Source organism: Sus scrofa, chromosome 1 (assembly GCF_000003025.6).
Source record: "Sus scrofa isolate TJ Tabasco breed Duroc chromosome 1, Sscrofa11.1, whole genome shotgun sequence".
NCBI lineage: Eukaryota > Metazoa > Chordata > Mammalia > Artiodactyla > Suidae > Sus > Sus scrofa.
In genome coordinates, this window is record NC_010443.5 from 255695343 (window position 1) to 255983700 (window position 288358).

Genomic DNA, 288358 nt, shown 5'->3' on the forward strand with positions numbered 1-288358 from the left:
TAGCAGTGTGGGCTAGAACCCCAGGCTCCCGACTCCTTTGTGCCCTCCCCTGCCCTGTGCTCTCCACACGGAATCAGTTTTCCAGCCTCTTCATGGAAGGGGGTGGGGGTTGCACCCCAGCTAGACGCTTGAGCAACCATAACACATCAGGGCCTGGAGAAAGTCTGGCCTGGCTGCGTGAAGGATGGCTTGGGGGTCTGGCGAGTGCTTATAAGGAGAGGAACTTTGAGGGAGCCTAGAAGACAGCAGTGCCAAGCTGATGAACAAGCAGTTTCCAAGGCAAATGGGACTAGAGAAGCAGCCACCTCTACACTGTCAAGGGCATCTCAGCTCAGAGTTCAGATATGCAGCTTCCCAAAGGAGAATGGACATACAAATGTGCAGGTGAGCATGCGCGCACGCGCACACACACACACCCACACACACCCACAATCTAATACCCATGTGTATCAGTTGCACCCCAGACAGTGCTCCGGACCCCAGGAGATGCTCAGGTGTGGTGTTCAAGTGATCACCCAGTTTGTTCACCTCCTTGGCCAGCTCCGCAGCCCCTACTTCCCAGCTTGGCTGTATGACATTTTTCACTTCCCATTGAAAAACATTCTGAGTCATCGTATATCTTGGATTTGTCCAGGACTGAAGAGAGAAACATGTTTTAATTGCAGGAATGCTTGGAGTCTTGTGACTCTCTACCACACGGAGTAGAATTTTTATGAAAGTTGGGTGACAAAACATTCAAACCGGATAGAAAGCAAATGTTTTAAAGCCTTTTGATGAAGTAGTTTGGAGGCTAATTCTAGATCTAAAAATATTCCTGCTTTTTCATTTGTGCTCCTTGTCTTATTTAAACACTGGCCAAGTAGTTGATTGTATTTTCCTAAGACATCTTGCAGGTCCAGGAACACAAGGTTGCAGTGTGGAATGTTCTGATCTTCTCATTCTACCAGAGGAGAGACAGAGGCACAGCAGGGAGCAGGGCACGGCCCAGGGGACCTTAGTGAGTGAGCCAGAAGCAGATAGGGGACTAGTTGATCATATAAATGAAGTCACATTTCTATAAAGAAAGCTCATTTTGATATTTTTCTCTTCTTTTATGAGTTTTAAACTGCTTAATTACTTCGCCCCGCCCCTCCACCTTGTTCAAGTTTGGAAACCATTTACATTCCAGGGAGGCGGAGATCTGGTGATAAAGGACTTGCTTCAGGCTTGAGACTTGAATGCCTTTTACAACTTGCTTATAAAACTCTGCAGGTTGGCCTGATGATAGAAAGGCTGATGCTGTCAAATGCTAACTGGTGCAGTTAGAGGGACATTCAGATCTCCCTGAGCCTGTCCTTTCCTCCGGGCACCTAAAGACACAGGTCTTTCCTGGCAGCAAATCCATCTTCTCATGACTTTCTGGGGTCAGCACATGGGGCCTGCTCTGCCAAGTGTCAGACCCAGTGAGCCAGCAGAGCTAAGTGGCGGGGCCAGGAGGGTCGCAGGCACCCAGAGCAGAGGCAGGATTCCTGCACTAGCATCCAGGGGTGGTCGGGGAGCCCCCAGCACCACAGAGGTGCTACAGTGTGGAATTCAAACGAACACACACATCCCAGAGCCCAGAGTAGTGGCGAAGGCCCAGGGGCATCTTTCCCAGGCTGTTCCTGCCTTTTTGTTTGATCTGATGCTTAAACAGTTGATGATTTAGAGGGAGGGTATGTGAGTGGAGCTGTCCCTTGTAATTCTTTTTTCTTTTGCTACTCTGCAATGGAAAAGCTAGTTCGTAATATTTTAACATGTTAACATTTTGCCTGACGCAAACTTATTTCAACACAGATCAGAGTAAAGGCTTAAGTCATTAAATTCAGGCCAAATCCTAATGAATTATCTTCTTCAATGACTGCATTATGCAGTCTCTATCAGGAAAGATGGCTTTTTTCAGAGCAAAGTCAAAAATAGCAAAAATTCTGAGTACCATTTTTAATACAGTATTTTAAATGTCAAATATGAATATCTGAACTAATTAGGTAAATGTAACCAGAGAAATTTATGAAGAGGTAGTAATAATAACAAAAATAATATCTTTATAACAACTGGCATTTGTTAAGCCTGTGCTATGCTCTGTTCCAGCCACACTGCTCAGAAATTTACTTTTCCTTCATGCTAGCTCCGTGCTTCCCTCAGCTTTAAATGATGTTGTTTAAACATTTGGGCTATTTTATGAGGGAGTTGTTATCATCTTCAGAAACATTTATTGTCAACAGATATTTATGGAGTGTTTATTATGTTCCAGGTGTGGTTCTAAGCCCTGGGATCCCCGAAAGTTAGATAAGACACATGCCCCTGCCCCCATGCTGGTGCTTACAGTTGCGTGGGAGAAAACATTAACCACACAAGGGATGAGAGAGAGAGTAATGCGGGAATGGAAGTCTTCAGATGGGATATGGAGGGAAAGCATCTTTCTTTTCTTTTCTTTTTTTGTCTTTTTAGGGCAGCACCTGAGGTATATGGAGATCCCCAGACTAAGGGTCTAATCGGAGCTACAGCTGCTGGCCTGCACCACAGCCACAGCAATGCAGGATCTGAGCCACATCCTCAACCTAAACCACAGCTCACGGTAACACTGGATCCTTAACCCACTGGGGGAGGCCAGGGATCGAACCTGTGACCTCATGATTCCTAGTTGGATTCATTTCCCCTGAGCCATGACAGGAGCTCTCTGAAGGCATCTTTCTGTGTGGGGAGTTTGCCAGGTGAAGGACCAAGCTCTGAAGTGGGCAAGTTGCTGGCATGTTCTGGAAGCTGAAAAAGGGTCCATGGAATTGGTGAGGGTGGAGAGAGTGTTAAGAAGTGAGGTTGATGAGGTCAGGAGGGGCCAGATTGACCAGGGACCTTCCGATCTCCTTGAGTCCTTCCTCTCCTCCTGGTTCCCAGTGTGGAATCCTGTGGATTCTGGAGGAAACAAGAGGAGGAAACTGAGTCATGGGGGCCTAAGTCTCTTTTTCATGCCCGCAAAGCTTAAAAGAACTAAAGCACAGAAAAGCCAAGTGAAGATTGTTTTTCTTTCTCGCATCAATATATAAATATACAAATCTCTCCCTCTGTCTGTCTCTCTCTCTTTCTCTGTCTCCATCAGCAACTATGTCCCAGGAATTCTAGGCTCAAGATATGTGGCAATAAACACAGTTGTCAAAGTTCATATTCTCATGGCCTTTTTTTTTTTTTTTTTCAGAAAGTACAATGATGTCAGCTAAAGCAGGGGAAAGGATAGAGGCTAAAGGTGGGCTCTTTAGATAAGGCCTCTTACACAGAAGTTACCTCTTTGAGCAGAGGCATGAGTTCCAAAGAAAGCAGTCTTTGTCTGTACAGCTAAGAGAGCTTTGTAATTAGCATTTTCCAAGTCGAGGAAAACGTGGTTGTTCTCATGGAGTAGTTTGAAACACTATGATGTGTGTGTGTGTGTGTGTGTGTGTGTGTGTGCGCACGCGTGTGTGCGTGTCTGACAAATTTTCCCAGACCAGAGCCAGCAAGGAAAGGTCAGCCTGGGTTGTATAAACAAGGAGGATTTGGAGGCTTCAGGTTAATAAAATTCGCTAGGTTTGGAGAATCATGGAAGCAGTGTTCACGGAAAGAAGGGACCTGGCCAGATGGAAGTTCACGTGTGTTTGAGACATGAAGAAATGCAGCCTTTGTCGTCTACACACTAGGAATCAGTTACACCTGGAGAGACAATCATGGCATTTTCACTAGAACATTCTTTTGGCTCATTCAAGAGCAGACTTCCATAAAAGACTGAGGGAGATTAGTGAGCCCAGCAACAGCCAATAAGAATTCATGGGAAGACCAAATGTTGGCGTTTAATTACTGTTGGGTCTGACAAGTGTAGTATATCCCCATAAAAGATTGAAGCTTAAGCCATACTCCGTTTTCTCCATTTCTTCTCTCTCTTTTTCCGAATAGAATTACTGTTGCTTGGAAAAATTAACACAGAGCAGAATTCTGAACATGATTAGGATTAGCTGTTATAATACGAGGTGAGTGGCAAAGAACCACTTGCTATGTTGATTTTTTGGAATGTCTAGACATGAATGAAAAAATTAAAAGGTGTAATAATTCTATTTTATGGTTGGCAAGGGGGCATAATCTATTTGGGATTAAATCTGACAATTCACAGGTCAATTCCAACCATTTGGTGTTTCTTTATGACTATGGCAAGATATTTCAGAGGGTGCCAAGTGATTTATTGGGTTTTATACAATTAGTATTTAGAAAATGATCCTGTGCCTTTGACCTGTTGTTCTGGAAATTGCCCCTGCACCTATCTGTGCTTCTGTCCAACAGAAGATATTTCATGGAATATCATGAATGACAAAGAGATGAGTAAGTTATCACCTCTGTCTCCCCAAAAGCTCACAGTCTAGTGACCAAGAAGCAAATACGGATATTACCCCCCACAAGTGGAGAAATACAAGATGGTAGCAGGGATTGGATGCGTGGGCACTGGGAGAAGAGATCTTAACTGGGATGAGGGTGCTTGGGGATGATTTCTCATAAACATCGACGATGATGCTCATCCTTGAAGAAGAATGTGGGGATCGTGCAAGCACAGGAGGTAAGAAGTTCTCCAAGAGAAGGGAAGTCTATGAGCCTGTGCATAGGCACAGAGCAAGACTTACTCAGGGAACCGCAGGAGGTTGGCACAGCTAGAGTCCAGTCTGCATATTCGGCTGAGGATAGGGATAGCTGGGCAAAGAGTGGTCAGCTGTGAGGCTTGGTATCATTCATGGGCAAGGTAATGAAGGGTTCTGGGGACCACTAGAGTGAACTTGGATTTGATGCTGGTAGCTGTGAAGAACTTTGACCATATTTTATTTTGTTTTGTCTTTTTTTTTTTTTTTTTTTTAAGAGTTGCACCTGAGGCATATGAAAGTTCCCAGGCTAGGGGTCAAATTTGAGCAGCCTACACCATAGCTCACAGTAATGCCAGATCCTTACCCCACTGAGAGAAACCAGGGATCGAACCCATGTTATTAGTATCCTCATGGATATTAGTTGGGTTTGTTACCGCTGATCCACCATAGGAACTCCCAAACTTTAACCATATATCTGACCAACATTTTAGAAGCTGCATTAGCCTCTATGGAATAATTGTTTTCGCAAGGATTCTTTCAGTGGAGCGAGGCCTGGAGTAAATGGTTGCAGGTTATGTAGTGTGAGGAGGCCACTGAAGTCTTATGTGTCAATCCTAATGGTATGCGTAGCCCTGTCACAGACCTTGTCTACACCAAGCAAATAATCCCAACATAAAATCTTGCAGATAACTTTAAAAGGAAAGGAAAGAAAAAAAAAAAAAACCCTTCAGAAACAAAAGTTACCTATTATACTTCTATGCTCCATGCTATTCTGGAGGCGTGGCTGTAGTCAGACACGATTTCTGCTTGTAACTCTCCTGTTTGAAATCCTCAGCAGTGCCTGGCACAGCGCCTGGGGCAGAGAAGATGCTCAGTAAAGGTGCCAAAAGTCAGTTTGCTCATGACCCGAACCAAGCTGTGGGAGACCTTTTTTTTTTGGGGGGGGGGCACACCCACGGCATATGGAGATTCCCAGGCTAAGGGTTGAATAGGAGCTGTAGCCACCGGCCTATGCCAGAGCCACAGCAACACCATATCCGAGCTGTGTCTGTGACCTACACCACAGCTCATGGCAACACCTGATTCCCAACCCACTAAACAAGGCCAGGGATCAAACCTGCCTCCTCCTGGATGCCAGTCAGACTCGTTTCTGCTGAGCCACGATGGGAACTCCTGTGGAAGAGCCAGTCGAACATTTAGTGGATCCCGAGTATATGAAATATGAGGAGCACCAGTGATACCAGCAAAAGCAGGTCACTAATAGCAATAGAGCAACAGCTTAGTAGTTATTACTTACTGGGGACTTAGCCTCAGCTATGGAGCAGTGTCAGGCTGTCCATGCATCGTCTGACTTAATCTTTCCCGTCACCTCTCTGCTCAGTATTACTGTCCCACTTCACAAATGAGAACACTGAGCTTGACCGAGTTCACTCTCAAGGTCACACAGACTGGGGAAGAGAAAGGCAGGAAGTGAAGCCAGGTCTACTTGACAGCAAAGTCTATGCCTTTTCTCTCCTAGTGCTATTTCCAAATATTTCCAGGTATGTGTTGTGAGAGAGGAAGCACATGTGTTCCCCTGGCTCCAGAGGAGAGAAAGCAGGTGGTGGGGTGGGGGTGGGGGGTCCCACTCTGCTGGGAAGGTGAAGGGTTGGGCAGGGTTCTGACCACCACAGAACTCACTTTTCTGCAGGGGCGGGGGGGCACCAGTCCCTGGAGATGAGACAGTGACATGAAAAGTGGACACATCTCCCAGGGGATCTGTGAGGTAATTTCTACTCTACCTGGTAAAAGAAAATATATTTCTCTTCACAATCTTGAGAGAGTCTTTGGAGAGTAACGACAGTTCCTGACATCTGGAGCCTGTTTCACGTTAGACAAAACTCTTACATGGCACATCGTATTTAATCCCAAGTGGCCGCCTTGTGGGGATGAGGTAGCTGCTGCTCAGAGAAGCAGCATGACCTGTCCAAGGATTTGCCGAGTGAATGGAAGACACAGGAGACAGACCTGGGCCAGAAAATCCCCAGGTCTGGGCTCCTTCCTCTCTGCGTGCTGTCTGCGGCAGTGGTGTGAAGACCCAGGTCTGTGGGGAAGCCCCATGTAGGTCTGGTAGTTCCTTCCCAAGAGGAGCACAGGCCAGGCTGAGGCTATTCCTGTGACAATCATCCCTTTCTAGGGGGGTCGGTTTCCCCAAGCTTGCACTGCCCTCTGGGAACAAAGCGGCCTTCGGGGTCTCCCTTAATTATCCTCATCAGCGTAATAGGCTGCTTCCTATCCAACTAACCCACGTCCAGAGATGCCAGAGTGCTGATTCTCATCCTAATTGTTTCATCTCTAGGTTATCCTTCCTGACATGGGAATCCAGGACATAAGTTTAACTCCCCCACTTATGCAGCCCAGAGGGTCAAGCCCTTCGGTCAGGAGCACGCTGACTCCTGACTTTGGAAAGTCTGCCTGTGTCTGAGTGTGAGCAGATGGCCCCAGCTGCCGGATCGTGAGGCCATATGAAACCAATCTCCCACTCTGCACAAACATGCAGCCTCAGGCCAGAGTCTGAAGGTGCCACCAACTCGTCCTGCTTTCCATAAAACAGTGGATGAGTAGCGGGTATAGGGTGTGGGAAGACTGGTCAGAGCGGTCCATCTAAGGGCAAAGTTTGTGTGGTTTGATGGCATGAGAATGGTGAGATTGGGCCACAGGAAATGCTGCTCAGAGACACTCAGACTGGTCATCCGAGCACTTTCAACACTGCAGTCATGGGATAATGAAGGTGTGGGGGTGTAGGTGATTTGCCCATGATCTTATAGCAATCTAGTGGCTCAGAAGGGCTCTATAAAGATCAAAATGTTCAAGCCAACAGTTCCTGTTGTGGCTCAGAGGGTTAAGAACCTGACTAATATGCATGAGGATGTGCGTTCAATCCCCAGCCCTGCTCAATGGGTTAAGAATCTGGCGTTGCCGTGAACTGCTGCATAAGTCTTAGATGTGGCTGGGATCTGACTTTGCTGTGGCTATGACATAGGCTGGCAGCTATAGTTCCTATTCTACCCCTAGCCTGGGAATCTCCATATGCTTCAGGTACGGCCCTAAAAAGATTTAAAAAAAGAAATGTCCAGCCTGGTACTCATTCCATGACTTATGGCTGCATGTGCCATTGGCTTCCTGCTGGGTGACTCCACATGTGGTCCCTTTTGTTTTGTATCCTGTTGGCTTTGGGGGTGACTTTCCTTAACTGAGTAAACTTTTCTAAAGAATAGTGATAATACCATTAAATAAGGTTAGCCTAAATCTTCTGTGTACTCTATTATACATTGAAATGCTCAAATATGGGAGTTCCCATTGTGGCGCAGCAGAAACGAATCCGACTAGTATCCATGAGGATGTGGGTTTGATCCCTGGCCTTTCTCCATGAGTTAAGGATCCAGCACAGTTGCTGTGAGCTGTGGTGTAGGTTGCAGACGTGGTTTAGATCCCACGTTGCTGTGGTTGTGGTGTAGGCTGACAGCTATAGCTCTGATTTGACCCCTAGCCTGGAAACTTCCATATGCCATGGGTGTGGCCCTAAAAAAGCAAATAAAATAAAATACTCAACTATGAGAAACCATAGTGGAAAAGAATATGAAAAAGAATATATACATATATATATATGTATAACTGAGTCACTTTGCTGTACAGTAGAAATTAACACAACACCGTAAATCAACTATACTTCAATAAGGTTAAACAAACAAACAAAAAGCTCAGTTACCATGAAGTAGGCTTTTCCCTCTCCTATTTTACAGGAGAGGAAACTGATACTCAGAAACAGAAAGAAAGTTGCCCAAAGTCACAGAGCTTGTAAGTAGCAGAGCCTAGATTCATATCAAGATGTACTCCAAAGGTTTCTTTTACAGGAGTCAGTAAAGTCATATTGAGACATTCAGTTGATTAGCACTGGAAGATACATTTATGTAGTTGAAAGGAATTTTTTTGAGCATCTCTTTGTGCCTGGCAGCATAAGTGGCTTCAAAGATGGCTATGACACCATTCCCCATCTGGGAAAACAGTCTAGTGGTAGAGGCAGAAATGCAAAAGCACTCTTCGTTTGTGTTGAAGTGATGGTTAATGAGGTGACTGATGAGGTACACCAGGAATAGGGTAGAAGGGGCACAAGGGTTTGCCCACGGGGTAAGAGATGGCTTGCCCGAGAAAGCAGCACTTTTCTGTCAAACAAGTGACGATGACATTTAAAGCAGAAGTTGATACTATGTGTAGAGATGTTCAGAGGACAAATTGTGAATACTTAGAGAACTGCAGATTGTTAGGTATCGCTGGCTTATTAAAACCTAAATGAAAAGCTTATAATATGTAGTTTTACATGTAGTTTAAAAAATATGATGGTTATCAGGACCCTGAATATTTTGCAAAGGAGGTTGGAATTTTCTCTGAGGTCAGTTGGGAAACGTGGATAGGTTTCAAGCAAAGAATGATATGGTTGACCTGTTATTTAAGATTACGTTTGATTGCTAGTAAGGGAGAATTCCAAATTAATACTGATTTTAAGACAGTAGAAATTTTTTTTCCATGTAAAATTCTGGAGTTAAGTAGTCCAGGACTGCTCTTGTGCCTCTTCCCAGAAAATCCAAGTCTTTCTAATATCCCTCTATGTGAGCTTTGCATTCGTACTCCAAGTGCAGGTGGCAAGGTGCGAACAAGGATAATTGGGAAGAGAACAATGGGAAGTGTCTTAGTTCATCCTGGCTGCTATAACAAAATGTCGGAGTTTGGGTGGCTTGTAAACAATAGAAATTTATTTTTCGTGTTTCTGGAGACCAGCAGTCCAAAATCAGGTTGCCAGCCTAGTGGGCTTCTGGGGAAGGTCCTTTTCTAGGTTGCAGACCTCTGACCTCTTGCTGTGTCCTCTCGTGGTGGAAGGGGTGGCGAGCTCTGTGAAGTCTCTTTTATAAGAAGACTAATCTCATTCATGAGAGCTCTGCTCTCATTACCTAATGACTTCCTGATACCATCACACTGGACATGAAGATTTCAGCCCATGAATTTGGGATGGATGCAGACATTCAGACCATAGTAGGGAGGCATCAACACTCTCTTAAAGAAGAAGATTCTCAGAAACTTGAACGAGGCACTTGGAGTTATTGCATCCATCAGAAATTAGGCACAGGTTCATAGCCAGATCGAAGATTAGAGATTGAAAAAGGTAATCTTGATGAGAACAACCATGCCCCCCATAAAAATCAGGTGAGTTTTTCTCTACTAGAACTGGTGAATGGATATTTAGAAAAATCACCAGGCTATGCCACAGCAGATCTGAAATTTCGAGATCACTTCATTATTCTTATAGCGGATGGACAAGAACAGAGCGGCATGACTGAAGATTTGAGACTAAGGCAGCCGGCAGCTTTGGCATTGGGAGATGCCTTATCCTCCATGCTCCTAGCTACTTAGGCTTTGCCTGTTTCAGGAAATCACTTGTACCTTTATTTTCCCACTATCGAGTCAGAGGTTATAGACATATCTCTAGCAAATGAATCATACTTGAGGTTGGGCAAACCTGTTTGGATGTGCAGAATGGACCGTAATGTGAACTTGGTTTGAACCACATCATCCATTGACTTAAAGCTCTACTTACTGTACTTCTGACCTCAAGCGGATATATCAGATTTCTTATTCCGAACAGTTATAGATTCAGAATAGGGAAGAGGAAATTTCTATACATACTATTCAGGTTAGCAGAGTTGGTACATTTAACCTATGGATATTCACTGAGTTAATTAGTCAAGAGCATGTGCTTACTAAAACTCTGCTGTGGTTAATATCTCAAGCTACCTCCCTCTTCTCCTTCTCCTTCTCCTCCTTCTCCTCCTCCTTCTCCTTCTCCTTCTTCTCCTTCTCCTTCTTTTTTTTTTTTTTTTTTGCCACCCCAAAGCATATGAGGTTCCTGGGCCAGGGTTCATTTCTGAGGCACAGTTGCAACCTATGCCACAGCTGCGGCAATGCTGGATCCTTTAACCCTCTGTGCAGGGCCAGAGATCGAACCTGCATCCTGGCGCTGCAGAGACACTACTGATTCCCTTGCACCACAGTAGGAACTCCTGGATTCAGTCTTCTTAATCACCATATCACATTGCCTCCTCTCTGTCACTTTATTTACTTTTGCCCTTCCCCAAAGTGCCTTCAAGGTAAGGTGATGGAAACAGTCACCGCAGCCTTGATGAGTGTCCCTAGAAGGTGGTGGCAGGAGCATGGACTTAAATGTATAAGAATTTAGCCTTGGTCCCTGACTGCACTCTTCTGGCTGTCTACTTACATGCAGCCCCTTTAAAAATCAACTTCTGTCCCAGTAAGGATATCTAGGGCCCCATAATAGAAGAATGCCAGCATATGCCCAGTGTTGGATTGCCCAGTCCTCATCAGCCCCAAGCCATCTACACTCACTTTGTATCTCACTTTTTATGCTAATGTCCTTATGCTCCCTCCCTTCCAGGGTTCTGGCCTCTGTAGTTTACTCATCATGCCTGAGAATAGGCACCCAACTATATGCATTTGTCTCCTTGATCTTGAGGTGATTTTTCCTTAGATATTTGAAAGCATTCCAAGCCTTTTTGTAAGGGCTGCCAGTCAATTCTCATAAACTCACTAGAAAATGTATTGTCCTTGTGGTTTAGGTGGCAAAGAAATTTACTGAAGCACTATTAATTGTCTCGTGATTCCCCTTTCCCTCTGGGACTTAGGGGAAAGTGACTTGAGGGCTTTGGGAAGCCACTCATCCCTGTTGATGGGGCTGGGAGAGCCTCAGGGCTGAACACGCTGGGCTGCTTCTTCAAGGATTTAGAGCAGGAGTCTGAGATGAGAAAGCCTACTGTCATGTGCCCTATATTGTGATCATTCCTCTGTCCCTGGTTCTTCAGCTTTTTGCTTACAAAGTACTGGTTTCACAACCCATTGGAGAACATCACCCAAGGTCTGCCAGACAGGATCAAATGAGTTTTTAAAAACACCCCAAGATCCCTTTCTACTGCACCCCCTATGCTGAATAACAGAATTGGACTCAAAGCAGCATTTGCTGAAGATAGCACTCTGTGCATGAACTTTCCATTGATACATCTGGTTTTCCTTTTGAAAAAGGCCCTCAAACCTCATAAAACTGAAGTCTTTTGACTCAAACCACAAATTCCTTCTAGCTAACCTCAGCGAAACTCCCTCCCCACTCTGTGTGCTTAGTCTCTCTAGCCCCCACCTCTCTTCTCTCTTCCATCTTCATTAACTTAGCAAGAGCCAAGCTCACAAGGATAAATCATGGTTTTTTTTTTTAATTCACTTCATATTAATAAAAATTACAGGTCATTTTTTCTGTCTTAGACCTTTGATTTAGAAGAGCCACCATTTCCTGAGCTCTAACAACGTGCCAAGTGCTTTACGCAGCATCCCATTTAATCCTACAACAGTCTTGCAAGGTAGGTGGTATTTTTCCAGTCTTTCCGATGAGGAAAAAGAAACAAAGAGAAGTCAAATAACATGTCCTGCTCCTGCTAAATGGTGGATCTTGTAACTCAAATCCACAGTCAGGGAACTCCGAGGCCCTCACTTCCCATGTTTGTCTCTCTCCATGATAGATTCCTAAGACTTAATTTTCAGATGTGATTTGATATTTAAAATAGCTCCTTGTTTTCCTCAGGCAATCATTATCCTGTTTATTGACTTCCTGGTGATCATGCTTCTTGCTATTAATAAAAATATTGGCCACTGTTCTCTGAATACCATGCTAATCACTTAACCATACCTTGAATTCTTACAACAACCCTCTGAGGCAAATATTATTATCTCCGTTTGTAAACTGAGATGCCAAAAGGTTTGTTAACTTGCCCAAGGTCACACAACAATCAATTAATTGGAACTGTGGATATTCACAACAATCAAGCCTTTTCATATGCCAGCACCTTTGAAACATTTTACCCAGTTAACTCATTCGGTTCCGTGATGGTCTTATAAGTTGCACAAGTGAGGAAACCGAGGCAAAGAGAAATGAACTTCTCAAAGCCACACAGCGAGTCGGTGGCCTAGTGGGGGCAGTGGTGTGTGGCTAGAATGTGAATCAGTTCAGCCCTGCTTCCTGGCTCAGAGTTTGTAACCAGAGCTGCTGCCGCTTGCCTGTCTGATTTCAGAACCTCTCTGCTCTGGACAGGTGTCTGTGTGAGTGGATTGAAAGCGATATTAATCGTCCAATTCTTTCAGTCTCTGGTGACCTCATTGTGTCAGAAGGACAGGACATGATGCATGCCATGTCAGTGGCAATCCTAGTTATTGAGATGGATCTGCATTGATGTCTAGGAGTTTGGATGGAAACTTAATGACATACAGAGGTGACCTGCAAGAAATGAGCAGCTCTGTCAGAAAGCTGAGCTCTGTTAGGCAGGAAAAGCCATCACAGAATGTGGCCGATTCCACTCCCACCCGGGTCTTTTCTGAGCAGTGTTTATGTAGTCAAAGCTTATCTAAAGGCTGCACAAATCACTCTGGAATCTTCTGGAATGTGGGAAAAGGGGATAAAGTAAGTACTGGGTGTGAGTGGGAATGTGGGGGCGGTTCAGCTGGAAGATGGAACATGAACTAGAACAAAGGGGAAATTAATGTCAGCCAGTTTTCTTTTCAGGAATGAAGGACCAGGAACTTAAGAAAAAACAGAGGGAATTTTCTGTAATTGCAGGCCTAGAAATAGAGAAATCCACATCTGGAATTGGCCTAAGCTGGACTCTGGGTAGGTCTTACCCTCCGTCTGATTCTGAAACGTTTTCCTGCAAAATCTCTTCAACTGTAGGGACATAGATGGCCTAAAGGGGACTCCTGCCCATTGGAAATTTCTTTGAAGCTACGTGTTTTATTAACTCAGTACCTGCCAGATATGAATTCACATGCATTTTTATATTAAATACTTAAGTTACTTTTCAGTTAAATTTCTTAACTTACTCTAATTTTCAGTGAAAACAATGCCTAGTGTTTACTCTTGGATTCGCATATTCCCAAGAATGACGTTTCTGGAAACATATTCCTATCTCAGATTTATGGAAAGGTACTTCCAGCACTGCAGAGGCTCAGAAAAGAAAGGTTTGAAGAAGGCTAATATTTGTGACCTCTGTTATGTCTGGCATTGTATTTAGTTTGGTGCATGTACCGTCTCAGTGTATACAGAGCTGTTAATATTAATCCCCATCTTACAAGAAAGCCAGCTCAGAAGAATGAGTTAAATTATACTGGGTCATGTGACTAGAAACTGTAGAAGCCAGAATTTGAGACTCTGTCTGTCTAACATTGATTCTCGGGGTAAAACAGAATTGGTATTATTACTTAAATCCATGCAGACAATTAGCTCAGGAGATTCCCCTTCTCCCACGGGAGAAACCAAAACCAAATCAAACCCATGAACTTCAGTATTCTCTTTTGGAACATGTTCTGGCCTTTACTGCCTGTAGAACACGGGCCATCTTATGTTCATGTTTGCGGTTGGGGGACCTCAGTCTCCTCTGGGTTAGAAAGTAAGCTGTTTATGAAGGGACATTGATTTTGGTGAGAAAATAGGTCCCATATCATAATTTGATATGCTGTGCATTTCATTCACGACAGATATTTTGTAGTCAATTGAAAAAATGGCCCCGATTCTCCATCTTGCCCACATTCATTGCCACGTGGTATTGCGGCCCTTTCATGGAGAGGTGGTCTATGTCCCCATGCATTTAGTCTGGCCACCCTCGTATCTTGATTCATCCAGTAAAATGGGTCAGAGGTTATAATGGGCCAGTGCTGAGTCTAGGCTGTAAGAAACTTGGCTTCGGCATCCTTCTCTTTCTGTTGCTTACTCTTGCGTCCTTGCCATGCCCTGGGTACAGAATCAGGCCAGTGTGCAGGAGGGGGAGAGACCCGTTTGGGCAGCTGCACTCAGAAACAACTGCCTAGCTGAACACAGCTGACCGCATTCTCCTGAGGGAGCCGGGCAGACACCAGAAGCGCCACCCAGCTCTACCTGCCTCGACTGCTGACCCGCAGAATTGTGCGCTAAATAAATGGTCGTTGCCCGAAGCCCCACCTTTTGGAGCAGTTTGTTTGGCATCAGGAGATAACTGACATCCGATGGAGTGCCAACCCTGTGGCCTGAGCTGGGGACATGGAGATGACTGAATCACGGTCCCCATTCTCCAGGGGCAGCCAGCGCTCCAGATGGAAAGGCAGACATGTGAAAAAATCATTACCACCTGGCAAGTTACATGAATCAAAGTCACCTGTGAAATACTTTTAGCAGGAATGGTTCTACTTCCTCTGTAAAGAAGCCATTATTCTAAGCAGCACAGTACTAGTTGGTTCCAGAACTTCCTGTGATGGAGTCATCCAAACCTCAGACAGCATAGTGGTCACTCATCTAGGAGCCTTGGGGATTACCCCTGCTATTTATATCCCTTACAGGAGCCCCATTGAATAACCTCAGATGGGAGCCAGGATGCAGAGCTTTTTGGAATGACTATTTTAAAGGGATATTATCCTCTTTTTACATATGGAACTGCTAGATGTTGGGTGTACCAAGCAGAAATTTCAGTCTCTTGGACTTCTAATGATTACGAATTTTAACAGAGCTTTAGGCACCAGAAATCATGGACTTTTGGACGACCTCTGCCTTTTCAGAGAGAAAAGGAAGGCAGTAGCAGGTGAATTAGCATAGCAAAGCTAAATCTGGGTCTGAATCCCACCTGAGGCATGCACTAGCTCTTTGATCTTTAGCCGGTTCTGAACTCTTCATAAACTGCACTTTGCCTTTATATAGGTGTAAAGATATCTACCTTATATCGTTATGATGAGTGCTAAATGTGCCTGGTACCTAGTTAATGTTAATTAATTTTCCCATTTCCTTCCTTCTTAACTCTGCTTTCTGTTGTCATTCCCTACTTTTTTTTTTTTTTTGTCTTTTGTCTTTGTTGTTGTTGTTGTTATTGTTGCTATTTCTTGGGCCGCTCCCACGGCATATGGAGGTTCCCAGGCTAGGGGTTTAATCGGAGCCATGGCCACTGGCCTACGCCAGAGCCACAGCAACACGGGATCCGAGCCGCGTCTGCAACCTACACCACAGCTCACGGCAACGCCGGATCGTTAACCCACTGAGCAAGGGCAGGGACCGAACCCGCAACCTCATGGTTCCTAGTCGGATTCGTTAACCACTGCGCCACGACGGGAACTCCCATTCCCTACTTTTTAAAATAGACCCAAACAGAGTGTTGATGCACTAAGCTTCATGAAACTGGGTGCTACTTATTAGTAGAATGGATGAATTTGAAGGCTTCCTCAGTGTCTATCTGTAAAAGCACGCTGTGAAAGTGGCTTTCAGTGATGTCGTGAGTAATAATATCCATTCATGATTATGAAAGATGGGACAAGTTTGGTGCAAACTCTTTGCACTGAACACAGTGCCCATAGCATCAGCTAGCCTGTCCCTCTTTGGTCCACAGAAAGAATGGTAGTTTCCTGTCATCCTTGGCACCACGATGCAATGATGCTCAGCTGGCTGGTGCATTACACATGACCAAAGATGTAGTGAGATAGACTGTCTAGATTTTTGTCTTCAAACATAACAACACATTGTATATTTGTTCTGCAAACCAGAGAGGAAGTGGGGGAAATCTTTCCTCTTGCTTTTCTTTATTATTAACCTTGATCACCTAACTCTTACTTTAATTTTCCTTCTATAGAAAGAATGTCTAACAGAAAGCACATGTGAGAATTAAATAAAAGCAGAACTAGAGTTCCCCTTGAGGTGCAGAGGAAATGAATCCAACTGGTATCCATGAGGATGCATGTTCGATCCCTGGCCTCGCTTCAGTGGGTTAAGGATCCAGCATTGCCATGAGCTGTGGTGGAGGTCGCAGACGTGGCTCAGGTCCCGCATTGCTGTGGCTGTGGCATAGTCCAGAGCTGTAACTCCGTTTCAACCACTAGCCTGGGAACTTCCACATGCTGCGGGTATGGCCCTATAAGAAAAAAAAAGCAGAACTGAGTGAAGGCTGAATCTGCGGTGTGTTAATACATATATGTGTGTACCAGGCACATTTAGTACTCATGATGATCACATACGGTAGATATCTATACCTGTATATGAGTGTGTATATATATATGTGTGTGCGTGTGTGTGTACACATATGTATATATATGGACTTGTTTACAGAGAAGGCCTGTGGCAGCATCTTGGATACACAGTTTTATCACCTGGATGATGGGAAGAATCTCTCCCAAGGTTAGCATGGGGTTATGAGGTTATGGGGTTGCTCCAAGATAATGGTTATGAAAAATGGTACCCTCTTTACTAGAAGTTTCTAGTCTCAGAACCTTCGCCCTTTCTGTTCTCTCTGGAAATCCCCTCCTTTCCTCCAGTGATGTGTGTGCCACATCCTGCAATTCATTCTGGCCTCTTGCTCAAGTGTCATCTTCTTAGAGGGACTTACCTTGATTATCTTATCCAGAGTAGCCATACTATACTCTCTAGCTTCTCATCCTGGTTTGTTTTTACTTGGGAGCTCTTATCTGACAGTGTATTATATACCAGCACATTGATTTGCTAATGGTCCATCTCTTGCAGTAAAATGCCAGCCACATGAAGGTAGGGATTATATCCGTTTTATTGACCCCTGCATCCCCAGGACCTCTAATAGCACCTGGCATAGTAAACACTCAAGGTAAACATTTGTTAAGTAAATGCACAAGTGAGCCAATGAGCAAGACTGTCTTTACACCGAGAATCACAGGCACACAGTAGGCATTCTGTAGCCATTGGCAGAGGCAGTGACCGTGTGTGCTCCTGTCTGAGAGGGACTAGGGACTCTCAGCAAGCAGTGTCTCCCTGGCTTCACACCCCTGCAGATTGCGTAAGGGATATCCAGACGCTTTCTCTTTCCAGCATGATGTAATGCGGAATAAGAAGACCTGCCGAGCGTGCTGCTTGCAGACGAGACGGATGATCTCATCCCCTTCCTGGGCATTCCCAGGCTTTGCTGTTAAAAAATAAATAAATAAAAGCTGCGATGTTCCGTTCACAGGTGGTTGTTTCAGCCGAAGTCCTTTGTTGGCAAAATCCTGGAACTCGTCTCTTGGCTCTCTGGTGGTTTTGGGGAATAGCGGGGAGTCATGTCGGATATTGTCTGGCCTCTTCCTTCAGCCAAATGGAATGGATTTAGCCTGAGAAACTAGGACATACAGGGGGAGAGATACATTTTAGTATCAGCCACAGGGGACAAGCTGTGAGTAACTAACTGGGGGTGATGTGAAAACACAAAGTAAGCAAAGTGTTTCATTGACACCAGAAGACTGAGGTTATTCTTGGGATTGTTTCAAAGGTTTAGGGTCTGGAGAAAGAATGTGCCCAATTTTTCTTACATGGCTCACTTTCATATAAAAATTCCTTTGGTTTGGATGGCTGTGTACGTATTAAAATGATCATAATTCTGATTTATAGATATTTATTGCTCTGCAGTTGACAATACCTTTCTTTGATCAAAAAGCTTTGTATAATTCTTTGTTTTATAGAAATATTGTAGGTACAACCCAAGTCAAGATTTTTTAAAATTGAGATAATATTGGTTTATAACATTACGTAAGTTTCATGTGTACAACACTGTATTTCAACTTCTAGATATTCTAAAGCGTGCTCCCCACCCCCAGTTTAGTTTCCATCCATCACCAGGCAGTGATCCCCTCCACTCATTTCGTCCTTCCCTCCCCCCACTTCTCCCCCTCTGGTATCCATGCTCTGTTCTCTGTATCTACCTGCTTGGTTTGGTTTGTTCATTTGGCTTGTTTGTTGTCTTTTATATTCCACACCTGAGTCAGATTGTACCATTTGTGATACCTTTTAACATGTAGATCTTCACAAAGGCCATTAAAGTGAGGGGTGTAGAATGATCCCCATTTAGAGCTGAGGAAGGTAAGATTCAGAGAGGGATGGTGAATTAACCAGGATCACACAGCCACAATGCAGCAGAGCTGGTAAGAGAACCCAGATCTGGCTCCCTGGTTATCTGAAATGCAAATTTCTCCAGGGAAAACATCAAGACTTCAAGATGATCCCTGTTTATCAATCCCAGTACCTGTAGTCCCTACATTTTTCTACAGTTTTTTCCTTCCCTGATCAGCCTAGATACCCTATTTCAGACCCAGGTCTGGGGCAGGTCTGTGCAGACAAGTCTGTGCTGCACAAACCAAACTGAAGTCCACCTAGCTGCCCCCTGAACAATGAACATATCCCACTGGACCCGTTGACGCTGCCCTCCCAGCTTGCCCTCTCTTCATTTTGCTGCCCTTTTCCCACCCATCTGTCTCTTTATCCAGAAATGGGTATCCCCAGTAAGAAAGTCCTAAGTAAACAAGTCATCCTCAGTTGCTGCCTCTCCATAACCACACTGTCCATTCAATCCATCACAAAATCTTCCAGTTTTCATTCTCAGAGGACTTCCTGGCTCTGTCCACTCCTCTCCATCTTCATTGCCAGCATCTTAGTCTAACCCCTCCCATTCTTGCTCCCTAGGTTTTTACAACAGCCTCATAGCTACTGGTCCCTGTTACCTTGTTTGCCGCTCACATTCATTTTCTCCAGTAGAAATGAAAGTGACTGTCTTAGAATGTGTCTATTTCTGATGTTTAAATCCCCCAGGGCTTCTGGACGCATTTATAAGAGAAAACCCAAAGTCCTTACCATGACCACCAGGCTCAGCTTGATCTAGCCCTCAGCTTTCTGTCCAAGCTTATATGTACCCCTTTTTTACTTGCTTAGTCCATTCTAGGAGCAGCTGTGTGGGGGAAACACTTCTTGAGAATAAAATTCATAAAAAAAAAAAGAAAGTGGAGCTTGGGTGCTAGGGGAGGTGAAATTCTAGAGATGTCGCTTGAGCTGCTGAGTCCAGCTGTGCTCTAGCACTGCACTGAGTTAGAGAGCCATTATGTCCCCTCTCCTGTTATTAAAAAATTGAGGTCGTATTGTTCAAGATATGACCATCATTTACAACAAGATATTCCTGGATTTTAAGAAACTCATAGGTGGGGGAAAGTTGACATGTGAATATGCAAACACTCTACAAAGAGAGTGTTGGTAGGTGCAGGCAAACGCCAGGGACTTTGCATCAGCCTGGAAGAGGAAAAAGCTTCATGAAAGGGCTCCCTGCAGGAATCCTGGTCTGAATCTCAAAGCGTTGGCAAGATGTGTCTACTGACTAGAGGATGATGCAGAGGCACCCCAGGGCTGGGGAGAAGCATGAGTCAAAGCATGGTGTGAAACCATGTGATAGGTTCAGGGAACCACAAGTAATTCGGCATAACTTTTAATGCATCACAGGGGATGGACTCAAGGACAGAGAAGCTGGAGGAGGAGGCAGAGGCCAGACCAGAAGTGGATAATAAATGGGTTATCCCAACAAGATGACTATTACTCTGGCAGTTCTGAGAGGATATTGAAAAATTGATCTCCTCCACTTTTAATATGGGAATTCTTTTTTTTTGGTCTTTTTGTCTTTTCTAGGGCTGCACCTGAGGCATATGGAGGTTCCCAGGCTAGGGGTCTAATCGGAGCTGTAGACGTCAGCCTGCACCACAGCCATAGCAGCGTGGGATCCAAGCCGAGTCTGCAACCTACATTCCAGCTCATGGCAGTGCCAGATCCTTAACCCAGTGAGCAAGGCCAGGGACTGAACCCACAACCTCATGGTTCCTAGTCAGATTCGTTAACCACTGAGCCATGACAGAAACTCCAATATGGGGATTCTAATCTGCCTAGCTTACCATAAAAGATTAGGTGCTATGCAGGTGCCATGAAAGTACTTTGAACTAGATATGAATTAGCTAATGATGCAAAGGGAAAAAGAAAACCGGAATCTGTTAGGCATCTCCCTTTGTCAGGCTCTGGACCAGGATAGAGACTCAGGCAGGTATGAGAGGCTGAGGAGCTGTGTAGGTGGGTTTGATGAGGCCCCTGAGCTTTGGGTTCCTGGCAGCAAAGACAGTGGTGGAGTCCCTTTGGGAGCTAGGACTTATCTTTGAAAGGAGAGCAGAAAATACTGCTTATGAACTTAGCCTAGTTCACAAGGGCCCTGAGCTGGATTTTCTCCCTGTCCCTCTGTGGCTCCTGCTTGCATCCCAGCAGCATGATTCCAGAATGACTTTTCTGATACTCAAGTCCAAACAGCTTCAGCAGTGGGCAGCTTTGTTCTCAGAAACCATCCCCTGACATTCCCTTCCTGTTAACTCTCTCCCACCCAGCCCTGTATCATGACATGCAAAGCCAAGAAAATGGCACAGCTGCAGCCTTTTACAGCTCCAGGGTTGGGAGATGACTGGATTCTTGGAGGCTTTTTGGGCTGGAAAGCAGAGTTGTGATTGACAGTGAACCAGAACAAGGGTTTATCCTTCTGGGGAGACCCATCCATGAGACTGGGAACTCTCATGCCAGATTCTTGGCATCAGCCTTTCGGGGCTTTTTTTTTTTTTTTTTTTTATGGCTACTAAGTGTTTGGACTGGGTCTGGACTAATTGCTTCTGCTGTTTTCTGAGCTGGGATGGTGCCCTTGGGCTCTGAGTTGTTGCAGTATGAATATGCCCAAATCAAACTACATAGGACTGTCACAAGAAATGAAATAGTGTATCTCTTCCATTTAGGGGATGACTTGATAATAGTGAGAATTTTAAAGCATACCCCCTCCATTTCTTAAGGATGGAGGGTACATTGAAGGAATATGTGATGCTCTGACTATTTCATTCATTCATTTATTAACTCCATAGTTGTTGAGAACCTGTTCTATGTCAGGTATTGTGATAGGGCCTGTGTAAGATAAAGAAAAAACTTCCCTGCCCTCCCCTCCAAAAGCTTGTAGTCCATCAATGGCGTGACCCATCCAGAAGGCAAAGGCTTAAAGTCTCTTCCTAGCTCTACCACAGGGCTGTGTAGGCCGTTATAGAAGGACTTGGCCTTTTGTCCACAAAAATTCTATCTTGGCACACAAGGACCATCTTATCATCAAATTCTGACAAGTCTTGTGGATTTTTAAAACAGTCTCTTAATTGCTTTATTTTTAATAGCAACAGTGCTATTCAAGGAAAAGACGTTCACTCATTAAAACCAGTGCCAAGTTTGGACATCTATTGAGATTACTTGACCAAATGGTAAAGCAGGAGGCAAAGATATTTATTGCATTTTGCAATTATTCCTGATGGGTTGCCTTGTGGAATTCAAGACTATACATGTTGACAGAATGAATTCAAAAAGAAATAAACAGTGCTTTCTTGCTGAACAAATTCTTGCTTGTGGCTCATGGATTAAAAAAGAACTGGACCTCTAATGAATTGGGTAATTGCAAAGACGATGGGCTCTGGAAAGCTGTTAGATGACTTACGATGGATGCATCCTGGTGTCAGGAGTTTGTGTAAAAGAGGTTCATGAAAATTAAGAGTTGGAAGAAAAATAAATGATTAAGTATGTTAATAATTTTATGTCTTTAGATATATATGGTGCCTTCATTGATAAATTAAAGATTTAGTAGTGGGCATTATTTTCTCCATATCCCTTCATAGGGAGTCACAACACTCGTCAAGGCAAAATGCTGTGGGAAACCATATGTTTACACAATGGCTTTATTTTGAATTTTTCTTCATTTTATTCCCAGCTAATTGAGTTGGAAAGCCTCATTAAACAAATACACCCCTAGACCTTAACAATGCCCTCTTCCCTAAGATTCTAAATGGGAAAAGCAGAGAATATGTCCTCTCTCCTATCTGTTCTATGAGTTTAAGATTTATAAGATATTTCAGGAGAAAGGAAATGATTGTTAACTTTCTGACAATTTAGCTGTAACTTGTCCTCGTCCAGATGGATCAGACCAGTGAGTGTCGTATGAGAAACATGTTGACATTGAGGGAGAGGGTGTGAAAAGCCACTGTAGTTTCAAAGCAAATAGTTTTTGCAAACTTGCTTTTCTCTGACTCCATTTCATCTGACACTTCAGCTGTCCCCATGGGATAGATCATTCTACGTAGTCCATAAAGTCTCCAGAGATATTTCCTATAAAATGGCCTATATCACATCTATATTTATTTATTTTATCCAAGGAGCCTAGAAATATAGTTTGGCTATATAGGTGGGCTCTGGTTAGCTAGTAAGTCATCATGTAACTTGATTGGCTACATCTGCAGAGAGGAGGGGCGAGGCATGTTTTTATTTACTCTGACTAATGTAAAATCTTTAGAATAGAACTTTGGGCATTCAGGACTTACGTATGACCCATAGCTGCTGCTTCTCTGCGGAGAAAGAAAATCATGTTTAATAGCTTTGTTAGAAGTTGTTGCTTGTCCCGACCTTGTTGCTGTGGAGTCTATCCCAATCTGTGTGTGTTTAAGAAAGAAGGGGAAACGGGCTGGGGACAAAATTGTGTTCTGGTCTCTTCCTCAAACATCTTTTGTTTTTTTTTTTGCAAACTCTGAAAGCCTTTTGAAAGCTGCCTTGATCAGCTTCCACACCCGCGCCCCCCTGCCCTCCGCCCCCAGCACAGAGGGAGATGCTAGTTTGTGGCTCCAGATGAGAGAAAGAGGGGAGCCTCAACTCTCATGGGACAGCTCGGCTACTCAGTCATCCAAACCCAAGAGACTTTGCATAAATCGGAGGTGCCCTGGAAGGGGACCAGCAGCTTTTTGAGCTCTTTACCCATCGCTAATTCTGGCTCCAGCTGGACTCTGGCTCCAGTGATGAAAGGGGCTGAATGCAGCGGGCTTTGGTGAGCGTTTTGGATAGGATCTATTCAGTCTGCGTTTACTCCCCCTGCATGATGGGGTTTCCATGGCAACAGGTGCATGTTTCAGTGTGTTGCATGTGGAGGGGCTGTACCTTATAGTCTCACCTTGTCAGGAAAGTCTGGTCATGTGCCACTTCCTTTCTGCTTGTCAGAACGGGCTCCACCGTGAGTTGGTCTCCTCTCTTTACATGTGCTATGCAGAGACAAATGCCTGAGGCCAGTGTCCAAGATCCTAAACCACAGATCCCACTGGAGACATAGGAGAATGGAGTCGGCTCCAAAGACATTTGGCAAGATTGTGGCAGATCAGAAATTGAGGCCCAGGCCCCTTTCCTGCTCTCACTTGGCTCTCAGCCTTGGCTGGATTTTGAGAGCTGTCAGATGAAAAGACCATCTAGATATTGTCCATCGCGATTCTGCTTCAAGAGGTGCAGTTCGTGAGGCAGTGGTACGAAAGAGGACTCCCTGCATTACCCTGGAATAATTGTCCTCCATGATGTCTCTTAGTTGTTTGAAAAACCTGAGCAGAGTTCCTGTTGTGGCTCAGCTTGTTATGAACTCGACTAGTATCCATGAGGATGTGGGTTCAATCCCTGGCCTCGATTAGTGGGTTAAGGATCCGACGTTGCCATGAAGTGTGGCATTGGTGACAGACACAGCTGGGGGATCTGGCATTGCTATGGCTGTGGTATAGGCTGGCAGTTGCAGTTTCATTTCAACCCCTAGCCCAGGAACTTCCATATGCCACAGGTGCAGCCCTGAAAAAAAAAACAAAAACAAAAACAAATAACTGAGAGTTGGTTGTTTGCAAGTAGTTCCTGGGATCCTAGAATCATAATCAAAGGGAATCTAATTTAATATCGCTATTATAGGAGAAACATCTTTCTTTCTTCTCCTGTTTCCACTCATCACAGATCACAAAATAGGACTCTCTGTCATCTGAAAATTTTCAAGGGGAGTTCGTGTGGTTGCTCAGTGGTTAACAAACCCGACTAGCATCCATGAAGATGCAGGTTCATTCCCTGCCCTCACTTAGTGGGTTAAGGATCTGGTGTTGCTGTGGCTATGGCATAGGCTGGCAGCTATAGCTCCAATTCAGCTCTTATCCTGGGAACCTCCATATGAGGGTCCCTTAAAAAAAAAAAAAAAAAAAAAAAAAAGGACGTTTCAAGGAGAAAGAATCAGTGCTTCTTTCCAGCCCCTTTACTTACTCAACCCCACAGGAGAAGGTACCTTTTCTGGTAGTGACAAGGGTCTGACTTCCCTTCCATCTTTCTCCGTAGGGTGGGTCTATACATCAAAGACCGTGTAACAGGTCTTAGTTTCTCATGCGTCTTGGTGCCTGCCCTCTATACTAGACTCCAATTTCGATTTCTTTATTGTCCAGTTCAGGAATTTCATTTGTCAGTAGTTAAAATTCAGAGTCGGAAAATCTGTAGCCCTTATAACAGTTCTGATCCTTTGATGCATTATTGCTTCACTTGTAGAATAATCAGAGTTTGATTTAGTTATTGAACCTTGAGAATTGAGAAAGTGTACCATCAAATTCCAAATTTCCAGTTTCTCTTGGAAAACTGGCAACATGGGCGTCTACATGGCAATAATCAATAGGAGTTAGCCAACTGTGTCCCTCTAGCGGGGGCTGTTCTTTCCAGTTTGCCAGAGTACCCTCCATGCCCACCTCACATATTTACAGTATCTGTCACCACAGTGGGTGTTTGAGTGTATGACTCCTACTGACATGGAGTGTGTGCCTGATTCTCTGTAGCGTTCCTATGTTAAAGTTCATGTGACATGTGACCTGTCCTTTGGTGTGTCTCGGTGGGGAGGACAGAATGCCAGGACGTCTCTCCTGACTGGCTGGCTTAGGGCTTTGCAGAACCAGCATCTCTATGTCGTGGTGCAGAGGTCTAATTTTAATTCCAGATGTCTGGGCGCTGCAGAGATGGCAGGAAAGAGGAGGCGAGCTGCTTCACGTGGGAAGAGCAGAGAAAATAGTACTTGAGTTGGGTTCTGGAGAATGAATAGGATTTTACGAGGCAAAGAAGGAGAGAGGCTCTTTGAGCTGAAGGGTCATCATGCGGAGGGGAAAAAAGGCAATTATGAAGCACATAAAACTTTTAAAGACTATAAATATTTTGGTATGCCAAAAATGCAAGAAGTGGGAGAGGGAGCTGGGAGATAGAGGGGGGGACCAGGTAACAAAGCGTCTCTGTGGTCAATGGAAACCTACTGAAAGATGACTTTTAGTGGAAACCTACTGAAAGATAACCATCAATTAAAAATAAAGTAATTGTTCAGTTACTTCTTATTTGAAAGGCCTGAAACATTAAGATGAACTTCTTTGCCTTCTGTCTAATCCTTATGCCCTTGTTATCTACCTAGGGCTACTTAATCTTGTTACTCTTGATATTTTGAGCTGGGTAATTTCTTGGCAGGGGGTGGCTGTTCTGTGCACCCCGGTCTCCACCTGCCTCATGCCAGTAGTACCATCCCTCCTCCCAACAGTTTTGATAACCACCAGTGTTCTTTAGACATTGCCAGTGTAGTCTGGGAGCAAAGTTGCTCCCGGTTGAGCACCAGTGACCTAGCAGAAACAAGCATCATCCATTTGTTTAAGAAGTTCATGACCTATTTCTATACATTTATGTGTATTTACCATGTTCCGTTCATTTTTCTGTTTCTGTTGTTTACCTTTTCACATATGCACTATTTTGTCAGGACATACCCTGTTTTTATTTTTCACAAATACTTCTATATGCATCAATTTTTAACTTGCTTATTTTACATACCTTTGTGTTTTGGGATACTTATGTACATGCTGCTATGTAGGAAGCTGTCCATTTTTTGTGTGACATACTATTTTGCAGTAGGGATATATATAGCACAGTTTATTTATCTGTGTTGATGTTATTAGACTTTTAGTTTGTTTTTCTTTCTTTTTTCTTTTTTGTATTTCAAACAATCTGTTGATGCATGTCCTAACATATTACCTCATGTATACAGAAATCTGTATCAGGAAGACAAGGCAGCCTTGCTGTTATTCATCTCCAAAATGACTAAACCATTAACTAGATTCTTTGTGCTTCTTAGAGAAATGCTTCTTTTCTGTTGGAAACAACCCTAAAGGGAAAGGAAAAGGGGGGGGGCAAGAAAGAGAAGGGAGGAGGAGAGAGTAAGAGCGAAGAAAACAAAGAGGGGTTTCCTGACCACTCCAGTGATTGGAGCTGAGCATTAGTTCAGAAAGAAAGTGGGGTTTTTTTGTTTTGTTTTGTTTTGTTTGTTTTTGGTGAGAAGATGAATAGCACGACAGGGTATTTCAGATGTCAAAGGAGACATCCTGGCACAGAATTAGGGAGAGAGAAAGATGAAGCTTCCAGATTTGTTTCCCAAAGCTTCTCAGGACATTGCCCCTCACCCTCTGATTTTACCCACAGCCAAAACCAAACTACCTCTCATATTCCTTATCCCAAAGAAACATATCGCTTTAATTCCTGCTGAATTATCTGGGGTGTGTTTTATATTTTGAAGAAAATTTTCCTGTGCTTTTAATAGACCCCTTCCTTCATGGGCTGATAGGCAGACATGGGGCTGGACTCCTCCGTGGGAAATTAGTTCATAACCTTGTCCTTGTTCATCTCACTGCATTAGCGGGTGTTCAGTTATCTGATGGCCTCCTCTGTAATTTATCCAAAGGGAGGAGGGCCAGAGCCCTTGGGATTACTCAGTTCTGTCCTGGGAGAAGCTGAAGCTGAAGGTTCCCATTCTGCATGTGCCCCCAACATGCCTGATCAGCAACCTCCCTCCGTCCTTCAAGACCTGGCTTCCCCTGGGGAAGATTTTAACCTCTTTGCTCTCGTGAATCACTCACTTCCTTGATGCCTTTCCAACCTCAGCATCTCCTTCTCTCTCCCCTCCATAATACCTACTGTATACCTACTGTTACCTTAAGATTTCTAAAACTTCCTCTCCTACATACTTGACCATTTCTTGGGTCAAGACCATAATACTTCAAGGGCAAGGCTATATCTAGGGCAGCCCCAGGTTTCCAACTCTTTGTACAGTGTTGCCTTCCATTCATCAGTGAGCCACAAAGCCTGCCCAAACTCATGACCTGGAAAAAAGGACATCACCTTGCAATGGGAGGAGCCACAAATTTCATGGTGCAAAGGAGCCTGGATACAGGGAGGGAATTATTGCAGCTATTTTTATAAACAATCTATGCAAGGCAGTTTTATTAAAATTAAAAATGCATATATTCTGTGACCCAACAATTTCAGTTTTATCTATCTGAGAGAAAATTTACACACATGCATAAGGAAATATATGTTAGAACATTTATTGCAAATTTGTTTGAAAATAAAAACTCTACTATGTTCACTAACATAAACATAGAGGTACTGTGATGTGTACATACGACAGCATACTATATCATATTTTTTTAAAAAACTGACACCTTCCTCTGTACCATCATGCTTAGATAGCCCAAGTACTAAGACATGTGAAATTAAGCAAGTTAAAAATCAATGAATAAACATAAAAGAACATATGTGGAAAAGATAAAAAGAATATGTATTGTTGGTAAATACATGTACAGGTAAATATATAGAAATAAGTCCATGGACTTCTATAGCAAATAGATAACACTGGATTCTGCTAGGTTTGTGGTTCTCAACTGGGAGTGATTTTACCCTCAGGGGATGCTTGGCAATGTCTGCAGACATTTTTCGGTTGTTGTGATTGAGGAGACAAATTATACTACTAGTCTGGAGCAGGTGGAGGTCAAGAATGCTGCTAAGCATCCCCCAGTGCCTGGGACAGCCACCTCCAGCAAAGAATGACCCAGACCCAAATGTCCATAGTACCAAGGTGGAGAAGCCCTGCTATTCTAGGTAGACAAAGACATGATGTTTTTGATCTTCCCAAAGAAAACATAATTGTGAATTACTTTGGTGATTACAAATTGACTCAAAATTAACCTTCCATAGGTTTCCATTGACCATGGAGGACTGTTTGTGACCTGAACTCTGCCTTGGTTTTCATACCACATCCTACATTTTTGGCATACAAAAATATTTATAATCCTTCCAAGTCTCATGTATTTCATAATGTTCTTTATTTCACATGATGTTCTGAGCTCCATATATCTGGAGTGTCTGTTTTACATTACTACTTGGGTGCCTAATAAGTAGGCCAAAGTTAAGCTTAACAGCATAGCCCTCCTGATTTCTATAAGCCCCAAACTTGCTTGCCAAGCAGTCTTTTCCTTTATCAGGACTTCATATCTCTCTCCTCGTGGTTGCTCATTTTCCTTACTTCCCACATCCACTCCATCAGCAGAACCTGGCAGCTCTACCAGCAGATTATATCCTGCACTGAACATATCTGACAACCTCCTGTCACTTTTCTGTCTCCCTAAGTAAGCCATCTTTGTAGCTTTCCTAAGCCATAGAAAGGGACCAGGGAGGGTGAAGGGGACTGGTGCCACATGGCCAGGAAAGCAGATGATGGGAAGTGAGAACAGAACTGAGGGAAGTATATTCTCTAAGAGAGTGTCAGAGAGGACCAGAATATGGAAATATGCCCTTTTTTTGGTAATAGAAGAAAATGTTAAATTAGAAGGAAGAAAAGAAGGCAGCCAGCTGAGTTTTGAGGGAACTTTTCCAAGCTGAGTTTGCATGTGGTAATCAGACCTTGTGAGCAGGGTTTAGTCAGAGGGCACAACAGCCCTTTGTTAGTGGGGCCATATGGGGTTTGCCATGGCAACAGAGGGGGCTGTTCAATGTTCTTGAGGAGGAAGAGAGCAGGAATGGTTCCACTCAGTGAATAGACTGGGAAGCCAGTCCTGGTTGGAACTTGGGCTACAGTCTCATCCAATAATGGGTTTAAGTGGAAGGATGGTTAAGTTTGATGAGTCCTGAAGTTTGAGACAGAGAGACTAGTATACATTCCAGTCTCAACCTACACTAAATGTTTGAACTTACTAAATATCTGAAAGTCACATTTTCTTTATCTAGAAAATAGATTGAATAATTTCTGGCTAATTTCTGTTCAACATTGTACCAAAAATCCTAGCTAGAGCAATTAGAAAATAAAAGACATAAAAGGCATCCAAATCAGAAAGAAAGAGGTAGAAGTGCCCCCATTTGGAGACCATGTAATCATTTATGTAGAAAACCCTAAACACTCAACAGAAAAACTATTGGAACTAATGAATAAATCCATTCAAGATGCAGGATGCAAAATCAAATCATTGGTATCTCTGTATACAAACAATAAAGTATAGAAAAGGAAATGATGAAAATACCCCCAATTACAATAGAAATGATGAGAATAAAATATTTAGAAAGAAACTTACCAAAGAGGTAAGAGATTTGTACACTGAAATTCTAATACATTAATGAAAGGAATTAAAGAAGATACAGATAAGTGAAAACCTATCCCATGTTCATGCATTAGAAGAATTAATATTGTTAAAATGTCTATACTACAGATTTAATAAAACCTCTATCAAAATCTCAGTGACCTTTTCTACAGAAATAGAAGAGGAGTTCCCGTCGTGGCGCAGTGGTTAATGCATCCGACTAGGAACCATGAGGTTGCGGGTTCGGTCCCTGCCCTTGCTCAGTGGGTTAACGATCCGGCGTTGCCGTGAGCTGTGGTGTAGGTTGCAGACGTGGCTCGGACCCCACGTTGCTGTGGCTCTGGTATAGGCCAGTGGCTGCAGCTCCGATTGGACCCCTAGCCTGGGAACCTCCATATGCCATGGGAGCGGCCCAAGAAACAGCAAAAAGACAAAAAATAAAAATAAAATAAAATAAAATATTTGCTTTAAAAAAAAAAGGAAATAGAAGAAAATAGTCCTAAAATTCATAAGGAACTACAAAATACCCAGAATAGTAAAAACAATGTTGGACAAGAAGAACAAAACCAGAGATATCACTCTGCCTGATTTCAAAATATACTACAAAGCTACAGTAATCAAAACAGTATGATACAGGAATAACAGTAGACATACTGATCAATAGAACAGCATAGAGAGCCCAGAAATAAACCCACACATCTATGGTCAACTGATCTTTGACAAGGGTGCCAAGGACACGTAATGAGGAAATGATGATCTCTTTAATAGAGAGTGTTGATGAAACCAAGTATCCATTTTGCTTAAGAGTGAAATTGGTTCCTTACCTCACAACATATACAAGAATAAACTCAAAATGGGTTAAAACCTTAAATGTAAGACCTAAAACTATATATACTGCTGGAAAAAAAACAGGGAAAAAGGTTTTGACATTGGTCTGGGGAATGACTTTTTTGGTTATGATCCCCAAAGCATTGGTGATAAAAGCAAAAATAGACAAGTAAGATTGACTAAAACTGAAAAAACCTCCTGCTCAGTGAGGAAAACAATGAAGAAAATGAAGAGACAACTTACATAATGGGAGAAAATATTTACAAACCAAATAACTTATATGGGCTCAATATCTAAAACATGTAAGGGAGTCCACTCAATAACACTTTTTTTTTTGGTCTTTTTGCCTTTTCTAGGGCTGCTTCCTGCGGCATATGGAGGTTCCTAGGCTAGGAGTCTAATCGGAGATGTAGCCACTGGCCTGTGCCAGAGCCACACCAACACGGCATCCGAGCTGCATCTGCAACCTACACCACAGCTCACAACAACACCGGATTGTTAACCCACTGAGCAAGGGCAGGGACCGAACCCGCAACCTCATGGTTCCTAGTCGGATTCGTTAACCACTGTGCCATGAAGAGAACTCCAATAACACACTTATTTTTAAAAGTATATTTGTGTGATTCATTGAGATACAATTGACATACCAAAAAATTCTTCCTTTTAAGTACACCATTCAGTGATTTTTAATATATTTATAAAGTTGTGAAACCGTCATTACTATCTATTTCTGGAAGATTTACACTGGCACAAAGGGAATTCTGCACACATTAGCAGTCAATTCCACATCCTCTTCTCCCAGCCCTTGACAATCCAGTAATTTGTTTTCTCTCTCTATAGATTTGCCTATTGTGGATGTTTTATACAAATGGAACCATGTGGTATGTGTCCTTTTGCGTCTGGCTTCTTTAACTTACCCTGATATTTTCAAGGTTTATCCACATCATAGAATATAGTGGTACTTCAATGCTTGTTCACAACTCAATAATGTTCCATCCTATGAAAACATGTTCATAAAACTTGTAGGCAGATGTTTATAGCACAAGTCATAACAACCAAAAGATGAAACAACCCGGTGTTGTGCAATTAATGAATGGATTTTTAAATTTATGGAGCTGGGAGCTCCCTAATAGCAGGAACTGGATCTTATTCAGTGTTTTATACATAACAGGTGTTAGGTGAATGTTTGGTCAGTTAAGAGATAAATGAATGACTACTAATACTAGGATAATGTGAAATAATTAACCATTATCTTAATTATGATGGTGATAATACTGAGAATGATGGAAATTACTGCTTGATTGAGCTTGGTTAGGTTTCTGACTCTCTTTGAATTTTAGTTCCTTTGTTAATAATAGAGGGCTAAGGGCAAAAGTTAAAATGAGATCAGGGATGTGATCATTTTTCCTGGATGTAAACCTAATTCCTACCCTTTTTTGCCAGGCCTGCCATATATGTTTAAACAACAGACAATCACCATGAACTTAAGGAAGGTACCAATAGCCAAGATTAAAGGACTCACTGCTCAAAAATTTCTTTGTATCAAGTAAAATTCCATTTCTTTTGGAGCTGAAACTGCACTTGTTCTTCTGAATAGTATAAAATTAGCTATAACATGTTTATGAATATCTGAGGAAAGGTTAAGGTTGAGGCTCAGGTATTTTAGGATTTTAATGTTTGTTTCATGTTTTCTCAGCTTCAGTAAAAATCACTCCTTCTCAGGCTCCCTAAGGCAGGGCTGTATTTTTATTATCATGTCTTCAGTGACAAGCTGAGGGATTGGCATTTAGAAGGTGCTTCATTAATGTTTTGCATATGGCACTGTAGATGGTATTTGATATAAAAAGGTGTCAGAACTGATTTCCAGACTCTGTGTCAACACACAGGAACCTAGTGCTCCATAGATTTCACCCCAAATACCAGCAACAGTGAATTGGAATAGATCCATCGAAGGAAATTGTGCCTTGCAGACACGGCCTGTTTCCAAGTCTAAGCTTTTTGGAAAAGGGTATGACCTTGTGCAGGCAGGCTGTCCCCTACTGCACAATGCTAAGGCCTTTCAGAGACTCCATGGTCCAGGCTCCGAGTTTGCTGCAGAAGAAAGTCATGTCATGGGAAATCAAATACAGAACCCGTAGCCTTTCACAGAGGGACACAAGCAGATTATTTGTGGTGGAGACAGAGACAGTCATTTGAGCCCAGTATCTCCAGACTTAAAAAATAAAATCTAGCCAGTCTTTGTGGCTGAGCCCCAGAGAAACTATCCTCAGAGCCAGCTGGCTGATGGGAATGAGAAGACTAATTTCATCTGTAAAATGATAGGCCTGGAAGAGATAATGACCACTCTCCCCTCTCCCAGCTCTGCCCATGGTTTCTGTGAGAAACCCCTCTGCAGGGGCTGTGGGATCCCAGTGTACCCAGGGCCTGGGAGTCTGGAGAGGTCCACCCGGGTGCATGGGGATCCTGCTGGGGGGTTTCTGACTTTTCCCTGCAGCGTGTGCATCCAACTCCTGGCTCTTTCTACATTCCAGTCCTCTGCTGTGCTCACTCATGCTTTCCCACAGCCCATGTGTGGTACCTACACAACTGAGATGCTGAGCCTTAGGAAGGAAGGCTCTTATCCACACTCTGGGTTCTGGAGGCATCACTGCCACTGATGTGTTTCTAAAACAGAAATCTGACATCCTCTGTGAATTCGTCCATAGCACCAATTGCTTTGGATTAAAGTCCAAATCCTTGTTGCCTCACCTAGGACCCTGGAACGTAGATCCCAGGCAACCCTACTTCCTCCCTCAGCTGGACTGGATGATCTTGTTGCCTTTCTTTTGATGTTCTTTCATATCAACCATGTCCCCTTGCATCTGAAATCTTTGCATATACAATTGACCTTTGAACATGGAGTTGAACCGTGCAGGTCCACTTGTAGGCAGAATTTTTTGCATAAATACAGTAGCTGTACTTTCATTTATAGATCTTTAAATTAACTAAGTGTGGTTTGATTAGAGCTCACAGTATTTGAATCAAAAGAACCTTGGGTTTGAGTCCTGATTCTATCCAAACTGAGTTTTCTGCCCTTGAGTGGGTCATTTATCGATTTTGTTGTTTTTGAGGCAGAGATAGTAGATTTTTGACTGCTTGTGGTTGTAGGGTCGACCCAACCCCCTTATTGTTCATGGGTCACCTGTATTGCTTTTTATGCTCTCATAAGAACTAGAGTGATCTTTAAATATGTAAATCAGATCACAGTTCTCCCCTGCTAAAATGTCCAGTGGCTGTCACACTTAGAGTATAATTCAGACATCTGACTGTCTCCTGCATGGTTTTACAAGAGCTGGTGCTGCCCTCCTTCTTATTTCCTGTCTTCTTCTTGCTCCCTATGACAGCCATGGTCACCTTCTTTATGTGCCCAGAACATGCCAGGCTCACTCTGAATTCAAGGCCTTGGTGCTAGTGCTTCTCTATACTCACATGTTGGTCATCCATGGGGTTGCCTGGCTGGACTCTGCTCCAAACTTCAGCTGGAATGGAACTTCCTCGGGGTGGTCTTCTACCACCATCACATCTGAAATTGCTCCTTTCCATCATGGATCACTTCCTGATGTTTTGTTAATTATTTATTGCTGGAAGATTGTAAGATCCAAGACCTTGTCTGTCATGCTCAATACCGCACCCTCAGTTTTTAGCATTTTAGAGAACATTTTAGGCTCTCAGGATTTGTTTGTTGAGTGAAGGAATGGACCTCTCTCATCATCCTTTCCCTTCTTTCACGTGTCTAACTTCTCTGTATCCCTCAGCTCCACACTTAGATGTCACTTCCTCCAAGAAGCATTGGATGATGCTGAAGTTGGGCTGGGTGGCCCTCTTCTGTGTTCCCTTAGCAGTTGTTACTTCTGGAAACAGAATACTTAAGATACTGAAGTCTCATTGCCTCTCAACTTGTCATTCTTCTCTTGACCTGTCCATTGCCATGTGCCCATACTTAGCTTACCTGTGAGCAGTTCAGTGGCTTTAAAAACTCAGAATAAACTTTAATAAACTGTTTATTCTTTTGGTAAAACTATGTCGTGCTTTCTGGGTAGTCATTCTGCTATCCTCTGGATTAATTCACTCAAGGATGAGAATGGGGAACTACTTGGGGTTGCTGGACCCGATTCCATTGTGTGTGTATTGCAGGGCTTCCCACAGAACTGGAAACAATTCTTGGACACCAACAGAGTGTCCAAGAATTCAGCTCAATTCTGATCCTGTCTGCCTAGAGATGGCATCTGATTTCACAGGGAAAGTTCAGTCCTAGGAGGCTGCTCTCCTCTCCATTTCAGAAACCAAGTTGTTACCTGTATTTCTGACCAACTAGCTACAGACAGTGGGCTCTCATGATCCCTTCCTTTGACATCAGATACTAGTCTCAAGTCCAAGTTGCCAGCTGTGCTTCTGACCAACTGGATATAGATCTGAGGTTCCCACAACTCCCTCCTCAGGTTTAATTTGCCAGAACAGATCACAGAACTCAGAGGAACATTTTACCTACTAGATTATCAGTTTCTTATAAAAAGATATAGCTCAGGAGCAGCCAGATGGAAGAGGTGTATCAGGCAAAGCATGGTGAAAAGGTATGAAACTTCCATGTCCTTTTTTTTTTTTTTCTGTCTTTTTAGGGTCACACCTGTGGCATAGGGAGGTTCCCAGGCTAGGGGTCGAATTGGAGCTGTAGCTGCCAGCCAAAACCACAGCCACAGCAATGCCAGATCCAAGCCACATCTGTGACCTATACCACAGTTCACGGCAATGCCAGATCCTTAACCTGCTGAGCGAGGCCAGGGATCGAACTTGCATCCTCATAGATACTAGTCAGATTTGTTTCCGCTGAGCCACGATGGGAACTCCCTTCCATGCCTTTTGTAGCACACCATTCTCCTCAAATCCCCACGTGCTTCCCAACCTGGAAGCTTGCTGAATGCCATCCTTCTTGGGTTTTTAATGGAGGCTTCAGTATGTAGACATGATTGACTCATTGAACTCTAGCTCCTCTCCCTTCTCAGGAGGTCATGGAAGTGAAACTGCTTTCCAACACTCTAATCATGTGGTCGGTCCTCCTGGCAACCATCCCTCCACCTTAGATGCTTTCCAGAAATCACCTGACTCACACAACAAAAGACACCTTTATGCTCTCATCACTTAGGAAATTCCAAGGGCTTAGGAGCTCTGTGCCAGGAATGAAGACGAAGATCAAATACATATTTCTTATTATAAACTACAATATCATAGGGAGCCTTAACAGAGTACCTGCTAAGTGCTGGTGTTTTACTTACATTTTCTCCAGTTTTCTCCCAAAACCGTCAATGGGAGTAAATGCTGACTCCATTCTATGGGTGTGGGAATTGAGAGAACAGAGACTTGGTCATGTGACAAGACGGAAGTAACCTTCTGTCCTCACTCTCCATTTCCTCTTCCTTTCAACATCCATACTTGACACAGTGTGGAACGTGCCGCTAGCATCCCCGGAGAGGATTTTATTGTCTGTCTTCAAATGAACAGCTTCCCTTTCCCTTTCCCTTCCTCCTTTCTGGGAGGTCACGGTCTGACGTCTAACCTCGCAAGTGGAAGAGACCCCAAGGCTCGAGTTCCAGGTACCCTCCAGGGAGCGGCTGATGGAAGCCAGTGTTATGACCTGGCTAAGCCCCAATGTCGATCTGCCCCCTTCTCTGAGATCACCCCCATCTGACCCCATCAGTGTGTCCTAGCTACCTGACTCTGCAGATGGTTAGATAAGAAAGGAAATGGAGAGACATTCATGACTGGTTGGTAGTAATTTGTTTTTGGGGGAAAAAAAAAAAAAGGTATTGGATGAAATCCTCAGTGCACTGGTGCCAGGTTCTTTCCACTCTGGCACGTAGGTAGCTGGCGGGGCTGATGACTTCTCTCCATTTGCAGTTACTCTAGGCTTGGTGATTACCTGCTCGGTGAGTTAGTTCCTTTGCTCCTTGATATGCTGCCCGGTCTTGCTAAGTCACCTATCAGCCTCTCTTAGCATCCTCAGAGCTCACTGCATGGGACTCAGAGTGGGGACTGCAGCCAAAATTACTCGGGCAACTGAAAGCTCTCCATCGTAGACAGGTGAAAGCTGGACTTCCCTGCGTGAATCAGCTGCTTTGTCTCCTGTCAGGCCTCCTGTGGAAAGCTTGGAGTCTTTATTACTTCAGCCTTAGTGAGTGAACACTTTTCCATGCACCATTTATCAGGGCTATCCTCATCTTCCTCAGAGGCCACCCTTTGGTGGTTACACATGGTCCCTCTCCTTTCTCATCCTTGATGGGGACATATGAAAGAGGCCCTCAGATGATGTCAGGACACCCAGCTTGGGGACCCAGTCTTGCTATAAACTTCCTGGGTGACCTTGGGAAAGTCATTCCACCTCTTTGAGCATCAGCTTACTGAGCCATTGAGTGGTTCAGCTATGCAGTGTTGTGCCATGTAATCTTATCTCGAAAGTACCTCTGGCTTTTTAATTTTGTGATTTTCAAGCCACTCTGAACTGACAGAGGATGGTGCCTGCCATATATTAAACAAGTTTCAAAACAGTTATCAGAGTATCCCATGTTTGTTTAAATACATATGTCTGCATACTATGCATTGTTTTGGTAATTTAAAATAACCAATTATAAGCAATCTTTTGTAAATTTATCATTCCACTAAATAATCAACTCATTCAAAGGCTGCTTTGAGTGCCTACTTGATATCAGACATTTGGGACGGAGAGATTAAAAAACAGGGTCACTGTCCTGTAGGAGTCAAAAGTCTAGGGAGCTTAATGGGACCCTATGATTTATTTTTAAAAGATTTTCACAAAGTAATGGCTCTGAGTTGAGGCTGGCCTGTCTCCATGTCTGATACATGGAAAGGGCACTGAAGCTCCTTTTCTCAGGACAAAGACTGTATTGTTCACATTTTCTTCTTTAGTTCTCCCATTGAACTTGCCCTTCCTAAACTCCTGCCCAACCCTGAGTTTGTGCCAGTCGTTTAGGACTAAATGATAGAGCATCTTCTTCCCCCTTTCCACCTCCTCACCCCCCATTTTCTCCCAACTCTCTCCAACCAGGCTCTTGTCCCCTCCATTCCTCTGAAAATTTTCTTGTCAATGTTACAGTGCTGTAGATGCTTCCTTCCACAAAGGACAAAAATGCACATTTGCACCAAGGTCAAGTGGTAGATGGACTATGAGGTCCATCTGATGCTTTCCTCATGGGTCCTTCAGAATCTGATGCTTTCCTCATGGGTCCTTCAGAATCTGATGCTTTCCTCATGGGTCCTTCAGAATCTGATGCTTTCCTCATGGGTCCTTCAGACTGTAAGGTGGCTCTTTAGTGCTGTACACATGACCTCCAGTCTCTGTTTTTACTGTCAGCCTCACCTCTACTTTGTTGTCTCTGGATTCAGTGTCCCCTTAGTGTGTCTTTCTCACAACCACACCATCCTTTTCTTGTCCAAGCAGAAAACTCCTACTCATCTTTGTAATGGACACCCTTCTGTCTTATCCCCTCCACCTTTTTGGGTGTTTGGTTTTCCTCTATTCCCTCTTCCCAGAGCACCTTGATCTCCCTTAGGAGAATTATGTCTCCCCTATTGTGGGCAGGAATGCTCTGCTGGTTCCTTCATCTCACTGACGTGGTCCAGTCATGGAATGGGCTTCAACCCACTTTAGGCCAAATGGACTTTCTCTCCAGGAGAATGTATGAAGTGCATGGATTCTTTCATTCCAGCAGTGGTTCTGGGTCCCTATATCAGGCAATTTTAGCCTCTATCTATTCCAGTCTCTCTTTTTTAGCCTTCTCTCCTGACCTTAGAGCTTACTCTTCCACTCCTGACATCTATGTGCTTTTTGAGACTGTCATCCAAAATTTCTGCTTCTGGTTTCTGCTTCTTACAGGGGAAAAGCAGCTGCAATAACAAGGTTGATACATCTTTCAAGGCTCAGATGGGCCGTGACCTTCCCTGCAAAGTTCACAGGCTTCCTCCTTTGTCGTTCCTTGGCCACGTGTTGCTCTAGCAGTGTCCTCTCCTGTGGTGTTATAACTGACCTCTCCTCCCCTTAGAGGCTTCTATGGGGTAGAGGTCATAGATCATTCAAAGTTGGGTCCCTAGAGCCTGAGACACTTTATCCAGCTTACCGTTGGGATGCAGATCAAGTTTGTTGAAGGGTAAATGAAGGATCAGAACCCTTGCACCTACAGGGCTAGTACATTCTCTCTTCTTTTTGACAGAGATGACAATGTGACAGAATAGCTTCCTTTTGAAGAAGTTAGCACTTTATTTTTTATAGAATTGCCCTTGTCAGAGATTTGACAATGTTACATTTGAAGATATGAACACCCTTTGTATCCATCAGGTTCCAGCCGTGAAAATGGAAAGTGCATCATGAATTTCAAGTAGAGGGATTTAGTATAGGAAATTGACTACATGTGTGTTAGAAAGCCAACCTAGCAAACAGGATGTGAGATAATCCAGAAATTTGTAGCTGCAGGAAGGAACTACTGTCCCTTGAGCAGGGAGAACAAAAATGGAAAGATAGTGTTAGGAGAGTTGACGGACAAGGAGAAGGATGCCTGCAGGGCTGGGGTGGGGGTGGGCAGTGTTTTACGACTGGTACATCAATCTCTGGGCAGTCAGTGCTCAGACACCTGGGGAGGTGCCCCAAGGCTGGCACTCAGACCTCAGTAGGGGTACACTGTGGCCAGTGCCAGAACTTTGCAAGTGTGAACTGAACACTTGATCTCAGGGTGGCAAGCCAGCTGGTGCTGGTACCTCTAGCCGGGCATCTCAAGGGGGGGTACCAGGAGTGTGGAAGGAGGCTGAGGCTGGAACCTCAGCTGTCTTGCTTCTCCATCTGGAAATAGAAAGAATCTTCTTCATTCTGCTGCCTTTTAGCCTTCTGCCAGTTCTTCGTGCCAGGGACCCCTCCTGGGAAGTGTGGCAGTGAGGAGTCTGGGACATGTAGTTTGAAGACTCCCAGCTCCAGACTCACAGAGTGTACATGAGGCTGGAGAGCCTTGGGGCTGAGAGACACTGGGTAAATAACTGACATAGACTCTTCCAGTAAAGAGAGACTAAGCCGAATTGGCCTCCAAGGTAGTGTGGCAAAATACAGCCTTCCTATTTTGTAACCCATTTCCAGCATGGTTCCCAATAACTCTTAAGTAAGAAATTGCAGCTTGGGATAGGGCTTTTGTGGAAAATTCTGATGCCAATGTGAAAAGCGGCTCCAAATCCAAGCATTCCTGCCAGCCCCGACACATGGAGCCCATGATTTATCCTAGCTTTCCCTTATTCTACCTCCTTCTGCAGACCCTGCTTCCAAGAACATCTTCTGGGCCAGATGCCCCCATGGCGCAGACACTTGGGAACATAGCCATTTACTACAAAGCCTGCTGCTCCTCCGACCACCCTGCCAAACCCTTTGCTGTACGCAGCCACACCCTGTTCCTGCAGGCTTGCATCTCTCCACGTGTCACTGCCCCACGTGTCACCACCCCTTCCTTGGAAAGAGAATGCCATGACTTGACACATTACATCTCCAGACTCAATTGTTTTCCTCTTCATTTTCCATTGCTTTTGCTCATCCCTTAATTCTTTCTTTCTTTTTCTTTTTCTTTTTCTTTTTTCTTTCTTTTTTTTTTTTTTTTTTTTGCTTTTGTTGGGCTGCACCTGCAGCACATGGAAGTTTCCAGGCTAGGGGTCAAATCAGAGCTGCAGCAAGCTGCCAGCCTATACCACAGCCACAGCAAAGCCATATCTGAGCCACATCTGCAACCTACCCCGCAGCTCCCAGCAACGCTAGATCCTTTAACTGACTGAGCAAGGCCAGGGATCAAACCTGCATCCTCATGGATACTAGTCAGGTTCTTAACCCACTCAGCCCCAACGAGAGCCCCCACTCATCTCTTAATTCTGATGGAGGGTGAGGTCCCTGGATCTCTCCCTAACTCATACACTGTTCTCCTAGGATTCTACTATGTAAAGAGCACCCTGTTATAATAGTGACAGTGAAATTTTATACCGCCACTACAATCTCATTGACCCACTGTTAGGAGGAGAAATAGGCTTTTGGGTTCAAGTACTCATATTTAAATCCTGACTCTAACTCGAAAAAAAATGTAACTACTTAATTCCTCTGAGCCTGAGGATCCTCTATTTTAGGAAGGCTAATAACTATGTCTGAAGGTTGGCAGGAATATCTCATGACTCAAACTATGACGTGCTGTGTCTGGCACATAGTAGGACAGGGTAAATCTCAGCTCTCTTTCTTCAGAGAAAGGTGTTTTTCTTTTCCACTTATGGGGAGAGAGGACAAAGCACTGCATCAGCCTGACCTAAGACATATAGATTTTATAATAAAAACAAACTTTAAGAGAAAGATCTGGGCAATGCTATGTGGAGAATTACTTATCTGTTCCTATAGGAAGATGGGAGTGATGTTATCATCAGATGAGTTCTGACTGTGGACTTGACCTCCCTTCCCCAAGTTCACCTTGCTTCTGGAAGGAGATTTCTGTTCCTTGTCCCTGTCTTTTATTTGTATGTGGTAAGAAGGGGGATAAGGAGGCTGGCAGCAAAGTCACAGGGCAGGGACAATCTGAGGTATTCCTGGGAAAGAATGACAGATTAGAGGACTAGGAAAGTAGCTCTGAGTCACACTACGCCAATCCTTGAATGCCCTCCGAAGGAGTGTAGAATTTTACTTCTTAGGCAAGGGAAAGTTAAAACCAGAGAGGGTAAAAAATAGAGAACTTTGTAAAATGGATTTGACATTTTATCTATAAAAGCTCTTACTTAGGGAATGACAGGCAAAGAGATTCATAAAAATTCAAGTCCTAGGGAGATTTTTCTTTGGCAATTCTTTTTTTTTTCCCCCCAAATGACTTTAGGAAAGATATATAAAGTAAGTGCCAGAGGCTGAGGTGTTCCTGTCACTTTCTTTTTTTCCATTCATGTAGAACATGATTTGCCACTGCTTCGAACACAGGAGAGGTTTCACCAATGGACTGACTGCAATTCTCTGTGAAGGAGGTGAGCTGGCTCTTACCATGGGTTTATTTTGTTAGAAGCCTTTGGATCATTGCTGCCCTTTAAGAGAGTTAACATTCTGGCTGAGAAGACAGATGCAAAAAGAGACCAGGACAATCAAGAGATAAACATAATGAGAAGGGCCGGCAAGTATTGCATCCTCAAGCTGGGGCTTGTAGGGCTTCGGGGAAAACTTTGGGGAAACACTACATACAGCATCAGAGAGGAATAGCTCAAGGATGAGGAGGCATCAACCATGTGGAGGAAGAGCCTGAAGGAGAATGGTTGGTCCAGGTAGAGGAACAACCTGGGAAGGAGAACAGACATGAGAAACACCATCTTTCACGAGGGGAGACCACAGGCCATCTGTGATGGAGAGGCTAATGAGGCAGAGAGTCGGTGGGGAGGGGGGAGCTGAGCAGGTGAGGTGGGACCAGAAGGAAGAGGGTCTTGTATGTTCGGCCAGGAACTTGCATACTTCAGATGAACTTATCTGAATTATCCTTATGTTTCATCTGAACTTATCCTTCAGATGATGGGGGATGGGAAGGAGCACTGATCGGGATAGACAATCTGTAGAATTAACATTTCATCTACTCTAGTGGCTGCATGAGGGAGGGAACAAGAGATACCAGATGGGAGGTATCAGTATTCTGGGTAGGCACAGGCAGTGGGCTCTGAGCAGGTGCCAAGGGGAGGATGGAAACGGGATCTGGGGAGGTGGTGATTGACTCAGACAGGGAGATGAGCCGTCCCTGATGTTGAACCACCATGACTGGCAGGTGTTGCTACCAAATGCAAAATGGGTTAGAGGGGGACACGTGCCGGGTTGCCACTTTGGGGGATGATGATATGCTGAGCTCTAGAAACACTGAGCTTGAGGAGCCTGAAAACTCACCCTTCCAGCTGATCAATTACTAGCTATTTGACCTTGGGTAAATGATTTAATCTCCTGAGCCTCAACTTCCTCATCGCACTTAAGGATGGGAAAGTAAGTTGTTTTCAGGCAAAGATTAATTTGCCCAAGAAGCTCAAGGTGTTGCTTATATCAAACTCTGCCGTTATACCTTCTTCCCATTAATGAGAAGGAAACAAATGAACAAGCTTCTGTCCTAAAAGTTGTCGTAATGTTCCTTTCTGAGCCAAGACCCTGCTTCTGTGGGTCCTCCTAAGCCTTGGAAAATCCCCCACCTGTGGGACTGCCCCCGGATTTCATGTGTGTCGTGGGTGATGTTCTTCACGTTCCTGCTGAGAATCCACATGGAAAAATTCAGAAACCTTGAGAAATAAAGGTGATCCAGGAAGAACTTTGAAATGTGTGAAAGCTGTGAAATAATCTTTGTTTTATGTTTGTTCCTCTCCTACCATACTTCCAAAGATTTATTTTTTTTTGTCTTTTTGCTATTTTTTTGGGCCATTTCCATGGCATATGGAGGTTCCCAGGCTAGGGGTCTAATCGGAGCTGTAGCCACCAGCCTACGCCAGAGCCACAGCAACGCGGGATCCGAGCCGCGTCTGCAACCTACACCATAGCTCACGGCAACGCCGGATCGTTAACCCACTGAGCAAGGGCAGGGACCGAACCCGCAACCTCATGGTTCCTAGTCGGATTCGTTAACCGCTGCGCCATGACGGGAACTCCCTTCCAAAGATTTTGAAATTCATTTCACCCTTAAGTATTGTGTCTTTTTATGTCGCAATGTACATTTTTCATCTCTGCAAAAGTCATCTTTTTTTGAACCCAAAGATTGTGTGTGTGTTCATCTTTTTTGAACCCAAAGATTGTGTGTGTGTGTGTGTATTTTAGCGGCAGGACAGAAAGGGGGACAGTCCCTAACCCCCAGACCAAATTTCCTTCTAGTAAGCCATAAAATAAACAAGTATTACCACCCTCACCGCATGGGCTCCTGGAACAAAAAAGGATTTTCGTGTGATGGGTTGAACTTTTGCTATGAACTGCGAAGGAGCATATATTTTAAACTTGGCTTCTGAGGTTGATGCAGGGAGCTTTCTTGTCCTTCTCTAAGAAGGTTCAGATGGCCATCCTTTGCAGGCTCCTAAAGGCACAAAGCTGTGTCTGAGTATGAATCTCATCTTCTTCAAGGATAAGGATAGATTGGTTATTCAAAGGGTCTTGCTGTGCACCATTCCCATTCCTCACTCCAAAACAATCTCTAAAGGACTGGACACACAGTAAGTGTGCATTAACGCTGTGTTAAATGGATATATAAGAAGGCATTAGCCTGAGACTGTGAAGATTGGGGTTTAAAGCCTGGCATGGCAGGCTACCATCTACAGGGAAAGGGAGTCTTGGGTTCCCATTTAGAATAAAGCCCTTTAAGTTGGTTAAATCAGGATTCAGATCCTGGTTCCACGCCTGCCTAGCCAAGTGTGGGGAGAATTGGGGTCAACCTTCAAAAACTCTGTGTGCTTCAATAGGCTCCCGTGGGTGCGCCTGAGGACACTGGGTTTGAATCCCGATTCTGTCACTTCCTATCTGGAGGACTTTGGCAGTTTACTTGAATGCCTTGCTTTTCTCCTCTGCAAAATATAAAAGCTAGTTGGTACCTGTTGTTATGAGTTTGATATGAGGATTTAAGACATAATATACACAAAGCCCTAAGAGTAGAGCTTGGCATATGATAAACACTCTGTATGTGTTAACTATTATTCTATTATTTTTATTATTCTATCCCGAACTGTGCTCTCCTAACTCTGAGAATGCAGGTTTTTTTTCCCTAGGGAGAGGTTCCATAGCATTTGACATCTTGGGGGTGGTGTCAGGATGGTCATTGAGCCTCAACCACCCTGAGTTTCAGCTTCCACACGTGTCAGTGAGATAATGCCCCCCTCCCTTCTCTCTATATATAGCGTAAGTTTTAGTGGGCCTACAATAAGATCACGGATGTGAAAACACTTAGCTAACTCTCAAATGCTCCATAAATGGGAGTTTATTACTTGGAATCCTTTCTGCTGCAAGTGACAAAGACCCAACTGAAAGCAGCGTCTGCCAAGAAAGAGGATTTGCTGGCTCTTACAGCTGGATTCTAGGGTAGCTCACAGTCCCAAAAGAAGAATTTGGGGAACCCAAACCGATGCTGCTTACAACCTGAATACACAGTTTGCACCTGTATGTCATCTCTGATGGCTGAATTCTCTCCCTCTCCATGGAGACCTTTTGCATATAATGAGGAAGATGGAAACAGGAGACCAGCTTCATATTGTTCCAGTATTCTGAGCCAGCAAAAAGAGAATAATCTCCCAGTAATCTCCTGGATGTCCACTTTAAGGGAGAATTCTGATTGACGTTGATTTCATCCCTTGTCTAACCTTGGGCCAATCAGTGGATATAAGGGAATGGATAACTAAGATTGTTCAGGTTTGGTCACAACCCAGAAACAGAACTAATAAGAAATATACGTCTATATAGAAAGAGAGATTTAAAAGTAAATGGCCAATTATGGAAGTTATCAAGTCCCGTGATCTACAAAGTCAGTCAACAAGCTGGAGACCCAAGAGGGCTGATGGTGTAATTTGAGTCCAGTTCTGAAACCCTGAGAGTCAGGAGAGGTGATGGCATAGTTCTAATCCAAAAGTCAGCAGGGTCATAACCAAGAAAAGCCAGTTTCAAGTCAAGTCTGAAGACAGAAAAAGCAATTGTCCCAGTTCAGTGGAAGTCAGGCTGGGAAAATTCTCTTACTTGGGGAGAGTTAGCTTATTTGTTTTTTTTTTTTTGTTGTTGTTGTTTTTTTTTTTCCAGACCTTCAACTGATGGGACAAGGCCCACCCACATTAGGCAGAACAATTTTTTTTTTTTTTTTTTGTCGTTTTAGGGCCGTACCCATAGCATATGGAGGTTCCCAGGCTAGGGGTCCAATCGGAGCTGTAACTGCCCACCTACACCACAGGCATAGCAACATCAGATCTGAGTGGCATCTGTGACCTACACCACAGCCCACGGCAACACCGAATCCTTAACCTATTGAGCAAGGCCAAGGATCGAACCTGCATCTTCATGGATGCCAGTCAGATTCATTTCCGCTGAGCCACAATGAGAACTCCCAGGGAGAACAATTTGCTTTACTCATTCAACTGATTTAAATGGTCATCTCATCCAAAAGCACCCTCACAGAAACACCCTGGGTAATCTTTGCCTAAAGATCTGGGCATCTTGTGTCCTAGACAAGTTGATTCATAAAATTAACTGGCATAGATATATTACCAGAAGGAAAAAAGAGGAAGAAAGGTATTGAGCAGATTTTAAAAATAATAATACTATCATAGACTATCACTATCAGTAGTAGTTTCTTTTAAGTTCTCTAGAGGGGACTACAGTGAGCCTTTTTGCTTCTGAAAACCTAGATTAATTATGCCCCAAACTCTTGACTACTTCTCAGTTTCTGGCAGAGATAGGTTACCAGGATAGAGATCCCATTAGAAGCTGTGTTGGCAGAAGAGAAATCCTACTAGTACAAGGTTCTCATCTTTGGAAATATTGACATTTGGGCTGGAAAATTTTTGTTGTGGGGGATTTTCCTGTGTAGGATGTTTACAGCATTCCTGACCTGTACCCACTAGATGCCAGTAACACCCAACCCCTTCCCCCTACTATCCACCTTGTGACAATCAAAAATGCCCTGGGGAGTTCCCGTTGTGGTGCCGAAATGAATCCGACTAGTGTCCAAGAGGATGCAGATTCGATCCCTGGCCTCGCTCGGTGGGCCAGGAATCTGGCATTGACATGAGCTGTGGTGTAGGTCACAGATGTGGCTTGGATCCCATGTTACTGTGGCTGTGGTGTAGGCCGGCAGCTGTAGATCCAATTCTACTCCTAGCCTGAGAACTTCCATATGCTGAGGGTGAGGCCCTTTAAAAAAATTAAAAATAGGACCTGGAGAACAAAACCTCCTCCCATCACTGGCTGTGAAGACTATGCTAATAGATCCCAGCTGAGTAGTAAGTCAGCCCTCTCTGTTCCTCACCCTTAATCCCAAACGTCGGAGGGAATGGTGGCATTCTCAGCTGGTTTTCCTTTATGACTTCCTTCATCCCCTCTATACACACCCTATTACACTGAAGCTCCCTGCCACTGAGACATTGAACAGTCATACTGTTGAAAGATAAAAAAAGAAAGAAAAAATAGAGGGTATCCCAAGCAAGATATTTGGGCATCTAGACCCCCTTCTGTTACTGATTTAGGGTATATGGCTGAGCATCTCATTTCTCTCCTGGCCTTGGTTTCCCATATTGGCAAAATTAGAAGAGTTCCTGTAATTTTCCCTGTTATGCTAACATGTTTGTGATTCAAACTGAGGAGATTTGAACTATGAGAAGGGAAATCACCATACAGAATTCATTTGTTGTGTGGCTACTTTATGGCTGAGATCCTTATTTTCCCATAAGCATCTCTTTTGCTTCTCGGAAGTGAAGACGGCACTGGGTTGGGAAGGGAGTCTTGGCAAAAGTGAGGACTCAAGATCCCACCTGTTAAGCTTAGGGAAACAGCATTGAGTGGAGAGATCATTCAGTGAGGCTGAAGCATAAGGTTAGTGAGGAACGATGGGGAGATGATGCAAAGCTTAGATGCCACAGTAACGGGCACAGCACCATTACCTAGAGTTGGGGTGGGTGTGATAGAATGCAGAGTTAAAAAAACCAACAACACGTATCTCTATCACTGGGCGGATTTTTTTTTTTAATTTTCATCTTTATGCTTGATATTTGGCTAGGAGAGTGAACTTAGCCAGATGCAATTTGGAGTAGACAACAGATTGTTGTTGCCTCTTTGTTTTTCTCATCAGAATTATATGGCACCAAATGGTGTCTCTATTGATGAGAAAACTGAAGCTCAAAAAGGAGGAATTATGAGCAGGGGACACATTGTGAGTTAGTGGCACTTCCGGGGCCTGTGACAAGCAGCCCAGTGTTGCTCCCACCCCAGCATCCCCAGGGACAAGGCACTATGCGGAAAAAAAAGTATAGAAACACCTTTTCCTTTTCACACCAGATACTAGACTTCAATAAAGAAAGTCAAGTTGATGCTGGTTTTTCCATCTTCCTCTCCTCTGCCTCCCCATTCTTGGGGGAGTTTTTCACAAAATCTTATTTTTGCCATTTGTTCCTAGCTAGAGGCAGAGCAGAAGCTTATACTGGGGCCCAGAACAGAGCTCAGGGAGCAAATATACTCCCATCCCCCTCCCTTCCAGCTAAAGAAAAGCAAAAGAAAAGAAAGGCACCACTTGTGCTTTCATAATGGCCCTTCTGGCAGATAGAGATGAGAAGCTATATATAGCTTTTGAACAGTAGTGTTTCTACTTACCGTATTCATTTCTTGGGGCTGTCATAACGCATCATCACAAACTTGGTGGCTTCAGACAATAGGAGTGTGTCCTCTCCCAGTTCTGGAGGATAGGAGTGTGAAGTCAAGGTGGCAGCAGGGCTACATGCCCTCCAGGGGTTCCAGGGGACTCTACATTCCGAGTGCCTTCAGTTTCCTGTGGTTCCAGGCATTTCTTGGTCTGTGGCTGCATCATTCCAATCTTTACGTCTGTGGTCACCTCTCCCCTCCTCTGTGTGTCGCACCTGTCCCTGGAGTTCAGGCTCACCTAGGTAACCCTGGGTAATCTCCTTATCTCGACATCTTTAACTGAATTATATCTGTAAAACCTTTTTCCAAATAAGGTTACATTCACAGGTGCTGGATATGAGGCCATGCATATACGTTTGGGGGGCACCATCTTTTAGCCACCATGTCTGCGCTAATAGAACTGTACTCATTGTTCTATGTAAGCATCGTATCTCTTGGATTTCTCACAGGTCTTTGAGTTATGGATGAATATTCCCATTTTGCAGATGAAGAGGTGAAAAACTGCAGTGAGGTTATAAAAGGAAACATAGAAAGTGGCAGAGGTAGGGTGCACAGACTAGAGTAGTTTTTAATTGAATTTATATTCTTTCCCAGAACTTTGGATCTTCCTTCTAAGAGTTTGGTTACAGTGTCAGTTAACTGGTTGCAGTAAATAACTAGTTACAGTTATTTATTATCAATAAATTCATTTTAGGGAGAGGCCATGCCGAATAGGGAGCATCACCTATAGAGAACATATGTACTCACACACTAGGTTGCATGGTGGAGGGGTTCCCTCTAGGTTATTCTATTGGACCCAATTATTACTCTCATTTAAGAAATCTTGGTGGGTTTTTGTTGTTGTTGTTGTTTTTGTCTTTTTAGGGCTGCACTCACAGCATATGGAGGTTCCCAGGCTAGGGGTTCAATTGGAGCTGTAGCCGATGGCCTATGCCACAGCCACTGCAACACCAGGACCAAGCCACATTTGTGACCTACGCCACAGCTCATAGCAATGCCAGATCCTTAACCCACTGAGCAAGGCCAGAGATCGAACTTGCATCCTCATGGATACTACTCAGATTCATTTCCACTGAGCCACAATGGTAACTCCAAGAAATCTTGATTCAGGACATCGCATTGTGGCTCAGTGGTAATGAACCTGACTAGTAACCATGAGGATAGGGGTTCCATCCCTGGCCTCACTCAGTGGGTTAATGAGCTGTGGTGTAGGTCACAAATGTGGTTTGAATCTGGTGTTGCTGTGGCTGTGGCGTAGGCCGGTGGCTACAGCTCCAATTCAACCCGTAGCCTGGGAACTTCCATATGCCGTGGGTCTAGCCCTAAAAGGAAAATAAAATAAAATAAAATAAAATAAAATAAAATAAAATAATAAAATAAAAATAAAAAAATAAAATAAAAAAATATACTCTTGATTTAATCCTTCAATCTGGCCCTGTCTCTATTTTGAATCGTTTTATCAAGTCTATTTACCCTTTTTATTTTCTCAGATTTCCCAGTTTTCCAATTGTGATATGAATCACATCTTCCATCAGCATCAGTCCTCAGGACACAGTTTTTGAAAAAACGATGCCATCTTTGCAAGTATAACCACTTGCCGGAAATATCCAAACCCTCCCACCACTGTTCCACCGGGGAGCAGGACTCAGATGCTGGGGAGCCTTAGGGATCATTCTGGTGAGACTTGGCTTCTGTAACTACTCTTCTCTCCCACACTTTAGCTCCTTCTCAGCCTTGATAACCCATCGTGATTATTCCCCATGCCTGGATCTTCCTGGGCAGAATTAACTCTTCCTTCCTCCCTCCTCCTATAGCACCTTATCTTGTATATGCTTGAATGATGACATTTATCTTTCTGTGTAATTATTTTCCTTAACTAGATCCTTGAGAGTGTTTGTAAACAAACAAGGCAGTCTAGACTTTTCTTTGAGGTGCTGTAAAGACAGAGAACCTGCATTCTCACTTTTTCTTCCGTCATATTTGACTGAAAAAGCACCAGAGCCCTTAGAACGAGATAGCCAGAGTTAGGTAAGGAAGACATTTTTTTTTATTTATTTATTTTTTTAATTTTTTTTTTTTTTGTCTTTTTGTTATTTCTTTGGGCCGCTCCCACGGCATATGGAGGTTCCCAGGCTAGGGGTCCAGTCGGAGCTGCAGCCACCGGCCTACGCCAGAGCCACAGCAACTCGGGATCCGAGCCGCGTCTGCAACCTACACCGCAGCTCACGGCAATGCCGGATCGTTAACCCACTGAGCAAGGGCAGGGACCCAACCCGCAACCTCATGGTTCCTAGTCGGATTCGTTAACCACTGCGCCATGACGGGAACTCCAGGAAGACATTTTTAAAAGACCAGAAATTGCTTCTTCACAAGATAATTATTTCCTTTGCTCCTTCCTCTTTTTTATCCTTTCTTCTCTATTCCTGTCCTTCCTTTATCAGAAACATTCCCTGAGCTCCTGCTAATTGCCACATGCTTCTAGATCTACAGACATAATGGTGAATAAGTTACTGCCCTGCAGTCAAGGAGTTTATAGTCTCAGAGTTCCCACTGTGGCTCAGAAGGTTAAGAATCTGACATAGTGTCTGTGAGGATGCAGGTTCTATCCCTGGCTTCGCTCAGTGGGTTGGGATCTGGCGTTGCTACAAGCTGTGACATACGTAGGTCGCAGATGTGGCTTAGATTCGGCATTTCTGTGATGTAGCTGGCAGCTGTGGCTCTGACTCAACCCCTATCCTGGGAATTTCCATATGCCACAGGTGCAGCTGTAAAAAGAAAAACAAAAAGAAAAAAAACTCATAGTCCCAAAGCCATGATAGTCAAGGAAACCAAGATTTCCAGCACATCATAGTATATATTGCATTATGTCATACATAACATATATGACAGGGTACATATAGTGTAGATTATTTCATTATGTAGTTTTGCATAGCATTTTACACTGCCATCTGCATTGCATACAACGAGGAAAATGTCCTAAACATTTATGGTTTTCTTGGCTTCAGGGAAGGTCCTACAGAAAAAGTGTTAGGAAGTGAACATGTGTTCATCAGCCAGAGTAAGAGATATTTAGAACAGAGCATTTGCTTAAGCTTATAGCCTCTGGGTTATAGACAAACTCTGATATATGAAATGCAGCAAGATTGACTGGGGCCGCTTTTTTCAAGAGTCATTCTGGGGCCTACTTGGGTGTTGCAATGCCCATGGTGGAGCCTGCTCCTTCCCTTTTCTCTACGTGGCAGCACGCTGAGCCAGCATCACCTCTGCCCTAAGTTCAGAACTCCATGCAAACCAGACTGCAGGACCCCAGTGAGCAGAGGCTAGGCCCACGGCCATTCTCCCTGAGTGCTCAGCCTGCTCCCCATTAGCATAACCTTCTCAGAAACCATGTGTGTTTCCATAGCTAACTTAATCTGCATAGCATTTCACAAAATTCTTCATTTTCTTATATTTTCCTACAATCTTATGTTGCAAATAGGGACAAATTATACAAGGGGGTAATTTGAGAATGGGCTCAGTTATTGAACACTGTGTTTTAATGCCGCAAATACTGTTATTTGTTAGGTCAGGAAAGAACAAATTATGCCCCGTTTTATTTCGATATCCCTGTGCTTGGCATGCATTGGGTAAGGAGTAAATCAGAATTAAATTAAGTTGAGCAATATTGAAAGATTGGATGAAACAGGCATGATGGAGTCTCTTCACACAGGAGAAAACAGATCAGGATTTAATTGGGAAGGGAGCTAATCCTCGCTTCTGTGTGCCAGTGAGCTCACGAGCTATTATTGCCTTCAGCGCTAAACACTCCTAACTGTCCTGCTGGACTGTTTTTCTGGTGATTTAAGAGAAGTCTGAGTGTGTGGCTTTTCTCTTTCAGCCCTCCTTGCCTCCGTCCCATCTTTCTCTATGCTGCTGGCTGCGAAATGCCGCTGTGCTCTCTGAAACGCACGTCGGGTCATCTGCCTTTTGCTTGTTTGCACCCCATTTTATGGTCCCACTCTTGCCTGGCTCTGCAACTCCATCTCTCACCCTCAGCCACACCCCCCCCTACCCTTGAGCTGCTCTCGGGTTCCTCAAACACCCTTGTCATTTCTCCATCCTTTCTGTCGGCACAGGCTGTCCCATTTTCCAGGAAGACATCTGTCCAGCACGTCTCCATTCAGTTAACTTGTATTTCCAAGCCTAACTCAGACCTTACGACCTCCTGGAGGCCTCTTCTGAAAGCCTTCCTTGATTAGGAAGTCACTCTTTTTTTTTTTTTCCCACAGCCCCTGTGGTATCGTCACCACGCTAAACACGCTGTGTGTGTTGTATGCGTACCAACCGGTCGTGTGTCTGTCTGTTTTTCCAGCTCAGTTCTGAGCTCCATGAGGATGGAAACCACGTCTGTTCTTAGTTCAAACCCTAGCATTAGAGCATCTGTCAGTTGCCCAACTAACGAGAGAAAGAGAAAGAGAGAGAGAGAAGCGGGGAGGTGGGGAGAAAGGGGTGAAAGAAGGGGAAAGAAGGAAGAAAGGGAGGGAAAGGAGAGGGAGGAAGGAAGGCTAGGAGGAAGGGAGGGAGGAGAGAAAAGAGAAGGAGGAAGGAAGGGAGGAGGGGGGAGGAAGGAAGGAAGGAAGGGATTATGAATGGATGAATGAGGATAGTGGGACAGTCACAACCAGATGGCAGCAGGAGACACGTGCAGCCCCACGGTCAAGCCCAGCCTGAACTCTTACGTGTAAGCTCTTCATGAAGAATTTGCAACAGCTGCCCCCTCTCTGGCTTTGGGGAACCAGGGCTATATGGCCACTCAGCTATTCCATAAACAGTGCTGGGGAGCTATGGAGGACTTCAATGTTCACTGTGGAAGCCTGTGGTTGCTTTTGTTTGTTGTGTCTCTGCTACCATGGCTCCCAGAGGACACCCCATCTGTACAAGCGCTGCTCTGAACTGATATGGAGCTGCCAGGCGGGTTTTCTCAAACCGGAGCCTCCGCAAAGCAGCTGCTGACAAAGGCTCAGAGCAGGACCCAGACGGAGGGGAAGGAATGCGGATTTGTCTTGATCTGCCGCATCGGAGGGGAGGTGATAAAGAGTCATAAAAGACTGGCAGCTGCTCAACTATTTGGCACCAAAGGCCTCTTCCGAAGAATCATTTTCCAAGATGGGTCTGTGCGCCCCCAAACATGCTCATGTTCATATAATGTTCTGCTGGCTCATTTTTTTTTTTTTTTAATTTTACTTTTTCCCATCTTTCTTTTTCTTTCCTCTTTTAACAATTTCCCTGATCAGGTAAACATAGAGGGGGGAAAAAAAATAGATAGGAATGTGAAGCAAACATCCCTCTGGGGAGAAGGCAGGTCTGTCTGGAAGGAGGGGTACCCTCAGCCCCCCCACCCTCACTCCTCAGGCTGTTTCCGGTCTGGGAGCCATGGATGAGCCTGTTGAGTTCTTGCTGCCTGTTGAGCTGATTCCAGAAATTCTAACCCCATCCCTTCCCCCTAATGGCTCTCCTCTAAGTATCTGCCTGACTCTTCTGTGGGGAAGAAGTGACACTGTGATGCTCTTTGTCAGCCTTTGCAAAGGCTGCAGTAATTCACCGATGACAACAGGTATATCTGTAAATTCCTTCCTTGCCCCCAGACAGGGGCACGTCTCCCCTCTCCTCCTGCTCCTGACACCTCGTCCATTCATTTTCTCATTTCTTCAGGGTCATCGCCCACACGTCCCATCCTCTCTGGCTTGCAGGGGTCACCTTGCTGGTTGTGATGAAGGTACACTTTGGCTCGAAGCCCCGTTGGTGGGATCCCAGGTGTCTTCTCTGACTCCAGGCGAGTCACCCCTGGCCCTGGTTTCATGCACTCACATTGTTCGCCTCTTCGTTTCTCCATGAGCCGTTCCTACCCTCTGCCATTTATCAGTGTTGGCAAAAAAGCTCTTTTTAATTCATCTCCCTCCAACTCCCACGTGGGAGCTGTAACCAGGAGACCTTCCCTGGGAATCTACCCTACGTGTGCGCAAGCGTCTGTCCAAGCGCGTCACTTGACAGCTCAGGTTGGTGCCATTTGGTGCGACCTGCATCTTATCATTCCTCCTCTTCCCTCCCCCTTTCTAGTACCTTAAACCTCCCTCTCCAATGCTCTGGTTCATTTCTTAGGTGGGACAGTCTAGCTATTTTATTCTCACCGTGACTGGCACTACCATTTAATAACAGAATTGCCCGTAAGAGGTTGTGCTACTTACTTAAAAGCTGTCTTCTCCTTCCAGTACAATTTCGTCGCCCGTTCTGAACCTAACATCCTTCTGCACGACACATTCACTCAGGAGGCACGCAGTGGATATCACTGTGTGATGTCCTAGGCCCTGCCGACTGGAGGTGCAAAAGGGAAGACTTTGATTTCCCTCAGGTAGTTTAATTTTTTTACATCACCGTCTTTTCCAGGAGTCCCCTGGTCGCCTAGTGGTAAAAGAGCTGGCGTTGTCACTGCTGTGGCTCAGGTTCCATCCCTGGCCCAGAAACTTCCACATGCCATGGGTGCCGCCAACAAACAAACCAAAAAACCCCAGTCTTTTCTCAGTCTGGAGGGCAGGTGCCACGTTTCCTTTATTTCTGTATTCCTGGCTTCCAGCATCATGCCCAGTCCACATTGCCAATGCACACTGAATAGTTTGTGGCAAAATGACTTTGGGTCTTGTTCTACAGGTGGGAAAAGAGATTCAGAAACCTCCTGGAATGAGGCCTTAATCACACGAGCCAAGGCTTGAAATACCCGAATGTGCAGACACCAGACACCACACTTTGCCTTTTCTACCATCGTGGCATGTCTCCTGCAAAGGACACTCTTTCTCAGGTTTTACGCACACATAAAAGTCATGAGTTCCTTTTCCATTGGTCACCCATACCCATTGGGTGTTCTCCCGCTGCTCTCTAATGTTTGTGCAGGGATGCATGGTGGTCAAGGATTGGGGGAGGGCCATGCAGGCTCCATTCTTGCCCCCTCTCTGGTACCAGATGCTCCAGCAGCATCTATGGCTGGCTGCTGAGGAAGGCTTCTATAAATCAGGCCAGAAGAGTTTGTGGGCACTTTCTTACACAGCTGGTTCTCGAAGGCACAGCCTTAGTCATAGCAGCAACCTATTACCATCTGAGAGAAAGGAAAGAAGACATAGGGCTGTCACCCAGTGTATTAGTTTTCTGTTGTGTGATAAATAATCACCAATTGATCAGCTAAAAGAGAACACACCTTATCTCACAGTTTTTGTAGACCATGAGTCCAGGCATGGCTAAACTGGGTCCCAGAAAGCTGCAGTCAAAGTATTGACCAGGCTATGTTTACATCTGGGGACTTGATGGGAGAAGAATCCATTTCCAAGCTCATTAAAGTTGTTTGTAGAGTTCATTTCCCTATGGCTAAATGGCTGGGGCCACATTTTAAAATCCATGGCCATAAGCAGATTTATTTGTCTTCTTTCTGGATGCATTTCCATTTCTATTTTAATAAAACAACATAAATAATTTTCATTAAGTATAAGCACTAGAATTCACTCAACAATCCTATGGGCATCAATTTGAGTATTAAATTCAACCCAAGTAAGACTGTCAGAAATTCATTCTATGGAAATAACAATCAGAGCAGAACTACAGTGAACTGATTTTTTTTTTTTTTTTTTAGTTTGTGGACCTGTCATGGTTCTGTTTCCTCCTTCCTTCCTTCCCTCCTTCTTTCTTTCGGTAATGAGGGTTCCCAGGCTAGGGGTCGAATTGGAGCTGTAGCCGCTGGCCTACGCCACAGCCACAGCAATTCCAGATCTGATCCGAGTCTGCAACCTACACCACAGCTCACAGCAATGCCAGATCCTTAACCCACTGATCGAGGCCAGGGATCAAACCTGTGTCCTCATGGATGCTAGTTAGATTCATTAACCGCTGAGCCACGACGGGAAATCCTGCAGTTCTGTTTCTTGAGCTTAATGAGAAATTCCCAGATCTTTGGTTGGTACCACTTTACCACTTCAGTCACTGCCTCCCGCAGTACCTGAGTCTCCTAGGGAAACGCTGCAGACTCAGCTGCGAGCCAGGTCCTACACCCCAACTCCCAAAGGCTCAGCTCAGCTCAGTACTGTTAACTTGGAGTTGAATGCATCACAGCCCTAGCAACTGAAATAAGTTAATTTTTAAGATGAAAAAGCTGTCATTTAAGTAGTTATAAACTGTTTATACTTTCCTGGGGTAAAGATGCTTTAGGAGCAGGAGATTATGTCTTTTGTACTTATTTGAAGAGGGCCCACACTGGAAGGCTCTTTCAATCATCTCAGCCAGGGGTTGACAAACTTTCTTTGTAAAGCGCCAGATAGTAAATATATTAGCCTTTGTGGGCCAAGTGGTCTCTGTCACAACCACTCAGTGCTGCCATTTTAGCATGAAAATAGCCCTAGACAATATGTAAATGAAAAAGCATAGCTGCCTTCCAGTTAAACTTTATTAATGGGCCCAGGGAATTTGAATTTTATATTGTTCTCATGGGTCATAAAGTATTCTTCTTTTGATTTTTTTTTCCCATCATTTGTAAATGCAGAAACTGTTCTTGGCTTGGGGGCCCTGTAGAGTGGGGAGCAGGCTCGATTTGGTCCACGGGGCATTATTTGTCAACCCCTGCTACATAAACAAAGCAAGCCCCTATCCATTGCTCTTGGGGAAATTGTTTTCTCCCTCACCCTCTTGAAAGTCAGTTGGAGCCTCCCTGAGAGTTGCAAGGATCGCTGAAGATTATAGCTGGGGAGAACTATCTCTGAGGTCGGGCTTGCAAAAGAAGTTCTTGCTGTGTTTAGAGGCAGCAGCCAAAGGAGGAGTTGTTTCTGCACCCCCGGGACCACTGGGGGCTCCGTGGAGGACAGCTGGGCCCAGCCAAGCTGTGACATCAGTGATCTCACAGGCAGGTGAGGAGGCCATACCAGGGGGATGAAGAAGGGAAGCAGCTGCAGCTTGGGTGAAGTCATCTCAGTGGAGAAGGGGGTGACCTGCAGAAGAGCAGGTGGTGGTCTGGAGACAGAGGACGGGTTTATACACAAAGTGACAACCAGGACAGATTTGCGGAACTTTCCCAGAGATACTTGGTGGAATGTGGTAGAAGAATGACTTTTCTGTAATTGAGTAGCTTGAGGGATAATGCCACTAGAATTTGGAACTACACAGAAGTGCAGCGTTCCTGAGAAGGTTTGGCTTGTACTGCCTGAGATGTATGTTATCATAAACACACTTGGTTGCCAAGCAACATGCATATCCCCATTCTTCGTCTTTTTTTTTTTTTAAACTTTCCATTTTGAAATATTTCAAATCTTCTTCAGAAAAATTGCAAAACAGTACATAGTTCCGTCACCCAGATTCCTTGATTATTAGCTTTTTCCATATTGGTCTCAGCATTCTTTCTCTATGACATATACAACCATCCACACAACACACATTCACATGTACCATAGTTTCTGAACCTTTGGCAAGTAAGTTTCAGGACATTATTCAGACTTTCAGGGCAATTTCAGTTGAGTACACATATTAGGAAGCAATATTGGGCCAATGCTAACTTTCTTATTTTGAAAAAACAAGGATAATCTCCCCACACAATGACAGTATAACTAGCAAAATAAGACAGTTAGCAGTGATCCAATATTGCTTTCTATTTTTATTTATTTATTTATTTAGTCTTTTCTAGGGCCGCACCCGCAGCATATGGAGGTTCTGAGGCTAGGGGTCTAGTCGGAGCTGTAGCTGCCGGCCTGCACCACAGCTCACGGCAACGCTGGATCCTTAACCCACTGAGCAAGGCCAGGGATCAAACCCACAACCTCATAGTTTCTAGTCAGATTCGTTAACCACTGAGCCATGACGGGAACTCCCAATATTGCTTTCTAATACATGTACCCAACTGAAATTGCCCTGAAAGTCTGATTAATGTCCTGATTATCTGACCCAATAACATAAATCCACTTTACTGTCATGTATTTTTAATTTCCTCAAGTCTGAAATAATTTCTCAGTCCCTTTTTTTTAATTGAAATATAGTAGACTTACAATATTTTGTTAGTTTCAGGTGTAGAACATAGTAATTTATTTTTATAGATTAGCTCCACACAAGTTTATATGATGATTTTTTTTTTGGCCCTGTCCATGGCATGTGGAAGTTTCTGGGCCAAGGATCGAACCTGTACTGCAGCAGCAACCCAGTGCTGCTGGATCCTCAACCTGCTGAGCTACCAGAGAGCTCCAAGGTTATTATAAAATATTGACTACATCTCCTATTTAAATCTTTGTAAATTATTGATTTGATATCTGCTCTTTCTTTGTCTTTCATGATTGACATTTTTGAATGGGCCAGGCCAGTTACTTTGTAAAACATCCCTCAGTTTGAGTTTTTCTGATATTTCCTCATGATTTATGAGCTTTTAGTGGTAATCTGCCAAATATCTTCTCATGGCATCATATCTTTAGGCACCAAATGCTAATTTGTCCAACTGCTGGTGATACTAGCTTTGATCACTTGGTTAAAATGTCTATAGGGTTTCTCTTTTGCAAGGTTTTTTGTTTGTTTGTTTTGTTTTTTTCTTTTTAGGGCCACACTTGTGGCATATGGAGGTTCCCAGGCTAGGGGTCACATCAAAGCTGTAGCTGCTGGCCACAGCCACAGCCACAGCAACACAGGATCCAAGCTGCATCTGTGACCTACACCACAGCTCACAGCAATGCCGGATCCTTAACCCACTGAGCAAGGCCAGGGATCGAACCTGTGTCTTCATGGATGCTAGTCAGATTCATTAACCACTGAGCCACAATGGAAACTCCCTATTGCAAGGTTAATTAATAAGTATATTATATTCATCAGTTAGTGATTAATAAAAATGTATTTGGGGGATCATGCTTCATCTTTGATGTAAATGGGAGCTTTTCCATTTCTCACATTTATTTAAATTACTATAGACAAATGGGTTTCTGTTTCACTGAAAGGGTTGTCACAGGTCGATATCAGTATTTATTTGGATGCACACGTGACCTAGACTCGGATGATGGAGCCCCTTCAGACTGGCTCCAATTGTGTTTGGACCCGTCTCCACCATCCTTTTAGCAGTTCCTTGCTTTATGATACAACAAGATGTTCTTAACCTACCTTGAATTTCTCCTTTTTCAGTTCTGGATAAGTCATTGCTCTTAGGGGCTCTAGTTTCTGTAGTGGAGAATCGTATATGGAAACCAAGAACTAAGCATGATCATTGTGAAAGGTGTGCCAGTGTTTCTAGGGCCTTTTAATGGGCAGGGATAGAACAGCCAGACAGACAGACAGACACACACAGACACACACAATCTGTATCTATATTTGTATGTGTATTCATGTATGTAAATTAAAAAGTGTGAGTTTACCTCATCACTTTCCATTTCAGTCTACAAGATTCGGTCTTATCCCTCTTCCACTTTTGTGAATGGCTTCTGCATCAATGAAAACCAAACCTGTGGTATTTTCAATGCCCTCCCATATGTTTTCAATCCCTCCTATTTTTAAGCCACTGAAATATGTGCGAGGGAAAGAGCAAGGGAATCTAACAGGCTAGTTCTGATGACTTCAGAAGACAGAATCAATTGTGACAGGCACCTAGCTCTTGTTGTGTGAAACAATAAAAAGCTATGAATTTAACCACTGCAGGTCTAGTGGTCACTTTTAGCTGAGTACTTTCTCAACTGAATTCCCACTTGAGCAGTGTCTGTGTGCTGCAGGAGAAGGTGGTACCTCCTCTAGCTTTGCGGACAGAGTCCTCTCTTTTCACTTTCCAGGAATTGACTTAGGGATGAGCATGTGGCCTAATTCTGGAAATGAATTTGGCCTTGGGAAGAGTCACTCTCTCTCTCGTTCTGTAGGTTACCTTGCATGGGTATAAGGTGCACGATTGCTGGGGCCGTCCAGCTGTATGCCTGGAAATGAAAGGGACACACGGAGAGAGGAGCCTGATCCAGAACTGCAGCAGGAAATCCAAACTGGAGCCTGTCTCATCTCTTGAACCTCAGTTATTTGAATTGGTATGTTTTCCTGTTACTTACTTCTATAAGCAACCTGACGATAAATGCAGATAACCATAATATATATCAGGGTCAGTTCTTGGCAGTGAGAATACAGAGGGAAATAGGATAGAAGTCTACTTTCAATGAGATCAGACTACATATATTTTTTTTTTTTTGTCTTTTGTCTTTTGTCTTTTTTTTTGTCTGTTGTTGTTGTTGTTGCTGTTGTTGCTATTTCTTGGGCCACTCCCGTGGCATATGGAGGTTCCCAGGCTAGGGGTCCAATCGGAGCTGTAGCCACCAGCCTACGCCAGAGCCACAGCAACACGGGATCCGAGCCTCGTCTGCGACCTACACCACAGCTCACGGCAACGCCAGATCCTTAACCCACTGAGCAAGGGCAGGGACCGAACCCGCAACCTCATGGTTCCTAGTCGGATTCGTTAACCACTGCGCCACGACGGGAACTCCCAGACTACATATTATTATATGTGCCATTGGGACGTAAGACATAAGACACGGTAAGAGCTCAGAGGAAGTCTAGATGGAGGACTGCCTTAAGTAGCCAGGATTTTCCTATGCCTGGAAGACACGAAGGAAATAAAGACCATCACAGACAAAATACTTAGCACAAAGGCATGAAACATGAAATGCTGAGGGAGGCTGGTGATAGAGATGTTGATATCAGAATGAAAATTATGCGCCATTATTGATTTAATGAAGAAACATGTTGGCCACATATGCGTGCTATAAAGATATCTTTGCTGACTAAAGAGGGATCCAAGTACGCAGAGGTTTGGGGAACTGAAGATGAAAGGCTAAATGTTCCAGGGCAGATGGACATTTAGTTATAAAGTATAAGTTTATCCTAAGTTATAACTTCACTCCTCCAAAATGCCTCTTCTTCTCAGAATGGCTTGTGGGGTGAATCTGACTTCTCTGAAGTGTATACTGACTTTGAGTCAAGAACTTGAATTTTCTTCATTTTACTGATGATGCCTTCATGGACCTAAAAGTGGAGGCCAGGAGGCCATCCATCTCAAGACCTGAGACTGTGCACACCTCTAATCCAAGACATTGATACACCTGTGTATAAGTTTCCTTCAATGAGATATGAAACACAGTCCCCTGGGGCCAAAGCTAGCCCTGCTCTGAACGAGCAGCATCTCTGTGTGGTGGTTTCTTCTGCTGCTCCAGAATTGGCCCCCACCCAATGGCTCAGATCTGGTGTGGTTTTGATTTGATGCTGTGGACAAATGCGCCTTTTGGGAAAAAAACAATAGAAATGTCTCCTTCTTAGACATCACCATGGAAACCTAGAGCAGCCATCACTTTACCATGCTGCTGACTTCATTCTGAAGAAAATTTAGCTCATCTTATTTGAATTAATTAAAATCCAATAAGAGGACAGTGATGTAATGGATGAAAAAAGATAACTATTGGAAAAATATATAAAATAATTATTATTGTAGAGTGTGGGATTTTCTATCTGGAGAATCAAAGATAATTACTAAAATAATATTAAGGGAGTTCCCGTCGTGGCGCAGTGGTTAACGAATCCGACTAGGAACCATGAGGTTGTGGGTTTGGTCCCTGCCTGTGCTCAGTGGGTTAACAATCCGGCGTTGACGTGAGCTGTGGTGTAGGTTGCAGACGAGGCTCGGATCCCGCATTGCTGTGGCTCTGGCGTAGGCTGGTGGCTACAGCTCCGATTGGACCCCTAGCCTGGGAACCTCCATATGCCGTGGGAGCGGCCCAAGAAATAGCAAAAAGACAAAAAAAAAAAAATAAAATAGAATAATATTAAGACAGGTAAGACAATTTAGAAAGTTGGCCAGAAACAGGATAAATTTTCTAAAGACTAATAATTTTTTTATGTAGCAGCCTTCGGCAGATATACAATTTAATGATACACATTAAATAATAGAGCCAAATCATTAATCATCAATAAAGAGATCCAGAACGTTCATCAGCCCTACCTTCCATCAGACAACCAAGTCACTGTCAATTGAATAGCATGGAGCATGGAAATACCTCATTTATTTAGCACATACCACATCTCTTCTTGTTGCCAGGCACTCTTGCCACTTGTGCCCAGATCCTCACAGCAGTCCTTACATACCGTTAGCCCCGTTTTGCATGTGAGCAAATCGAGACGGGAGAGAGCTCCAAGATCACACCGAGGGTAAGTAGCACGGTGGAATTAAAGTTCCTCTCTGTTTCTCTGTCTGATTCCCAGGTTGATAGTTTTGTCACTGTTTTCACCGGAACACATTAGGTTGAGTGCTCTGTTGTAGAACTTGCCCTTTAAGCTGAAGATACTTCTTTTTATGGGTCGCCTACTGCTCCTCTTTGCCTCCTTGGCCTTTCCCTGCTTGTAGGTCAACAATTTTTAAAAACAGATTTGGCTTCCTTTGCAATTTCACTCCCATTTTCACAGGTGAACAGCACCTACCTGAAGTCAGTCGTTGATAACTCGTTTGATTTAGAATAGCTGCTAGTTTGTAAATAAGGAAACCAGAACCCTAGCCGTATTCTTTTCAAATCAGTCCTTCTGTTTTAGAAAGTTGACGGTGCTGAATTAGTGGCATTTTGTCTTTATTGTTCAAATGGAAACTTGAAAGAGGAGTTCCATCGTGGCGCAGTGGAAATGAATCTGACCAATATCCGTGAGGACACAGGTTCAGTCTCTGGCCTTGCTTGGTGGGTTAAGGATCCGGCGTTGCTGTGAGCTGTGGGATAGGTCGCAGACGGGGCTGGGATCCGGTGTTGCTGTGGCTGTGGTGTAGGCCTGTGGCTACAGCTCTGATGTGACCCTTAGCCTGGGAACCTCCACATGCCAAGGGTGTGACCCTAAAAAAATAAAAAATAAAACCTTGAAAAGGTAGGTAAAGAGATGGTGCAGGTCCTGTGTTTCTCTAACTTATTAAATGTCCTCACTAGACTGACGTTCCCATGAAGTGTTTCTGACTGCGAATCCCCAAATGTCAGGACCTTATGAATCAACACCACAGCTCAGCATCCTTCTGCCTTGTCTCTCATGACGTTTTTCCTGAGGAATGGGATCTTTCCATCTTTCACTCTTTTGTGAAGGGTGTCTGTGTATAAACTGGAAGGAGCACATGGGAGAGTCTTTTGAAACTTTTTGGTTTTTGCCTAAAATAACTAATACAGAGTGTCTGGGGGAGTTATTCTACAGAGACTTTTTTTTTTTTTTTTTTAAGGAAAAGTATGGTGAAGCCCAGAATTGCTTGTAGTTTAGGATACTGACCTTTAAGAGGTAAATCTCATCATTCCTTCTTCTGTGGATTAGCATTTCACACTTGGTGGATTAAGAACAAATAAGAATTAATAGCTCTACATATCATGAGGTTTCAGATAAGAAGAGCAGATGTGATATGATATAGGATATAGGATATGATAGAGTAGAAAGAACGTGGACTGAGCATTATATGTAACTCCACTCAACACCTGGTTCTCTCACTCAGGATGTACACAAAATCGTTACGTCTTTTGTTGACACATAAAAATAGACTAAGAAGGGAGTTCCTGTTGTGGCACAGTGGTTAACGAATCTGACTAGGAACCACTAGGTTGGGGGTTCGGTCCCTGCCCTTGCTCAGTGGGTTAACAATCCGGTGTTGCCGTGAGCTGTGGTGTAGGTTGCAGACGAGGCTCGGATCCCGCATTGCTGTGGCTCTGGCGTAGGCCGGTGGCTACAGCTCCGATTGGACCCCTAGCCTGGGAACCTCCATATGCCACGGGAGCAGCCCAAGAAATAGCAAAAAGACAAAAAAAGAAAAAATAGAGTAAGAAAACATAACTTACCTGTTACATTGGCCATTCAGCACTTATTTCATGTGCTTTTCTTTTTGCCTGCAATGCCTTCTCCTTCTTAGGTGCTCAGATAATGTTTACTTAGGCTTCAAGGCTTAACTCAATGTTCCCCTCCCCTGGGGAGACTTCCTTGGCTATTCCTCTCTCCCAGGAATCGTTGGACTTTCCTTTCTGGCTCCCAGGTTACTTTCACTATTATAAACATCATGCTAAATTAAAGATATTTGTTTCCCCAGGTGTGTCCTTTGTTCCATGATGCCGAGACCTTGTCTTCTTCATCCTCACATCCGTGATGCCTAGACTAGTGTCTGAGGTCCCCTAGCTATCAGAAAGTGTTTGTGTTGATTGAGTTGGAATATATAATTGGAATCATTTTCAACATAAATTTACCTTGGTCTGTCTTGTCCAAGGTGACTTCCCAGTTAGCCTTTGGTGACAGGATCACAGAGCCAGACCCTAGGATGCCAGATCCTCCTTGTCCAGCTTATCTAACTCCACTGATCTGTGTTCCACTGCCCCAGTTTCTGTCATATGCATATTCTCCCTCCCCCATTCATAATTTCTAATGCCGATTCTTTTTTAAAAAAAAAAACTCAACTATTTAATATTTACTTTGCATTTATTCTAATCGATTCCTTATGTGATGTCAGGTGTTTGCTGTGGTAGTTATTTTTGAGCACACATCGCATTAGTTTACAGCTGCTAAAATGTTTCCAAGTGTCTGCACGCCGCACCTGTGAATGTTACACATACCACCAGGGGTACATAGACCCTCTTTGGGAAACACGGAGCTTTGGGTCCTTCCTTTTTACAAGGGAGGACTTTACTTGCTCAGAGAAGGACACATCCAACCAGGGCTCTTACAGCAGCAGAGCCTTGCCAGAAATCCCAGTCTTCTGAGTAGGTCTTCAATAGACGTTTCATGAATTAAGCCAAATATGTACATTTCCTCGGAGCTCGAGCACTTCGAGCAGCTTTGTCACTGCTCCAGGCCTTTGTGGTTGGGGTGAAAGCAAGACACTACATAGCTCCCTGCCTGTGCCCTAGCAACCGAGCACAACACAGATGGAGAGCTTGGCAATCTACCCACCAGACGCGGCATGCATACCTGGCGGTGAGATCCAATGACAGCTTCCCTTGCACAGGAATAGCGTGTCTTTGCACAGTGTGACTAGAGTTTATGTGATACACAACCAAGATTGTGCCCCATGCCTTCAGGCCAACTTGCTAGTTTCAAGTCTAGAGGCCATAACTTTCCGCTGGTGTAATGACAGCTTGTCTCTTGCAGCTGGATCATGTCAGGACAGTAGGAATTTTCTTTTTGGTCCCCTTTCAATAGCGCCTTGTAATAACAGGGTAGCATTTTCCCAAGATGTTCTTTGCCAGTTGCACACATGTATTGGCTCATGAAGTCTTGAGTGTTTTCTGGCCTTGGAGAAAGGGGATTGTCCCTCTTTCCAGGAGAGAACAGTCGCCCATTTACAGGTGGAGAGACCAAGAAGTATTTATTATGTGCTCATTATCATTAATTAAATTGAAGGAAGGAGTATTGTGTATGAACCATTCCACCAGGCCCTGGACATAACAAAGATACATAATGCATAGTGTGATTGAATAGGCACCCCGCGGCAAGCAGAAGAGACAGATGTTTGCACCCATAGCTCGAATACAATGTGATGAGTGGTCTAACAGGGCGGGGGACCCAGGACTGTGGGAGTACGGAGGAGAGGGCAGTTAAATCTCCCTGGAGGAGGTTGACAGTGAAATCTACAGTTGAGCTGGCCATTACACCCAAGGAGATGCTTTCTGCTGGAGCGGTGAGAGCTTTGGCTTTGCTGCCTGAAGAATCTGCGCCCGAGTTCTCGCTTTACCACTTGCTCCTTTTATGATTTCCAGATCTCTTTCTTTATCTATGAAGTAGGGGCAGAAAGGGTTCATGTTCCATATATTTATTTAAAGTGAGAACAAAATGAAATAATCATGAAGTGCTTAGCATCTTTTCTGGTGTCTAACCCGTGCATGATAAATATTAGCTCTGCCTGTCATTCTTATCATCATCCTTATTATGTGATAATGATGTGAGTTGCCTTGTAGGCAGCCTTGTGATGTGGTATTATCATTGGCATCAGAAAGCCATGGCTATATGTTTGGCACAGAATTTTACTACCTGTTTCTCACTGAGCAGTCTTCAATGTTTTGAAATTATTTATACTAATCGACCAAGGCGAAGAAATAAGCCCCTGTAATAAGTAAGAAATACACATATGGTCTTTTTCCCTGGTTCCTGGCACACAGCTCCTAAAATCCTTGGAATTTCTGGAAAGATCGGGGTGTCCTTTGCATGCTAATGAGATGCTGGTATTTGGGAGCCCCTAGTGAGCTTCAGTATGGGGGTCAGTCTCCAGAAAGACCAAAACATGATTAGAGGATTGGAACTTTCAGCCCCACTCCCTACCTCTGGGGAGGGAAGAGAGGCTAGAATCGAGTTGATCATCAATGGCCAATAATTTAAGCCATCATTCCTATGTAATGGAACCTCCATAGAAACCTCAAATTTTGGGGGTTGGTGGGCATATCAAGGAGCTAGGAGGGCAGTGTACCTGGAGCGGGCATGGAAGATCCTTGAACAGCCAGTGTCCTAGCCCCATTCTCTGCCCAAACTTCCATTTGGCTGTTCCTGAGTTGTATCCTTTATAATAAACCAGTAATAGTGAGTGAAGCACTTTCCTGATTTCTTTTTTTTTTTCTTTTTAGGGCTGCACCCACGGCATATGGAGGGTCTCAGGCCTAGGGGTCGTGCCGGAGCTGTAACCACCGGCCTATACCACAGCAATGCCAGATTGAGCCGCATCTGCGACCTACACCACAGCTCACGGCAATGCCGGATCCTTAACCCACTGAGCAAGACCAGGGATAGGACCTGCATCCTTGTGGATGCCAGTCAGATTTGTGTCTGCTGAGTCATGATGGGAACTCCACTTTCCTGATTTCTGTGAAATTTCTAGCAGATGATCAAACCCCAGGAGGGGGTTAGTTGTAGGACCCTCCTAAACTTTTTTTTGGATGCACCCATGGCATGTGGAATTTCCTAGGCCAGGGATTGAACCTGCGCCAGAGTAGCAACCTGAGCCACAGTGGTGACAACACTGGATCCTTAACCCTCTAGGCCTCCAGGGAACTCTAAGGGAAACTCCTAAATCTAGAGCTGGTTAGTCTGAGTACTGGTGACAACCAGGGGCTTGCATCTGGCATCTGAATAGAGCGTTGTGGCCCAGAGTCCTTAAGCGCTAACGCCAGTAAGATAGTGTTGGAATTGAATCAAATGGTAGGATGCTCAGCTGGTGTTGGAGAGTTGGAGCAAGTGGATTGGAAAAGACACTATGCATTTGGTGTCAGACAGGTTGTTAATGAAAAACAGTTCAGAACCATTTATCTTCATCATTAGGTTTCATTCCAAATGCAAATCATTTGAGCGAGGTGGCGTTTCCAGAATTGTGGCTCTTTTAAAACATCCTACCGCACCACTCATTAGTCACATCTTTCAGAGAAATACCACAATGTGATCATGACACCTTCCGTTTTCCAGTATGAGTCAAGTTTGGACCAGGCGCGCCATTGCAAGGTGCGTATTGTACTCAGAACTTGAATTCTGATAAAGCAGAGACAGTGCACAGAAACTGGGGGATGTCCAGGAAGTGAAGAAACCTGTGTAGAAAGTAAATGCTTCCAGGCAGGGGAAGGCTTACAGCTGATGGGATTCAGTGTGGGTGGCGTGCAGGATGGGGCAGGCGCACAGATGTCCCTCTTTTATCCTTCTCTGGGAGCTGGGGAAGCAGGCTGGCAGAGTCCTAAAAGTCGAATAAAAGTCACCAGATGGAAAGGATGAGAAAGGATGGTCTGGGCAGAGAGAAGAGGATTGCAGGGTCCTGGGAGAACAGGTGTTTGTTGTATATCGGGGGAATGATGAGATATGAGTAGTCTGGTGTTTCGAGGAAGGAGTGTCGGACTAGACTGGAAAGAGTGGTCGGGCAGATATGATGGAAGACTGCTCTCAGCTGAATATCAGCCATGTGTTTTAGGACCCACCCACCCAGTCACTCGCCACCAGGACTGAAAACAGTTGGTGATGAATGCCGACTATTTTCTATGCAACAGGCTGAATGGTTCGCACATTAAATATCTTTTAATCCTCACAAAATGGGAAGAATTAATGTTTCAACTACGATGAAATTTGGCTGAGAATAATATTTGCATGTTCCCACCCCTGGATAACAGCAACATAAACAAGATGCAAAATTGTTTTCCCTCATGTACGAGGCTGGGGTTCAGGGATGTAACAGTGGACCTGACCCAAGAGGGTCTCAGATATCTGGGTTTCCTCTATTTTGTCATTTCTCTATCTCCATGTCCTGGGCCATGGCATAGCCCCTACCCTAGCTCTCGTTATTTTGTCTGCATTCTTGTCAATAGTGAGGAGGAAGAGTTAAAGGAAAACAGAGTCATGAGACTATATTGGAAGTGTTCTGAGAAAGCTTTCTGGAAGCTACCTCACTTTTTTTTTGGCTTGCATCTTTTTGTTCAGAAGTTAGTCGCATGGCTACACCTAGCTGTAGAAAATGCTAGGAGATATGGCTACTGGGCAGCCATGGCTTGACTATTAATGTAGAAAAGGGACGAATGGCTAACTCCGTCTACCAGCTATATTTCCAGATAAGGAAATTAAGGTTTAGAGAATTAAGGTAACTTGCCTATAGTGATGCAACTATTAAATGCCCAAGATCTCAACTGATTACAGTTCCAGTGGACTTAACAACAAGATTTTCTCTTCAGTGTTACTTATATATCCTAGTCAATATTTCCCAAGAAGCATAGCCCAAGACAAACACTTGGGTGAGAATATTCTGAAGGGAATCATAGGGTGACTAACTTTCAGTTTTAAAGCTGGGGCTCTGGTCTGGGGAAAGGAGATGGGCAAGAGGAAGAAGCCAACATGAGGGAGCATCGTGAAGCAACAGGACTCCATTTCATCAGGGCCCCTGGGAGGCAGGCAGAATTCCCTCCCATATGTTCACCTGAAAGACCATTGCCTGTACATGCATCCAGTGGCCTCTTTCCTTCCTCAGTTGGGAGCTGGTCCCAGAGGCAGTAACTCCAGAGACCCTTCCGGGCTCTGCCTGCCTGCACCATGAGCCAGCTTGTAGTGTGTCCAAGAAAGCTCTTGGCAATGTTTAGAAAGATGTATTGTGGCAGTTGATGAGGGATGGGCCCTAGCAGTTTGAGGTGGGTGGGAATGGTCTACCAAGGTGAGGGCTCCAGGAACAGGTGAGCTGAGAGGACAAGGTGGGCGCTAGAGAAGTCGGCTCCATCATGTGTTGTCTTATCTGAGGATGCTGAATGCAGATGTTATCCATAGGACAGTGATTTTTAAACTGGACTCCTTTCATTCCCTAGGCATTCTAGGAGCTGTTTCTGGACCAGGCCTGCTCTGTGTGTATGTGTATGTGCGCACACATGTGCACGTGTGCACTTGTGTATTTCTGTTGCAGGAATGTTTTAATACTTTGCTTCTCTTCTTTAACTTAAACCAAAGCAGCTCTGTTTTTAATCTCTTTCCCATTCTGTATTGTACCTTTCGATCAAAGAAAAGGTCCCATAGTTTAACACATTTATAAAGCACTGCAGTGGGTAACAGAGAGTCGTGGAAGTGCTCACACAGGGGAACCAGTCGTCCCATTAATACCTGGGAAATCTCCTGACTGCAGCCTGCAGGATGGGCAGAAAGAGCAAGCCTGTATGCAGAGGAAACAACATCCTCGAAGTTGCAATGATCAAGGGGTGACCTAAGAGGGCCAGGAAAGAGAATGGACTGGATGACCAGTTGGATTTGGATGGTAATGGAGAAAATATTGAGGCGGCTCCACTTTCTACAGAGTTTTTGTTTGCCTGGCTTAGGATCAGAATGGGGCTACTTATTGAGGAAAAGATACGCAGTGGAAGGGGCTGACCTGGAGGGATTAATGATTCATCCACTTAGTGAGATGATTCATCCATTTAATGAGACCCTTTCTTCTATTATATGGGACAGTCTGTAGTTGGGAGGGTTATGACAATTAAGAGGAGACCCCAGGCGCTGGTCTCCTCTTGGGAGTCTGATAGGGAGAATCATCCAGGCAGGGTGTCCCTTGTCCCCAAGGCCCATGGACAAAGGAGTTCAATTGCTCCTTGTCTGAGAGTGGAAGTGTGCTGCCTGGAGCCACACATCTCCATCCTTTGAAGAAGCACTGAACGCCAAATTCACTAATGGTGCTCAGGGAACAATGCCACATGGAGTGAAATTGGTCTTCATGGAGTTCCCATTGTGGCTCCACAGTAACAAACCTGATGAGTATCCATGAGGATGTAGGTTCGATCCCTGGCCTCACTCAGTGGGTTAAGGATCTGGCATTGTTGTGAGCTGTGGTGTTGGTTGCAGAAGCAGGTTGGATCCAGAGTTTGTGTGGCTGTGGCCGGCAGCTGCAGCTCTGATTCGACCCCTAGCCTGGGATCTTCCGTATGTCATGGGCATGGCCCTAAAAAGACCAAAAAAAAAAAAAAAAAAAGGAAAAAGAAAAGAAATTGGTCTTCCTTCATTCATTCATAAGTGAGACATCAATAAAAAAGCTTCGTTGGCAAAACAGTATGAAAAAGGACGATAAGTTGGAAATGATGTGGTTCCTAGCCTTGAGGAGCTCTTGGGGGACTTCCTCATCATTTGGTCATTTGAGACTTGCATTTTTGCTCATGGTTAACACATACGGATAAAATGAGTAAAAAGTAAAACAACACAACAAAAACACTAAAAGAAATCCATCATGCAGTGATAAATAGAAGAAAATCAGTAATCTCTAAAGCCTACTTGGAAACAAGTAGATGTGAAAGGAAGAAAGAATGAATTTCTCAAAATCTGAACTGAGTCAGATGTGTATGGTGGTCATTTTGATTTTTCAAGATTCAACATGAGATGGCAAAGAACTTTTGAGATTCCCACTTTAAGGGCATCTTTCCATGTCTTTAAAGCCAATACTGTCTCAGAATTCACCCTTAACCTTTTCTTAAAATAATAAAAAATTGGTTTGAGGTGGGGCGGGGGGTGGATTCCGAGAAGTACAAAAGAATCTGAAAATGCTTTTAAATTATGGGTGTGCTAAAGAGAATAATAATAAATATATGTGATTATCATGATGATTCATTCTAGCTCATATCAACTGGCTACACCAGCAAAGCCTGCGTCTGCGGAGCCCAAGTTATCTTTCCCTTGATTAGACATGGGCTTCCAGACACTTAGTTGCAGGGCTGCTGTTCATGAGAAGAGTGCTGAAACTCCTGGGCTATGTAGTATCCCATTGAGAGAGTAGAGGCTGTCACACCTGAGCTATCCTGCTCTTTCCCAACTGAGAAGACTCACCCATGAGTACCAACAGGAACAGAGCCAGACCTTGCACAAATAACCTGCAAGCCCACATTGTATTAGGTGTGGTCATTCCCCATCACTCTGTGGTCCTGACTCTGCCCCAGCCATCGCAGTACCCCATGAAGTTCTATCCCGTGATGCACACGCCTTCTAGACCAAGTGATTTAACGCTTGTCAGCTGCAAAGTCCTTTATTTAAATGGGTTCTTTTAGGAAAATTCTACATATAAAAGGAATAAGAGCAGCTCTGCTGAAATGGGTATGAAGACCATGCAGCCCATGTCTAATTATTCCTCCCTGCATGTGGCAGGTCCGAGCATTCTGCAGAACCTAGTTTGCAAGTAAGTGATGTAGACAATTCTCACTTGTAAGTGCCCACGGGAAACTTGACTGAGCCGCACTTTCTGGCTTTGATTGCAGTTCCAACTTTCACTATCCCCGTGCTTTGGGAGACATTATGTGACTTCCCGATGCCTCAGTTTCTTCACCTTCTGAATGAATACCATTTTGTTTGCTATCAAACAGGGTTGCTGTGGGGGTGACACAACGTAAGATACGTGAAAGGACCTAGAAGGATGCCTCTCCCAGCAAATATTACCTCTCATTGTTTCGATTATTGCTATGGCTCAAATCTAAGTTGTTAACTACTACTTAGTCTCATAAATTAATTGGAGTTCCCATCAAGGCTCAGCAGAAACGAATCTGACCAGCATCAGATTCTGCGTTGCTGTGGCTGTGGTGTAGGCCCATGGCTACAGCTCCGATTTGACCCCTAGCCTGGGAAGCTCCATCTGCCATGGGTTCGGCCCTAAAAAAAGACAAAACAAAAAAAATCAATCCATGCTTATGTGCTCATCTTTCCTGGGATAGGAATAATTCATATAACAACAGTAATGAAACACACCAATAATCACAGGAATTGCTTTGCAATGATCACTCTGTTTAGCCACTGTTTTAATATATTCTCTGACCACACGATAGCCCTACAAGGTTAATACCTCTTATACCCATTTTAAAGATGAGAAAATCAAGATTCTAAAAGGTGAAGCCACTTGCCCACAGCCAGAGAACTGATAGGTGCCCAAGCCAGGGTGCCCTGCTTAGAACTGTCTGATTCACAAGCCCCAGCTCTTTGCTTTTCCACTGATGGCCCCCTGCCCTCCCAATTTTTTTTTTTTTTCAAGGAACGTTTCAAGAGATGATTCTAAGGATGAAGTTTTCAGTCCTGGTGGCTACAGATGTGGATGATGCTTAGGAACAAGTGGCCCCTTCCTATAAACTCTAACATAAGGGCATGACAATAGTTATGTAACTAAGGGCTCCAGGTCCTTCTTCTTCACTGTTAAAAGGAAATGGCCTCACCGTTGTCACATATAAAACCCTAATTCATGAAAACACTCCCCTACTTTCTACATCCCGGATATGGCTTCTTTGAAATTAGCCTTGCGGGTTCGGTGTTCCCCTTACCCAGTCACTGAGCAATGAGACAGCGTAATGTAGACTTTGTTGTCATAATGGGGTTCAGATAAGGTCCTACCTGTGTGGTACTTGCAGGTCTTTTCTGTTTTCTGAGATCCAGCATTTCCTTTATAAGGTAATTAATTCTATGCACAGAGTGGCTATGAGGCTAAATACAATAGGAAGCTCTCAGCCCCGTGGCTGGAGTCCTCAGTATATGGGCGCTGTTACTGTAATGATTAAGTTCAACATCCCCATCAGTTTCAGAAATCTGTTTCCAACCACATTTCACCCAAATGTGAGTTTCTTTCCCAGGAGTCTGTGTGCTCTGCATGGTTGAGAAGGCGCTGGGCTTTTCTCTGCTCTCTTGATAAAGGCACTTTGACCACCAAATGGCTCCACTGAATCAACCCAGCATTTTCCCCTCCCCTGCACCCTCCCCGCTAACTACGTTTTGGCACTTCTTCAAGGGGCTTTCTGTAATGAGCAGGTTCCCAGAGAAAGCTGTTTCCTGAAAGGCTTATAGCATTTAAAAGAAAACAAGTTTAGGGTCTCAGCATTCTTGCTTTTGAAGAAAGAAAGAAAGAAAGAAGCTTAATCTGCAGGCCTGGCAGCTCTAGCAGGAGCCTCAGGCTTTCCTGATCCCAGCCCTAAAGAATCATCCTCTCATCAAGCAGGCTGTTTCCCAGCTCCTTTTGCAACTTCACTCTGGCTTGCCGATGTGCCTGCGGAGGAGGATTCGGTGGGAAACCCAACCTCTTCCCTGATTCTTTGTCCCCTCAAATTAGGGCTGAGTACTGTTGCCATCCCCATCGGATCCGCATAAATAAGCCCTTTCCTCACAGCGGTGTGAAATACAACGGCGCGGGTGTGCGTGCTGTTTCTCAGACAGGCTTAGAGGCTTGCGGTGTGGTGACAGAAAGTGTGTGGGTAGGAGCCAGACCAGCTTGGGTGTCCATCAGCCACCAGCTGTGGCACCCTGAACAAATCACTGATTCTCTCTACACCTCGAGTGTCTTTCTTGGTCACATTGGCGTAACTGTATCCATTTTGCTTGTGTTATGAAGACTATCTAGGCAGTGTGCATTTATGTCTGTGGATGCATTTACAAAGTACGCATTCATTCATTTGCTGGAATATCTCCTAGCTCTTTTTTTTTCCCTGCGTTTCACACAATATTAGTCACTGGAGATAAAGAAGTCTGACACAGTATCACTGCTTTCGTGGTGGTCAGAGACTGGTGAACCATGCTTTCTTTCTACCCCGGATAAGGAGAGTGGGGATAAACCACCAGTACAAATATTGTTCATGCAAAAAACGTTGAATATGAAACTTGTATGAGGACCTGGAGACCATGTCATCTTTTTTTATAGATGAGAACGAAATGGCATAGCCAGGAAGAGAAACAATCTATTTAAAATCATACGGAAAGCCACTGAGAAAACCAATACTCCACGCATAGTTCAGTGCTTTTCCTTTTCTCTGCTCTATAGAAGCTTACGGTTTCACTGACATGTGAAATGATTTGCAAAGAGAACATGTCAGAATGTATTAACTATTTTGTTTAAAAAAATACTCAGAAGGAGTTCTGCAGTTGGGGAGGTATTTAGGGAAGACTTCTGTAAGAGGGGAGATCTAATCTAGGTCTTGATGAGTTGGGAGAGAACATTTCTGGACACAAAGAAATATATAAAAAAAAATACTGCCATTTGGGGACTTTCCCTAAGAACATAAAATCGGTTTGGGGTTTTTCTGTTTTGTTTTTGTTTTTTATGGACTCAATCTCATAAGTCTTTTTTTCTTGGAAGCAGCTCTGTTCAACGTAGATATTAGGCTTAGTGGGTGATAAATCACACATTTATTTATGGGTATTATACACATAGTTATGTTTCCATGACTCTAGATTATACAACACTACCCCACAGGAAGATTATACTACATCTATGATCTTTTTCTGAGGCACCTTGAAGATTAAGCTTACTCCAGCCCCAACATGAATATCTTATTAAAGAAGCATTAACAAAACAGCTTTTCTATCTCTAAAATCTGTGAATTGGAAATTTTTTTCTTTTTCTGATGGGACCTCACACAGACTTTTCTTTAGAAATCTTTTTGTGTTTCCAGAAAGCATCATTTTCCAGCAAGAATGCTAGTTACTCAGCCTAAATCTACTGGAAGGAGGCTGAAGTCAACAATCAGTATGATTCCTAGGTATTTGGGCTATAAGGAGAAACCATGAGCACTAGGAGAATTAACTCAGATCTGGGAACATGTGGGTGAATTTCTTGCTTGTGAGCCCTGGGCTTTCTCAGGACAAGGGATTCCCCCAAGTGTAACTGTATCCTGTGGGTTTCTTTTGATGCAAGTTTTCTGGGAAACTGGAGTCCAGATTATTTTTGATATGTTAAGAGTTCTTGGAATCTTATCCCTACTTATTCATTGGGCAAATTTGCTCTATTTTGGAAAGCTCCATGTCCAGGTGAACTGGGCCAACATATCCTGGGCATCTGCCATGCCTTATGGAGTTGGTTTGTAAGGACAGCTTGCCAGATTCTAGCAGCTCCACACCACTGAAAGATGAAAATAGTGTATTGGAGCTGACCTAGGCTGGAGCTCTTGCAACTTTCCACTGAAATGCTGAAATAGCTTTTGACGGGTTACTGAGCTAGCTGAGGCAGGGTGGGGAATCACTTCTTAGGACGAGGTGGGTATCGGTTTTCCACAGCCTGAAGTTAAGACAAGAAGAGTTTCATAGTTTAGAAATGCTTTTCCCCATCTTGCAAAAGGACAATCCAGAAAGAAAAAAAAAAAAAAAAAAAGGCAACAGGGTGTAGTGGACTTGGAGTTGACGGTGTGCTCTCCCTTTTACTCACTGAGCTCTTGGAGAAGTTACTTAATCTTTTTCAGCTTTGGCCTCACCTGTAAAATAAAGACACTGACATCTAATTCATATGGTTGTAATATTCACATGAGAGATGTTGGCAAGTAAGGGTCCTTAACGATGGCAGTTTTTTTAAACAAAAATATCAGATTGTAGAAGAATTTTAGGGGATTTTAAAGAGTGAGTGATCTAAGAAGTGGACACATCCATTGAGACTTAGAAAGATGCCCTTTGGCATGAAACAGTAGTGTTCTGAATTTTAGCCCAGGTTTTCCATGCCTTTTCCATTTTATCAGGGGACCCAGAAGTGACTGACTGAGTGTGCTTACACCAAACATGTCTGCGGGTGACTAAAGTTGAAAGCTGAACAGCACTTTACTCATTTATACATGGAAGAAAGTGTGGTCACCCATGGGCTTGGGTGCTTGTTATCAGCCAGCTGACTCCCCTGTGCATTGTCCTGTTACAAGGGGAGCCACTCTTACTAGGTGGAGGGCAATGAGAAGATACAGAGTGGAAAATGGTCCATTCAGGGCTCTTATTGGCTAATGAGATGGAGACATGACTCTTGATGGACCTTCTCCAGGGGAGGGATACAACTATCAAAAACCTGATGTGTTTATATGATGGGACCAGTGTCAATCTTGAAATACTTCCCTCTCTTCTCCTCTTCTTTCTCTAGCATGTTTCATGAGCAGAATAGGTGAGGTACAATCAGAAAATGATTTTTTTGTCTCCCAGCTGAACCTGTGGACCCCACAGAGGCTCTTCTATCCCTAACACTTGGAAAGAACATTGCTGGCAGCACAACAGCGGATCAGCTCACTCTTAAAGAAAATGTGCCTTCTGTCCATTCTAAATCACAGCACAACCTTGTTTCAGTAATCAAAATGTAATTAAAATGTCCAGGTTCCTTCAGTAGTCAACATGCTGAACTTCCTTAACATCTAAGTTTTCCCTTCTTCTCAGCTCGGGAAGCCCACAGTGTAAGTGTGAACATTCTTGGGTCACTTGTTCTTTTTCTCCACCTTATACTTTTGATTCTAGTCATTTGTAGAAAATTCTGTTTCTGATACCTTTGGGAATGAAACTGGATAAAGGATGGCAAAGTGAGCGGGGCAGGCATAAATTTGGAGACCAGCATCAGCGGTAAACCGGCTTCAGTGCTTTCTGGCTTCAGAAGTTGTTTAAAAGGGACTCTCTTATGGAGCATTCTGTGTGTAGGTGGAGATTTTTTTCTGGGGCTTTCTCTCCTGCATGAATGACATGGATGGATGCATCTCCTCTAGCTGGTCACTGCGAGTTTTCATCATCCCTCCTGGTCCCATTTTCAAATGAAGCCTGATCACACAGCCCCTGCCTGGCTCACTTGCTCCCTCTCTTGGACCCATCATGAGTCAGTGTGCAGTGACTTCCCAGTCTGCTCTACTCGGCTTTACAGGCTGCTTTGATCAGCCTCTTCCTCTTTAGAATACTCAGGCATGTCCATCTGGTCACCAGCCCTCTGAGTGTCCCCAAATTTCAGGGAAAATGTGTAGGCTCTTTGATCTTGAAACCCACTTAGCTTGAGGTAAAAGAAGAAAAGCCCCTATCCTGGGCTGGGGTTGGATGTCAGGCTCAAAAAATGCCTTAGTGACAATCCAACTCTAATGTCCAAGTTAAATCATTTATTCCTTTAGGGTTGATTGTAAACCACCTCCTTTGCCAGTTTTGCATAGATAGGGAAGCATCTCACGTTGAAATCTCTGAACCTTTGACACCCCTTGTTTTGAGGACCCAGCCAAAATGAGACAGCATTCCCATTAAAAAATCCTGCTACTTTCCCTTCCTTTCCTCCTTCTAATTTTTATCATTTCACCTTCTGAAAATATTATATACCATTGAGTTATATGATGTGTACTCTGTTAAATGTTGGGGATATAAAAAGTAAACATAACAGATAAAACAAATAAATACACTGTTATAATCAGTGTATAAATAACATTATGAAAGAAACATGGAGTCTTTGGGAAGGCAGAAAGTATATCTAATTCTATTCTGTAGTGTTGGATAGGGCTTCCATGCCAGTACAAGGCTTTGAATTGAGACCTGAAAAACTATTAGAGGTTGTTAAGGCCAGAGTAAGAAGATGGTACGTTCCAGACACTAAGAGAAGTCCAGTTTGGCTGAAACATTTTTCTGAGAGATAAAAGGCAGAGTACAAGATGAGATTAAAAGATGAATTGCAGCTAGATCATAAAAACTTTAGAGGAGTTCACATGAAAACGTCTATGTTTTGAGGAAGTGAATCTGTCTACACGGCGTGTACTGTGTGAGGTAGGTTTGGTTATACTCCATTTCAGAGGATCTGTCACATTCATCTTGATTACACTTGGAGCTTCTGGAGTCTTCTCAGTCATATTTCTCACATGCTGTCTCATTCTTCCATTATCTTGGCAAGCACACGTTGAGTCTCGACTCTGAGCCAAGTCCTAGATGGGACCCTAGGGATTCATATATGCCTGAGATATGTTCTGTCCATCAGGTCTTGTGGGAGAGACAGAGAAGGAAATTCATGGTTGATGGCTGTGAGTCCTATTATAGGGGACCTACTATTCTAAGTTCTGTAATAGATGTTTTCCGTGGGGGATAGAGGAGGTGAGTGGGAGAACATGGAAGAAGAAAATGGAGGCAATTTGGAAGCAGGTGAGGGTGTAAACAAATGCTTCCAAGGGTGAGAGATCTGCGTGAGGCAAGGACTGAGAGGTGTAGGTGTTAACCAGGTGAGTAAGGGGCCGAGAGAAGCACTGAAGGCAGACGGAACATCTGAGAAGAGTGAGGAAGCACGTGAGGGCATGATGTATTAAGGAAAGTGTACGTTTTGCAGATTAGCTGGAAGATAGCGTGTGTATATGTGGGGGTTGCAAGAGACGTAGCTGGGAAGATAAATAGGGGCCAGATCAGGAAATCCTTGTGTGCCTTATTTTTATTTTATTTCATTATTTCATTATTTATTTATTTATTTATTTTCTTTTGGGGGCCACACCTGCACTGCAGCACATGGTAGTTCCGAGGCTAGGGGTCAAATAGGAGCTTCAGCTGCTGGCCTTCACCACAGCCACACAAATGCCAGATCTGAGCCTCATCTGCAGTCTACACCACAGCTCATGGCAACACTGGATCGTTAACCCACTGAGCAGGGTCAGGGATTGAACTTGTGTCCATCCTCCTGGATACTAGTTGGGTTCTCAACCCACTGAGCCACAATGGGAACTCCCCGTGTGCCTTATTAAATAAATGGCAGTTTTCTTAGTTTAACTCTGAAAAGGTGATGCCATCTCTGAGTTTTTGGAGGGTCTTTCTGTATCTGGGGCACATGTATATTATCGCCACACGTATGAGGAGTCTAGCTTTGTGGAAGCTGGACAGTGGTTCTAGGAGTCACAGGAGAATAGCACATTTAAAACTGCTTGGTGGTGATCTTCTGAGGTTGTCTTACAGAAGAACTCCGCTGTAAGACGGATCGTTGGTAACACAGCTCATTCACCAGCACAAGAGGTAGTTCCTAGAACTTGGAGTTTAGTGTCCCAGGAAAGCGTAAGGCTCATGAAGACAGGTTGAAATCAGTCTGTCTAAAATGATGCCGAATTCCTTGTTTCTAAACATGGAGAATCTGAGAGCCCAAGTTACTTTATGAGAGGCTGGTGTTCTGTGGTGTGAAGACAATGGGTTTATTGTCTAAAGCTCAGTGTTCTCTAAACATTCTACCTTGGCTCTGGGCGCTGCAGTGGAAGCTTTGCCATTGGACATTTTTCCTTTAATCATCGATACCCACTTTCTCTTCTCCCCCTGCCTAGCAGCTCCCTGGATACTAGAGCATTACCTGGTGCCCTTAAGGGCAGGAACATAATTGATCAGATTCTATTTTTTTTTCTTTTAACAGTGAAAAGTTGTTTTATTTTGCCAGCAATCAGCCAGTACAGATTCCGGTCTCAGGTCTGTGTGTGTGCATGTGTGCATGTGTGCGTGTGTGTGTGTGTGCATGTGTGCGTTCGTGTGTGTGTGTGAAAAGTGTGGTCTGGGAGTCCAGAGCACACCAGGGTATGGGAAAGTCAAAGTTTATTGCTTTTAATATTATGTAGAAAATCTGTGTGCAGAGCCAAGGAGGTAAAAACAGTTTTCCCATAAAAAGACCTTGGGAGTGGGGGTCTCCTTAGAAGTAAAAGTAGATGAAAAGATAAGCTTTTTATTCTGGTGGTGTCACCAGGGCTTCCTACCAGGGTGGAACTACAGAGCAAAGCTCACCTTCCACTTGCCTCCTGCCTGTTGATTCCACTCCCTCGTAAGAGCAGCCTGGGTTCACCTCTTCAAGGAGTAGGGCTTTTCAGTCAAACCTCGTGTTGTCGTTTGTTGGACCCCTGACTCACAGAGGCAAGAACAAGGCAACCCAATGGCCTGGGATCAGGTGAGACCTCACTCATACCCAGCATTAGTGCCTCAGTTCTGGAGGTCAGATGTCCAGTGCAGGCCTCCTGGGGCTACAGTCAAGGTATTGGCAGGGCTGCATTCGTTCTGGGGGTCCTAGAGGAGAATCTGATCCCTTTCGTCCTGCGTTCCTTGGCTTGTGGCACCTTCCTTCATCTTCAAAATGAACATCTGATCCCTCCTTTTTATAGTCTTGCTTTTATAGTCTTTTATAGTCTCTGATTCTTATTTTTAACGGTATATACTTTAGTGTACATATATGCGTGTGGATAGGTATAGATACATAGACAGACAGATAGGGAGATATTTGCATGTTACCTATGGTGGCGGGAGTGGGAAGCAATTTCATTTGTCTCCTTTCAACCGCATATGAGAAATGGAGTCCAGTAACCACTTGAGTGTCATTGACATTTGTTTATTTTATTAAATTCCTATTTTATGTTTTCATCATTCCAACTACAATTTATAGGTTACTATGACTAGCTAGAGCTGACTATATTCTAGACATCAGGATATAAACTTTCCACGAAGTCACCTTTCTCTTGGCATGGAGCTAATTGAGCTATTATTTTAATGGTTTGATCATGACATGGAGCATTGGTCCTACCATTTGATCCATCTTGGAGGCTCAGTCTTGTCCTTAAAATGTATCAGGACAACAAGGATCCATGTTGCCAGCATCTGGGAGAACAATTCACCTTTCTCCTGACCTGAGTTATGAACCTTTCATCTAGATCCACCTTACAGCTTTCCAATCTATATCTGAATCCACTGGCTTCTTTTCTCTTGCACTTTTCTCTTCCTCCATGCAGCCTGATTCCTACCAAGCTTACCATGTCTTGGTTTAGGATTTCTTTTTTTCAATGATGCACCACACTGTTCTAAGGAATGAATGGGATAATGTGCATAAAGAACTTAGCATGTGCTTTGCACTTGATACATAGAAGAATGTTTTATTGAGTGTCACTAGCCTTAGAATGGACTTTAATAATGTAAAGGAAACTCTACCCAAGACTATTTAAGGCTGGAAATCCCTTAAGTTGGGTTCTAAATTAGCTACCTATTTCCTTACCCACCCCCCCGCCACTCCACTCACCCATCCAGAGGGTCCCTGGGATGCAAAGGCCAGCTAATGTCTCCCCAGTGAGAGTGTCTGTTGAGATGCTTGAGTTGGAATCCAGGTTCTGCTGCTTCCCAGCTGTGTGACCCTGGGCAAGTTCCTTCTCTCTGTCTTCGTTTACGCCTCTGTAGAGAGAGGATCCTATAATACTTGTCTCTTAAGGTTCCTATAAGGATCAATTAGGTTTAAATGTGCAAAGCAGTTTGCAAACTGTCTGGTCCAAAGGATCACCATGTTAGGGTCCATTACTACTACTCTGAATCTCCTTACATTTAGTCCAGAGTTCATCTAAAATTCCCCAAGGAAGGAAAAATCATATAAAAATTTTCATGAAAGAAAAAAAAAATCTGCAGAGCTGCACATCTACCCACAGTGTTGACCAACTCTCTGCCATAATGCAGGAAACAGTTTATTTTATCATTGTCTTGAAATAAAATGGGATTTTGGTCTTATATTTGAGAAACAAAAGGTTTATTGAATTCATTGAATTCTCTTCTCCCCCCAAAGATGCCATCAGCCCCTAAAGGTGAATTTGAACACCTGCCTTTAGATATACTTGGAAAGTAAGTAATTGATCATTAAAATAAAAAATATCCTGCCAAAAATATTGCAAGGCAGTTTCATCTAGGGTCCCTGATGACATGTAAAATGCATGTGAGATGTGGTAGATTTTCAGTAAATGCAGCAGACTCTCAAACAGGATTTGCAATGGTAGTAATAAATTACATTACTCTTATACAAATGTTAAAGACTAGAATGTATTATAGTAACTCAAATATAATAATTATATATTTTATATCAATATGATTACCTTTATCACCCTTATTTGATACTGAAGGAAGGTCTTCCATCACATTTTGCACCTGGGGACCTCACTTGCACTTAAATAATTCCACAATAGAAGTAATATGAGCAGCCTTGGTCAATATCAGAACACCTTTCTAAGAACCTGGGACCTGCATTTACATTTCATAGACAGTTTTCTCAATAGGATGAATAATGTACTTTGCTCCTGTCTCCTCCTTCTCTCTCTCTCTCTCTCTCTCTCTCTCTCTCTCTCTCTCTCTCTCTGTGTGTGTGTGTGTGTGAGAGAGAGAGACTTGAACTTATATATAAATAAGATATGAAAGGATTTGGAACAGTAAAAGGTTCTCCTGCATAAAGTTGGCACATTTCTATTTTAGTAAAGTAATAAGGTTCTTATAAACTTTCAAAATTAAATTACACGTATCAGACCATCTGTGCATATTTCAAGAATAGGAACCTGTTCTGTCAGTATGCACACAAAAGAATGCAATTTTAAGGTCTGTGACAAAATAACTGTGCGATGGTTACCACAGCCTAAGGCTAGCAGAACTAGAAATCTTCTCTACAGTGAAAATATCATTAAATGTGTCTTTAAAGCTCAATTATCTAAATGGTTCTGCATTACCTGCAGTGACAGTTACTTACGTGTGATGATGTTGATGGTAACAAACCATATGAGAACAACATGTAGTGCTCGCATGAATTTCTACAAAAGAAATGTCATGAATTAAGGTCTTACTGCTCCATTACAGGTTTTAAAGAAAGAAATCCATAGATCTCTGTTATGGACTGAAATCTCTCCTCCTTTCCCTAAACCCCAAATTCATATGCTGAAGACCTAATCCCCAAAGTAACTATATTTATAGGGAGGCAATTAGAGTTAAATAAGGTCATAAGGGTAGGGACCTAATGCAACATGATGGGTGTCCTTATAAGATGAGTAAGATACACCAGAGATTTCCCTCTCTTTCTCTGAAAAGAGAAGAGGCCATATAAGGACACAGTGAGAAGGCAGTCATCCACAAGCCAGGAAGAGAGGTCTCACTAGAAGCCAACTCTAAGAACACCTTGATCTTGGACTTCTAGCTTCTAGATGTGGAATACAGTGAAACACTACATTTGAACAAATTTTGTAAACTCTAAAATGCTATAATGCTTAAAAAATTAGAAAGCTGTGACAGAGTAAAGAATGTGAGAAAATATTTGCAAACACATAATCTGATGAAAGAACTGTCCAAAGAACTCTTAAACTCAGCAATAAGAAAACAACCCATTTAGAAGTTCCCATTGTGGCACAGTGGAAATGAATCTGACCAGGAACCATGAGGTGGGTTTGATCCCTGGCCTTGCTCAGTGGGTTAAGGATCCGGCATTGCTGTGAGCTGTGGTGTAGGTTGCAGACATGGCTCAGATCCAGCTAGCAGCTGTAGCTCCAATTTGACGCCTAGCCTGGAAACCTCCATATGCTGTGGGTGTGGCCCTAAAAAGCAAAAAAGCAAAAAAACAAAACAAAACAAAAACTTAGAAATAAACCTGACTGAAATGTTGTGAACTATACACCATTGTCAAAGGAAATTGAAGATGATTTAAAGGAATGGAATGATACCTCATGTTCTTAGATTGGAAGAATTAATATTGTTTAAAATGGCTGTAGTACGGAGTTCCCGTCGTGGCGCAGTGGTTAACGAATCCGACTAGGAACCATGAGGTTGCGGGTTCGGTCCCTGCCCTTGCTCAGTGGGTTAACGATCCGGCGTTGCCGTGAGCTGTGGTATAGGTTGCAGACACGGCTCGGATCCCGCGTTGCTGTGGCTCTGGTGTAGGCCGGTGGCTACAGCTCCAATTGGACCCCTAGCCTGGGAACCTCCATATGCCGTGGGAGCAGCCCAAGAAATAGCAAAAAAAAAAAGACAAAAAAAAAATAAAAAAAATAAAAAAAATAAAATGGCTGTAGTACCCAAAGGAATCTGCAGGTTTAATGTGATCCCTATCAAATTACCCATGACATTTTTCACAGAACTAGAACAAATAATCCTAAAACTTGTATGGAACCATAAATGACCTGGAATTTCCAAAGGAATCCTGAGGAAAAGGAACAAAGCTGAAGGCATAACCCACCCAGACTTCAGACAATACTACAAAGCTACAGTAATCAAAACATCATGGTGTTGGCATAAAAAACAGACATATGGATCAATGGAACTAAGTAGAAAGCCCAGAAATAAACCTACACACTTATGGTCAACTATTATTCCACAAAAGATAGGGAAGTATTAGGAATGTCTATTTGTAAAATTAAAAGTCCACTGGAGAAAAAAAAAAAGTCGTTTGAATTAGAGACAATTCCTATTTCTAGTTCTTGACCTTGGGCCTCCCATGTACCCAGAGGTTGATCAAGCCTTTGTGTCTTTGAACCAAGCAAGGGGACCTGTTGTTCTCCATTAACTAACTGTGGTTAAAGCAACAAAGCTTTCTCTATTGATAGAATTGGAACCTTTAATTTCCTGTCAGCCATGGCCCACACTGGATTTCCCTAGAATTTTCTGGAGGCAACAGGCTACCACAGGAAGAAAACCATAGACTGCAACTGGAAACCATCCAAATTTCCTCATTCTTTGCTCCATCTCTGACAAGCCTCAGCCAAGGAGACCCAGACCACAGTGTTATGACATAACCCTTTTGCTTGTCTGCCAAAACAGAGAGAAAATGATGAGGATGAAAAGTTTTATTTGGAAAAAAAAAAGCTTGGAGAATTGTGTTTTTTAAACTTGGGAAATGGAATCCTGAAACTAAGATCTGTTCGAGTGTAGCATATATAGGGATGTTAAATCAAAGCAGATAAAGGGAGATGGGTCAGTAAGAAGGGGAGGAAAAAGCTTTAATCCTTGATGTTTCTTTGGACAATGGCAAAAAAATTCTGTGCATATTACACTATCGTTTATGTTTTAGGTAATTGCTGGAGGAAAGGAATTGGACGAAGAGGGAGGCACAGATATTTTACATCGAAACTGACCTAAGAGTTGGTATGGAACAGTTGCCGATTTAAGAGGAGATGATAAAGTCAGAACTACTAATAAATTTTGCTCTCTTAAGAGTGGAGAGTCCCACGAGACAACACTTGTTGAAGGAAACACACTTATGGCTCTGAATCGCCTCCTGCACTGTAACCTGTTAGTGTTATTGAAACCCATGCACTCCTCGATATTTCCCAGCCTCCTTTGCATGGGAGCTGGCCACATGATGATTTCTGACCAATGGAATGTGAGTAGAAGTAACGTAGTCACTTCCAGGGGAGATGGTTAAGTCTCCAGTGTGCCTCCCCTCAATCCTTCACCCAGCAGCTGGAAGGGGAGGCTTTGAGTTGGCAGAAACATAGGATGGAAGGATCTAGATCCTTGAGTCACTGGGATAGAGCCATAAAGAAGCATGTCAGTCTTACTCAGACTCAGAGTAAATGAGATATAGACTTTTGTAAAATGGAGCCACCAAGATCTGTAGACTGTTGGTACAGCTAATAACGAACGCAGGGGGACTAAATGCCTTTTCCTCATTTTTTCGCATCTGCAGCTCTGATCATTTTCAGATATCAGCCCTTCCCCATGAGGCTCAGAGAAGGTGATCCTATCCTTTGCTCTAGAAGACAATCCTTATTAGTTTCTTCTTGTCCATTCTCTTGGCCAATGATTGGTTGAGAGGAGAACATGGGACCAGACTGTAAGGCTTTCTGGGGAACTTTCTTTTTATTTTTAAGAAAAAGCCACAGATTGTGAGTTTTCCCTTTCTGATTAGAGATGAAGGGTTAGCGGGAGAGGCAATACAACAAAACAAGCTAAGGTGGTTTGCTTAATCAAGTACAGTAATTCAGTTGTCTAGCTGAAATGACTAAGTGCCATTCTTTTTTTTTTTTTTTTTTTTTTTTTTTTTGTCTTTTTGCCTTTTTTAGGGCCGCTCCCATGGCATATGGAGGTTCCCAGGCTAGGGGTCAAATTGGAGCTGTAGCCTCTGGCCTATGCCAGAGCCACAGCAACATGGGATCCGAGCCGTGTCTGCAACGTACACCACAGCTCCCGGCAACACCGGATCCTTAACCCACTGAGCAAGGCCAGGGATCAAACCCGCAACCTCATGGCTCCTAGTCAGATTCGTTAACCACTGTGCCACGATGGGAACTCCTAAGTGCCATTCTTGGGGGCCCTGGAACTGAGGGTAGAGTAGAGGAGAAAGATGAGGTCCCAGGAGCATGGTGGTGGGCAGAGGCAGGGACACACAGAGAAATAGCCTCTCAGGAGGGCAGTGGCCTGTGACCTTTCAGAATAATAATGTCTGACCCCTGATTTAGCTGAAAAGAAATTTACTCAGAGCAGATAAGCACCCTATGTCCCTGCAGACCTTAAAAATATGTCAGATGGGGAATGCACATCAAATTTGAACGTTAGAAAAAATACAGAAATAGTGCTGTAGAAAGAGGGCAGAAACCACGTGTTCTGTGCTAGCCAGGCTTAGTTTGAAATCTTGGCCTTGCCATTTACAGGTTTTGTTTCATTCAGCAATTTACTCCACCTCACAGAGCTTTAGAGAAACCAGTCTTTGCTCTTCTGTTAATTAATATGTTCTTTAAAATTTTGAAGCTTACTCTGTACCCCATATAGACTCAATCTTACATAGGATTCAGAAGCTCTGCATCCTGGTATTACTCTACACCGTTGAGATGTTTGCATAAATTATTCCCTTTGTAAAATGAAGACGATGCCATGGCCTTTCCCCACCAGCTTATTTGGAGGACCACATGTGATGCGCATGTTGTAAACCCTGTGAAAACAGGCAGATAGACTGTCATCAAAATGATTGTACCCATTCGGTCTGAGGACCCCCGCTTTGCTTGATGAATGTGCTGTTACTTCTTCTTTTTTATAGGCAGCCGTTCTTCCCCATTATTTAGATGAAATGTGACAAAGTCGACCTTAGTTCTCAGAAAAACCTGGATCATTTTCACTTGACCTTGTATTTGGATGGGCTTTGGGACCTCAGGAGCTGAGAAACATCATTGTTGGAAACTCTGAGAGTGCCCTCTCACCCACACAGCTCTGCCCTTTCTGGCTTCTCAGCCACCCGCCCACCAGCCCCATCTGGCCAAGGTCAGTGTGGGAGACCAGAGAGGAATCTGTTTGGCTGAGTCATGACCCAGGCCTCGCATATGGTACAAAATCAGTTAAAGCTCCCTTGTCTGCGGTCTGAATCCATGGCACCTTGGCTTTGACGAAGGCGGAATCTCAGCTCCATTTCTCTTGGCAGCCCCTGTTCCCTTAGAAGGTGTGGGGTTGGGGTCCCTGTTGGTCTTAAAAGATGAATAAGGCACACAGAGAAGGGGAGGGGGGTAATTGCTTCCACTTCACCCCCGCTCCCTCCCGCAGAAGCGTTCTCTGGCCAAACCAAATCCAGAGCTCCCAGAAGACCCAGCCTGCCCCAAGCCAAGAGCAACTCCCACCTCCCTGCCGCCACTTACTGTCCCCAAAGGCCTATCCAGAGGATCTGGTCAGGAAGCTTAAAAATAGTTGAGTGTGTGGTGACAAGCTTTGTGGATTTGCTTTGTAAAAATATTCTGAGCAGGGAAATAAACCTTTCAGCAGCTTATTTTTCCACTGCTCTGGGGTGCACCCACTTTCTGCTGCCGTAAGCACTTCAGGTGCATTGCAGGGGGTGGCAGGGGTGCTGGAGAGGAGGAGCAGAGCCCACTCAGGGATGGGGTGACTCGGTGAAGGCAAGTGTGGTCAGAGAACCAGGCATCCCAGGGCCAGCACCTCTGAGGATTCAGAGGGACATGATCCAGGCGAGGTAGCAGTTCTACCCATTCTGTATACAGAAGAAAAGGTGATTCCAAGTGCCTGAGTTTGGGCATCCAAGACCCTTCAGCATCTAGCTCTGCCCACCTAGCATGTCCCCTCCCAGGCATAATTAAATCTAAAGAATGGAAATAGCGGTTCCATCACATCACGATGCTACGTGTGGACCTACCTTCCCATACTCTGTTCTGTACTCTTTTCTGTCTCCTACTCTTCTGCTAAAAGCCCCTTTCCAGCCCTGGACCATCACCACCATCCCCAGCTTCTCATCCACCTATACCATCATTAAAACCCAGCCAGGTAGTTTGCCTTCTCCTTGACATTTTTCCTGACTCCACTCACAGTTCATCACACGATTTCTTAAGCAACAGTTCTGCCATCATTGCATAAATCACATGGTGGGGTGTTTCCTCCCAGGGTTTGTGTTTTATTCATATCCATGTTTTTGTAGCTTCGTACAGGATCTGGCAAGAGTAAGAACGGCCAAACAGGTTAATTGGACAAGTTAAAGGCCATGCTATTTCTGCCAAAGAAGAGAAAGAGACAGAACTACCAGTTTTCAGGGAGCGTGGGTAAATTCAGGACCCTGTGGTGTTGAGAGTTTATGCCCACTCCCTTCCAAATGGACATTTGTCCCAGTAAATCACTCAGAAGTTGTCACAAATTACATAGTAAAGGGTTCTGAGAACTTTCGGATTAACAGAGAATCTTAGCATCATCTTCTTTCTTTCCAACACTCCCTTGTGTTAAGAGGCAATGATCCTAGTTTTACAGGTGAGAAAACAGTTTCCACAGAGGAGGCAGGAGAAGAGAGCAGACCTGAGGCTCAATGCAGATTGCCTGTTTCCAGGAATGTTCTCTTTGTACGAATGACCAAAACATCCTAAAAACAACCAGACAAAAAAAGATGTATGCAAAACTCTTTCTGATACTTTATTATTTTCAGAAAATGTAAAACCCGTATAAGATTCTGTTTGTCCAAATTCAAGAAGATCACCACGAGGGCAGGTATAGGGCAGCAGAGACTAGGATGTGTCCTCAGAGGTCCCTAACCCAGAAGGGCTTGGCCACTCTCCTTGGTACAATAGTGATGCTGGCACTGCCATCCACTGAGATCTACTATCAAGAAGGGTCAGTGTGGTCATCAGAGGTCAGGCTCTAGAGCCAGGCTGTCCAGGCTCCAATCCATGTTACTCAGTCTCTCTGTGAGAGACTGATGGTCGCAATCAGACCTAACTCACAGAGCTTTGTAACTTATGCCACGTAAAACATTAAACAGTCAGTTAAGTGTCACTTCTTAGGTGACAGCTATCACCCTGAAACTGCCAGATTTGTCATCTTTCATCCTAATATCGACTCATTCAGGGATTATCATTTCTCGTTTTCCTATTAAATACCTGGGGCTCAGAGATTAAGTATTTTTCCCAGTGAGTGTTCTAGATTGTGAATTCCAAACTTTCTGAATTTAAAGTTCTTCATACATTGTCTCTGTTTCTCTGAAACTCCTGGAAACAGTGCTTCTTTGAGACTCTGCTGGAGAGAGTCCCATGGTTCTGCTAATCCATGGGGGTCCAGATTCCCAAGCTGGACAAACTAGGATTCTCTGAGCTCTCATCAAGACCAAGTCAGAATCTAAAAGTTCTTCATGGAGCATGCGTGTATCTTGGATAAAGACCCAGAGGCTTGGGAGGTAGAGTGAAAATATTTGGAGCCGGCAAGTCTAGTCCATTAATATGTGCTTGTGAGTCAATCTTAAAACTGAAAGATCTGTCGTAAGTGCCGAGTGATATTAAATTAGTATGAGGGCAGGTCTTGCCAGCAGAGTAGGCGGTGCCCTAATTGACATGTGTGTGCTTGTGAATCATCTGCTAGTGATGCCTGAGGCGCTGACCCTCCGGTCGCGAGGGCAGAATTCAGTAGGTGGGTGCCCCAGGGGAGAGAGGCGGGAAGTCTGACCCTCTCCTTCGCACAGGGTAGGGGACTGGTCCTGCAGGAAAGGTTTGCCATCTGTCTTGACAGAGTCCTCCGAGGGTAGATGTCTTGGCAGGACACCCATAGGGGACGAGTGCGCCGATGCCTATAGCCTGGGTTGGATCAGGCGAAGCAGGAGAAGTGTGGTGAGTGTTTAGCCAAAGGGTAAGGCAGGGCCATAAATGGGAGAAAAATGAACCCTGAGCTCAGGGACGGAAACAATATACAACCTGTCAGGAAGTGGAGTTCAGCGTAGGTCTGGAAAGTGGTTCAGAAGGAAGTGATGAATGGTGTGAGGGCCTGGCAGCTCTGAGAGTGCTGGATGCCTCCTGCTCAGTGTAGGGTGACCTGGTCTGTTAAAAGCTCTCAGGAGGGTCTGGGAGTCACCCTTTTCTTTTTGAACCTAAAATCTTCTGTGCCCTCTCCAGGTGGATCTCACTTTATACCTCAGGAATGTTCCTGTTTTTTCCTTTTTAGGGGGGTTGGGGAGAGGAAGAGGAGAAGAGTCTACTCCTAGAGGCAGATGACCTAAGTTTGAATCTAGGTCCAGTCACCAGCGAGCTCTCGGTGACTGTGAGCAGAGTCCTTCTTCTCTTTTGCAGTTGGTTCCTGATCTAGGAAATGAGGAACGGGCTCAAGATATTCCCTGAGTTTTCTTCCAGTGTCAACTTTCCATAATTTACAGAACTGGCAGTTCTCTCTTTTAGTTAATTCTGCAAAACTCGGAGGTCTTGCTGTGATGTCCTGTCGCCCAGTTCAGTAAATTTGGGGGCATCTAATGGGTAAGGCTGTGTTCAAAAGAACAGTTTTGTTTTTATCTGTTTTAGGAAGTTCTTTAAGGTATCCTTAGACATCCTTTGGAAAGATAATGATACATCCACATTTATTTGTATCTATGGTTTATTCCTTTTCTGGGATTTGCTTTGGGATGAGCTTAATTCTTTAAATGAAATTTATGGTAGCTTATAGAGATAATTTTTGCAACGTGAATAATCATCCCCACTTGCTGTTTTAGATTACTACATTTTATTAATAATAATCCCACTTTGTATCTATGAAGCATGTTAGAATTCATAAAAGCTAGTTGTTTGGAGTTGCCTGATGGCTCAATGTGTTAAGGATCCGGCATTGCCACTGCTGTGGCTTCAGGTCACTGCTGTGGCAGGTGTGTTTGATCCCTGGCCGAGGGAACTTCTGCAGGCGGGGAGTGCAGCCGAGAAAAAAAAAAAAAAAAAAAAGAAAGGCTTTATTTGTTTGTATAATCTTAACTGGTTCTCTAAACCACCTGTGAACTAGGCTTTTTTCTTTTTTTAGTTTTTTGAAATAGCTTTATTGCTTTTTCAATTATAAAATGAATTCATATAAAGCAGGGTGCCATGTTAAATATTTAACTTTTTTTTTTTTTCCTGGTGAAAAAAAGAGCCAGAAGCTGCCATGGTCATTCTTGGAAAGGTGATTAACTTCTCTTTTTTAAATTAAAGTATAGTTGACTTACAATGTTATGTTAGTTTCTGGTATACAGCAAAATAAGTCAGTTATACATATGTATGTGTGTGTATTCTTTTTTGTTTTCTTTTCCATTATGGTTTATTATAAGGTATTGAATATAGCTTCCTGTATTATACAGTAGGACTTGGTTGTTTATCCACGTTATATGTATAGTACTTTGTCTCTGCTAATCCCAAGCTCCTAATTGATCCCTCACCTACCCCGTTTCTCCCTTGGTAAGCATAAGTTTGTTTTCTGTGTCTGTGAGTCTATTTCTGTTTTGTAAATAAGTTCATTCATCCCATTTTTAAAGATTCCACATATAAATGATATCATTTGATATTTGTCTTTTTCTTTCTGGCTTTCTTCACTTAGTATAATAATTCCTAGGTCCATTGGCGTTGCTCCGAGTAGAGCTGTTCCATTCTTTTTTATGGTTCATTCTGTATACCACCTCTTCTTTATTCATCAAGATGATTCTTTTTGAGGCAAGAACACAGCTCCCTTTCACCAAATGGAAAGAGGGGTTTGCCACCAGAGGCAACTGGGGCTCCTCGTTAGGGGAAACAAGCTTTGCAAATCTTAATTGTATCAGCTATGGTGAACTGGATTCTCTCAGAGAGTTCAGGGAAAGAAATAATAACTTTTCTTTCTTTCTTTTTTTTGGGGGGGAGTCTTTTTTATGTGGCGTCTGGAAGTAACCAGGCCTGGGGTTGAATCAGAGCTGTCGCCTCTGGCCTATGCCACAGCCACAGCCACATCATCGTCCACGGCTCATGGCAACGTGGTGTCCCTAACTCACTGAATGAGGTCAGGGATCGAACCCACATCCTCATGGATTCTAGTCAGGCTCCTTACTGCTGATCCTCAGTGGGAACTCCAAGAACTTTTATTTCTAAGTATCTAAATAGGAGAGAAGACTAGGACCCCATGAGGAGTTCTAGGCTGGGAAGAAGACTGTGTTACTGGCAACGCTTGCCCTTTGGCTCTGTGTGGGGCTGACAGAGCTGAGCATGAAGACCTCTGGGCCCAAAAGCCCAGGGACATTTTGGCCGCAGGTTTGGGGCTAAGGGTGGAAGCCCTGTCCTTGGAAGAGCACAGGGGTGGCCCACATAAGGACCCAAATTGACAATGGCCAATGACCTCGTAGAAGGAGTCAGCAAACTTTAAAATAAAGGTCCAGATAGTAAATATTTTGAGCTTTGTGGGCCACATGGTCTATGTTGGAAAGACTCAACTCTGCCCTTGTAACATACTTTGTTACATGTAACTTGTTATATGTAACAGCGTGAGCATAGCTGTGTTCCAGGAAAACTTTACAAATATAGTTAACTGGCTGGATTTGGCTTGGGGACCATGGTTTGATATCCCTGGTTTAGGGAATTCCCAGAAATAGAATTGCTAAATCCAAGTTCACACGCTTCTCTAGATTTCTCCAGGTGTTGTCCAGTCACCCTCTAGAAAGGTTGTGTTGAATCCTTACCATTCATGCATTAAGGTACCTCTTTCCTTCCATAGTGCTCAATTCTTGGTATTTTTATTTTTTAAGGGAACCAAGGAAAATATGTGTGCTCTAATTTTGCATATGAAAAATGGGAAAAAATGTTAATTTTCTTTTCTCACCAAAGATCACAAAGCAAGCCATCGGCAAATTGATGAGTGGAATCTGACTTTAAATTATACCGGTGCATTGAATGTGGAGGATCTCTGCAACATGGAGATGGGCTGTGTGTGGGGAGGGTGCCAGCAACAAAGAGAGGGAGAGGCGGGGGAGGGTCACACGAATTGCAGTTGAAAATAACCTCTGCCTTCTTCATGACTGAATGGAGCACACGGCGGATCCAGTTATTCTCACCAGGGCTGCGTAGGATCCTTGTTACCAAGGAGCCATCTAAACGGAATCTTTGCAGACATTATGTGGCGTATGTGAGGGAGCTTTGTCAGAAATGTGCTGGCTTGAATTTGCGTCCCCTCCCTTTACCACCTATCTGGCCAATAGGACCCAGGCACTGGAAAGAAGGATACTCCTAGAGGTTTCAGGCTAAACCCTTTAAACTCTTCTAGGGTGGGAGACATATTGGCTGATTTGTTAAAGTTCTCTTCTGTTTTCTGATTTTGCCAAATCAGTGGGCAGCTTACACTAACCAGGGAGGTGTGATGTCAACTGGTAGAGTTAGTTCATTCTTTGGGACATAGATCTGATTTGTGTTAGAAATGGCAAGGGAAGAAGGAGACAGAGACAGGAGCAATGAGATCTGAAGCAGGTTTGTCCACCAGCAGAGTGGCCAGGAGCACTGAGCAGAGAGACCTCAGGCTCTCCACAACTTAGGGAGCAGCTAGTTAGTTTTATAGGAAAAGGGGTAGTTTCTATTTTTAGCACATTCTATTGTTAGCACAGGTTCCTGACAGAGTAAACCAGGGAAGATGCAAGTTGTGTTACAATTTAACAGTTTCTCCAGCTCTTCTTGTCTTACAGCTTTGTGTTTTATTTTGTACAGTTACCACCTAACAATTGGAGTTTCAGCTCTTTCTCACACAGCTGTGGAGTCTTAGATATACTCTCTCTGAGCCCCTTTCTTCTCTAAAATTGAGAACAGTAGCATCTCCCTCTTGAGGTGCTTGTAAATATTAACCAATAAGCACTCATAGGTAGAGTGTCTAGGCAAATGGGAAAGCTTTGTTGTCCAGTCCTAGGGCATTGCTCACAAGCCTGGGAATAACTTCTGGAGCACTGGGCATCCAGGGAGAGTGTAAGACCTGGGCTGTACTGATTAACCAGGCGTGGCCAGGTGGCCAAGGCTTGGCTGGATTATTGGGGTCCCTCAAATCACATTTCATAGGAAAGAACCTACATGGAGAGTAATTAGGAATTACTAATCAGGTATTGGGACCATCAGTCTAGTCCAGGAGAAATTGATTTTGCCCCCCAAAAGACTTTAAGTACTTATAATACCAGCTTATGTGTTTCATTCTTGACATATAGAAATGAACCAGGAATTAATCCTGGCGCTGAGGAGACTCACACCATACAGAGATACAGGAGAACTTGACATGAAACATTTTGGACATAGTCTGATAAAGGGTTTAATGGGGAAAATCATAGGATGCTACAGAGACAGAGAGAAAAAATACCAAACCTAATAGTTAGGATAGCTGGGACTAAAACAGGCTTCTCATAGGAGCACTTACAGAGTTTTAAGCCTTCTAGAATGAAGAAACGGCATATATGTGAGTGAGTGTGTTCATGTCACTGTGTGGGCATGTATGAGGGGTGGGGAAGAGAGAGAGCGAGAGAGAATGAGAATAAAGGCATTCAAGAGAGGGACTTCATGAGTGAAGGAATGGAACTGAATGGTACATATAAGGGATAGAAGTTTGGTGTTACACGAGATTTAAAGTGATAGTTGGGGTAATAGCAAAAAAATGAGGCTGGTCAAAGTCTCAAAATCTTTGGGAGCCATTGAAAGGTCCTGTGCAGGGCAGTGATAACATCAAATTCATGCTTCAGTGCTGGGCATGATCCTTCAAAGATCCTGTTGGCTTCAGTGTGGGGCGCGGATAAAGGGGCCAAACTAGAGGCAGAGATACTAGTTAGGAAACTATTGCAATAGTTCATGTGAGAGATGGTGGTGCTGGAACTGGAGAACTGTGGTGGAGAAGATAAAGGGAATTCCTTCAGTCAGTGTTGATTGGCAAACCCGGACTTCTGATTTGAGCTTTGGGGCTTAGTGGGACCATTCCCTGCAAATAGAATGGTGGAGGAGGTGGAGATGAAGCAGTTAGAGAGAACAAGAGAGACTTCAGTTAGGGGACTCTGGGCTAGAGTCAGATGCTCCAGCTTCTGACCACCCTTGCCATTGCCTACGGGAAAATCATGATCCTTCTTCAGCTTTAGCTTCTCCAGTTCTATCATGAGGGTACCAGATTCGAGACTAATTCCCAAACGTGTGTCTGTAGCCTCATAATTGTTGACCCTGATTTGGTAGCTGTGGTGTGTACTCAAGGAATCAATATTGTCAAAAGCTTTCCAGGTGCCATTGCTGTCCAGCAGGCTTAGGGACCTGGGGATCAGGAAGCCCCCAGATTCTTATAAATCAGCACTTTTCCTCTAGTTCTTTCTCCTTCCTGCTGACTCTGCAGATGCGTGCTGGCATCTGGCATTCCGTGTGGCCTCCACAGTGACTGCCACTGCATGCCAGTAACCACAGCTTGTCTCACTACCGCCTCCGCACCCCTCCCCACCACCCCCACACAGGTTGGGCAGGAGGAAGAAGCCAAGATGATTGCCCCTCACACAAAGTGTGGCAACCCTCTGACATGCTTTTTTAAGGACATATGGTTAATCTCCCCACAGGGTGATCTGTAATAAATTGCTTCTGTGGTTCATTGGAATGGAGGGTTGGTTATTTTTTTTTTTTCCAAGTGGGGTAGTCAATGCAGAAAAGCAAAGCAAAGCAACCAACTTCTTTAAAGTTTTGTAGACAGAGCACATTTAGACATTTTTATTCTTCCAGCTATGCTCAGAGAACACGTTGCTTACCTTCTCTTGGTGTTTGCACTGATCCCACTTCCTGCTACAGATGAGCTCAGCAGACACTGCATGGAGACACATGAGGAAAAATAATCCAACACATCTGAGAAATTCATTGGAGCTTGGCCGTCAATAGGGAGGCTTTAGGTGTTACTTCTTGCAACTTGCAAACAACATTAATTGCACTGAGACCTCCAGGCTGGACCAAGAAGGGGATTCCCTTACACCACACATGAGAACTTTTGGCGGGAGTGAGACAACACAGGTCTTTCCCTCACTGCAAGACTGGGATCAGTTCTTGGCCCCCAAAACCAAAAGGGATGTGGGAATCTGGTGAGAATTGCAGAAGCCTGAAATATAAGACTTATGCTCAAGAATAAAAGGTAGCAGGCTTTTTCAGCCGGGAGGCACTGTGGAATGGCTTCATTATAATGTCCCTGCATATAGAAAGTTCTTAGGTCTCCGGTGAGGTAAGCCCACTGTTGCAGAAACCGCAAAAACCGTGGCAATGGAGGGAGACAAACAGCACTCGGAGATATGGAAAAGCAGGGTTTATTCAGCACCAGTGCGGGCTCAGAGGAGTCACCTCCAGAGTCTGAGCACCAGGTCTTTGTTCTCAGTAACTTTTATACACTACAAGGTCTTGATTTTCCCATGTAAGCATCCCGGACCTCCCCCCATCCCCAAGCAGACAGTGTTCCTCCCTAAGAAACTGAGCAAGCAAGGTTACAGAAGCAGAACTGATAAGCAATGCTGGGTACATGATTAACAGGGCTGCTGGCTTGGACATAGGGCACACAGTTGTTACATTATTACAAGAAGGGTGGTATAGTGAGAGCATAGCTGGAAAGGCTTGCGGCTGCCTTCTTAGCCAAGGGGGGGGGGGTTGTTCTTTAGTTAAAACTCCATTTCACCACTACTGGATCCCAAATGGTTCTGCAGCAGAAACCACATCTGATTTATTTTTTATTCTTTTCCATGGCGTCTAGTATAACGTTTTGAATGAAATTGTAGTTGAGGGTGCTGACTTAGCATCTGTATTCCCAGGTCTCATTACAAAGTTAGCTTTGGGGTCTTTCAAACCTAGGTTTGAATTCCAGTTACACCAATTACAAACTATAACTTTGGATAAGACAATTTAACTGTGTGTGTTGTAATTGTCTTACCTATAAAATGAGGTTAAAATCCTGAGCTCCTACAGTAGTTTTGAGGATGAAGAGAGCGTGTGTGTATCTGATAAAATATTACTGGAAAGCCTGGTAAATTAATTATTAAGTGTTTGTTGAGTGAAGGACTGAATAAAGCTCTCAGAGCATTCAGGTTGGCTACAGAAGACAGGTAAATAGAGTGACTTGGAGCATTGATTTGTCTTGGACAGCACTGGCTTCAGCAGGTTGAGCAGATGTGCAAATGGATCCCTGATTGAAGGAACCAGGTGATCGCCTTCTAGCCTTGGGAGATCCTACGCTCCATGGCTTGTGGCTACTTAGTATTGTGGTTGTGCACAAGCAGTGTGTGCACGCAGTGTGTGCATCATGTCAGTGATGTCTAATGTCTACTACCTTGTACTTTCCTCTTTCTGGAAACTTGGCTGCTACCTAATCAATCCATCTCTGCGTTTCCCTCTGTCCTGGAAATTGGAACACACCCTAGGTTTCAATGCATGTCAGAGAATACCCCACAGTGATTAGATACCTTTTATAATCTGAGAACAGAAAAAGAAACAAAAGAAATTACTGTCTTCTTCCTATTGCTTCTTGTGGCCAAGTCAGGCTTCCTCTTAGAAGCCTTCCCCAGCTATTGTTGTTATCATGTATCCACCCAACAATCCATTGATTTAAGAGGAATAGAGCATTACAGATGAAGTGACACTCTTTCCTCTGTTATCCTCCTCCCTTCCAGGCAGTCACCAACATGAATTTTGCATCCCCTATTTTCTATGTTCATTATGAAGTGTAATAATAAATAATATATAGTTGATATTTTTATTTTTTAATTAATTAATTATTTATTTTGCTTTCTACAGCTGCACTCGTGGCATATGGAGGTTCCCAGGCTAGGGGTCGAATCCGAGCTACAGCTGCCAACCTACACCACAGCCACAGCAACTCGGGATCCAAGCCATGTCTGCAGCCTACACCATAGCTGACAGTAGCGCCAGATCCTTAACCCACTGAGCGAGGCTAGGGATCGAACCTGCATCCTCATGGATCCTAGTCGGGTTTGTTAACTGCTGAGCCATGAAAGGAACTCCTATAGTTGCTATTTTTTAAAAAAAACCACTTTTTAATATAACGATTTCATGCTCACACTTTTTAACAGTTTGCATTCCCTCTTTTTCTACCCCATATTGCATTTTTTAGAGCTATTCCTGTATTTATATATAGATCTAATTAATTCATGTAGTTTTTTTATTATAGTACATTGTATGAATATCACAATGTATTTGCCTGTTTCCTGTTGATGGAATTAAGGTTGCTTACAGCAATGTTAGAATGAACACCCAGGATACCCCGGTACATGTAAGCAAGCATTTCCCTAAAGTCGAATTGCTAAGTCATTGGTATGCACCTCACCCTCAGCCAATTTCTCTCCAAAGTGATTGTACTAATTTACACTCACACCAGCAGGCTATGAGAGTTCTTTTTTCTCATGTCTTTTCCAACAGTTGGTGTTGACAGACTCTGATGCCTGTCAAACTATTTGGTGTGAAATACTGTTTCCCTCTTGTTTTACGTTGCATTTCCTTTATCACTAGTGAGGATAATCATCTTTTTATATGTTCACTGACTCTTCTGAATTGTCTGCTCCCATCATTTGGCCATTTTTTAAGCTGTATTTGTTGGTTTGTTTCAGCTGACATATCATTTCTCTACCTATTCAGGATTCTAATTTGTGTTGTTTTACACATTACAAATATCTTTTCTAAGCCTGACGTCTTTTTTCTTTCGTATGTTTTGTAGAGGAGAACAGTTTAATTTTGATGTAGTTTTATCAGTGCTTTCCTGTAAACGACTGATTTTCCAAGAAATCTGGTTCTTATTGCCTCAGAAATTGTTATTTTAGATATTCTTCTAATTAAAAATGTTTTCTCTTTTATGGTTTTATTTAATTATTTTCATGTGAGATGTGAGTTTCAGATGAAGTATCTTGTCATTTACTGTTTTCTTTTTCCTTTTATTCATTTATAATGCCACCTCTATCATAGGCCAGTTTCTTACATGTATTTAAGCTTATTTAAGGGATTCAAATTCTGTTCCATTGGACCTTTCTCCCTTTGTTCCAGTATTACTGTTTTCATTTCGATAGCTTGAAAAAATAAGCATCTTCAATAGATACATAGTTAAGTGCTTTTCATTGGCTAATATTTGGTGTTTGCGTATCAAGATGGATTTTAGAATAAATGTGCAGAGTGGAAAGCAAAAATCACATTGAGATTTTATTTGAAATCTCATTGAATATATTAATGATTTGAATTGCATTAATAGCTTTGTGAATTTTAACATCACCCACCATTTTTTCCTCTTGTTTCTTAAGAACACTTTTTAATGTTCTCCACAAGGTTTTACACATATGCATTTTAAAATTTATGAACAACTTTGGGTTTTTTTTTGCTATTATGACTATATTTATATGTTATATTATTACTGATATGTATATATTTTTTGTATATTATTCAACCCTTCTGAAATCTCATAGTTGCTCCATTCATTGTTCATTTATAGCTTTTCTTATTTACTCTACTGATAATCTTATAATCTCTAAATATATAATTATACTTCCATTTCTTATGCATTTGTTTTTCTTGTCTTGTTGCATAGTTAAGATATTCATTTGGTTAGTAATGGTGAATTATAGGGACTGTACTGTTGCCTTTTCTTGACTTTGATAGAAATGCTTCCAGATTTCATCATCAAGTTTTATATATGCAGGTTTTTGATAGCTATGTATTATAGAAGTTTCCTGATGTTAATAATTTGCTAAGAATTTTATCTTAAATAAATGTTGATTTTTATTGCAAACTTTACGTATCTATTAAGACGTATGTTTTCTTTTAAATTGCTCAAATGCTGAATACCTTGATAGATTTTTTCTTTCCTAGTGACATATACATGTCTTTCTGTGATAAATTTTAGTAGGCCATGATGCTTGTTGGTCAGGCTTAGAACAGTGTTAGTTTAATATGCTGGTCTTTTGATTAAGATTTTTAAAATTAAGATTTTTTTCCAGCCTATTTTTTTTTCTTGTAGTTAAAAAAATTTTTAAGGAGATTTGTGTCTAGTGCTCCTATCTTTTCTGACATTCTAATTTCAATCTAAATAATTCTGTGCTACTAAATGCTTCCACCTCCTATTTTTCCCCATACATGCTGGAACTTAAAAGCTACATTCTATCTTGGTCTGCACTCTAATTGAATTACCTAAGTATTTATTTTTCCAAATGTAAATCAAATTGTTTTTTTTTGATAACCATTTGCTGTGGCAGTTGTGCTCTCACAGTAGTAGGTGGGATTCTTAAGTAGGAAAAAAACCTAGATATCTTTCATTTAGCTTACTCAGCTTAGCAATAGCTAATAGTGAAATCCCCAGATAAATCAAGGAACTGTCTCAACCACCTTCCATAAAACCATCCATTGGTAATTATTAATTAAATTGGTATCTTCCTCTGTGCTAGACCACTGTGCTCAGCCTTTGTATACATGATGTTATATAAAATTTACAAAAATCATACAGGATAGCTAGGTGCTATTCTCGGTTTAGAGGTAAGAAAACTTCGGTTTATGGGATTTAAATAACTGACTTATTTGTGTGTAGGTGCTAAGTGGTGACTTTCATCCTCTCCTATTTGATGCCAAACCACATGCTTTTAACCATTTTGCTGCACTATGTCTACAGCAAGGTTTAGAGACCCTAACACAATCCATGATAATTCCATGCCAGCACATAACAGAGTTCAACCTGTGGACTGAAAATAATGCACAGCTTAGAGTTAAGAATTATGTTTGATTCAGCCAATTTGCTGAGGAACTAAGCCCAGGAGACAGCCTTTCAGATAGCTTGGAGGGACTATTCTGAAGAGGTAAGGGAAAAGCCAGGATATACAGGCGGTCAAACACACGCAGGTAGTCAAACATCAAGAGATTACTGCTAATTAATCAATTTAGCTCTTTTTTTGTGAATGGGATGATGCAAGAGTGTGGACTCATTGAAATAATTCCTTTGATGTGTACCTTAACTATCTAGGGCCAATATTCTGTTTTTCTGCATCCTGAATCCCCTCATGGTGCATAGTTGGGGGCGGCTGCAGTGGCTGATGGCTCAATGGCCTCAACATCCTCTGTTTACTGACATGGCAGGCCATATTTTTCAGCCACAAACCCGGAACTGTCTCCTGGCTAACATACTCCTTATATCTTAGCTCTCTGATCAACAGATAAGAATTCTCTTCCAAGTGATACACGCTTTGTTTGTTTTGTCTTGTCATATGTCTCGTTTTCATTTATTTCTTCTTGCACTACGTGGGAGAAATGCCTCGTCCTACTTTGACATCTTCTTTCTTCTATGTTCCTGACCTTATGTTGAGATTCCTCATTTCTAGTTTTTCTTATTAATGCTTATTTTTTAAAAAAACGTTTATACTAAACAGAAAGAAGTCAGGAAAGAATTAAAAAAGAAAAAAAAGTTGTCCCACATTGGACTGCTGTGTATCCAAGGCTGGAAGCCGATTGCCGGATTCTGGAATGCCCTGGGGTCCTGGTTGGTGGCTGAAGCTGAATGTCAGCACTCAGTGAACTTACTTAGATGCTTCCTACCCTGGGCCTTTCTGACAGGCAGCGTGCCTCAACTTGGTCAGCGGGTAAGGGTTTCTTGGCCTGGCCAGGCGTTAAGACAGAACATGAAGACCCAGCTGCTTGCCCAGTGGTGAATGTTTTCCTGTTTTTGTAACCTACTTGCTGTCAGCTCTCTCTTTTCCTTTATGATGTTTAATTGAAATCATAGCCTAATGAGGTCTGGCCAGTCTCTTTCCTTCAACTTGATGTTTACTGACAATGCATCTGAATAAGAAGAGAACAATTTCTGGAGAAATGGAAAACTTCAAAGGCTATTAAATACTAAAGGCCACTAGAGATGAATTGTTTACATGATGCATTTTTCCCTCTTACACTTTAACAAATTATTTACCACTAAATCAGTGCTTCCTTCAACAATGATGATTTTTATTGGATAGTCTTGGAATGTCCCTGGAATTCAAGTCCAGCCAGTGAATCTAGATTTTTTTTTGGGGGGGAGGTTGAAGTTCAGGATCTATGATCTCACCTGAATTAGCTTCTGGAAGTATGCTTGGAAACGTTAAAATTTGTGCTTATATATTTCCCCTTTCTTTTTAGCCCAGTTCAGATGCCATGCCCCTACAAAATTTCCCTTAATTCCTAAATTGCTGTAATAAGTCCATCATCTGCACAGCTAGAGAACTTGTGTTTGAACCACTTCATTTGTCCCTGTACAGTGAGATGCACCCCTGTGGAGGAAAGGCTTTGCGTGTTGGAGCAGAGCAGGGATGTGTTTGCATTCCGGGACAGCTGTTTACCATCTGGGTGATTGTGACCTCTCAATATTTCATTTTCTGTAAAGTGATAATATTTAAAAAATAATGCTGATGAGAATACCTGCTTCATCTGGTTGTTGGGAGAATGCAGTGAGGTCACACATGTGTTAGACTTGGTGCATAGGAGAGCGGTCCGTAACTATGATTCCCCATTTCTTTGAGTTTATCTCCACCATCACTAGTACATGTGAAGAACAGCATGTGTAGAAAGAATGAGTCTATCTTTCCATAACGCTAATGATGCAAGCTAAGAGATTTTCCTCAGGGAACTATGTCTCATCAACTGGCATACCTTTTTGCTAACACTTAGTCAACCTCGTAGGCTTTATTTGAAATAACCTTATAAAAATATCATTTTTTTTTCATGTAGGGACTTCTTGAAAGTTACTTAGTGTTATTTTTTAAGAAATTAAATACTCTTTCATAGCCACTTGGGAAATGCACCATTAAAGTGAGTCGTGTGGTTCTTTTGTGTAAAGTAGCCTTTCGGAAAGTGAATAATCCCTTGTAATTTATCATGCTTATATTCAGACAACAGTGCTCCCTAAAGACGTCCATATGCATCAGGAGTCTGTACAATCTTACATTTCAACAGTATCCATCTATTGTGTGGAATTTGTCTCCACATTTTGATGAATTAATGTAGAAATGAGTTGGGCATGTATTTAGATTCTCCACAGCACAAACATGTAAGGATTTATTTTTAGGAAGATTCCAGGAGCCAAGGGAAAATGAGAAGGAAGGGAATACTTATTTAGCATCTGTATACTACACATTATGGTAAGCATTTTCACCAACATTATCACGGTTATTCCTCATCACAATGTTAGGAGAATCATTGTTCCCATTTTACTGGCCAGGAAAATTGGCAAGGTAGTCTATGCAAGAATTAAAGCCAGAATTTGAAATCAGCTCTTCCTGATGCCAAATACCTTACTAACTCTCATAATGTACTTCTTCTTCAGAATAACATACTGAGTTGAGGCAGGAAGTAAAATTTAAGATTTGTGTGGTATTTACCTTCTTTGGCAGGCACTTTAAAAATATGCTGTGTGTTATCTTGGGGCCTCATTTTTATTTGGGCATGCAACATGGACCTAAACCTTGGCTCTGAGGCTAGCTTCAGTGAGGTTTTGAAGGAGTTAATACTTTCCCTTTTTGACAGATGATGAAACGTGGACTACTGCTAGAAGCCACAAAGCTGAGTATTTATTAAACACGCTTATTTCCCTTTCATCTATTTGGCCAATGTTCCCAACCTTAATCTAATTTCCCCTAAAATTTTCCATGGAGCAGGATGGTGGCTCCAAATCCTGAAATGTTAAAGGAATCATTTAATGACCTGTGGTGAGTGACTGTGAACTCGTTCCAGAATTGCTAATGAGTATTTGGAGAAGACTCATGGGTATGCTCCAAGTCTCTCAAAGTGATCCTGCTGGTTGCAGTCAAGGACTTTCTGGGGGTATTGGGAAGTTCTAGGTGACTCTTAATGGAGGCTATTTAGTTCAGTTTGAGAATATGGTGCTTACAAGGCCAACGGCTTATCCCATTCTTGTGCTCATAGACTGTACTCTTCACTTTGCAGAGCCATCTAGCACATATATGGCATAGGTTGCAAATAGGCAAAACAAAACAAAACAAAAAACCAAGTGGAGATGGCTTAGTGTGTACATTACATCTCTGTACTCATTTAGCCTGAATTTGCTAAGAGCTCATTTGGTACTAAACTCTTGGGATTCATGGCCAACTTGAACAAGAATTGTAATTAAGTCACAGACTATGGGGGATACATAAACAGATAATTATGTTATGATGCATACCATGCTAAAGGTAGGTATAGATAACATTTGAAAGATTAACAGAGGAAGAGTGTCAGTTTATAGCAAGTGGAGTTTATTCAGTATAATAATCATGAGAATTATTATTATAACAGTGATTGTAATTATTATCAGTGGTCTCTTAGTGCTAATCCCACTGCTAACACTTGTACTTGAACTATTCTCTTCAACCCAACAACCTTGAAAGACTGCTGCTGCTGCTGATGATCATAAGGAGTACAATATTCAACACTATTTTCAAGACACTGTGTTGGATCTTTTTAAATTTTTTAAAATTATTTTTATTTTTTCCATTATAGTTGCTTTACAGTGTTCTGTCAATTTCTACTGTATAATAAAGTAACCCAGTCTTTTTCTCATATTATCTTCCATCATGTTCCATCATAAGTGACTAGATATAGTTCCCTGTGCTATACGTATAGCAGGATCTCATTGCTTATTCGCTCCCCGTGCAATAGTTTGTATTAACTCCAGACTCCCAGTCCATCCCACTCCCTTCCTCTTCCCCTTGTCAACCACAAGTCTGTTCTCCAAGTCCATGAGTTTCTTTTCTGTGTAAAGGTTCATTTGTGCCATATATTAGATTCCAGATATAAGTGATATCATATGGTATTTGTCTTTATCTTTCTGACTTACTTCACTTAGTATGAGAGTCTCCAGTTCCATCCATGTTGCTGCTGTGTTGGATCTTTAAAGATATTATTGTATTGGATCAAGCCAGCAACTCTCGGGGTTAAATTTTTTTTTGACCATTTTGGGTAATAAAAAATTTCTGAGGCATTATTATCACCATTTTGGAAAGGAGCAATCTGATGTTAAAAGTCTCCATAAATTCCCCAAGAATATTCAATGCTGATAAAGAAATTTCAAAACCTGGGTTAAGGGACCCCACAGTTTATACTTTTAAGTATACTAAGCCAGACTGTCTTTTGGGAAGGGTAAACACTGAAGGGTAATAGGTAGGTAGAAAAAGCAAGGGAGAGGATTCCAGCAAGAGGAAATGATATGGAAGAAAAAGGATACTGATATTTTTAAGAACATGGTAGAGGGGCAACTTTTTGAGAATGTATGGTCTAAGAAAGAAAACGGGAGGAGATAAAATCCAAAATATGGATTAGCATCAGATTGTAAAGGAATATATTTTGTATGTTATCTTATAGGCTTGTGATCCCAGGATAGGTTTTTTTAAGAATTTTTTTAAGTTTTATTGAATTACAGTTGATTTACAACTTTGTGATAATTTCTGCTGTACAACAAAGTGATTCAGTTATACATATATGTGTGTGTGTGTATATATATCCAATGATAGGTTTTAAGCAAGGGAGAAAAAGCTGTTTTTTTGTTGTTGTTGTTAGTTCATGTCTTTTATTAACCAATATACAATTACTTGTCTTCTGGTTTGTTGAAACAATAGGTCAGGCAACATTTGCCACAATAACGTCTGTCAAAGTGGCTGGCCATAAAGACTCCAGCACTGCATTCAGCTGAAGGGCACTCCCGACGAAGACGACTGATTTTGCCGTCCTCGTCCACCTTATAGTGTTTCAGGACAGCCAGCTTAACCTTCTTTCTCTTATGCTTGTTCTTCTTGGGAGTGTGTAAGACTTCTTCTTCCTTTTCTTAGCACCACCACCAAGTCTCCAGTGCAAGATGAAGAGTGGACTCCTTTTGAATGTTGTAGTCAGACAAAGTACGTCCATCTTCCAGTTGCTTGCCAGCAGAGATCAGTCTTTGCTGGTCAGGAGGAATTCCTTCCTTATCCTGGATCTTAGCATTTATATTTTCTATTGTATCACTCGAGAGTGATGGTCTTGCCTGTCAGCCTCTTCACAAATATCTGCATCTTGGCGGCGGTTCCACCGCAGATGGCGGATCTGAAAGCGAGAAAAAGATTTAAATCTGTGTTTTAAGACAGCAGATGCAACCCAAAATAAATAAAACTACTTGGTATGAGTGGAGAAACACAGACTCTGGTGGGATTGTTCAGTTTTTGAAAATTCAGTGTAAAATGAATTGTCCTTTAACTCTGAAAATCCCACATGGTTCACAAGTACAGGCAGATAGCTTCTGTCACACAACATTCTCTGGGATTCTTTATCTCTATGGTTTGGATTAGTTCCCATGGTGGTTAATACTGACATATAGCATCCACAGGTCACAAGCATACTGAGTGGGGTTGACATGAAATTGATGAAAATTGGTTGAAGAAATAAGGCTTTTTTTTGGTTGTTATTTTCTGCTTACTCAAATTTATCACATCTGTAGTTGTATAATGATCATAACAATCTAATTTCACAGGATTTCCATCCCACAGCCCAAGCACATCTCCCCATCCCCCAAACTGTCTCCTCTGGAGACCATAAGTTTTTCAATGTCTGTGAGTCAGTATCTGTTTTGCAAAGAAGTTCATTGTGTCCTTTTTTCAGATTCCACATGTCAGTGAAAGCATTTGATGTTGGTGTCTCATTGTATGGCTGACTTCACTTAGCATGATAATTTCTAGGTCCATCCATGTTGCTAAAAATGCCAGTATTTCATTCTTTTTAATGGCTGAGTAATATTCCATTGTGTATATATACCACATCTTCTTGATCCACTCCTCTGTCAATGGACATTTAGGTTGTCTCATGTTTTGGCTATTGTAAATAGTGCTGCAATGAACATCGGGATACATGTGTCTTTTGGCAAATGTCTAAGTAGAAAATTGAGCCCCTGAACTCTAGGTTTATCTACTTTCTCATACCCCTCTTCCATAGAGGAGACTAGCGAAACAGCATAGAACTATATCTGTGGAATAGTGCCTTTGAAACCTTCTAAATGTATTATTTCATTCCGCTATACCAACATTTATTTTTTTATTTCAACTCTGCATTTCCAGCTTTCAAAAGAATTACCCATTGCTGAGAAATCAGCTAATGGGGTTTTCAACTTGTAAAGAAGGGCCAACTCTCCAGAATTATAGACTCCTAAAGTTGGCTTCTTCTGAATAAAGAAAAACCAGCCTTCCTTCCTTCCTTATTCTCTCTCTTCCTTACCTCCCCCTTTTTATTTTCACTCTCTCTTTCCTTCCCTCCTTCCTTTCCTTTCTTTTTCTTTTTTCTATATTCCCTTCCTTTATCTTTGTTTCCTCTTCTTCCTTTGACGTCCTTTTATTTTCATTTCTTTTCCCGTCTGCTCTATCATTTCCTTTTTGATCTTGGGAATAACTCATGTTTTGACCACCAAAAGCGTGCCGCTCTGCCTGGAACTGGGAAAACAGAAAAGAGAAAATACAGTTGCTCCCTTCCTGGTGCTCATAGTCCAGTGAGAAAAAAGAAATATGTAAATATATAATTATAGTACAATGTGATAGATAGATGTTTTGGTAAAGATGTGCACTTTGGAATTACGGTGGTCCCCCCCCTCATCCGTGGTTTCACTTTCTGTGATTTCAATTACCCATGAGCAACCACAGTCTGAAAATATTAAATGGAAAATTCCAGAAATAACAAATTTTTAGTTTTTAAATTGTACATCATTCTGAGTAGTGTGATGAAATCTCCCACCCTCTCTCTCTGTCCTTCCTTTATCCTGCCATTCCTGCCTGTTGGTCACTTAGTAGCACCTCTGGCTTGTCAAATCAGTTGTCATGATATCATAGTGCTTGCATTCAAGTAACACTTATTTTACTTAATAATGACCCAAAGCACAAGAGTAGTGATGTTGGGGGAGTTCCTGCTGTGGCTCAGCAGGTGAAGGACCTGATGTTGTCTCTGTGAGGATGCAGGTTTGATCCCTGGCATCACTCAGTGGGTTAAGGATCCAGTGTTTCTGTGCCTGTGGCATAGGTCCCAGCTGCAGCTCCCGTTTTACCTCGACCCAGGAACTTCCATATGCTGCAGGTGTGGCTGTTTTAAAAAAAAGAAAGAGTAGTAATGCTGGCAATTCGGGTATGCCAGAGAGCAGCCATAAATTTCTTCCTTTAAGTGAAAAGGTGAAAATTCTCAATTTAATAAGGACAAAAATAATATGCTGAAAATACTAATATCTATGGTAAGAAAGAACTTCCATCCGTGCAATTGTGAAGAAGAAAAAAAGAAACTGATTCTAGTTTTGCCATCACACCTCAAACTGCCAAAGTTATGGCCACAGTGGTACGTGCTTAGTTGAGATGGAAAAGGCATTGAACTGGTACAAGATGTTTTGAAAGACAGAGCAAGAGAACACATTCATATAACTCTCATAGTATATTATATATATTATATAGTATAATTGTTCTATCTTATTTTTGGTTATTGTTGTCAGTCTTGCTGTGCTTAATTTACAAACTAAACTTTATCATAAGTTTGTATGTATAGGATAAAACATAGATTTGATAGGGTTTGGTACTGTCCTTGTTTTGAGACATCCATTGGGGGTCCTGGAACATATTTCACTATGGATAAACAGGAACTACTATACAGAGATCAAGAACATGGTCCCAGTTCAAAATCTGTGAAGTCTTCCTGGAAGTGGTGCCTGGAAATGAGTTTTAGGGTAATATTTACACTCAGAGAATCACTGACGCCAAGATGTGACAGCCTGGAACAGAGGGATGCACTGGGGTCTGTAGAAGCTTTAGAGAGGAAGGAACTGGGCGGGCGGCTGGTGGATCCCTGTGGGTTCCCTGTGAAGTTAAGTCTTTTTTAGGTTTCCTCCTGACAGCAGAGGTCCTATCACCATTTTCAATGCAGGTCATGCACATGCCTCCAAATTGCTGTTGGCCATGGCTTGCAGAGCTGGAATTGCAGATTGACTTGCCCTCAATGGCTGCTGTGACAAGGTGACCTGCTGTTGGCCATCCAGCCCATTTTAGTGCAGAATTAAAGCTGATGACACTTTGAGCACACCCAGACTCTAAGGAAATGAAATTTCCATGTTTGGAGCATTTAATTTGTGACAAAACTGTGCTCTAGGTTTTATATGTATAGTCTCACTTAATCCTCAGTATACTCCTTTCGGGGAGGAAATGACCCTAAAGGAAATTCACTGGACAACATAGGAATCTGGCTGCTGGCCTCAAAGAAATCCTGTTTCTGATTGGTTCTGATCTTATTCTTAACAGGTAGGGTCTCTTTTGGTTCCTAGACCCAATTCCAATGTGTGTGTGCGTGTAAACTTTCCAATACCAACAAGCAATTCTTGGGCACTAGCAGTGCGTCTGAGACTTCAACTCAAGTCACCTCAATTCTGGCACTGTCTACTGGGAGATAGCATCAAATTCCATTGGTAAAGGGCTCGGTCCCAAAAGGGCACCCTCCACTTCAGATGCCGATCAGAAACCCAGATTGTGCTTCTGACTGACCAGCTACAAATCAGAGGTTCCAATGATCCCCTCCAACTCAGGATGCAAGTCCAATTGTTACTTGTACTTCTGACCAACTGCCTATAAATCAAAGGTTCCCATGACCCCCTCCTTGGGTTCCATTATCTTGCTAGTACAGTTCACAGAACTCGGGAAACCTGTCGATTTACTAGATTCCTGATTTTTTAAAAAAAGGTATATTAAAGGATATGAAACAAGAGCCAGATGAACAGATACATAGGTGTTGGACAAAGGAGTTTCTGTCTTCATGGAGCTTGGGACCTGGCATGGTAGCCAACCTTTAAGCTCTCCAAAATCCTTGCTTTGGGGTTTTTAATGAGGGCTTCATTAATAGGCATGATTGATTAACTCATTGGCCATTGGTGTTTGATTCATCCTCCCGTCTCCTTTCCCCTTCCTGGAGATCACAGGGTGAAACTGAAAATTCCAACCCTCTATTCCTGGTTGGCTTCCCTGGCAACCAGCCTTCATCTCTAGGTGCTTTCCAAAAGTCACCTTCATTAATATAAACCCAGTTGTGGCAGAAAGGAGATTGTTACGAATAAGGGGTTTATCATCTCACCTTTGTAGCCCTGAAGTGGTTTCAGGAACTGAGGACAAGAGACCAAATATTACAACACAAGATGCTTCCACCACTCTTATCACTCAGGTAATTACAAGGATTTGGAGAGCTGTGAGCCAGGAACTGTGAATGAAGACCAAATATATGTGATAAATATATGTGATAAAGACCAAATACATGTGACAATATTTTTTTGTCATCCAAATGACTAAATATACATGTTTCTTATAAGTCACAGTATTACATGGGGCACTGAATAGGGGAGGACAGTTCTAAGCATGATTAAGGCAGCCACAGGAAAATGCCAGTCTACTTAGGAAATCGGAGAACCTTTGTCGTCATTGCACTGTTTTGACAGGCTGGCAGACATCCTTCCCTTAGCACCTGCATACCTTGAGGTTTTATCTGGTACAAACCGACTGCAGAAATCTAAACTAGATTCTGAGGTTTAAGACAAAGAACTTCATTATTCCTCTTGCCTCATGCTTTTTGGTTGAAATGACATATATCAAAATGCTCTTAGGAGGTGAGTTTAAGTTGCTTTAAAAAGTATAATATGTTGGGGACAGAGAATAGTTCTATGATCAGAATGAGGAGAGAGAGAAACCTGGGATTTAAGACCGGGAATTTCCTGACTCAAGTTCTGGATCCTTACAGTGGGAATACTCAGTGCTGGGTTCTCAAAATAAACTGGGGCCAAGGCTGAGTGCTGAGAGGATCACTATTATGGGTAAAGGGATTTGAAGAACAGTGTTCACCAATGGGATGTAAGTCATGGTCCTGGGTATAATCTGAAGCATAGTATTCAGAGATAAAAACCACAAAGCACAAAAGACATGTGGGCTAAAGCATCAGTCTGAAGGGCACTGGGAGAGATGAGTCCACTTATAAGTCAATAGCACAGAAGCTCTGGTCCAGACGAAGTGTCTGTAGGAAAGGGGATGGGAGAGGGAGATGAGAAATTTTGTGAGTTTTGGGGATGGAACCACAGGGCATTTTCATAAGGACACTGAGACTGTGTAAGATACTCCAGCTGTGTAAATTTGCATGAGTCAGTGAATTTCTCTGAGCCTCAATTTCCACATCTGTAAAATGTGGGTCATAATGTTATCTTCTAGAATGCCGTAAGAAATATATATAAAGGGAGACTGCAGGTTTATTCAGCCAAATATATGCAAGGCATGTGAACTAAAGTTACAGAATATTTTACATAAAAAGACACCAGTAAATGGAGACAGGTACTGTGTTAATTGATCATACATCTTAGTAAGATGGTCAGTTCTCCTTAAATTGATCAATGGATTCACTACAGTAGCAATTAATTTCCCAGCAGGTTTTTAAAATAGAATTTTACATGAAGTTCCTAAAATTCATGAAGTGGAAAGTCTAGAATAGCCTGAGTAATTCTGAAAAAAGAACAATGTTGCTAGATTTATCCCGCTTATTATCAAATACATTAATTAATACAGTGTATTATTGACATGGAGAAGCATAGACATTAATGGAACAGAATTGAGACCCTCCAACAAATGCACTTTTGCATATCAATTACTTTTTGAAAAGGTGCCAATGTAATTATTGAGAGAATGAGCAGACTTTGAACAAATGATGCTAGATCAAATGAATATTCATGTGGAGAACAATGAAGTAACCCCCATCTCACAAATTATACAAAAAAATAACTGGGTAACTAGAAATGGATCATAGACCTGAGTGTAGTAGCTAGAAGTAAACATAGGAGTCAATTTTCGTGGTGTAGGAAAATTTTTCTTAGGACACAAAAAGTATAAACTAGAAAAGAAAAAATTAATAAATTATATTTCATCTAATGTAAACATTTCTGCTCTTCAAAAGATACTGCTAATAAAACAGAAAGATAAGCTATAGACTAAGAGAAAGTATTTGCAGCATGTATGCCTAACAAAAGACTTCAGACTACATTAGGACACAACTGAAAAATAAAAAAAATATATAAATAAAAATAGGCAAAAAATTTTGTAGACACTTCACAACAAAAGACATATGCTCATCATTGTTAGTCATCAGGCAAATATAAACTAAAGCTACAAAGGGATCTCACTATAGAACCATCCTAATGGCTATAGTTAAAAAGACTGGCAATGAGTTTTGGTGGGAAGGGCAGCAATTAGAATCTCAAATGCTGCTAGTGGGAACGTGTAATGTTGTGGAAAACAGTTTGGCAGTTTCTTATAAAATTAAACATATGATTCTACAATTCCTCTCCTAGGTGTTTACCCCAGAGACGTGTAAACATGTCCACACAAATATTTGTACTTGGATATTCATAGCTGCTTTCTTCATCATAGCTCTAGATGGGAAATACTTTAAATATCCATTAATTGGTGAAGGGATAAACAATTTGTGATCCATGCATATGATGAAAAAATGTTCCGTAATAAAAATGAATGAACTGATATACACGACATCATAAATGCATCCTGAAAACATTATGCTAAGTGAAAGAAGCCAGACTATCAGAAGACTATTCTCCATCTGCTTCAAATTGTATGGTATTTTAGCAACAGAAAAACTATAGTAATAGAAACAATTAAGTTGGGAATTCCTGTTGTGGCTCAGCGGGTTAAGAACCCAACGTTGTTTCTGTGAGGATGCAGGTTTGATCCCTGGCGTTGCTCAGTGGGTTAAGGATCTGGCATTGCTGCAAGCTGCAGCATAGGTTATGGATGGGGCTTGGATCTGGCATTACTGTGGCTGTGCCATAGGCTGGTGGCTATAGCTCCAATTCGACCCCTAGCCTGGGAACTTCCATATGCTGCAGGTGCAGCCCTAAAAAAAAAAAAAGAAAGAAACAGGTAAGTCATTGCCAGGGGTTTCAGGGAGAGGGGAAGGAATTTACTGCGGAGGGGCACAAGGGTAATTTTTGAAGCAATAGAAATTTTCTATATTATTATTGTAATGTTAGGTCTACAACTAGATACATCCGTCAAAACTCAGTGAAGTTTGCTTTTAATATTAATGAATTTTATTGTATGTAAGTTATAATTCAATGAAGCTGACTTTTAAAAGAACATCCATACACTCATTGAGTAATACATGTTACATGTATGTCACTGTATAACTAATAGAAAAACAAAGTTATAGTCTAAAAATAAATCTTTTAGGAGTTCCTGTTGTGGCTCGGCAGGTTAAGAACCTGACGTTTTCTCTGTGAAGATGAGGTTCGATCCCTAGCTTCACTCATTAGGATCTGGCGTTGCCATAACCTGCAGTGTAGGGTGCAGATGCAGCTCGGATCTGGTGTTGCTGTGGGTGGTGTAAACCCTGGCTGCAGCCGTAAAAAGAATAAATAAATAAATATCATTTGCTGAACAAATATTGAATAATTACTTATACGTCAAAGGCTAGACTAGGTGATAAAGCTATGAACCAAATGGTGGTAAGTCAGGCGAGTGAACAGTTAAAAGGCAGTGTAACTGATACATATGATGGGGATAATCACAAGATGTTGCAGGTACACAGAGAAGGGGTACCCAGCCCAACCTTGGGGTTCAAAGTATTTTTTTTTAAGAGTAATGTTACAGTGTCACTATGGAAGAATATAAGTAAGTTAAGTAAATGAGGGCATTTGGACAATGATCCAAAGGGCAGGTGACATGCAGCCGAGACTTGGGAGTCAAAGAGCAGGTGGTGACCTGTGAGTGAACTTGAAACTAGGCGTAAACAGGTATATTTGAGATACAGCTGAGAAATAGAATTCATGGAATGTAATCATTCTTACGTATGCGAGCAGAGGCAAAGCAAGAGGACAAGAGCGTTGTGACTTCTCTAGCTTGAGAAACTGGGCCAATGATGGCTCTCCTCACTGAGACTGACATGCAGGAGCAAAAGGAATGGGTTTAGTGTGTGCGTCGGGGGATTCGTCTTTCACGAGTGTTGAATACAAAGAACCCGTGAGGCAGCCCAGTGCACTCTGTACAAGATATGGAACATAAAAGTCTGGAGTACAGAAAACTGCCCAGACAAAGAGATGAACATATCACACAAGAGTCTGGGATCAACCAGGGAGACGGGATCAGCAAACAAGATGGCTCAGGACAGGGAAAGGAAGGATTAGCCAGACAGCTAGGAAGAGAAATAGGATCCCGCATCCTAGAAGTCAAGGCAAGAGAATGCTCTGAGTGACCAACGGTATTAAAGTGCAGAATAGTCAAGCGAGATGAAAGGTGAAATTTGCTCACGCAGTCAGGAAGGAGATGATCAGTGGGTGTTTCCCTGGTAGCTGCCGTGATGTGAAGGTGGGGAAGCCAGACTGAGAGGTCTGGGGAGGGAGCGGGAGGGGATGAAATGGAGATGTTGATTACTCTTCAGGGCAGCTTCTCCATTGCAGGAAAGAGAGTGTGGGATCTGGAGGAGCACCGGGAGGCTGGCGGCAGTGCACCGTCCCCTTGCTCCTGGGATGCCGCCAGCGGGGTGGGAGGGATGGATGGAGTAACATTCTGAGACGGCAGACAGCACGCAAGGATGGGATTCAGTTTCCAGTGGGATAAACAAAACATCTTCCAGGCCATCAAGAGGGGAAGAGGGAGGGATGAGTGAAGGTTCAGACAGGGAAGTTGTACGGCAGGAAGTGGAAGGAATTTTGCCTGATGTCTTCCATTGTTCTGCGGGAGGCAAGGTCATATGGAAACTAAGGATGAAATGGGGGTCACGTGTTTTAGAGGCAGTTTGAAATAGCTGCCACCAAGAAGGGGGACGTACTGTCTGTGGAAACATGATGGGACTCCTGGGCATCATTAAAGCCCCAGGGAAAGTCAGGGACCATGAAGTAAGACTGTTTCCAGGTCAGAGTGATTTTCTTCCCCCAAGTGCATGTATATGAAGAAGATGGCAAGTGGAGTTCATTCAGGTTTTGGTCAACATGGGACTCTGTATGATCATTACAAAGCCAGGACGTGAGGATTTTGAGAACAGTGATTGCTGTGGCGGTGAACGGAAACTACCTGGACGATGAAGAAAGTAAAAGCAAGGGACTCCTGGGAGACAAAGAGAAAGAAGAGCTGGAAGTTCCTAAAAGGCCCATAAAGTGGTTTATGGGGGATAACTGAATTGAGATAAGAGGAGAAATGGGGAAGAACATAGGAAATGAAAAAGGCGGAGTTCCCGTCGTGGCGCAGTGGTTAACGAATCCGACTAGGAACCATGAGGTTGCGGGTTCGGTCCCTGCCCTTGCTCAGTGGGTTAAGGATCCGGCGTTGCCGTGAGCTGTGGTGTAGGTCGCAGACGCGGCTCGGATCCCGCGTTGCTGTGGCTCTGGTGTAGGCCGATGGCTACAGCTCCGATTGGACCCCTAGCCTGGGAATCTCCATATGCCGCGGGAGCGGCCCAAGAAATAGCAAAAAAAAAAAAAAAAAAAAAAAGAAAAAGGCAAGGACCCTGAAAGGCCAGGATGTTGAATTATCCTGTGTTGACATCACCAAGGATGGAAGCACTGCATAGGATGGGCAGAAAGACTGGAAGGCTGAATCTTTAAAGCATCAGGAGGAATAACTAGGATAGACAGTCTTAGGTGACCATGCTGAGGAGTATAGCAAGGCAAAGGCACAAGGCAAACATCTCAAATGAGCCCGAACTGTGTAGAGGTCTGAGGAAGTCCAATCCGGAAGCGACTGCTGGACACGACCCACAGCCTCTAACGACGTGAAAGTTGGGAAGAACAGCTTCCACTTGGGTGTTTGTTGTGTAGCCTGAACGGATCAGGTCCATGAAGAGTTTCAGGTCTTAACATCATTGATGGAACTAGAGTTAATAGAGGCATTTTAGTAATGGGAGCCTTTCCAGGCAGATGAAGGAGCAGGCAGCCTGATCGTAGAGGTGCTGCTGCATTCTCCACCAGAGTTGATGGCCGTGGCTCAGCTAGAGCAATTAGTGCTGCAATTAAAGCTCTGGAATCGGCCAGATCTGGGTCGAATCCAAGTTCTGTCATTCGCTGCTCATGGGAGCTTCTCTGCACCTCTGTTTCTTCAGCTGCAAAATGAGGATAATATTGTTTACTTCAGAGTTATCTTTGAACTTCTATAGCATTATCCTTGCCAAACAGCATGGTGTAATCATATAGAAGTACTTAACAGAGAGTGTTGTTACTATCATTCTGATGCCGGGTATATGTGATTCTGAGTCCGCCAAGAAAGTACATATTGTGCTTAATGAGGTAACCTTTCAGTTAGTCTGGGTGGAAGGAAAGGTGAGGGTGCGAGTTTGCCAAATGGAAAAGATGAAATCGTTCAGTGAATGAGACCTTTCTACCCAAGACGGATCTTTAAACAATGTCAAATGTCAACGAACCGAACCTTCAGAGTGATTTTCCTACTCTTCTCTAATAGTGGATCTGGAAATTTAGGATGGTTGAATTTTTCCTTTGTTGACAGGAGCAGAGTGTTTAGAAAGAGGAACCACGGGAGAGAACTGTAACTCCCTGAACTCGTTAAGACGCCCCGGCCCTGGTTACTCAGTCTGCTGCCTTTTGATTAGAGAGTTGTACTCTTATAGCAGACGTCAGCGTCTAGATGTAGACACACTACGGTGGTTTCCTGCTTGGAAACAAAGACCACTTGGAAGGGAAACTTTCCTGAGTTCACGCCTCTGACAAGGGGCCCTTCCTCTGCAGCCACTTGCGTCTTCATGTAACAGGGAGTGCTCCCCTCCTGTCTCTTTACAACCTCCATCTTCTCCCAAAGGTCCCCGAAAGGAAGCAGCAGCCTGTGCCTGTGCAGTATGGAGGCCATGGCGCCTTTACTGCAGGCATGGAAGACAGATTATACGATTTGAAACACAGTCCTTCCCTGACCCAGTTTCACCCCTGCACATAACTTCCTGGAGCCTGATCAATGCTCCTGATGATTGCCTGTCCCAGCGGCTCCCTTTCTTCTTTTCAAAACAACCCTCTTAGGTCATTTTTTTTTTTTTTTTATTTTTAACCCTCATAGTTTCTGTCCTGTTTTTTGTGGTTTATATTTTTTATACATTTTCCAAAACCCAAAGTTTTGCTTCCAGTTCTACTCATTTGTTTATTTTGGAAATAAATACATTCTTTTGTTTTGTAGTAAATTGAGAGGGGGGAATATCTGGCTGCGTATCTTTCTATCTCTCGGACGATGATATAGACATGAATAGCACAGACTCGGGAATCAGATGGTCAGAGCTTTGGAGTCACAGGCCTACCATTATCTATGTGTCCTTGAACAAGTTGCTTAACCTCTCTGTGCCTCAGTTCCCATCTGTTAAATGAGAATATAGTAGTAACAATTTCATGGAGTTATTGTGAAGATTAAATTAGATCATAAATACAACATGCTGGAGTTCCCACTGTGGCTCAGCGGTAATGAACCTGACTAGTATCCATCAGGATGCAGGTTTGATCCCTGGCCTCACTCAGTGGGTTAAAGATCAAGAGTTGCCTTGAGCTGTGGTGTAGGTCACAGATGTGGCTTGGATCCTGCGTTGCCATGGCTGTGGCATAGGCTGGCAGCTGCAGCTCCAATTTGACAGCTAGCCTGGGAACTTCCATATGCTGCAAGTGCAGCCCTAAAAATCAAAAACAAAACAAAATAAAACAAAACCCCAAACATGCTCAAAACGATGCCTGGTGTAACTTAAGAGCTACAGATGTATTTGTTATTTATCCCTCTTATTTTACTGGTCAGTATTACATTGTCTCCTGGGAAAAGGCATAGGTAGAGCTTAATAATGCCTTTTGAGGTAGATGAGATCGTCAAATTGTGGATGCTGATAAATGCCAAACTATCATGGATGAGAGTGTCGGCTTTCCATGGAATGGAAACATGATTTAACAATTTTGTTCCTTAAATGGAATGGACCAGACATGAGTGTTGAGATGAAATATGGGAGGAAGAGAATGGAGAAGTTAGTGAAGCAGAAGGAAGCTGATTCCGGGTGTTATGAAGGATTGATGTAATATCTTGGTAGTGAGGTGGCTGGGGGGCATTTCTAAACAGGTGATATTATGTACCAAGGACAATTGTTTCCATGCCGGGGGCCTCTCTCTAATGCTGAGTGACGTCTACACTTGTCACAGATGTGTGAGTGGAGTTTCAGAGACTCAAAGACATAGTTTTTCCTCCAACCGAGTCTTTATGGAATAGAACAGAGATAACCATCTAGAGACAAGAGGCTCTGGAGTTCCTGGGAATTTGGAAAAGTGGTGGAGAAAGGGTTCTGAGGTCCACAGGCTGCACAGGTGGGGAAGGTGTCTAGCTAATTTTGCTGAGATCTCAATGGTCAGGAAAGCCTCAGCTGACATGTCAACCAACATTTACTGAGAGGTCGAGAACCAAGCCTTATCACTAGTCCTTTGACATGCTTAGTGCAGTGGCAGGGCCAGGTTCCTAGCCTAACGGGGGGTGGAGTGGTGCATGGGAAATCAAGGATGACTCTGCACCCCTCCTGGACCCCCAACACTATGCTGCTGTAAACTTGTCCAAACAACTGAGGCTTCAGGCGTAGGCTGGTAGAATTTCGTGTACAACCACAAAAAAGGCACAGGTTTTGTTTCATTCTTCTAACAACCCCAAGGCGAAGATTACATGACATTTTGAAGAAGAGAATGGTGAGAAGAGATTCTTAGTTACAGGTGTGGGTGGATTTTACAGTCTGATGAGCCACAAGTTGATTGATTGACGGCTTTGCCATGTTCTATCTGTAGGACCTTGAGAAAAATTCCTAACTTTTATGAACTTCAGTTTTGTCTGAACAAAGAGATCTTACAGGATTGTGTGAGGATTATAGCGGAGTGCTGGTCTCTTTGTAAATGCCAATAAAACAGGGGTGTTAATATATTGATGTTCTCTTGCAAATAATTTTTCACATCTGTAGACATTAAATATTTTAGAGAGAAAAATTAAGTACAATTATCTTCCTAAACTAGATCACCATAGTCATGTTAACTCCTGCATATACTTTACAATGAATCGCTATGTTCTTTGTGTGGAAAAAAATTTTTAATTTATCAGCTCTGCCAACTTCTTATTAAAAGAAAAGAAAAGGTGAAGAGGTAGCAGAGAGAGAAAAAAAGACAAAACACACTTTTTATTTTATTTAATCTCTTGCTGTTGATATTATACATTTCTAGCAGAGAGAATCAAAGCTAAAACCAGGATGCTTTGTCCTCAGAAGGAGCCAGAGTTGGTCTAGAATTAGCTGGTTCTGAACTGGAAAGGTTAGGCCATCTCCGAATCTTTCCCGAGCCAGTACACACAGTGTTCTTTGGTTCCTTATAAGCACTGCACACTCACCGAAGACACCGCTGGAGCTACTGGTTTCTTGTTCTCTTTTTAAAGAAGTTCCAGGTAATAGAGAAAGAAACTCCCTGACATGTTCTGACCTTGGCCCTCCATTGTTGGTGGAGCAATGCAATGAGTGTCCATGGCTCAGAGGCACGAGCAGAGAATGCACTGCAACCCAGACTCTTGATTGAGAGACCTTCTGTGCTACTTCAGATGAGGGGCTGCCTCCTTCCCCTGCCTTCCTCCTGAGGCTGAAATGCCGAGGCACTGAGAGCCTCACATTGACCTGGATGAAAGGGTCTTTGTGAAAGAGGGCCATCCATCAAGCACAGGGCCATTTGGGCTCATGATTTAACTGTTGTCACAGTGATGCTTATGGCAACTTTACCTCCAAAGCTACAGTCTCAACCATTGCCAACCAATTTGCGAGCAGACACCCGTGCACACCTACGCCGATCTGGTGTTTTGGGGGACTTTTGGTTTCCAAGTGTTTAATTTTTATTGCATTTGAGGAACTAGGGAGAAGGGGAGAGGAAAAAAAAAAAAAAACACTTAAAAAAGGGAGACCTTTTTTTTCAGGGAATTGAGCCAATGTTCCAAAGAGCTGTGTTGATGAAATGAAGCAGCTCAAGTGAAAACAAATTGAATTTGGAAAAAAAAAAAAAAAGCCTCCACCCAGTGGCAGTTGGAGCTTCCAATCCGAGTTACTTCTAACTTCCTGGAGCCACGTTTACTTTGCTGAGCAGACTAAATCATTAATTTGTCAGCTTCTCCCTGCCCCTGCCAGACCTCACTCAAGGAACTCTTCCAGGGCCATGGGAGCTCACCAGGGCCTCTGCCTGCCCAGGCCACTCCCCGAAGGCCACATATCCACAGTGCAAATCCTAATTCAAGGCTACTCAGAGTCGAGGAGAGCGCTTCTGTTCCCATCTACAAGGTCAGGCAGAAGGATTTGATAACAGTGATAACACGTATTTCACTGAGTGGTTAGCAAACCCCATTCTGAGAACTTTGTAACTCTGTGTTCATGAGTTCCTCACAGCTATGTGATGGGGAGAGCAAAGACCCATCTGGCTTCACAGATGAGGGGCCTGAGTGCAACTCTGCTTAGAAGGCGTGGACATTCTAGAGGGGAGGCAAGCATATACACAAAGCACAGGGCAGAGTGAGAGTGTGGGCAAAGCCTGGAGGTACGAAGGAGGAATGAACAATTAGTGCTTTTTTCTGGGTGAGAGAAGGGCCCAGTAAAGGAAGACTTGAAGAGAAGGTGATGCTTGGACAAGAACTGAAGGATAGAAGGATGATTACCTGAAGAGCTGTAGATGGAGAGACCAGCAGGGTCAAAAGCACAGAGATTCGGACTGGATGGTGTGGCAGATAGAAGGAATCTAGGGTCACCCCAATGTCAAGTGTAAGGGACGAGGAATGTGAATGATTACCACTATCAAATTTTCCAGCCTCCTTTGGGGGTTAGATGAAGCAATGTTCCCATTTCCTTTCTGGCCAATAGAACGGGACAGGAAGTGACAGGCATATCTTCCAGATCCATAAACCTTTTCATGAGCCTTTCTCTCTTGCCCCAGATGCTGGCAGACAGAGAGAACTCTGAGAACCAGAGGAGGGGGGCCCACAAGGGCAAAGCAAACAAGGGCTCTGAGTTATGGCTCAGGGCAATCACCTTTTTCTCAGCCAACCCACACTGGATGGCGGCAGGAGTGAGAAACAGCCTTGTAGTGTCTTATTCTGGTGAAATCTGGGGATTATTTGTTCCAACACTCTGTCTACCTTAACCAACCATGGGGGTCAGTGAGAAGAAGATAACAACCTAGTCAGAGAGCCCTGTACATGGAGAGGCATTTAAGGTTTCTCTTTAAAGAGATGGGGAGCTCTTGGAGAGTTTTTGGCAATGCAATGCCCAGAGCATAGGAAGTGTGCTCTGGATGCTGTGTGTGCCATGGGCTGGAACTGGAGGCCGGATGGTGGGAACAGAAAGGGATGTGATTGGCTAGGGGTCCATCTGTTCTCCCTTCCACACTGTGCCTGGCTCCTCTCCTCTTGTTCTATTTTGGTGCCCTGCGGATATCGTAGAGATCAAGGCCTTGTGAGACAGTAGATGCATATGAATTAATGGCATAAATGAATGAAAAACTTGATCGGTGCCAATCACGTTTTGCTAACCATGGAGCATGGTGTTGACACACCATCTCATTTCAGACTCACTGCAGACCCTGGAGGAAGGTTTCATCTTTGCAACCTTGGAGGTTGCAGGGAGGAAACAGTGACTTAAACACTTGGTGCTGCTTTCCCAAAAACCTGGAGCCACTACATTCTAGAGTGGCTCAAACCCTGGCCTCTCTGACGCTAGAGTTCACATCCCTTTATGACCCCCTGCTTGCTCAGTAGTCGTTAAGTAAGAGGGGGCTTATAGGGTTGAGTTCAACAATCCCTGTGGTGGGGAATCCCTTTTACACCATGCTGTTCATGTGACTTCTGCCTGGTATAGGCTGTAACCGGAAATAGCCTCACTTATCATGGATTCAATGAGATTTAGAACCCTTTAAGTCTTCAGATACATGGAGCATGTTTTTCATTTTATGAGTAAGGGGATTGTGGCCCACAGAAGTGGGAAGGAAAGGGTTACACAGGCCTGCACTATATTCTTTCCCTTTCCAGGGATGCCTCAGGGGAAGAAATGGGACCTGGTCAAATCTCCTCGTAAAGATTCCAGGGGAAATCACTGGCAGTATTTATTAGCGGCAGAATTTTTATCTCTGGGATACTTTCAGCGGCATGTACCTTATGCTTCCAGGATTATTTATGGTAAATAAATCTGGAACCTACTGATTCACAGGGCATGGAACCCTGAAAAGTGTCACGTTAAGTTGTGTAATTTCTGGGGCATGAAATGGAAAAGTTTCATGACATAAAGAGCTGGCTTTCATGTAAGCAGTGTGTTTGGATGTGTCCTTAAGAGACCTGTGTGTTAAATCTGGGCCAGAGCAGGCCCTAATGTGGCAAGAAAGGGCCTGGGACGTGGTGTCGGCCATCCCAACTTCTCCCTGCTTCTCCTATGCCCTGTGATTACTTGTAGCTTAGAAGTGATTCATTAAAGCTTGAAATGTGGTAAGACATTTGCTGTGAGTCTGATTTGAAAACCCAAACCTTGTGTTATCTCTAAAAGATAATGCTGTATCCAAGATCACACCTTTTGGCTGCAAGGAAGATCCAATCTCAGACCTCTTGTCTCCTGTCTCCCAAACCAGTTTTTTTTTTTTTTTTCTTTCTGTTTTTTGTTTTGTTTTGTTTTTGCTTTTTTTAGGGCCACACCTGTGGTATATGGATGTTCCCAGGCTAGGGGTAGAATCCGAGCTATAGCTGCTGGCCTACACCACAACCACAGCAATGCAGGATCTGAGCTGTGTCTACAACCTACCCCACAGCTCATGGCAACACTGGATGCTTAACCCACTGAGTGAGGCCAGGGATCAAACCTGCATCCTCGTGTATACTGGTCGGATTTGTTTCCCCTGCACCACCATGAGAACTCTCTCCCAAACCAGTTTAATGCTCATAATTTAGATAATAATGATTATGACAAGTGATGACCACAGCAGCTGTGATTTAAGTACCTACTATGTAGCAGACATAAGGCTATGTACTCTATAGAAACAGTGTGAACAACACAAACACGTATGAAAACTCACTATTCATAGGTGACAAATATTTATAGAGCTCTTATTGGGTTGAACCTTATGAAACTTACAATAGTCAACCCATCAAATAGCATATAAAATAGTATATAAAAATCAGAAGAGAAGAATTTCTGTTGTGGCTCAGTGGATTAAGAATCTGACTAGTATCCATGAGGATGCAGGTTAGATCCCTGGCCTCGCTCAGTGGGTTAAAGGATTTGGTGCTACTTTAAGCTGTGGCTCCGATCTGGTGTTGCTGTGGCTGTAGCATAGGCCGGCAGCTGCAGTGCCAGTTAGAGCTCGGAAACGTCCGTACGCCACAGGTGTGGCCCTATAAAGAAAAAAAAAATCTGAAGAGAGACTATCTCATGCAAAAAGCAACTTCTCCTGTAAGATCTCTTAGTCTGGGAATTTGAGAAACAGAAAGAATACTGCTCTGATTTGGAGAAGAGTGGATGAGACAGAGTGACAGGTCATTTTGGCCAAGTATGCAAGAACAAAACCACTGGGCTGTATAGGTAGAACTTAAGAGGTTAAGTTTTATCCCAAGTGGCTTTTGACTTGGGACAGGAGAGGGGGAAATGAGATCTTATTTACATTTTAAAGGAGTCTCTCTCTAGCTACCAAGTAGAGAATGGATGATAGGGGTACAAAAGTGGTGCCAGGGAGACCACGTGGATGCTTCTGTAGTGGGCCAGGTAAGAGCTAATGGTGGCCTAGACTAGAGTGACAGCAGTGGGGATGAAGATAACTCATCAGATGCAGGATTAGTTTGGTTACTTCTGACAGGCAGACGTCCCCCATGCTTCTTGTAGCCACGTTCCGAAAGCTCTTGTTGATGTTTTGGAGAAAGTTTGCTAACGACCTTTCCAAAGCTTAGAGAAGGCTCTGGAAACAGATGAGGGTTGTACTCATTTACTTTGATTTTTGACTTGCAAGTGAATTCTCTCCTTTGTCTGAGAGGAAGATTCACTTCCAGTGGGTGGGAGCACTTGACAGGAGATACCTATAGGGAGGGGTCTGTCTCTGGTATAGAAGCTGGAGCCTGAAGCTCCTGTGTTCTTCTCCAGAAAATGAAACTGTCTCCAGGTCCAGAGATAATTGGAGAAAAGTCTCATGGCTGCAGTGAGCAGAAAAGAAGGGCTCTGATGGGCAGATTCTTGGCTTAGCTCTTCAGGATACACAAGGGCTTGCCCAGTGACCAGGGGCATAAGGACCACTGAGGAAAACTGGCTGGGGATTAATTGAATGATGAAGAGGAGGATGAGGAGGAGAGGAAAGGGAGGTTGGAGTCTGGGACAGTGCCCGGGCTGCCTTTGTAGGCTTGTTCCCTAACAACAGTTCCCTTCTGGGGGAAGTCAGGGGCTTGATTGAAGCTTAATTCAGATTCTTTGAATGTGCCTTGAGGAGACAGACTGGGGAGTGATCTGATGAAATGCAACGGGAAGCAAAACTTGGCAAGGGCACAGTGGCAAATGAGCTAAGAATATGGGGGGATATCCTGCCAAGACCCCCTTCCCCCTAGGACCACCCTCGGCGTATCCGGAGAAATCAATCAATTGGACGGGACTGGATGGCTCCCACAGAACAGCAGTGGGGGACCCCTGTGAGGGTTGAGGGGTCTTCCATTTACAAACAGGATTTGAGTATCAACAGGGCATTTAGATGGGTCAGTGAAGGCATAGGGGTGCAGTTCAACGCCTCTTAATATCCTGTGGGCAACTCACTGGTGCCAGATGCCATGCCCACTCCTGGACTGAACCCAGGGAGTTATAGCCCTGCCTCCCACTTCGTGTGAAGGCCCAGAGCAAGAGACGTGACATGATTTCAATGTCCCACCACACTGGGGAGATTTGTAAGGACTTTGTCAAGAGTTCACAAAATTCATCAAGTCCACAAACCATTTCCTGCAGCTCCACTTTCCCCGCTGCCTCTTTCCTCTCTTGGGCATCCTTAGTGTTTTTCTCTGAACGTCTCACTTGATCTATTCACACCTCCACTCGGGCAGTCGCACATCCATGAATATATCCCTGTGGGCCACTCAAAGGGTCACCTGCCAGGCTCATTAAAATGGAAGGTTGGAAAGAACTTCATATAGATATTCTCCTTTTTATACATTAAAAAAAAAACTTTTTTTAAAAATAATATCCAAAGTGCTTTACCCAATGTCATATCTCTGCATCTTACCCTGATTCTGGGACATAGATGATATTATCCCCAAATGACCTGATGAGGCTTAGAGAGGTAGAGACCTGCTCAAAGGCACACAGTAGATTTCATGAAAAAGAAGGGCCTGGCACCCAGGGCGCCTAGTTCCCATCTAGCTCACTCACCTCTATCTTGTGCTGTCTTCCTCATCTTCTTTTCTTAATCTGCCATCTTAAAGGGTAAAAGAGAACAAAATGTGGATACAGCCTCTAGTCTGCTTCCTTTGGCTGAGCTGAGACAAACTCTCATCTGGAAAAAATTTATTTCTTAACATTTCCAGGCTCATTGACTGCCCTCTCCAACCTCATCATCTTTGATCCAACAACCCTCACCCCCCACTACTCTTCATAATAATTAAAAAAATCCCCCAAACTGTTATTTCACACTACTGTCTGTTCCTTTGGCCTACGCTCTTTTTCCTATTCCAATTGCCCTCCCTAACCTTGGATTAGAAAACTTCTACTCATCCTTTGAACCTCAGAAATTCTGTCCTTGACCTCCTAGTGGTTGAATGGGTTGTCTCTGCTCCCACAGCCCCTTCTCTGTGTTTCCTCCATCGTAGTGTTTATCAACTGTATTTGAATCACCTGTTCACAAGCCTTGCCTCTTCCTCTAGCCCAGAAGCCCCTTGAGTGCAAGGAGTTCCTGTTTTTAGCTTTTAACACAGATCGTGGCCCATAATAACAGGCGCCCTGGAAATATTTCTCACCCTGCTTAGAAATCACAAACTACACAAAGATAATTATACTTCTAGGTAGTTGTTTCTAATAATTAAATAGTTATGTTCTGCTTCCGGAAAAAAGTTCATGGGCATTGTCGTATAATCTTACATACAATAAAATATACAGTTGTGAAGTATTCAGTTAGATGAGTTAGGACTTCTCTGTATATCTTAGTAACCACCACCTCAAATAAGCATAGACTATTTACACCTGCCTGCTTTTTTGTTTTCAGCCTGTAAGAAGAGTCTTGTGAACACCTTGGCCAAGGCTAAGAATCCTAGTTTTTAATCAATATCTGAATGTGAGCTGTTCTTTACAAGTACAAATTGTGGCCCAAGGGACCACGATGGCTGCAGCCAGTTGGCAGCATCATGGTAAATGATGCAATGCATGAGTATCACTCTTCAGAGCAAAAATGGCTCATCTGTAGTGTATAGTTAGCTAAATAACACTTTGTATCCTCTCCTTTATGGACAGTGGTCAGTGTAAAACCCATCCTTCTCCTGGCCTAAGCAAAGAAGTCCCAAGGAATTCAGATCAACTAGGAACAGATAATGGAGTCCAGGGTCTTAAATCATCCCTAAGCTTGTGGCCTGGCTTTCATTTGGTCCTGGAGAATGTCTTTTCCTTCCATGGATTGTGAGCCAATGTTTCTTTTCCTGCTGATTTATGACCTCCTATAAATTAACAGGGGTCTTTCAACTGGGAACTACACATCCCAAAGGCATGACTCTTCCATACATAATTCCTCCCTGAGGAAGCCAGAGTTACCTCTCAATTACATACAGTGATGGAGGTGCATGGTGGCTGAAGTGATACAAATGTTACTTACATTCAAATTGGAACCATCACACCAAGTCCCAGGAAGAGAACAGTCAGATTCATATCCCAGAAGCATAAAGGCTTTGCCTGCTCAGAGCAGAGGAAAGGGTTTCATCCATCTTTAGTTACAGTAAATATTCATTATTGAATACCTCCCATGAGATGAGAGATACAGAGACACAGGAACACATTGTCTCCTCACAAAGGATTCTCAGCTGATAGTGAAGACAGACGCAGGTATAACTATATCCAAGCTAATGTTTTCCACTTGTTTGGAGACTATTTTTACCAATATTTTAGTGACTCAGGCATCCAAAGTCATAATGAAATGGAAAAAAAAAAGACACTAAATCACAAGTTTATTGTCTGGTCCTGGATTTCTTTGATTCATTTCTTATTCTCTTCTAACATTGACCAAGTATTGCTAGGTGCCAGATTCTGTGCTGGGGACCAGGAATACCATCAAGAAGAGTTACTTTGAAGGGTTCATAACGGTGGTAGCTGAGGACTTGTGGTTTATTCTCCTACAAATTGCACATCAGATGAACGCAGGTATGGAGCGAAACAGATTCAAAGTTTGAGGCAGACAATTTACTTATGGGTTGTATCTCTCTTAAGCTGATTTATTTTTCTTACTGAGAAAGGAAAAAATGGGTTATAGTAGAAAAAAAGCTCAGAAATAGGAATCAGAAGGCCCACTGTCTATCCTCGGATCCTTTTCCCAGTAGCTGGTGATTTTATAAAAAGTCATTTGAACTCTTAGCCCCAAGTTCTTCATAGGTACAATGGGGCCAGTACTTACCTAGGAGTTGAAAGGGGTGTGTGTGCATGTGTGTGTGTGTGTGTGTGTGTGTTAGATAAGAATTGCCTACTATACATTTCATTCTTCTGTACATACACCATTTATTAATTCTTCTGAATAAACCTTTAGCGTAATAGATTTGTAGCTGCTGTTAACAAATTAGCACTAATTTGGTGGCTTAAAACAGCAAAAATCTATTACCTCACAGTTCTAGATGCCAGAAGTCAAATTGTATCACTAGGATGATGTCAAGGTGTCATCAGGGAAGGCTGTGGGGGAGAACCTTGCCTCTTTCAGCTCCTGAGGGATGCCAGCATTCCTTTGCTTGTGGCCACATCCTTCCAGTCTGTATCTCTGTGCCTGTATCACATTGTCTTGTCCCCTTCTGTCAATAATTTCCCCTCTTAGAAGGACACTTGTGATTGCATTTAGGGCCCACCCAGATAATTCAGGGTAACTTCTCCATCTCAAAATCCTTAACTTAATTACATCTGCAAAATCCTCCCTTTGCCGTACAAAGTAATAGTCACACTCCCCCAGGATTAATATATCTCTTACAGGGCCATTCTTCAGTCTCCTCCATCCTGTACTTGTGTGTTTGCTCAGCACTTAGAGGGTGGATAAAATAGATGGATTAAGAGTATGGGCTTTGGAATCAGAAGGGTTTTTTTTCCTGAGTGCTGTCCCTGCCACGTCCCAGCTGTGATTGTGGGTAAGCTACTTCCACTCTAATAGGTATCATACAAGATTATATGCATCAAGTATTTGGTACTGTTAGGTCAGGGTATTAAGTAAGTACTCGACAGATATCAGAAATCACCAACATTAAGCACTCATGGCCTAGAGTTAAAAGTCCTTACCCCAAAGACCTGAATAGACTGTTCTCCAAGGAAGATATGCAGATGGCCAGCAAACAGATGAAAAAATGCTCAACGTCGCTGATTATAAGAGAAATGCAAATCAAAACTACCATGAGATACCACCTCACACCAGTCAGAATGGCCGTCATTAATAAGTCCACAAATAACAAGTGCTGGAGGGGCTGTGGAGAAAAGGGAACCCTCCTGCACTGTGGTGGAATGTAAACTGGTACGGCCACTAGGAGAACAGTTTGGAGATACCTTAGAAATCTATACATAGAACTTCCACATGACCCCGCAATCCCACTCTTGGGCATATATCCGGACAAAACTCTACTTAAAAGAGATACGTGCACCACATGTTCGTTGCAGCACTATTCAAAATAGCCAGGACATGGAAACAACCCAAATGTCCATCAACAGATGATTGGATTTGGAAGAAGTGGTATATATACACAATGGAATACTACTCAGCCATAAAAAGGGATAACATAATGCCATTTGCAGCAACATGGATGGAACCAGAGAATCTCATACTGAGTGAAATGAGCCAGAAAGACAAAGACAAATACCATATGATATCACTTATAACTGGAATCTAATATCCAGCACAAATGAACATCTCCACAGAAAGAAATCATGGACTTGGAAAATAGACTTGTGGCTGCCTGATGGGAGAGGGAGGGAGTGGGAGGGATCGGGAGCTTGGGCTTATCAGACACAACTTAGAATAGATTTATAAGGAGATCCTGCTGAGTAGCATTGAGAACTATGTCTAGATACTCATATTGCAACGAACAAAGGGTAGGGGAAAAAAACATATACATGTAAGTATAACTTGATCCCCTTGCTGTACAGTGGGAAAGAAATAAGAACAAATAAAATATGTCAATTCATCTTGGTAAACAACAACAACAGAAAAAGTCCTTGCTCCTTCCACTGGAGCACTCAAGATCTGGTTGATAAAATATGAAATAAACAGTTTCAATGAAGTTCAATAACCACTATTAGGAAGGGAGGATTAGCTGTGGGAACACAAAGGTGGGACATATATCCTGCAGGATAAGAAGGAGATGATGTCTTGGAGGAATCTTAATGGGTAAGAAGTTGTTAATATAGAGGAAAACAGAGTCCAGGTGGGGTAGCATGTGCAAAAAAAGAGGGGGGGCATGATGAATGGCAAGGTTTACTGGGAAGTAATTCATAGTCTGAGAGATGCCAGGGGCTGTTTCATGTGGGGCCATTAGTGCCAGGCCAGGTCTGCTTCCTAGGCATGCAGCCTGTGCAGTTGCTCATACCCTGTGCTCAGAAAGGCCCTGGGCACTGCTTAATGCTTTGCTCTTGCTGTCTTGAAATTCCTAATAATTTTTTAACAAGTTCTGCTTTTTCATTTTGCACCGGGCCCTGCAAATTCTGTAGCCAGTCTTGGTGCCAAGAAAAAGAGTATAGGCTTTTCCTTAAGGACAAGAGCTTCCTATTAAAGGATTTTAAATAGAGGTGAACATAATCAGATGTGGGTTTTAAAAGCATCGGTCACAAGTTGTTTCTGGGGAGAAAGATGGATGGGACATCAATGGAGAAGCTGTTGTCACAGTTCAGGTCTGGCCTGAGGCAGGGAGAATAGGATGGAGGCAGCATCAGAGTTGATATATTTAGTGCATGGAAGCAGTGGTAATTGGGTGCTGAAGTTAAAGAGGAGGGAGAAAATCAGGATAATTCCCATGATTTTAGCCCAAGTGACAGAGTGAAGCAGGACTACTGATGAGAAAGGGAACGCAGGCTGCAAGTGGCAGCAAATTCCCAAAGAATAATGCCACTGAGTTGCAAGGAATTCCATGACTCTCCTTCTCCAGCGCCTCCCAAGTCTTCCTGCTCCCTTTCCTGTCCCTCTTCCTCCTTTCGTGGAGCTACGCAAATCTGACTAAGCCAATAGGAAAAAGTGAGACAGCTTTCAGACTTTACAGAAAGTGTCTTTTCCTTTCTGTACCTCACACAGCTTTCAAGCAGCCATAAGGTTTCCTATCTAGTTGCATTTCTCCCGTGAACTGACCCCATTGACTAAGGCTCTTCTAACTACCCTCGCTTCCCTCTCACACCCACGCCTTTCCGCACACCCTGCACACACTTAACTCCCCTGCGCCCTCCTCATTCTTTAGGCTGTTTAACTGACAAGTCCCTGGGAAGGTCCTCGCTAGTTATACACATGGCCCAGAAGCCCATGACCGTGACACATCCCCCCACTCAGGCACACACAGTTCATTCTCCACTATATGCTTCCCTGATTTCCTGAACTTTCCATTTTTCTCAGCACGGTCACAACTACAATAAAGATGTAAATGATATGTAAAGGACAGTTTGTGTCAAGTCCCTTCTCTCCTATGAATCTATAAGCGTCCAGAGACAAACATTATGACTCCTTGGCCCACAGTGTCACAGACCCTGGAAAAGAATACGTGATAAATGAATATTTTGTGAATGAAGCATTATAAATGGATGAATGGATGATGAAGGAAAGGGGTAGATTATTTTTTAATTTCTTTTCTTTCTTTTTTTTTTTTTTTTTTTGTCTTTTTAGGGTCACACCTGTGGCATATGGAGGTTCCCAGGCTAGGGTCCAGTTGGAGCTGTAGCCACTGGCCCACGCCACAGCCACAGCAACGCCAGATCCAGGCCTTGTCTTTGACCTACACCACAGCCCATGGTAATGCCGGATCCTTAACCCACTGAGCGAGGCCAAGGATCGAACCTGCATCCTCATGGATACTAGTTGGATTCATTTCCGCTGAGCCATGACGGGAACTCCCTGAAGGGCATAGATTATAATCATGATGAGAGGAGCCACCGCCAGGCACAAGCACAGGGAATGCATGTGGCAAATCTTTGGGGGCCCATCTATGCTAAAGCTATGAAATGGGTCTCTGGTTAGAAAGATGTAAGAAAGGCAGCTCTAAAAGTGGGGTATGAGACTATGTGACCACAATGAAAATTGCCTATTGACCAGCACTTTACAGTTTATAAACTGCTTTTACTAGAATGATCTCATGTGATTCATCCGGCAACATTGAAACAGAGGAATTGGTATTTCCAGTTGTAAATGAGAAAAGAGAGACTCGGGAGATGGTATAACTAAGGTGTCACCAAGGTGAAGTGGCAGGATTGGTGTTCAAATCCACGTGTATTTGGCTCCACAGCCTGCACACACCTTGGTGCCTCTCAAGCTAATAGGTGTTTCCAGAGCACCGGCCCCTGGCAGCCCTGGGCTGTGTGCTCTGGCTGCTGAGATGAATCTGACTCCGTCGTAAAAGGCGAAGGGACAAGTAGGCAGCATGGGCACCTACCCAGTGTGACAGGAGCCCCATGGAGGGGACGACTGAGTCAGCCCTGGGGCTGGCTCTGTGTCTGGGGCCAGAGGACACAGAGCCAGGCAGGGGCCGCACCTTCCTGAGAGACTGGCTAATCCCTGGCGGGCCAGCCGGCGGAGTCCTTGAGCAGTGACGGCAGACACAGACAGGGAGGGCCTGGCCCTGCTCACTTCGCTGCCACTGACGGCCCCTCCTGGGGCTGCCCACTCAGCGGGGGTGGCGGGACCTGCCCTCAGCCCTCAGTCCTTCCATGGCCTTTTGCCTGCCTTCCAGCCCTCTCTCCTTTGTCTGGTATTTTCTGTTCCTGGATCCTGGACTCAGGCCTCATTCTCTGTCCCCAGTTTTGAGTAAAGAAAAAGCGGACAAAGATTTATGACGACGTTCAGGAACGGAGATGGGGAATGTGTGTATGGCAAACAGGCAAGTCCCACTGACCCTGAGAAGTACCAGCCTGAGGGCAGGATGCCATCCAGTGTGGTCGGGCCCTTAGGTGCGGGTGAGCTGTATTTGAAGTGGAGGGGTGAGGCTTGTTACAGAGAAAGCTGATTTCTTCAGATGCTTTGGAGCAGGCAGAGAGCCTGCCTTTGCAGGGGTGGCATGATTTGGTGGTTTCTCCAGTTTACCCCTAAGTATGATGATGGTAAATGGCTTCATCACCTTGAGGCTTCGCTTCCTCTATACAGCGAGGACACAGTACCTACCCTATGGGGTGCTTGTGAGCATCAAGTCAGAGAACATCTGGGAAGTGCCTGGCCCAGCATCTGCCTTCTGACTGCTTTTTGCTAAGGGGGACCTGCTCCTATGATCTTTCATTCAACTCACATTTCCTCTGACCTTTTGGACCCTGGATGGAGAATGTGCAGATAAGTCACGGGCCTCGCTCTCAGGAACTAGCGAAAGAGGGGGGACAGATACATGAACACAAGGATTGAATGAGTTAGAAGTGCTCACTGAGGTAGAAATAGGACAAAGAACCTTGAGACCACAGAAGAGAAGCACTGTTTCTGAATTGTGGGATAGCGGGGGTCAGAGACTCCTTCATAGGGTCAGGACTCCTTCATAGTGATGAGTTGAAATTCTCTGCTATAATTGTCCAGGGGGAGGGACCTTCCTGCCCGAGGCCACAGAGACATCTGGAGACTCAGTCAATCTAGGGGCTTCCTGGCAATGGCCCTTTATCAACCTGATGCATTCGGGAGCTTTTGGTTTGGGATGAGACGAGAACTTGGGATCTCTTGGGCAGCAGATATGAAAGGAGTCAGAGCTTTTAAGAAAATGGGCTTTGGAGTCAAAGATTTAGGTTCAAACCTAGACTTCATGGCTTTATTTCTAGCTGTGCCATCTCAGGCAAGTGACTTCCCATCTATGGGTTTCACTTTCATCATCTGCAAAATAATGGACCATGATACTAACATCATGGAGCTGACCCAAGGATACAGGCATGACACCTATTCTAGCATCTCGTACCCTGTAGATGGGGGCGGTGTGTGTGTGTGTGTGAGTGAGAAAGAGAGAGAGAGAGAGTGAGGGTGAGAGAGTTTGTGCCTATGAGTTAGCATTTATCAAGTGCTTACTCTCTGTGGTAGAAATTACACCAGTTACTATGTGTGTGTGATCATGTGAAACAGATTCTGCTAAGCCCATTTTACAGAGGGGAAAAATAAAGTTTCAAAGAAGTTATTTGCTTTAGGTCACAAGCCTAGAAAATGGCAGAGCCAGGATTTGAATCCGTTTGTTCAAGGCAAAAGCATAAACGCAAGTATTGTTGTCCTTCTAATTCCCCATCAAATGCAAACTGTTCCTCTGAGCTTCCACCTGTAGCTAAGTTTCCAGCGCAATCAGAATTAGAGAATCTTTGAAGCATAAAGTCCCCCAAATCGTAGGTTGCATGTCTTAGGGGAGGAGGGGCCCCGCCCAAAGCTTGCCCTGAGCCTTGGAGGAAGGAAAAAGAAGGGCGGAGAGATGGCCTTACTCAAAAAGGTGACACATGTTTTCCAGGGGCTGCCTCCAGAGTTGGGATGGAGATTCTGAGAAGTAGTGGTTTTAAACGTTTTTCATTCAATTTTTCACTCTTGCTTCAGGCCTGGGCAAGGCTGGACGGATGACTCTGAAGCAAAAATGGAAAAAAAAGCAAAAGCTTTAAACTGCAGGTCCAAGGAAACTCTTTCACCATGCCTGTTTCACATGGTGTTGCCTGCGTGAACAAGCAAACCAGATTCTACTGCCCTGCTTATCTCTGGAAAGGGGGAACATGAATGAGGAAGCTGCAGGGAGTGAGAGAGAGGTTTGGGAAAAGATGGGCTTTAGCTTGGAAGGGATGGGATTGACTTTGCACAGGGAGAGTCTTGAATGGCACTGCTTGATTGCCCACCATTCAAAGGGTCCCTTGTGTTAGGCCTTGTGCTTGGCCCTGGAGGGGTCCTGCAGGAGCAAAAGATGTAGCGTTTCTAAGTGATAGGGTAGTGGAGTTTGTCCAGAGTACAGAACTAGCACAGAGAAGGCCGTGATGAACTGACTCTAGGTCAATTTTCTTCTAAGTCCTATTGTGAACACGGCGGGAGAAGGACACTTGTTTTCAAAATGATTACTTTCACTGATGGAGGCTGAGTAAATCTAAAGATTCATAGCAAGGTAGAGACATGATCCAGGGCACCTGCTTCTTAAGAACAGGTTAGCAAGTTCAAGTTTCCGTCTGCCCTTTTATCCTCACAGAAGCAGCCCCCATCCCTCCCTCAGGACTCGCTCTGGCTTTTCTCTAGTTGGAAGCGGAGCAGTGGAAATTTCAGTGGCCCTGAGGTTCCTTCCTAACACGAGCTTCCCTCACCACGCACAATAGATATTGTTCAGCTCATAAGTTGTCACTTTCAAAAATTATTAGAAAGAAGCAAGCATAGAAATATTCCTTCTTAACATGAGCATTCAAAGAAGAGATTTGGGTTTAAAAGTTTGTTTAAAGATTGGGAAATCCTTCCTTTAAATCTCCTGGAGATGATGATAAGAAAAAGAAAGAAAACTAGAAGGAGCAATACAATCTACTCTGTCTTCAGTGGAAATGGCTATAATCCCAAACCACAAACTCTGATACATTCCTATCTGTGAAATCTGGTGTGTGGCAAGGGGGTTGATGCCCAGAACATGTGTGACTTCCCAAACCTGAAACTGGGTACAGATTTTCCTAGAAATGTCACAATCCTAAAAAGACTCTCCAGCGATCCTCGGATTAAGCAGGAGGATCTAAAATTGCGAACAGCACCGGAAGGAGAAATAATTCTGTGGGTAACCACTGGCCTAGAGGCAGACTCTATGCACTGGCGTTTGTAATTGTTGGTGATTTATCCTCCCCTCTTCCCCACCTGGTCTTGCCACTCCATCTCTGGACAGCGGAATTGAAGGGTGGAATGAATATGCATCACCAGATGACAAATCAGAAGGCTCATCATGGCCAGAGTTTAAATGGGAACCTACCCGATCTCCCAGAAAGCTAAAACAGAAGGCATGGACACATCCCCGCAGCAGTGGAAACGCTAACTTTGGTGAAAGTGTTCTGGAAAACCAGCAAACTAAAAACCCTACCACTTCCCATAGATGTTCTCTCCCATCTCTTACTCCTGCACCCCTTGCCATGCACAGTGTTGTTCAGCCAATACTTAGTTACATTCAAAAAATTATCAGAAAGAAATAAGCATAAAAAAATCTATGCATACATACTTAAGAGTCAAAGACAAGAAAAAGAATTTTTAAAATATATCCCTGGGGGAAGAGTTCAAGCAAATAGTTTCTCAGTTCCTAATAGTTTCAGGAGCATTGGTTACCTTGATATCTCTCTTGCATGAAAAATAATGAGCTATGAGCTGAAAAGCAAGAATTTTAGTAAAAACTTAAATAACCGTAGAAGGTGAGAAAAGCTCAAGAATTAACTGCAGAACATGTAAGGTATCAATGAAAAGTTCTCAAAGTAGAATAAATTTAGCTGAGAGCATAGTTAAGGATTAGGTTGTACTGGAAAAAAAATTACATAAGAAAAAGTATTATAAAATAAAAATGACTTAATAGAAAGAAACAGCACTGTATCCTGCCCCAATTTTTATACAGAATAATGAGCACAGATCATAGTAAATGTATTTTATTCCAATACTGTTACTACTGTTACTATTATTACTATTACCACCACTACTACTGTTATTAATACTATTACTGCTACTACTTATGATAGAAATAATACAGAATGAAAAAGTACAGGCTTGCCTTATGCTTTTCCACAGCAACAAGTAACCAGAAGACAGTGGAATATCGTACATAACGTTTGGAGAGAAGGAAATTGGACTCATTAGTTTTACATCCAGCTATAATTTGTCCTTGGAATATTTTTTTTTTGTCTTTTTTCTTTCTTTCTTTTTACTTTTTATGCTGCACCCATAGCATATGGAGGTTCCCAGGCTAGGAGTAGAATCAGAGCTGTAACTGCCGGCCTATACCACAGCTACAGCAGCATAGGATCTGAACCATGTCTGCAACCAACACCACAGCTCATGGCATTGCTGGATCCTTAACCTACTGAGCAAGACCAAGGATTGAACCCTCATCCTCATGGATACTAGTTGGGATCGTTACTGCTGATCCCTGTCCTTGGAATGTTGAGTTAACAGAACTACATCCTCAAATATGTAGAGGAATTCAGTGGATAGCATGCATAAATCTTCCTTGGAATTAAAGAACAGACACTAGACAAAGAAATGCACCCAATGAAAAGATGAAGATAACATGAGAAAAAGAATGTGTGTGTGTATATATATACATATGTCTGTGTCACTTTGCTGTACAGCAGAAATCAACTCCATTGTAAGTCAGTTATAATATAATTTAAAAAACTTGTCAATGAGAAATAATATCAAAATCAGGAAATGGGAAAAGCAAGGGTTCAAGAGATACTTTTCAGGGTAGAAGCATATAATTTTCTAAAATGGCTCCAATTACAAGGTTTTTAAGTAAAATTTCTCCCCTTTAACTTTAGAGGAAGTTTTAAAAAGTGGAATCTGTTCTTCTAAGGAAATATTTCTTTAAAGTTCAGTAACTCCTTTAGTTTCAGATTGGGTTCTATTTTCTGTTAAATTCAAGAAAACTGAAAATAACCCTTTATATTTTAAATGGCCTACATTGGACTGTAGCTAAAACTGACAGCACTAACAGCCTGAACCTAGCCAGAACACAGATTGGGATTTGAACCCAGCCTAAACCCAGATTGGAACTTGAATCCACGTGCCAGGACTCAAACCCAGCCAAAATCCAGATTGGGACTTGGACCCACGGTTTTAAATTAGACTCCCTCACCCTGTGTCTGGACTCACTGTGGTTCAGGTTCTTCATGTCTCTGTGAAGAAGGAATTCAGTGAGAGACAACGTGATAGGCAAGAAATAGATTTATTAGGATAGGACGCTTGTGAGAGATGCAGGCAGGCAGGCATGGATGCTCTGGCTTTGAGGATCTCTGAGGATCTGGTGGATGGACTACAGTTTTACCATCCAAGGGGAGTGGGGGTCGGAAAAGCCCGCCTCTCCCTTTCTGGGAGTAGCAGCTCCTCCTTAGTATCTGTTGGTTGTGTATTCAAATCAGCAGAAGGGTGGTCCTCAAACTCAGGCCCTTGGTCTGAATATGAATGCAGGCCTCACCCCATTCCCCCACCCGACAACCTGAGGCAATTCTCACACCTCCACTAGTCAGGCAAAGCTGCCTTGTTCTGATGGCTTTTTTGAGCAATTTATTAATTTACAGTGATCTCCCAAAGTCCCCTAGATTTCCCTCTCTGTCTATGATCCTTTTTTGGGACTTCTACAACCACCCGTGCCTACTCCATCCCTATCATAATTTCACTGAGAGGTGATATTGGTAATGACTGGTTTAAAAAATGTGTTTATCTGTGACTTTTTTTCTTAACCACAAGGAATACATGCTTACAAAACAGTAAAATAGTGATTAATTAGAATCAATGCACATGGAAAAGGAAAAAGAGGAAAGAAGAAAGACGTGATGATTAGAAATTAGGAAGCATGTACTCTGCTCTTGTAACCGAGCTAGTGCCCGATGAAGCTCCTGGGCACACAGCCTTTCGGGTCCTCCATTTCCTCTTTTTAGGGAATAAGCTTCAGCCTCCATGACCTCCCCTGAGCTCCAAAGGGCAGCTGCTAAGCAGGGAAGGGAGGGGGGATGCAGAGACCATCAAAGAGCCAAAGAGCCATCGAGAGACAATAGTGCATCTTTGGTTCCTCCTCAAGGAATATACATAACATCTGTGAGCCTTTCTGCGAACTAAAAACCCCCCAAATGGAAGAACTAGTATTTGATGGCATTGTTCATTGTTCAAGAAGGAGGACCACCAGAACCAGTCCTGGAGCCACTAAACACCAGCTTTGAAAGACCGCAGGAGCTCGCCTCTATCCTGATCCTTATCTAAGGCTGTATTTTCCAGTCCCCAAACTATAAAACCACCTCCTAATCTCCTAATCTCTCCCAAGGCGGGCACAGTCTTTAAGGCATTAGCCCTGTGGCCGCCCTTTGCCCAGCAAATCAATAAAGCTGTCTTTTTCGCCTCCACCAAAAACTCTGTCTCAGAGTTTCTCTGCTGCAACGGCCGACCCAGGCCGAGTTTCAGCAACTCTTGGGTAACTCAGTACAGTAATAAGCCATCATCAATAGTCAAGGAGACTATTGTAGAAAATATGTGTTACAACTGTGAGTTCTACAGAGCTTAACAACTTTCCTATTCTGTAGACCTCTTGTTACATCTGATACTAATATGCCCTTTGCATTCAAAATACAAGTTTCTTATATAATTAATCTTTTCAAAGAGTATCAAAAAACTCTTCAGGACTTCCACTTGATGCAATCTGCTTCTCTCTTCCAAAATCTGTAACGAAGGAGAACTGTTTCTCTTCCAGACTTCTATCATTGGCCTCTGGCCTCTGATATCTGTCAGGCTGATGAGTGTAAGCTCTGTGAAGGACCTGGATTGTGTGTTTTCTTATGTTTATTCACCATCCTTCAGCATCTGGCAGAGTGTCTGGCATATGGTGGTAGTTAATAAATATTTGTGACTAGAATAGGTGAATGAATAGTGTGTGCATGAACATGAAGCTCTTTTCTCAAGATCACCTGGCAAGGGAGGGATAGACCTGGAATTTGACCCTTGGCTTCTCTAGGTTTGTTTTATTTTATTTATTTTATTTTATTTGTCTTTTTTAGGGCCGCACCTGCAGCATATGGAGGTTCCTGGGCTAGGGGTGGAATCAGAGCTGTAGCCGCTGGCCTACAGCACAGCTCACAGCAATGCGGGATCCTTAACCCATTGAGTAAGGCCAGGGATCAAACCTAGGTCCTCATGGATGCTAGTCAGATTCATTTCTGCTGAGCTATGACGGGAACTCCAGCTTCTCTAAGTTTAAAGCCCCTCTGCGTTCTGCTACACTGTACTCCCTTCTCTAGGCTCTGGAGAAAGGAACAGTAGAAATTCTAATGGAGAAAACTTTTGTCTAACAAATGCTAGGGAGGGAATGGAGAAAAGGGAACCCTGCCACATTGTTGGTGGGAATGTAACTTGTGCAGCCACTATAGAAAACCATATGGAGGTTCTTAAAAAAATTAAAAATAGAATTGCCATATGTTCTAGCAGTCCCACTCCTGGGCATATATCTGGACAAAACTATAATTCAAAAAGATACATGCACCCTATGTTCATAGCAGCACTATTCATAATAGCCAAGACATGGAAACAACCTAAATTTCCACCAACAGATAAATGGATAAAGAATATATGAAAAACAAAAGATGATGAGGTGTGTGTGTGTCTATATCTATAATAACTATATATAATAGAATATATATTAGAACATTATATATAATGGAACATATATATAATGGAATACTACTCAGCCTTTAAAAAAGAATGAAGTGGAATTCCCGTTGTGGTGCAGTGGTTAATGAATCCGACTAGGAACCACGAGGTTGCGGGTTCGATCCCTGGCATCGCTCAGTGGATTGAGGATCTGGTGTTGCCGTGAGCTGTGGTGTAGGTCACAGATGCGGCTTGGATTCCGAGTTGCTGTGGCTCTGGTGTAGGCCGTTGGCAACAGCTCCGATTTGACCCCTAGCCTGGGATCCTCCATATGCTGTGAGAGCGGCCCTAGAAAAGGCAAAAAGACAAAAACAAACAAACAAAAGAATGAAGTAATGTCATTTGTAGCAACATGGATGGACTTAAAAATGATCATATTAAGTGAAGTAAGTCAGAAAGAGAACGACAAATACTGTATGATGTCACTTATATATGGAATCTAAAATACAACACAATGACTCACAGACATAAAGAAGAGACTTGCGGTTGCCAAAGGGGAGGGGAGAGGGGAGGAAATGATGGAGAGTTTGCCATTAGCAGATGCCAACTATTGTAGAGAATGGATAAACAACAAGGTCCTGTGGTAGCACCGGGAACCATATTCAATATCCTATTATAAACCTAGTGGAAAAGAATATGAAAAAGAACATGTGTGTGTGTGTGTGTGTGTGTGTGTGTACACATATATGTATAACTGAATCACTTTGCTGTATAGCAGAATTAATGCCACATTCTAAATTAACTGTACTTCAATAAAAGAAAAATGAAAAGAAACGCTTGTCAGTGTCAAGGGGCATTTTGGCAGTCCACATGGCCTGTGGATCAGCCATGTAGTTTGCCTTCTGACATATGCTGTGAGTTTGAGAAAGAAAAAGATATTAGAAGAGATTATATCTGCAGATACTAAGAAATAAAAGATTAAGATCCAAGGTCCTTAGGCGCTCACACCGCTTTGGTAAAGGGCTTGTGAGCTGGAAGGCACTCTTCACCCACTCTCCACTGAGCGGTCCCTCTGACCCCCAGAGGGGGCAGTGCCAGGATTCGCTCCTCCTCAGGGTACTGCCTCAGTACCCAACTTTACGTGTCATCCTGAGACTTCAGTGCAGAGGTGATCTTAGTATTTTGGAAGATTGCTTTCTGTAATGAGATGTTCACATGGGACCTTTTGTGAGTTAGCTTCAGAATGTAAAGTGCTAACTTCTTCTACATTCTGGTGTGGTGTCGGATGATACAATCGGAACTTGTAGAGGATGCGGTCAAAGGTTATGCGACTCTTAGGCCAGTGTTCACCTGGAAGGTGTAAAAGTGAGCGAAGAAAAGATTTAAAAAGTGAGAAGCATTTTAACTGGAAAACGTTCTTGGAGATGCAGCCTCTTGCACATGGGGAGAGACAGGCGCTCACTCTGCCTTACTTCAGGCTGAACGACCAATGTTTTAAGGAGCCAGGAGTCTATAGGCACAGGGTGCTAATGGCCTCATGCCTGTTAAAGCCTAATGGGGAAAACTGTGTCTGGTATCTGTACTGGCGACAGATGAAGAGAGGCAGTTTTACTGGGAAAGACCTGCTCTCCCATAGGTCTTCGGAGCCAAGAATATATGCTTCTAATGGACCAGATGGATCACCAGAAAAGAGGGGCTGGGAAGCACCCTAAAAGGCTTTTGCCTAAAAGGACTTTTAAATGGGTGTTGGGACCCCAGGAAAGCAAGTCTCATTGAGGAGTTCCCTGGTGGCTCAGTGGATTAAGGATATGGTGTTGTCACTGCATTGGGTTGGGTCACTGCCATGGCGTGGTTCTCACCCTGGCCTAGGACCTTCCGCATGCCATGGGCAGAGCCAAAAGTTAAAAATAAAAAGAAAGTCTTGTTGAAGCTCTCAGCAGCCGGAGAAGCTGTGGATGTCCCCCCTTAGGGAACTGGATGTGAGCTATCCAGAAGCAATGGAGGACTGTCTGTAAATAACTCATAAATATGCCACAAGAAGGGGTCAGCTGTGAACACCCCTGAACCTAGTCTGTGAATCAACTCACCATTATGCCCAAAGGACAACCATGTCAGATTACATCAGCACTGATAAAGAAAAACTTCTCCTGCCTTTGTTCCTCTTCAATATTTCGCTTCAATCCTCAAGGAGCCAAGGCAGCCTCTGGAGGAAAAAGAGAGAAAGGCGATTACCGACAACAAACCTAATGAAGACCTGATCTGAAAAAGGAAGACACTTAAACTACAAAGAAAGTTAAATTCACGATAATTCCATAGGATTGAACTATTAATCACTGAACTTAGGCTGTCCAGGGAAACAGTTTTTATTATTGGCAAGCTATGGAGCCAACTCGATGTTAAATCCTTAGAAAAGAACTAGCATCCAGAATATGTCTGAATCTGCAATGAGCAAAGAGATAAAATGCCCCCTCCCTACCCCTACCACGCCACTTACAATCTTGCTCTTTCAGTGTCTTGGTTATACTTTTATTGTTTGCAGGAGGATAACTAGAGGGTACAAAGCTCACTACAACTTAAATTCCATCTGTTTTCTTACCCCACCCCTACTCTATGTAAGATTCCCCTCTAATATAATTAAAATAGCTACTATCAATTACTAGAGCATTTGCTTCATTCCACATACTATGCTAAGTGCTCTATGAAAATAAACCAATCTTGTTATTAACCTGCCCGAGGCAGTGGGTATCATAGTCTCTTATTACAGTTTAGGAAACGGGCTAAGATAGGGGAAGCCCTTTAACCAATACCACATGACTAATGAGTGGCAGAGTCCAGGTTTCAGCGAAAATCTAACCAACTCAAAACTTCATCTACCAACCATGAGCCCACTTCCTCTGTCTCAAGCAGATGTTAAGGAGACACTTGTAATAAAGACTTTGTTAGTCTCTAATTAAACTAAGTCTGGGAAAGAACTAACCTTCAGCAACTCATTCCAGCTTAAGTTCCCATTGCTGTAAGAGTATCCTTTGTAAAGTAGCAGAAATCAATTCCTGGACATTTCTGCTCATTGCTGTTACTTAATTCTGCCTTATCAACACCACATTAAAGTAGTGTAAATACTTGAATACATGAGAATCTTTTTGCTACAATGGCCATATCTTCTTTAAAAATATTTTTTTCCAGTTGAACCCCCTCAGTCATTTCTAACATGTGTCACACTTTTAACTTGTCCTTAAATGATACCAGTTAAACGTAGCTTCCTTGACAAGTCTTTTCACAGTGGTACATAGAGAGCACTTTGCTTGGTACACTGTATTATAGGCAATTTAAATGTCTAGATGCAATTAGACTCTAATTGTGAATGTTGGTTGGTTGGTTGGGTTGATAATTCCTCACCAGCTCCTTTTTCAATTCAAATTCCTTCATCTGGGGGACCCCCCCCCCTAGTTCGTTAATGTAGCTCTAAAATCATTCTGATCATGTTCAGTCTTGACTTTGCCCCTCAAGAGATTTGATATCTGTTTTCTTGTGCTGAGGGCCATGGCCTCCACTGAGTCATTTAAACCATTCATGTCTCTGCCTTCCCCTTAGTGATCTTTTAATTCATCCTGATACAGCTGAGCGTGTTTCCTTTTTGACATTCTGCTTTAAATATAATCCCACAACATGCAAGCAGAGACGTTTCTAGACATTTAGAAGCAGAGAGGTAGACTTCAGGTGGAATGTTAATGATAGAGTCACTTTTGGTGTGTTCTTAATTCAGAGATAGATTGATTTAAAGAGAATATGTGAAAACAGAAAGAACGATGAGCAGGAAGGAAGACTAAACTAGGAAAGGGTGGATGGGGAGAGGTGCCTAAACAATAGAGATTAATAATAATGATTCCAGAAAATAACTTCCGTTTATGAACTAATTACTATGTTCCAGACTCTGAAAATTGCTTTACCCACAGCATACTATATAATTCTTAACACAGTGTTAAAAAGATAATTATTATTTTTCTTATGTTACTAAGGAAACTGAGGCTTGGGGTGTTAAATCACTTGTTACAGGTTTTATAGGCATTAAATTACAGAGGTAAAGAGTTACCATTGTGGCTCGGTGGGTTAAAAATCCAACTAGTATCCATGAGGATGCAGGTTCAATCCCTGGCCTTTCTCAGTAGGTTAAGGATCCGGCGTTGCCTCAAGATGCAGTGTGGGTCAGAGATGTTGCTTGGATCTCATGCGGCTCTGGCTGTGGTGCAGGCTGGCAGCTGCAGCTCTGATTCGACCCCCAGCCCAGAAACTTCCATATGCCATAGAAGCAGCTCTTAAAAAAAAAAAAAAAATTGCTGGGTAATATTCAAACTTAGTTTCCTTTTAACTTCAGAGCCTATCATGCCTTAGCCCCTGTCCTATATTGCACCTCAAGTCAGAAGGAATTTTTAAAAAGGATGCCTAAAACAAACAAACAAACACCTACCAAGTCCCTGATGTTGAAGAGGGATTGACGAGGAGATGCCTGCTGGATTTCATTAGGAAGTTGAAACTGGAGGGAAGAGTGATCAGTGTCTGAGCAGCGTGATATAGAACGGTGATCCCCACTGTACTGGGGATGTGAGAAGACACTACCCTTTTTAGCCCGAGGATAGACCTGTGGTTTTCATCCTGGGGCAAGTTTGTCCCTCAGAAGATGCTTGGCAATGTTTGGAGACATTTTTGGTCATCATAGGTGCTGAGGGGAAGAAGGAAAAGTCTTAGGTGGGGAATCAGACCTGACTTGCTAGGTGTCATCATCACTCAAATCAGAATTGAAATCTAGAAGGCTGATTCCTCCCCCAACAATGGGCTGCCTTGGAGACCAGTTAAACAGTCATTTGTCGGGGGATGTTTCCTAATAACTTCCCTCTGCTGTACACAAAACCATTACCCACATTCCTAAAAGGAGACTGCCTCCCCCAACCCTTGAATACTGACTTAGCCCAAGAACAAACCTGTGCTAAACATAGAAAGTACCCCTTTTCCTACATAACGAACCACTTCCTAAGCCGAGGGGAGCCTGCGTCTCTCTCGGTGCTCCTGGCCAACCCGTTGGTCAACAAAACTCGCTTGAGGTCTCCGTGCTCCAGCCTCCTGCCCCTTCTTTAATTTTCTGCTCTAACAGAAAAGATGATACTTGCCAGAGATGCCACTAAATGTCCTACCGTGCACAGGATGGCCTTTTAGTTGGCTCAAAATGTCAATAATGCTGAGACTGAGAAGTCCTGGAATGGACTGAAGTTACTCATCTTTACTAAGATTGTATTTTTATCTCATTACCATCAAGTACCACTGTCGTGTCTGGAGGGACTGAGGGGAGAGCCCTCGAGTGCACAGGGCTTGACGTGCAGGAAGAAGAGAAAAAGGACCATACTTTGGGGTGGGAGTTAAATCCTTGGGAGGAATGTGCTGACCATGAACAAATCCTTGTTAATATTCCGTTCTGAGTTGAGACTGTATGCCAGCCGTCCTTTGCATAAGTGGTTTGGGGTCTAGCTAGAAAGAATTGGCCTTTGAATCAATACTCAATGATTATAGCAGATTTGCCTGTGTCCTATGTTTTTGCTATTCCTTCTTTATGAAAAAAAATCAATGTCCGTTTTAAGTTGTAAAAGGAGGATTTGGGACCTGTTATATTTAGCATCATGAAGGAGGAGAACTGCAATATTTGCTTTCCATAAATTTGCAAAAAGTAAGATATTTTCCACCCACCCCACCCTTCCCATAGTTTTCCACTGACAGCTGCATATATGGATATCCTGCCATATATCTCTGGAGAAAAGGAGAGCTGAGTGGCATGGGCAGGTCTATGAATGGACCATTGACTCAGCTGTTCTTTGACGGGCAGGCGATCCCCCTGCTTTCAGGGGCGGGGGGAGGTGGTGCGCCAGTCTTCCTGCTGTGAATGAATTGCTGGGGCACAGCTCGTGGATGGAATTCACCCAGTGATTCCTGGTTGATTCCTATCTGGGTCTTTGATGAGGGGCTGCATCAGCTGTAGCCCCAGGACCCAAAGCAGCTTTCCAAGCAGGGCTGCCTTACCATCAGGCCCTGTTGATGGAGGCTAGGAGGGAACTGTAGGGTGGATCACTCTAGGTATGAGTGGGTGTTGTCGGAGGCCAGCTCCGGCGGCCAGGGGGTGCACACTTTTCCCAAAGGAGAGGGACGGCTTTTGCAATGGAGACAGCCTCTTTGTCCCTTCTTTCAGGGCGCTGGACCGCTCAAATTTTATTGGCAACAGTGGTTGATTACATAGACAGTTTTTCACTACACATTACATCACAGTGTTAAAAGTACATTGGTTAACTATTACATGGTATAGCTGCTATACATCATGTTTTAAGATCTTTGTTTTAACTAAACTTAGTGGGTACAATTAGGGGCAATTAGGTACAATACATCATGTTTTAAGATCTCTATCTTAACTAAACTTAGTGAGTACAATTTAAGGGCAATTAGGTACAATACATTGTGTGGAAAGGGAGAGACTCAGTACAGATCATTCCATGGCCAGCCAGTCTTTACAATTTGAAGAGTTCACAGACACAAGAATTTGGCATTCACAAACCTTGTTTGTAGACTGGTGCTTATCTTTATTTTAAAGTGTTATGGCAAGGAGACTGTGTAAGAAAATATAAACCAACTTAACTAGCTATCACTTAAAAGCTTCTATAACTCATAGCTAGGTGTCTTTTGATCAATAATAATATATGTCTAACTTCTATGAACTCATTAAAATCATAACTCTAAAGTTTACTATATAACTAGTTAGTAGATAAATACTATGTATTAATTAAGTTGGATTTAAATAGGGGAAAGTCCTTTAGAATGAAATTCTTATTATATTATTGTTGTAATTTTGTTAAATCACAAATCACCACAGGAAAATAAGAGTGGGAAATAAGAATAATAAGTAAATAATCAGGAAAGACTGAGGAAAACTGAATAACAAATAAAACAGGAAAGACTAGGTCACCTGAGAAGCAATCCATGTTCTCCAGTGCAAACATGGAAATTGTTTTCCCAGGAAAGCCCCAATTCTTCCCCATAAACATCGAAATGAGAGCTGTGTAACCTGAGGCCTGCCCTCGGCTTGTACTGTACAGGCAGGCTTTTTATCCTGACCAGAGGCCCACCTTTGGCTTGTACCATTCAGGTGAGCTTTTATCCGTACAGAGGCCCACCTTCGGCATGTACTGTTCAGGTGAGCTCCCTTTCTTGGTTAGGAACCTGCCTTCAGGTTTTTCTGCCATCAGCCAAGGACCTGTTTTTGAGTCCCTGTATCTCCTCGGCTCCCCGCAAGTGGGAGAGGAGAGGAAAAAGTAAATGTTTTCCATGAGTTATTGCTACAGATTTAGAGAAACAAAAGCATAGCTTTAAAGCGGAGATGGAGGGATCTCCATATTGTACCACTGCCCTTGCTCTCTCTCTCTCTTTTTTTTTTTTTTGTCTTTTTAGGGTCACACCCAAGGCATATGGAAGTTCCCAGGCTAGGCGTAGAATTGGAGCTGTAGCTGCTGGCCTATGCCACAGCCATAGCAACGCCAGACGGAAGCCTACACCACAGCTCATGGCAATGCCAGATCCTTAACCCACTGACTGAGGCCAGGGATCGAACCTGCATCCTCATGGATATTAGTCCAATTCGTTACCACTGAGCCATGACGGGAATTCTCCCCGGCCCTTGCTCTTAGGTTAAAGTTCACACTGCCTTATGTGGCTGACCAGGCCTGGCATAAGCAAGTCCCTGGCTGTCTCTCTAGCCTCCTTCTAGGCTACTCTTATCTACTCCCGCCAGGCTGACCACCACCTTTTATTCCCTCTAATCCTCAAGGTCTTTGCAAATGTTCTTCCTTCCTCCTGGAGATGTTCTTCCTTCTTCCTGGCTAACTCCTACTTATCATTAGGAGAGAGTTGGAGTATAACTTCCCTGACCTCTGAGACTGGGTTTAATTCTGGTTACATGTTTCCATAGTAACCTTATTTTTTTCACTGATATTATCCCAATTGCCAGTCCCTAGCTGTGTGTCACATCTGTGAGCTCCATGAAGGCTAGGACACATCTGCCTTGCTCATCCCTGTATTCTCACTACCTAGCCCAGCAAGTGGCCCATAGTAGGTGTGGCTGAACGTAGTACTAAAGAGTAAGTAATGAAGGAGAGAAAGAGGGAGAGAAAGAGTGAAGGAAAGGAGGAAAAAAGGATGGAAGAAAGGAAAGAAAGAAGGAAAAAGAGAACTTTCTCTGAAAGAAACATCATCAATCATCAGGTTCAACTGCTCAGCTTATCTGTAAGTCAGTGGGAAAACTGAAGGCCAAAATCTAGACCTCCTAATCTCAATCTGATAACATACACAGACAAATAAACACAATAAATCTCATGAGAATGTTGAGAAAGAGGTCAGCTCTCCCCATAGCTTAGAGGGAGTATCACGTTTGCTGTGTTAAGTCCCAGTGTGAGCCAGTAACTTGGGGTGTCCTATCAAGTAGTTACATGTTCCATCTCCTGCCATTACTGAGATGATTAAGGGGCATTGCATTTATAAAGCAGAACCTCTATGCCAAGAACCATGCAGGTATATTTTATCATTTATCCTCAAACACCACACAATGAGATAAGGATTGATCCCCATGGGTGCTGATGGAGAAAGGGAGACTCAGAAGCTCAGCATATATGAGGAGAAAGCACACGCCCCTGGGCACCTGGAGACCTTGGTCATTTGTCCCCTCTGCTCGCGCCTACCTGATGACTCTTAGTGGTACTTCACTTTCCCAGGGGAAGTTCACCTTCCTTCCACCTTCACAGGTCAGATCCTCTGTTATGGGCCACCATCTCTTTTTTGTACCTGTCTTAATTCTAATCGAGCATTTTTGAGTGATTAGTTGAAGGCAAGACACATGCTTGGATTGGCTTGCCCTTATTTCCCCAGCCCCTGAATAGTCCCTGACACATAATAGGTTCCCACTAAGTGCTTAAGCAAGTGAGTTAGACCTTTTTATTGTTTACTGTATTTGAACCCTGTGCTGGTCATTGCTCTAAAGGAGCTTGTGGTCACATGAGGCAAATGCACTACTTAAAATAAAGTCAGAGAATTAAAGTGTTATTGGTAATAGGGAGCCCAGAGGAATCCTTGGATGGAGAGAGAGGAGAATTAGTTAATTTTCTCAGAGGAGAGGAAACATTGAGAAAGTGTTTGCCAGAGGAGAGGAAGCTTGGTGGCAGCCCTCCAAAGTGAGAAGGCTTTTGTTAGGTGAGCAAGAGTGATACGTGGTTAAGGTGAAGGAAATACAGATGGAGCAGAGGAAAAGGGAAGGGAGGCAGGAAATAGCACTACATGTTTGGCAGTTGCAGACAGACTGGTTGCCTGGAGCACAGGGCTGGTTCAGAGGCAAGGCCAGGATGAGATTGAAGGGGTAGGTGTGGGCTAGATCATGAAGTGGTTTTCATGCTTGCCTTGGGAGTCTGAGCTTCTTGCTACTCGTGATAACACACACATGCTGACACCAAATACAGCTGGAAGAATGTCGAATGGTTCATTCATTATTTGAATAGGCACTCACTGGGCACTGACATCCTGCCACACCCTATGCTACTGAAGAATGTGGGTAGCAATGACTAAGACAAATGCCCTCCTCCGAGAAGGCTGCGGTTGATTAAATACATAACAGAAGTCAGGCCCTGAAGCCAGCAGACTTCCTGCAAACCCCACCCTCACATGTTACAGAGTAGGAAACTGAGGCCCAGGGAAATTCAGCAGTGGCCCAAGGTATGTTTGTTAGTGGCAGAGCCAGGATTGCAACCCTGTTATCCTGATCTTACCACTGAAACTTATTTCTTTTTTATATCATTTTTCAAATTATTATTAAAGTATAGTTGATTTACAATGTTTCTTCAAATTCTGTTGTACAGTAAAATGACCCAATCACACACATTTCCCTGTGCTGTACAGCAGGGTCCCATGGCCCATCCATTCCAAATAGGACAGTTTGCATCCAAAAAAATCCCGAAGTGCCCATCCATCCCACTCCTTCCCCTCTCCCCCTTGGGAATCCGAGTTTGCTCTCCTTGGCCATGATCTGTGGTGGTGGTTTTGTTGTTGTTGTTGTTGTTTTGTTGGTTTTTTTTTTTTTTTTTTTTTTTGGTAGGATCATCTGTTCCATAGTTTCGATTCCACAAATAAGTGATACCATATGGTATTTGTTCTTTTCTTTCTGGCTTACTTCACTTAGTATGAGTCTCTTAATTCCATCCATGTTGCTGCAAATGGCATTAGTTTGTCCTTTTTATGGATGGAATGACAATACATTCCATTGTATATATGTATCACATCTTCTTAATCCATTCATCTGTCAATGGACATTTAGGTTGCTTCCATGTCTTGGCTATTGTGAATAGTGCTGCAGTGAACATAGGGGTGCATGTGTCTTTTTCAATGAAAGTTTTGTCCAGATATATGCCCAGCAGTGGAATTGCTGAATCATATCATAGTTCTCTATTTAGTTTTCTGAGGGACCTCCATACTGTTTTCCGAAGTGGTTGTACCAATTTACATTCCCACCAACAGTGAAGGAGGGTGCATTTTTCTCCACACCCTCTCCAGCATTTGTTATTTGTTGCTTTGTTAATGATGGCCATTCTGACTGGTGTAAGGTGATACCTCATTATTGTTCTGAGTTTCTAATGCTACATTCAGACTCATGCTTCTCATTTTATTTTCTCCTTGCAGTAGGGTGTGTTGGGATAGGTGTGTGTTTTGAAGCCAGTTGGATCTTGACTTGGATTCAAGCTCTACCATTGGCTTACTCTGTGACCATGAACAAGTTCCTCCCTGGGTTCCAGTGTCCTGTCAAATGGAGTGAGAGCTTTCCCTTCAGTAGGTCTGTAATGAGTGTAAAGAAGTTGGCACATGTAGAACAGCTAGAAGAGGGTGCAACACATGATATAACTCAACCCATGTTGGTTCTCCAACTGCCCTTGCTGGAAGACCGCATAAAGACGCATCTTCCAGTATCACCTCCCAAAGCTCCATCCTTCCTTAAAACTAGGATTTCTCTCTTCTCTCTGTGACTGTGCCATCTGAGGGGGAGAAGTGGTGGAAACACTTTCTTAGGCCAGGAAGACTGATTGGGATTCAAGGACTGCCTCCCTGAAGACCCCATATCTGCAGGCTTCTCCATTTCACCAGTTGAGCAGACAGTTGCCATTCTGGGTGGATAAGGCAATTTAATTACTCACCAATCCATAAAACTCTGTCCTTCCTTGTCAATTTATGATATTAGGGCAGAGGCTTCTCCTCAGTCTCTAGTTTCAAAGAGCAATTCTACTTAGAAATGGTAGGAACAGGCTTGCCCGTTCGTGGAAGGACACTTTGCTGAAATAGTGGGGCTTTGTAAGTCCCTGAAGAAATGAGTGGCTGAGTTTCCAGACTTGGATTTGGTTGAAGGAATTTCTGACAGACACATTCCCTCAGTGGTAACGTTGGACTCACTAGGACCTTAGGAGCAAAATAAGCATGTTTTGCATTTTGGGAATAAGAACTGTGCCCTTCCCTCCCTCCCTCTTATTTATTATTTACACAAAAACTTTACAGTGGCAAGGCTATATATGCAGAAAAAACATGCACGTACATTCTACATTTTCAGTGAAAAAGAACAAAATTCAGACACTTCCCCAGATGTCTCCAACCCTACAGCTTTCTAGAATTGTGTTTTATTTTTCAAAATTTGTGAAGTCTCCTTGACCAGATGTTTTCAATGTATAGACATATGTGAGATCTATTTATTTTTCTTTTCGTTTTCCTCTAAACATTCACTTTTAAGTAGTTCCATAAGTTTTTTTTTTTTTTTAATAAAATCTTGACCTGCCTAACTCCCACAATGAGACACTGCATATGACCAATGAGAGAGTGCCATGGCATTGGCTGAGATGAAAGCACAGACCATGAAGTAATGAAGCATTTCCTACTTATTCGAGAAAGATGTATGGAATGCCTGCCATGTGGCAGACGCAGTGCTGGGAGCTGAAATAACAGCAGAGACAAAGGACAAGACACAATTCTTTCCCATATAGAGCTATCTTCTTGTAAATTTTTAGCAGAATTCATAAAGTTGGGTATTATTTTTAAATTAAGATTTTATTTTTTAGAGCAGTTTAAGGTTCACAGAAAAATTAAGAGGAGGGTACAGAGAGTTCCCATATACCCCAATACCCATCTCAACATCCCCCATCAGAATGATGCATTTATTTCAACTGATGACCCTATATCAACGCATCATAATTGCCCAAAGTCCATGATTTATATTAGGGTTCACACTTGGGTTTGTATGTTCTATGGGTCTGGACACATTCATAATGACAGGTATCCATCATTACACAATCATAGAGAGTATTTTTACTGTCCTAAATATCCTCTAAGCTCTGCCTATTTATCACTCTCCTCTACCTCTGGCAATCACTGATTTTAGTCTCAGTAGTGTTGCCTTTTCCAGAATATCATATAGTTGGAAACATACAGGATGTAGCCTTTTCCGTCTACCTTCTTTCACTTAGTATTATGCTCCTTCCTTGTCTTGAAAGTTCATTTGTTTTCAGTGCTGAATAATATTCCATTGTCTGGATGTACCATAGTTTATTTATCCACTCACCTCCTGAAGGACATCTTTGCTTCTTCCAAGTTTTGGCAATTTTGAATAAAGCTGCTATCAATATCCACATGTAGGTTTTTGTGAGGACATAAGGTCTTAACTCCTTTGGGTTAAATAACAAGGAGTGTGATTTTTGAACTGTATGGAAAGCTATGTTTAGTTTTATAAGAAACTGCCAAAATGTCTTCTAAGGTAGCTAGCTGGTCCACTCTGCATTCCCACCAGCAATGAATAGAAGTTCTTGTTGTTCCATATCCTCACCAGTGTTTGATGTCAGTTTTCTGAATTTTAGTTATTCTAATAGGTGTGTAGTGGTATCTTGTTTTATTTTGTATTTCTCTGATGGCAGATGACATGGGATATCTTTTCATATGTTTATTTGCTACCTGTATATCTTCTTTGTTAAGTAATGATAATTTCTTCATTTATAAAATAGAAATGAGAGCAACCATCTGCTAGGGAAGTTATAAGAGTTAAATCACATGATTTATAAGAAAGCAAAGAAACATGGCTAAGTGGTTGAAAAGGGCAGTCTCTGAAGCCAGCATGGTCCAGGTTTAAATCCCAAATCTAAGATAATAAACCTCTTTCTGCCTCATGTTTCTCCTCAGTAGAATGAGAAAAATGACATTCACGTCACACAGTTGCTGTAAGGAAAAAAACAGATAATTTATGAAGAACATTTAGTGTACAGCAAAGAATAAGTACTCAACGATGCTATATCTTGGATATATAGTACATGCCCAATTAAATTTTGTTAGTGTAATTCACTAAAGCCAGAAGAAAGTGAAATTGTGTGATGTTGGTAGAATGGGTTTGTTTTAGAATGTGTAACTAACTTTCCTAAAACAATTAGTTTTGAGAGGTGTTGTTTCCAATAAAGAACTTAAAAAATATTACACAACCTATGGGAATTTGGGAAAACCTTACTCATTCTTCCAGTTCATCTCTCTGAGGACTATTTTCCCTCAAGTTTCCACTTTCTTCATTGGTGTGGAATTTGGTCAGAGAGACAGATTACTTTCCCCTTAAAAGACACCCTAAGCCAAGCCTTTCGCTTGAATTAGTGATTGAGCGTGTGACTTCGGAAGTTATAGAAAAGGTAATCATGGTGTTATTAAGTCAAGCCCACAAACATCAAGGATTCAGTTCATATGAATTCGGTAACTGGGATCCCTTGACACTCGTTATCTGTTAAGCTTGCTCTGGCTTCTGTAACCAAGGATGACTCCCAATAGCATCTTCCTTTCCTCTCCATCCCATCTTCTCTGGTTCAGTGATCACAAAGCTGATTCATTCATCAATCAAATATTTATTGAGCTTACTTTTTGTATTAAGCACCATGCTAAGTGCCAAGAAGTAAATATGAATAAATTGTCATCCATCTCTTATGAATGCTATCTTTTAGTGGGGGATTCCATAAAGAGGCAAGAAATTTCAGTAGATTTTGGCAGATGGGATGATGGCACAGGGACAGAGGTGGACCAAAAATTAAAGCTTCTGTCTCCTTTAGGGGCCAGAGAATAGAGGATGCGCTGTCTGAACTGAGGCCTGAAGGACAAGAAAATGTCAGCCAAGCAAAGTGGACATGGGGTTTGGGGGTACATTTCAGCCAGAAGTAACAGTGTATGTAAACCTCGGGATTAGCAAGAACATAGCACAGACAGGGAATAGCAAAGTGTGGATGAAGGCTGGTGTGTGAAGTTGGATGTAGCAAGAGCTGAGTTTGGAGAGGCATACAGAAGGCAAATCTTGACAGCCTTGTAGGTTGCATAAGTAATTAGAACCAGCACAGTGCTTGGAACATTAGTATATCTTTGTTGAAATACTGAATGGATCAGTGAACATTATTCTGAGGGCAATGAAGAGTCCTTCATTTTTTAAAACTTCCTTCTGATTTTTGTTAGGTGATCATTTGATTAAGGCAAACAAATGATTAGCCAGTGCCTTGTGTAGGAACTTGACACAGTAAGAACAGTCTCCCCCCATCGTTTTGCAATCACTGACCATATGGGCAATGAGGAGAAGGAGACAGAAGAGAATTTATCCTTGGGAACAGACTAAATAAGGCAGGTCTGCGCCAAACCAAAAGAAATGCAGAGAGTGTCAAGTCATAGATAAGCAAATGAATGGAACAAGTGTGGTTTAAGCTTGCAGAGAGAATAGGGTTCAAGTCCTGTCTTTGTCTCTTACTATCTATGGGCTTTAACCTCTTTAAGACCCAGTTTCTTCTTGCGGAAGAATGGTTATAACATCCTGGCCCATGGTTGTTGTGAGGATGTAAAGCCTTCATATATAATGTCTTTATATAAAATTCCTAGCACAGTGCCTACACTTCTGCTGGGATGCTCATATCATTTAAGGTAAGGAGCTGTCGCATAATTTGGATATTTTCTAAAATACCACTAAAAATATCTACATTGGCTGAGCGCTAGGCACGGTTTTAAGGATTTAAAGTGGTCATGGATTTAATCCTTCCAAAGACCCTTTGATATAGGTAACTGTTATCCTCATTTCACAAAGGATTTCACAAAGAAGAAAATGGAAGCACAGAGGGAGAAAAATCTGAGTTCACACAAGGGTGTATTGCCAGAAGTGGCAGAGGTGGGATTCAAACCCAGGCTGTCTGCTCCAGAGCATGGGATTGAAAGCCTTTCTTATATTATAAAAAAAAAATAGTCAGGAATATGGTAAATATCAAAATGACACATGTGAAATCTCTGGATCTGGCAACTCTGATCTGATGTTACATGGGGCGTAAACTGAAGTTTCAAGGAAGTGTCTTTTGGAACAGTCTTAAATCATCTTATGTAGCGCCCTGATACTCAGATCGGAAATAATCCTATTTTGTGTAGATTGCTAGACAATTACCAATAACCAAACTACAGTTTTGTCTAAGCCTCTGAGTCACACGGATTTAACTGGAATAAGTTGTGGTATTGCATAAACATTTTTTATTATCTTGCTAAGAATCACCGTCTATACACAAAGCAAAACATGGCTCTGTTTGACATGAGGAGACTTGCCTAAGTGTCTGGGATCTGTCTGTGAAACTGATCTAACAGAAAAGCTATTTGTGGCAATGGAGTTTGATAAGCAGGAAAGAATATTCAGGTTTGAAATAGTCTTCATCACGGAACTCAATAGACTGGTTGTATATAACAGAATTAATCAAGTGTGCTTGGATAATTGGGGGACTTTACTGATGACTGCCTCCAAAAGTCAGAGGTAGGGCAATCTTTCTGTGGCTGATAGCTCAATATTTTGACCAAAGACCTGTTTTCTATCTTTTTCTTCTCTGTGCTTTCTACCTTATTATCATCTTAGAATATGAAATGGATCTCAGATAGTGGCCAGAAGCATTAGGTCTGCATATTTATTTATAAACAGGGATGGGATGAACTTCACTCTCATCAGCTTTCCTTAAAATGTGAGATACCTTCATCCCCAGAACCTCAGCATATGCCTCCTTGCTTCTCATTGGCTTAAACTGCATCACGTGACCATTTCTAAACCAACTGTGTTGCTAGGTAGACAGGCTTCATAGATTAACACACACCTATCAAAGTCCACCTCTGGAAAGTCCACCTCTGGAATAAGAGATGAGTCAGTCCTACCTAAAATGCGTAGCTGAGGAGTTCCCGTCATGGCACAGTGGTTAACAAATCTGACTAGGAACCATGAGGTTATAGGTTCGATCCCTGGCCTTGCTCAGTGGGTTAAGGATCCGGCGTTGCCGTGAGCTGTGGTGTAGGTCGAAGATGCAGCTCGGATCCTGGGTTGCTGTGGCTCTGGCCTAGGCTGGCAGCAACAGCTCCGATTAGACTCCTAGCCTGGGAACCTCCACATGCCCTGAGTGTGGCCCTAGAAAAAAAGATGAAAAGATAAAAATAAATAAATAAATAAAATGCATAGCTGAATGGATTAAGAAGATGTGGTATATATACACAATGAAATACTACTCAGCCATAAAAAGAACAAAATAATGCATTTGCAGCAACATGGATGCAACTAGAGATTCTTATACTAAGTGAATTAAGTCAGAAAAAGAAAGACAAATACCATATAATATCACTTATATATGGAATCTAAAATATGGCACAAATGAACCTATCTACAAAACAGAAACAGACTCACAGACATAGATAGATTTGTGGTTGCCAGAGTTGGGGGTAGAGGGACAAAGAGGGATAGATGGGGAGTTTGGGTTGGTAGATGCAAACTATTACATTTAGAATGGATTAGCAATGAGGTCCTACTGTATAGTACAGGGAACTATATACAGTCTCTTGGGATAGAACATAATGGATTTTTTTAGTATGACAAAAATAATATATACATATATATGTATGACTGGGTCACTTTTGCTGTACAGCAGAAATTGGCACAACACTGTAAATCAACTATAGTCTAATAAAAATAAATTTAAAATAAATAAATAAATAAAATGCATAGCTAAGAATGGCAGTCAGTTCTCCAAAGGAACTTTGTGGAACGATTACCCTCTGGAAAGAGAAATGAGTGGTCAATGGTAAACCAAGATGTGGACAGACCTCTCTTTCTAGGAGAGAGGCCAAGTGCAAAAGTCCCTGGGGTGTTCCCGTTGTGGCTCAGCAGAAACAAATCTGACTAGTATCCATGAGGATGCAGGTTCATCCCTGGCCTCGCTCAGGAGATTAAGGACCTGGCATTGCTGTGAACTGTGATGTATGTGGCAGACGAGGCTCAGATCACAAATTGCTGTGGCTGTGGCGTAGGCTGGCAGCTGCAGCTCTGATTCGATCCCTAGCCTGGGAACTTCCAAATGCCATGGATGAGGCCTTAAAAAGAAAAAAAAAAAAAAAAAGAGTCCCAAGCATTGTTTTAAAACAAGTGTTATATAAATCCAAAGAGCATTTATATTAAGAAGGAACTTGAGGAGTTCCCGTCGTGCTCAGTGGTTAACGAATCTGACTAGGAACCATGAGGTTGTGGGTTTGATCCCTGGCCTCGCTCAGTGGGTTGAGGATCTGGCACTGCTGTGAGTTGGGGTGTAGGTCACAGATGCGGCTCGGATCCCACATTGCTGTGGCTCTGGCGTAGGCCAGCAGCTACAGCTCTGATTAGACTCCTAGCCTGGGAACCTCCATATGCCATGGGTGCGGCCCTGGAAAAGACCAAAAAAAAAAAAAAAAGGAACGTGACATTGATTGAATTACAAAATTTGGGGTTACTTACCATGATTGGATCATCTGGCCCATAACTTTCTGGAGGTCATTCTCAAGAGTTTATAGTTATATTAAAGGGTGGATGCTTTATTTCCCAAATAGGGAAACTGCTATCTGTGAAAGAAATTGCCTTGTCCAAGTCCCCCAACATGACAAATCCAGGCATGAGAATCACACGCTTCCTTGCTGTCTCTCTGAAGCACACAGAGATAAACAAGCGAGGTTTCAACTAATCATGACAAGCCCCAAACTATTCAAGAGATTACCCAAACAACTTAGCTAATTCCCCTGATTATTTTAAACATTAACTCACAAATAAGGCATGACGAGAGTATGGCCGAGGCATGCCCGTGCACTCTTAGCGTGTGTGTGAGCGATAGCCTGTTTGTGTTCTTATTTGTTTACAGGGTTTAGTATCCAAGGGACAGCTTGTATTGCCATTTATCAAGACTGGGGCTTGAGTTTGACTCTGGTTTAAGTTTTCCATGATCTGCTCGTAACATTTCTTCCTTTAGGCAGCTCTTCCATAACGGTAAAAGCATTAGGCGACAGCTTCCATCTGGCTGGTCCCAAGTTACTTTTCATATAATTCATCATTTTTAGAAGCTACCTCCCGACATGTTGGGCCCAGCTCGACAAGTCCACAGCTTTTGATGAGACATCATTCAACTATCTTAGCATCTCAGAAGGAAGAACTCCACAATTATCTTTTTTATGGAAAGACTTTGGACACGCATTTTGAAGTTGCATGCCCAGGACTTTATGTGCAGAAGAATCAAGGTATCATATTATCCAATGTCCCTGGCAAGTCCCTAGGACTAAATTTCAGGCTACAAGATGTTTGTTGTTCATCTCAAAGGTCAGCTTTAACCGCATTTATTAAATTACAAACTTGCTTGTCTTTTGTCATCAGAAGATGGTATGAATTAAGGCTTTCTTGTTCCAGTCACAGTGCAGATTAGAGCTGAAAAACAGCTAAAGGAATTGGACTGACCAAGAACACTGAAACCAAAAAACATAATAAACACTCCCTGCTCTTGGGGGGTCCTCACGTTATTTGATACAACACAGAAATGTGCCTTTTGTTAAAATACAAGGTAGACCAAATATCAGTCTCTTCCTCAAAATAAATAAAGCCGTCAGAAGATCAGCCCCTGTGCCCCTGATCTTGTAGGCTCCAGTTCCCATGGTTGGGTCGTGATCTGTTCTTACCACTTTCGCAATCAAAGGTCAGTGGGTTTTGGAGTTCCTGTCATGGCTCAGTGGAAACGAATCTGACTAGTATCCATAAGGACGAAGGTTCAATCCCTGGCCTCGCTCAGTGGGTTACAGATCTGGTGTTGCCATGAGCTGTGGTGTAGGTTGAAGATGTGGCTCGGATCTAAAGTTTCTGTGGTTGTGGTGTAGGCCAGCAGCTATAGCTCCAATTCGACCCCTAGCCTGGGAACTCCATGTGCTGCCAGTGTGGCCCTAAAAAGACAAAAACAAAAAAAGTTCAGTGGCTTTGCCTTGCCTTAGTGATAGAGTTTAAATACCTTAGAAGATGGGCAAAGCCTCATCGAGCCCCATTTCCTGAGGTTCTTCAAGCTCCCATTATATCAGTAAACAAGTAGTTAATTTTCTGTTATGTGCTGTGTGTGTTTAGTCACATACCTAAGCTTTTTGCAAATACTGTTCCTTCAGCCTGGAATGACCTACCCTGTTTGTCCAAATAATGACATTGCCTTTCATAATTTAGCTTAAGTATCAGAACTTAGGGAAAAGGTGAATTTTATGGTATATGAATTATATTTTAATAAAAATCTTATTTGAATAATAACAAATTTTCAGAACTCTTTTCTGATGAATTCTCCTCTCTCACCTAACTCTTACCACACAGAATCAAATACCAACACACACACACACACACACACACGCACACACGCACACAATACCAGGTTTGCCCTCTCCAGACACCCTACTTACCTACTTACCTATGTTCTGTATTTGTGAATTTACTTGTTTACCTTCTGTCTAGACTTGGGTTTTCCCATATGGTAGCTATAATGACATGTGAATGTTGAGCACTTGAAATGTGGCTCAGCAGGTTAAGGATCCAGCATTGTCACTGCAGTGGCTCTGGTTACTGCTGTGGTGGTTCCATCCCTGGCCACAGGTATAACCAAAAAAAAAAAAAAAGAAAGAAAAAGAAATGTGGTCCAAACTGAGATGTGCTGGAAGGGTTAAAAATCACACACCAGAGAGTCTTGAAGAATAAAGTAAAATGCCTTACTCAAAATCATATAATGATTACATGTCAAAATTAAAAGATTTTGGATACATGGGGTTAAATAAAAATATTAAAATTCATTTCTTTTTTTTAACTTAGTTAACTGCATCTGCTTGAAAATTTATTTTTTTCTTTTCTTGTTTTTTTTTTTTTTTTTGTCTTTTTAGGGCTGCACTGGCAGCATATGGAGGTTCCCAGGCTAGGGGTTGCATCAGAGCTGTGGTCGCTGGCCTACACCACAGCCACAGCAACGCCAGATCTGAGCCACATCTGCGACCTACATCACAGCTCATGGCAATGCCGGATCCTTAACCCACTGAGCAAGGCCAGGGAACAAACCTGTTTCCTCTTGGATGCTAGTCAGATTCGTTTCCGCTGAGCCACGACCGGAACTCCCTGCTTGAAAGTTCAAACCGTTTGTGGCTCACATTACAAGCGTCTAGACTGGAAGCTCCTTGAAGGTAGGAATAGTGTCTTAGGGGTCTCTGCTAGAATAATGCCCATGGTAGGCACCCAAGAACACATCTCTTCAGTTCTTGCAGTGGTCCAGTGGCTTAAGGATACAGCGTTGTCAGAGCTAAGGCATAGGTCACAGCTGCAGATGGGAATTGATCCCTGATCCAGAAACTTCCATATGCCGTGAGTGTGGCAAGAAAGAGAGAAAGAAAGAGAGAAAGAAAGAAAGAAAGAAAGAAAGAAAGAAAGAAAGAAAGAAAGAAAGAAAAGCAAGCAAGCTAGATAGATACATCTCTGCATAAGCTAATCGAATGGATGTAAGTCCCAAACTGAGAACAAGGGACCACAAGGGAAAAGACATGCAAGGCTGACAAAGTCTGTACAAAGGAGGTAGGATATGAGCCTTGAAGCTGGGAGTGATTTGGAGAATAAAGAAGAGATTGTCCAGTGACTTTCCCAAGTCACTGAACTAAGTTTCCCATATAAAAATAAAAGGGACAGGGCAAAATGGGCTTTGTTGCCACTCCATTAACTAATCCATGATAAAAAAGATGATATCCAACAGCTAATGGTCACCACTCCTTTTCAAATATTTATTTTACTCTTGATTTGCTGATTAGCTCCCAACATGGAGGGTCCAGGCACGCCTGGGGTTTCTCTTAACTATTTTTATATACATGTGTGTTTTGTGTCTGTCTCAACCTATCAATAACCAATGGTGAAGCTGGACGAGTCTTTATGGTTCTTATTATAATCGCAAAATGCCCTTCAGCCACAACCATCTGGAAACTTTGAAAAAATAGAGGTTTATTACTTACAGGGTTGGGTGGGAGGCGGGAGAAGGAAGAGAGAGAGAAAGGGCCTGGGGTTCTGCTTTTATTGAGGTCAGGCTGAGGGTCTAGGGTTTCCAGGGCTCACTCTTTATTGGTGAATTTAGAACATAAAAGCAGGAATTCAAAGCATGAGGGGGAAAAAAAAGCAGCCCAAATGATGAGTTACTGAAATCAACTCAGATCCTTAAAACAACAAAGGCTCCATGAGGGCAGGTGACCTGGCTCTTTATCTAGCCTTGTGGCTGGCAGAGTGTTTATTTGAGATAGCCTTCTTTGAAAGGGACGGCTCAGCAAGCAAGGCTTACGTCAAGCACCTGCATTCCGAAAAAGAGAAAGCCCAACTCTCAGGGTCTACCCTAGAAAGTTATCGGTCCTGCTGAAGAGCTGGACAAATCAACCTAAGGGCTCCTCTCCTTGAAACCTCATATCCTTGGTTTTGATTCACGGACATCTCTGTAGGCTGTTCTTCGTGCCTCTGGTTAGGTTTTAAGTGGACACGTGACCCAAGGCAACCACTGACTGATGATTCAAAGGAAATATCTTCTAAATAATCCACTCAGACAGACGACCCTGAATATTCAGGTTTGAAGATAGGACTGCCTCATGGGAGGGGGAGGGAGTGGGAGGGATCCGGAGCTTGGGCTTATCAGACACAACTTAGAATAGATTTACAAGGAGATCCTGCTGAGTAGCATTGAGAACTATGTCTAGATACTCATGTTGCAACGAACAAAGGGTGGGGAAAAAAATGTAATGTATACACGTAAGGATAACTTGATCCCCTTGCTGTACAGTGGGAAAATAAAAAAAATTAAAAAAAAAAGAAAATAGGACAGCTATTTGCAAAAGAAATCTCTCCCTACCATAAATACAAATGTAAATGTATATAATATGTATTATTAAAACAATATTAATACTTTAAGGCATTGACTGAAAGTTCATACTGTATTAGGCCTTGCATGCTGTTACATATTCTCATTCAAACTCCCCACGAATAAAGTTTGAACTGTTATTTTACACTCACAGATGATGTAAATGGAAGCAATTTGGCCACGTGGTAGAGGAAGAATTAGAACCCACATCTGTTTTGCTTGGTTTTGCCAAGATATGATGCTCTTTACTGTCCCCAGGTATAAACCTGGTCCATGCTGTCCGGCTGCTATCTTGATACATGGATCCTTCAGGTAGAATGACCTATAAACAGAACCTCCAAGTCATTTGAGAAGAGAAGCTTGGAACCCTGAGTTTCCACTGACTACCACTCCCAGGGCAGAATTGGGCCTTACTGGGGTCCTGCTCTCTCGCCCAGGACTCTGCCAGCCTCATCATTCACGTATCCGCATGAAGCCAGCTCTTCAAGGATCTGACCCTTATTATAGGGAAAAGAAGCCTCTCTGCTCAGCCCTTCAGACTGCTGAAATAGCCTCTTTTTCCTGGGCTTCAGCCACTTTATTTCAACCTGTATTTTTCAGTTTGATGCCCCTTACAGACTGGCATTTGTGAACTGACACAGATTTAAAGAAAAAAAAAATGAAAGCCTCGTTCTGAGCAACATGTCTGAGTCTATAAACTGGATCCTTTCCTGGACGTATGGAAAATACAACTGCTGGGTTTATTTCCCCTCCTTCTTAGACTGTGAGTACAAGGTCCTTCTTTTAGAATGACAAGAACATCTATAAGGAGCTTTCTTTTCCCCGCCCTGACTCCAGATATTTTTCCAGATTATAATTTATATCTGAAAACATTTCCTATGGTTTAGAGATATTTTTAGAAGTACGAGGGTGGCCTAGGGCAAAACGTGAAACATTTTTTTAAACATCCAACTTCTGTTTTTTAACTTTTTTAACGTTAAAATTTTTAACATTAAAGTCTTTAAGGTTTTTTAACGGCCAGCTTCTCCGTTTCTATCCTGAGCTTCCAGCTTGCACCTTGTCCCTTTCACCATCCCAGCAAGACTTCCTTGTGCCCTGTTTCATTCTCTCAGAAATGATGAGAGAGGAGCTGACAGCTCCGATATTTACCACTGATAATTTACCTCCTTCTGGAAATCACTGATTCCTTCTCATTGGAGCCTTTGGTGCCTTAAACCAGAGAAACAGCCATTTCCAGGCAGCGAGTGTCAGAGGGAGAAAATGTCCCTGCCCTTTTCGGTTCTTCTGGCCAGCCTGAGAATTAGGTTGACATGACAGATTAACAGCAGAAAAATCACACAACAGCTTAATCACGTGTATGAGCCAGAGACTTGGGAGCTGTCCTCGACCAAGCCAGCTGTCCTCGACCCTCACCTTAAACACCATCTTCAGCCAAGGACAAAAGAGGACGTGGTGGTGGAGGGGTTGACTTCAGAGCGAAGGAAGGCCATGCACGTGGAGATGGAAAAGTAAATGTTTGGTAAACAAATGTTTGCTGGGTCCTGCCCAGACAATGGGACACAGAGGGGAATTTTAGCAGAGACGGTGCGAGGCTCCTCCCTGTCTTCATGCCTAGATCTGACTACCTTCTCTAAGGAACACGGCCTCTACCTGCATTCTCATTCTTTGGGCAGTTGGGGGTGGTAAAAAAAAAAAAAAAAAAAGCCTTCTTCTAAATCTCCTGTGTCTTAAAAATAATCACCCTGAGTCAACTTTTCTGCCATGGAGACACATTTTAGGGTGGCAAATTGTGTTCCCCTATAAGAATAACAAATACGTGTGGACTGTACACTTGGAAAGGGAGGTGACTGGCCCAGTGTTATTTTATAGGCAGCTCACTACCTCATTTATAAGCACAGAAAGGCAGAGGAGACCCTCCCTGCATAGGCAGAGGAGAAAGCCCATGAGAAATTGGGATTTTGGCATGAGGAGCTTTTAGACTAATGCTGTAGTTAATGTATACAACACTCTGGACAAAGGACCTCTATTTGTATACCTCTGGTGGTGGGGAGCTCACTACTTTAGGAAGCTTGCTGTTATGTGTTTCTCATCATGAAGTACATTCTTAGAGCCCACTGTGTGCTACGAGGATCTCAAATCCTTTGGAGAGAGGAGTTCCCCTTGTGGCCCAGTGGAAACGAATCTGACTAGTATCCATAAGGATGCAGGTTCCATCCCCGGCCTCGCTCAGTGGGTTAAGGATCCGGTGTTGCTGTGCGCCGTGGTGTAGGTCACAGACATGTTTCAGATCTGGTGTTGCTGTGGTATAGGCTGGTGGATACAGCTCCAATTCAACCTTAGCCTGGGAACCTCCATACGCCGTGGGTGCAGCCCTAAAAGACAAAAAAAAATCCTTTGGAGAAATGCAGTGCTGTGTATTTGCCCTCCAGCCAGATCACCCTGCAGGCTAGGTCATCATGTCTACTGCAAAAGGAACAGTGCCAGAGCAATATGGGATTTACAAGCACTTTCACCTACTCTAGTAGGAGGAGAGAGGATTTTGGAGATCTGGTTTCTGCAACCAAGCAGAAGGCTCATTTGCCCATGGCACAGAAAGCCAACTCTGACAATAGGAGTTTGCAGCAATGTAAGGATTTATTGCAGGGTGGCAAGCAAGGGAGTGGAGACAAGCCTCAGATGCACTCCAACCTGTCTTTTTTGTTGTTGTTTTGTTTTGTTTTTTTAGGGTGAAGAACAAAGGGGCTGGGATTAATCACCATCTTATGACATTTCTGTGCTATTTCTTTATCTCGTTTTGAGAGTCAGGGAGTCTCTGGTTTAAGACTCTGGCTGGGTGGTCCATGGCTTGGGGGTGTGTGAGCTCATCTTGCCCTGGGGAAACATCCTGAGTTGTACATTAATGACGATATCAACAAGAGTAGTACATTAGCAATGTTATGGACAACCGCAATTTTAGTCATGGGATTCTGTTGATACATGTTCAGTTAGCACAGGATTGAGGTCATAGGGGAGAAGAGAGGGCATAAAGTTTTGGATGGAGAGATTTAATCATAAACTCAATACAGGAACTCGGTTTGAGGGAGAACTCAGGTTCATTTCAAAAACAATTCCAAAAAATGTACTACAATTTACGTCAAAGAGTGTTCTGCCTATGTTCTCTTCAAGGAATTTTATGGTTTCATATCTTACATTTAGATCTTTAAACTATTTTGAGTTTATTTTTGTATATCATATGAAGAAAAATGCTTATCTCGTTTTCCATGTAACTGTCCCGTTTTCCCAGTACCACTTATTGAAGAGACTGTCTTTTCTCCACTGTATATTCTTGCCTCCTTTGTCATAAATTAATTGACCATAGATGTTTGGTGTCTCTAAAGCAAAAGAAATGAAATAAAAAAGTAGCAAATGGAACCTAATAAAACTTAGCTTTTATCAGAACAACACTGATAAAATGAAAAGACAACTTACCGAATGGGATAGAATATATGCAAATGATATGACTGACAAGAGGCTAATATCCAAAATACATAAATAGCTCATACAATTCAATATCAAGAAAACAACCCAATTAAAAATGGGCAGAAGAGATGAATAGACTTTTTTCAAAGAGGACATACAGTTGCCTAACATACACATGAAAAGATGCTCAGTATCACTAATTATTAGAAAAATGCAAATCAAAACATCAAGCTATCACCTCATACCAGATGACTGTCATCAAAGTCTACCACAAAGGTTGTATAGGGTGTGGAGAAAACAAAACCCTTATTTATTCCTGGTGGGAATGTAAATCAGTACAGCCACTATGAAAAACAGTATAGAAGTTCCTCAAAAAACGAAAAGTAGAACTACCATATGATCCAGCACCTTCACTCCTGAAATATGTATCTGGAAAAAAATGAAAACCCTAATTTGAAGAGATATATACACCCCAGTGTTCACAGCAGCACTATTAACAATAGCCAAGGCATGGAAGTAACCTAAATGTCCATCAACTGATTGATGCATGGATAAAGAAGACATGGTATATACATACAGTGGAATATTACTCAGCCATAAAAAGACTGAAATTCTGTCATTTGCAGAAATGTGGACGGACCTAGAGAATATTATGCTTAGTGAAATAATTCAGACAGAAAGACAAATACTGTATGCTATCATTTATATGTAGAATGTAAAGAATAAAAGAAACAAATGTATGTAACAAAACAAAAACAGACTCATAGATATAGAAACAAGCTAGTGGTTACCAGTGGGGAGAAGGAAGGAGGGAGGAGCAGGATAAGGGTAGGGGATTAAGAGATATAAACTACGTATAAAATAAGTGAGCAACAAGGATATATCATACAGCACAGGGAATTATCACCATTATTTTGTAATAACTTTTAACTGAGTATGATCTATAAAAATACCAAATCACTATGCCACGCATCTAAAACTAACAATACTGCAAATCAAGTATACTTAAATAATTTTTAAAAAGGCAATTATAGGTGAAATAGCAAAGTCTGATGGTGAAGACACTGCCTCTGGATCCAAAGCACCTGAGCACAAAGCATGGCTCCACTGCTCTCTGCATAAAACTGGCCAGCTTACTCCACCTCTGTGAGCCCTGGTTTTGGCATCTGTAAAATGAGATGAATAACAGTATTTGCTTCTTAGGGGTGTTAAAAGATTAAATTATCTAATACATGCAAAGTATTGACAGCACTGCCTTGCACAAAGTAGGCATTTAGTAAATGTTTGCTATTATTTTGTTATTATTAATATTGCTATTATTACTAATAATATTACTAATATTATTAGTATTCCTCTGGCTTAGCCTCATACTGAGGAGTCCTAATCCTTCAAGTGCAAAATCACTTCACATAGGGATTCAGCACTTGGGTGTTAAATCCTTGCATTGGCGAGGATCTTACTATGTCTTACTATGTATTAAGCTATTAACCTTCACAGTCCCATTTCTTCTCTCCCAAGTTCTATCATATGGGCACATTTTGTTCTTCCCTGTGTTACAGCTGGGAAACCCAAAGCTCAGAGAGGTCAAACGCCTTCCCTAAGGTCTCCGCTTAAATGTCACATCCTCAGAGACAGATGCTTCAAACCACCCAATATAAAGCAGCCACCCACTCCCTTTTACATTTACTCTAAGATTACTGTCTATCATTTACTATTAGCTGGAATTGTCTTCTATTTCTATTTATGGTTTTATTTTCTGCCATCCCAAGACCTCTAGGAACAGGAGCCCTTCCTATCTCCACACAGAATCAATCTCCCCACGCCCATCCTTGCACCTGGTTTGCTGCAGGCCTTTGGTAAACATTTGTGAAAGGAATAAATGAAGGACACTGGGAGGCATAGCAGAATAGAACAATTATTCTGTGAGAGCCCCTGAAGGAGCTGGCTTTGCATTTAGAGCTCACTCTCATTTCATGACCTTGGGCAATTGACTTCCTCTCTCTAATTAGTGAAATGAGAACAATTAGCTCTACTTCCCCATTGCTGTGGTGAGGAAAAATGAACTCAGGTTATAGATCACTTAGCAGAGTGCCTGCAAATCCTGAGGGCTTGGTAAATGCCAGCTCTTACTCATCTGAGGGGACAGGCTTTGTGGGGCTTGGTTTAGCATCCTCCCTGCCATTGTCTTTGCATATATGGCAAATTATGAATAATAACTGATGGGCACAGGGAAGTTCAATAAACCGAAAGCCATCATCTTTTTTTTTTTTTTTTTTGTCTTTTGTCTTTTGTTGTTGTTGTTGTTGTTGTTGCTATTTCTTGGGCCGCTCCCGTGGCATATGGAGGTTCCCAGGCTAGCGGTTGAATTGGAGCTGTAGCCACCAGCCTAGGCCAGAGCCACAGCAACGCGGGATCCGAGCCGCGTCTGCAACCTACACCACAGCTCACGGCAACGCCGGATCGTTAACCCACTGAGCAAGGGCAGGGACCGAACCCGCAACCTCATGGTTCCTAGTCGGATTCGTTAACCACTGCGCCACGACGGGAACTCCTGACAGTTCTTTTTTAATGGAGAGCTGGACTGAGCGTTCTCATTATTTTTCTTTCAGACGGAATGCTCCCTTTTAAACTTAAGTCTCTCAGTGCCACCTCATAGGTAACCATCTTATTTCTTTCCACAAGCCCAAGGAACGTATGAAAAGGAATCCTAAGACAAGACATTAAACTTAGCGGAGAGCAGGGAGAGCTTAGAGGTTGCCCAGTGTGACTCCTTCCTCTGTCTGGGAAACTTGAGGCCCAGGAGGGGAAGGGATTCCCTTCATGATGACAAAGTAGACAAGCCAGGACTTGAACCCAGGTCTCCTGAGCACAGTTTTGTCATCTTTCACCAACACTTCTAGAGAAAAACAACCAAAAACCCCACAAAACCCAAAACAGATCCCAGACACTTATCTCCACTCCATCAACCTTGCACTCTTCATAACCACTCCCAAGGGAAGAAGGATGACAGTGACAAGAATGTGTTGTTACTTGTTTATTTTAAATTTCTGAGCCCCACCTTGCATTCGTCTGCACCATGGCCTCCGTCTCGGAGCTCACCTGCATCTACTCTGCCCTCATCCTGCACGACGATGAGGTGACAGTCATGGAGGATAAGATCAATGCCCTCGTTAAAGCAGCAGGTGTCAGTAAATGTTGAGCTATTCTAGCCAGGCTTGTTTGCGAAGCTGAGGAAAAGAAAGTAGAAGCGAAGAAAGAAGAATCCGAGGAGTCTGATGATGACTTTGGTCTTTTCGACTAAACTTCTATAACACATTCAATAATAAAAAGCGGAGCTATTTGCTGAAAAAAAATAATAAATTTCCATCCAGGGGCTCCTGGGTCTAGCATGTTTACATGCGAGATTAGGCTACTCTTTGCTCCCATTGGTCATTTTTCCACTAAGAAAGAGAGCTGCGTCAGTGTTGGGTTAGCTCAGCCTGAGGTGGGCAGACACACTGACACATGTTTTCATCTGTTAGGACCAGCGAAGAAAGGAAACTGGTGTACTGACTTCTTGTTGAGGCCTCACCATTTAGCCACGAACGTTTCGCTTACTAAACAAACTGCTCGGTAGCATCAAGACTCTTGGATTCTTTTGAGAGAACTTTGTGCGACACTCAATTCTTGATTCCCCAATAAAACAACACAGCTGTTCCCCTGCAGCTCGTCTCTCAGCAGGAGCTGTAAAATCATATTTAATCATCTCTGCTTTAAAAGCCATCCAATTTCCTCTAGGGCTCTGGCGTGCTTCCCAGGCCAGGATGGCCCTGTGGACTTGTCAGCGGCAACAGCCCAGGCGGAGGGCGCTGCCGTTTAGAGAGCGCTTTTGCTTCCTCCTGTGCCAGGCCCTCTCTTGGGTACTTTATAGTCGATGCTATTTAAGCCACATTGCCATCCCATGAAGTAGGGATGACTGTCAGGTTTAAAGACAAAGAAACTGAGGCTTAGACGTGTCAAGTCCTTGGTCCAAAGTCAGAAGAAAACAAGCTAGAGAACTGGGGTTCAGCCAAATACTCTCTACTTCCAAAACCTGAGCTGTCTCGACCTTCAGTCTGGCTTTCTACATCAACAAGTACCAAGAATTATGCAGGGGTGAGTAAGAGTCAATTTGACCAGTATCATCAAAGCCGGTGATGGAGAGTCCCTGCCAAATGCTATGGGCTTTCAATTCCCTTAAGGGTCCCAGCTTTGTCTCCCATGATGACATTTTCTATTAGAATTTGAATGCCCTGCATGTCATCTTTTATTCAACAATCTTTGGGAGTTCCAGTGGTGGCGCAGTGGCAGTGGAAAAGGAATCCGACGAATATCCATGAGGATGCAGGTTTGATCCTTGGCCTCATTCTGTGGGTTAAGGATCCAGCGTTGCCATGAGCTCTGGTGTAGGTTGCAAAGGCAACTTGGATCCAACATTGCTGTGGCTGTGGGAACCTCCATGTGCCATGGGTGGGGCCCTAAAAAGCCAGAAAAACAAACAAACAAACAACCACCAATCCTTGATGACCACGATATAGAATTCATTCTCCAAAGTGAGGGGGAAGAATACAAAGAGAAAATGGATATGGATCTTGCCCTCAAGAAGCTCAGTCTAGGAACAGAGGTAAAAGAGCAACATAAAATATTCTAAAGAGAGGTCCAAAGCGATACATATTATGAGTGGGCCAAAGTATGACAGGGTCTGAGAAAGAAAAATTCTCTTCCAGCAGAGGCGTCAGATTCGGCTTTATGGAAGAATACAAGAATCAAGATAACTAACACTAGCCGCTGTGACACACAGGCCCCAAATACCAGTGGCTTAACATCATAAAAACGTCTTTTCCATCTTCTATTGGGGCTCAGTGGGGTTCTCTTCTAAGTGGTGCCTAAGGACCCAGGCTTCTTGCTTCATGGGGTGTTCTCCTTTGACAGCCCTGTCTCTTGCCATGTGCACAAGGAAGAGAGGAGAGAGTGGAGAGTCAGTGAAAGGTTGAGAACCAGGCCTGGAAGTGGCTTACTTCACTCAGCTCCCAGGGGACAGACTCAGTAACACGGCCCCAAAATAACGGCGAAGGAGCCTGCGAAGTAGGTTGATTCTGCATGTTCCGGTCAAGAGAAGCCTCATTGAGCACCTCGTGTTATTTCTGCCTAAAGGATACTAACACAGATATTGTGGAATGTTTTAATTGTGCATATTGAGAGACAAACAGGATGTAGATAGTGGAGGGAATGTCAGAGGGACACTGGGATATTTGGGCTGGAAGATAGTTGATAGATATGGAAAAGCCTTGAGTGACAAGCATTTCCCCAAGTGTGTTCTCCTGAAGGTCAGTGAACATCATGTTAAGAATGCTATGTGTGGTCAGACTGATTTTGGGAAAGCTGGTTATCAAATTGTTTTGGTTCCTGCAGGAGTTCTCGAGATTTGGGGAAAGAGTCAGGGAATCTCAAGTAGAATAAACTTTTTGATCACAAAAATCTTTTTTTCACAGATTAATATTTTGTGAACACACTTTCTATAAGGACTCTGAGGCAATGGAGAGGCATTGAGAAAATGCCTCTCCAAAAAGCAGATGAGAAAAATGATCAGAATTGCTTTTAAAAGTATAAACCAGGGACATCTTTCAACTTACCAGAGTTGATCAACTGGTAATAGCTGGCAACACTGCTGTTAGGAGAGGAATCACGGACCTCACCTGCATTTACCTGAGAAAGTGCTGTGATTGATGAATAATGCCTTCTATGGATTAAAGAACGCAGAGGTGCAATGGTTAAATGGCAAAACCCTGGCCCTCACGGCATGAGCAATTTAGCGTGGGTGACAGAAAATAGCATGAAAAATAATTATACCGTATGATGAGTCATGACATGTTAAGCAAAATAAAATAAAGCGTCTGTATCCATCAGGAGAGGCTAGGTTATGGTGGAGTAGTCAACAACTCTGGAATCTCAAAGATTCTTTTACAAGCCTCAGGCCCATCATGGCCAAGAGAGGCCTCTGCTCCCACATTCTCACTGCCTTCCTCGCTCTAGTACCCAGACTGATGAAGCAGCTAATATTTGTAACACTGCTGCTAATCTTGGCATAAGGAAAGAAAAAGAGTTCTCCCCTTCCTGGGGGTCACCTGGATAATGCAATACACAGCCTGGAAGTGACACAGATTATTTCTGCACATAAACTGCACTGAACTGAACTGATTACTTGGATTGATCCAAAATGTGGAATCGGGAAGTACCGTCCAATCATGTATCTGGATTGAGGGGAAATCTATAAATCTGGCAAATGACAATAGGGCTGTTTAGGGCATAATAAAGAATTTGGCTTTTCCTATGAGTAAAATGAGATGCCATCAGAGGGTATGATCAGAAAAGTGAGTGAAGAATGAAATGGAACTTCACTGAGATCTTGGCTCAGCTATTTACAATGTGCATGGTGGGATACTGTCAACTAAGATAATAAAACCTACCTTATTGTGTTGAAGATTAACTTTTTATATATATACACACATACACACATATAATTATATAGAATATTTTTCTATACCTATGTTAGGTATAGAATATTCGGTTTGAAGATTAAATTATATATAATTATATATATATAAAATATTAGGTATAGAAAATTTTTCCATAAACAGTGATTGATTGAATTTTCTATGTACCTCTTTGTTTTATAAAATAAGCATTAATTTCACCAAAAACAACAAAGTATTTTCATCATTAAATTCACAAGGCCTAACAAGGTTTGCCCCACTTTACTCTCTTAATAGGTATGCATAATCTCCAAGGCTGGCCGAGAGTAGGTGCAAGATGCAGAGAACATCTGCTTATGTGTCCTTCTTAGAATTCATAGTTTATCAAAAAAAGTGGGGGGGCTGTCACCTTGAATATGAAAGGTCAGGATAGCAATTCGTAAGCCCCAGTTAATGATCAAGCTCCCCGGCTTCCCAGCTGCAGAGTCTGGTAGAGGCATGTTCTCTGTGACCCATGGCTTGAGGAACTGTTTTGGAATAGGATTAGCTGTCACCTTCTATTTCTGAGATAAGATATGACCTACCCATAGCTGACACATCTGTCAACCCCACAGAGTCTTTGTTCAAAGAGAAAGGTAGCAGCAGTTGCCATGCCTAGAAATAGAATTACAAGAATCCTGAAAAGCTTGCTCTGAGTGTGTGTCATCAGTATATGCATAGAGGTGCCACGGTCCAGGGTCAACCTTAAGGTACAACGGAGGAGTTAGGGATGCTTGCTGTGCTCCTCTGCATGTGTCTCCTCTCACTGCATGGTCTCTTTCCCACATCCCTGCCATCTTGGTCAAGCAGTAATGCTAACTTTGGCTCACCCAGTCAGCTCCTTTCCCTCGTCCCATCCTTGTCTTTTCTCTAAAGGTACTCATCTTTTACGCCACTGAGCACATTCAGCCAGTAGCTGTGAACATAGAGACCAGAATATCATAGCTATGATGAACACCCATTTTGATTTGCTCAGGACAGTCATGGCTTTTGCCTAGGGCATCACCTGAGACTGGGCTTAACCTGTTTGGGAGCTCATTCTTGCCTTGGGAGCTGAACTTTGTATTAGAGACATGCCTCGGGGGAGAGACATCAAATTATGGTCCTTAATTCCTATGGGTTCAAATACTTTGGAAACCATCTCGATAATGCTGATTTCTGGGTCTTATCTTGGACCTGTCTAACTAAGCTGATTGGAAATGGGATCTGAAGATGTAAAAGCTCACAGATTTTTTCAATCCTCATGAATGTTTAGAAACCACTAGGTTAGTGGCTGTTTGAACAGATCAGTGCAATGAAAGAACATACATATTATCAAGACCCAATAAGGGTGGCCGCCACTATCTTCATCTGATCATTGAGAAAACAGAATCAGAGGAGTTACAATTAGAAGAAGACCCAAAATATTTGGTTACAAAAGAGGGAGATAATTGTTCTTTGCCATCTTACAAGGGAGTGGCAGTGAAGTGCCTGCCCAGATTCATGTCTCCTTGAAGCAGGAGGGCCTTTCCATAGCTTGGGGAAAATAAAACGATTTAGGCTGAAACACTTATTTTGATCCGTTGGCGAACATTTTTCTTAAAAGTCTGGAAAAAAAAAACCCGTACAATCAAGCATAAAATGATCCTATCACCTTGAGTGAACCCCTTGAGATCCTGCTGCCTCTGACTGTATCTAGAAAGTCAGGGGAATTTTCCAGGGCAAAAGTGACTCTTGCCTGAAGTTTGTGTTTCTATTCATGTTAAAGGAATTGGAAAAAAGCTTAGATTTTTGGGAAATAGTAACTCATGGGTTACCAAGCAGATGGCAATTTCCCCTCTGCATCTTGTCTAAAAACACGCATTGAGTGTGTCACAAGCAGAGCCCAGCCTGGGTACAGCTCTATTACTCAGTCTGAAAGCATTTGCTTCTGAATTTCTCATGTCGGCAAGGATATAAATACAGACCTTAGAACGTTTGTAGTGAGGTGGTTTTGGAAACCTGCAGGGGTAGCAGTATCAGTACAGAATCTGGAGAAAGAACATTTGTTTTGGAATAGGTTTGATTTATAGAAGGAGCACTTTGATCCCTTCCTTTGGAAGCACAATTTTCCTCTGACCAGTTCGTTTTTGGCCATTGCCCATAAGGCAATCATTCATTTACTCCTTATTCAACCAACAGAGAGCAAGAGTGCTGATTTAGAGCAAAGACAGTCAAACTCTAATGGGCATACACATCACATCAGGACCTAGTTAAAATGTGGATAGTGGCAGTTCCCATTATGGCTCAGTGGTGACAAACCCGACTAGGATCCATGAGGATGTGGGTTTGATTCCTGACCATGCTCAGTGGGTTAAAGATCTAGGGTTGTTGCTGTGAGCTGTGATGTAGGTCACAGATGCGGCTTGGATCCTGGTTGCCATGGCTGTGGTGAAGGCCGGCAGCTGCAGCTCCAGTTTGAGCCCTAGCCTGGGAACCTCCATATGCCACAGGTGTGGCCCTAAAAAGCAAAAAATAACAAATAATTTTTAAAAATGCAGATAGTGATTCAAGAGGCCTGAGACACTGCATTTCTAACCAGTTCCCAGGTGATGTGATGTCAGCTGGTCAGTGGGCCACACTGAGTAACCAGGGCACGCATGGTCTTTTACCCAAGCTTTCTCATCCAAGCTTTACCACTCACTAGCTATAAGAATGGGAACGTTTACTGAACTTCCAAATCTCCATTTCCTCATTTTAAACACTTGCATGTAATACCTACAGATAATGAGAATACCTGACATACAGGCTATAGCAAGGACATTACTACAGTAATGCAGGCAAAGTGCTAAAATAACTTCTTTTGTTTATTTATTTATTTTTTCCATGGCATGTGGAAGTTCCCAGGCTCGGGGTTGAATTGGAGCAGCAGCCACAGCCACAGCCATGCAGGATCCGAGCCGTGTCTGCGACCTACACCATGGCTCATGGCACGCCAGATCCTTAACCCACTGAGCGAGGCCAGGGATCGAACCCACATCTTCATGGTTCCTAGTCGGGTTCATTAACCACTGAGCCATGAAAGGAACTTCCGATTTCTTATAACATCATCTTGTATCAGTTAATGTGTTCTATCATTATAACCAGGCATTTATTGTTTGCCTAGCACATACTAGGGCTCTGGGAAGAGAAATAGAAGATGTGATTCTTATCTCCTGGGACTGAATAGCCTGGTAGGTAAAGCAGATAGGCAATGTACAGATATATTCATCTCCAGTAAGTTAGCAGATGGACCAGGTTAGCAGATGCTGTGATGGCAGAATTACTTGTCAGGGAGTCAGGAAGCCTGGGTCCCTTTTTCCTTTGTCATAAGGATTTTGCACAAGTTCCTTTCCTTCTCTAGATTGCCCTCTCCCCATTCACTACAGAACAATTATACTAGACCACACAGTCCCACATCCCATGTCATGACATGCTAACTTTATGATCCACGGTCAAGTTTCTTATACTCCCAGAACTTATCTTCCTTATTCACAAAGTCGAAACTATAAAATGGCAGTTGTGAGGATTAAATAGATTAGTATAAATTACTCCGATAATTATCTTGCTTCCTTGAACCCTCAATAAGTGCCACTGCCATCATTATCAATCATCAGCAGCAGCATCCTTTACTGACTTTTTTCTTACTCTTTCTTACTAGCTCCCTGACTTAGCCAAGCCATATGAGCCACTACACAGGGCTTTCTGAAACTGCTCAACTGGATACTGTATTTTTTTGGTGGTGGGGGTGCTTTTTGTCTTTTTAGGGCTGCACCTGCGGCCTATGGAGGGTCCCAGGCTAGGGGTCTAGTCGGGGCTGTAGCTGCTGGCCTATACCACAGCCATAGCAACGCAGGATCCCAAGGTGTGTCTGTGACCTACACCACAGCTCACGGCAAGGCTGGATCCTTAACCTTCTGAGGGAGGCCAGGGATTGAACCCATGTCCTCATGGATGCTACTCGGGTTGGCTAACCACTGAGCCACAATGGGAACTCCTGTTTTTCAATTTTATTTAGACTGGTTCATAAAACTAATCAATTCCTTAAACTGGAGGTAAGCAAAAAAAAAAAAAATCTTAAAGGGCCAGGCATTAAATATTTTAGGCTTTGCCATAGGCAATATGTAAATAAATGAGAGAGACTGTGTTCCAAAAAAACATTATTTACTGAAAAAGGAAGTGGGATGGATTTGGCCCACAGGCCAGAGTTTGCTTGTCTTTGCTTTAAACTAAAAAACTGTACATGTTTTGTGATTTACGGGGAAGTCACACAAATTTTGACCTGCAAAAATGCATGATATTGTAGCAAAGTTCACGGCTCTGTGCCCTTCTCCACCTATCATCAGCTATGCCTTCATGTTAAGACCCTCATGGCCTTAGAAACACAGAATCTTACCTTGGAGAAGGGCTTCCGAGGTCAAACCTCCCCTTTTTGAAGCTAAGGTAAACTGAGGCGCAGAATGGGGAACTGGTTTACTCCGGCAGCTGCTCCAGGACAGAGCCAGTCCCAGAATCCTGGTTTCATGACTCCAGGTCAGGGACTCTGTATATATCTTTTCTTTAGCTTGAAAGGAGGAAGAAATCATTTCCTTCAGAAAAGAGAAGGAAAAAAAAAAAAACACCCCTCTACTTCCACTAGGGTATTAACACAGAAATGGATATTTTTCAATCTTCCCGTTAATGGATATGCCATAGTCAGACCTGAAAACGCTACTCTGTCTTCTTAATGCAAAAACCAGTTTCTTGTCCTTGTCACTTGGATCTCATATTAAAGGTCTCCTTTCATTTCTAGTAAAACAGAAAAACACCCTCTCCTTCCACTCCCATCTACTCGAATTCCAGAATCATTTCTTTGGCAGTAAATCTGCAGTGAATGAGATGGCCACTCACACCCATCCACTTCCTATGCCAGAGAAGAAGTGGGAACAGAAAGCCCTGGGATGGAAACAGGCTGCTTTCTGCTAGACTCTGAAGAGAAATATCTCCTCTCTTTTAACGTGCCATTTTGATTTCTTTGTCTTGATCTTGCTGAGCTGCACTGGGGCAAAAAATCACGGTGATAGTAACAACAACAACAGCAACAGCGGCAAAAACAATAATCATGGTTTCCGGAGCACATACTCTTTGCCAGACGTTATACTAAATGCCTTACTCACGCGTGGGAGCATCATGCATCCCATTTTACAGATGAAGAAACAGAAGCACAAAAAGGATAAGTAAGCCAGGCAAAAAATTATGTTCAACGTCTCCCTCCAAATAGGTACACAATTTTGAGGTCAAAATGGATGCTGTGGACGTGTATGATTCCATTATATGACCTGTCCAGAGAAGGCAAGTGTGTAGAGAGAGACTCCTGGGAGTGACTGGAATGTTCTAAGATTCTAGTGGGTGATGCTTTCACAACTTGATAAATTCACTACAAATCGTCGATTGTTTCCTATCTAAAATAAGTCAATTTTATGGCATGTGAATTAAACTGAGTAAAGCTGGAAAATATGAATCATGTGGACAGAAGTTGAAAAGGCTTTTCTTCATCCTCACAGCTACTCCTTCCATGTGCGTATCTTCATTTCTCAGCCACAGTCAGCCTGAGCATAGAAGGTCTCTGCTCTCCCAGCAGGTTCAGCTCCCATTTAATCTTGGAGGACAGGATGATGAGGGCTGAGGGCTCCTTCTCCTTCAGGGCTAACTTCTTGCCAAAACAATAATCCTGGAATTTGAGTGGGTGTAGGTAGAGGAAGAGAGTGCTCCTTTGCTTTAATAGAAATGAAACTATTATTATAAATGGAATATGACAAGAACAGGGGACCGTTGTTTCCCATTAAGAGGAAACAAGCCCAAGTTAATATATTTAGAAATTGTTACTGTGGTAGTCCATTTATGTATTTACTTATTCACTCAACATAGATTCATCAAATCCATGCTATGTGCCAAGACTCTTTCTGGACTCTGGGGATAAGACAGTGAACACCTTAGTCGGTACCCTTCTCCTCCTAGAGCTCACACCCAGCAGGCGACCCACCCTCCTCTTTCTACCTTTGTGAAGATCCTACTTACTCTCCCAGGCTCTGACTCTACTTGGAGTTAACCTCTTCCATACAATCAGTCCCTCAAATTGCTTTATCTACCTCTTTTCCATGACACCAGTTATGTCTAACTAGCACTGGAGTTACATTTGTGCATGACCAATTATTAGAATCACCTTCTCTGTAAGTCTATAAGGACCTTCCTTGAATATGTGGTGACTAAGTCATCTTCTTGCCCATCAAAATGCACATAGTAGATGCTCCATTAGCCTCTAGTATAGGAATGTGTTCATTTCCTCTTTTTTTTTTTTTTTTTTTGTTTTTGCCTTTTTCTAGGGCCACTCCCATGGCATATGGAGGTTCCCAGGCTAAGGGTAGAATCAGAGCTGTAGCCGCTGGCCTACGCCACAGCCACAGCAACACAGGATCTGAGCTGCGTCTGTGACCTACACTTCAGCTCATGGCAACGCCGGATCCTTAACCCACTGAGCAAGGGCAGGGACCGAACCCGCAACCTCATGGTTCCTAGTCGGATTTGTTAACCACTGAGCCATGACAAGAGCTCCTGTTCATTTCTTCATTAACCAAATACAGTGGGCAACTTTGAAGATGACAGGTGATTCTTTGGGGCATTATATTGAGTGGTGAACAAGGTTCCTGTCCTCGAGGAACTTACCTTGACTTAGACACAGTGAGTTCAGATAATGACTAACACAAAGGACATAAGCAGAGGGTAACATATTGGGGATGGCAGCAGGCAGCTGACCTCAGAAGTCAGAGAAGGCTTCTTCAAAGATGTGACATTCGATCTGAGACATGAAAAATGAAAAAGGACCACTCCTATGAACAGTTAGGAGGAAGAATGTTCTAGGTCAAGAGAATAGCAAATAGGAGTTCCCGTCGTGGCGCAGTGGTTAATGAATCCGACTAGGAACCATGAGGTTGCGGGTTCGGTCCCTGCCCTTGCTCAGTGGGTTAACGATCCGGCGTTGCCGTGAGCTGTGGTGTACGTTGCAGACGCGGCTCGGATCCTGCGTTGCTGTGGCTCTGGCGTAGGCCAGTGGCTACAGCTCTGACTAGACCCCTAGCCTGGGAACCTCCATATGCTGCGGGAGCGGCCCAAGAAATAGCAACAATAAAAAGACAAAAAGACCAAAAAAAAAAAAAAAAAAGAGAATAGCAAATAAAAAGACCCAGAGGCAAGAAAGAATTTGGAGTGCTGGGAAAAAAAAGACAAAAGTAGCTAGAGCCTCGTGAGGAAGAGCAGAGGGCTTGGGAGGTAGTCAGGGTTAGGTCATTAGGGGCTGGCAGGCCACTCTGAGAAGTTCAAATTTCATTCTAAGTGTGATGGATGAAGGCTCTTAAAAAGCAAAGTGACACTGATCTGATTTATAGTGTAGTGAGGTCATGTTGAATTCCTTGTGAAGAATGTACAGGGGAAGGAAGCCTAAAGCAGTGAGATCTGGAATAAATAACTTGTAGTGTAAGATTCCCTGGGGAGTAGCCTGGAGACCTGGGTCTAGATTACAGTGATCTCAGCGTTATCAGACATGTATATCTGAGTTTACTCAAACCCAGTGCACTGAACGTTCTGGCATCAAATCTTCCTGTTAATTTTATGGATCTCCTTATGCACATCTAAGGTTATATACCTGTATTACAACCAAGAATCAGAGTTCTGGGCATCTCTTGATGTTGTGTCATATACTGGGGGAGCTTCTGCGTCTCATTCCTTCTGCAGGGAAGCTGATGTACTTATCATCCCAGGGTAACTCTAACTGCAGTTCTCATTACTGTCTTTTACTGGCCAAACTGCTTGCTTTGGCAGTCCACACACTTCTACTCATTAACAGGAGTCCCTTTCAAACACAGGCTCCTCATTTGAACACTTTTTTTTTTTTTTTTGTCTTTTGTCTTTTTGAGGGCCACACCCGTAGCATATGGAGGTTCCCAGGCTAGGGGTCGAATCAGAGCTGTAGCTGCTGGCCTACACCACAGCCACAGTAATGCCAGTTCTGCACCATGTCTGCGAGCTACACCACAGCTCACAGCAACGGCGGATCCTTAACTCACTGAGCAAGGCCAGGGATCGAACCTGCAACCTCATGGTTAATAGTTGGGTTCGTTAGCTACTGAGTCACGATGGGAACTCCCCTCGAACAAATATTTTATGTGGACAACATCCCATTCAATGCATCCAAAGATGAGGAAAAGATAGACAACACTGGGTGGGGAGTCAAGAGAACTACTTCTGCTTTGCACTTGACTGTAACTCCTGTCTGACCATTTATCTTCTCTGTGTCCTGCTTTCCCTATTTGTAAAATAAGAGGATTGAATTTGATAAGCTGTGAGGTTAAGTGTTTCTTTTCTTGTTCTCTAAAATGTGCTTCTTTTTAATAGTTATTTCCCCAATACGTTTTTTTCTACCGTACAGCACGCTGACCCATTTACACATACATGTGCACATTCCATTTTCTTCCATTATCATGCTCCATCATAAGTTACTAGACATACATCCCAAGTGCTACACAGCAGGATCCCATTGCTAATCCATTCCAAAGGCAACAGTTTGTATCTATTGACTCCAAGCCCCCCCCCGCCCCCCCGCAACCACAAGTCTATTCTCCAAGTCCATGATTTTCTTTTCTGTGGAAAGGTTCATTTGTGCCTTATATTAGATTCCAAATATAAGTGATATCATATGGTATTTGTCTTTCTCTTTCTGACTTACTTCACTCAGTATAAGAGTCTCTAGTTCCATCCATGTTGCTGCAAATGGCATTATTTTGTTCTTTTTATGGCTGAGTAGTATTCCATTGTGTATATAGGCCACATCTTCCTGATCCAATCATCTGTCAGTGAACATTTGGGTTGTTTCCATGTCTTGGCTATTGTGAATAGAGCTGCAATGCACATGCGGGTGCATGTGTCTTTTTCAAGAAAAGTTTTGTCCGGATACATGCCCAAGAGTGGGATTGCTGGGTCATATGATAATTCTATGTATAGATTTCTAAAGTATCTCTATACTGATCTCCATAGTGGTTTACCAGCTTTCATTCCCAGCAACAGTGCAGGAGGGTTCCCTCTTCTCCAGACCTCCTCTGGCACTTGTTATTTGTAGACTTATTAATAATGGCCATTCTGATTGGTGTGAGGTGGTACCTCACAGTAGCTTTGATTTGCATTTCTCTAATAGTCAGTGATGTGGAGCATTTTTTCATGTGCTTGTTGGCCATCTAGAATGTACTTTTGATCCCTCACTGGTCTTGTTCATTATTGTCTTCTCTGTTGTCCTCAAGGCTATTGGGGTGGTGGTTTATTATGTTTTTAATCTTTAGTACAAAAACTCACTGCAAGAATGCTCAAATTTTATTTCATCCAACTATCCAGCCAGCAAGACATACCCTCATTTGTTCACTTAAGAAACACCCTCAGAATGCCTTCTGCACATCAGACAGTGTTGAGTGGTGAGGATGCAGCATAGCATAAGATACAGTCTCTATACTCAAGGACTTCTAAGTATGAGGGCAGGGAAGATAGACACCCCCCACCATAAGCACAGTTTAGCTCAAGATATAGAGGAAGAACACAAAAGAGGCATCTAAGCCATGCTTAGAACAACCCAGACAAAGACTTCTGGATGAGGCAGCTCATAAGCCAAGTCTTGAAAGTATAGAAGAAATGAGCTAAGTGAATGAGCAGGGAGAGGTGCTCCAGGAATCTAACACATGTGACAGTGAGCCACAGTTGAGAGTCTCTAAGGAGTCCGACGTGCCTAGATGATAGAGTGAGAGGAGCCAAGGCTACGATTTAGGCAAAAATCAGATTACGCAGGGCCTTGGTGTACCATGCTAAAGAGTCACAATGAATGAAGGGTTGAAAGAGGAAAGACTCCCTTACCACATATGGAACTAAGGGCTGCAGCAGTGTGTGTTGTGTAACAGGAAATGTCTAGCACTGCACCTGCCACCTAGGATGCATTATAGCCTTGTGGTAAAACACGCAGGTTCCCAGGGCAACTAGCTCTGGCTCTGAATCCCACCTCCAGCACTTACCAGCCATGTGGCCTTAAGGGAATGTCTTAACCTTAGAGAGGCCATCTTTCTCATTTGCATTAGAGATGTTGGAAAGACTCAAGCAGAGCTTCTAGTGCAATTCGCTAGTGCAATTCAATAAATATTAACCACTATCTCAAGTAAATACTACTCTTTTCTTCCTCTGCTCCCTCCCTTTTTTCCTCTTTTCTTCTTTCCTTTCTTCAATTCCTTGATTAATAGACAAGGATGAGATTGAAAAAAACATGCATCCCAAACTCTTCTATTTTTCCACTATGCATAATAATGGTCCATCATTCCTTTGGCTCAAATGATGTCTAGATGTTGGTCTACAGCTGTTCACAACTGGATGACTCATGTGTGCACTGGCAAGAGTGGAGCGTAAATAGTCAAACCCAGTCAAGCTGGAGGCTATAGGTCCAACTCAAATCGTCCCTTTTCCTGCTTCTTCCATGGAGACAGAGGACTAAATTTCATTCTGTTCTAAAGGTTTACCTCACCACCTGGATGAGAAGAGAAGCAGAGTGTTAAATACATGGGCTTCCCAGTCAGCCCTGGGCTTTCTTCCTGGCCTTGGTGGTTATTAGCTGTGTGATATAAGCAAGTTACTTAACCCTTTGGGGCCTTAGTTTCTTAATATGTAAAATGAAGATTATATCATCTACTCATAGCTTCCCAGAGATAGTGCAAGAGACATCTGTAGCAGAGTTTGATACCCAGTGAGTTTTCAACTTATGGCATATGTTCTTATTCATTTTATTAATGTTAAAAATTTTAAGTAGCTTGTATACCAGAGCTATTGCTAGTACAAACATGGATTTATTGTTAGTGTTATCTAACAATATTTATTCATGCTAATGAATTATTATTTTTTGTTATTATTTGTACTCATATTATGAAATGGTACAGAACATAAAAATATCCCTGGTCAAAGGCTATACATGGACCACTGTTCCCATGGTAAAGACCAACAGTTAGGCAAGCTGAGATAACCTTTTGAAAAGATGGGCCAGGATTCAGTTTATCTTCTCTACAAGGTCTACGCTCAGAACCAGACTTGAAAGGTTGCTGTTGTTTCAGAAGTTATCTTCGGAGTTCCCGTCGTGGCACAGTGGTTAACGAATCCGACTAGGAACCATGAGGTTGCAGGTTCGATCCCTGGCCTTGCTCAGTGGGTTGAGGATCTGGCATTGCCGTGAGCTGTGGTGTAGGTCGCAGATGCGGCTCGGATCCCGCATTACTGTGGCTCTGGTGTGGGCCGGTGGCTACAGCTCCGATTTGACCCATAGCCTGGGAATCTCCATATGCCGTGGCAGCGGCCCAAGAATTAGCAAAAAGACAAAAAAAAAAAAAAGAAGTTATCTGGGATGGTCTTATTTGGGGCTGGAGACTAGAAAGAGGACTGTAGAATATGCTGACTGGATGTGTGGGCAGCTGCAGGTGGGTGGTCCTTCTGCTCAGGTTCATAGCACCTGCTCAAATCAAAAAGCACAAGTCTTCACAAAGAGCTGTGCAGCAATATTTTCCCATGAGGAAAGAGCCAGTGGGCCCAGAAAGGAGGAATGAAGGGCAGGGCCTGGCTATCTGGGTCAGGAAGGATTTGTAGGGAAATAAACATGGTAACTCATGAGACATCAGAGGGAATTATCTTCAAGAAAAGGACAGGCTTGGCTTAACTCATTTTTCCATGTGGTTACATTTTATTGGTGCTTGCTGGGTGACAAATCACCCATTTTTAGCTTTTATTTAGCTTTAGTTTTGATCTTATGAGTTAAGAATGACTAATACCCAAAAGAGTATGACCCTGGAGCAAAGCATGCTGGGAAAGCACATTTCTGGGTGCATGTTCCCTCTGTGCCTAGAGACTCAGATTCAAATAAAAGTCAAGACTACTGTCCCAACAGGGGCCATTGCTTTGGAAAGTAAAGCAGGGTTTTTGAATACCTCTTTGTTTGCCATTCTTATTCAGAGTTATCCAAAGACGAATCTGCTTCAAGAGAGGAGAGAGTAGTAAATTTAATTGGAGCTTTCAAACAATGTTCAGTCCAAAGCTAAGAAGCTCAAGATCAACTAAGTATTTAAAGCCACTGGCCAAATACCAAAATGAGTGTCTTCAATGGGCGTCACTTCGTGGGTCTCTCTGGCTCTGAAGAGCAAGTCCAAAGGGATGAGATTCTGTTCTTAGGTCTGTTAATGGTCAGGATGCTGGGGGAGAAAGCTAATCACCTCATTTCCTTTTCCGACTATTTTTGTTGTCCAGAGTTATACCCATAAGGGTCCGACCCTCTCTGGCTGAAAAGAAGGGAGTGTATTGGATATCTAGTTGTAAACTTTTGCATGCACTGGCTGCGACGGGTTAGTCAGAGGTTAACCTTATCTGTGGGGCTTGTTTCTCTCAACAATCCTGGGTGGGAAGCATGGTTATTAGGGCCGCTCCTTTACAGATGAGGAAAGGCGATTCTCAAGGACTTAGGTGCCTTGTGCAAGATCACACAATAACATAGTAAACAGGGCCAGAATATGAACTAGAGCCTCGCAAATTCTCTGTTCCAACTGAAACAGAAAGCGATCTTCCAAAAAAAAAAAAAAAAAGGAGTTCCTGTCGTGGTGCAGTGGTTAACGAATCTGACTAAGAATCATGAGGTTGCGGGTTCGGTCCCTGCCCTTGCTCAGTGGGTTGACGATCCGGCGTTGCCGTGAGCTGTGGTGTGGGTTGCAGACGTGGCTCGGATCCCGTGTTGCTGTGGCTCTGGCGTAGGCCAGTGGCTACAGCTCCGATTTGACCCCTAGCCTGGGACCTTCTATATGCTGTGGGAGCAGCCCAAGAAATAGCAAAAAGACCAAAAAAAAAAAAGAAAGTGATCTTTTAAATTTTTTCAAAAATTATAATGTTTAGTGACCAAACTCTGTATCTGGCCTTATTTCTCTTGACTTCTGGGCAGAGATGTGTTTTCTTCCTTCCTTCCCTCGTCTTATTAGGGCCACACCCGCGGCATGTGGAAGTTCCCAGGCTAGGGGTCCAATCAGAGCCACAGCTGCCAGCCTGCACCACAGCCACAGTAACATGGGATCAAAAAAGAATCTGCAACCTACACCCCAGTTCATGGCAATGCTGGATCCTTAACCTGACTGAGGCCAGGAATAGAACCTGCATCCTTATGGATATCTATTGGGTTTGTTACCACTGAGCCACGACGGAAATTTGAGATGTCTCCTCTTTCTGAGCCACATAGAATTGCCAGTTGGTAACTTCTCAATTAGTAAAAGCAGGTGTGTGAGAGTCTACAGATTGGGGGATTTGAGCAAGTCACTTGCTGCCATGATTTGTATCCTTAGAGTCCAAGGATGTTGGAGTGTGAACAAAGCTTAACCCCACTGTATCATTTTAAAGAAAGGGAAACAGATTCAGAGAGGAAGAAGTGATTGCTCAAGGTCACACTGCTGTGGTGATGCAGACTCCTCAATGCACTCTAAGAACTGATGATGTGGCTGCTAAAGGGAGTTCACAGAGAAGAGATAAAACAGTATTTTTTAAAAATAAGCATTATTACAAGGCAACCCCTACCACTTCCTAGCTGCATAGCATCAGACAAATTTCTCTCTCTCCCTTTTTTTTTTGGCTGCACCCTTGGCATATGGAAGTTCCTGGCCCAGCGATCAAATCCCAGCCGCAGCTAAGACTTATGCCACAGCTGCAGCCGTGCCAGGTCCTTAACCCACTGCAGCCTCTTAAACTTTCTAACTCTCAGCTTCCTCCTGCGCAGGAACAATAACACCTACTCCATAAGGTGTGTGAGGATTAAAGGATGCTATGCATGCAAGTCTCTGAGCATAGGGCCTGGCCCACAGCAGGAACTCAGTACCGAAAGGTTGTAGTACACATTTATTGAGTCAGAAGAGAGAGAGAGAGTGGGTTTGTGAGGTAGGGACAGAGCTGGTGGGGAACAAGGGAGTGATTTATGTCCGTCTGTTCTCACACTCCGTTCTACTTGGGAAACCAGAGAGGTGAAGATAACAGGAAAAAGAGGGCATGCCCTTAAGTAAATCATCTGTTGTTGCCCAGATGTCATTGTGGTAATGAGGAAACCCCCTGAAATCAGTTTGTCAACAGCTCCAGATAGGACTCTCCAGGGCTTTCAGTGGCAAGTTCAGGGGTTCCAAGAAGGATCCAGGAATGCGGCGGTCACAGAGGGGAACGGCCGTTTTTTTGGGGAGTCTTCATTTTTGGATGTTCTCTGAGCTTTGGATGAACTGGAAGGGGTTTTTAGGCAAGAGCTTGGTCAGCAGGCATGTTCCTTCTCTACCTTGGCCATGTTTATCTTACTCCCATCACAGGGAAAGATGCCAACTCCTATTCAGTCAACAGAGTCAACTCTGGGAGGTTTATAAATAGCTTCTGAAAACACTCTGAAACTTCCCGGAGGACTTCCACAGCACTCCTTAATAGGAACCGATTGCAACAGCAGAAAGAAAGGATTTTCGAAAGGCAAATCAACAGGGTTGAAAAGGGTAAACAGAACACAGATAAAAATCACAGTGAAAGTGGGACTGTGGAGATGGCGGTCTGCGTGGGAAACTTTTCTAATTTCAAGTTTATAAATAAAAATATAGATGAACATTCAGACAGGATGTGGTTTAGATCGGCTCCTTCACAATAGTATTTTTTTCCACATCAAATAATAAGTAATATTAATAGAACCACATGGGGGAAATAACCTTGTTTGAAAGAACACATTTTTTTTTTCCCCAAGCATTTTTAGACACTCAGTTTTAAGTAGTAGCTACAAATTTAAGCTACACACTCATTATCTTTTCAGTTATAAACAATTCCTATCTATCTGGTTGTGGCAAGTATCCATGTACCCCTCACCAAGACCTTGACCCTGAGGTCCTCCAGAAGGATTGACACTCAAATTCCAGGGCAGAGTTGAAGCAGGTTTGTTCTCCTCCAGGTCAACAGATTTTTACCTGAGGATAGAGACTCTCAGAGGATGGAGAGAGCACAAAAAAGCTTCTACCTCCTAGAGCTCACCTGAGCCAGAACAGTAAGGAAAGCGGAGGGTTCTTAAGGATTACTGTTTGTTATTTTTCATCTGCCCAGACACGACCCAGCCTCTCAGTTGAAGCTGATGGCACTGAGGGATGGAGTAGGAGGAGATGCCCAAGGCTATGAATTCTTTGTTCCCTGATCAAGAGGAGGTGGCTCTTTCAACGGAAGGGCCCAGAGAGGTCAAGGATGATGGTTCTGGCCTGCTGCATCTCTGGTTGCCCTGGCTGTATCAGAGAGAGCCCTTGATCCTCCTCTCTAGCGCCTCCTATGGGACCAACTAGGGACAGTCTGGCTTTTATCAGGAGCAGCGGGCAAGCAGTGGACAGACAGCAGCAGGCCCCTGGGGGATGGTTCCAGGAACCCCTACCAATCTCTGATCAGAAGTCAGATCAGAGCAACACATGTTTTCTGTGTAACTTCTGTGAAGCAGAGTAACCAAATCTTCTCCCTAGATAAATAATGTTAATGAGTGCTTCTGTTGTTAAAATGATTTCCCTTCATAAAATATCCTACTCAATGTTGCAGTGTTCATGGTGACCTTGAGAGGCAGAGGTGATGGACGTGTTGAGAATGCTCATTTTTCAGGAGAGAACTTGGAGCACTGCAAAGGCAAAGCACATCTACCGAAGTCCAGAGCTATTAAGCGCCAAGCCTGGGACTTGAACCTATGTTGAAACATAGATAAAGTCTTAGGGCCTTTTCATTGGGTCCACTGGTTCCATTTAGCCACATAACTCTCTAACTCATTCATTCATTCCTTCAGCAAACTGAGTACCTGCCACATTGCAAGCACTCTTTTAGGCACTTGGGTAATGTCACAGAACGAGGTGGACAGAAGTGTATGCCCCTGAAGCCAGATGCAGAATAAAACATGCGTACTGTCTCCTGCACCACCACTCCCTAGCTTAGGCAGTGTGGCTTCCCGCTCAGGGGGCTTGTTGTCCTGGGAGGCAGGGGACACAGGCAATAGACGGTAATCAAAATACTTGTTTATGGAGTTCCCATCGCGGCACAGTGGTTAACGAATCCGACTAGGAACCATGAAGTTGTGGGTTCAATCCCTGGCCTTGCTCAGTGGGTTAAGGATCCAGTGTTTCTGTGAGCTGTGGTGTAGGTAGCAGATGCGGCTCAGATCCCACGTTACTGTGGCTGTGGTATAGGCTGGCAGCTACAGCCCTGATTAGACCCCTAGCCTGGGAACCTCTATATGCCAAGGGTGTGGCCCTAGAAAATTTGAAAAGACCAAAAAAAAAAAATTGTTTAAATGTTAGAGTAAAGGTGGTAAGCAATCTGGAAGAAAGACAGCAGCGTGAGGGGGAACTGAGGTATTGTGTCAAGGGATGACTAATATTTTAAATAGGATGTTGATGGTAAGTTTCGCTGAAAACAGGTGAATTTGAGCTTGATGGAGCTAAGAGATAAAGGCATCTGGGTAAGAGCTTTACAGGCAGAGTACATAGCAAAGGAAGAGGCCCTAGGGAGCCTGCGATGGCTGGAGTGAGGGAGAGAGTAGTTGAAGTCGTAGTGAGTAAGATCCCAGCCAAGTCACGTGGGTCCGTATCAGTCATTGTGATGATCTTACCTTTCACTCTGCAATAGTCATAGAGCCTCTGCATGCAGAAGTGATGTCATCTAGTTATAATTTTTAAAATTATATTATTGGCTACTGATTTGAGATGAGGTTGATGAGGGCAGGGTGGAAGAAGAAAGAAATGCAAAGAAGGTGTGTGTGGCAGAAACAAGCAAATAGATTCCTGGGAACTTTCAAGTTTATCTTAGACACTGTGAACTGGAGATTGGTGCTGCCCATCCGCCTCTACATGAATTAAATCATGAGCCACAGCAGCCCCTGAGCAGAGCTAGGAGATCAGGAGTGAGGCACTCTGTGCTCTGGGAAAACTGGCAGAACAGGTCTTCAGATAGGTATTTTCAAAAGATTTAGTGAGCCCAATTTTTGCATCTCCTCATATCTGGAAAAACGCTAAAATCCTTCATGGCGTTGTCTGCTCCCAGTGACTGGCAGTAACCTTCACGAGACTAAGAGCAGCCTTCCATTAAATGTGTGCTTGGCTGCATGTACCTCCCCTTCACTGAAATCACATAGATCCTTATATTTTCCCTGCCTCTTTGGGGTGGTATTTCAGAGTGATCTTAAATGCTGCCTCCTGGGCTACAGTCCTCATTTTTCCCCAAGTAAAACTTAACTCTCAGCTTTTAGTTTGTGCCTATTTTTTTTGGCTACACTCACAGCACATGGAAATTCCCAGGCCAGGAGTTGAATCCGAGCCACAGTTGTGATCTATACCACAGCCGTGGCAACGCCAGATCCTTAACCCACTGCACCACAGTGGGAATTCCCAGGTTGCGCGTGTATTTTTTAAGTCAACGACATACAAGAAGACATTTTTGATTCTCTTTTTGCAATGAGGTTAGCATAACATACTTGAGTTTTATCCCAAAGTAATGGTACCCTTTCCAGGCCTGGCCCTAAAACCTCTAAACTCTACCCCTTCTGCAGCACCCATGGAGGGACACTGTACTGCCCCCCACACCAACCACATTGCCCTGTGGCTCGAATATGTTTGGAAACTATGAAAAAGAATTAAGCAGAACATTTTTTAAAAATTCCCAATCCTACTCTCTATTTTTCAGTGCTATTACTAGTGACTGTTGAGATTTACTTTTTGATTTTCCAAAGCAAGAAGAGCAGTGCACATATCACTCACCTCTTCTCCCAGTGACAGCTGCTCAGAATCACAGCTATGTACTGTCACACTTTTTGGCATCACAGCACAAGCAGAACACGAGATGCTTTCGGTAGAGACTCTATAAGGCCCTGCAGTGTTTGTTGGCTGTGGAAAACAAGACGACCATACAACAAGAGCACAGTAATAATTAAAATAGGTTTCCCCTTTCCTTCTTCTTAAAAAGATATTTGTGGTAAGGCTTCCTTGAACATTCCAGCATTTGTACTATTTGTTAGAATTATTTTTATTTTTATTTATTTATTTTTTTGGTCTTTTTGCTATTTCTTGGGCCACTCCTGCGGCATATGGAGGTTCCCAGGCTAGGGGTGCAATCACAGCTATAGCCGCTGGCCTACGCCAGAGCCACAGCAACACAGGATCTGAGCCGCGTCTGTGATCTACACCTCAGCTCACGGCAACGCCGGATCGTTAACCCACTGAGCAAGTGCAGGGACCGAACCCGCGACCTCATGGTTCCTAGTCGGATTCGTTAACCACTGCGCCACGACGGGAACTCCAAGAATTATTTTTAAAATAGAACATAATACACTACACCAATCACTGAAAAATATTTAACTCCCTCACCATTATATTATCTATCTATCCCCTTTTGTCCATCAAATTTGTGAATTATCAAATATCATTTATCGGAAAATTCCCGAAGTCCGAAACCTAACTGACCTAATGAGAGGCAGAGAGAGAACTTTTCCCCAAGAAACTAGCATAATTCTCACCTTGGACATAGGAAAGGGGAAAGGCGGAGCCACATGGCTTTTATGTGCCAGGTTCTATACTAGGGACATTATTTAGGATCACTCACAGCGGGTTGGTGGTTAAGGTGGAAGGGCCAGTACTAGTATCACCTCCCTCTGACAGGTGAATGAACAGACTCAGACTTGAAGTGACTGTCACCAGGCCACACCAGGAAGAGCCTCTGGATGCCAGAAAATGTAGGGCATCACCAAGACTCTCCACATCACTGCAGATGCTGCGCAGTGTGGCAAAATCAACCCAGACCAGTGGGGAAAAGCACAGCAGCATAAGGGTTTAGGAAATCAGCTTTGAGTTCAACCAGAATTAGGTGTGGATCCTGGTTTTGTCACTTTCTAGATGGAGTCCTTATCAGTGTGGCTTAACCTCTCTTACTCTTCGTGTCCTTAAGGATCAGTGATGGTGATAAAACATGGAGCACAATGCTCTGGCTTACAGTGAGAATGCAAGTTGTAACCACTGTGGTTATTAACCTAGTGCTGATAAAGGGTCTTCTGACCCAGAAAGGAGCATCTCTGGAGCACTGAAAGGTCTGTTTACAGATCCGTAAGGCAGCACACTTGCTAACGACCCTAGCATCTGCAGAAGGCTCTCTCAACAGGCAGTGGCTGTCCTGAGGGCCAGAATCAGGCTAGGCAAGGAGGCTTTTTCAGAGGTTCAGGTGAGAAGGGCGGTTCCTGGAGACGGGGAAGGAGCTACCCCCCAGCCATCTCCTGTCTTTGCTTGTCTCCTTTCACATAAGTGGGTATCCTATGCATGGGAGGGACACACACTTATTCTGGTGCAAAGGCCTCCCACCTGAAGGAAGGGAGGTCTGTAAACCCTGCTACCATGGAGGAAAGGATTTTGTTCCATCTTTGGTCAGGCCCAATGCTGCAGAAGGGCTTGGTAATGTTCCCGGCTTAATAACAGTGTTTGAAAGTATGTTATTATTTCATTATATGAGGCAGATGTGATGGGCCTCATTTTACAGAGAAGAAAGAAACGAAACCCAGAGGTGCTTGCTTTGAGTTCCTTGAGGATTTCAAACTAGAACCCTGGTCTCCTGAATCTTGGGCCAGTGCTCTTTCCACTCTGGGATCTTAAGCATGGCGATGAGATATCTAAAAACTCTTCTTGGCGGCTGGGACAAAGCACAGGCATTAGCTTAAGTGGAGAGTAGACTCTAGTCTGATATTTTAAAGGCTTTGACATGATTCACACTTTGAGTCTTCTTTCCCTGTGTTGTAAGAAGTGGATAAACGTTTTGACCTTGCTTACCTCAAATGCAGGATCAAAACAAAAGATTATGTGTGTTGATGCTCTGGGAGAGGTGGAAATCCACACGTATACAGGCAGAGAGGCCCAGTCATTAACCAAGTCTTCAGAGGTCCCAAGGTCACTGGATTGACCATCCACAACTTGGCCACAGACGCAGACATTTTCAAAGGTTCCTGAAAATGGCAATATACTTTTTCAAAAAAGTTATAGCCCCCAAACCATGTGCCTTACTGCCTAGAACAAGTCATAGCCTGTGGATTATCACAAGGAAGCCCAGTAAATATTTGTAGATGGAATTTAATGAATGAAGGCACAAACTCTGACTCGCCTTCTGGGGCTCGTGAAATCTTATTAAACACACTTTATTTAGCAAGCTTGGTTATTTGCTTTTTTTCCCCCCCTCCATATCTCAGCAGATTAAATATAAGCCACTTGGAAAAGAAAGAGGTGCTGTCGGAAGCAGTGAAAATGTCAATAGAAGACTTGACAGCTTGAGGATACAAGATAAAAAAAGAAAAGCAAAGCAGACAAAGAAGCCCACCTCCCCCACAATACAGCACTGGGTTGCTGAACCAACAAACAGCTAAATAAGTTTAAGATCATCGGAGATGTGCACAGACTTTTTAAAGGGACTTTCACCTAAATAATTTACTTTAAAATGTTTTGACACTGTAAAGAGGGAGTTAAGCCTCCTTATCAGCGTTATAGAAGACAATGGCCTGGAAGACTCATGTATAAAATATCTCTTCACCCCTTGTGGTTCTTTTGTGTTCTAGATAGTCTGGGGAATTTGCTGTCAGAGGTAATGCAAAAAAACAAAAAGCAAAAAACACAAAAACCAAAAACCAAAGACCCCTCTTTTTCATCTCATCTATGTAATTCTCTTATGATGCAGCTGTCAGAAAGCACTTGCCCCAAAGACTTCGTTTATTACCAGCTCTTCCAGGGAATGGAGTGCGTCTGCCACTATCTATTCCAGCTTCAAGATCTGGTCTTACATCCTTTTCTCCTTTTGTGACAAAATACAAGAAACAAACCAGCAAACAGCCACGTCAGTAAAATAAAGGGACAGACATTAGCATGTGTACAAAATTATGGCTGTGACAAGGGATGATGAGCAGATTGCCTGCAGAAAGTAAAAGATAGAAAAGGTTCAGTTTCCTTGCTGAGTTCTCCTGATTCCTAAGCCCATAACATGGATTATGTGTTCAGTCACTATCCACCCGGGATCAACGGAGATGTAAATTCAATGTGTGGCTCTACCCTTTCTCATGAATGAACAGATAAATGACACTCAAGTGGCTCACTGCAGGCACATTAGATTTAGTGTGCTAAGCCAGGAGGGTCTCTTGGAGAGTTAACCATAGGAAGCAATGTTTAATCATCTTAACGATAGACATAATGATGGAATAGTCATGTCAACAAAGGACAGGAGGACGGCAACAACAGATCAGAGCAGCCTTTAATTGGACATCTGGCGTCTGCCTGAAGTACTCTGAACACTTTATTTGTACTCTTGAAATTAATCCACACAAGAACACAGTTGAGAAGTCCTGCACATTAGCAATCAGGACACTGAGGTTCAAAGAAGTAAACTTCAAACCTCAAATCAGGAGTTCGCTTTGTGGTTCAGGGGTTAACGAACTATTCTAGGATCCATGAGGATGTGGGTTCCATCCCTGGCCCTGCTCAGTGGGTCAATGATCTGGTGTTGCCGTGAGCTGTGGTGTAGGTCGCAGATGAGGCTCGGATCCTCCGTTGTTGTGACTGTGGTGTAGGCCGGCAGCTGTAGCTCCTATTTGACCCCTAGCCTGGGAACCTCCATATGCCACAGGTGTGGCCCTCAAAAGCAAACAAAACAAAACAAAACAAACAAACAAACCCTCAAATCACACAGCTAGTAAAAGATAGGGCTAGACTTTACTGTAGATCTCCCTGCTTTCAAAATTCAGTTCTTCACCTTCTCTCCTCCCTCTCTCCTCTTCCTCCTCTGTCTTCTTCTACTCTAACTCCATGGATAACTAACTACATGCATATCTTCTTTGATCCACCATGTACTAATACTTTTTTCAGGAGTAAAAGGATTCAAATAGCAGCATAAGTTTATGAGCACCCACATTTTACAAAGCACCATGGCATAAAAACCTCACAGTTTACAAAAAGAATGGAGGAAAAGAGTACGTATTTATTAAGTGCCTGTGATGAATCAGGACTTACGTATTTTATTATCTCTTAATTTTCTCAACCACGGTGTAAATTTAATCCCCACTTTACAAGCAAAGGGATTGAGGCCAAGAAACTTTAAGGAAGAAGGTTCCCTAGAATCACACATCCAGGAGAAGCTCTGACTTGGCTAAATAGTCCCGACAAGGTGACTAGGATGCATACAGCCAGAACCAGTGCTCTGCACTCCAGGGCATCAGGGCTTGGAGAGTTCATGTGCTCAGGTAAATGCCTGGCCTTGAGGGAACGTTTCCCAGACATTCTTGTACAGCACGCAGAGAGTACAAATTCTGGAGAATACGTCGATGGTATCTGTCAAACATGTAAAGGAATACATTTGCTGACAAAGTTATATTTCTATAAATAACAGGACAGATGCTAAAAATGCACTACAGAGCGATCTTAATTGTGTGTGGTTATAAAAATGATAATGAGTAAGTAGTAGAGGAAAATAAAAATGTACATTTCATAAATAATATCATTAGTAGAATATTGTCCTTGCCATTTAATGGAATAAAATACAGCTGTTAAAATGATGAATTACACTGACATTTACTGACACAAAAAGATATTTAACATACACTCCAATTATAAAGCTTTTCAAAGACCATGTATTAGATGCTGAATAAATCTGTATCTCTGAAATGGAAACTCCACCACACCCCCAGCATACGTGCATCCTGGAACAAATGTATTTAAACCTTACAGTTTTAATTGGGGTTGGATTTAGACAGTGGAATAAAAGATAGCCTTTATTCTTCAAATGTTCTTGAGTTTTCTGAATTTCATTTGCAGTAATAACAACTAGATTTATTGAGTGTTCTAACTTAATTACATTTCTTTCATTATCACAATAATCCCACTTCACAGATAATGCAATTTGAAGCTTAGAGAGAGGCTCATAATATGCCTAAGGGAATGGCAGAGCTGAGATTTAAGTAGATTTTCTGCTTCTACTAATCTATGCTCCTTAGTATTACTCTATGCTACAATAAATGTGTAACAATTTTGATATAAAATGCAATTTAATTATAACGGTAAAAAATAATTTAGAATTTGTTTTCCAGAAAATGCACAATTATCTTGGCATTCTGCACAATATACTAAATTACATTTCAACTGTTTCATTATTTTAGGGCTCCCCACCATTCTGTATTTTCAGAGACCTTCCTTTCTTAATTTCTAATAGATACTTAAAATAAATATTGTCTAATGTTTCTTTAACTCCTGAGAGAAATTATTTCATAAGAACTCATTAGTCTCCAAGATGCCACTGGGGCCTTGAAGAAGTAGAATATGTGGTTTTCTGGTAGTGTGGGATGTTTGGGTTTGGTTTTGTTTTCAGTAAAGGAATTCCTAGATTGCCAAGTGTCAACACTCAAGAGGTTCAATGGAATTTAACCCCCAAGCCACAGCCTTAGTGTATTTGGTGCTTTGTAAGACACAGTGCTGCTCCTCTGAGACCCCACAGCCCTGGAAGATGCCCTATCGCGACTGCTAACGCCACTTTTCTTGTCCAAAGGTCTCATTAGGCCGAAGTCTGAGTCTGACTTGTGAAACCTGCTGTATCAGAACCTAAACTCCTGCCTTTAGAAGTCTGCTTGTTCACAGGATCAGTATTCCCTTCACACTTCCCTTTAAACCCCCTTAAAGTCAGTCTGTGGGTGGTTCTGCTTTCTTGGAGAAAGATGAAATTTACTGCTTGGCAGGGGCTCTCAGGGGAGTCCGTTCTCACTTCCTGTGCTGCGCAACATTTAGAACCCAAGTGGTAATAAGAAAGATCTGTGCTCAGCCTAGACTCTAAGTTTCTCAAACAAATGGTGTTTGTGGTAAGCAGGATATATTTCTTGAGAATTATTATGATATATATATATATATATTTTATTATTCTGCTAGAGCTAGGAGATTGCAGGCTGAGGCTTGAGATTCATAGAGAGGCAACTGGAGAAAGGGAGTTTTCCATGACATCTCAAAAGAGGGTCTAGATCATCTGCTAGGGAGAGAGAGGGCCACAGCGGATGCCCTGGAAAGAGAAATGCTGTGCACCCAGGGGGAGAGATGTTTGGTCTTCCACTCTGGGTTTTCTTTTTCTGCATTGTCCTTCCCTCTAACCATGTGCCAGGCTTGGTAAAGTCTGACAAAATTGAGTGCCTCTTGGTGGTGCTTAAAGAAATAAAGTGAGATGGCTCTTTCCACACATAGCTGAAAAGAAAGAACTGCAACAGAGAGAAAAAGTAGCAAAGTGAAGAAGAATCTGAGAGTATTGACCTGGTAGGAGAGACAGATGTGTGGAACATATAACCACTTCCCAGGGGTTCTCAGAAACACTTGGGCAATAGGCAAGTCTTCCCCTGTACGCTGCTGGGGCTTGGGTTATGTCACTTATATACAAAAGAGAAAGCTGCCCTAAAAGGAAGGGCTTGGGGACACTTGGCTTATTCTTGGTTTAGGAAATTTAAGTTTCCTATACGATGAAGAGAACAGGGAAAATATTTGTTTGGTATCTAATAACCACCAGTAACTGCATCTTTTATTATTCACAAATCACTGTAGCTTTGTAACAGTGATTTGACTTTTTATTCCCAAACACAGAATATAAATACTTCCCACAGCTAAACTGTCTTGGAGAAAACATAAGACCTTTTTTTTTTTTTCCCCCTAAATATTGATCTCCTGACAGTTTTATCAAAGGACAATGAAACTTCAGCTTGGAAAAATCAAAATCAGAGAAGTGAACTTGCAGGTCTCATTCTTGCTTCGGTTATAAAACTGACTAAATGATTTTCACGCATTTCTAAGAACAAATTACAGACATCCCAAGGAGACTTTTCAACACATCACCAACTTGGAAACAAAGACTGGAAACTTCAACTATGAAAAAGCTTTCGACACATCTGATAGGCCAGCCATGGGTATAAGCCTCTTCGACTGATTTGGATGAACCCAAGACCTAGAAGGGCAGGGGCAAAGCAGCAAGCCCACTCAGAATCTTCTTTCCCCGGAACATATGTGGTCACTTCGTACACCCCCTTCCCCAGCCATTCTGTCAAAAAATTTTTTTCTGTGACAAAGCCAAAGATCTGAAGGGGAAACAGAGGTAATTGATGGCCCAGCTGATAGGATTTCCAGAGCAGAAGTTGAGACCTCAGAACACTGACCCTGTTTCCTTGACATCCTCTAGCGCCTCCTTCTTTGATGCAACACCCACGAGGGAGAGCCATTTCCTCCCCCAGCATGTCTGCAGAACACTTTCATCTCTGGGTGCTGGCTTTCAAGTACGCTGTTCCATCAGCGTGTGATCTGAACCAGTGTCCCCAATGCCCTCAACAACTAAGGGAGAGCACAGATCAAAGGCTTCGAGAGGAGAGGCTGCACCAGGGGCAAAGGGACTCTCTTCCAAGAAGGAAAGGTAATCACTCCTCAGGACTTCGTCTGATGGAGCCCGTTAATACCATTTGCATCTTGCAAGACTTTTATTGGCGGGGCTAGGCCAACTGGACATTTTGTTGTATTTTGGTGTTTTCATTCTTCTCAATAAAACCATGACTATTCATATGACTGTTATGTATAAACCAAATAGAAGTGACTTTTAATGTGTATAATGACTCATCTCAGTTTTCAAGTCAAACACATGGAAAGATACATATTAAAGTTGAAATTTTACATTAAAGGCATTCGAACTTTTGGAGTTTTGCTTTGTTTAGAGGAATAGAAATGTTTTTTTTTTTATTGTTGCCTCTTTTATTTGACACATGAGCAAATGAGATTAGATGAGCCAAGGGCTTGAAGTGGGGTAAAGCTGGAGACTTTACAGGTTATCTGAGGAAGGGGCAGTGTTTTTTAGGGAAGAAAAGTAGACACATGTGTTCAGTGTGTTGGGCTTGGAGATAGAGTGGCCAGAAAAATAGGTCTTTTGTTCCCAGGGTTGTCAGTCTCATTCTCATTGCGGAGACCTCTTAGAAGCAGAAAATTTTAATAAAGTAATATAAGATGGTAAATACTGAAAGGGGAGAAAAATGAGGGGCTGGAGGAGCCTTATGACAGCTACTCTTTTCATTTTGGGACAATGTGACAGGCCGAAGAAGACTTCACAATGGACTCTGAAGACAGAAAAGAGTTTCCTACGCACTTTAAGTAGGTATTTAGGTGTGGCTGAGACACAGGGACTGTGAATGTAGGTGAGTTGTGGTGTGCTTGCCTTTGAGGGGTAAAGCTCAAGAGAGAGTCAAGAGATTCTGGAATGCACTGTGTGCTAATGAATCTGAACTTTATCCCAGGGCAATGGACAGTTGTCAGTAATGCAGGGAGATAGATAGATAGATAGATTGATTGATTGATTTGCTTGCTTTTTACGGCCACACCTGCAGCATATGGAAGTTCCCAGGCTCAGAGTCAAATTGGAGCTGCAGCTGCCGTCCTGGGCCACAGCCACAGCAACACCAGATCCAAATTGAGTCTGCCACCTACACCACAGCCCATGGCAATGCCAGATCCTTTACCCACTGTGCAAGGTCAGGGGTTGAACCTGCATCCTCACGGATACTAGTCAGGTTCATTTCCACTGTGCCACAATGGGAACTTTGCTATTTATTTATTTGTGCATTCATTCATTCAATATTCACCCTCTAGCACTTGTTATTTAACGAACATTTATTGAGCACAGACAGGCGCTGGAGATAAAGCAAAACCAAACAAATACAAATAACAAAATCAAACAAAATATCCTTCCTTCAAGGAGCAGGTGGCAATTTTAGGTACAGTGATGCAGGGAAAGCGTCACTGAGAAGGTGGCATTTGGGCAAAGAGATGAAGGAGGTGAGAGGTAAGCCATGAAGATATCCAGGAGAAAAACATTCCAGGTGAATGGAAAGGCCAGGGCAACCATCTGGAGCAAGAGACTGGTGTGTCTGAGGAACACCAAACCAGCTCAAGGGGCTGGAGTGAAGAAGTCAGAGAGATGGTGGACTTGTGGTTTCCACGCCAAGTCAGAAGGATGCCACCTGCCTGTTCTGAGCAGAGACAAGAAGTGCCTGGGCTTCAGGCTTAAAAGGATTCCTTGGGGTGGGGGTGGGTCAATGGCAGAAGAGAAGGAAGCAAGTTTGGAGGCCAGTATAGTAACCAGGAATCATATTTGGTTTTAGGTGTGGCTGGATCCAGGGTGATCAGCCCTCAGCTGGCCTTCCTGTCATACTCTGCTTTCAGGTTTATTTGTTTTATCATCCAAAAGACTTGAACCTGATAAGGCAAGAACTTGAGGTTGTAAAGCTGGACACTGAAAATGTCAGGCTACAACCTGTTAACTGTTTCACCATCATATGGTTCCATTCAGTCTTTGTTAACTGTTCATCACCATCTCCTTCTAATATTCAATTGGTACACTAATGACTAATCTCAGTGTAAGAATGAATGTCTCTTTCCCAATATCTTCAGCAAAATTTCCAAATATCGCCCTCCGTGGTCCATCCTACAGCACAGTGCATCCTTGAGTGTGGACAAGAGGATGGGAATCTCTTGTTTACCAAGGGCTGGGAAAGGCCTCACTCAAACCTCATAGAACAAGGGTAAGAGAAGGGACAAGGAAGCAAAAAACATAGGTTGTCTAGCTTGGCTTTTGTTATTGGAGTATACTTACGAATATCACAGTATTCCTAGCCATCAAGTCCTTTACTTTTCTACCTAGTAACCATGTTGAAATTCATGGCTCAAACAGTATGATGACCTGCAAACCCCCTGAAAATGTAACCTTGGACCTAAGGAAAACTTGCCAAGTCTGTGTCCTCCTCCCTCTCCCACCCACTCTCACTTCTCCCCACCTCTGCCCATATATACTCTTCCTCTTCTAGGGTCTCTTTCCACAGTGATCCATCAAAATCCTTCTGCAGTGACAAACAAAAGACACTTCAGTTCCACCCCGCCTTGAAGGACTGAAGTCAGAACTACTCTAGTTAACTGCAGGATAAATAAAGGGATTCCTAAGGCCATAGTGCAGCATGACAAATTAGCAAGAACATGCCCCTAGGACAGGAGCAAGCTTCCCACCCAGGCTGAATCACCAGCTCACTGTTGGGAACAATTTATTCGATGCAAATGAAAAACCAAACATTTATAAATCAACTAAATAAGAAGCTTAGGGAAACAGCTTCTGGGACTTGGAAAAAAAATTATTCTCCATGGGAGTTGAAGGATTGGAAACCTATCAGGGCTTGAGGCATGTACACATCTGGTATGTGTTGCCGTGGCACTGAGTTACTTTTGTAAAGTTCTGACCAGTTGAAGGCTTCTGTTTGCAAGCCTTGCATATGGCTGGAAAGCCTTTCCTTAATGTCAGAAGGACATATTGGAACTGCCAATTCTACCTCCAAAAGCAAAGCTCTGATTCACCCCTCTCAGCCACCTTAATGCCCCCACACTAGCCCATTCTCTTGTCTGGACAACTGTCTGCAATAGTCAATTAACAAGTTTCCCTGCTTCTAGCTTTTCAATTTTAAAAAATTTTTGAATAATGTTAGCTTCACGGAAGAGTTGCAAAATGCACAGAGTTCCTGTGGATCTCTTGCCTGTTTCCCCTAATGGGAAAGCTAAGGAACCAATATTGATGTAGGAACTGTGAACTAAACTGCAGATTTTGTTCAGATTTGACCAATTTTCACAGTAACATCTTTTTTCCTTCTGTTTCAGAGTCCAATCCAAGACAACATTGCATTTAGTCAGCACCTCTCTTTAGTCCCCTCTGCTCTGTGACAGTGTCTACGTTTTTTCCTCACCCTGCATGCCTGACAGTTTTGAGGAATATATGAGGGACGGTATTTCCTAGAATGTCTTTCAATTTGAGTTTGTCTGAGGTTGGTCCCGCAATTAGAGTAAATGAATGGATTTGGGGGAAGGAGTCCAGCTGAAGTTGCCTCTTTATCACATCACATCAGGAGGTACCTATTATTAGCATGGCCTATTGCTGGTGTCATAAGTCTGCTCAGGCTTCTCTAACAAAATGCCACAGACTGAGTGGCTTATAAACAACAGAAATGTTTTTTTTCATAGCCCTGGGGGCTGAAGGCCCAAGAGCAAAGTGCCAGCGAATTCAACTTACAGTTAAAGCCTACTTTCCGGTTCACTCTTCATGTGGAAGGGACCTATCTGGGGTCTCTTTTATAAGGGCAGTAATCCCATTCATGAGAGCTCTAGCTCTAGGACCTAATCACCTCCCCAAAGCCCCACCTCCAAATACCAGCATGTTGAGGGTTAGGTTTCAACTCAAATAGGCATTTGAGTGTGTGTCTGGGCGGGGGGAGGCACAAGCCTTTTGTCTAGAGAAGCTGGTGACATTAACCTTGCTCATTTGGTTAAGGATATGTTTGCCAGTTTTCTTCTCTTTAAAGTTAACTGTTTTCTGCTTTTCCATACCCTACTTTCTGGAGGTGAGTGATGAAGTACAGAGCACGCTTGGGTGCTACTGGTGGTGTGGAAGTTGGGGGAGCATCTGGACCAAATGCAGATACAGGATATACACTGAGTGCACTTTAAAAAATCAGAGCAGCTACACTCTTACCTAACACCTTACAAGGGCTTCCCGCTGCCCTCAGAGAAATGTCTTAGTCATTCTGTATCATCCTCCTGGGGGCTGCTACAGAATTGAAATTGATGTTAGATGCCCCCTATTATTACGTGTTTAGAGGTAGCTGTCTTCTCAGGGATAATTATAAATTATCACAATGTATAATTCTGTATTTATTTAATTAGTATCTTCCTCTTCCATGATTCTGGTTTTTTTTTGTTTTTTTTGTTTTTTTTTTTTTTTGTCTTTTCTAGGGCCACACCTGCTACATATGGAGGTTGCCAGGCTAGGGGTCTAATCGGAGTTGTAGCTGCCACCCTATGCCAGAGCCACAGCAACATGGGATCTGAGCCATGTCTGTGACCTACACCACAGCTCAAGGCAATGCCGGATCCTTAACCTACTGAGTGAGGTCATGGATTGAACCTGCAACTTCATGGTTCCTAGTTGGATTCATTAACCACTGCACCATGACAGGAACTCCTTTTTTTTTTTTTTTTTTGTCTTCCATGATTCTATAAGTAGCAGGTGGTCAGGGCCTGAGTGTGTTCATTAGTGATACAGCTCTTACTATAAAGAGGATGCTTATATATGTAGGTAACAGAAACTAGTCCTGGCTACCCTTCAGAGTACTGTTGAGAGTAATGGTTGATAGAGAATCATATTCAGGCCTGAACTTCCAGAAAATAAGGCTCCAAACTCTGCTGCATTCCTGAGATGACTGGGGCACCTCTGGCCCCCTGCTGCCCTAGGTAGTAGTACCCTGTAGAGAAAACCTCCAGATTGATCTTAAAGTGCTCCCACCACCAAGAGCTGGATGCCTCTGAGACCACCCTGGCCAACGAAAGGGACCCTGAGCGGTACTTCTTTCCATAGTTACTGATTTCTTCCCAATCAAGTTTATTAAAGGGGAATCTCCTTGGTAAAGCTGATGACCTGCTTGGGGCGTAGCTCAGAGGGCCCTGAAGAACTGATTTCTTGGCATTCTGCCTTTGTGAGACAGGATTCAGAAAGGTAGAAATCCCTGAAAACATAATGTGGGAATTCAGGTGTTGCGTAGCAAGAGAATACGCAAGATGTCCCACTCACTGATGCATCACTGATTCTCAATAGACAGCTGTCAAAGGAGTATATGATTGCCAGCCTTAGCAAAGAAAAATATAAAAAGCTCAGGTCAAGTTGAATTTCAGATAAACAATGAATGGTTTTTTTTTTAAATAAATATGTCTCATGTAATATTTGGAACAGAATTATACCAGAAATGTATCTGTTGTTTACCTGAAGTTCAGATTTAACTAGGTGTTTTATATTTTATCTTAAAATGACACTGAGGAGGAAAGAAGGAAGGAAAGGAAGGAGGGAGGGAGGAAGGCAGGAGGGAGGAAGATATGAATCCAGCTACCCCAGGTTCGTGCTGTTAGATTTTTGGTTCATCTGTCTCTGAATTTTAAAAAGGGAACATCTGTCTATAATTTGACCTTTCATGAGGAACTAGCCACTGGGAAAGAGTAAACTTGTGAGCCTGCCTGGAATTTCTCACTGTTAACTGACAAGCTGGCTTTCGACTAAGATGTGGTGTACCCTGTAGCTTGGTACAGGGAAGGAATGTACTGACTTCAGGGACAGTCACAGTCCAGTCCATGTGACAGATTTTGCAATATAAATTAATAAATTAAAATTCCAATTTTATGTCCCATTCCTGAGAGTTTAATTACCATGATGCCAAGCTTGACAGATCCATCTGCTCCCCTGGGTGTGTTCGGGGTGGGGACTGCGAGGCTCCATAATTATATTCCTGTGTCTTAGTTCTTAAATGGAATGGTAAGGGTATGGTGTTGCTTATTTTATTCTTTGTAACACTTTGTACATCAAAATATTTTATGAGGCATTTCCAAATAAAATGAAATAAAAAGCAGAGTGGTCTAGTGGAAGATGATGGATGGATTTTCTTTGAGATGATATTGGCGTGAGCCCAAATTAGCCACTGTTTCATTTCCTTCTATTTTACACTCCAACAGCATTGGCACTGAGTTAATCAGAGGGTTTTTAGTGCCATCTCATGCTGTGTTCTTTCTTTTATATTTCCAGGCCTTCTGCTTTGCCTTTTGTCTTGGAAAGCCTTCCTTTATCCTTTCTTCCAGCCACTCCCAACCTTTTTTTTTTTTTAAGAGACAACCCATCATTATTAAATGGGGCAATTCAGGAATTTTTTTTTTCCTACTGGCAAGCCCCTCCTCCAGCCTCCCCTCCCACCACTCACTGTAGGAGGGTCTCCTTCTACCCCTGCCTTATTTCTCCAGCTCCCAATCAGTTGTGGTAGCTTCCCTGTTGCTCCCTGCACATTGTACTATGATAGGCCTTTTACAGGTCTGTCTTGCCACCAACTGGAACCTCGTCTACCCCCTGAACCTAGCAGCATGACTAATCCAGGTTTACCCGACTGAACTGACCCTAGGACATACCTAGGACATGCTCACGCATGCGCATGCGTGCACACACACACACGCCAACTGCAAGTAAATTTTCAGCTGCATATTAGCTGCTTAAAGCAAAGCTCATGGGTCTATATTCCCAAAGCATCACGGCCAATCCAACTTTCTTCTTTTAACAGTGAGAAAACCAAGGCCCAGAGAGGGAGAGTAACCTGCACATGATCACACAGGAGCGGGGTGGCCAATTCAGAGCCAGACCTAGATCTCTTCCAGTGGTGCCTGTTGCTGGGGGATGATAAGCAGGTTGTCCAACTTCCCAGCTTCCCTAACTCATCAGAGAATTTAGGTAGAAGTTGCACCCTCTGGCACAGCCCCATGGCCTGTCCAGACCTCAAAAGGGCAGCCTGTGGAAGTGTCCACAGTCCCGTGGTCGTTAATGCAGCATTTGTGCTCTTCCCAGTGCCAGGCCCTACCTGGCGGTCTCGCTTTGTTTTGGTCAAAAGTCTCACTGGCAGAAACAGTAAGAAATATCTGTGGACTCTTTGAAGGCTTTTCCCCTGGAGCCTTGTTAGCCCTGGCTATTGGCAGCATTGGCCAAGGCCGACCTTGACCTGAGGTCAGTTGGTGTGAATGGAAACAGAGGAGCTGACTCCCTAGAAGTGCTTGCAAAACAAGTTGCTCTTTTCTCAAGCTGTGGATTCCATTAACTAACTGGAATGGCCTTTATGTATTTGGCAACAGGAGGCTTGCCCTTCTCTTGCCTCTTCAACATTTTGGAGGGAAGAATGCTCTATGGCCAGGGATTTCCAGGGCCAACCTGGAGGGAACATCTCAGCATGGATTTCCCAGACTGGTTGCACTCTCTTTTGGAAGGTGTCATCCTATTTATCGCCGGTCTCCATTGCTATGTTGGCATAAGCATGGCTGGTTAATAACTCTTTCTTTCCTTCTCTCCCAGTTCTTTAGGGGAACCCCCAGAATGGCTTCATTTGGTTCCCAATGGATTAGAACATTAGAACTTTCTCAAAGTGACAAGGGCTTTTTGACTTCACCTGGACCAATCCTTCATCTTTTCAAACAGAGAAACAAGACTAAGCGGGAAGAGCTTGGGCTAAGTTCTCACAAGATTAAAACTGGGACTAAGTCTAGGTTTCCTGGCTCCCTCGTCAGGACCAAGAACTTCAAGGAATTTACAAATAACAGACAAACAAAAAGGGCCTCAAACACCGATAACATTTATCCCCAATTCCTTTCCCTTTTGTTCTTTCAGACGCTCTCTCATACACTCTCTCTCTTGCTTCTGTTTTTGCATTTGCTTATATTTCTAATTCTTCATTTTTGTTTCCTTTGCCTAATTTTTTTCTCTGCTTCCTTCAACTTGTCCTTCAAAACCCAGCTCTGGGAAGTTCCATGGAGTAAATGGAAGGGAGGGAGTCTGAGTTATCGGTTTTGAGTCTTCATTTAACCATTTATGCCCTTGCTCTGTCCTCCTGGTAGCTGGGTATATACTCCACTCTGTGATTTTGGGCTGTTGGCTTATCATCAATGAGAAATAAAATATTGCTGGGCTTATCAATAAACAAAGGATGTCACAGTCATCAGGGATTGCAGCCTCCAGCAGGTGGAGCTGGTGAGCCCTGAGGGGAACTCAGGAAGGAAACCTGCCACTTTAGCAGCCATCAGACTGCAGCCACTCCCAAGGTAAGCCCCAAGGAAATTCAGGATGTGAAAACACTGGTTACCAGCCCCAGATACCTGAGGTGCATATCAAAGGAATGATTTCGGTGAGCCCAGACCTTGCATCTTCCCATACAAAGAAAAGTGCTAAATTCCTTAACTTGAGCTATCCAATTTTCCTTTATTAGCATTAATCTTTTGTTCCTACTACCTGCCCCTCCTTGCACAACTCCTATATATCCTAGCTCCCCTCTCACCTCCTTGGAACAGTTTTCTCAGGGTTACTTGAGATGCTGCCTCCTGGGCTTAAGTCCTGAGTTTTATCCACCAAATAAATCATAACTCTCAGCTTTTTAGGTCGTGTGTATATATTTTTTTAGTCAACATCAGCATGACATGACAGGTTGTCTTCTGCTCCTGTCATCACTATAAGCAAATGGCCTGGTATTCACTGCTCCTTTAGCCTGCCTGGGCTGCAGAATGAGACAGAAAGAGTAGAATTGACCCAGACCTACCCAGCATAGCCCAAGAAAGCCCAATTAATGTCACAAGGTAGAAAGAGCTTCTGCCTCAGAAGGAAAAAGTGGTATGCAACTATGCATATGAAATATCCTTGCTCCAAGTTAAAACAGTTTTCATCCTTTAGTCATTCAGTCATTCAACAAGCAATCACTGAGCACCATGACCCCATTTTCTCTCTGAAACTATACATCATTAAAACTGTTTGCCCACAAATGTGTTTTTCTGAGAAAAGGGTTTATAGAAAAGGGTTCTTAACCTCAACCAAAGGAGTAAAGGCCCCTGGTAAAAGGGTTCACTTGGGGTTTGTTTTATTTGCCACAGAAGGTCAATATTGAACAGATCTGTATGGCTGCTCACCTGTCAGTGCAAACTAAAGAAAAAGTTTTGCCCAAATAATTTGAGTTTTACTAGAAGGGTTGACCAGAAGGTTGAATGTTAGCGTGCTGATTACAAAATGAGCGCATTGGTCACTCACAATCATCACCTATGCTATTTGCAACTGACACTCTAACCATGGAACATGTACCCTAAAATTATAATAAAAACACTGAATGTTTATAATTACCATGTTAAATTTTAACTGTCACCCTAATAATTTTGTAGGTAGGGCTCCTGTATCTTTCTGTTAGCACTTTCATATTTGTACCCGTTTTCTCCTGTTGCACTAATACAGGTCCCCAGTAGTTCCTTTATGGTTGATTTACTATTTTTTTCTTGTGTAATATGATTTTAAGATCCTTTACTATGCTGATTTCTCTTTTCTGCATTTCCTAGTTTGTTTGTTGATTCCCTTAAATACCTCATTGAAAATTGATCAGACTCCACATGCAACCAAATGTTTACCACCTCCCATGGACTGAATTATGTTCCCAACTCCATCAGAATCTGTATGTTGAAACTCTAGCCCCCAATGTGATGGGATTTGAAGATGGTACCTTTGGGAGGTGATGAGGTTTAGAGGTCATGAAGGTTGGGGACCCTGATGCTGGGTTTAGTGCCCTTATACCAAGAAACACCAGAGAGCTTGTCCCTCTCTCTCTCCACCAAGAAGGCAGCGCTCTGCAAGAGAGAAAGAGCTCTCACCAGAAACTGACTAGGCACCCTGATCTCAGACTCCCAGCCTCTGGAACCATGAGAAAATAAATGTCTGTCACTCAGGCCACCTAGCATTTTGTTGTGCAGCCTGAGCAGACCAACACCCTTCCTCCTTTCTTCAGTGTCTATCATTGTGTTGGGCTGGCATGGGGTGACTGATGGATGGACCAGGGGATACCAGCCTTAGGAGACCATTCTTGGTTTGCTTAGAATCAACCTGCATTGATGAACCCAGAAGGCCCCCAAATTCATGCCAGACTTTTCCACTGATGATCTGGATTTCTGGGCTCCCAGTGCCTGTACCATGCCATCCTTTGGGGAGTCAACACTTCTTGGGGAAGATACCACATGCATGAATAATATGACAAGCGTCTTGGCTGGCAGTAAGGGGTGGCAGAACTTTCCTAGGGCTGAGGCCAAGTGGCAGTTTTCCCACTTCCATTCAGCTCCTGGAAGCCCAGCAAATTCACGTGGCCATGTAGGGTACTTAGGACTCACTGGTTGGAGGATGGAGAGACATTTGGGATAATGTGCTCTTGTGCAGCTCCCGAACCACCTGCACAGTTCAGCCATCCTTAGGTCTCCTTCAGGGAGGCCTGGTGAATACCTGCTATCACCATACTTGCCCTGTAGGTACCTTGTGTGGCCCAAGAGAACAGGTGGGAAATACAAGTGAGTCAGTTCGAATCCCTTACCTTTAAGTTTTTAATTTATTCACGGTAATAAAAATATCGCTTCAGATCACTGTAACAGTCAAGTGAGGTAAAGGGGTCACACATAGAGGCCAAATCATCAGAGCTGCCATCACTGGGCACTGTTCTCAGAACTGTCAATACACTGTTTCCTACAAAGCTGACAACACCCTGAAGTAGACTGTTATGCTCCTGAGACAGCTGGCCTGCCTTGGTTCGCAAAGCTAGTGAGTGTGAAATTTCTTTCCGAGGGCTTGGTACAGAGTGCCTGATTTGTAATTTGTAATTGTGATTTAACGTGATTTGTAATTAAATTAATACAAGTACCGGATTTTGTGTTTTTTTCATTTAGGCTGATATCAAAGTCCATGTCATCAACCTCTGCTTCACTCTAAACTGGAGAGTCCGCTTCGCTTCTGAGGAACCATTTCCATCTGGTTGTCAGTTCTGCTCCCCAAACTGACTGCCCTGTGATCTGGATCAAAGCAGACCTCCTGGTCCTTACATCCTGTCCATTACATCTTTTGCGGGCTGCGGATCTGGCGCAGGTTTCTTTGTGGGCCAAAAGTAAAGAGAATGTTAGCACTGACACTGTGCTTAGGAAATTGTGCTCCAGAGGAGGGAGGGGAATAAGGAAACCGACATTCAAAGAAAGTACATAATAACAGGCACCCACTTCTTTTTTGCTTGCTTGTTTGTTTTTTGTCTTTTTCTAGGGCTGCACTCATGGCATTTGGAGGTTCCCAGGCTAGGGGTCCAATCAGAGCTGTAGCCACTGGCCTATGCCACAGCCACAGCAACGCTGGATCCTTAACCTACTAAGTGAGGCCAGGGATCGAACCTGCAACCTCATGGTTCCTAGTTGGATTCATTAATCACTGAGGCATGACAGGAACTCCCAGATACCAACTACTTTTAATTTTTTTATTGTTATTTCCCCAATAAAATTTTTTTTCCTACTGTACAGCATGGTGACCCAGTTACACATACATGTATACATTCTTTTTTCTCCCATTATCATGCTCCACCATAGTGACTAGACAGCATGCTACACAGCATGATCTCATTGTAAATCCATTCCAAAAGCAATAGTTTGCATCTATTAACCCCAAGCTCCCAATCTATCCCACTCCCTCCCCCTTCCTCTTGGCAACCACAAGTCTATTCTCCAAGTCCATAATTTCCTTTTCTGTGGAAAGGAAAATGTGTGCTAACCCCTGGTCCAGTGCTCTACCAGCTCCTCGAATGTGTCACTGCCCGGGTGAAGTGAGAGGGTTATCCAGGGAATGTTCCTCAGAGGAGAAGGCAGTGCATCCCCGTGACTCCACCTGCTACACATGTGTCCTGGTTGGTGGGATGGCTGGGTGGTTCTCCATTGCAGGCACCTGTGAGAACGCTTGGCCTGGAAGGAGGGACTTTTTTACTTGCTCTATTCCTTGCACATGAAAAGCAAATGCTTCCAAGTAAGCCATTTTTCTTTTTTTGACTCTTAAAGAACTACACAGCCTGTTCTGAAACACTGAGAATCATCTCCGCGGAGTGGAAAGAACATAGGCTTTGGAATCAGAATGATGTGGTTTCTAACACCAACTCTGACACTTACTAACTGCATGTTTTCAGACAAGCCAATAACCCCCTAAGCCCTGTCTCTTTGTCTGTGAAATGGGGACAGTAGTGCCTACTTGCAGTATGGTTGAGAGGATTAATTTATACCATGTATTCCAGGTGCCTAGATCATAATGGACTCTTAGAAAAAGTCACCATTTTTCATCATTACTTTTTCATTCGTAAACTAATAAATGGCAGTTACCAAAAAGACTTGCTTTCTAGATCTTGAGACCTTCACACAAAGTTCTTATGGTTCTAATACCAGAGACTGCCAGGCAGACAGCTTGATATGCAGCTTTGAAAGGAAAGCTGTTTGGTGGTAGGAGGGAAGAAAAATGCACTCCCCAGGCAGACAAACATGTGGTCATTTGACATGTGTCTCAGAGGGAAGCTAGAGAAGCAGAGGGAAATTTTCACATCTCCAGACTAGATAAGCGCTCTGGAGTATAAGCCAGCTTGTGGGCAGCTGCGGGTTTTTTTTTTGGAGCATGGCATCACCCCAGCTGTTTGGGCTTATCCTTACAGTGCACTGTTGGAGACTGGTTTTGCTATCACCTTGGAGAGGTGGGATTGAAAAGGTCACATCACCCACAATGACCCCGTACAGGCTGGATCCCTCACCTTCCCACATCTATGCTCTAGAGAGGAGGCTTCAGATCTGGCCACACTACTGAACGGAGCTCTGGAGTTTTATAGGACCCTTATGCCATCTGAAATCATCCAACTGGAAAGCCACCCCAAAGGCTGAAGTAGAGTAGGAGATACTCTAGGAAGAAGGTGGTTACAACAAGTTGCTGACCCTGCCATTTTGGGGACAGTATGAGATGCCGTAGTGGCTGATAGGAGATCCTCATAACACAGTATTAGTGACCAAGGCATGTCAAGTTACCCAGAGGAAGTAACCATATTGCAAAAATAACCAAGTGGAGGTAGTGACGGGGGGAAATAGGGATAGAGGCAACATCCTTGTTGAAAGAAACTGCATGTTCAGAGCATAGAGATGGAAGAGAGCATGGCACATTCAAAGAACTGAACAAAGATCATTCATGGGTGGAAAGTAAAGTGATTGGTGGAAAATGGCAAGAGATGAGAATGAAATGAGAAAAAAGTTCTGATAAGCCAAGCAAGGAAACTGGACTTCATTCCTAGAGGGATGAGAAGCATCTGAAGTGTTAAGCAGCAGCATGTGAGGACCAAATCTTATAAGAAGTAACACAGCAGGTGAACTAGAGGTGAGATGTGATGGTGCTGAGGATGACAAGGATGAAGGAGGAGAGGAGAACCACCACCATCAACACCACCATCACCACCAAAGTGGAATATGTGGCCAAGGATTTAAGAGCCCCCTGCTCATCCATGACCTAGGTGGCTCCACTCCATGCAAAGAACAGGATCAGCACACGAAGGAAGTTTGATAAATAAACACCAAGTGGTACATTTGATTTCATAGCTCTCCCTATGATGGCTGATATAGGACTCTCAAAAGGTGGCATTAGTTAAACAGGTGACTGATGTAAAAGAAAAATAATCAAATGAATTCACTTCTTCTTCTTTTTTTTTTTTTTTGTCTTTTTCTTTTTTTTAGGGCTGCACCTGTGGCATATGGAGGTTCCCAGGCTAGGGGTCAAATATGAGCTGTAGCTGCCAGCCTACACCACAGCCATGGCAGTACCAGATCCAATCTGCATCTGTGACCTACACCACGGCTTACAGCAGTGGTGGATCCTTAACCCACTGAGTGAGGTCAGGGATGCCATTGGGGTTTGTTAACCACTGAGCCATGATGGGAACCCCTCACATGTTCTTCTTGAAAACCACAGAATAAACTGCGGTTTTATGTTTCACAAAAAGATTTACAAGAATATGTTAACCACAGAAGATGGTATTCTATCCCCAGCTAATGGACCTCATTGCAGGCACTGAAGGGTAGGGAAGCAAAGAGAATTGTGGATTATTTTGTACAACCAATGTACATTTATTGACAAGATGGGGAAACCAGTCTGGAGAAAGAGGGGGGTTCCGCTCATGATCATACAGCAAATTAATGAAAAAATAGCAGAAGTGTCTTCTGAACGACAATCTTTTATTCTTTCAATTGTATCCGTGACTTTATCATTTACAAAAATGAACATCAGGTAAATGACCATAATTATCTTTCTCCAGGTTAACACACCTTAATAAGTTATGTTCACCGGAGGCAGCACTGGTAAATGCTAGTAGTTGGTGTGCGTGCGTGCGTGCGTGCGTGCGTGTGTGTGTATGTTGGGGACAGTTCTAAATTCACACATTTTGAAATGATGGTAAAAACAAAGCTAAGTATATTGCTTTATTACAAGATTGAGGAGCTTTTAATAAGCTAATAGACTTCTGGAAATCCTACAAGGAAGATTTCCATCATCCTACGGTACTGAACATCCAACTGAGATGTTGTTTTTCATAAATTATGCTCATAATATTGACATCTTTAACATCTTTAGGAGTGACGTTATAATTCTCTATTATATGAAAGGCTCTTAGGGTTTCATCTGCTTTTCCTATTACATACTTGATATAAGTATGTATCTCTAGAAGTGAATCGGCTTCTCTTGAAATTCAGCTGGAAGACTTTGACAGATAAAACAGTTCAATGACTAAATAAATCACATCAATTTCTCCTAGCTTTCAACATTTTATGATCTACTTTGAGGAATTTGGCAACGTCTACCACCTGAAATTGGATTACTTGTCATTTCACTGTCAATCTTCCGCCTTCTAAAAAATGTTCATTTCAATGCAACATTGAAGTGTAATCTTTTATGCGCAACAGTTGAGGGCCCAGGTTAAGTTTAACTACACGAGATACAACAAATGCAGAGAGCCTGACTGAAAGGATCATCAGGCACAAGGCTTCATCCACGCACAGCTAAGATTGCTCGTGCAAGGTCCTGTCGCTAATGATATCCTTTGACGTTGTGTCGCGTGCAGTCTGTTTTCAGAGACGTGAAAATGGGGGTGTGGGTATGTGTTAGAATTAAGAAACTGAATATTACAGAGCTGTCTCATAGACCATTCCTTGGGAAATGCTGTTTCCCTAGGACAAGGAACAGAATGCCCTAGAATTTGCCAAGCTCTCACCATCCTGTAATCATTCCAACTTGAGATTCACTGATGTCTTAGTCCATTCAGGCTGTATAACAAATTACCATAGACCAACAAGAGAAATTTACTTTTCACATTTCTGGAGCCTGCAAAGATCCGAGATCAAGGTCCTGGCACATTTGCTGTAAGGTGGGGGCCCTCTTCCCCATCTTTTCTGTGTCCTCACATGGTAGAAGAGGGAAGGGATCATTCTGGGGTCTCTTTAATAAGGTTACTAATTCCATTAATGAGAGCTGCACCATCTTGACCTAATCAGCTCCCCAAGGTCCCATTTTTTTTTTCTATTTTATTTTCCTTTTTACAGCCACACCTGCGGCATATGGAAGATCTAGGCTAGGGATTGAATAGGAGCTGCAGCTGCAGGCCTATGCCACAGCCACAGCCACACTGGATATGAGTCCCATCTGTGACCTATGCTGCAGCTTGCGGCAATGCCGGGTCCTTAACCCCCTGAGTGAGGCCCAGCATTGAATCTCTGTCTTCACAGAGGCTTTGTCAGGTTCTTAACCTTTTGAGCCACAAATGGGAACTCCAGGTCCCACTCCTTAATACCATTACATTGGAGGTTAGGGTTTCAAAATATGAATTTGGAGAGAACACAAACAGCAACAGATATAGAGATCAATGTTCAGGTCACGTCTCAAAGACGTTATTATATCCCTACCACCATAATCTCATCTTTTTACAAGGACTCAAAACTACTTTCAGTTTTAAAGTGATAATTTCTTGAGATTTTAAGATTCTGGATACTCAAAAGTATATGAGCTGGAAAGTGTAGATAAGTTAGAATGCATGTTCCAACATGGAAAATCATACATAAATCTATTTTTTTCCTTAAAACTGATTTTGCCTTTTCATTTTTAAAATAGTTTGACTCTTTCCCCTTGGTTTTATTTCTCTTTGCCAAGTTAGCACATCTGAATGGCTTTCTAAAGCCTGTCAAAGAGTGAAAACTAAAACCTATGATCTTAATTAAGTCTGAATGCATGTTTTGCCAATTCAAAATTGTAGTTAAGAAAGTTAGTATTTTATTTTAGAGAGGGAGAGTGGAAGTTTACATGTCTATTTTATTCTTGCCCTAGTGAGTCAAAACAAGCCTCTCTGTTACTCAAAATCATTTATCTTCCTAGATGAGGTTCCTTTATTTGATACTGGCCCCAGGGCATTCATTGTAAAGCTCTGGAGAATTACCTCCATTATAAGGAAATTATTCAGAATTGTGTTTGCACACAACTAAATTCTTAGAAAAATTGGAAAGGACTTCCATAATTATTGACGGCTGGTTGCATGGTGTCTATTCATCTTAACGTATGTCCATGTCCTAGCCTGCAAACCTGTAAATGTGATCTTATTTGGGAAAAAAGTCTTTGAAGGTCTAATTAAATGAAATATTGTGAGGTAAGGGCATTCAAAAATACCTCAGTGGATACTACCTCCAAGGACAGTAGGGGAAATATACACAACACAAGCCAAGAATTGCTTGGAGACACCAGAAGCTGGAAGAGGCAATCAAAATTCTCCCTTAGGACCTCCAGAGGGAGTGTGGGCCTGCTGACACCTCTATTTCCAATTTCCAGGCTCCAGAATTCTGAGGGAATACATTTCATTGTTGAAAGAAACATAATTTGTGGTAATTTGTTATGGTGGCCCTAGGAAATTTGATATAATAGTCAAATACCCCATGTCTTCCCTCTTCTAAAATCTTCAGAGGCCAGTACTGATGACTTGGGAGCTGTCTCCACAAATGTGGGGGCAATGACCTCAATTTTCAGAGTTTTTAATCAAAGAATAGGGGTGGGATAGGCTTCTGTTCTTTCTGATATTGTTTGGGCTTTTTTTTTTTTTAATAATAAAGCACATGATGAACTATAAGCACAGAATTTTATGTAATTGTTAAAGCTTTCCTGTTCCTTAAAATTTGTATCATCATATCTTATGTTGTTCACAATTAATGTATTGTGTTCCTTAAAATTTTTCCAATAAAAGATTAAGTGAAGTGAAATGCCTGATACCTTCCACTCTCCTCACCTCAGTTTTATCTGTAAAATGGAGATCATGTGATAATACTGACATAGTAGAGTTATTAGGAGGGTTTATCCAGTTTGTACATGTGAAGAATTCAGGAGAATGCCTGACACCTAGTAAAAGTTGTATAAATGTGGTTATTGCTATTATCATTATTGTTATTATTATGCTTGCCTGCATGGTAATTATGAAATGGAAACCCAACAATTGTGATTGATGTAAATGCCTATCTAGGATTCATTTAGCTTGAGTCTCTCTAATGGAAAAAGTTTAGATGCCCATGATGTATGGAGAAACTTGTATACTCTTTCTTTAAATTCAAAAGCAGGGTGGCATCATCGTGTGGTAAAGGCACCTTGGACTTAGAACCAGAGAGACCTGAGCTCAAATCCTCATTCAACAATGAATTGCTCTGTAAACAGAGTCAAATACTTTTAGCAGATGCAGCTTAGACTGTCTGCTCAACCTTGCTTCTCTTCTCCATTCATAGGTTAAGAGTCCCAGCAACTTGGAACTAGTCAGAGGTCACTGATGATTGCACCAAGGGTGAGGACGTAACTCAAGCTGAGACATCAGAGTATCTTTGTGGGAAATTACAAAGTGACCAATAAGAAAAAAGAGATGAATTCTTTTCCAGGAAATGAAAACCCAAAAGTTAGTCTGGGGAAGAAGGGGGAGAGAGGAACGAGGTAATGAGAATAAAACAAGGCATGTTAAGTGGAACAGAAAGGAAAGAAGAGAGGGCGCCTTCTTTCTTTTTGTTTCTTCTTCATTATTTTTTTTTATTATTAACATGCTCCTTTTGCTCTCATATAAAGAAAAATAAGAAATACAAATGACTGAGTTTGTATTTGGATTATGAATGGACATCAGAAGTTTTAAATAAATATGTAGGGACACAATTTTGTCTACTCTCCAAGGCTTAATAAAGCCCATGAATTTCACTATACTGTTTTTTTTCCCCCTAAAAGCTTCAACTAGGATTAAAAGATATCAAAGCATTTAGTCAACCGTAATTTGTCTACATCAGTCCAAATGAGCAGATGTTCTTGAGGTCCCTTTTCTAAAATTGTTTTGATTGTACACACCCTTGGCTACTAGAGAGATGGTTCTGATTACTCTGGTCAACCGAATCAAATAATCAGTTGTTCAGTCAAGCAATCATTTGGCCTCCTTCTACCCTTGTCTCTTCACCAATATGGCTTATTTGGTTACATTGTTGATCTGTTTTAAATTTAATCTTCATGTATTTTCCCTTAAATGGAAAACTTAGGCATTACACAGCATAATGTGATTTTTCCCAATAAAAAATAGGGATACAGCCAGGGTTAGAGTTGAGATTTTTCTAATTTTTAGAGCAGCTACTTTTCTTCTACAAATTACACCCCCCCCCCAAGTTATCTTCACTTTACAGGTAGGGACACTGAAGTTCAGAGAGGTGAGGTGAGTCCTCTGATGTCACAGAGCATTAAGACACAGGGTATCCCCAAGGGATCACACTGTCAACCACATAATCTGGATCTGCTATTCAGGAACACTACACCAAATTGCCAATGCAACAGGAGCCTGGTCTGGGGCTTCCAGGAACACAGTGTTTCCAATGGATTAAACTGTCAAAACTTGACTAAAGAAGGACTAGAAAATTCATTCTAGAGAGGGGTGACCTGGGCATAAAGTGGAAAGATTATAGGTAGGGAAGATAGTAGATAAGAAAGGCTACGCTTTGCAGACTTCCACCTTTGCTGTTACTGAAAACAATACAAATCTAATCCAAGAAGTACCATCAATAGAGAATTAAATTTGGACAGGCCATTTGCCTAGAGTGGAATCAGCTAACACAGGATTCTCTTTCATGTCCAGCTACTTTGTATTAATTTAATGTCTTTTTGAATGACTCAAATGAGGCAGAAAACTCCTTGAGTCCAGGTTTATGTCTTTTTCTGCTATATCCTTGAGGCTCAGCAAAGAACACAGGAAATGTGTGTAAGATGCTGAATGGACATTGAGGTGGGGCATTATCTCAGCTTCAAAACTCCCTTTCCTTACTTATCTCTAAAAAGGCCAGTTTAAAGGTCATATTCTCAAAAAATCCTTTCCCCTTTCCACTTTTTCCCCATTAAAATCAGTCTATGCCTAAAGAGTGTGTTGAGTGTCTGTCCCTTGTTATAAGCATTTTGTTGTGTTTTATCATTGTGTTAGTTTAGTGACATGAGACAGACTGGTTTCTTTGATGCAACGTTTCAGAAGTTTTCACCATTTTTTGCTAAACTCTGTTTTACCATAGTACCTAGGATAATGATTTTCAGTTAGTACCCAAAAAGTTTGATAAACAAATAAAAGCAAATACAAATATGATTACTAAATGTTAGGTTGGCTCCAGGTAAAAGCTGATAAAGAAAGCCTGCTCTTGGTATTCCTTCTCAAGAACTTGGTATCTGTGACTTTTGCTTCCCTTACGGATTAGGGCTCTTCTGCTCTTTCTCCATCCAAGAATATCCTTATGAGATTATCATAAGTTCAATCACATTAAAACAGAAAAAAAAAAATCCCAAGGAAATTTCATTTTAACCTGGAAAAGGTATTAAGCTGGAGAATTATGACTTTGCAGAGCTATGAGAGATGGCTTTACTTAGGTCAAGAGAACAGGCTTCCTCTATCACTCAAAGTCTGTGCAGTTTTAGACATGTTTACCCTGCAGAAGAGGTAGGCATGGGTAATTACGATTAGAAATGGGGTCACAGGAATCCTGCAAATTGAATCAGTCTTCAATCTGTCAATCTAGTAGTCCTACAATGTCCCAGATTCCTCATTTACAAAAAGAACTTTGAAGTATTTCCAAAATTTTGTATTCACACTTTTGAGGATATTAGTTCAAAGCAAAGTTTTAAAAGTTACTTTGGAACTCAAGGCTAGAATTGAATACCAATCAGGGATAGGGTAATCAAACAACTAAGAAGTTCATCTTTCTTTCTTTTTTTTTTTTTTCTCTTTGGCCATGCCTACTGCATACAGATGTTTCCAGGCCAGAGATGGAACCCGTGCCACAGCAGTGGCAATGTTGAATCCTTAACTGCTAGGCTACTAGGGAACTCATTTTAAGAATCATCTTGACATGTTATAAAGTTTTTGTTCTTTTTAATTTAATCCAAAGCCAGGAAGGAGACATAAGGAGGGAATCTAAAAGTATTAGCCATTTCATGGAGCAAAAGCTGGGGATAGGTAGGCAAATATGGGGGTGGGGGTGGGACAGGTCATTTTAAGGAAGGAAAGGAGAGAGAAAAGGAGAAAGGAAAGAAGAAAGAAAAGAAAAAAATGGAGAGGGAAATCACTCAAGTGCTAACCTGAGCACATTAAATACCACGTCATTAACTGCTGGAAAAATAGAATATCCCACAAAACCCAAGTGCATAGTAACCGACATAAATATTTTCTACCAAGATCCACTCCATCCTGGGCTCATGTCTATTTATGATTGATGACAGCTACATCTTGGCCCTAGAGGACAACCTTTACTCACATCACTCAGCTGGGCTAGTTTTAATTGTCTAAATATAATCCAATCTCTACAGTCTGCATTCTTAACTAGGTAATATCAACATTGGACTTGGCCAATGGAACATCAATGGATAGACAGCTACCTTCTTCTCAAGAACCTTCTACTGACTTGGTTTCTCACTTTTTTTCTTCTCTATGTATTCCACAGGATAAGAGTATACAATACTGGATACATTTATCATTTTTTTTAATCCTTCACTCTGATTAGTAGTAATCAGAAAACATTAAATGCTAATTGGACTTTGCACATTTATTGGGTATTGTTAGCACTTTTATCTATGCATAGGGCACTGGAATTTACTGGACACATATGTATTTATTTTCATTCTCACAGTGATTCAACCAAGGCATTTTTCCCCTCAAACTTCCTGCCATCACATCTTACAGATGAAAAATCTAAAGCTTAGGAAGTTTGATTAGTTTATCTAAAATCCCAAGCCATTAAATTACAGAGGTGAGGTGTGCACACGAGTCTGTTAGACTCCAAAAATGCATACTCTTTGTTATCATGCCATCATAGATGTTTTGACCCTAACCGTGACACAGTTCCTTGATGAAAAACCACAGAAAGCATTGTCTGGAACATTTTTTGGCACTTATTTATAGAGATATCTGGTAATAAAAACTTGCCACATGAAAACCTTTTATCAAAATTATTAACAGCTAACATTTAGCATACTTTACTGTTTCCAGAACACTTGAAAAATACTTATTTAATCCTTCTCACAGTTGTTTAAATGAACCAGTTAAGATGGGCTAGGCTATAATGCAGTGACAAATTCTCAATGGCTTTACTTAGCAAAAGTTGTCCTTATTTGTACCAAGATTGATGGGAGACAGGCAGCTCTTCTAGACAGCTTTTTATGTGGCTATGCAGAGAATCAGGATGCTTCCACTCTGGCTCTGACATCAACATATGTTTTACTTGATTGTTGCATCAGGGGAGGAGAAAGTATGGAGAATGCCTCCTTGCTTCTAAAAGCCTCCCACTGGAAGTGATACTTGTCATAGCTCATTGGCCAAAATCAGTCACATGACCTCAGCCAGTCACATGACCTGCAAGGGAATCTGGGAAATCATCCCACACTCTCAGGAAGGAGAAGAAAGCCAGGTATTATAACTGTTGGTAATTTCTATTACAGTGAGCTTGTACTTTTTTCTCCACCTTGCATAACTCCACCCTTATACCTGAAATGTCTGGATTGCTCAGGACCAGAAAGAATCCAGTCTTATGACTATTCACAAGCAAGTGCAGGCATCATATTTATTGTTTTCATTAGATCATCTGATTAGATGTTCATTAATCCTACTTTCTCTATCTTCCCTCTTCCCCTTTCTTTTCCCTCCAGGACCCCCAAACATCTTATCATCACTATCTGTTTTCAGGCTTCCCAATCAGGCTTAGCCTGGATCTTCCCTTCTTCAGATTGATTCACCAGTGGTATAAATGAAACTCTCCACTATTATATTAATAATCTGTCAAAGCATAATGTTGATGTGCCATTATCTTAAAAAAGAAAAATCTCACAATTGGAGAGAGGATGGGGAGAAATAAATAGCACAAAAAGAGAGAAAGAACCCTTTCTTCCCAGGCACAAAAAGAGAAGTAAGATTCAGTGATTTTAAGGAATTTTCCTAAGATCACAAAATTGTTCAATGTGGCTGTTTGGGGATGGTGATATTTATGAGCAGGAGAGAGGTGGGCAAGGAGGGCAATGACCTTTGGACTAAGTCCTCTTCAGCAATTCTAGGGTTGTTTCATGGTGTGAAAAAGATAAATAGTTCATCTTCATACTATGCAAAAGCATTTTTTGGTTAAAAAAAAAAAAAGCAAAAGGACATTTTCCATCATTGTGCCAAAACTGCCTTTTCTTGAAGTTCCTGCCATTCACATCTACTAATTTCTACTGGTGAAGCAGTACCACTTATACACTTATTTTTTTTTCAACAAATATTTTTTGAATAATTAGTATACACCATATTTTAAGGGCTAAGAAGTCAGTGCCCACTAAAATGACTGCCTCACTGAAAATGCTGTCTATAACATCCCTAAAATCTCCAATTCAGCTCTTCCTACCTTGACGTATCTTAATCCATTTATGAAGAAGCTGCTGCTAACTGCTACATGTCACTCAGTGTTTTCTCCCCTTATCATCCACAGTAGGATGCTGCCATTTCCCCCCCTCTGCAAAGGAATCTAGGAATTCCCCGAATTAACACAAGAGTAAACACAATTAGACTTATTTAAACTCAGGAGAGACATGTTCTCCTCATGAAGTAGTGGAAAACTTGACATCATATTTAAATTTAATCCAACTGCAGACAGATTTCTAAAGTTGAGAACTGAAATGCCAAAGACAGGAAAAACGTGTTATCCCCACAGCTACCGTGCTCTGAGCTGAAGATGACTCATGAAAGATTGTGGGTGCGTGTGCATTTGTAATCCTCAGATCCCTGATAAATTACTAGAACTAGGCACTTGGAAATTACAGTATGCTTGAATAATCAGAAAATGTGGACTAACTGGAGACTTGAATTTTCTTTGGGTGGTTTTGAAATTTTCTTGAAACATGTACAGAAGTAAAAGTAAATTGCTGACATAAGGATTCTTTTTTTTTTTACTCCAAGGAACACTTTTACATAGCTTTATTTATTTATTTATTTATTTTTTTAGCTTTCTTGTTTCTACCTTGCCATAGTTAAAATATTCATAAGCAGGCTAGAAAATGTTTCTGGAAAGTCAGTTTTAGATTTCAAAATATGGAATTTGCTAGTAAGTAAAGTTTTTTCCTCCTAATTGTAAAGATTTTCCCCCCTAAATAAAGACCTTTATCTATTGGTAAACATTATATATTTATATCATTTTTAAATCCATAAACACTTATTAAAATAAGGCATTGGAAAAATTAATTTGTTTTAAAATATATTCATTGTTTACATGTGTTTTTTTCTTATTGAGCTAAAATCGTTCTTTCCTCCTTTTCCAGGCTACTCACTGAATTTGGAAAATTCTTACTAAACATCTTCTGTGTGCCAGGCATTGCTGGGATTTTATTAAAAAGAAGGTTATGAAGCTATAGGACAAGTGCTGTGAAGTGTGACATGAGCGTCATGATGAATGGGGAGAGGAGAGCCTGTCTAACTCTGCTTAGGAAACTGGGGTGGCTATTTCAGAGAAGATGTGCAACTTGTGTCAGGTTTTGCAGGATGCTGTCTAGCAGATGGAGCACGAGGGCACTGCAGGCCACTGAAATTGTCCGTACAAGTTCACAGATGCAGGAGAGGCTACTGTGGCTGGAATGTAGGGAAGGGCAAGTGAGTTGCAGCAGGAGATGAGGCCTTAGGGAGGACAATCATGAAGACCATGGTAGGCCATATAAAGGCGGTTTTATTTGTGACTCTGGGTGTGTATTTTGGACTCTCTGTCTTCCACCTGAGACAGGCTGGGACCTGGGACATGGGGCATTTGCTGCAGTGCTTACACCCAGACAAAGTCTTCTCAAGCAACAAAATATAACAAAGCAATAGGGGACTAAAAACAACTATGTTCATGCACAGTTATGGATAAATAAGATACAAAGAGACCAAAACCCCAACTTCCACTTCTGAAGGGCCAGGGGAACAAACAACAACAACAACAACAAATAACAGGGTACCAGGAGCAAAACCAGGGTACTAAGCATGTACCTTGCACACAACATCACCGAAGGGGTGGGCAAACCATCTAAGACACGCTTCCGGCCGAACCTCTGGACCTGACCCTACCCTCATCCCATATAAGAAACCAGCTCAGCCGCCCTCCAGAGTGAGAGAGGGAACATGTTACTTGTTTTTGTTCCCTTTTGCTGTAGCAGGGGCCCCAGATAAAGCCTTGACTAAATTTCTTGTCTGGCCTCTTATGGATTTTTATCCATTAAGGAAGGCCAAGAATCCTAGTCAGTAACACAACTTGTAAAATTAAAGCAACATAAATTGGGTATGTTTGAATATCAGCAAAATGAATGTGGTCTGTCTATGTAACTATCAAATGGCATGCTACTTGGGTGATGAGTTTTGTGGCTTCCCAGAGAGCTTCTGCAAGTTCATTAAGTACAGTGATTTACTGAGCTCTATTGAGAACTTCCTATAGACCCAGCGCAGAATCAGAGGGGGTGGAAGAGAACTAGGAAATATCAAGTATGTTTTATTCAAAGCAACACATGTATCGATCACCCAGAATGTGTGGACCCTTGTGCTAGAAACGAGGGTACAAAGATGAATAAGACATTGCCCCTACCTTCAGGAATCTCAGAATCCAAGGCATAAACTAGACAACATGGGATGGCTCCAACTGCATCAATTACTTCCTCTTCATTGAATTTCTACTATATGATACTTACTGTGTTTAAAGCAGGGAACAGCACACCTTTATACCTACTGAATTATTAACCAAGAAACCACCTATCTTCCTGAAGATCATGGTATACTGCCTAAATAATGTATATAAACAATGATAATAAAAGGAAAATCAGGAGTTCCTGTCGTGGTGCGGTGGTTAACGAATCCGACTAGGAACCATGAGGTTGTGGGTTTGATCCCTGGCCTTGCTCAGTGGGTTAAGGATCCGGCATTGCTGTGAGCTGTGGTGTAGGTTGCAGACGCGTCTCAGATCTGGCATTGCTGTGGGTCTGGTGTAGGCCAGTGGCTACAGCTCCAATTAGACCCCTAGACTGGGAACCACTATGTGCCACAGGAGCGGCCCTAGAAAAGGCAAAAAGACAAAAAAAAAAAAAAAAAAAAAGGAAAGTCATAGACAAAAGGGTACTGAGAGAGTTTCCTTCAGGGTTATTTGGATGGAAGAAAACATCTTTTTGTTGTTATTGTTGTTGATGCACCTGTGGCATGGGGACGTTCCAGGGCTAGGGATCAAACCTGCAGCACCACAGCAACGACCCAAACCAGTGCAATGACAACACTGGATCTTTAAGCTGCTACCACCAGGGGGAACTCCAAGGGAAAACATCTTCTGTAAAGCCAAAAGTTTTACAAATGCAGTCCTATAATCATCACAACGATTCACCGAATTAGACATCCTAGCTCCATTTGACGACCAAAGAAATAGCTTAAAAATGTTAAAGTGACCGGCCTAAAGATAAAACTGTTGCAGGTAAGGTCTTGAACTCAGGTATTTTTAGTTACATAGCCATATTTTTGCTACTCTTTCTGGGCTAGGTGGAACCAAGGAGAGCTTAAAAAAAAAAAAAAGTGGCATTCAAGAAAACTTGATTCTGACATTCTCATAAAGAAACAGCCTTATCTGAGAGAGCTGGTTCTTCTGGTAGAAAATGATCCATCGGTCTCATTGTCTAAAGAGGCCAAACTTGAATAAAAAACAGAGCAGTGGAAACGTTCAGACTTGGTATGTTCCCATGGTCTTGTGTGCAGACATGGCAAATAATGTGTAAGTACCATTTTTGGTTTGCTTGAAAACATCTGGTGCCATTCTTATGGCAGGAACCGGTTTGTAATCACTCCTATTTGTTTTTTGAACATTTGTAATGACTTGGATAAATTAATACTAGCCTAGGGCCATGGTTCCTTGCCAGGGAATAGAGTACCAGAAATCTCCACTACTTTAAGTATGGTTTTGGTTGAGGAAGCTTATCCTAGTCTCTAGTATTAAAGATGTTACCATCTGAAAGCTTAGGATGTGACAGGGCAGAGTGTAAATGACTTTAGTTTGAAGGCTTGCCATTTGAAATGTGGACAGAGCCATGAGAGGCCTTAGCGAAAAAATAAATTTGGGATTGTAAAAAATGCCTGAGCTGACATTTCCCTTATGGGGACTCCAGTAATGGGGTCCAGCTGTCCAACATGATGCTCCATTGAGTTGTAAGGGAAAACAGCATTTTTTCAAATTGATATTGTGAGTTAAGATCCACGGCTGAATGCCATTTGTTTTTGCACTTTATAGCGATTCAAACCAGATTATTTTATACCGAAGCCACAGAAAAACAATCCCCACTGCCAATCCCCATCCTTCCCTCCTCCTGACAGATCTGCTCTTTTGTTCTCAAAACACAGGTTGGAAATGGGAGCTGTTTACCAAATTTTTCTAACTGAGGTTAGATGATGAAAAGCTTTCATAATGGGGTCCGAAGTGCTAGGGATGCTTTTAATCAGTGTGTAGGATTTTAATTAATCCCAGTGTTGCCCTCTCTTCCAGAAGTTCAGGCGCAAGGCTATACTCTTCTAAGGGTTGTGTTTGTGTACAGGCTAAAAGACCCCATCAGAAGAAAGGATGGAGAATGCAAAGAGATTTTTGCTGGATTTTATCTCGTTGCTGTTATTCTGGGGTCATTACCCCCTCTGCAACATAAGGACATTTGAGGAAGAATGACTGCAAGTTTCTTGTCCATACAGAAAACTGAGAGTATATGCAGATGTTCTGAATTTGTCTTATCTATATGTACCCCACAATCACCAAATGTGAGTAGAACTCACATTTTTAGAATTCCTAAAGTCAAATCTAAACAGCTGTAATTAAATGGGTCATTTTGATAATTCTGTCTCAGTGTCCTCATTTGTAGAATGAAAGCACGGGCCTAGGGCTTTAAGTAGAGACTCTATGTCCAGGACAAAGCATAAACTCCCTGTCTTGGCACTCAAGTCCTTTCATGATCTGGCCACCTGCATCCCTCCAGGACTCTATGCTATTTTATGTTTTTGTCCCTTCTGATAACTTATTGCCTCTGCTTAGAATTTCCTGATTTTTATTATGAAGCTGGAGTAACAAATAGCATATTCTGCAGACATGGGTATTTTCTTAAGTGAATTCCATGGAATACCACTCTCAAAAATGTTTTCCTCATGTGTGGAACATGTGTCTTGGGGAGGGGAGGAGCTAAATCTTAAGAAGAATGCTGTGTATTCCACCAATCACTTGAAAAACCACAAGTCAGAGAAGTAGCATCAAAATTCTGAGAATTCTTAAAAAAGAGAAATGTAGTGAAGCCAGCATTTTCCAAATGCACATATGAAAAATTCTTCCCCCTATCTGAGAGCTACAAATACCCTCCAGTTCACAGCGAGGAACATTTGTTAAAATTAATATAGAACCTATGTCACAGATAGAGTGTACATTTTCAAGGAATTATTATACATGCTATTATCAATAAATTTTAAATATTGTTTTAAATTTGTGGATAACTGCAGTTGTAACATGTTATATCGGCTGTTGAGAAAGGAGTGTTGAAGTCCTTAAACAAAATTGTAGAGTTGTTTATTTTTTCTTTTAGTGCCATCGGTTTCTGCTTCACATATTTTGCAGCTCTTTTGCTTGGTGCATACACATTTTTTGTTTCTATCTCTTCTTGGTGGATTGGCCCTTTTGTATCATATAAGATCCCTCTCTGTATCTGATGATTTTCTTCACCCTGAAGCCTGCTTTATCTTATATTAATATAGTCACATTTGTATTCCTTTTGATTAATATTTATGTGATGTATCTTTTTCATACCTGTACTTTCAAGCTGTGTATATCACATTTGGTTCTTTCTTACTCTTTTTCTTTCTTTCTTTCTTTTTCTCTCTCTCTTTTTTTCTTCCTCTCTTTCTCTTTCTCTTTATGGCGACACCTGTGGTATATGGAAATTCCCAGTCCAGAGGTCAAATCGGAGCTACAGGTGCAGCCCTACACAACAGCTACAGCACACCTGATCAGAGCCGCATCTTCAACTTATGCTGTACCTTGTGGCAATTCTGGATCTTTAACCCACTGAGTGAGGCCAGGGATTGAGCCCACGTCCTCAGGAACACTATGTTAGGTTCTTAATCTGCTGAGTCACAAAGGGAACTCCTAGCTAAGTTTCTTATCTGTGTCATGTTTTTAAGTTTCTCTGCCAATCTCTTGTCTTTTAATTGGTGTACTTAGATCATTTACATTTATTATAATTTTTGATATTTTAGGTCTTAAATCTGCTATTTTATTTTTTTTTTGTTTTCTGTTTTTACCGTTCTTTACTTCTCTGTTTTACTTCCCTTGCCTTCCTGTGAATTACTGATCATTTCTTAGTATTACAATTTGATATATCTGTAGTATATTGAGCGTATTTCTTCATGGTTTCTCTAGGTATTACATTACATATATATATAAATTATGACACTTTGCTGATGTCATCATTTTAGAAGTATAGAAAGTTTACCTTCCTTTAAGTCACTTTACCCCCCCCCCCGTTTATAATTGTTTTGAATATTTTTCTATATATGTTTAGAAACACAACGTTAAAATTTTTGCTTCAACTGTCAAACTTAACTTAGAAAACACAATGAGAGGAAACATATTTACTCATATTTTTCCCTACTGTACTCTTTCTTACTTCATGATTTTTTAGGTTTTATTGTTTTCTTTCTATTTGGAAAAGTTCCTTTAGCTATTCTTTTAGGGTAAGTCTGCTGATGACAATTGCTTCAAAAGTTTTCCTTCATCTGAGAATTTCTTGATTTTCCCTTTATTGTTGAAGGATTTTTTCAGTACATATAGACTTCTGGGCTGACAATTATTTTCTTTAAGAACATGAGCTATATTGCACCACTTCCTCCTGGCCTATTGAGTATCTGATAAAGAAATGTGCTGTCATTCAAATTGCCTTTTTTTTTTTTTCCATACAGATAAGGTGTTATTTTTCTTTGGCTGCTGTCTAGATTTTTTATTTGTTTTCAGTCTTCAAAAGTTTAATTATGATGTATGTTGACATGGATTTCTTTGGGTTCATCTTTTTTGTGGTTTGCTCAGATTCTTGAATCTATAGGTTTATGACTCATGCAAAATTCATAGAACTTTTAATTGGATTTCCTTTGAATACATTTTCAGCACTGTCCTATTTCACTTCTACTTCCAGTGCTCAGCCGATACAAATCTTCACTCTTTTTTTTTTTTTTTTATAGCTTATAAGTCCCTGAGGCTCTGTTCATATGTTTTAGATTATTGTTTAGACTGGGCAATTTCTGTGGTTTTATATTCTTCTCATTGATTCTTTCCTCTGTTTCCTCCATTCTGTTAAGACTATCCACTGAATTTTTCATTTCAGTTATTCTATTTTTGATTTCTAAAATTATCACTTGCTTCTTTATATCTTCTATTTATTTTTGAAGATTGTTTGTTGAGGCTTCCTCTTATCTATTTTAAGACTGTAACTGACATTTAAAAGATTTTTATTAGAGGTGTTTAAACTTTTTGGCGGTTAAAGAAAACATTTCAGTCATCCCAATTTTGGTATCTATTGGTTATCATTTTTCATTCAGTTTGAGATCATCTTCATTCTTGATATGATGAGGGATTTTTTTCAATCAAATTGTGATATTATATTAAACAATTTGTGTTTTATTTAAATATATTACTTAATAAGACCTGACTTTCTCTGACACTGCTCTGGCAGAGAGAGGAGAGCACTTCCTTGTTATTGCCAGATGGAGGTAAAAATTCAGTTTTCTCACTTGGTCTTGGTTAATACCCAAGAATGGGTAGCCATCATATGGCTAGGCAGGAGTCTGGCTCCCTATGTGATCTTCATGGATGCTACAGTGGTCATGGCTTTATGACTGTTGAATGATTGTTAAAATGCTGACTCTCCACTAGGCTTTGTCTGACACTTACAGTTGGGAGGGGAATGGTAGAGTAGAATAGAAAAACCAGACATCCCAGATGATCGCCAGTGGCACAAGTAGAATGGCTCTTTACAGGCTTGTGAGGATGAAAGTCCTGTGTCCAACTTGGTCTTTTTGGTATCCCCCCAGTCTTGGGTGTTGGGGTGTTTTGTTACAGCATTGTGAGAATGGAAGTCTAGGCTGCTTCTTGTTTGGCATTTGTTGGTATGGGTGTGGGTGCACCTCAGTTTTTCTGTGGTGTTTGGCTTTAGAAGATTGGTTATTGCTTAAAATTTGTATGTCTTGCTAGTCTATCCCTTTCCTAGTCCTCTGATTAAGAGAATATACTTTTGTCAGGTTCTTTTTTTTTTTAATGTGTCTAATTGCTGTTGCCATGGTGTTGGCTTCTTCATCTCTCAATTTTGGATATATGAGATAAAAAACAAAAAACAAACAAACAGAAAAAAAAAAAAAAACAGGGAATGACTCTGTTCCCAGACTGTTTGGTTATGTTGTTCCTTGGTTCCTGAGTTTCCTGGCTTGCCTGCCTTCCTCTATGTAAATTTCAGAGTCTCCTTACGTGTATCTATGTACAATTTCTAGAGTGTTTAGTTGTACTTATTAGGAGAAAGTCAGGTCCACTCTATCTTCCTGGAGATGGATACTTTTAAACGGTAATTTTGAATGCTTATTATCCCCAAGAACAAATACTATAATTTTTAGACTTTTTGTTTGTTTGTTTTTTGTCTTTTAACGGCTGCACCCATGGCATATGAGGTTCCCAGGCTAGAGGTCGAATCAGAGCTGTAGCTGCTGGCCTACACCAGAGCCCCAGCAATGTGGGATTCGAGCTGTGTCTGTGACCTATACCACAGCTCATGGCAACACCAGATCCTTAACCCACTGAGTAAGGCCAGGGATTGAACCCGCATCCTCATGATCCTAGTCAGGTTAGCCAACCACTAAGCCAAGATGGGAACTGCTAGACTTTATTTTTTAAGATTAGTTTTTGGCCAATATTATATTCTTTGCATATTATTTTACTTTGTCCTAGTAAACAATGGGTGAGATAATATCTCAATTTAACAAGACTGAGGTTCAGATAATGTAAGGGACTTGGCTAAGCAAAATATAAAGTCAGGATTTAAACCTGATCTCCTGCACACATTCTTCCTAAGGTAACTGAATTTAACACCATGCTGTTAATTCTGCTCTCTAAAGGACTGTTGATTTGTTTCCAGAGGTTTTTTTTTTTTTTTCTTAAATTCTTTATGACTGAAAGAGAAATTCTAAGTAATAATAAAAATGTTATGAGATCCAGGAGTCAGGACATATGAAAGGTAGCTGATAAAAACAAAATATTTGAGAGAAGACTGTATCTTTACATATGTGAACATCCCTCAGATGGATGACATACTTAAACTAATATGTGGCTTTGAAGAGAACATGACCAGGATGAATGATTAAAGGTTACAAAGATACAGAGTTAAGCTTCATTTTAAGAAAGAGCAGTTGCAGATGTCTGAAATGAAGATAGATTGTTCCTGGTGATAATGAACCCTCATCCCTGAGTGATTTCACGCAGAAGCTGGGTTAATGTCCTGCTGCTGAGAAGTATGCAGAGGTTTGGCAGATATGACCTAAAAGCCCTCTCTAATTTTTCTGGTTTTTAATGCGGGCTCTGTTGTGTAACAGCTAAGTGATACTGGACACATTACTTCTTTCTTGGCTTAATTTTTCTCTTCTCTGGAATAGGAATAATAATAATACTAGCCTAATCATAAGACAATTGTGAGGAATAGATAAGATGGTGTGTATAATGTTTAGTGCTGTGCCTACCATGTATAAAACTGAATGAACATTAGCAGTGATTATGATGATGGCGATGATGAAGATACTACAGTTTCTGAATGTATTGCAGGATCTTTGAAGGGTTCGAGTTGTTGTGGAGAAGACAGGTTGAGGAACTGATTAATAAAGTTTTAAATAATAAAATGGATTTAAGTAATGATAATTTTTTTTTGTCTTTTTTTTTTGTTGTTATTGTTGCTATTTCTTGGGCCGCTCCCGCGGCATATGGAGGTTCCCAGGCTAGGGGTCCAATCGGAGCTGTAGCCACCGGCCTACGCCAGAGCCACAGCAACGCGGGATCCGAGCCGCGTCTGCAACCTACACCACAGCTCACGGCAACGCCGGATCGTTAACCCACTGAGCAAGGGCAGGGACCGAACCCGCAACCTCATGGTTCCTAGTCGGATTCGTTAACCACTGCGCCACGACGGGAACTCCAGTAATGATAATTTTACTATACCAAATCTTCCCCTGGGTATTTTATTATTCTAGAACTGACCTGAACTTATCATTGATACTTCAAATGTCCTGTATTTGGGATGCATCTGTGCATAGAACAAGAACACAATGAATGTTCCTCATTTATAGGCATACAGTTGTATGCTAATTCAAATCCTTCAGACTTGGTCCAACATGTGAGTCAATGCGTCTCCACCTTCAAATTGCTGTTTGATCTTTGATAAGTCTCATATCCAAGATTCCAACTTTCTATTTTACAAAATGAGATTTAGAGAAGTTCATCTCTACTCTGTGACCTAGCTCTGGATTTGGTTATTTTCCATTTCAAAGGGAGCTCGTGTATCTTAAAAAGGTCAGAAAGAAACAGTTTCTATCACTCAACTGATCACTCTTTTCTTCTCATTATCTGTCTCAGAGTCACCAATCAAAAGGATTCATATTATCAGGTCCATGAAAGACTGCACTCCAGCCAGATTCCATTTCAATTTTGTTTCACTTTTAGAACCAGTGATTCCATGGACCACCGCCATGCCTGCTAGGCTTCACTTTCATAGATGAATTAGCTCTTCCCAGAATTTCTTCTTGCAAAATTCCTAACCCTGTGGGGAAGAAGTTAGTCTTACTTATTTCACTTTCCTCTTGAGAGGAAAAGTCTTCAAGGAGTTTGGGAATTGTGGCTGGTTCCAAATAGACACTTGCACAGTTAGATCACTTCTAATGATGAAATATTTTCCAGACAATCTGTTTCAGCATTTCCATCTATTTAAGCACTGTAGGCATCAAGGTGACTGCTTCCTACACATGAGTTCTAGAAGTCACGGCCTTCCAATGGCTATGGGGTAGGCCTAAGAGCTATTTCCAACCAAATCTATAAGTTAGTGGTGGAAATACCTTTGGAGAAACCTTTGGTTCTGTTGCTTTTCATCCAGTATGGCCCCACTATTTCCTAGTAACCTCCCCAACTCTTATTCCTCACAATCGACTGCTCTCTATGTTCACTCCATTCTACTCTAAGTTTTTTTCCCTTCTTATGTTTAGCTTCTCTTTACTATTAACCCTTCCAGGATTATTGCTGAGACTATTATAAGCACCTGGTATTCAGCCTCTTTGCTTCACTATTTAGTGTCACTATGTTCTTTCATGATACTCGATCAAGCCATCATTTTTAGTTATCAATCTGGGTACAAAAATTCCTTGTGACAAGTCTTTTAATCATTTTCCATCACCTATAGGACAGAGCTTAAACCTCATATGCAAAGTTTCTCATGATCTATCCTGTTCTCCTTTATCAATTTTATTTCTTACTAAGAACTCTTTTGAACTCAAAGTCTAAACCACTGAACTACTGACATTTCATACATATGCTATAGTCTTTTCTTCTTTTGTAATTCTATTCCCTGTACCTTACTAATCTTCCCCTAAAAACTTAACAAACTCATACTATTTCACCATAAAGAATCACTTTAACAATAACCTCTTGTGACGTTCCCTCATTACCTAGGCAAATTTTTTCCTATGTGCCTACCGTGCTTTTATAAAAGTATGTTATTATATTTACTTTATATTTTCTTTTCTTTTTCTTTTATAGACTAAACACTATAGATACTAGAAGGAAATAATCAATCTCTTCTTATGCTCAGATCTGGTTCTTTATTACTGTTTTAAGAAACTTAACACATATCATTTTGTGGAAGACTAGCTATTTATTATTCAGATGTAAAAGCATTTGAGGGAAGTAGCTTTGGCCCATTAATAAGGCAACAACTCATGACTGGAGTCTTTGTTGGTGGCCAGGCTGTAAAACTCCAAGGGGTTATAAAGGATGCAGTCTCAGGTTGATTCCAAGATACCTGTGGACTAGGGTTGTTAGTAACCCTTGATCCCATGAAAGTTTTGACTGGAGATGAGTCATCAGGGAAAGGAGTCATGCCTGTATTTGTAACATTTATCATTCTTCTCTGTTTCTGGACATGGGGGGAATGTTTTAGCGGGAATAAGTATGCAGAATAACATCAAGTTAACCCTTCCTTCTACTTCTGGAATCCCAGGTGTAGCAAATACTAACAGTAGAAACAAAGTTGCATCTTAGGCCTTAATTCTAAGTCATTGGGAGTGTAGGGTCTTTGAGGAAGAGAGCACAGGTAGCTAGAACTCAGGCATCATCGTCCCTCCATGTGGTGGCAGCACCACCAGACCCTCGATCTTGGTGGAGAGTGTACGCAACCCTGCTTGTTGTAGCCTTGTAAAGATGAACTTACAAATGGAGAATGAGCAACAATGGAGATGAAGCAGAGGTGGATTCTAAAAGTGACAGAGCAGCAAAAGAAATGCTAATTGAGAAAAAAAAAGGACTTTTCCAGACATCCTTATAGACGAGGTTTATGACATGCTACCTGATTCTTCTGGGCAGAATCAGATACCCTCCTGCCTTCCATTCCTCTGTACTTTCTTTATTTTCATTCCTCCACCAGAAGATTTTTCAAGTCTTAACTCAAACCCCATCTCTTCCAGGAAGCTTCTCTGATAACCTACAAACCCTAATCCATGTGGATTCCCCTGCCTGGGGCAGAGGCCAAGTGTTGTGTTTCTAGGAGCATATCCCATAAAACACATCCTCCCTTCTCGATTGTGTCAAACATGCAAGTTTTCCTGATATGTTAGTATCTCAGCAACTCTGACCCCTATTTCTATGAGAAAACACAAAGACACAAAAATGCAAAAGGCTTATATCAGATTATTTTATGATGTTTTCTGTGACAGAGGTGCCAAAGACAAAACAGACCTAGACACTGCTTAAAGATGGAAAAATAAGGATTAGGACTTTGTGGTAGAGATGAGAGACATCAGGATAGACTGAACTCAACTCCCACCATGACAAAGGTAACTAAGGTTTTTAACAAGGGAGAACTGATAGGGATCAAAAAGGGACTCATGAAGAAATGAAAAGGCGAAACAAAGAAAGGAGTAGAGGAATATGCAAAACTGGAAAATTTAGAAACAGGTAAGTGGAGGATTACTGAAAGTGGTTTGGTGAGATAGATGGTGAGACTGTACATTTTGAGTTTGGTAGCCTTGCATTTTCTTCTGCAAAGACTCAGCATGGGGGCTGGGATCATCTTTAGGGTCACGGTGTAGCAAAAATGGAAGCCAAGCTAAAGTAAGGTCAAAAATTTCAGTGCCCTGTGTGGGCAACTCCTTTGTGTGACATGGGAATTCACAGTCCACAGAAGAAAGAGAAGAAAATGCAGAAGGAATAGGGAGGTGCTGATGGAGGAAGTGTGGTACACACAACAACTTCCTCAGAGATTCCACATGCTAATCCCTGGAACCTGGGACTGTGTTCCCTTTCTGAACAAAAGGGACTTTGCCGATGTGATTAAATTAAGGACTTTGGGATGGTAGATCAGCCTTGATTACCAGGTTGGTCTTAAAAGAGGGAGTGTCAGAGTTAGAGAAGGAGACACGCAGAAGGAATCAGAGATCAGAGAGAGTAAGGGATTGCTCTGAAGGTGCTGCTGACCTTGAAGATGGGTAAGAGGTGGGGACCAAGGAAGGAGGTGGACTTGACGAGCTGGACTGGACAAGGAAATGGACTTTTTCCTAGAGCCTCCAAAGGGAACACAGCCCTGCTGACACTTAGATTTTAGCCCTGTAAGACCCATTTCAGACTTCTGTCACTGAGAACAGTGAGATAAGTCATTTGTGTGGATTTTAAGTCACTAAAGTTTACTTGTGTTTGTGGTGGTTTGCTACAGCGGCACTAGGACAGCACAAGACAATAAACATGCACCTCAATGCTGCCGTGTCACTATGCCCCCTGGCCCTGGCATCACATCCTGAGGACTGGAACCCCCAGGGGACTGAAGGAAAGTGTGTGCACTGTGCCTTATTCCTAGGAGCACAATTTCCTGGTAGGGCTGGGACACGGTTGATATTCATTTCCCCAGGAATGTCATAGCATGTGCTGTGTCGCTTGCGGTTTTGATGTTAATATTAAAGATCTTAATGCAATCATTTAATCACTTGATTACATTTCCTTGGTGAATCAAATGACTCCCAAGCTAATTGACATTTAAGAACAGCGTGCAGGCTCCCTACATCAGTTTACTCAAACAGGAAGAGGTTGGGGTGATTAGCACAAGGGAAAGCTCATTTCCAAGCTATTTCAGTCGTCTTTTCACATCTGCCAATGATCTCTATTCCAAAAGCAATATTGGCTGGGGCACTGGAAGAATGTGCTAGTATTTTCAGACAGGCTGCAGACTACCAACCAAGTTTACTGAGCGGCCTTGTTACTAAAGCCGCCGAGAAGATAATTCTTTTCCTTGGGGAAATCAAATGTTCCCCCTCCTTGTAACTTCTCGCCTCTGCTGTGCAGGTTACAGTGGTCAGTGCTTAGCACATAATGTCCTAGAAACGCGGCACTGCATATTTTATCAGCTTCCTCCTCTGAGTCCCATTCATATTCCCCAGCAGACCTCATTCTTTCACATTGATGTAACTGAGTTACAGACTCAGGTTTTAAGTAAGATGTCAGGGTTCAAAAAATTGCTGTGATAGTTATAGCTACTGGGAACCAAAGGCATCTTATATGCCAGGAACTGTGCTAGGCATTTTGTATTTATTTCGCTTATTCAACATGAGTTTTCATATATTCAGCCTGACATTGGTTAATGATGTTTGCACTGCTGGTTGGAGTCACTGCTGGGCTTGGAAAGTAAGAAGCTAAGATTCCTAACAACTGGTAGGGCTTCAAGGGTGATATATGCTTCCGCTTTCTTTGCCCTAAGACACAGATTTAATTCCCTTGTTACAGAGCAGGGGGCAGGGGTTGTGTGTACCACATGAGAAATATAGAATGAACGATGGCAAATGTTTAGGGACAAGCATAAGGGCACACAAATAGTTTGAAACACCCTTTGCTGATTAGGCTTTTTAAACATATACAGTGCGAACTCTGGAATTATACTGTCTAGTTTGGTCCTGTCTCCAGCAGTTCATTCAGTCATTCAGTCATTCATTCATCTATTAATTCAACAACTATTTATCAGCATCTGTGAGCACACCTCTGGGGACTGGGGATACTATTTGAACAAAACAACCTTTCTTTCATGAAGCTGATATTCTAGTGGTGGGGGCGGGGGGGGGCAGCAGGAAAGAACAGTAATAACAATAATAAAACCTACTATGTAGGTCAGTTAGTGATAAATATTATGTGGAAAAATAAAGCAGGGAGGGAGATGGGGAGAAGCAAAGAAACAGAAGTTTTCTCTAGAGGCAGTGATGTTTGAGAGGAGACCTGCATCAAAGGAGGGCAGCAGGCCATGTTTCTTTGTGGGAAGAGAGAGTTCCAGGCTTAGGAAGAGCAATCACAGAGGCAGCCCTATGGTAGGAGCATGTCTATGGCCAATGGTGTAGGATGGGTTGCCCAGATTTCCTTAGAAGTGGTACATTAAGGAAGTGCTCTCAGAAGGAACCTACAAGGGAGAGTAAGGAGGTAGGGCAGGGAAGGGTGAGAATACAGGCAAAGTCTTGGCCTTAGTTTGATCTTTCCTGGAGACTATACTACACCCCAGGGAATCTGGAAGGAAGAAAACTCCCCTGGACTCTGTCAGGACAGACAAGAGGGCTAGTTCCAGGCACGCAAAGGCAGTCCTTTCAAGAAGGTCTCAGGGGTCAGCCTTTAGAGGGTCAGGCCCACGGAGACTGGAGAATGAGCAAGAGGACCAGCAGAGGCATCCAAGGGAGTCTGGGTGGAACACTTATATTTCTCATGTGGTACACACACCCCTCCTCCTGCTCTGTAACAGGGGAATTAAATCTATTTCTTAGGGCAAAGAAATCGGAAGCATATATCACCCTTGAACCCCACCAGTTGTCTGCAGGAGCCAGAACACTGGAGCACGAGGAAAGGGAGGAGAGGGGCTGAAAGCTGTGTCAAGGAGGCATCCAGGGACCAGATCACAGAAGGACTTTGGAATTGTACCTTACTGGTAACGAGAAGCACTGGAGATATTTGGGGCAAGAGAGTGGCACAATCTTATCTGATTTACGTTTTAAAAGGGTCAGTTAAGCTTTGATGAGAATCTTAGACTCAGGGGAATAAGAACAGAAGCACCAAGACTTGTTAGGAAGCTAGAGTAGGATTCTAAGGGAGTTACAATCTTGGATCTGCACTGTCCAAAACAGAAGCCACTGGCCAAATATGGTTACTGAGCCCTTGGAATGTGGCTCACTCAAACTGAGACGTGCTCTAAGTGTAAAGTAAGCATCAGACTTTAAAGGCTTAATAGGAAATAAAGAATGTAAAATACCTCACCAATATTTATTTTGTATTAGTCATATCTTGAAATTATAATATTTTGCCCAAGTAATTACTCACCTAAAATGTTATTAAATATCTCAATAAAGTATGTTATTTGACGGTGGCGTTGTTTGTTTTTATGGCCACACCTGTGGCGTATGGAAGTTCCCAGGCTAGGGGTCTATTAGAGCTGCAGCTGCTGGCCTACATCACAGCAACAGCAATGCCAGATCTGAGCTGTGTCTCCAACCTACACTACAAGCTTGCAGCAATACTGGATTGTTAACCCATTGATCGAGGTCAGGGATTGAACCCACACCCTCGTGGATACTAGTTGGGTTCTTAACCCACTGAGCCACAAAGGAAACTCACTTTTTTTAACTTTTTAAATGTGGAAAATTTAAAATCACATGATATTTCTCCTGGATAGCCCAACTTGGACTCAGATGGTAGAATGTACATTTTATGAAAGCAGAGAGGCTAGGATTTGCTGATGGATAGTAGGTAGGCGAGGGTGTAAAAGGTAACCACGGAAGGATGGTGATGTTTTCTAAGACGAATATCACTGGAAGTGTTGGGAACATACTGGGAGGATGGTAAATGGAATTTGGTTTTGGACATGAGTTGGCGCTGTCCACTGGACCTTGTAATCGAGGTGATGAATGGGAGATCCAACCTGGAGATTTAAGCATAAGGATACTGTGTACATCAATTGCTTTCAAAGCTATTGCACTGGGTGCCACTGCCTAAGCAGCATGCCTTAAGAAGAGACATGTGTGGACAAAACAGTGGCAAAGTCAATCATTTGGAAGATTTGGAAATAGTGAAAGACATTAAAAACGAATCTTGCTAGTTGCCTGAACTTAGTCAACTCCTTTGTTTATACTTTTGCTTCATGGTATAGAAAAAGGGACTAATAACAGTACAAACGTTTCATGGGTGGAAATGAGAAGGAACTGGGATAATACATATCCACACTTGGCACAAGGTTTGGCCAAAAGTACGGACCCAGTAAATAGTAGCTCTGCCTTTATTGTCCCCTTTATAGGTGTTTTATTAGGTCAGTCACCAGGGGCAAGGAAGCCACCAATTCTGGGATGTTTATCTGTTTTTTCCAGTATAGAAAAAATTAGTATTTTTGTCTGCTGACTCGAGGCCAGGCAGGAGCATGGCACCATATTTGCCCCGCTGCCTTTGCTGCCATTTGTCACTTTTCCAGATGTAATACCATATCTACAAGGGGCTGGAACGGATCCCAGTGGGAAAGCCTGTTTGGTTTTTAGCAAGATCTCCACAGAGAAGATTCAGGTTGGGACCATGAGCCTAAGGAGGTCAGGCATCTGTACTTTTATGAACAGAGAGGCAGCAGAAGTGTCTTCTTGGTTGGTCCAGTAGAAATGCTAGTTATCTAAGTATCCCAAAGGCCAGTCTCCAGGTTGGCTGCACGGAGGGAGCACGGTGGAGTAGAAATGGCTTAGGGCAACCCCATGTTGGTTTCTGAGGTAGAGAAGGTAAAGGCCTCCTAGAGATGACTGTGTCCCACTCCTTGACATTTGTGAATATGGTTCTTCCACGGCAAAATGGACTTTGCAGATGCCATGAAGTATCAAAATGGGAAGCGTATCCTGGATTCTTCTGGGAGGCCCCATGTAATCACAAGAGTCATTCTCAGAGGCCATAACTAGGAATGCAGGCTAGAAAAGGCAAGGAAACAGCTTCTCCTCTAGAGCTTCTTAAAGGAACACAGTCCTACTGACAACGCTCGAGGAAACCTATTTTAAGCTTCTGAGCTCTGCAATGGTGAGATTTTAAAAATTTGCGTTTTTTTTTTTTTTTGGTAAGATATTTAGTTTGTGTTCATGTGATATGACAGGGGTAGGAAACCAGCACAGTAACCCTTAAAAGTCATGGGCTTTGAGTCAAAATTGTGGAGGAAATGTACCCACCCAGATTCAGTTTTGTAATAATTTCATAAATCTGGAATACAGCTAACAAGAAAAGAAAAAAAAAAAAAAAGGCTTCGGAGCCATTCAAGCAGATGTTATTTATAAACTAAACAAAAGGCCCCAAACTTTCACGGTGCCAGAGCCTATGCACTGTTATTTTAACAAAAATTCCACCAACTTGGCCTGCCACAAATGAGAAGCATCAAACTGAAAGAGGGGGGGAGAGAGTTTTCCGGGAAAGGAATCTGATGGCACGGAAGGCGTGAACAGCGCTCAGCCTCCCAGCAGGGCAAGGGAAGGAATGTGCACAAGCATTCACAGGGCCCACTGGCGTCGGAGCACACAGTAGCCCTGCAAGGATGGAAGCATCAATATGCTACCTATACTAAACATAACATCAGTGCTGTCCTTGAAAATCCAAGGAAAAGGATAGGCTTGGAAAGTTCAGATACTCAAGAAAGAACTGAATACATTTTATAACATTCTCTCTTCTCCTCCTCCGCCCCAGAAGTTTATATTTTATTAGAAAAGAAATGTTTCTCAAAAGTTTCAACCCTCATTAAGCAAGAAGTCATGCTCTGGGGATGGTTTGGGTGACTTCTCAGCTGTACATATGCGTGTCAGTGTATGCATGCACGTATGCACTTAGGACTTTAAATGTTTATGCTTGGATTTGGAAAAGCTTGAGGGAAGAAAGTGGATAGACTGCAAAAAAGAGAGGGACGGGAAATTACCTACGTGTTGCTTTGTTCCATCCACTGTGCTTTACACTTTGCATTCCTTGCTTTACCTTCTTCTCATGGATGACCTGTAAAGTTGCTGCCAGTTTCCTAGGGGCCTTACACAAACTGTCACAGCTCACACTCCCTGAGACTGGGATACGCAGGCTCAAACCTAGGTCTTGACATTAAGATCTAGATTAATCTTCCATTTCATTGTGAAGTAAAAAAATATTCCTATCTAATATTATCCCAGAAATAATTCAAGGATTAAAACAGTAAATTTCTGCCTGGAGTTAGCAGGTGTGTGTGGAAGCCTCGCTCCTGGCTCATCTTGGCACATAGAATTAGTTTAGACTTGAAAGAGGCCATGGACATCCAACCAACTTACTTTACACATGAGGGAACTCAAGCCAGATGTGACTCTGACACCTCAGGTGACATGGTTAATTGGAATGAGGAGCAAAACCCAGGATTCCCGCTGTCTACTACTAACCAGAGTTATCTCCTATCACATCTCAAAATGAGGCTTGTGTAAAGGGCAGGGTTTTTAGGGCTCACGTGGAAATGCAGGAGACCATCCCCTTCACAGAGGTGAACTTCCAGGCGCTCTTTTGATTTGATATCTCTCTCTTTCTCTCCTTCTCCCTCTCTCTCCCTCTGGGGCTGGGGTTGGGAGGATGGAATTGGGTCCGGATATTCATGGCTTTGTCATGGGATGCTTTCATTCTACAGGGGACAGGAATTCCTCCACAGGCAGGCGGCCCTGATGGGAAGCACTTGTTTGCCTAGAGGGGTCTTTTCCCTTTGAACTTCTCTGGGGACGTGGTCCACATGTCAGAGAGAGCTGATGAGAATAGTAAAGGAGGACCCTGACAAGGATTGTCAAAATTGCAGGCAGATGTTTCCATTTCAGAGAATTGGAAACACAAATCTTTCTTGGATTGCTATAGCAACGGGGGACAGACAAAACAGTCCTTTGCAGGAAGCCATCCTGTGGGGATTGATAACGATTTGGGGGAGTGGAGCTGGGGGGTGGCGGAGTCTGGGCCAACATGTGTGGAGGCTGGGAATCCCGCCACTATAGAACTAGGAGCCTGTGTTCTAATGGAAACCACCAGTCTCCAGGGTGCGTTCCCCTCGGTCTGAGCCCCGATGTGAGAATGTGAAAATGGGAAAGGCAGGGGGCCAGAAGTAAGGCCTGGGCTGAAAATGCTGCCTTTTTGGCTCAGTCTCCATTTGCCCAAACCAATCTTCGGGATCCAGACCACTAGAATACAATAATTCACATGTTCACAGCCCTTTACCATTTGCAAAATATTTTTTCGCATTTATCATTGGAGTTGCTCATTTTGCCATTTCAATTTAGTGAAAGGATGACCAGAGCTCAGAGACAGATCTGGCTGGGTGGAATTTTAATCCAAACCCTTCTGGCTGGAAAATCCTGACACAAACCAAGCCACATACACCAAAGAGCCCTGCAGCCACTTCCTGGTTCTTGTGAAGTTTTAACTTTCTTCCTACGCTGCCTGTTAAGACTTCAACCTCCGTCTGAGTAGCAAACTGATGCTGTTGGAAGAGGCTTTGAACTTTATTTCTGAGTTACAAGGCAACTCAGAAATGATAGACGGCAAAGTTCAGGACTCATCAGTTAGCCAGCATTTGGAAGCTATTTAGGAAATCTAATTCATCTCAATAGTAAAAGATCTTCACAGGTCTTCTGATCTCATTTCCTAATGATGCATGACGCTTAAGCCACACACTAAATAAGCAGTCTCTTCATCACAGTTTGGACCGTGGTTGACTTTGAATAAGGTTAATGTGCTTAAACTGATCACCTGACAAGAGCGAGTTGAACCATCACTACTGTGCCTTTTCATTTTTGGGGGGGCACACCCTCAAGATATGGAAGTTCCTGGTTTAGGGGTTGAATCACAGCTGCAGCTGATAGCCTACACCACAGCCACAGCAACACCAGATCCAAGCTGCGTCTGCAACTTATGCCACAGCTTATGTCAACGCCAGATCCTTAACCTACTGAGCAAGGCCAGGGATGGGACCCGCATTCTCACAAAGACAAGTCAGATTCTTAACCCACTGAGCCACAAAAAGAACTCTAATGACTCTGCTTTTTTGACATCATGACATTAACCATTATGCTTCTCCATATGGTTTTACATCATGGTGCCCTTCCTGAGATAATCTTCATATTTATACAAAACGAGGGGTTAACTGAGGAAGCTGCTCTGAGGACAGAAGTGGCTAGTCCAAGGGCTCAGGCCATCGCAAGAATCAAGGAGTTCTACATCCCTGCATGCCTTGTCATTACAGCCCCCCAAATGGCCTTTAAAGGAGCAATGACAATTAGAATAAATTTTAGGGGGCAGAGAGAGAGGAGAAAAGTTTAGACTATGCCTGATGACTTAAAATAGCAATGTTAAGTCTCATTACATTTATACGGTACAATGTTTCAAAGGTATTTTAGTTCCTCTATTTTTATTGCAAACCCAGCTGTCAACACAACAATAGCAATAATATAGATAGTGCTTCACATATATTTATAATTAGGCTCTGTTGTGCTTCAAATGTACATTTTTTCATTCTTGCAATAATTTTTAAATCTGGGTATTTTCTTCATTTAACAGAAGAATAAGCTGAAGCCACTAACAGTAAAGAGATCTGTTCCAGATTACAGTCAGTGAGACTCAGAACAAAGACGTGAATTCATACTTTCTTGAATTCAAGGCCATGCTCTTTCTGCTTCAGAATGGCAGATGGAGGCGATATTGAAAATGGAATTTTTTAAGGAAGAAACTGGCCAGTGGTTTCTCATAAATCAGCTCATAAAATACAGGAACGAAATAAGTTGAATGGAAAAGAGAGAAGGGACTACATAAGGTCCTTGATGTGAGGAGAAGAAAAGAACAGCAGGAGCAGATCAGAGCTTTTTGCCTATTTTGTTTGTTTTGTTTTGTTTTTGTTTGTCCTTTAAATGTATTCCAGTTACCATTACTTCTACCAGAGTCTCAGTGTAAAAAAGTGTTTCAGTTATCAACTAAGCCAGCCTGTCCTCTGGGGGCAATTATAAATTATATTAGTAACGGTTTTCTTCAATTAAAAAGTGGTTGATACAGATCGGAGCTACAGCTGCCGGCCTGCACCACAGCCATAGCAACGCAGGATCCAAGGTGCGCCTTCAGCCTACACCATAGCTCATGATAATGCCAGATCCTTGGCCCACTGGGTGGGGCCAGGGACCGAGCCCACAACCTCATGGTTCCCAGTCGGATTTGTTTCCGCTGAGCCATGATGGAAACTCCCGAAAAGGATAAGTTCAATGGTTCACTGTTTTTACTGACAAAGTCTATAAGTAAATAAATAAAAAAAAGAGAAAGTGGTTGATGAAGGTTAGATTGTATTTAGGCCAGTGTTTCCCACATTTATTTAGCAGCATTAACTTCTCTCAAATATATCTATTAACATTCCATGAACATAGTATTCTCAGGAAGTCTTTCTGGGGAGCCACATATTACATAGTGGGAAAGCTTGGGAGATAAAAAGAAGATGCGGTACGGATATACAATAGAATATTACTCAGCCTTAAAAAGAATGAAATAATACCATTTGCAGCAGCATTGATGGACGTGGAGATTATCATACTAAATGAAGCAAGGCAGACAGAGAAAGACAAATATATGACATCACTAATATGTGGAATCTAATAATAAATAATACAAATGAACTTATTTACAAAACAGAAACATACTCAAAGACTTAGGAAGCAAACTTATGGGCAGGAGGGCAATACATTAGAAATTTGGGATTAACATATACACACTGCTATTTATAAAATATATAACCAACACGGGTCCACTGTATAGCACAGGGAACTCTACTCAATATTATGTAATAACCTATATGGGGAAAGAATTTGAAAAATAATGCATAAATGCATACATATAACTGAATCACTTTGCTGTACATCTGAAAGAAAACATTGTAAATCAACTCTATTCTAATAAAATTTAAAACAAATACAAAATATCAAAAAAAAAAAAAAAGGAGGCATTCCCATTGTGGCTCAGTGGTAACAAGCCCAAGCAGTATCCATGAGGATACAGATTGGATCCCTGGCCTTGCTCAGTGGGTTAAGTATCCAGCTTTGCAATGAGCTGTGGTATAGGCTGCAGACGTGGCTCGGATCCTGTGTTGCTACGGCTGTGGCTGTGGCTGTAGTTGACCCCCAGCGTGGGAACTTCCATATGCCTCATGTGCGGCCGTAAGAAAAAAAAGAAAGAAAGCTTCCTCTAGTTTTGCCAAGGGGCCCCAGTGTAGGTAAAGAATTCTAAGAATCTCATATAAATCTTTTCAAACTTGTCTTTAACCAGCCACCAATGGCTAGGAAGCTCAAACATTGGGACTCTTTCCCATTTCTCTCAGGCAAGTCGAATACTATTCCTATTAGAAACTGCAGAAATTTTAATTTCAAACTGCAAGTGATTCATGTGACTAGCCCAAGGCACCTCTGAAAGGGAGAATGAAACTGGTTAGAGTTTCTGATGCGTAAGCATTTGAATCACAGGGACTGGATGTGGGTGGGGGCCCTTGTTCTTCTGCCTTGTGTCTTACTGCCCCTGAGTCTTTCTAGGCATTTTCCTGCCAGCTGGCCATTATTGAATCTCCGATGTTGACAGGCGATGGGTGAAACAATTATTGCTACATGACTATTCTGAGAACTCCATGGGTGGGAACAGAGAGGCAGCATGGTGTGGTGTGCAGCAATTCGGACACTTATGGATTTCAAAATGCCAGATGGACTCTGAGGTGGAAGGTCTGGACTTTGCAGTTGGGACTGCCGGATGTGAGACCACCCAAGGTCAGAGGACAAGTGAGGCTGATTTCATCCTTTACTATTAGTCAAGCCACGCACCGCTGGCTTGGAGCATCCCGTCTGAAGCCAGGGCCAGGAGGGATGCCCTCACTCAAGGTTGAAATGGAAGTCAAGGTTAAAATGTACAAGACCAGAAAATCTACATGCTACTATTTTATTAGTTTCTCTTGGACTTTGGCCAATGGCCAGTTCACATTTAGCACATATTTATAGAGTTCCTATTGATGTCAGCCATTGTAGAAGTTATCAAGATGAAGAAAGCACATTTCTCAGATTTGGGGGGGGGGTCATGTTTTAGGAGTGGGAAAAGAAAAGATATGATGACTGCCTGAAATAAAAAATAGTAATAAACTATTTGTTCAGGATAATAAATAACCCAATAAAACTAGAGCAGGTGTGACAAACTAGATGTGATGTCTGAGCTGAACCTTAAAAGATTTTTGTCAAGTAGAGTCATTCAGGACAAAGGAAAGGCAAAATCAGAGGCTTGGACATAGAAACTTTCGAGGAAGTTGTGATTTGAAGCTAGGGTGTTATGGTTGTGAAGGTATTCAGTAATAAGTTAGTGGGGATTTTATGGTTCACATGATTGGGAGAATAAGAAAAGGTGAGCTCCTGGGAATTTTTGAACAATTATAATTCACATTCAGTGTTAGGAAAACAATGCATTTCATATACCTGACCTTGACATGGATGGAAAAAAATAGATTTTAGTCTCAATTTTGTCACTTTAATAAACGGTGGGGCCCTGGCCAGGTTACAGCCCCTCTCCAGACATTAGTCTGGAATGAGGAGGTTTAGACTTTGGCTCTCTTCAAGCCAAAATCAACAAGTGTAGTCTCTGCAGTGGCTAGGGAAATGCAGACACGCATGACTGACTCCCTTCTTCTCCACCTGGAATCTTGCCCCCAGCCATCAGGACAAGAAGAAATCTATAGGCTATTACCAGTCACCTTGTCTATGTATTGCTCAAGGCCAGAGAACCAGCTCTGCACTGACTGGTGTCGTGGGCAGGGTGAGCTTGGGTGATGTTGCCTCACTGCTACCTACCCTAGCTGAGTTCTGGCCAGAGACAACCCTGGTAACATCCTTTTATGACACTGCAGAATGGGGCTTGTATCTTAGCTGTCCCTGGGAGACATGTGTTCAGCTCCAGGCTGGATGCCCATTTTTGGGCTATAGACTAAAATCTATGACTAAATGTTAACTGGAAATTACATGGGTGGGTGGGTGTCTAGAGGAAAGCCTTTTTTGAAAGGAAGACATTTGGGTACCATTCTGTAAATGGCATCCCACATTAAAGATTAGTATTTTGAAGAATGTCAGTGTTTGGCCCTTTCCAGGAACAAGAGCAATAATACTATTTTATAGATGTTCAATAGCAAGTAAAAATTTATAAACTTCCAAAGATTTTCATGACCACTGGAATTCTAATTTTCAAAATTTCATATGGAGTCATTGTATTTGGAAAACTGAAAGACAATGGTAATCATATGTAATACATGTACCTAAACACTGATTTTAGACTGGGGCAAATCCCTCTATTCTCTACTCTCAGGCTGAATCCCAGGTTAGCATGGAAATTTGGCATATCAACTAGGATTCTAAGGATAAGTGGGGATCGTGTGGAGAAAAAGGTTTGAGGACAGTATACCTGAAAAAATAAAAAGCAGATGCAAAGGTTAGTATGGGTGTCATTTATGAGCAGAATGTGGAAGAGAAAGAAAATAGTAAGCAGATTGATTTAACTAAAATCATGAATCCTGTGCAAAAGTCACAAGCTAACAGTGAGCCCCTAAATCAAAATTCATACTTAACTGGATGAATAACTCTGATTTTTATTTCAGCTGTATTAACGTTCTTCCATGATTATTAATCAGTTAATTTTCACTGCTTAGTGTGCTGAGTGGTAGCATACTCAGGGTAAAGCGGGGCACACACAGTAGCTTCGAGAGATGAGGAGTTGTGTCTAGCATCTAAGAGCTGGGAGCGGTGAGGCCAGGGCAAGAGCCCAAGCTTACAGGTTCCAGGTGTCTGATCTTTTCAAACAGTAAGTGGACACTGCAGTTTCTGGTTTTAATCATTTAACTACACTCAGAATGTAAACAAATATTTCAAAAAGCAACATGGAATCCCACAGAGAGAACCTGGCAAAATATGCCCAATGCTTTTCTATGCACCCAATGAATGCTCTTTCTCTAGAGAAAGTAAAAGAGGGAAAAAATGAATTAATACAGCCTCCAGCAAATCCTTCTATAAGCCATCTGAATTTTTGGGATGGCTCTGATATTCTGATGTGATATTTATAAAGAGTTGTGAAAATTTTATGAGAGGGAATGCTCCTATGTTTGCTCAAAGACCACCCTGTAATATTTTCCATTTTAAGAAAATATACCAGAAAGCTCTGAGCATCAGGGTAGTGAAATATATGGTGACTGAGATGGTTTTGCTTTTATGGGACTCTAAATTGTGTTCATAGTTCTCCTCTCTGAGAATACTGTTTGGCAAGCCCTTGCCTCTCGCAGAACAAATAACACTACTAAGGTAACAGTGCTCCTTTTCTAAAGAAAGTTAGCAGAAATCACCCCAAACCTACAATCCTGGAATTTTTTTCTTGAAGAACACCTAATCCCTGGAGTAGCTCAGATTTGGTGTATACTTCGCTAATAGTTTTCATATGCTCCTAGGCATGCTTGGCAAGAACTCTGAGATTCTCCATGAGTACTTTTTCATCAATATCTAATCTCCCAGAGGCTCCTGGAAGCTAGCATTACTTTGACTGGGACATAGACTTGCTCTATTTTCAGAGCAGTGTGCTGAGAAGAAAGGTGTATTCGGGAACACTTCCCTAGGAGTAAATCTTGAACCTAAGTATTCCTGATTTAAGAGCTGTAGACTCACTGATTGTGCCAGATGCTAGCTCAAGGAAAATGCTAAGGAATCTATGAATCATATTTTAGAGAAACAGGGGTAGGAAAGTCAAAGGCATCAAATAAATTCCAAGTTGCTGAACATTTTTATTTATTTTATTTGCAATTATTAATTATCTACTATGGATATCTATAGTTGGTTAGATACCTAACTGGGTCCTGGAAATGGCATAATAAAAAAGTCAGGTGAATCTTTGTCTTAGGATTTCCAACCCAACCCAGGAATCTCTCCTTCAGTATTCCGATATGGAGACATCCTACAACTGTTTGGATATCTCTAGAGATGAAGTTCTAGCACTTACCACAATTTTCAACACACAATTGACCCCTAATAACCTGTTTCTGATGTAGAGTCAACTCTTATTAACTGAAGTCTACTAAGTACCACTGATACTTAAGCACTTTCTTGTATTTTGCATCCCACTGATTTGAATCCTCAAAACAATGCTGAGAGGTGGGAAATGATTGACCCTCTTTTGTTTGCTGTTTCCAGGTGGGGAAATTAAGAGTCTGGAAATAAAAATGTAGTAATACAAATTACTCCGGTAAAGAACCAAAGTTCCACAATAAAACAATTCTAATGCAATAGCTATGATGATCAAATTAAAATAATAGAGCTGACACTGCCTGATAAAAGGGCTAATGTTTCATGAACAGCAAATAGCAGAACTGAATTGTTTTGCAAACCCAAGTGTAAGCACTTACCTACATTAACCTCCTGTTAAGATTTTATTTGAAGCATGACTTAACCCTCTCGAGTTAAGCAGCTCTTTCTTCATCAGATTTAATGCTACCCTCCAGCCATATTAGCACACAGTGAATCCCCTTCATAATCCTTGAACAATCTAAAATTTCCATGTTTATTTACCAATTTATTTGATTTGAGTGTGCCCTTCTACCTCCTGCAAACATACAAATCATGAAAGTTCCATGAGGAGATCCTGTCATGGCTCAGCGGTTAATGAACCCACCTAGTATCCATAAGGACATGGATTCAATCCCTGGCCTTGCTCAGTGGGTTAAGGATCCCGCATGGCCATGAGCTGTGGTAGAGGTCGCAGACGTGGCTCAGATCCTGTGTTGCTGCAGCTGTGGTGTAGGCCGGCAGCTGCAGCTCCAATTGGACCCCTAGCCTGGAAAGCTCCATATGCTGTGGGTGAGGCCCTACAAAAAAAATATATATATATATATATATATATATATATATATATATATATTTATATATCGAAAGCTCCGTGAGGGTAAGGATTTTGACACTTTCATTCTCCAGTGAATTTCCTGTCCTAGACCAGAGCCTAAACCCCTGTAGGTGTTCAATAAAGGTTTGGAGAATAAATAAATACCTTTCTTAACTTCCTTAAGGAAGGATTATATATGTGGGTATTATATTTGAGTACTAGTAAGATTTTTCTCACTATAGATCCAGCTTCTGCCTGGCAAGGAATATGTCCCAATCACTGGGACAGTTTATATGTGCTAATGAAGCAGCCATCCCTGAAACTGTCCATTTTCCTAGGCCATCTGACAATACAGGCAGAGAAAATCAAGCTATCAGTAAGGCTGGCAGAACAGTGGTGAGGAAGACGGAGCAGAATACACAGAAACAGAAACGATAATAAAGGGGGCACTGAGGTGACTGTAATCAGCTAACATAGTTCAGTTCTTCTCACCCAGACTTCTTCCAGGGTTTTGGAAATTATGCTTGGGCTCCAGTCATTCTCAATAAATTATTTTAGTACTAGAATTCAACAAACCTGAGCAGTCTTCTCCTTTCTGAGTTCATCTGCTTTCCATTTTCTTGAACAGTACTTTCTCTGGTTCTCATTCATTCACTGTGACTTTTTCTTTAGCATCTACCAAGTTAAAGGCATTCTTGACACAACTGGTGCTCAGCCTTCTGTCCTTCAGAGTGCCAGAGGACTTGCAATGAATTCCCTGACAGTACCATAGCCTGAGAAAGCCCAGAACTCTTGCATAGTCTCTGCTACCTTCTGGGGAACTCACTCTTCTGCATGGCACTCTTACATCACTGTGTGTGTTATCCTGGTGCACACCTGGTTCTAAGAAGAGATTTCAGCCATCTTATGAGTCCTGGGGAAGACTTTCTTTTGGAGAAATGCGTTAGCAATGATTGGAAATGATTTGAGAATTGTGTAGAGACCTATGGGACATCATCGAGTTTACCAACATATGCATAATGAGAGTCCTAGAAGGAGAATGAGAGAAAGGAACAGAAGGAATAGTTGAAGGAATAAGAGTTGAAAATTTCCCAAATCTACACATTCAAGAAGCTCAACAAACTCCAAGAAGGGTAAACACAGAGAGATTCACATTGAGCATTTATAATAAAACTATCAAAAGACAATGAGACAATCTTGAAAGTAGCAATAAAGAAATGAATCATCGTGTACAACGATACTGAATAAGCTTAATAGATAGTATCTTAGTAGAAACAACAGACCAGAAGACAGGAGGATGGCGTATTTAAAGTGCTGAAAGAAAAAAATCTGTTAACCAAGAATTCCCACATCCTGAACAATTATCTTTCCGAATTAAAGCAAAAGCTACTGTGTTCCCAGATAAACAAAAGCGGAGCACATTTTTTTCAATAGGAGATACTCCCTACAAGAAATGCCAAAGGGAGTTCTTCAGGTGAAAAATGAAAGGACATTTGACAGTAACCCAATCAAAGAAATAAAGAACCCTGGTAAAGGTAACTGTAGGTATAACCACTAACATCACTGATTCCATCTTGGGGGCTTCCTTAGGATTTCTGTCAATTTCTCTCTTTTTTTTCCCCCTGAAAATGGGTTACACTGTCCTGTTGCTTTGTATGTTTTATAAATTTTTGTTACTGGGAGTTAGACATTTTGAGTAGCTTAATGTGGTAACTTTGGAAATCAGATTCTCTCTCCTTCCCCAGGGTTTGATATTGTTGCTTGTTGAGCACTGCAGTCATTTATTTGTTTAGTGACTATTCTAAACGGTTTGACTTGTCATCTGTCGTTTCTAAAGTCTCAGTTTCATTATCTCAATAGTCAGTCAGTGACCTGACAGAGATTCCCTTAAACACCTGCAACCAAAAGACAAAAAAATGAAATACTCTCCTGGTCTTTCTTTGCAGATAAGCTCTGAGCTTGAGCACTCCTTCAATGCCTTGCCAGTGTGCCTACACCTCTGCCTTAGCCTTCACCTCTTGCTGGTAAAGAAACCACAGATCAGCGGGAGACAGGTGCCTAGGATTCTCTCAGGACGGTTTCAGAGCATGTGTCTAGCCCCCAGGCATGCACATGGTCCTTGGGTTCCTTTGCATATACACTGCAGTCTTTCACATCATTATAGCCACAAGAATCTTCCTTCTCAGTTTCCTCCTTCCCAGGCTTTTTGCTCTGTCTGTTGCTTTGCCCCATTTGTCATGCTTGCCCCAGGCAGCTATGGGTAATTAATCTTTAATGTTTTCAACAGATGCCACCCAGCCTGAGAGGGCATGAAACAAAATCAAGCCTTACTGATAGTCCCTCAGGGAACAGCCAGATAGGTCAAGATACACAATTTTTTGAGAACAAGATCTTTATTGCTCTCTACCCCCTGGCATCTGTAGATGCACCAGAAATGTGGGCCACCCTTATATGGCTGCCAGCAAGCTGGGCAATGGGGGATGGTAGACAAGGAAGCGAAAGAATCACAGCACCTTCTTACCAACATTTAGCAGCCTTTTTTCATTAAGCCCTTCCCTGGCTGCTATTATGGTTATTTCAGTGAAGGACCAGTTCTCGGAACTTTCTATCCTGCCATTTCTCCTAACACCTTCAAAAGCACAGCTCTTCCGATTCACAAAATCCTCTTTTAGAAAGCTATCCCACTGATAGACTTGTGCACATGGCAGTAAGATATTTACCCACAGCTATTCATTTTGGCATTGTTTTTAACAGTAAATGATTTAAAAAAAATAAATCCACTGGTTAAACAAATTATGGCATATCTGTGAGATGGTGTGTTCTGCACACATAAAAAACAATCAAGTAGATATCTTTACACTTATAGAGAAAGATTTCCGAGATATGTTAACTGATAAAAAGCAAGTGGCAGAACAGTGTATTTTGTGCATAAATTAGGAGCATACATAGGAAGTGTGTGTGTGCATGTTTCTTTTCATGTGTAGAAAACCTAAGAATCTATGAATAACATTTATCTGTGAAGTGCACGGTGGGGATGGGGACTGGGTAGCTGGATAGAGATGGCAGGGACACTTTCCATGGATATGTTTTAAATCTAGAAACTCTGGAACCATGTAAAAGTATTAATTATTCAAAAGGTAAATTAGAAATTCAATAACTCTCAGTACAAAATTCTAGCATTCATGTCTTCAAGGTCATGCTTGATTCCACCTCTGCTTCTGCTACCTCATCCTTTCCCCACTGTCTCTTGATACGGCATGATCTGACCACCACCGGCCAAACGGTATTTTTTGCCCCGATTCCAAAACTTTCCAAATTATTTCTCCCGCAGGGCTTTTGTTCAAAATGTTTCCTCTTCCAGACATGTTTACTGCTCTGAGACCCACATGCGTAGTTTTCTCTCATCCCTTAGTTTCAAAGTGACCTTCCATTAGCAGCTTTGCCTCCATCTCCAATGTTTTCTCTCAATACCCTGGTTTTATATTTCCTTCATGGTTAACTACTATAGTAGAGTATTAAGCATCTATTTACTTTTATTTGCCTGTGTCTTCTATGAAACTCTAAGAACTCTGTTCATCTCGCTCACTATGGGATCCTCAGAAGTACCCAGATCAATGCCTGCTTGGTCCACTGATACTGAACTGACTGAAAGAATGTGTCCACGAAGGGGGAGAGGCAATTAAATCCTCACTTTTTTTTTTTTTTTTGTCTTTTTGCCATTTCTTGGGCTGCTCCCATGGCATATGGAGGTTCCCAGGCTAGGGGTCGAATCACAGCTATAGCCGCTGGCCTACGCCAGAGCCACAGCAGCGCAGGATCCAAGCCGCATCTGCGACCTATACCGCAGCTCACGGCAATGCTGGATCGTTAACCCACTGAGCAAGGGCAGGGATCGAACCCGCAACCTCATGGTTCCTAGTCGGATTCGTTAACCACCGTGCCACCATGGGAACTCCCCAATCCTTACTTTTTAAAAAAAGATTTCTTAAGAGTAGATTCTTAATTTATCTCATGTGTAAAACAGGGATGCTGACTTTGTAGGTCTCTTGAGTCCCTCAGAGAGACTTATCACAACCCTCCTGCCTCTTCACTTCTACAACTGGCATACATGTGAACTTGACCTTGCTCTTTTCCTTAGCAATACAGAGTACACCTATTAACAGCAAAACTAGCTCTGTTGCTGGTATCAAATATTAGTGGGAAGCCAGTTGGCTGGAGTGAGGGTCTCTTCCAACACTGCTTTTCTGCCATACAACCTACTGGATAGTACTACCTCTTGGCACCTCCCCTGTCTAGGTCTGTAACAGATCTCTACCAATAGGGGGCCATATTTACATCTTTTGCCACCTTCCCTCTCATACATGGGGTCCAGACAATAACGACTTTCAAAACCCAAATTAGAAGTCTGGGCCACATGTAACACCTCTAGAGTCTTTTGGCTCTGGACAGGGGTACAAGCATGGTCCAACAAACTGCTCCAACCTAATGAATCTTAGAAAAGGCAAAAAATCAAAGCAACAACAACAACAATAACAAAGCTTAAAGTTAATACTCTTCGTTTCCAAAATCCAGAGAGAGAGACAGACCACATGATTGTGGAGGGACAGGATTCAATTTCCTAGCAACCAAAAACAGCAGGGAGAGACCTGCCAACCATCTCCTCATGCAATCTCTCTGAAGGAAAACATCCAGAGTCCCACCAGCCAAGGGACACTTTGGGTACATGGACACGCTGGCTGACCAGGAGGGGAGGGTACAGCAGAACAATGTGGGCCACATTGTCTGTCCTTACAGTCCAAGAAGAACCCCCCCACATTCCCCCCACCTCCAGGGCTCCTTTCAGAGGAGCTGCTGAGGCGTACCATTCACCACATGGCTACTAATTTCAGGCTCTAGAGACAAGTGGATCTAGTGCTCATGCTGCCCAGATGCCTTTTGACAAGGTCAGATATGGCCAATCATCAAGGGGGTGGAGACCATCACAGAATAGAATGGACCAGGCCTTTGGACTTTGCCCAAGAGGTGGGCCTGCTCGAGACAAGCAGATGTCTACTTCCAAACTGGCTGGCAACGTTTTAGTCTGAGACTATTCATCTGGAAAGCAGCTCACGTCTCTGCTTCTCTCTCATTCTCTACAAAAAAACTCAAGGCACAGGGCCTTGAAAAAAGCCATCCTCAATACAGGACTTGAGTAAATGGCAGGGACATATATTTTCAGATCTGACAGATAAAGTTTCCAGAGCCAATTTATTCCAAGAAAATAGATGGATTTCTTTGCGACTCTTTCTACATTGGCAGAGGAAATATCTTTCTCATATATTATCATGAAAAATTAGATCATGCTTACAAACACCAGACTCAATGCTTTACACAGTAATTGGCTATTTCCTTTTTGCAATACATGTATTTTCATTTACCCCTGTATTCATTTATAGTGAATATTATGAGATGGTTCCAATACAGACAAATTGCATGTGTTTCTCCCTCAAAAAAGGAGAGAGGTATCCACAGAAACTCCTGCTGGCCCAGGCTCAAATTTCCATCTCTAAAGTCTGGCACCTCTTTCACATTGTCCACTTCAAAGTAGAACTGTAACTATATTTGGGTCGCACATGCATCTATCACTGTTCTGCCTTGTGGAACTTCAGTGTGTTGACCCTTGTGGCAGTTAGTACCATCATATCACATCAACACTGTGAATGACATGGAACTCTCAAGGCACAGTCATATAAGGGACTGCCTTTCAGCTTTTGTTGGAAATTAACTAGCAAGGATTAGACTGTAATCACATTTTACCCAAACACCCTAATTACAAAAGGCAGAGATCAATAAAATTAGCAAATCAAAAGAAGATGAGTAGCATTCTAGGCAGAGGAAGCAGCACATGCAAGGGCCTCTAGGCAGCCTGGTTCTGATGGACCCAACATATCCAGTCCTTGTCAAGCCATCATCATGGCTAAAGCATCCATATCCTTTCTCAACAGCATCCCCCTCCTAGTGATATTGTGAATCTGGACACAGACAACCATGAGAAAGGGTTTAAGACCTGTCTCTTAGGTGGGAGAAGTGGGTGTGCTAAGGACTAGTGGTCCACGCTCTGGGAAAGGTAGTCAGGGGTGTGGATAAAGCATCAGGGAGTATAGCTCCCAGGATTTGGCCACAGAGTTACAACAGATGTGAGGTGTCACCATAGTCCCTTTACTGAAGGAACTGTACACAAAGAGCTCCTCTTCCCTGAGGAGATTCCATTTGCTGCCTACAGTGCAGGTTGGGGTAGAAGTGGCTTTCTATGGTCCTCTAGCTTACAGTGCAGACTGGCATGGGTGCCTGCCCACATCTCTGCTGGTGGTGAATGAACAAACCAGGAGTGGAGAGAGAGCAGATGAAAATGCCACCGCCAGATACACATATGCCAACTGTTCAGATACCACCTAACCCCCCGCAGCCTCAGGGTCCAGTTCCTGCTCATCCGTCACTAAAGGTGGGATGTCCTCCAATCTACACACACTCATAGCTACTGATTTCCAAGGGGAAAGGCTCAGATGTTTTCACTCTGGAATTAATTGTCAGGAAACAGAGATCACTTAGTGGGTGTTGAATATGACATGAGTTAGGTGATTTACTCTGGTGCTGGTCTGCGTTGGAGTCAAATGACAAGCTTAGGTGTGAATGAGCCAAATGATGATTTTAACTGATGAAGAAAGACAAGGTAGAGAGAGGAAGCTGGAGGAAGGATAGCAAAACAGCACAAGAGAAGAGCACAGGGTTATATATCATCCAGCTGACAGGCATGAATGTAGATTCAGACACACTAGCTTTGACTTTGAACTCTGGAGTCTCTCACTTATGTGGTTTTCACTCCAGGAAAGTCCTGAGTATCCTTCAGTCTCAGTATCCTTCAGCAGTCAGATGAATTCTGTGATGATTCAATTTTAGAAATTATAAGTAGGGCAAGGACTAGCACACAACAAATGGTTCTGCTCTTCATCTTCTTTTAATTTTTTCCATCTGTTCCTCCCAACCATCCTGTGAAGCTAGTATTTTCTCCATCTTTCAGATGAGCACAGTAAAGCTTGGAGACGATAAGTTATTTGGTCAAGTTTACACAGCAAGTTCAGTAGGGGATTTGAACTCTGTTTTTTCTTACTTCAAAGCCCTGTTCATGATTAACAGGTCATTTTGGGGCTCACATAACTGGATTGGAAAGCAGTGGCTCTCTTTGGAGATTGGATTGAATTTACAATTTGTGTGAAATGACTCTGCTCAGTGCAAGGAAGGTGGAATCTGAATTGATTTTCCTATTTCCAGAACTTCAAATAGACAGGCACAGTGCTCTGGCCTGGAGGAGGCTTGGGACAGAAGTTTGCCTCAGAAGGAACTGTCTCCCCCCAACTTCCCTGAGGGGCTATCTGGCTGATAGGCTTCTGATTTGCTGCCTCTGAGGCCTCCTGACCCACATTTACAGGAGAGAAAATTCCTGCCAGATCCCATTCCAGGGTCTGAACTCCCCAGACAGAGTGAGATCATTCTTTCAGGCCCGACCTGCTTTCCTATGCTGGACGACATCCTGAATGAATGAGCACATCAAGGAACAAGTGAATGACTCCATGGGATTCCACAAACGGAGTCTATGTCAAAATGCCATTTCAGTTCCTGCACGGCATATCCGTCTGCCACAGAAGAGCAAAAGCACCAGCCTCCAACTTGGTGCCAGGGTGATTCAGCAACCTGTGTGTGGGTTCTCACTCGCTAGTGAGATCTGCCATTGTACCTCCTTGGGGAGACTATTATAGGGTTCACATCTCTCTATAAACCATCAACTGCTACAGAAAGACTGATGAAAATAAAAATGGATTTGAAATTAGAGAATGTGATTTCAAGTCTATACTTCTTGGCTGTGTGGTGAATAAATAACATTGACTTCTTTCAAGTCTCAGTTATCTGACATGGTAAATGGTTATGATCAACAAGATTATCCACTTTGCAGTGCTTTCTGAGCATTACAAAGGTAGAGGATGAGAAAATTCTCTGTAAATGGATATGGGCTTTAAATTGTCAGTTATTTTTTTTTATTCACTTAACACCTTGGACAGTTACTGGCAGCTATACCTTAATTTATTTTATCATTTGTTCAATCAAATTTTGGTTCATACATATTATTAAAAAACTGCTATAAGTCTGGGACTAAGAATGGAAAATAAATATCAAAATGTTTCCTGAAAACATGCCAATAATTTTACCACTCTGGACTGTGACATCCATGGGGGCCAGGAAAATCTGATTTATTGTGCTTTCACTCTTAGTCCTTGTCCCAACCTAGCACACTACGACATGCCTGTCACATAACTGGTGTTCAGGATATATCAGATCAATCAAGTGTCCTGAAGGTGGAATAGCAAATACCTCTACACTGGTCCCCTCCAATTCATAACCCATATAATTGCCCATGGGATGTCTCTGGATGCAAATCAGATACATCTATTCCCTAATTAAAATGCTCAAAACCTTTCCATGCTCTGACAAGATAATCCAGATGTCTTAGCCTAGTATCATACTCATCCAAACGGAACTTCTCCTGCCCAGTATCGATGTTTATGCAGTCACTGTTCCTAAATCCCAGGGCTTGGCCATTGGCCTATCCCCAGTATCTTATCTCCCCCGACAACATGCGTGCACATGTGCGTGCACACACACGCGTGCACGTACACACACACACACACACACACACACACACACAAAGAGATGCATTAGAAGGAACTGAGTCCTGTGATTATGGTGCCTAAGAAATCTCAAGACTACTGCAAGCTGGAGACTAGGGGAAGATGGTGGTGTATATCCAGCTGAGTCTGAAGACTAGAGACCTTGGAAAGCTGACAGTGCAAGTTTTAGTCTGAAAGCTGGCTGGCATGCTTGAAACCCAAGAAGAGCTGCTGTTTGGTCAGGAAAATAATTATGTCCCAGCTCAAGGCAGTCAGGTAGGAAGCGTTCCCTCTTACTCAGGCTTTTTATTCCATTCGGGCCCTTATAAAACATTACCTTTTATCTTCTAATTAAATGTAATTTATCAAGCATTCCAAAACATGTATTGAAGGTCTCCTGTGTGCTCATCTCTATGTTTTGAAGATATATATGTGTACACACACACACATATATAATTTAAAGTATAGTTGATTTACAATGTTTCTTCAATCTCTGTTGTACAGCAAGAAGATATATTTATTGTGCTATACCTGACTAGTTCTTAGTTAAGTGCTATCCAATGCTCTTCAGAGCCTCGATGGGCACCTGTTGAGTGTTTGGGGATGAATCAAATAGAGTACCATCCCTCCAGGCATGGTAGATGCTTAGAAGTAATTGGAGTGCAATGTAAGAGCTGTCATGATAGATGTGGAATTAGGAGTTAGGATGACAATTCAACTCACGGATATTAGGACAGAATTAGTAGCAGGAGTGATCTGAGGGTCTCTTCTAGAAAGCGTTAGGGTGACTAGGTGATGAAGGGACAGTTCTCACAGATGGCACAATTTGGACAAGACATGGAATACCATAGGGTATTTGGGGCACGCCAAGCAGAACATTATTAACGGAACACAAGGAAAGGGTAAGGAGTCAAAGGCAATGAGATGAGGTAACCAATCATGCCTATGCTACAGCATACGTGGATGACAGATTTCTGTGAGCATTTTTTCAGAATCTTCCAACTGCTCCACTGTAAAAGCAGGGGTACTTTCAGTGTGAGGGAATTAATTTAAGTGTGTTATCAGTTCCCCAAAGGGTGTGGGTGATCTTAGAGTTGAGGAATGAAGAGATGTTAACATTCTTTCCACCTAGATTTGTTGGAACATTTTGTGGCCACATTTAGAGATCAGAGAAGAAGAAAAAATTCCCATTTTATAGCAATCCCCAAAGGGAAATTAGTTCCACCCTTCTGCCTTTAGCCTTGCACTTACTTGGAACACTTTCCTTAGATGGTAGAAAAGTGGGGACTGTAACAAAATGTCCTTGATAAATTGAAGAATTGTGCACTAAAATAGTAATAGTTGTGTTTCAAATGGCTTCCCTCCACAAAATCTTAGAAATGCTGTTTTGGGGTTTTATGGTGTTTTTGTTTTTATTTTGGCCACAGGAGAAGCATGGAAAATCATCCAAGGAGAAGTACAGGAAGCCAGGCTAGAAGAATGAAGAGAGCTGCAAGAGGTGGGACAAGGCAGTGACGGTCTTTGGCTCAAAGAATCAGGGGGGAGTTTGTACAAACCATCACAGGCTCATGCTTGGGAATGTAGCCCTTTCTCAGATCAAACTCCTGGAAAATATTTAATTTTTTAAAACAAGTTGCAAGAAATTCAATCTTTCTGCCAGCAACTTAGAAAAACAAAATGTTAAGCTTTAGGGCTGGGAGTAATCCAGTGGACAGATATGAAGCATGAAACCAAAGAAGTGGTTTGCTCAAGGTTCAATATCTTATCTTTTGCATTCCTAACCTGGGCTCTAGGAAGGATAGACCGAAGTGGAACTCTCTTGAGATTTGTGTGATATGGTAATTAGATTATCCACTTCCTTGGAGTTCCCGTGGAAGTGCAGCAGAAACGAATCCGACTAGGAACCATGAGGTTATGGGTTTGATCCCTGGCCTCACTCAGTGGGTTAAGGATCCAGTGTGGCCATGAGCTGTGGTATAGGTCGCAAAGGTGGCTCGGATCCTGCATTGCTATGGCTGTGGTGTAGGCCAGTGGCTACAGCTCTGATTGGACCCCTAGCCTGGGAACCTCCATATGCTGTGGGTGCGGCCCTAAAAAGACAAACAAACAAAAAAATTATCTATTTCCTCAAAATATCTGTTGTTGTGAACTGACTTCTGAGAATGAAGTAGCAGGGGAGGAAATAGAAGGAGAAGGAGGAAGCTAGGTCAAATTCTAATTTCCCACTTGGTTCAACTTAAAGTTACTTGAAAGAATTTTTCAAAATAACCGTCACGTAAGACCCATCCCCATTAGAGAGTTAGAGACATTCCATGATGTTTCCATCCCGTAACAAATTCCAATGAATCCTTCCCCTGGCCAAGAGGGTGGTTCTTGGACATCTCATGCAACCTGAGGTGAGGAATTTTTGGATCACTGAAATGTTTGCAGGACATTTGACCAACAACAAGGTCTTGGAATGCAGTCCAAATATGCAGAACAACGGTTTCACACTGGCATAGAAGACAGTGATTTGGAGTCAGGAGGCTGTGTTCTGGTCTATGCTCTGACAGTTGATCTACAACATTAGGTAAGTGCTTCAGTCCCATCCCCTGCCTCTCTACAGGCAAGGAAGTCTATCTGTAAAACGATGGACTCAGCCTTGGAGAACTTTTTAAACATGCTGCTGTTTTATACTATCCTGCCTTTATCTAAAGGATTCTCCCTGCCTGGAATGCCACTCTTCTTCCCTCCTGTAAAGTCATCTTTGTGACTCTTCAGGCACTGCCTCCTTTGGGAAGACATCTGCATTATACATCCTCACCCCCATCCCTGTTCCAGCCTGAACCAAGAGCTCCCCTTTGGTCCCTGCATCACCTTGTGCTTATAATTATCTTTATCACAACACTTTATAAAATATGCCGGACATCAAAAAGCAATTAAGACACTGAGAGTTGGGAGTTCCTGTCGTGGCGCAATGGTTAATGAATCCGACTAGGAACCATGAGGTTGCGGGTTTGATCCCTGGCCTCGCTCAGTGGGTTAAGGATCCAGTGTTGCCATGAGCTGTGGTGTAGGTTGCAGACGTGGCTCGGATCCTGCGTTGCTGTGGCTCTGGCGTAGGCCAGTGGCTATGGATTCGATTAGCCCCCTAGCCTGGGACTCTCCATATGCTGCGGGAGCAGCCCTAGAAAAGGCAAAAAGACAAAAACAAAACAAACAAACAAAAAAACAAAAAAGACACTGAGAGTCATCCAATGAACTACCATCCAGTTTTTTAAAAAATGCTTCAAGTCCATTTTTGTCACAGGATTTAAAACAATATTTTCTTGAAATTACCTTTGCACCCTGTACTCCACTCATTACATATAGGGAAGTTCCAAACTGAAATGGAACTTTCTTGGAATTCATGAAATATGGAAATTAAGGGCTCATTCCTCCAAAGTATAAGCTACCTTTGAGTGACCAAAGCAACATAAAATTAAAGTGAAGGAGTGGAGGAAAAAACAGGGCAGGAGAGAAAAGAGTGATACCAGGGAAAATAATGAATTCATTGTAAAAGTATTACCACCAAATGCCATACCTGGTACACAGAAGACAGAAGGTATGCATTTCTGAAAGTGATCTGAACTACAAGTTACCTCAAATGATGAGGTTATAATAAAGATCCAGTTTCTCTGAACCCCAAGATAAAGATCAACCCTTTGAGTGTTCCTTTTCAATAACTTAAATGGACTCCTTTTCAACATCTCCATGCAAAGCCATGACATCACTGGTGGGGTTTGTGTCATTTATGTAAGCAATGTTTCAATTGTGCTGTTCCCAAACTGTAGCCAAAACAAGCTGTCTTATTCCCCGAGGCAATGGCCAAGGCTTGGAAACCCTGAGTGTACACACACATAAATCTCAAGGGGAAGAGTCATGTGTAAACCTTTAAAGAACTTACACGTATTTAGACCTTCAAAGTTGTTTGGTTTTCTGGTAAACAGGATAGGACGACCCAGGCAAATGTGAGCATTTAGGGAAGGAGATGTGCGTGCATATACTTCATCGAAGGTGATGGCATTCTTTGAAGTATCCAGAGAGTTGCGAAAGAAGACTCGGACATTCACAAGACTCCTTCTTAGGTCCGAGTTCTCATCAGGGAAAAGCATATTTTACCTCTGCATAGTCTCATGATGCTATTGAGAGAAAATGCAATCCATGACAATGGTATAAAGACCCTTGCAAAGAGGTGGGGCTAGAATTCCCTCTCCCTTTCATAGAGAGAAAGAGAGAGAGAAAGAAACAGAGACAGAGAGACAGACAGACAGGCAGACGGAGAGACAGAGATAGACAAAAAGACAGAGAGGAATTTATTGAGAACCTGAAAGAGACTGATTTATCAAAGGTGTTCAAATAATTGTGTTTTCCTTCCTTCCTTCTATTTGCCTATTATATATACTCCAATTCCTATATGACAACTACCTGCCTACTGGCTGAACTATTTCGCTCACCTGGTGAACATCAGACAAAACTGTTCACTAAAAGTTAGCCTGCAAACAAACATTATATTACAGCCCCTGAATACCTCTGCAGCCTTAGTACTGGTAACAACTCTTTGGTTTGCTTAGTACAAGCCATCTAGGATTACCTAAATACTATATGCAGTGTCAGAGTTTATGCTTTTATTTTTGTTGTATCCTCTGAGGTAGTGGTTGTTTTTTTTTTTTTTTTTTCTGACTTCTTTGCCTAAAGGATTGCCAAATAAAATATAGGATATCTAGTTTAATATACTTTTCAGATAAACAACAAAAAATTCTTTAGTGTCTGTCATCAGTACTGCCTAAGATATACTCTTTTTCTGTTTGCTAATTCTGGCAACAGTGTCAGCCTGGTCAATGCCCACTCATCTTTTAAAAGGAAGGTCAAATGTTTCATTGTCTATGCTGCTTCTCTAATCCCCTCTCCCCTTTCCCATGAAATTCAGTAATTCACTTTCCTATCTGCCTGGGTGGTCCTTTGTCCATATTTCCATTGTAGTACTTACATGTTGCATTACAACGTAACTTGTGTATCTATCTACATCCTTAGTTTCTTTTATTTCCCACTTATCAAAAGACAGTGTAACCCTCTAACTTCCAAAGACCCAAACTTTCCACCTTTGTTCTCCATCCCATCCTGTAATACCCTTTTGTAATACGCTGTCAGTCTCTGCCCTACCTCTGTATTTCCAGCCTAGATTCTTCATTTGAGTTCCAGACTGTACATAAGATGGCTTATTTGATTTGTCTGCTTGGCTGTATCACAAGGATTTCAGGCTTAGTACATAAAGAAAGGATCTCTTTCCCCACTTCTCTCCCTGCCTGTGTCCACTGCAGCTTTAATCACGTTGCCCATCCCAGTAATTCTGCCTCCACTGACTGAATGACTCAGGCCAGTACCCCATTTTCCACCTACTACTACTCATGCTCCAGGTCTTAGTCCTATGATCACTCCCTCAAGGAAAACCCCCTTCTTCGTCACACCAGATTGGGACCCATTCTCTTGTTATACACTCACCAAGCCTCCTACACATCTCCTTCACACCATTTAGCACAATTCAAATAGTCCATTTACCTGAGTGGCTATGCTGTTCAAGTACCTTGAAGTGAGGATTGTATTTATTCTAGGCACTGTATTCCCACTGCCCAGGATCGTGTTTGACTCATAGCATTCTCTGTGAATATATATTAGATTTCTGAATGAAATGAGTGAGTGACAATTTACTTGCATTTCTCCTTCCTTATGATGCGTCTTTCATGGATCTGATATTTTTGCTTGGAAGGTCATAAGGGTTAAACATGCAGGCTTTGGAGTTCAACAGAAATGGATTCAAGTTCAGTGCTACAACTAACACGATTGTGGTCAAGTTACTTCCCCTCATTAAACCTCATTTTCTGCATTTGTATATAGAGGATAATTAAGACATATCTTAGTTTTTATGAAGGTGAAACAAGAGTCATTTTAAATTCTTGAGAATAGTGGTACAATGTTCATTAAATGTGACCTATCATTCTGATTTTATCCTTTATTTTGTTAGAAATCCCTTGAGTCTCACCCAATTCCACTCTATTCTAGGTTAAGAAGGCAACTATACACATATAATGTCAGATTATTTTAAAATAAAGAAAATGTGTGAGTGGAAACAAAATCAAACAAAAGATAGTCATCAAAGTCTCTTCAGCAAGAGGTGAAGAGAGAAGACCTTTTCTGAAACTGAGGACCTCACATGCTTTAGAAGCTAATAATGTGTTGAGAATGGAGTGCTCCAGGGAAATAGATGATGTAACTTCTCCATAGTTACAACTCACATTTTCCCCATAACTTAAGAAGACTTATTGAAGTAAGATATTGGCCATTTAAGGGCTTATTTGTCTGGAAAAGACATGCAAGGGGTCAAGTTCAATGTTAATTATTTTGGGGGGCACATTGCACTATTTGAAATGCCATGTGCTATTAAAATTCTCAAAGGACTTATTAGAACTATCAGTTCATGTGAGGCCCCATAAACATGAGAAATTTTATTGTATTTAATATTTATAAGCTGGTCAAACCAGCTTTTATTCAAGATGGATTTTTACTTCCACATATGGACTGCACCAGTCTGTGGAAATAAAGTGAGGAGGAAATAAGAAACCCTTAGTCTTAGGTCTCCTTTTAAAGAAGAACAGTTTGACGTGGGTCTAGAAATGGATCAAAGTAGAGACCAAGACTCACCATTTATTTAGCAAACACATCATGCGTTGAGCCGGTTGGGAATTTTCCTAAGTACCTCACTTAATCTTCATGATAATCCTGAACAATGAGCATTGCTATTCTCATTTTAGAGACGGAGAAACTAAGTTTTGGAAAGATTAAGCTCAAGTCAGGCTAAATAATTGTGGGACCCAGTGAAAAGTGAAAATGCATGGCTCCTTGTTAAAAATATTATTGAAAATTTCAAGATGGCAGCCATAGAATGTTCAACAAAGCATAGGGCTCTTTTAAGTGCAGGACCTTCTGTGACTACACAGGTCACATGTCCATGAAACTGGCCCTGGTTAAGCAATTCACTCAGTGTCACAAAGCCAGTAAGAGGTAGAGTCAAGGGTTAGTATCCAGCCATCTAAAATTTAAGCCATGGTTTTAGCTCCTCTGAAACTCCCAAGTCTGTTGGTCTTCCTCTACTTTGCTGCCCTACCTTTTTTTCTATTTAGCTATATACACTGCCTGTGTTCTATTTAACAAAAGAACTTTGGAATTTTTAAAATTTGATTTTTCCTTCAAAGCCTTGGAGGTGCATTAGTGGCAGAATTGGGCAATATTCCAAATTCTTATTTTCACCCTGCTCACTGATTTCCCAAGGTATGTATTCACATCAGCTAACTCCTTTTGCATCTTGGGCATGAATCAGAGATTGTCTTTAAGAACTAATCACCACAGAAGACGTGCTCCTGGAAGTAGTCTCTTAGCTAGTTAGAGCTGATAAAAGAACTGTCAGATATTAGTCCCAATCTAGAACCACACATCTTTGAAACAGAAATAATCCTAGTAATTACTTACTCCTATTTTTTGTGTTATTTTAACAGAAAATAATTTTGTCATAGGTATACTGAGACCCAGATAAATCAAAGTATCCAAAGGCAATACAGTAAATTAATGGCAAATCTGGGACTAGAATCCAAGTATTTAAAACTAGAGATAGGCGATTACTTGTAAAAAGTGAACAGTTAATACCTAAATTATCTTCTCCTTCCTTTTATACAAAGCAGAATAAGAGTTTTCCTGCTGTGGTGCAACAGGATTGGCAGCATCTCTGGAGCACTGGGATGCAGGTTCCATCCCTGGACCAGCACAGTGGGAAGCAGTGTTGCTACAGCTGTGGAAGAGGTCAAAACTGCAACTTGGATCTGATCCTTCGCCTGGGAACTCCATATGCCATGGAGTGGCCAAAAATGAAAAAAAGGAAAGAAAGAAAATACTAAAAAAAAAAAAACAAAAAAAAAAACCAAAAAAAAAACCCAACCCAGAATATCTGAGAGTCACATGTTTCTGGATTAACAGATAACCAAGTAGAAAAAGGAAAAATTCTGTTGTGCCTTATAGCCAAGACTGTGAGAAGACCAAGTCTCCCATTCTATGCCTCTGACTTTGCAGCACAGTGAGATGCTGCCTGAGTCAGATGGCACCCCTCAAAATGATAACATGCCACTTACATGCTTGAAATCTTAACTCAGATAGCCTGGTCGAATTGCATAGCTTTTTCAAGACAATCTGGTGTCTCTGAAATTTTCATTAACTGCTGTTTGGAAAGACAGTTGTTGCAAAATAAACAGGAACGTAAAAAAGCAAGCTGTCTTCTATTCCTAGGAAAAGCTAGCCATGCAAACAGCTCCCCACCCACAAGGGACTGTACAGTGCCAGGTGAAGAGTGGTTTGCTGGATTTCTGAATATTTTGTCTACTGGTTAAGCAAACACTGTGGCTGTTTAGGATATATGTTAGTGTCCTTTGCAGGTACGACAAAGGAAATGCCTTGTCCCTGATGACTCTACCATAAAATCCTGACTACATTCTCATTAAGCAACCTTGATATTAGTGAGACAGTAAAAGCATGCACACAACAAGTTCATGTTGAATTTTTTGTTGGATGCCAACTAACTATGAATGTAGAAATAAAATTTAGAGTAAAAATTAAAATTTAGAGTAAATTTTAGGGACGTCTAACTCAGATCAAGCCTTCTGGCAAACTTAATTATCTCATAAATATTTACTTAGATAACATTATATCAGTCCATGTGGCAGAATTCTACTAGACAGTCCCAGACAATTTAGAATTCATTTCTTTACTATTCTCAATACATGATTTCACTAGGAATTCCTAATGCCTCCAGAAAGCCCTCCTCTTCTTCTCCTTTTTTTTTTTTTGTCTTTTTAGGGCTACATCCATGGCATATGAAGGTTCCCAGGCTAGGGGTTGAATGGGAGCTGCAGTCACCAGCCTACACTACAGCCACAGCAACGTGGGATCCGAGCCGCGTCTGTGACCTACACCATATCTTATGGCAATGGTGGATCATTAACCCACTGAGCGAGGTCCGGGATCAAACCTGCATCCTCATGGATACTAGTCAGATTCCTCTCCACTGAGCCACAATGGGAATTCCCCTCTTCTTAAACTCAGCATTCATCTGTACCATTCTCTCGACCCTTGAATTCAAGACTGGGTTGGAAGATCATTCAGCCTAGTGTTTTCTAAAGTGAGGTATGGATACGACTAGTGATACACAAGCTGGTTTGGGAGACTAAATCAATAAACTTGAAAAAAATTAATAAGTAGACATTCGATCACACAGTGCGATGATCATTGTGATAACCTCATAATCTAAAACCCAGCATTAATCCATCATCACTCTAGTCTAGACACCGCAATTGAGTCAACATTATAAAATCTATTAAGCTATTTTATCATATTGAGATATTAAAGGATAAAAATATCTATCCCAGGCCTTTGCACATTTTAATTATATTATTATAATCACTTGCTATTGAGTTGCATGAGTTCCTTATGCATTTTGGAAATTAACCCCTTATCATATGTATCATGTGCAGTTATTTTCTCCCATTCTATAGGATGCCTTTTCACTCAATTGACTGGTTTTCTTTGCTGTGCAGAAGCTTTCCTAAGAAGTAAATCTACTTAGCTTGACAGAATATTATATCACAAAGTACTGGTTAGGTTACACATAGCATGGTGACAAAAAAACAAAAACAAAAACAAAAAAAAACCCAAAACAAAAACAAATCTCTGTGGTGCAAAACAGCAAGGATTTATTTCTCATTCACACAAACTCTTCCTTCATTAGGGATCATTAAGAACCTCTGCTAATTGTACATACTTGGGGACCCAGGCGAGGAAGAAGCAAATGTGGACATCAGAAGTCACCACTCTAAAGGAAAGAACTCTGGAGAGTCTCGAATGCACAAGTGACTGCTTTGAACTAGAAGGGACACTTTTTTTTCCTTTTCTGTCCCCACTACCAGAGCTAGTCACATCGAAGCTCAAGAGGAGGCCAGTGAAGAAAGAGGAGGCCAGGAAGTTTACACCAGAAGATGAAAAACTCTATATATTTGGTAAATAGCACTAAGGAATCATGCAGGAATCTACAAAAATGATACAGCTACCTTCAGGCTTAATGGTACAACATTAAAATATAACTTTACCCAGGACACCAAGAAGCAGACAGGATTCAGTAATGTACTAGAGAGGCTAATCATCTCAGAAAGGCAACATGAATCAATGAATTAACCAAATTAAATGAGGAAATAAGAAAAAGAAATGCTCATTATATGTTTTATCTATGAAGTCAGAAATAGACAAACATGCTTAAAATCAATAAGAAGTCTAAGACGCCTGTCTAATATAAAATTAAAAATAATACTCAAGTGTTTTTCTGTCTCAGGAACAGTTAGGCAATTTAATTAAAATATTATTTTATAATAATTGATAGACAGGTTCTCTAGAAATGAATTTATTAAATGATGTGCTAGACATTCTGTGCAGTATGTTTTAAAAAAAGCACTGGTATTAAAAGATTTTTAAACATCCTACATAATTGGGTTCATATGACATATTCATAGATAGAAATATTCAAGCTAATAAAGATATTAATTCTCTCCAAACTGATAAAATAGATTTAACCGACAGATTTGATACAATACTAATCAACATCTCTGCAGCATCTTCTCTCTTTTTTTGTGGAACTGACAAGCTGATTCTAAAATTTATATTAAAAGGCTAACAGAAGCTAAGACACTCATGAAGAAGACAAACAAGACATAGGAACTTGCCCAAGCATATAGTAAGACTTGTTTGAAGCCATAGTAGTTAAATCACTTTAGGTGACTGCAGGTATAAGTAGACACAGAAACTAATGGAATCAAGTAGAACTAGGCAATGAGACAGGCATTTAAATAAACAGTGTATGACAAAAAATGACATTGCAGAACAGTGGAGAAAAGGATGGATAACTAACAAATGGGTCTGGCCATCAGTAAAATAAAAGAACATATTTTCTTATACTACATATAAAAGTCAATCAAAAACTTTGAAACTCTGGAAAAGAGGACCATTACATGTGATCTTGAAGTACAAAATTTTTTTTAAAACATATGTAAATACAAATCAAAAAGTGAAGGATTGATAAAGCTAATTACCTTTTAAATTTAAGAATCTCTGTTTATCTGAAGTCATCGTAAATAGAGTGAAAATATAAGCCACAAATTGGAAAAGGTATCTCTGACATTTAGCAACAATAAAAAAGTGTTAGTGTACAGAATATGTATAGAAAATGGAACCACATTTAAAAGAGAACAAAAACGTGGACAGACACCATGAAGGCAGAAACACAAATAACCAACGTACATTTGAAAAAAAAGCTCATTCTCATTAGCTATAAAGGAGATGCCCCTCGAATGGCAAAAGATAATCATTTAATCCCCTTGAAACTAGCAGAAAAAAAAGTCTTACAATACTCATTGCTATAAAGGTATACAGTAACAGTAACTCTCATGTCTGGCTGATGGAATATAAATTAGTCCAACACACTGAAAATAAATTTGCATTCGTTCTGAACTTCAAATCTCTAAATTCAGCAATTATATTCCTAGAAGTATTACCTAGAGAAACTTGCACAAGTATGCCAGGAGACATTCTATAAGTATGATTCTAGAAACATTGATTTTAACCATCAAAAACCTTGACAAATATCAAATTCCCACAATCAGTGGAATGGATACATTGTTGTATAATTATTACACTAGAATACCATCGAGTAGAAAGAAAATGAATGAACGACAGTGCAAAAAATCAATGTAGATTAATTCCAAGACATAAGATAGATTGAAAGCAGTAATTCATGAGGGAAATATATGTAGTATGATTCCATTTATGTAAAGGTATAAAACAGGCATGATAAATAGAAGGATATATTGGTGTGAAAATCTGTACAGAGAAATGAGGAGTGGTTAACACAAAATTTGGAAGAGTGGTCACCTCTGGGAGTTAGGAGAGGGATGATGGAATCCCCATAGGGAAGGGCACACAGGCACACAGAAGCTTCAAAGGGACTGTCATATTCTATTTCTGAAGCTGGATGGAGTATACATGGTGCTGTGTTTTCTTCTATCTATCTGTCTGTCTCTCTCTCTATCCATTTATCCATCCATCCATCTGTCCTTCCATCCATCTACCTAACTACTTATCCACCTATCTATCCATCATCTTCTAATCTACATACATTAGACATATATTTATATGTATAAAATATATATATTATATATATATATATAAAATATAGAATATGCTTAAGAAAAATAAACACTAATTGAATAGAAGCTTGCCAGCAAAAGAAAAAAAGATAATGGACAATCCAGAGGAAAACAGCATGGACAAAGGCATTCACATGTACAACATGTATTATGGATGTACTTTTGAAGAATGACACCCAATTCATATAATCAACCCTGAGGTTAGAGAAAGTTTCAGAGTCAACACTGCTGTCAGATCTGTGCCCCTTTTGGGGGTAGGAAATTGATGATGAGTCTCTGTATCTTTTTTTTTTTAATTCTATTGGAGTACAGTTGATTTCCAATGTTGTGTTAGTTTCAGGTGTACAGAACAGTGAATCAGTTATACATATACATACAGCCATTCCTTTTCAGATGAGTTTCCTTGTCTTGTTTCCTCTTTCCCAGCTACCCAGACACATGTTAGGTACAATCTACCTTCTGCTCCCAGGGGAAAGGGAACATCTGAAGAGGGGATTGGATTGGACTGTGGTCCTGGGAGCTGTAGCTGGCTTAGAGGAAGGATATGTAGCAAGACAAAGACCGCCTCGCTCAGGTTGGCTTTAATAGTGTGTCGCCAGCACTTACTGCAATGCTTGGCATGCACTTATGCTCAATAAATATTTGGGGGGGATGAATGAATGAATGGAGCCTTTGACAATGAGGAGTCCTGGGAACATGCCTCCTTTGTTAATGCTGTCTTGTTCTCTTTTCTTTTTTTGGCTATTCTCACCATGGCTAGAGAAACTTTATAACTTTTTCCCCTTTCCTTTTCAGTAGCTGGTGGGGGTGGGAAGACTTGAAGAGGTCCAAGACAAACTGTGAATGGCCTTGATTTCCAATGGTCCTCACAGAGCGCTGACAGATGTCTGACATGGGAGTGAGATTGGAGACGCTGCCAGCTGGGGCCAGGAGCCAACCTCCTTTTCTGAGCAAATCTCCATAGATGGTGGTGGACCAGGCGCCACTTCATGTGACTTGGTGTTTTTTCTTTCCTCCTCTTTACCTTTCATTTCTCCAGCTCACCTCTCCTTCCATCCCCTACCTGATCATTCTCCTTTCCTTACACTTCTTAAAGGAGCCCTTTATGTGCCTCTGCTTGAGTTGATTTCTTCCTGTACTCTTTGGACAATTATTTCTCCTCATGGACAGGAGGATACACAAGAAACTGGGGGCATGGTTGAGACAACATAACTTGATTAAAATTTCATGCTTTTGAGAGTTCAATTTTTCCTCCCATCATGTAATTTCTCTTTAAATTTAGTTTCTTCTAATTTTTGAATGGTATTATAATTTTTCAACAGAAATATAATGCAAGTTCACTATAAATGAACTTCAGAGAGATATAAAAGAGAAAAAAACTATAAAAATTATCCAGAGATTAGACCATGGTGGAAAATAATATAAGAAAAAGAACATATATATGTATGACTGGGTCCCTTTGCTGTACAGCAGAAATTGGCACAGCACTATAAATCAACTATACTTTAATAAAAAAAGTAAAATTAAGAAATCATTCAGAGATAACAATTATTCCATGTATCTTGGGGACTATTCTTGTAGTCTCTCTGATTTTTACTATTCACTTTACTTTTGGAACTTAAGGGTACCACTATTTAATGTTCTTCCTTTCCAGGTTATCCTAGACATTGGGAAGAAGCACAAGAAGTAAAATGCGGAGTCAATAGTAATAGAGACTGAATAATTTTTAACTTGTGGGGTTCCTTTATAAGGCATATTTGGAGAACATGTCTGAGATATGAAGTCAAAGAGGGATCCTCCTACAATCTGCCCACCACACCTGTGTCTTCAGATCTACCGTGGGGAGAATTGCATCTGAATGTGCTCATCTAGTTAGCTGCAAGGAAAATGGTATCTGCTTCACAAAGAATGGACAGCCTAGGAAAAGGGTGAGTATAGTGGTGCTTTAGGCTCATCTATAGGAGGCTGACCCTAAGCCCATCTCTAGGTGATTTTAGACTTGAAAGCAGGTAAGCCAAAGAGGCATACAAGCTCTCTCTCTTTTTTTCCCCTCCAAATCTATGAGGCAGAGAAAGTTGATTGCTTATTTCCAAAGTTTGGAGCAACAAAGCCTCTCCAATCAGTAAAATATCAGCTTGTAACAGGAAGGGTCAACTCAGGAAAACAGAAACCACACTAATTATTTTAATAGAGATATTAATAGAGGGAATTGGAGAAGTAAAAAGTAAAACTAAGTAAATAAGTAAACAAATAAATAAGGTAACAGAAAAATAACTCTAGGAAGCAGGTACCAGGGTTCAGGAAACAAAGAGAAGAGGCTGAGATTACCCCATCCTAGGAGCAGAGGGGAGCCATCCTGTGGCTTCTGGCCACCAGGAACCATCCCATCATGGGATTTGAGCAGCTTGGAGAAAGACCTTCAAGAGATATGTCTTGGATCTCCTGTAAGGACAATACCACATGGCTGGAGCTGGACTTTCTCAGGGCGCATGGCAAAACGGGCTCTGAGTGTGTGTGTGTGGGAAATCTGGAAGCTAGAACTACCTGCCATGATTTGGGTGAGGGGTCACTGCTAGATCTGGGCTAATGAGAAAAGTAACTAAACCAGAAGGAATAAGTGCCTTACCCACCCCAGACCAAGGCTATTTCTAGAGCATAACGGGAGAAGTGGCAAAGGAGAGATATGGTTTGCAAAACCTAGACTCCAGGCTCACAGGTCAGAGTATAGATAGGTAGTTTTGGAACTCAGACTCACTTAAAAGTTGGGATGCAGCCAAATGGACGCCAGGGTCAGTGTTGCAGCCACTCTGCAGAGACAGGGTGGACCCTACGACAAATTTGGTTTTGATGCAGGCACTGATAGCCCCATGCACACCAAGATGGTATGAAATTGATTTTTACTCACAAAATTGTCTTCTAGGGAGAGCAGAGCAGGCTCCAAGGCTGATCTGAAAATGTAATTGAGGGTTCAGAAAAAGGTGACTGGCTTGTGGTTGCTAATGTGGCCAAGGGGTGGGCTGGAGTGAAGGCTTGCCTGTGTGGACAGGGGCTTGCATAGTTTGAATCCCCCATGGCCCCAAGCGAGGAGCACCAAGCTTTCTTATCCACTTGCTCAGGTGTAGGGCAGAAGGAGAAAAGGGAAGAATTGAGACTTAAAATCCATCAGCAGTCAAACATCAAGAGTAAAGTCAGCACAGACATAGATAACAGATTTATGGTTGCCAAGGGGGAGGGGGCTTAGAGAAGAGGGATGGGTTGGGAGTTTGGGACTAGCAGATGCAAACTATTATATACAGGATGGATAAATTACAAGGTCCTGCTCTATAGCACAGGGAACTATATTCAATGTCCTGTGATAAATCATAATGAAAAAAATAGAAAAAAGAATGTACATATATGTAAAACTGAGTCACTCTTCTGTGTAGCAGAAATTAACACAACACCATAAATTAACTGTACTTGAATAAATACATTTAAAAAATAAAAATAAAATAAAAAAATGGAGTCAGGCTCTTTATTACACTCAGGAGACAGAAGAGGAACTTTTCTTCATCAAATGCTAGAAGGGCTCCTGTTGACATTCTCCAAGGGGAAGACGTTTATGGGTAAATGGTGGAGGGGAGAAAGGAAAGACCCTGTCTTTCAGTACTCAACCTGAGTTCTAGCCAGGCATTTCCTCTAGGAGCCCACACTTCTTCCTTAGCAATATATTCTGAAGATCTTGCCAGGTTGGCCACTGTTCTTATCAGACAGTGTTTGAGGGCTGCGTGCTATTCTTCTTTGGCTCTCTGGATATATTATACTGGTTCTTAACTGAAAGACATTTAGGCTGTTTTTGGATGACTATATTTTCAAAGTAAGTATTCTATACTGAAAAGTCACTGCTCCAGACACCAAGTACTCACCGAGCCTTATTATGTGCTAGGGAGAGGACAAACAACAAAAATGGCAGCAGCAATAAAAAACAACCTCTGCTCTCCAAAGAGGACCACAAGTCTCTTCTCTATGGCCATGAGTTTCTGTTCTGTAGATAGGTTCATTTATGCCATATTTTAGATTCCATATATAAGTGATAGCTTAGGGTATTTGTGTTGTCTTTCTCTTTCTGACTTCACTTACTATGAGAATCTCTAGTTCCATCCATGTTGCCACAAATGGCATTATTTCAGTATTTTTATGGCTGAGTAGTATTCCACTGTGTGTATGTACCACATCTTCTTAATCCATTTAACTCTTGAAGGACATTTATGTTGCTTCTATGTCTTGTCTATTGTGATTAGTCCTGCTATGAGCGTACAGGTGCACGTATCTTTTTGAATTGTAGTTTTGACCAGATATATGTCCAGAAGTAGGACTGATGGATCATATGGTAGTTCTATATTTTGTTTTCTGAGGAAACTCCAAACTATTTCCCATAGTGGTTGTCCAATTTACATTCCCACCAACAGTGAAAGAGGGCTCCCTTTTCTCCACACTCTCTCCAGCAGTTGTTATTTGTAGACTTATTGATGATGGCCATTCTGACTGGTGTGAGGTGGAAAGTCAGAAAAATTGAGATATAAACAAAAGATTGGATATAGTTTCCTGTGATATACAGTAGGAATTTTTTTCCTCTTTCTTTCTTTCTTTCTTTGGCCACCCCAAGGCATATGAAGTTTCCAGGCCCGAGATCAAATCTGAACTACAGCTGTAACCTAAGCTGCAGTGCTGGAGCTTTAACCCACTGTGCCAGGCTGGAGATTGAACTCCTGCATTCCAGTGTTCCCAAGACACTGCCAATCCCATTGTGCCACAGGGGAAACTCCAGTACCTCAATTTTTAAAGTAACATTTTATTTCTAGAAAAAAAAAGTTAATGACTTGAATAACTTTTCAAAAGAATTATTTGTAAAACTTGAGAGCAATTTTGAATATATCAAATATAACACATTCAATTCATGCCATTTTTTATATTTTCTGTGAAGACACATCTACAAGGGAATGTGTTTGATTATCAAGTTATTGAATACCTGGATTGGGATGGATTGGGATGAACCAGGATGGGCTTCTATATCACCTCAGTGCCTCTACCTTGTCATGTCATTTCCTTTTTGTCTTTAAGGCCGTTTGATGCCTATTGTCTGCCTTCTTGATCTTCTTTCCTGAGATGTTATGATTTTCTTTTTCTAAGATGAAGTTTTCACTTCCTATGACAGACTTTCATAGGATCTTAACTTCCTTAATAGGACATAACATTTACATAGTAATTTTTTTCATTTCTGTTGCTTCTGCTAGACCACAAGCCAGGGCACCGTCTGATTTGTTCAACGCTGTGTCCTCAGCACCTAGCACAAGGTGTGGTTCACACTGTAAATTCTCCAATCTGTGATGAGTCACTAGATTTTTTCTATTACTCAATGAATTTTATTACATTATAGTTGTACAACATTCATCGCAACCCAAATTTATAGATTTCCATCCCAAACCCTCAGTGCATCCTGCCACCCCCAACTTGTCTTATTTGGAAATCATAAGTTTTTTCAAAGTTGTAAGTCAGTATCTGTTCTACAAAGAAGTTCATTCTGCCCTTTTTTTAGATTCCACATGTAAGTATAGCATTTGATGTTGGTATCTCACCGTCTGACTGACTTCACTTAGCATGATAATTTCTAGTCCATCCATGTTGCTGCAAATGCCATTATTTCTTTCCTTTTAATGGCTGAGTAATATTCCATTCTGTATGTACCATATCGTTTTATCTACTCTTCTGTTGATGAACATTTAGGTTGTTTCCATGTCTTGGCTACTGTATAGAGTGCTGCAATGAACACTGGAGTACATGTATCTTTTTGAGTCATGGTTTTCTCTGGATAAATGCTCAGGAGTGGGATCACTGGATCAAATGCTAATTCTAGTTTTAGTTTTCTGAGAAATCTCCATACTGTTTTCCACAATGGTTTCACCAATTTACATTCCCACCAAGAGTGTAATAGGGTTCCTTTTCTCCACACCCTCTCCAGCATTTATTATTTGTAGACTTTTTGATGATGGCAATCCTGGCTGGTGTAAGGTGGTATCTCATAGTGGTTTTGATTTGCATTTCTCTACTAATGAGTGATGTTGAACATTTTTTCATCTGTTTTTTTGGCCATCCGTATGTCTTCTTTGGAGAACTGTCTGTTTAGATCTTCTGCCCATTTTTGATGGGTTTTTTTTTTTTTTGGTATTGAGTTGCAGAAGGTGTTTATAGATTTTGGAGATTAATCCCTTGTCAGTGGATTCATTTGCAAAGATTTTCTCCCATTCTGTGGGTTGCCCTTTTGTTTTGTTTAGGGTTTCCTTTGCTGTGCAGAAATTTTAAGTTTAATCAGGTTCCATTTGCTTATTTTTGTTTTTATTGTCTTTACTCTAGGAGGTGGATCTGAGAAGATGTTGTGGTTTATGTCAGAGAGTGTTTGGCCTATGTTTTCCTTTAAGAGTTTTGTAGCATATCATCCTATATTTAGGTCTTTAATCCATTTGGAGTTTATTTTTGTGTTATGGTGTTAGGAAGTGTTCTAATTTCATTATTTCACATGTGGCCAGACATACCAAGAAAAAAAGAGAGAGGAGTCATTTTGATAATACTGATTCTTCCAATCCAAGAGCATGGATGTCTTTCCGTCTGTTTGTGTCATCTTTGATTTCTTTCATCAGCATCTTATAGTTTTCGGAGTACAGGTTTTTTGTTTCTTTAAGTAGGTTTAATCCTATGTATTTTATTCTTTTGGATGCAATGGTAAATTGGATTTCTTCCCTAATTTCTCTTTCTGATCTTCCATTGTTAGTATATAGAAATGCAGTAGATTCTGTGTATTAATTTTTTATGCTGCAACTTTGCCAAATTCCTGATGAGCTCTAACAGTTCTCTGGTAGTGTCTTTAGGATTTTCTAGGTATAGTATCATGTCATCTGAAAATAGTGATAGATTTACTTCTTCCTGTCCATTTTGGATTCCTTTTATTTCTTTTTCTTCTCTGATTGCCATGGTTAGGACTCCAAAACCATATTGAATAGTCGTGGCAAGCACGGACATCTTTGTCTTGTTCCTGATCCCAGCAGGAATTCTTTCAGCTTTTCACCACTGAGAATGATGTTAGCTGTGGGTTTGTCATATATAGCCTTTATTATGTTGAGGTAGGTTCCCTCTCTGCCCACTTTCTGAAGGGTTTTTATCAGAAATGGCTGTTGGATTTTGTCAAAGGCTTTTTCTGCATCTGTTGAGAGAATCATAAGTTTTTGTTCTTCAGTTTGTTAATGTGGTGTGTCACACTGATGGATTTGTGGATATTGAAGAATCCTTGCATCCCTGGGATAAATCCCACTTGATATGATGTACAATCCTTTTAATATATTGTTGGATTTGGTTTGCTAGTATTTTGTTGCAGATTTTTGCATCTATGTTCATCAGTGAAACTGGCCTGTAATTTTCTTTCTTTCTTTTTTTTTTGGTGGTATCTTTGTCTGGTTTTGGTATCAGGGTGATGGTGGCCTCATAGAATGAGTTTGGGAGTGTTCCTTTCTCTGCAATTTTTTGGAATAGTTTCAGAAGGATAGGTGTTAGCTTTTCTCTAAATGTTTGATAGACTTTGCCTGTGAAGCCATCTGGTCCTGGACTTTTGTTTGTTGTAAGTTTTTAAATCACAGTTTCAATTTCAGTACTCGTGATTAGTCTGTTTATCTTTTCTGTTTTGTCTTGGTTTAGTCTTGGAAGATTGTACTTTTCTAAGAATTGTCCATTTCTTCTAGGTTTTCCATTTTATTGGCATATAGTTGCATATAGTAGTCTCTTATGATCCTTTGTATTTCTGTCATGTCCATTGTAACTTCTCCTTTTTCATTTATAATTGTATTGATTTGAGTCCTCTTTTTTTCTTCATAAGTCTGACTAAGGGTTTATCAGTTATTTTTTTTTTTGATCTTTTCAAAGAACAAGCTTTTAATTTCATTGATCTTTTCTATGGTTTTCTTCATTTCTATTTCATTGATTTCTGCTCTGATCTTTATGAGTTCTTTCATTCTGCTAATTTAGGTCTTGTCTGTTCTTCTCTCTCGAGCTGCTTTAGATGTAAAGTTAGGTTGTTCATTTGAGCTTTTTCTTGTTTCTTGAGGTAGGCTTGTATTGCTATCAACTGCCATCTTAGAACTGCTTTTGCTGCATCCCATAGGTTTTTGGAGTGTGTATCTCTGTGTCATTTGCTTCTAGGTATTTTTTAATTTCCTCTTTGATTTCTTCAGTGATCCATTGGTTGTTTAGTAGCATATTGTTTAGTCTCTACATGTTTGTGTTTTTTTACAGTTTTTTTTTTCTTGTTGATTTCCAGTCATATGGTGTTGTGGTTAGAAAAGATGCTTGATACGATTTCTTTTCTTAAAGTTACTGAGGCTTGATTTGTGGCCCTGAATGTGATCAATCTTAGAGAATGTTCCATGTGCACTTGAGAAGAATGTATATTCTACTGCTTTTGGATGGAATGTCCTATAAATATCTATTGGGTCCATCTGTTCTAATGCTTCATTCAGGGCCTGTAGTTCCTTATTGATTTTTTTTTTTGTCTGGATGGTCTGTCCATCTCTGTAAGTGGGGTATAGTCCCCCACTATTATGATGTTATTGTCAATTTCTCCTTTTAAGGTTGTTAGCAGCTGCCTTATATATTGTGGTGAACCTTTGTTGGGTGCATATATATTTAAAATTGTTATATCTTCTTCTTGGATTGATCCTTTAATCATTATGTGATGCCCTCCTTGCCTCTTAAAATATTCTTTATTTTAAGGACTATTTTTTTCTTTTTCTTTTTCTTTTTTTCTTTTTTTTGTCTTTTTTTGCCATTTCTTGGGCTGCTCCTGCAGCATATGGAGGTTCCCAGGCTAGGGGTCTAATTGGAGCTGTAGCCGCCAGCTTACACCAGAGCCACAGCAACGCAAGATTCGAGCTGCATCTGCAACCTACACCACAGCTCATGGCAATGCCGGATCATTAACCCACTGAGCGAGGGCAGGGATTGAACCTGCAACCTCATGGTTCCTAGTCGGATTTGTTAACCACTGTGCCACGATGGGAACTCCTATTTTTTCTGATATAGGTATTGCTACTCCAGCTTTCTTTTGATTCCCATTTGCATGGAATATTTTCTTCCATCCTCTCACCTTCAATTTGTATGTGTCCCTAGAAGTGAAGTAGGTCTCTTGAAGACAGCATATATATGGATCTTTCTTTGTATCCATTCAGCCAGTCTATGTCTTTTGGTTGGGGCATTTAGTCCAGTTACATTTATAGTAAATATTCATATGTATGTTCTAATTGCCATTTTATTAACTGTTTTGTTTTTGTTGCTCTCTTTTCTTCCCTTCTTCTCTTGTTCTCTCCTCTTGTGGTTTTATGACTATCTTTAGTGTTGTATTTGAGTTGATTTTTCTTATTTGTTTGTGTATCAGTTGCAGATTTTTGGATTGCAGTTGCCCTGAAGTTTTGATATAGGAGTGTGTGTGTGTGTGTATGAATGATATTGTTTTAAGTTGTTGGTCTCTTAATTGCAAGTGCATCTCCAGTGTCCTGCATTTGTATCATCCTCTTCTCATGATTTCTGATTTTGGGTTACATATTTGTACATGGATGATTCCCTACCTTTACTGAATATATGCCTTTACTGGTGAGGCTTGTCATTTGTGGTATTTTTGTTTCTAGTTGTGGCCGTTTCTTTTCTGCATAGAGAGGTGGCTTTAGTGTCTGTTGTAAAGCTGGTTTAGTGTTGATGAATTCTCTTAGCTTTTGCTTATCTGTAAATCTTTTGATTTCTCCTTCAAATCCAAATGAGAGCCTTGCTGGGTAACGTAATCTTGGTTGGAGGTTTTTTTCCTTTCATCGTGTTACGTATATCATGCTAACCCCTTCTGACCTGCAGAGTTTCTGCTGAAAAATCTGCCAATAATTTTATTGGGGTTTCCTCGTATGTTATTTGTTTCTTTACCCTAGCCACTTTCAATATTTTCTCTTTGTCTTTAATTTTGGTCACTTGAATTAATATGTGTCTCAGGGTGTTCCTCCTTGGGTTTATTATATATGGTACTCATTGTGCTTCCTGGATTTGGGTGAGTGGTTCCTTTCCCATGTAAGGGAAATTTTCATCTATTATCTCTTTGAATATTTTTTCTGTCCCTTTCTCTCTCTCTTCTCCTTCTAGAACCCCTATGATACAGTTATTGGTATGTTTATCATTGTCCCAGAGTTCTCTGAGACTCTCTTCCTCTGTTTTCAATCTTTTTTCTCTTTTCTGTTTCATATCAGTGATTCCACTAGTCTGTCCTCCATCTTGCTTATTTGTTTTTCTGCCTCCTGTATTCTACTGTTTGTTGCTTCTAATGAATTTTTTAGTTATTGTATTTTGAATCTCTGCTTGCTTGAATTTTAAATCTTGTATATCTTGCTCAGTGATTGCTATAAATTATCCATCTTTGCCTCCAGATTATTTCCAATGTCTTGCATCATCTTTAGCATCATCAGTCTGAAGTCTTTTTCCTGGAGACTTATAATCTCCAGATCACTTAGCTGTTTTTCTGGGTTTTTTCTTGCTTCCTTATCTGAGTTATACTTCTCTGCCTTTTCATTTTTATGGGTTTTTGGTGTGGTGTCCTTTTTGCAGACAATAGAGTTGTAGCCTCTCTTACTTCTGATGTCTGCCCCCCTTGTGGCTGAAATTGGTACAGGGGCTTGATGTAGGCTTCCTGATGGGAGGGACTGGTGCCTGCCTACTGATATGTGGGGCTGATTCCTATCTCTCTGGTGGATGGGGCTTTGGTTCTGGGTATGTGGCTGGGAGGTCCTTAGGCAGCCTGTTTACTGATGGGTGGGGCTGTGATCCCACCTGGATTGTCGTTTGGCCTGAGGCTTCTCAGTGCTGATGAGTGGGGCCAGATTTTCCCAAGATGGCTACCTCCAAGGAAACACACGCTAATAAATACTACCCAGAGCTTTGCCTCCAATGTCCTTCCCCCACAATGAGCCACAGTCACCCCCTCTTTTCCCAGGAGATCTTCCAAGAACTGCATGTAGGTCCAACCCAAATTCCTATGGAGCTTCTGCTTTGTCCTGGGACCAAGGGCACGTGAAAGTCTATGCACGCCTTTCAAGAATGGGGTCTCTGTTTGCCCCAGTCCTTGCTCCTGCACACAAGCCCCACTGGTGTTCAGTGACAGAAGCTCCAGGCATAGGGACTTGACATGGGGCTCAGAACTCTTACTCCTGTAGGTGAGTCTCTGTGAATCAGTTACTTTCCAATCTGTGGGCTTCCCACCTGGCAGGTATGGGGTTGCTTATACCATGTAATTGCCCCTCCTACCTATTGATGTGGTCTCTTCTTTGTCTTCTGGAGTAGGATATCCTTTTGAAAGTTTCCAGTCCATTTGGTTGAAGGTTGTTCAGCATTTGGTTGTAATTTTATTGTTTTTAAGAGAGAAGCTGAGCTCTGGTATTTCTATTCCACCATCTTCTTGATTTTTTTTATTATTATTTTTTACCTCAATATTCAGTGGCTTGTTGTGAGAGCTTAGTTTCCAGACCAGGGAATGAACCTGGGCCACAGAAGTGAATGTGCTGAATCCTAACCACTAGACCACCAGGAAACTCCCCATGAGTCCTTTGCTTTTGAAAGGAAGCACAACACTCCCTTCTACAAAAGCGTTGAGGACCATTGAGGTGTTGTATTAATTTATTTATTTTAAATTTTTTTTGCTTTTTAGGGTTGCAGTCACGGCATATGGAGGTTCCAAGGCTAGGGGTCGAATCAGAGCTACAGTTGCTAGCCTACACCATAGCCACAGCAACACCAGATCTGAGCCATGTCTGCAACCTATACCACAGCTCACAGCAATGATGGATCCTTAACTCACTGAGCAGGGCCAGGGTTTGACCCTCAACCTCATGGTTCCCAGTCAGATTCCTTTCTGTTGCACCACAACAGGAACTCTGATGTGTTGTATGTTTTTAAACTGCAGCAAAACTCCACCCAAAGTGTGATGAGAAGTCTGATTTCAAGATAACTCACTCTTACATTTTTGTAACTCAGTTGTTACTTGGGTCTTCTACCTGAATCCCCTTCTTCCTCCCCTCTGATTCTGTGACCTGTGCATTTGCATGGAAGTCAAAGCCTTAACCAAATATTCAATAGTCACCCATCTCATTTCCCCTGCCTCCTGAGCACTTTTTCTGGTCCCTGATTCTCTGATAACATGAGGAATACAGCCCTGTCTTCAGGTCCCATAAAACCCCATTCATATAAGGCAGCCATTGACTCAGTTTAGACCTTGTGTTCATATCATTAATTCAAATAATGAAATGGAACACAATAGTACATTCATTTAAAAAATATTCTTCTACACCACCAAGGACTTCCTCTCATCTTTCCTGAACTTTCTTTACTCTCTTTCTTCCCTTTCTTCCAAGAACCACAAAGCCTTTCCTTCTCACTTCTTATGAAGAGCTACTTTGCATTTTTCTCTGAAGTCTTGGAATGAGTCAACATCAAGGCCCTTGGGACCTCAATTTCTATCACGGTCATATATTAAGGAACTTTTGTCCCATAAGTGATAGCTTACTCCCAAAGAGGAAAGTGATGCTAGCTATTAAAATGATCATATGTCACTGTACTGGTTACATTTAAATCTATTACATTTATTTATTTATTTTTTTTTAATTTTCGCACTGTACAGCAAGGGGGTCAGGTTATCCTTAGATGTATACATTACAATTACATTTTTCCCCCACCCTTTGTTCTGTTGCAACATGAGTATCTAGACATAGTTCTCAATGCTATTCAGCAGGATCTCCTGAAGTTCTAAGTTGTGTCTGATAAGCCCAAGCTCCCCATCCCTCCCACTCCCTCCCCCTCCTATCAGGCAGCCACAAGTCTCTTCTCCAAGTCCATGATTTTCTTTTCTGAGGAGATGTTCATTTGTGCTGGATATTAGATTCCAGTTATAAGTGATATCATATGGTATTTGTCTTTGTCTTTCTGGCTCATTTCACTCAGGATGAGAATCTCTAGCTCCATCCATGTTGCTGCAAATGGCATTATGTCATTCTTTTCTATGGCTGAGTAGTATTCCATTGTGTATATATACCACCTCTTCCGAATCCAATTATCTGTCGATGGACATTTGGGTTGTTTCCATGTATTGGCTATTGTGAATAGTGCTGCAATGAACATGTGCGTGCACGTGTCTCTTTTAAGTAGAGTTTTGTCCGGATAGATGCCCAAGAGTGGGATTGCAGGGTCATATGGAAGTCCTATGTATAGATTTCTAAGGTATCTCCAAATTGTTCTCCATAGTGGCTGTACCAGTTTACATTCCCACCAACAGTGCAGGAGGGTTCCCTTTTCTCCACAGCCCCTCCAGCACTTGTTATTTGTGGATTTATTAATGATGGCCATTCTGACTGGTGTGAGGTGATATCTCATGGTAGTTTTGATTTGCATTTCTCTTATAATCAGCGATGTTGAGCATTTTTTCATGTGTTTGTTGGTCATCTGTATATCTTCTTTGGAGAAATGTCTATTCAGGTCTTTTGCCCATTTTTCCATTGATTGATTGGTTTTTTTGCTGTTGGGTTGTATAAGTTGTTTATATATTCTAGAGATTAAGCCCTTGTCAGTTGCATCATTTCAAACTATTTTCTCTCATTCCGTTAAGTTGTCTTTTTGTTTTCTTTTCGGTTTCTTTTGCTGTGCAAAAGCTTTTCAGTTTGATGAGGTCCCATGGGTTTATTTTTGCTCTAGTTTCTATTGCTTTGGGAGACTGACCTGAGACAATATTCATAATGTTGATGTCAGAGAGTGTTTTGCCTATGTTTTCTTCTAGGAGTTTGATGGTGTCCTGCCGTATATTTAAGTCTTTCAGCCATTTGGAGTTTATTTTTGTGCATGGTGTGAGGGTGTGTTCTAGTTTCATTGCTTTGCATGCAGCTGTCCAGGTTTCCCAGCAATGCTTGCTGAATAGACTTTCCTTTTCCCATTTTATGTTCTTGCCTCCCTTGTCAAAGATTAATTGACCATAGGTGTCAGGGTTTATTTCCGGATTCTCTATTCTGTTCCATTGGTCTGTCTGTCTGTTTTGATCCCAGTACCACACTGTTTTGATGACTGTGGCTTTGTAGTATTTCTTGAAGTCTGGGAGAGTGATGCCTCCTGCTTGGTTTTTGTTTCTCAGGATTGCTTTGGCAATTCTGGGTCTTTTGTGGTTCCATATAAATGTTTGGATTGTTTGTTCTAGTTCTGTGAAAAATGTCATGGGTAATTTGATAGGGATTGCATTGAATCTGTAGATTGCTTTGGGTAGTATGGCCATTTTTACAATATTGATTTTCCCAATCCAGGAACATGGAATATCTTTCCATTTCTTTACATCTTCTTTGATTTCTTTGATTAAAGTTTTATAGTTCTCGGCATATAGGTCCTTTACCTCCTTGGTCAGGTGTATTCCGAGGTATTTGATTTTGTGAGGTACAATTTTAAAAGGTATCATATTTTTGTATTCCTTTTCTAATGTTTCATTGCTGGTATACAGAAATGCAACTGACTTCTGAATGTTAATCTTATATCCTGCTACTTTGCTGAATTTATTAATCAGTTCAAGGAGTTTTTGGGTTGAGTCCTTAGGGTTTTCTAGGTATAGTATCATGTCATCTGCATACAGTGACAGTTTGATCTCTTCTCTTCCTATATGGATGCCTTTTATTTCTTTTGTTTGTCTAATTGCTTTGGCCAGGACTTCCAAAACTATGTTGAAGAGCAGTGGTGAGAGTGGGCATCCCTGTCTTGTTCCAGATTTGAGTGAGAAGGCTTTCAGTTTTTCCCCATTGAGGATTATATTTGCTGTGGGTTAGTCATAAATGGCTTTGATTATATTCAGGAATGTTCCCTCTATACCCACTTTGGCGAGGGTCTTGATCATGAATGGATGTTGAACTTTGTCAAATGCTTTTTCTGCGTCTATTGAGATGATCATATGATTTTTGACTTTTTTTTTTGTTAATGTGTTGTATGATGCTGATTGATTTGCGTATGTTGAACCATCCTTGTGAAACTGGGATGAACCCAACCTGGTCATGGTGTATAATTTTTTTTGGTATGTTGTTGGATTCGGTTGGCTAAGATTTTGTTGAGAATTTTTGCATCTATATTCATCAATGATATTGGCCGATAGTTTTCTTTTTTGGTGGTATCTCTGCCTGGTTTTGGAATGAGGGTGATGGCGGCATCATAGAATGTCTTTGGGAGTATTCCTTCTTCTTCAACCTTTTGAAAGAGTTTAAGGAGGATGGGCACCAATTCCTCTTTATATGTTTGATAGAATTCACCTGTGAAGCCATCTGGTCCTGGGCTTTTATTTGTAGGGAGTGATTTTATGACCTCTTCAATTTCATTTCTAATGATTGGTCTGTTCAGTTGGTCTGTTTCTACTTGATTCAGTTTTGGCAGGCTTTAAGATTCTAGAAAATTGTCCATTTCTTCCAGATTGTCAAACTTATTGCCGTATAGTTGTTCAGAGTATTCTCTTATGTTTTTTTGTATTTCTGCTGTATCCGTTGTGATTTCTCCTTTTTCATTTATAATTTTGGTTATTTGGGTTCTTTCTCTCCTCTTTTTAGTAAGTCTGGCCAGGGGTTTGTCAATTTTGTTCACCTTTTCAAAGAACCAGCTCTTGGTTTTATTAATTTTCTCTATTGTTTTTTGAGTCTCTATTTTATTGATTTCTTCTTTGATCTTTATAATTTCCTTCCTTCTGCTGACTTTAGGACTTTTTTGTTCTTCTTTTTCTAATTCGTTTAGGTGGAGGGTTAAGTTGTCAATTTGGGATCTTTCTTCTTTTTTGAGAAAGGCCTGTATTGCTATAAATTTCCCTCTGAGCACTGCTTTCACAGCATCCCATAGATTTTGAGAGGTTGTGTCTTCATTATCATTTGTTTCAAGGTAGTTTTTAATTTCCTTCTTGATTTCCTCATTGACCCATTGGTTTTTTCGTAGCATGTTGTTTAGTCTCCATGGAGTAGGTTTTTTTCTCTTTCCTTTTCCCATGGTTGATTTCTAATTTCATGGCATTGTGGTCAGAAAAGATACTTGAGATAATTTCTATGCTCCTAAATTTATTGAGATTCGCTTTGTGTCCCAATATGTGGTCGATTCTTGAGAATGTTCCATGAGCATTTGAGAAGAATGTGTATTCTGATTTTTTTTGGATGTAGTGTCCTGAAGATATCAATTAAGTCTAACTTTTCTATTGTTTCCTTTACGATCTCTGTTGCTTTATTGGTTTTCTGTCTAGAGGATCTGTCCATTGATGTGAGGGGGGTATTTAGGTCTCCTACTATGATTGTATTCTCATCAATATCTCCCTTTATGTCTGTTAATATTTGTTGTATGTATCTGGGTGCTCCCATATTTGGGGCATATATGTTGACGATAGTAACATCCTCTCCTTGGATGGATCCCTTAATCATTAAATAGTGTCCTTCTTTGTCTTTCTTTATGTCTTTTGTTTTAAAGTCTATTTTGTCTGATATGAGTGTTGTGACTCCTGCTTTTCTGTCTTGTCTATTGGCGTGAAATATTTTTCCCCACCCTTTCACTTTCAATCTATATGTATCTTTTGTCCTAAGGTGAGTTTCTTGTAGGCAGCATATTGAAGGTTTTTGCCTTTTTATCCACTCAGCCACTCTGTGTCTTTTGATTGGGGCATTCAGTCCATTGACATTTAAGGTGATAATTGATAGATTATTATTTATTGCCATTTGAACCTCGTGTTCCAGTTGATTCTATGGTTCTCCATTCTTCCTTTCTTTTTTTTTTTTTTTTTTTTGGTTGGATGGTCTCCTGTTGTTATCTGTTTGAGTGTATTTTTTTTTTCATTTTTTGCAAATGCAATATTTGGTTTTGGCTTGTGGTTGCCCTGTTTTTTAAATATGCTAACCCCTTCCCATAATTGTGTGTTTTAGCCTGATGGTCCTGTAAGTTCAAACACTTCATTACTATATTAAAATTAAGAAGAGAAACATACAAACAAACAAAAAGGGTTATCTCCCTACTCCTCTGCCATCTTGTCCTCTCCTAAATCTATTACATTTAAAATCTGGGAATATTTTACATGGGTGAATTTGATTTTTGTAAACAAAAGAGCATCTCAGTCATTACTGCATGGAAGAATGCAAGTGCAAAAGTCATTGATTTTTAAACCAATAGCGTCTAGTTTGGACTTAAAAAAAAAAAGAATATAAGAATTGCATCACATCAGATTTACAGGGTAGTACCCCTGAGCACAACAGGACAGGGGTGCTACATAGTAACTTAGCTAACATTCCTGAACAGCCAATGTAGATTATTTAGGACAAGTTTTGTCTAAAAAACTTTTTTCACATTCCATTTAATGATAATGCACATATTAAAGAAAGTATGCAAATGCCAAGTGCATGGCTTGATACATTTTCATAAGTGAAACATGTACCTGTAACCAGGTGAGAAACAGACCATTGCCATCTTCACCACAAACACCACACTTCCAATAGATTCATCTTGATGATGATGATGATGATTATGATTATTATTATTACTATTTGCTTTTTAGGGCCTCACCCACAGCATATGGAAGTTCCAAGGCTAGGGGCTGAATCAGAGCTGCAGCTGCTGGTCTACACCACAGCCACAGCAATGCCAGATCTGAGCCACGTCTGCAACCTACACCACAGCTCATGGCAACGCTGGATCCTTAACCCACTGAGTGAGGCCAGGGATCGAACCTGCATCCTCATGGATACTAGTCGGGTTCGTTACCACTGAGCCACAATGGGAACGCCCCATCTTGTTTATTACTGAACTTTATATTGATGGAATCATGTGGCATGTACTTTACAGTATCTGGCTTCCTGAGCCCAACATTAGGTTTGTGAGATTCCTCTCTACTATTGTTATTTATTATTACCATTGTTATTATTTGATATTATTAACTTCATACTACAAATAGCATTTGTTAAATTCCAACATTGTATTCCTCCTTTGGAATACTTTATTTTATCCTTTTTTTCTATTGTTTGTATTTTTCTCTTTTTATTTGGAAAAAATAATTTAAAAAAACACACAGAAAACACAAGTTATCTGTAATCCCAACACACACACACACACACACACACACACACACACACACACACACCTCTTTGGGCCGTTCTCTGTTCAGTGAGATCCAACATTATTCCTGGCCCAACCCTAGATCTCTCTGTGGTTGGGTAACCATAAGCTAAAAGAATGACAAACTTCCTTCTCTCACCAGAACCCTATAGACAGAGGGATGATTTTACCATAGGAATGGGGATGCTGTTATCAGACAAAGGGGATGTACAGTCAAACTGGGTAGGAAAAAGTATGCACACCATAGTATAGCATGATCAGTTCATGTCACACCTACTCTATAGATGATGTTTTAGTTAGTGTCAGTACAACAATAAACTAATGAGCTAAGACAAGTCTTTCAGGCAATTTCACACCTGATGTCTAGATCTAAGGGAAGTCTCTTGTCTGATGCAAATACATTTTTAGCAGGATTTACACGAAGCATGGTATGAGTCCCATTTGGTTGGCTAGGAAGTCAGGCATGGCCCCATTGTATCTGTGGGGGCGGGGTGGGACTCACAAGGTGCTGCTGGACCAAAGCCCAAGTGGGTAGCCAACCCAGGGCTGCACCCCACCATTGGCCCTAGAGGGGGCTCAGTTCATGAATAGTCTCCCTCGTTTACCTCTGGAGACTGATATGCCAACACAGTGAGAGCCGGGCTAGTTGGAGACATGGATTCAGGATTTCCAGCTGGCAGTTAAGGTAGCAGCACAGGTGTCTGACTTCCCTGTCTCACTAGAGCCTGC

General features: G+C 42.2%; 1 long non-coding RNA gene and 2 pseudogenes across 1 annotated transcript; 2 read left to right on the top strand and 1 right to left on the bottom strand.

Moving 5' to 3' along the window:
* LOC102161373 lies at positions 41243-208975 on the top strand. The gene is made up of 5 exons (XR_002337430.1): positions 41243-41660; positions 49515-49701; positions 59904-60062; positions 62120-62229; positions 208558-208975. It is a non-coding gene; the product is annotated as an uncharacterized LOC102161373 (long non-coding RNA).
* Positions 105683-106192, bottom strand: LOC100522418 (annotated as a pseudogene).
* Positions 168111-169448, top strand: LOC110256153 (annotated as a pseudogene).